We start from the raw sequence: 255,063 nt of genomic DNA on the forward strand, positions 1-255,063 counted from the left end.
AAACAATCTCCAGGCTCTGAGCTGTCAGCACAGAGCCCCACACAAGGCTTGAACTCACAAGCTGTGAAATCATGACCTGAGCTGAAGTCAGATGCTTAACCCACTGAGCCACCCGGGGGTCCCTGTAAATATTGTTTCTAATTCTGGTTTTACTTCAGTGTGTCCAGCAGAATAACCAATCTCAATATTTGGGGGGAGGGAACTAATGAGTAAGTGGTAAGAAAGCTAATCCCAGGTCATCTAATTGTCTTAATTTAATTCCTGAACTATATTTCTAAGTCTTTGCCGTGGGACAGCTGTGATGAAATATTCCGCATGTACTTCAAACCTAAAATGTTCAAAATTGGACTTCATGTTGGTCTGCAACTCCACTACTTCTTTTTTCATTTTTATTCTCTCCGTTAATCGTGCTGAAGGGCATCAGAATATGCCACGCCAAAATATGGCACTTCAGCATGACCGTTATTTTCAGCTGAAGACAATTGAGAATCAACAGCTTCAGGAAGAATTCTCTAGAACTCCCCTTATCTGCTTAAAAGCAGTGCATGAATTTCCCTTTGTGAAGGTTTCTGCCCCCACCCCCAACTCCTGTATCAGGAAGAAGAGAGGGGCTCTTATCACTGGTGATAGTCAACACCCAGAAGCGTTTGCATAAACAGATCAACCACAACAACCCTTATCTTCTATCAGTTTCCCCATGTATTTCCAAGTCACTTCCCCACACTGTGTCATCCCTTGAAGCCCAAGCCCCTTCCCCTTTGTTACAATGATGCACAAACCTTGAGTCTAACTGCTTCTTTGTGTTTTACTTCTTTTTGGTGAATTCCTGTGCATGTAAATATTAATAAAAATAGTGTGTCTTTTCTCCTGTTAATCTTTTGTTAGCTTAATTCACAATTCCAAATGAAGAACATAGAGGAAAAGGTTTTCTCTGATAGTTAGGTAGTCCTTATTCCTCACCCCTTGTCCAAATACAATCCGCATGTCTCAGAAAGATAGGGGCGCCTGGGTGGCTCAGTCAGTTGGGCATCCGACTTCGGCCCAGGTCATGATCTCATGGTTTGTGGGTTCAAGCCCTGCATCGGGCTCTGTGCTGACAGCTCAGAACCTGGAGCCTGCTTTGGATTCTGTGTCTCCCTCTCTCTCTCTGCCCCTCCCCACTCAGGCTCTGTCTCTGTCTCTCAAAAATAAATAAACATTGAAAAAAAAATAAAAAGAAAGAAAGATCTTGCCTGGGTCCTCACCCATCTCCCCACCCCCACAGCCTCAGTTCATACCCACATAATTTAAACCCACACTGCTGGCAACCAGCTCTTAGTTCTCCTGACTAATTGCTTCTAGTCTTCTCCACTTCGTACCTCAGAGGGTCTTAGATCATTTAACTCCCCTTAGTGGCAATCATCCCCAAACTTCTTTGATCATACAATCATACGGGGAGGGGAGGAGGGCATCCTCCCAATGCATGTATATTTACTTCAATACAAACTGTGTATATATGTAATACTACACAAATATAGCCCCCCCCAATAGAAAAGGTAAGAATAAAAAACCCACAGAAATTCTAATATTTTTGCCTAAGTAAATCATCTTGCATACCCCTTTGTGCCAGTCTACTGTGGAAGCCACTGACATATGAGGTAAAATTCAGAGTCTTTAGCAGGAGCCCCTAATACATACCTTTTGCCTATATATCTAGTCTCACTTCCTGCTATTTTCCCCACAGGTCTAAGTTGTAGCCATAATAAATAACCTGCACAGACTAGACTTCCTCTTCCCTTAGTGCACATATTATGCTTTGGTCTAGAATGCCCTTTCTCCCATGAATGTGTTCTAATTAGGAGTTCAAGCATCGTTTCCCCGGGGAAGGGATCCTTTATCACCACCAGCCCACATATATCCAATTAGGTCCCTGGCCCTACCTGGTTTCCATAGTAGCCTCTGAACATCTCTGTTACAACATTCATTATATTATATTGAAATAATCTGTTTGTATTTGTTTTCTCATTAAAACTGTGAGCTCCTTGAATATATGATTTATAGCTTCTTAATCTTTGTGTCCTGGGCCACAGAAGGCACTTAATACTATATTGATAGAAGAATTATTAAGTGAATTAATATGAAGGGGATTAAAATATTCCACTCCAAAATATGCCACTTTGGCATACAAATTATTTTGAGCTGAAAGCAATTGAGAATCAACAAGCACCAAGAAGCCGCCTCGGGCCTTCCATTATCTGACTGAAAGTAGAAACCTCTATGAAATGAGGACTTCTATTGATCTTCTCTCTGAGAGATCTGTGACCATGAAGAAGATGGAAAGTTGACACCAAGATGAGTCTGAACAAACAAACCTTACTAAAACAAGCCTTATGTTCCATTAGTTTCCACATATATTTACCTTCCCACAATTTACTGCCCCTAGAAGTCCAAACTCTCCTTTCCTTTGTCCAATCACTTTTCCATAATTTATCACCCTTTGTTAAAATGGCATATAAGCTTCTGAATCTACTTCTTTGGATTTTCACTTCTTTTCTGTGTAGCCTCCTTGCATGTAAAATTAAAAACATCAATTAAAGTTGTAAACCATTTCCCCCCCTTCAATCTGTCTTTTGTTAGCTTAATTCATACACATCAGCTATAACACCTAAGAGGATAGAGGAAAAGTTTTTTCTCTTCCACAAATGCTGGCTTGGAAGAGGCAGAAATATCTGTGTACTGATGCAGGGATGTAGGATTAAACCAGGGCGAAAATAAGGTGACTGGGTGGCTCGGTTGGTTAAGCGTCCAACTTTGGCTCAGGTCATAATCTTGTGGTTTCCAAGTTCAAGCCCCATGTTGGGCTCTGTGCTGACAGCTCAGAGCCTGGAGCCTGCTCCAGATTCTGTGTCTCCCTCTTTCTCTGTCCCTCCCCCGCTGGCATTCTGTCTTTCTCTCAAAAATCACCAAACATTAAAAAAAAAACAAAAGAAAAAAAAAACAAAAAAAAACTAGAGTGAAAGGGCGCAACACTTTAGAGGAAACAATCATAGACTGTAGTTTCATTTTTATTTAATAATTTTTTAGGGAGAGTGTGTGTGTGTGTGTGTGTGTGCACAGGGGAGAGGGCCAAAGGTAAGGAGAGAGAGAATCTTATGTAGGCTCCACACTCAGCACAGAGCCCAACATGGGGTTCGATCTCACGACCCTGGGATCATGACCTGAGCTGAAATCAACCCTTGGATGCTCAGCCAAATGAGCCATCCAAGTGCCCCAACTTCTGTGTCAGTGGTAAAGGAATAGGTGTAATTTCCAACTTATTTGTCGTTGGGAAGACTGTACTGCAGACACAATTATGTTTACATTAAACTTCCCTAAATTTTCCCCGTAGAAGCTGTAGAAGTAGCCATTCGTATTGTGTTTTGCTCCCTTTCTTCCATCTTCATGAAAGACTCATCTAAACCCTTTGGTTTAAATTTCTCATACCCAACATTCAATGTCAGTTTAATAATAATGACATAAACTGTCATCTCTTGGTACTTCCTATTTTGCAAGTTCTATGCAACTATTGTTTTATTATTTTTTATTATTTTATTTTTTAAAATATTTTTCTTTAAAAAAAATTTTTTTAAGTGTATTTATTTATTTTTAGAGAGGCAGCACAAGCAGGGTAGGGGCAGAGAGAAAGGTGAGAGAGAGAATCAACTATTCTTTTTTTAAATTTTAAAACAGCTCAATCATAATACAGCTAACATTGCTTATTTACTATGTGTCAGGCATTGTTCTAAACATTTTACATGCACTAATTATTTAATCCTTACAATAATCCAATGTGATAGGTACTATTAAGCCCATTTTACTAATTGGGAAAATGAGGGACAGAGCAGTTAGGGAACCTGTCCTCGTTCCCAGCTGCACTGTCAGTGCAGAGCCCAAGGAGGGGTTCGATCCCATGAACTGTGAGATAATGATCTGAGCCAGTATCAAGAGTTCTGAGGCTTAACTGACTGAGCCACCCAGGCACCCCACCCCTTCCGCTCATCCTCATCTCACTTAATGGCATCAACATCAACTCAGTTGTTCCAGAAGCAAAGCTAAGAAAGGGACAGGGGATGGGTCACTTACCTCAAGGATATTTTCTAAAGGAGCAACATTTACAATAGTTTTCTTTTCTTTATTTTTTAAATGTTTATTTATTATTTTTGAGAGACAGAGACAGAGCGTGAGCAGGGAAGGGGCAGAGAGAGAGAGAGACAGGGAGACACAGAATCCAAAGCAGGCTCCAGGCTCTGAGCTGTCAGCACAGAGCCCAATGTGGGCCTGAACCCACGAACCATGAGTTCATGACCTGAGCCAAAGTCAGATACTTAATCAACTGAGCCACCCAGGCACCCCAACAATAGTTTGCAAAGACAGTGTGTTAACATGATAGTTGTTATGGCTCTGATGAAATGATGTGAGAGGAAGGAAAGTGAAAATAAGACCATGGTACAAGTAAAGAATATGGTTAAAAAAAAAAAAGTACTTTAAAAATACACTCCCTCCGTCACTAAGCAGCAGGAGAGGATAAGGAGCTGTTACAACCTGATGTTGTCCTTCAGTTATTTATCCTTGACACCTCTTTTTACTTGCGTAACTCCTATTTCATTTTTAAGGTTGCAGTTTATGTAATCCTCCAGACTAGGTAATATTTGCCTCAGTTACATGGTTTCATAGCAGCTTATGCCCACCCTTCATGATTCTTTTACAATTATAATTAACTATTCATGTGATTACTTCTGTCTGACATTGTAAACTCCTGAAAGTAGGGACCATGTCTGACTTTTTCACTTCTATATTCCAAAGAACCTAGCACAATGCTAGCATATAGTAGGTACTCAATAAATATTAAGTAAATGCCTGTTACTTTCCATCATATGAATATATGCCAGATTGATTTTCAATAAAGTAAAACAATGTCAAGGTTCTATTGTGTTAGGTAGGAGATGGGAGTCACTGAGTTATAGAATGCTAGAATTGGAAGTACTCTCACAGAACACTCAAGATAAATACCACTCATGCAAACACTTTAAAAAAAATCATTATCCGCACTCAAATACTTTATCTTTTGGGAGACAAGATAAACAGAGGAAAAAAATGTTCAGCTGAAAACACTGCCTCTATGTGTTATGGGAATTCAGGAAAGGAAGAGGTCAGCTTGGGTGCATCAATTAGAGGTTTCACAGAACACAGGTGGGAGACCTGGGCTGCAAGTCTCAATGGTGACAGATGGACTTTCTGAGAGAGTGAGCATAGAGATGAAAATCAGAAGTTGGAAAAGGAAAACGAGAGAAAAAGCATTCAGAATAGAAACAAAGGATAGAGGACTAACAGGGCAAAGTGTCATGGCAGCCAGTGGAAGAGTCGCAAGATTGAATGCATGGATAACAGGCCAAAAGGATGAGCACAGTGCATCCTGCAATCATACATTTCTAAAAAGGGTCACATAGCTATGGTAGGTGGTCTCTAAGATGGCCTTCAATGATGACTGCCTTCTGGTCTTCACACCCTCATGTAATCCCCTCTCCTTGAGCCTAGGCTGAATTTAGGACTAACTTCCAGTGAGTAAAATACAGCACAAATGATGGTGTGTTAGTACCCATGTTAGTTTACAAACACCAAGATGCAGCTTCCTCTCTCTCTTTCTCAATATGAGGGCAGCCAGTTGCCATATGGCGACCTATTCTTCAGAAAGGCACACACAGCAAAGAACTGAGGGAGGCTTCTAACCAACAGCCAATGATGAATTCAATCCTGCTAACAACTACATGGGTGAAATGAAAGTCCATTCTCCCCCAGATGAGCCTTCAGATGAGACCACAATCTCAACTAGCAGTCAGACTGCAACCTCGTGAGAGGCCTGGAGCCCCAGGTACTGAGCTGAGCTTTGTCTGGATTATTGACCTACGAAAACTGTGAGATAATATGTTTGTCTTTCCAAACTACTACATTGTGGGGTAATTTGTTATACAGCAACAGACAAATGATATGATAATAATCAAAGTTATTTATATATTTTTAATGTTATATGTTATATATACTCATATATATATACACATACACACATATATGTATGTATGTATATATATGTGTGTGTGTGTGTATGTGTATATATATATATATATATATATATATATATATATATAAATTTGATAAGTTAGATATATTCCACCGTGTAGGGGGGAAACTAATGAGAACAAAGAGAAGAACTTTGGTATTAACCCAAGGAAAGTAAAGATATTAAGCAGTAGTCATTAAAAAAAAATTTTTTTTTACCATTTATTTATTTTTGAGACAGAGAGAGAGAACGATCAGGGGAGGGGCAGAGAAAGGGAGACAGAAAATCTGAAGCAGGCTCTGTGCTGTGAGCATAGAGCCCAATGCAGGGTTCAAACTCTTGAACCATGAGATCATGACCTGAGCTGAAATCAAGAATTGGCCACTTAACCGACTGAGCCACATAGGTGCTGCAAGAAGTAGTCATTTTTTAAAAGAATTTCTATTAATCAGGAATTAAATGAGATTAAGTAACAGTAATAGAGAAAGATGTTATTTTTTAGCCTAAAATATTCATTGGAATAAATTTCACCTTTTGCTCCTCAATTTCCTGGGTCAGAATAGTTGTTCATATTTACCTTACTCTTCTTAACATCTCTAGTAAAAGTGGGCAGGGGTAAGGAGGAAAAATGAAATTAGTTACCTTTGGCAATAGATATATTTTGGGTTATATATAAAAAAGAATAATGCGTGTATTGCCCCATTATCACGGTAATTTGAAAATTCTTTTTTAAAAAAAGTTGCTGATGGAAGAAATTAGTCTACCTTCAGAAGTATATATTTTAGCATGCTCAGTGCTTCAAATAGGGCAAAGAACCCAAGGAAAGATCTTTCTTCAAAAATAAAATAGACCTGTTTCCAGCTTGGTGAACTGACCATTCTCATATTTGAACATTCTGTTAATAAAACAGAGTAAGCTGTATAAAGGAGGAAAAACTTTTCCCTCTACCTTCCTAGACTCTCTGGCTGGGATCCTTCAAATTACAGATTGACAAAAGACAGATTAACAAGAATAGAGTTTATCAACACATGCACTGTGTGTGTGCAAACACAGGAGAAATTCAGTGATGAGTAACTCAAAGGAGTGGTTAGAACTTGGGCCCATATGGCATCTTAACAGAAGAACAATAAATCTGTAGAAAATATGAGACAAAGGAAACAGGGTTTAGGCTTTCAGGGGTGGCAAACTGTGGAAAGGTAAATATAAAAGGGAGTCAATGGAAGGTAAGGTTTATTTTAGTGAGTTTGTTATGTAGATTCCTCTGGTGCCTTCTCTGAGCTGATTAGCATCTATAGTTGTGTCCAGTGATTAAGAATCATCCTGCCCTTCTTATATTTGCTTTTATATTTTTTTAAATTGTCTTCAGCTCAAAATGATCCTTATGCCAGTGTGGCATATTTTGGAGTGGCATACCATGAACCCCTTTAGAGGATTCCTATTCTAGAATATTCCTATTCTCATGCTCAATCATTACTAATTGTCTTCTACCCTGACACACACACTTACTTATCAGGCCTCATGCAGGCTCAAGATCATTACATTCTAGGAATTATGCTGAGAGCCACTACCATGATTAAGACCTTGTAATAACAATATAATAATAATAATAATAATGATAGCAGCTAATATGTATTGAGTATTTACATTATGCCAGGAGTTGTTCTAAAGTGTTTTATAGTTGGCTACACCAACACCATTAGGTAGGTAGTATTACAATTCCCATTTTACAGATAGGGAAACTAAGACTTAGACTGGGACTTGGCCAAGGTCCCAAAGCTAGCAGCAGGATTTCAACACAGGCTGTCAGGCTCTAATATCCATACATTCACTGGACAAATGTTTCTGGGGTACCTATTTTGTGCCAGGCCCTGCTTTAGGCACTTATGATACAATGGTGAGTAAAAACTACAACAATCTTTATCCTTAGGGAGCTTACATTTTAGTTAAGGGAGATAGACAAAAAATGAGAAGCAGATTGTATGGTATGTTATGCATGTTATGGTATGCTATGTATGGTATGAAATGATACGCGTCATGGTAAAAATAAGAGTGGAGTAAGGGGGAGCAGACATATGAGGGGTGATGAGGCTACTGGTGATTTTAAGAGGGACATCAGGGCAGACCTTTCTAATTTTCAGTTACAGTTTTAAAAATATTTTATAAATGTTTAAAATTTAAAATATAGCTTTTTATTTTAAGGATATTATAAGTAAACTCTACACCCAATGTGGGGCTCAGATTCACAACCCTGAGATCAAGAGTCACATGCTTTACTGACTGAGCCAGCCAAGTGCCCCTAAAATTTAAAATATTTTTAAACGTGAAAGATACAGAAAATCATAAACCAAATATCCATGTTCTCCTACAATTTGACAAATGCTAAAATTTTGAAATACTAACAGAGATAACATTTTGAAATATTTGTATCAGAATTTTCAGAAGTACTACAGAATTGTAGAAATCATAAAAGCTGCTGTCCCACCCATTCTGTTCTTCTCCATGCCCCCCGTAACCAATTTACTGAAATTGAAATGCATCCTACCTAACCATATACTTATACTTTTACTATATATGTACATATTCGTTAAAAACACATAGACTAATTTTGCATATTTTTAAAATTTGTGTGAATATCATTCCTGTCAAATCTCCCCTCAACTTTATATTCTTGGGAACTATTTATGTTCTATGAGTACATCTAGTTCATTTATTTTTAATTTCTGTGTGGCATTCCATGGTATAAATAAGTTAAGCCTATGTTTTCCCCTTCTCCTCTAGTGGCCCAATACACTTTCTTTTACTTTTAATAGAAAGCTTTAGAATAAAAAACTTTTAGAAATTGAAGGAACTTTAAAGACAAGGTAGACCATGAGGAAATAGAGTGGTTGTATCCTCCCAAGGTCACATAGCCAATCAATGGAAAAAATAGAATCTGTTAGCCTGATACCCAGTACAACACTCAAGCAACTATGACAGCTTTACCTTTTTTTTAATGTTTTAATTTATTTTTGAGATACAGAGAGACAGAGCATGAGCAGGGGAGGGGCAGAGGGAGAGGGAGACACAGAATCTGAAGCAGGCTCCAGGCTCTGAGCTGTCAGCACAGAGCCTGATGCGGGGCTCGAACTCACTGACTGTGAGATCATGACCTAAGCTGAAGTCGGATGACTGAGCCACCCAGGCGCCCCGACAGCTTTACATTTTAATTCTAGTTATCTATATACAACTGTACCTAGAACCATCTCTACATCACTGTATCTATCCTATGTAGATGTAACATAAGAGTAAATAAAAGAACAAAACATTTGTTTTCCAGGAATAATAAAACTATTAAACTATATAAAACTGTAGTTTTGTAACAGTATTAGTAGTTTAGTAATGATTATAATAGCTCTTTTTCCACAGTCTGCTATGTATTTTTTAAATTGAATGTTATAATTTTAAATTCAGGCAATAGCAATATGAATCAGATATTAATTTTAGGAAATAAGTCTGACTCAGTGTGGATGAAGTATGGCAAGGTCAGGAACGACCCAAGGCCGGAAGACCATTTAGGAAGCCATTGCGGTACTCCTGGAGACAGGTGCTGATGGCCCAGACTAGGCAGTAATGATGGAGAGTAGAAGGATTTGAGAACTATTTCGGATATACTGTACTTGGGGTCCAGAGACGGGATCTATATCATCTTTATTCCCAGTTGCTGCCTAGGTTTTTGCACATTTCCCTGCTGATTTGAATCCACACGTTAGGGGGGGCTCCTGGGTGGGTCAGTTGGTTGAGCCTCCCACTCCTGGTTGCCATTCATGTCATGATCTCACAGTTTGAGCCCCAAGTCAGGCTCTGCACTGTTAGCACGGAGCCTGCTTGGGATTTCTCTCTTTCTGCCCTAACCCTGTTTGCCTGTGCATGTGCGCTCTCTGACTCTCTCTCTCTCTCTCTCTCAAAAAATAAACATTTAAAAATAAATAAATGAATCCATGCCTTATGGACATGCCATACCTTCTTCCTCTCCTCAGCGTCAACTGCCACCTTCCTACTTGTTCCTCTTCATTCACCAGAGGCTTCAACGCAAGACGGAGACCTCGATTCTGGCCATTTCCAACCTGATATTAATGTTCCAATGGCAACTTGCCTAAAGATCTGACCTCTCAGTTCCTTGACCTTCACACCTCTGATGACATTTTCCACACTCTACTTTAGCCAACTAACCTTATCATTGTCAAAATTTGCATCACTTCAATCATCACATCAAACACCCCATTTTCTTGCTAAGATCTTCTGTTCTAGCTCAGATTCTCAGGCACCCCCAGTTTACCTATTCTTCAACCTTGTTGGAATCGCCAGCCCACTGGCACCTCCCTCCTTTTATCAGTCCATTCTTATATTTCTAGCCTTTTTATTTTCAGCATAGAGTCCATTTTTTTTGTTTTTAATTTCGTTCTCTAGTATCTTTTTTTAAAATAATTTTTAATGTTTATTTTTGAGAGAGAGAGAGAGAGAGAGAGAGAGAGAGAGAGAAAGACAGGGTGCAAGTGGGGAGGGGCAGAGAGAGAGGGAGACACAGAATCCAAAGCGGCCCCCAGGCTCTGAGCTGTCAGCACAGAGCCTGATGCGGGGCTCGAACTCAGGAACCACAAGATCATGACCTGGGCCACAGTCAGCCACTTAACTAGCTGACCCACCCAGGCACCCCTCTCTAACTAGTATCTTAGACGTCTTTGTCTCTTGGCCTATTATATCTGCTTGGAAAAACTATAGCCTTGAATGGATCCGGTCATCATCCTTCCCACCTTCTCTGTACCAAGCCAAATGAGCACTAATGGAGAAAATCACAAAAGAGCAGAAATTGTTATCACTTTCTATTCATGGTCACCAACCTCAACGGGGTGGCCCCCAAAACTTTAGGACAATCTACATTTCACTCCTCAATAATGGTTTCGTACTGTTTCTACCATTCTCAACTCTGACTTGCCTTGCCACTCCCCAGCACCTTCTTGGATAATTCTTTGGGGGTAAATTATAGCCTCATACTTTACATAGAAGAAATCCCCTCAGAATTCCACCACTGAATCTATTACTACAATTGCTTTTGTACCAATCTTCTCTTATTTCCACCTAAATCAATGGAAGACATGTCTCTCCTCCTTTCCAGCATCCTCTGTGCTTGGATCACATCCTTTCCCACCTCTGCATGGACTTCAGTCTATTGGATTATCCCTCCCTTCTGTATTTTTGATTTAGTACTTTGTAATATCTTTCAAACATGTTCTGGATTCTTTTGTGTTAAAATTATAAAGAAAAAAATCATAATCGCCATAATCAGCTTCATCCCTGAAGATTCTGGTCTGGTGTCCTTTCCCCTTGCAGGTTTCCCTGGCACGCCTGTTTGTACTCCATGCTGATTGTCTATGCTCGCAGGGTACTTGCACAGGCAGGTGTCCAAGCATCTCTCATACTGTGTGTTGAGTTCACTCTGCAGCTGGACTGGGAACTGATTAAGGGCAGACACTGTTTCTTACGAATCTTTGTAACCTAGCGAAGTGCTCTGTGGGCACAGTGGTTGAGTGAGCGAGGTGGAGAGATATCTTGTAATGTTCTAGAAGTATGGTGGGGGGCGGGGGGTACAGCTGCACCGCTGACTGGAATGGTGGATGACTGGCTAGGGAAGGATTCAGATCCCTTTCATTGCCCCCCACCCTCCATTGGCAGGTAAGTGGTGGAATAAATTAGTTGGGGAAATTCTGTCAGAGATAGACCAACCGAGAATCTCAAATATCTCCACACTGCCTGATTTCTCTTCACCTTTATTTTATCCCTTTCTTGCAGTCTCCTTCTCTCCTATTTTCTACTTTCTTCCTCAATGTTTCTTTTTTTTAATTTATTTAAAAATTTTTTAATGTTTATTTTTTGAGAGAGAGACAGAGTGCGAGTGGGGGAGAGGCAGAGAGAGAGGGAGACACAGAATCCGAAGCAGGCTCCAGACTCTGAGCTGTCAGCACAGAGCCCGGCTCTGGTTCCCGGCCTGAACTCACCAACTGCGAGATCGTGACCTGAGCCGGAGTTGGAAGCTTAACCGACTGAGTCACCCAGCACCCCCCCCCCCCGCTCCCGCCTCAGTGTTTCTTAAGAAAAAAATAAAAGGAGCGATATTGATTTTCTGGCTCCTTCAGATGGACTTTCCTTCTTGAGTCCCTTGGTCTCGGTCCCACGACTTTTTTGCACCCTGTCGCTGACTTTTCCCTTCGGTACGAGAACCTGTCTGGTTCTGTGTGGTCGTGTTCGCGGGCTTCCAGCAGAGGGGTGGTGGGTGAATACTCCTGGCTGGGGTCTGCAGGATATATAGAGATAACGAGTTTTGTACCGGAAAGCAGATGACGACGCCAGGCTCTGCACTCCCGCCTTCCCTCGGCTGCCAGAAGCGCACGCCTGGCGCCAGAGCCCAGCAGGTGGCTCCGCCCCTCCGGCAGCTTACCTGGATTGGCTCCCAGGGGCAGGCCCCTGGCCAATCAGGCGCGGGGGCGTCGTCTCGGGCGGGGCTTCCGCTTCCCGCCTCCCGCCTCCCGCTTCCCGCTCCTCCCCCTGCTCCGGTTCCAGGCAGCCCAGGATTGACCCCTCGTATCCAGGCGACTGCTGCCCCTTGTCTTCCGCCCCGAGTCCAGGCGAGACATGGCCACGGCCACTGTGGCAGCAGCAAGACGAAGCTTCTGCCGAGCCCCTCCGCTCCTATTCCGGCGCGGCTACCAGACAGAGAAGGGTGTCTATGGCTATCGGCCGAGGAAGCCCGAGAGCCGGGAGCCCCGGGGCGGCCTGGCGCGCCCCTCAGGTCGGGGATAGGGCCGTGCCGTGCACGTAGGGGCTGGGGAAGCAGGGGACTTCCCTGACAGGCCTGAGGTGGGATGCTGTTGTGGGAGAGGCTGGACTTCTGGGGGTCTGCACTGTGCGCTCAGGCCCGTAGGGAGTAAGGGGAGATGAGGGGGCCAAGGAAGGCAGGTTGGGCAGGGGGAGGTTGTCAGTGTGAGGGTCACCCTCTGTCCAGCCTTAGTAGGTGGGAAAACGTGAAGTCGGGTCTCGGCATTGGATCCACGCGTGGGTGATCTTCCCATCGCTCGTGTTCAAACTGGTTTTGTGAGGTCTTGTCTTTTCTGTTCCTTGGATGTAAACTTGTGGGAACTTAGCTCTTGCGCAGGAGGAGCTGCGGGAAAAGAAGAGCTCTAAGATCTCCCAGCTCGTTGAGCTTACTCAAGGATACATTTCCAGGGCCATCTCTAAGGCTCTTGTGAGCAGAATGTGTGGGGATCACGACTGTACAGCTAGGGTGAAGAGGGCAGTTAGCTGGTGGTTGGACCACAGCATGGTAATAATTATTTGTCTCCTTGGCCTAACTAGCCTCTTACTTTAATTTCAGAGTTTAAGATTCTTTGCTGAGTTCAGAACCATGTCACTGATGGTTTTAATGGGTTAGGAGACCTGAATATTAGTTTTTGAGACCTCTCTTTGTATGCTCATGTACAAAAAATCTATTTGGGGTATTTGGTTTGTGCCGCAAAGTTGTGATGCATTTAATCTTCATAGAACAGATGAATACAGATTGATTATTAGAAGAAGATCATTTGGCATCTTTGATCCAGTTACTAGATTGACAATGAAGATCCTCTTCATCATATAAGTACCTGAACTTTGACTCTTATATTACACACTGGGATTTCAATAGTTTGCTCTTGACCTCAGGTGACTTTGATAGTAAACCTGATTTCTCTCTCTTAGATGCAGTGGGGTTCCTTTAGGTTCATTTTGGCCAAATAGATTGTTAATCCTTGGGGATAAGACTATTGGTATCTTATTTCACTTTGCAAATCGAGTGTCAAGAATTTTCTATGTTAGTTATTCTCAAAGTTAAGTGTGTGTTCAAATCATTTTGAATTGATTTTTAAAATACCATTTCCCAAGCTTCCCCCCACCCCAGGGTTCTAAATCAGTGGTCTGAGATAGATTTCAAGAATATGGATTTTTATCAGGCACCACTGGTGATTCTTTAGCAGAAAGTCTATAGCCATCTATGGCCAAATACTGTTATAGTCATAACTCACAAGTGTAGGACATGTTTGACAATCTCTTCTTCGTTTAGGATCATATTAGTGTGTGTTCAGTGCATAATTATTGTGATCTTGTTTAAGGTTTTCCCTCACAATTGGGCCTCTATTTGATTCTTATTTATTTATTTATAAAGAGAGAGAGACAGAGAGCAAGCTGGGGAGGGTCAGAGAGAGAGAGGGAGAGAGATATCCCAAACAGGCTCCCTGCTGTCAGCACGGAGCCCATCGCAGGGCTCAAACCCACAAACCATGAGATCATGACCTGAACCTGAACCAAGAGTTGGTCATTTAACTGACTTAGCGACCCAGGGACCCCTCTATTTGGTTCTTCAGCCTGGCAGCTGAAAACTAAGCCTTGCCTTGGAAAACCTAGGCCAGTGGTTTTTACCTGGAAGACTGTATCCAAATCATTTTGGGAGCTCTGGGCTGGTGTGGCTTGAAAAAATATCTCTGGGGTTGATTTTATATGTAATCCCTTCCCTCTTCCCTCATCACCAAATTGACTCTTCCCGCTCCCCCCGCCCATCCAGACTAGTAATGATTTTGCTATACTGTGAGGTGCTTGGTGACTTTGAAAGTTCAGTATTGAGTTAGGACTGAACGCCAAGGGTGTGCTCATGTGGTATTGGGAGGAAAGAGTGAAATCAATGCTGGGAAATAATTGTTGCACAGTTTCAGAATCTAGCTTAAGAAATTCTGTTGCTGGGGCACCTGGGTGGCTCAGTTAAGCACCTGATTTTGGCTCAGGTCATGATCTCACAGTCTTTGAGTTTGAGCCCCACATCAGCCTCTGTGCTGACAGCCCAGAGCCTGAAACCTGCTTTGTATTCTCTGTTTCTCTCTCTCTCTCTCTCTCTCTCTCTCTCTCTCTGTCCCACCCTCCCACCCCACTCATGCTGTCTCTCTCTCTCTCAAAAATAAATCAAAACATAAAAAAAAGAAAAGAAATTCTGTTGCTAAGGGCAATCTTTTATTCTTATTTTTTTTAAATTCATTTGTTTATTTTGAGAGAGAGAATGAGAGAGAGGGAGGGAGAGAGGCAGAGAGTGAGGGACAGAGAAAATCTCAAGCAGGCTCTGAGCTGTCAGCATAGAGCCTGACCCAGGGATCAGTCTCATGAACTGTGAGATCATGGCCTGAGCCGAAATCAAGAGTTGGACACTCAACTGACTGAGCCACCCAGGCGCCCCTTCATTCTTCCCATTTAAAAAAAAATTTTTTTTTTTTACCATTTGATTTAATTTATTTTTTAAATTTACACCCAAGTTAATCAGTATATAGTGCAACAATGATTTCAGGAGTATATTTCTTTTTTTTTTTTTTTTAATTTTTTTTTAACATTTATTTATTTTTGAGACAGAGAGAGACAGAGCATGAACAGGGGAGGGTCAGAGAGAGGGAGACACAGAATCCGAAACAGACTCCAGGCTCCGAGCTGTCAGCACAGAGCCTGACGTGGGGCTCAAACTCACGGACCACGAGATCGTGACCTGAGCCGAAGTCGGCCGCTCAACCGACTGAGCCACCCAGGCACCCCAGGAGTATATTTCTTAATGCCCCTTACCCATTTAGCCCATCCCCCCTTCCCACAATTCTTCCTATTTTTTAACTACTGTGCATAAAACTGAAAGGCAAGTGGTCCACTTTATACCTTTTTCAAAATTACCAATGCATGCAGATCTGTAGCAGTTTTTTCTTCTGTTTCAGAAGGTACCAGTTATTTTGTAGATCACTGTCTCCTACTAGCCTAGGTGGGAGAAAGGGGGCAAGGAGAGTTGCTGTCACTTCTGGTAGCATCTCACCGTCAGGACTTGGTCAGTATGTATCTGCAAAGGAGATTGGAAAGCATAATTTTTATTCAGGTTGGCCATGTATCAGCTAAGAATTATCTGGAGAAAATACTGAAAAATAATTAGTAATCACCACATTCCACCTTTGGCCACTCAAATAACCTAAGCTTTTTCTTTTTTTTTTCCCCCTTTTATAGAACGGATTCTGTCTCCTCTATTCAGTTTTTGAGTCCAGTTCAAAGTCTGTTATCTCCCGAGAATGTGCAGTCCTCTCTGTCAGGACTGGTTGTGTCTGCTCATGCTTTAGAATTTCATGAACCGCCATGCACCCCCTACTGACACATTCCATATATGAAGAAAACTCCCATCTGGAAAAGAAAGGAGTGAGGAACTCTAGTAGTCACTATTCAAACCAGTTATCAAATCCTGCTGGAGAGGAATGATAAGAGCTCCTTTCTGTGGCGATGTAGCAAGTTCACAACATTCCCCTGGCTTTGCCATATGGGTCTTTCTTTATCCATTGTCTTCTGTGGCCATCTCTGCCGTGGACATTGGGGAGTATGCCCTCCTTGGGGGCTGCTCACCGTCCACAGCCTACCTTATTTTGGTAAGGTTAGGAACCTGAGAGTTACTTTAAGGGGTTATCAACGACACGGTTGTTTTTACTTATTTTTTTATTTTTAATGGCCGAAGTTGGGATTTCTTTGGCAGTACAGTTTTCTCATGAAATTCATAGGCTTGCAGTCTTTTTGCTTGTGGTCATTTTATGACCAAATTGCCCCCAGACAAAGATCTCCTCTAGAGCTCGTTTTTAAGCCTGAAAACTCCAGTCTTTTATTTACTGCTTCTGTGTTCCACCCACTCAGCTTCCTAAACTTAGAGGTGCTTACCTTGAGACCATCAAAAATAATAGACTTGGGGCGCCTGGGTGGCGCAGTCGGTTAAGCGTCCAACTTCAGCCAGGTCACGATCTTGCGGTCCGTGAGTTCGAGCCCCGCGTCGGGCTCTGGGCTGATGGCTCGGAGCCTGGAGCCTGTTTCCGATTCTGTGTCTCCCTCTCTCTCTGCCCCTCCCCCATTCATGCTGTGTCTCTCTCTGTCCCAAAAATAAATAAACGTTGAAAAAAAAAATAATAGACTTGAGTGGGAAGGTAATACCTTGATTGGACCTTGGAGGCTCAGTGTCCCTCATTGCCTAACGGGGAATGCTTACTGGAAGGTCCTTGAAGAAGGGTTTGTCTGTTTTCCCTCTTGGTAAGACAGCTTCTTCAGAACCACTTTTTATAATTGCCTCTAGTTGTCCAAACCTGCTAGGATCTGCCTTCTAGCAGAGCTGAATTTCCCTCCATCTCTTCTTGCCAACTAGCTCGCTCTAGCTTGACCTCATCTCCTCCCAGGGCTTTCCTGAAAGTGACAAGAAACAACGATCACATCCGACTGAGCGACAGCTCCGTGGACATACAGTCTGCCTTGCAGGACATCACTGGTGACAGTTTCACCACGCGTTTTGTCAGATAGCATAACACAGTGCTCATTAGCTTTTTAGTCTGAAACATCTGGGTTCTTGGTATCTACCGCCTGACTGCTAAGCCAAGGTCATATGTATTTTAGGCTGTTATGGTAGCAACCCACCTCGAGTACCAAATGGTACTTCATATAGAGACCATACCCTATAGATAGGGTAAGTTCAGGGGCTGTGTTGGACACGTGGAGGAACAGTGACCTAAGTGAGACGAGTAAAGGTCTGAGCTGGTATGACAGTTTTGCTCTGCAAGGTCCGAAGGGGTTCAAGCTCCTTCTATGTTGTTTCTTCACCATCCTGTGGGTGTTGCTGTCTACTCCGGTCCAGGATGGCTCATCACTGCATCCACACTGTGCAGCAGGATAGAGGAAAGGGGGAAGGGAAAGAGGACACATCTCCCTTTAAGGGCAAGACCCCAAAGTTGCACAGATCATGGCTACTACCTTCTTATTCATCAGAACTTAGTCACATGGGCAACTGGCTGCCTGGAAGGCTGGGACATATATCTTTATTCTGCATGGCTGTATATTTGATTATTACCATGAAAGAGAAGAGAAAATGGATCTCAGGAGTTGTAGTAGGCTCTGCTACAGACATGTTGTAAAAATGTGGGGCAAACAACCCACCTTCAACTTTTCACCTCATACTTCATATCAAATCTTGAGCACTGTGTTTCTTAAAGCCTTGCTTTCTGTTTTCACTGTTGGGATCCTAGCGTAGGCCTTTAATTCTGGTCTGCTGCTGCTGCTGCAAGAAATATTAATCCAGGTGCTCCTAGCCAAGTCTACGGATCCCTGAGGAAAAGTTTTAGAGGGTCTGTGGCTTTTGCACAACTGTGTGTGTCTATTTTTAGGCAAAGGGCCTGTAGCTTTCATTGAATTCCCATGACTTCAAAAAGATAAAACTGCTAGCCTCACTGCTATGAAAATTTGTAGCCTAGTGTCTTGCTACAATTTCTCTAAAACATTGGTTTCATTGAGTTATTTTCTTTTTAAAAAAAATTTTTTTAATGTTTATTTATTTATTTTTTTATTTATTTATTTATTTTAATGTTTATTTATTTTTGAGAGAGACAGAGACAGAATGCGAGTGGGTTAGGGGCAGAGAGAGAGGAAGACACAGAATCTGAAGCAGGCTCCAGGCTCTGTCAGCACACAGCCCGATGCGGGGCTCGAAGTCACAAGCTGTGAGATCATGACCTGAGCCAAAGTTGGACGCTCAACCAACTGAGCCACCCAGGTGCCCCTCATTGAGTTATTTTCTTAACTCAAGTCTCCAAAGGCTCTATTTTGCCTCTCAGAATAAAATCCCAGATTCGTTAGCTTGATATTGAATGCCCTTCATGTTTCATGGACCCATTCTGCCTTCTTTCTTACCTCTCTCTGACATAAATTCCCCCATGTTCCAGCCGTTATCCAAGACTCTCCCCACTCATTCTGTATGCCCTTCCACTTCATACCCATTCTCCATGGCTCATCTCCATTCCCATCTCCTCTGTAACATCTGTCTAGACAACTCCAGGCTATCCTAATCTGATCTCCCTCAACTCTCAGTCCGAGAGACCCCTTGGACTCTACTGAACTTTTTATGACTGTGTGCAGTTTCATATAGAGACCATCCTCTCATGCTGTAAGATCCTGCTTGGTAAGCTCCTTGTCTTACATTCCTCTCAGCTCTATATTTAACTGAATACTTATTAAGTGAGTTATTCCTACTAAGAAATGGAAATACAATTCTGTATATGCAATTTATTTGTGACATTTAGCGCATTTGAATTTTGCGTGTATAACCGTAACACCAATTATCAAGAAAGGAAGCACTGTATACATTGGGTAATATACTATATTACTATGCTTTAGAAGAACTAATAATTTCTTTTTTGCTCATGAACACAATGAAGACTTGCTGGGTTTTTCCTTAAATTCCATTTAAGTGGGTGCTTATGGTCAGTTCCGTTAATTAGGAGTACATGGTTTAATTGGCTCAAGTCTTTTTCCTTTTTTTATTTTTTCAAAAAATTTTTTAAATGTTTATTTAGTTTTGAGAGAGAGAGAGAGAGCGAGCATGAGTAGGGGAGGGGCAGGGAGAAAGGGAGACACAGAATCTGAAGCAGGCACCAGGCTATGAGCTGTCAGCACAGAGCCCAGCATGGGGCTTGAACCCACGGACCGTGAGATCATGACTGGCTCAAGCCTTTTTCATGACGCCTGCCAGTTGTCCTAAGAGGTACCATCTTGGTTGAGAGAAATGATTGGGTTGGTTGGTGGATCATGTCCACAACTCTTTGGGATTGGCAAAGTCAATCAAAGGACAATCCGTCCTGAAAATGGACACATGGCATCCTCCCACATCCAGGGTGACATAGTGAGATGGGATACGATCCAAGTTATGGTGCCTCCCTCCTCCTCTTTGCCTTTCCTTCATCAGCCTTCTTTTTACAAATATTTATCTTGGCTGAAAATCAATGCCTGCATGGGGCGACTACATCATTCACTAAGACATCCATTACATTAAGGCTTTAAAGAGATATTGAATTTGCTTCTAGTAACCTCTTAAATGACAGTGGTTTCACTAGTTAAAATTTGACCTGTGGTGAGTGTTCTTTGTTGCTGGCTATTAGTAACAGCTTGTACTTTAACCTCTGTAAACCTCAATTCGGGTAAACTTCAGTTTATTCATCAACAATCCCAATTGAAAATGAAGGAGTGCCGATTCAGGAGTATCAATGTCATTATGGAGGATTCAGATTACAAAAACATGGCAGAACTTAGGGGCCAGCAGGAGATGGGCGCCATAGGATTTCAAGCAGCATTTAGCCGTTACTGACCCTGGCACTGAGCTTTAGTAGTTGAAGTGAGGTTGCGGGTATGTTGCAAATTAGAAATAATAGGAGCCTTTACTGGACTCATGAGAAAAGCAGTTGAAGAAAATCTTAATGCATTAGAGATTTTAGAAAATCTAGATAATTCTGGGGTACAATGCAGACCAGAAAAGGCTAATGACATTAGCCCTTGTACTTTTTTTTTTTTCAAATGTCTCACTGATTTCCAGTTCTCTCATCCTTTTTGCTGTAGGCTCTGGACTTCCCTTTTCAATTTTTGTTATAATATAATGGATAAAACATTGGACTGAAGTCAAATATGCTTGAAGGTAGCTTCTTTACTACCTCTGTCACATTTTGCAGGTCACTTAACCTCTTTGCGCCTCAGTTTACTCTTCTGCAGATGAGGAGACCTATTTCAGAGTTGTTGCAAGAGTTGGGTAAGATGACATGTGTGAAACACTGAGCAAAAGTTAGTACTTGCTATCATTCACTATCAATCTGTGATCCTTACTTATCTACCTTGGCAGTGATTTAAGAAAGGATTAGGAAAAAACCCAGAAAGGACCAGAACAAGGTTTTTGTTTTTTTTTTTTTTTTAGGAATGAAATAAATTTTATTTTGTTTTATTTTATTTTATTTTATTTTATTTTATTTTATTTTATTTTATTTTATTTTTTAAATGCTTATTTATTTTGAAAGAGAGAAAGAGCACGCGTGTGTGCACAAGTGGGGGAGGGGCAGAAAGAGGGAGAGAGAGAATCCCAAGCAGGCTCTGCGCTGTCAGCTCAGAGCCGGATGCAGGGCTTAATCCCACAAGCCCTGAGACCATGGCCTGAGCCAAAATCAAGAGTCACACGCTTAACTGACTGAGCCACCCAGGCACCCTGAAATAAATTTATTTTATAAAGATACTGTATTTGAGGTGGAAAGATAAGATATGATATAAAATAAACTCAGTTGCACAGCCTAGGTTTATCTGAATTTGTTGTACAGAATATAATAGTCTGGTACAAAGTCTTGCCTTAATTTCTTTGTTTTTTAAATGTTTATTTATTTTGAGAGAGGCAGAGAGAGCTCGGAAGAAGGGGAAAGGGGGAGGGAGAGAAGGAGAGAGAGAATCCCAAACATTCTACACTCAGCTCCAGAGCTCAATGCAGGGCTCTATCCCATGAACCTGTGAGATCATGACCTGAGCTGAAACCAAGAGTCTGATGCTTAACCAATGGAGCCACCCAGGTGCCCCTGAAGTCTTTGTTTTAATGTGGTTATTTCCAAAGTTCCTAAGCTGAAACTGGGTGGGAGGTGGGGGGTGAGGGCGGCCATCACATTTTAATGGGGTTTGAAGAGACTCCAGTTACGAAATTCTCTTTCTTGGAATCTTCAGTCATTTTGTAGATATCCAACATTCCCACTTGCTATAAGCATATGTTGCCTTGAATGTAAGAAACCCATAGATATGATCTAGATATTTTTGGGGGGAGGCTGTTTATGACCAGATGAGGAAAAAGAGCTGTATTGATTTTTAGATTAAGTACTAAGTTTAGTTTATGTGTCAGTGTACTTCATGCTGGTTAATGCGAACCCTTTTTTCCTGAAAATAAAACACTCTTCAGTGCCCCAACTGTGCTTGCTTACAGAGAGAATAAAGTAATTGATGTAGATATCCTTACCATAATTTTTTTTTTTTACCCCCATATCGGCAAAGGTTCTTTTGATCACAAGCAACAGAAACCAACTGTGGCCACCTAAGGGGAAGTGGGGACTTTATTTGAAAAGATACAAGGATATCTCCCGGAGCTGAAGGATGTGTGCAGCAACCAAGCCTCAGCGGGGGAGAAAACCAGCACTAACTCTGGGAATATTGGCAGAAGCTGTGTGTGGGCCCACAGGGCACAGCTGTTAATGTACTCAGCTCCTGTGCTACCCATAATGCGTGTCAGGAGTCCTCGAGACCACCCCTCCATTTAGAGATCCGCCAGAAAGCCTCATGGCGCTCGGCTTATAGCTGTACTCATGGCTCAGATTCATCACAGTGATGTAATAAGGATACACAGCTGCACTGTCACGGAAAACAGCACAGGCACCGTTGTGCAGGAGTCCTTGTGCTCTCTCTCCCGTGAGGGGTGATACAGAAACACTCCTGTTCATGCAACATAAATACAGCAATATATGTGCCGCGTCACCCAGGGGGGTCCATTTGAGATTCGTCACCCGAGGTTTTTATTGGCAGACGTCCATGTAAACACCCTCTGCCTGTGCCAAAATTCCAGACTCCCAGAAGGAAAGCAGGTGCTCAGCGTTAACCATGTTGTTTGCACATGAGGCATAGTGGACCACCTGTGTCTCCCTATCCCAAGTCATAAATTCTGGAAAGAGTGAATCGGACCCACCTCGACTCAGGTGTCTTTGGAATCCATTAATTGGGAGGGAGGCAGAATGGAATGAGGTAGACGTGGTCTTAGGAACCCACTCCCTGAAATGGGAGAGCGCAGTTCTTGGGAAAGAGGGGCTCAGGGGCATCTGGATGGCTCAGTTGGTTAAGCATCCAACCCTTAATTTTGGCTCAGATCATGATCTCATGGTCATGGGATTGAGCCCCGCGTGGGACTATGTGCTGGGCATGGAGCCTGCTTAAGATTCTGTCTCCCTCTCTCTGCCCCTCCCCAGCTCGTGTGTTCTCTCTGTCTCTCTGTCTCTCTCTCTAAAAAGGAAAAAAAAAAAAAAAAAAGAGCTCAAAGTGAGGTGGAAGATGTATTCACTGCAGCTCTTGTACTGCATGTTTGAGGGCTCTGGCTCTGGAAAACTTGCATCACAAGGATTCTGTGACTGTCTTACAATATGCTGAATCTCAGGACTTCATTCAGTTAATGACAAATGTTTCTTGAGCATTTGCTATGTGCCAGTCTCTTGAGCCAGAAGCATGCCTTCAATATTTTCCATTTTGTTTTGTAAAGGAGTGTGTATATGTGTTGTTGTTTTCCCTATTCTCTCTGGCTTCTTAGGGATTTAAACATCAAATTAAATTCTTCTGAACTTCTATAGATATCCTGAGTATCAAGTTATTTGGTTGGTAGTATACCTAGCATGAAGATATTCATTTTTCTTTTACAGTAATCCTTTGACTTATTTATACAGTGATATGAAATTCTTTTTATGAACAATATATGTATTCGATGTGTTCTCATCCTTTGAAATCTTATAATATCACTGTTTGCTACAAAATATAGATGAAGCAATCATATCTGGTGGATTTTTTTAGTATTTATTTATTTTTGAGAGAGAAAGAGAGAGAGTGTGTGTGCAAGCAGGGGAGGGGCTGAGAGAGAGGGAGACACAGAATCCGAAGCAGGCTCCAGGCTCTGAGCTGTCAGCACAGAGCCTGATTCAGGGCTCAAACTCATGCAGGGCTCAAACTCATGAACCACGAGATCATGATCTGACCCAAAGTCAGACACTTAACCAACTGAGCCACCCAGGCACCCCTGATGGATTTGAAACTAGAATGTAGTCAGTTAATTAAAAAAAAAAAAAAAAAAAAGTTCTTTAAAGCAAGGAGTATGATAAAGAAATGAGAGATGCTTCATGTATTTTGACAAATGTATTTCTTCTTGGATTTGTTTTTGCAAATCTTTAAAATTAAGAGCACTAAGGAAGCAATCTGAATGCAGCATCTCTCTAGATTTTTATGATTTCTCCCCCCATGTTTTCTTTCTCCCGCAGCACCAGCCTTAGGAACAAATATAACTGATTTTTACAAGCATAAATCCCACTGGTGAGGACAGGTACACTGGAGTGCCCTACGAGTGCAGTAGGCAGCAAGTCAGGATAACATTTGAAGAGCTGTGCTATACATGTTTGCCATTGAAAACTTAGCAAATAAGCGAAAGAAAAACGAGGAATTTTGTACAGGATAATCACTAAATTTTTGGTCCATTTCCTTTATGTATATGGGATATATGTACACACATTCACATATATAAAGTATATAGATACTCATATTATGCTATATAGACTAGGTAATGAAATATACATTACCTACTATACATATATACATTGTAACAAAGAGCAGGCTCATACTATTTATACTGTTTATAGTTGTTTTTTCATCTATATACACTGACACTTTTCCGTGAAGCTTCTCCTACAACATTGTTTTGCAATGGCTACTGATATTAGATGGATATTTGATAACCCTAGGGCTTGTCCCCCTGGGGGCTGGAGATTTTCAGAGTTAGAGGACTAATGTGGGGGGAGGGAGGATGTCCCTGAGGAATGAAATTCCACCTTCAGTACTTGAGGGGTCACTGTGGTGATGAGCAGCTTCACCTCCCGTTGTCCTCTGGGAGAAAGCAGGTTCCAGTTAGGATAGGGGTATAAGGAATGTTTATGGAGGAGGGTAAGAATGCAGAGATGTTGATTAATCATGGAGCAGAATCCCAGAGGTCACAGTGGAAGGATCTGGGAGGCAGAGAGGGAAGGAATATGGGATTGGGTCTGGAAAAAAGAAACCAGAGCAAAGGCAGGAAGAGGGTCTGAGAGAAAATAGATTGCCAGGCTGGATGTGGGATGTGCCCAGAGGTGTGGAGGGGTGTGGACCTCTCTCTCTCTGGCTCTGCCAGAATAGTAGCTTCCACATGTCCCTGGGAACGAGCAGCCTGCCTTTGTGCCAACTCCCATGCCATTGCTCTTAGAATGGCATGAGAAGCCTGGGGAACAGTTAGAAATTGGAGCAATAATCTCTGAGTTGATGTGGGTTCACTAAGAGAATGTTTTCAATAGGGCTGCTAATTTGAGGATGGTGATGGTAACCGTGCATATCTACTATTAGACTTGCCCCGGGGCGCCTGGGTGGCGCAGTCGGTTAAGCGTCCAACTTCAGCCAGGTCACGATCTCGCGGTCCGTGAGTTCAAGCCCGCATCGGGCTCTGTGCTGACCGCTCAGAGCCTGGAGCCTTGTTTCCGATTCTGTGTCTCCCTCTCTCTCTGCCCCTCCCCTGTTCATGCTCTGTCTCTCTCTGTCCCAAAAATAAATAAACGTTGAAAAAAAAAATTAAAAAAAAAAAAAACAAAAAAAAGACTTGCCCCACTAGAGATGTAGTTTTGTACATGTTCCTGGAAGCTGTGGAAGGTGCAGGAGATCACCCAGAGAGAAAACAGCTTGAGAAAAAGGCTGCGGGCAGATACCACTAATATTTTAGAGGTGGACAAAGAAGAGGAGCTCCCTCCCCAAAATGACTGAGGTTGTGTAGCCAGTGAGTTAGGAGAAAAGCCAGGATTTGGTGATGCCGCAGAGCCCAGGGAAGAATGTGGGGTTTTTTGTTTGTTTTTTTTTTCTGTTTTGTTGTCTTCTGGTGGGGAGGAGGAATATGTTTTTAAGAAGTGACTGGTGGGGACAATGCTTTAGACGTGGTCTTTCTGGATTTTAGCCACAAATGTGAAGGTTTCCTACTTTATAACACAGCAATTGAGAACTTCAGTAAGATTCAGAATAGAACCCTATGGCAATTTATATGACTTATCTCCAGACTGGAATCGATTCATTTACTGGGATTGTTTGATTAGCTTACCAATTTATTAGACATAGCATGGATCGTCCTAACTGTTGCATCAGTGCCAACACATCCTTTATGTATTCGGTACCTCTCTGTTCTTTCCTGTCAGTCTGTGACAAGACACATACTTGGCCGTACTCTGAATACAAAGCACCTATGTAGCTCACTGCATGGCAATAAATGTTCATAAAATGGTCATTAAATGTTTCAAAATATGCTAAACTTTTCTCTGGGTTCTAAGAATAAACACATACGGTGAAAAAATGTTCAGAAAATGTTCAGAAATGGTGGATCTGCTCATCGTCGGGGATTTGTGCTATTTGTAAGGCTGCCTTGATGAACTGAAGGTTAGCGGAGTGTGGGCATGAAGGATTTTTTTTTTTCTTCAAATTTTGGAATAACTTTCATATGGAAGAGGGAAGAAAAGCAGTTTGGGCTCAAAATAGAATCATCATATTGGGTTCACTAAAAGATAATGCAACTCCTCCAAGCAGAGACTGAGGAACCACTCATTTAGAGCTTTATAAAGGGTTTGTTTCCTGTTTTGTTTTGTTTTGCTTTGCATTATGTGAGTGACAAGATCATTAAAAAATTTTTTTTAAGTTTACTTATTGATTTTGAGAGAGAGAGCGAACATGAGCGTGAGTGTGCGAGCAGGGGAAGGGCAGAGGGAGAGGGAGAGAGAGAGAATCCCAGGCAGACGCCACACTGTCAGTGCAGAGCCGAACTCCGGGCTCAAATCCACGAACCATGAGATCATGATAACCGACGGGGCCACCCAGGTGCCCTGTGACAAGATCATTTTTAAGATCTTTTTCTAGGGGCACCTGGGTGGCTCAGTCGGTTGAGCATCCGACTTCGGCTCAGGTCATGATCTCACGGTCTGTGAGTTCCAGCCCCGCATCGGGCTCTGTGCTGATGGCTCAGACCCTGGAGCCTGCTTCGGATTCTGTGTCTCCCTCTCTCTCTGCCCCTTCCCTGCTCATGCTCTGTCTCTCTCTGTCTCAAAAATAAATAAAAAACATTAAGAAAAAAAAAAAGATCTTTCTCTAGTATAAATTTCATGAGTCTATGAAATAACTCTGTACATTGGGTCTTTAAGCAATAGGGAAGGAGATGTAACTTTGATTTTGTAGTTCTACCTATGTCTATTTTTTAAATAAAATATTTAAAAATCTCAAATAATAATTAAGAGGACTCTAATTATCCAGAATCTCAGCATTTTAACAGTTCTTTTCAGTGCTATTTCTCTACAGGCATAGTTATTTTTACAAATGTGCACCCATAGTTCTATCTCCTTTTTTTTTTTTTTCCTTCACTGACTTTAGCAATGAGATAAATTTAAAGAAATAGGTGTGTTTTCCTGAGGGCGCGTGGGTGGCTCAGTCGGCTGAGCGTCCAACTTCGGCTCAAGTCATGATCTCGTGGTTTGTGGGTTCAAGCCCCATATCGGGCTCTGTGCTGACAGCTTAGAGCTGGCAGCCTGCTTTGGATTCTGTGTCTCCCTCTCTCTCTCTCTCTGCCCCTCCCCAACTCGTGCTCTCTCTCTCTCTCTCAAAAATAAACATTAAAAGAAAGTAAGTGTGTTTTCCTAGATTCTGATAGTCTATAAACCTGAGATGTGGTAGGTAGAAGGAATGCATTAAAAGTGTCTAAGGCCACAAAGGCTTCTTTGAAAAACTGATTTTTTTTTAGTTTGTGGGCATTTTCTAAATTGTTTGTATGGTTTTATTTTCCCCTTGAATTAGTTGATCATGGCCTTGCCAGATTGGTGACCGTATACTGTGAACATGGTCATAAAGCTGCCAAAATCAACCCCCTCTTCACTGGACAAGCCTTGCCGGAGAATGTGCCTGAAGTCCAAGCTCTTGTGCAGACCCTACAGGGACCTTTTAATACCACAGGTAAAGCCCATCAACACTAGACTGTACATGTAATGGTTAGCTGCCAAGATGCAGTATGGCTCCTTTCTCTGTTCTTGAAGAACTCACATGCCCACTGGAGCTGAGGCTTCCATGGAGTGTGAGTTGACCGTGAGGGGCACATTTAAGCACTAAGAGGACTGGTCTTGAGGTTCTAGAATAGTCTTTCAATAGGTTTCATTTCCTCTAAGTTTAAAAACATTTACCAAAGAAAACATACATATGGCCAACAGGTGGGATGCGTGGGTGGCTCGGTTGGTTAAGACTTCGGCCCAGGTCATGATCCCACGGTTCGTGTGTTTGAGCCCCTCATGGGGCTCCGTGCTGATGGCTCAGAGCCTGGATCCTACTTCGGATTTTGTCTCCCTCTCCCTCTGCCCCTCCCCCACTTGTACTCTGTCTCTCTCTATCTCTCTCTCTGTCTGTCTCTCTCTCAAAAAAGAAATAAAAACATTAAAACAAACAAACAACTAAATGGCCAACAAGTACATGAAAAGGTATTCACCATCACTGATCATCAGAGAAATGCAAATCAAAGCTGCAATTAGGTATCACTTCACATCTGCCAGAATGGCTGGGACACAAGATAACAAGTGTTGGTGAGGATGTAGAGAAAACCTCGTGCACTGTTGGTGGGAATGCAAGTAGGTGTAGCTACTGTGGAAAATAGTATGGATGTTCCTCAAAAAATTAAACATAGAAATCCCATATGATCTAGGAATCCCACTTCTGAGTATTTATCCAAAGAAATTGAAATCAGGATCTTAAAGACTTATCTGTACTTTTATGTTTACTGTGGCATTATTACCGTAGCAAAAAATATGAAAACACTTAAATGTGTATCAATGGATAAATGAATAAAGAAATGCAGTATGAGAGCACCTGGCTGGCTCAGTTGCTAGAGCATGTGACTTTGATCTTGGGGTTGTGAGTTCAAGCCCCACGTTGGGCATAGGCCCTACTTAAAAAAAAAAAAGAATGTGGTATATGGAACAGAATATTGCTCAGCCTTAAAAAAGAAAGAAATCCTTCCATTTGTGACAACATGGATGAACCTCGAGGCATTACACTAAGTGAAATAAAACCAGTCACAAAAGGACAGGCACTGCATGATTGATCCCACTATATGAGGAATCTAAGATCGTCAAACTTATGCTCGCTTCATCAGCACAAATACTAAAATCGGAACGATACAGAGAGGATCAGCATGGTGCCCGCACAAGGATGACGTGCAAATTCGTGAAGCCTTCCATATTTAAGAAAAATGATAAAATGGTCAAACTTAGATAGTGGTTCGCAGGGTCTGGGAAGAAGCGGAAATAGGGAAATGGTGGTCAAAAGGTACAGAGTTTCGGGGCGCCTGGGTGGCGCAGTCGGTTAAGCGTCCGACTTCAGCCAGGTCACGATCTCGCGGTCCGTGAGTTCGAGCCCCGCGTCGGGCTCTGGGCTGATGGCTCAGAGCCTGGAGCCTGTTTCCGATTCTGTGTCTCCCTCTCTCTCTGCCCCTCCCCTGTTCATGTTCTGTCTCTCTCTGTCCCAAAAATAAATAAACGTTGAAAAAAAAAATTAAAAAAAAAAAAAAGGTACAGAGTTTCAATTATGAAAGATAAATAAGTTCTAGGGGCTCTAGTTAATACTGTATTGCATACTCAAAATTTTGCTAAGAGAACAGATCTTACATTCAGCATTCTTACTACAAAAGAAAACTATTTTTAAAATGTAATAAGGGTCGCTTGGGTGGCTCAGTCAGTTAAGTGTCCGTCTCTTGGTTTCGTCTCAGATCATCATCTCATGGTTTGTGAGTTCAAGCCCCACATCCGGACTCTGTGCCAATGGCATGGGATTCTGTCTCCCTCTCTCTCTGCCCCTCCCCTGCTTGCTCTCTACCTCTCTCTCTCTCTCTCAAAAACAAATAAACATTTCTAAAAAAAAAAACAACCAAAAACTTTAAAAAAATGAATAAAAAATTGCAAGCCCTGAAATAATAATTTTTAAAAAGCTGGACACCCATTATGGACCAGACACTTTACATCTGTTTTGTCAATGCATTCCCATACCTGCTCCCTAAGAAGTTACTGCCATCTTTATTTTGCAGACAGGGAAACAGAAACTCAGAGAACTTAAGTAACTCGTAGCTAGGAAGTGGCAGAGGTAAGGTGACAATCCAGCTCTCCCTTCCTGTTTTATTTCCCAGCTTGGGAGCTTAAAAAAAAAATGGGGGCTAGATAACCAGGCAGCATCCTGGGCTCCTATCTCATGCCATTTTTTTATTTTACTTATTTATTTTATTTTATTTTATTATTACTATTTTTTAAAGATTTTATGTTTAAGTAATCTCTATACCCAACACAGGGCTCGAACTCACAACCCCGAGATTGAGAGTCACATACTCTTCCAACTAAACCACTCAGGTGACCCCTGTCATGTCATTTTTTTTAAAGTTATTTTTGGGCAATGTCAAATTCTGGTATATATATCAATTAGTAATGTTCTGGTAATTTATTGCAGTGTAATAAACCACTCCAAAATGCAGTAACTTCTAAGGGTACAACAATTTTATTATCTCGCAGTTCTAGAATCTGCCTGGAATCAGCTAGGCAATTCTCATTTGGGGGGCTTGGAGACAAAATCTATTCCATCATAATTTAAATGGCCCTTCAGGAATGGAAAGTTTAGTGTTTTCTTTTTTTTTTTTTTCTTTTTTTTTTTTTAACGTTTATTTATTTTTGAGACAGAGAGAGACTCAGCATGAACAGGGGAGGGGCAGAGAGAGAGGGAGACACAGAATCGGAAGCAGGCTCCAGGCTCTGAGCCATCAGCCCAGAGCCCGACGCGGAGCTCGAACTCACGGACTGTGAGATCGTGACCCGAGTCGAAGTCGGACGCTTAACCCACTGAGCCACCCAGGCGCCCTTAAGTAATTTCTGTGCCCAACGTGGGGCTCGAACTCATAACCCCGAGATCAAGAGTTTCACACTGTACCGCTTGAGCCAGCCAGGCTCCCTCCACTCTAACCATTTTAAAGTATATAATTCAGTGACATTTCATACAGCCACAATGTTATGCAATCATCAGATTAGTTCCAGAACATTTTCATCACCCCAAAAGGAAATCTTGTGCCTAGTAAACTTACTTACTCACTCCCCATTCTGCCTTCTCCTCAACCCCTGGCAACCACTAATCTACTTTCTGTTTCTATAGATTTGCCTATTCTTGACATGCTGTATAAATGAAGTCACAGTATGTGGCCTTTTGGGTCTGGCTTTTTACATTTAGTGTAATGTTTCCAAGTTTCATCCATACTGTAGCATAAACTGGTACTTTATTCCTTTATGTGGCTGAGCACTATTCTGTCGTATGGTGTGGGGAAATAGGTTCAAGAATTCCTTATACTTACGTAAATGGGTTAAGAAAGCTTAGGTCAGAAAGCTGCCACCACTGGGTGAAAGCGCCCAAGGTTAGTTAGCAAGGTATTATAATGGGATCACAAGTAACTTGTTATATCACCTGCAGGAAACTACTTTCCATCTGGTACCAATATACCAGATTTGTTTTGATCACAAACACCACTTGTCCCCCCCTCCCCAGGCAGACCCTTTGCTTCTTACACACACAAGTTATTTTTTTTAAACGTTTATTTATTTTTGAGAGTGAGAGACAGAGCATGAGTAGGGGAGGGGCAGAGAGAGAGAGAGAGAGAGAGAGACAGAATCTGAAGCAGGCTCCAGACTCCGAGCTGTCAGCACAGAGCCCGACGTGGGATTGAACTCACAAGCCGTGAGATCATGACCTGAGCCGAAGTCAGACGCTCAACTGGCTGAGCCACCCAGGCACCCCCACACACAAGTTATTGATTACTATCTGATTATTTCCTCATGTACAACACATGTGTAAGATCTTGAGAGCTCAATAAATACGAGATGAAACATGTGTTCAGGGCTCTTGTCTCCTTCTGGACATTAGCCTCTCTCGTATTCAATTCTGTGTCCACTCTCTTGCTGGACAAGAGAGAACTCCAGAGTCATAGTCTGCAACAGTATGGGTATATCACATTTTGTTTATCCCATCAGTGGACATTAGGTTATTTCCTATCTCATTTAATCTTTTTTTTCAAAAATTTTTAACATTTATTCATTTTTGAGAGACAGAGCATGAAGGGGGGAGAGGGGTAGAGAAAGAGGGAGACACAGAATCCAAAACAGGCTTCAGGCTCTGAGCTGTCAGCACCAAGCCTAACACAGGGTCAAACCCACGAACTACAAGATCGTGACCTGAGCCAAAGTCAGACGCTTAACTGACTGAGCCACCCAGGCACCCTCCTACCTTATTTAATTTTAACAACTACCTCCTGAGGTGTTCCTGTTTTATAGATTAAAATGTGGGGCAGAGAAGCCAAGTGATATGCAAAACAATTTTTATAACTTGAATGGTCAATCAGTATCAAAGAGCTAAAGTTATTGTAAGAAACCATAAGCAATAATAAAGTAAATGTTGGTTTGTTAAAAACTCACGTTGTAGGGGCGCCTGGGTGGTGCAGTCGGTTAAGCGTCCGACTTCAGCCAGGTCACGATCTCGCGGTCCGTGAGTTCGAGCCCCGCGTCGGGCTCTGGGCTGATGGCTCAGAGCCTGGAGCCTGTTTCCGATTCTGTGTCTCCCTCTCTCTCTGCCCCTCCCCCGTTCATGCTCTGTCTCTCTCTGTCCCAAAAATAAATAAACGTTGAAAAAGAAAAAAAAATTAAAAAAACTCACGTTGTAGGTTAAGGCAAATGACTGATCATTGATTTGGTGCTGAGCTATTGATACACTTACAGTGCTCTCCTTTTGTTGACCAAGGTTCAGGTAGATTTCCCTTTACCTTAAAATGTTGCTTTGCTATCAATATTAATAACATTTAGGCCAACTGTTCAATGGTAGACATTACTTTGTAGGTATTAATATAAGAGTTAAACATTTGGGGAGATATTTCAGATAAAGGTAGAATATCTGATCTGTAGCTATAAAGCAGTTGAGTGTTAACTTTCCATTTTTAGTTTGAAATTACAATAGAATCAAAATTTGGCATTAAGCGGCATGGCTCTGTCCTTGTGGAGAAAGACTGATATTCTCTCTCCTAGTCTAACTATTTTGTGGCCTTTGACCCTATTTTTAGTTTTGTCTTTAGAAAAATCTAGGTAGCCATTGATGATGACCCAACTTATCCAAAACAAAATGCTCTAAATTGAAATAATTATTTTGGTATGTTCTATAATTAATTACATGGTTGATTGCTTTTTAAAACGATCCCTATGATTTCATTTTTGTAGGATTGTTGAACATGGGGAAGGAGGAGGCCTCTCTTGAGGAAATATTAGCCTATCTCAACCAAATCTACTGTGGGCAAATTTCTATTGAAACCTCCCAACTTGAGAGCCAGGAGGAGAAAGACTGGTTTGCCAAACGGTTTGAGGAACTGAAAAAAGAGACCTTTACCACAGAAGAGCGAAAACATCTGTCAAAACTAATGCTTGAATCTCAGGTATAAAAGTACCAGCTAACATCAATGGAATAGGATGGCTCTTTTTCTACAAAGATATATCAATATTGAAGAGAGGGAATTAAAGCATTTACTTACCCCTATTTACCTCGTTGTGTCAACACACTAGATAATAGAACACACACCACTTTGTTCTAAGTAGGAAAAAGTAGAACCCCAAACAACTGAGTCAAAATATATACTTTTTATATAATTGCGTATTCATTCTGTAAAAGACTGAAAAGCCCTTAAGACCTTGCTTCTCTTTTTATGACCTGGAGTGATCAAAAAAAGAACGATGCATGGAAGAGACTCTTGGTGCAGATTAATAGACCTGAGTCTGTCAAGGCTATGATCAGGACTCAGGCGTGTCAAGATGACAAGGAAACTATTCCCAGTAATTTGGATAGTTGGGTCATTTGCGGCCTTGACAAAATAGTACCATAGAGCCTGGTACTAGAACTCAAGGGCTAGGAGGGGCAGACCCCTAAGGCCCAGCCCCTACTCTAGAGGAACACATTCCAAGAGGATCCCTCTTGGGGTAAGTTATTCCACCACTCGGGTGGTTTTCTCTGCAATCTGACTGCTGCCTGCTGTCCTTTAGGCTTTCCAGCCACGTTCTGGATTAGTTACATCTGTCTCTGGGGTGTGTTGTGAAGCGGCACGGCTGCGGTCACTTGAAGCAGTGTGGGGTCTTCCTACAATACACACGAATGTGTCTGATTTTGACCTAAGTAGTTGGCTATCTTCCTGCCACAAATGTGTCTGACATGATGTTCCATAGGAGTTTGACCACTTTTTGGCCACCAAGTTTGCTACAGTGAAGCGGTATGGAGGCGAAGGAGCTGAAAGCATGATGGGCTTTTTCCATGAGTTGCTGAAAATGGCAGCCTACAGTGGGATAACTGATGTTATTATTGGCATGCCCCATAGAGGGAGGCTTAATTTATTGACAGGCCTTCTGCAATTCCCTCCGGAGGTAAGGTACTTTCTATGATGTACAATTGACTGTAACAGGATAGAACCGATGATGCTAGTAATTCCTTCTAGAAGCCTGAGTAAACATCTCAGCTGTTGGTCCAGGAGGTAGCTTAATTAATTGATGGAACCTAACACTGCTGATAGATATGGTATTTGGGTTGATTTTCTGTGTAGTCTTATATGGATTCTTTCTTCTCTCAGGGAAAGTAAAAGTTAGTTTGTTTTCTCAAGGATGATATGAATAGATAATTTCTTTGAAATTATCTCTGTTCTTTGAAGCACGCTTTACTAATTTAATAAAAATTGCTCAAACATTAAGATCTGTGCAATTATTTACAATTTCACCTTCCAAGGAGTCAATTTTACCTTCCATTTATTTGCAGAGTTTATACTTAACATATTGTACTAAAACTAATAATACATTAGTATTATTGTCATCCTGGGAGACCACTCACATGAGTGGTTCTGTAGGTAACTGGATCTTGGTGTTCTTCTTTCGCCCGACTCAGCTGCTCTATCAGTCTCTAAACAGACTCGTGAGTCCGGATTGCAGATTTGACGGCCAGGAACATCAAAATGACTTGTAATTTAATGAGATTGTGGCCATTGTGTGTGGATCAACCTCAGCACTGATCTGGGCCAGAAGAGTAAAAGTAATTATAAGTGTTAAAGGGACTGTGAAAGTTAATGAAGTGAATGGAGCCCATGGAAGGATGTGTCATCATTACATCATTGGAAAGTATACATGACGCCATGTTTGGGGCCCAGCTTTACCACTACTACTCATACCTCAGTTTTTCTGATGCTGAGAGATTGATAACCTGCTTTTAAAAGACGGAGACTTTAGAAAAGGCAGACGATGACGAAATAAAGTGATTGACAGATGTGCTTAAATACATGCAGAAATCCCTAAACCAAAAATTGCATTCCCAAAAATATCACAAAAAAATGACTCCAAGATGCTGCATTATAAATGAGCATATTTGTGAGAAACACATATGTACCCACACTGTGTGAGTATGGGTGTTCCTGTTTGTAAATTGGTCAGTAAGAAGCTTTTGGGTCACTCAAACCATTTGGATAATTGCGAATAACATGTTGTCTTTGGTAACTGTCTTGGCTTGAGACCCAGCTTTGTTACTTAGCGGCCAAGGACCTTTAACAATTTAGTTAATTTCTCTTGTTTGTGCATTTTTTAAAATGTAAAATCATAAAGGGGCACCCGGGTGGCTCAGTCGGTTGAATGTCCGACTTCAGCTCAGGTCATGGTTTCACGGTCCAGGAGTTTGAGCCCTGCATTGGGCTCTGTGCTGACAGCTCGGAGCCTGGAGCCTGCTTCAGATTCTGTGTCTCCTCTCTCTGCACCTGCCCTGCTCACACTCTGTCTGTCTCTCTCTCAAAAATAAATAAATATTAAATGTAAAATCATAAATATTTAATTTTTTTCTTTTCAAATTTTTTGCTTGAATTATTCCATGGGTCATTTTTTCCTGTCTGTAGATGTGCAGCTTTGTTCTCTAAAACTTCTAGTTGATTTCTTGGGCGTTCAGAATAATTTCATATTTATCTAGCTATTCCAGGGAGGAGGCAAGCTTGGGGTCACCCTCCTCCTCTGCCATCTTAACTCCTAGCTTGTGCATTTTTTTTTTTTTTTAGCTTGTGCATTTTTAAAATGGTTAGTAACATGTATCTTGTGGTAGACTATGAAAATGAAGTCAGAGAATGTATGCAAAGAAGTCCTTTGAGAATCAGACAGTAGAGGTTTTTTTAGGTGTGATTTGAGCTGATCAGTGCATGTTATCTTGTGTCTAAATGGGATTAAGTTCTATTCTGCCATTTTCCTGTGTACCTTTAACAAGATTCATACAAAATTCTTTTGGAAAATATATTCTAACAGGTGTATTCAAGAAAAAATTATTTTGCTTATGGCAAGGTAGAGGTGACTTACTATCTAACATTTTACTGCCTAGCTTATCGTCTACATGTCTAACTTATCATCTACACGTCTGTCATGTTAGGCTCTTCTGAAAGTGTTGTTACTTCAGGGGTGCCTGGGTGACTCAGTCGGTTAGGTGTTTGGCTCTTGATCTCGGCTCAGGTCATGTGTGATCTCACAGTTTGTGAGATTGGGTGAGGAGCCCGCTTGGGATTCTCTCTCTCTCCCTCTCTCTGCCCTTCCCCTGCTCTCTCTCTCTCTCTCTCTCTTTCTCTCTAAATAAATAAATAGGGGCACCTGGGTGGCTCAGTTGGTTGGGTGCCCGACTTCACTTCAGGTCATGATCTCGCGGTTCCTGAGTTCAAACCCCACTTTCTGCTGTCAGTGCAGAGCCTGCTTCTGATCCTCTGTCCCCCTCTCTGCCCCTCTTCTGCTTGTGCTCGCTCAAAAATAAGTAACAAGAATTAAAAAAAATAAAGCAAACCAAAGCAAAAACTGTTGGTACTTCATTTGATTATGAAGATCTTCAAATAGTTCTGTGCATTTGAGCAGTTAAAAGTTTGTTTAATACATGGTAATAATACTTACACAAGCATGTACAGCAAAGTATTTTTTTAATTATTTTTTAATTGTATGATTTAAACTAGCCATCTCTTCCCTGCTGTCCATTGTTATAAAAGACATTTTTTTTCTTGTATGTTTATTCATAATAGCTGATGTTCCGTAAAATGCGAGGCTTAAGTGAATTTCCAGAAGATGTTTCAGCCACCGGTGATGTCCTATCTCACTTGACCTCCTCGGTTGACCTGGACTTCGGCGCGCACCATCCCCTCCATGTGACCATGCTGCCAAACCCCTCGCACCTGGAAGCTGTCAACCCCGTGGCTGTCGGGAAGACTCGGGGAAGGCAGCAGTCTAGACAGGACGGGGACTACTCTCCAGACAGTTCGGCTCAGCCTGGGGACAAAGTCATTTGCTTACAGGTACTTGTAGCTTCAGGAAGTGAGGCCAGAGGGTGGGGAGACCGGGAAGAAGGGAAGCCCAGGTTGGTAGTTCTGAAAGGAGATGGTAGACATCCAAGATGAAATTGAGATGAACTTTTGGTAAAAGAAGATTCCGGGCTTGTTTTTAAAATTAACAGCAGATATGAGGTCTCATCTCAAGGCAACTGACTTTAGACTGAGATTTCACTGTGTTTATTTCTCTCTTATGAGTTATTTTGGGAGGTATTGACTAGTATCCCTGATGCTTTTCAGAGGACAGATGTCAGAACTTCTCTGAAAATATGGCCCTCTAGGAAACTACATAGTATCCATATATGTACCAAGGCTATAAGAGTCTGGATTTAGTTTGTTAGCTTGCTTGTTTGTTTTAAAATGAAGGTCTTTGGCATTAAGGCAACCCATACATCTCATTAGTGTGGCTCTTGCTTTAGTTTTTTGTAACCTGACAGCCTAGATGTTCAGACTGTGGATCACATTTTTTTTTCCCCTATGAGTATTCATTTAAATATGAACCTTTAACTACCGGGCAGTAATTAATTCTCGGTATCAGTGGCTGAGTCTCTAAACCCTATAGAAATAGGTACATCTGTAAGGCAGGAGAATATTTGGCTGCATATACAAATAACAACTTTATCTTATTCATGTTAATTTTTCATGGGCCAGAAACTTGTAGTAAGTAAATTGGGGGTATGCAGCATTGCATTTGACAATGACATAGTTTTTCAAAATGGAAATCTTACATTGTTGGCCATTCTCTTTACCTTTTGCTCGACTTAATTCACGATACTGTAAAATATTTTAGTCATTCACATTAGCAAGTCTTAACATGGACTTCAGAAACAAGAGATGAAGATGACACTTTATTTATTTTTGAGAAAGAGAGAGAGAGGGTGTGGGAGGGGCACAGAGAGAGGGAGACAGTATTCAAAGCAGGCTCCAGGCTCCAAGCTGTCATCATAGAGCCCAACGCGGGGCTCAAACTCACAGACCGCGAGATTGCACCCTGAGCCAAAGTCAGACACTTAACTGACTGAGCCATGCTGGCACCCCAACATTTTCTTCAAAGTGATAGGAAACTTCCCTCTTTTGTCTACTTTGTGTTCCCAAATCACTTGCCCTGCTGTGTCTGTACATGTCCTGCTGTGCTGACTTCTTGTGGGAACTCTAAATTTGGAGCCTATAAAATCATGGTGGGTGAGATTCTGGATGCTACTTTTTCTGCCTGACCTCTTCTGTTTATTTTGGTCCCAAACCTGGTGAAAGTAGATTGTCATCTGTGATCTGTGTGTGTCCAAACCCCCTTGCCATCTTTGGCTATGTAGCTTCTACCTCATCCAGCATTTGTTTGTGTTTATGGACCCTCACTCCCAAAAAGCTATATGCAGCATAGTGGAGTGGTTTCTCTTCTGATTTAAGAAGAAAATAAAATTAACAGATGATACCTGTGTGCCTTAGTGCCGTGAATCCAAAGACCAGGATAAAATGATGCAAGTTATGAGCAGATGTTATGTTACTTTAAAAAAAAATTTTTTTTTTTTTTTGAGAGAGAGAGAGAGAGAGAGAGAGAATGTGTGTGAGTGCATGGGTGAGCAGAGGAGGGGCAGAGAGAGGGGGAGAGAGAATCTTAAGCAGGCTCCATGGCCAGCTTGGGACTAGATCTCACAACTGTGAGATCATGACTTGAGGCAGAATCAAGGTGACTGAGCCACCTAGGTACCCCTAAAAATTTTTTTCTTTGAGTATAGTTGACACCAGATGTTATGTTCTTATTGATGTCTCTAGTGTAACATTTTTGTAAAGGAGCAGAAGAAGTACACATCTTCCTTGCTTTACTGAAATTCTTTCCTTTTTTCTTTTTTTCTGAGAGAGAGAGCGAGAGAGAAAGAGAGAGAGAGCGCATGCGCAGGTGAGCAGGGGAGGGGCAGAGGGAGAGAGAGAAGAAAAAAGAGAGAGAGGGAGTCCCAAGCAGACACCACGCTCAGCTGGGAGCCCAACTCAAGGATCCACCTCAAGACCATGAGATCACATCCTGAGCCAAAATCAAGAGTCAGACACTTAACTGATTGGGCCGCCCAGGCACCCCAGTGAACTCCTCTTATATCATTACCCCCAAGAAATCCCATGCGCAAGGAGGAGTGCTCAGATGCCAGGAGCCCCTGGCCCTTGTGGTTGGACTTGACAGTGTAGCGTGGTATAGAAGAGGCAAAGACTGTGGAACCAAGAAGATGAGTTCAAATACTGGCTTTGCTGCTTTCTGGCTTGGTGTGGTTGGTTCTGTTATGGTAGTTCTCTGAATCTCATAGAAAAATGCGAGTGTGTTATATTCCTCATCGTGGTCTGAGAATTAAATGAGAACATGGACATAACAACTTCCTTGATCCAGGAGAAAGGCTTGGAGGGGTGGAGACATAAGTAGAAAAAACACAGAAGGCCCAGGGTCTAGTCCAATGTGAAGTATACACTCTTTGTGAGCCTTGGTTTCCTCCTCTGTAAAAAGGACAGTAGTGACTTCCTTACCTGGCCCCCACCTGGTTGTTGAGGGGATTAATGCTGTGGAGATAATGGAAGGGTGTGTTATTAGTAGGTATAGATAACTCCAAAATGGGAGTCATCCCTATACACCCTAGCCAAACGAAGGCGGGACCTGGAAATTTCACTAAAGCCAAGGAGTGCTTCCTTTCTTAGCCAAAATATTCTACTTACATTTAAAAAAAATGACTATTTTAAGGACATTGTCAATGTCCTTTTAAAAAATGTACTTCGAAGTATTCTTTCTTCATTTATATTTAGGTCTTTTACTTCTATTCTTATTAGAGCCCAGTGGTTACCTTCAGTTAGGACATATCATATTATTTTATTTATTATTATTAATTATTTTATTTTAGAGAGAGTGAGAGAGACAGTGCGAGCAGGAGAGAGGGGCAGAGGGAGAGAGAGAGAGAGAGAGAGAGAGAGAGAGAATCTTAAGCATTCTCCACGCTCAGGGAGGAACCTGACCCTGGGATCATGACCGGAGCCAAAATCAAGAGTTGGATGCTAGGGGTGCCTGGGTGGCTCAGTCAGTTAAGCGTCTGATTCTTGGTTTTGGGCTCAGGTCATGATCTCATAGTTTCGTGAGTTTGAGCCCTGCATCAGGCTCTGTGCTAACAGTGTGGAGCCTGCTTGGGATTCTCTTTCTCTGCCCCTCCCCCACTCATGCTGTCTCTCTCTCTCTCTCTCTCCCTCTCTCTCAAAATAAATAAATAAACTTTAAAAAAGTAACAAAAAAAAAAAAACAGATGCTCAAGCGACTGAGCCACCTGGGGCCCCCAGATTACTTATTCTTAAATGTTTGTTTATTTTTTAGAGAGAGAGAGACAGAGAGAGAGACAGAGTACAAGCGGAGAAGGGGCAGAAGAAGAGGGAGACACAGAATCTGAAGCAGGCTCCAAGCTGTCAGTGCAGAGCCTGATGCAGGGCTTGAACTCACAAACTGTGAGATCATGACCTGAGCCAAAGTCAGACACTTAACCGATTGAGCCACCCAGGCACTACTTTTATTCTTTAGTTCAGCATTTTGACAGTTTATGATACTAGACTTTTATTTATTTTTTTATTGCAATATATTTGACAATAGCATTATGTCAATTTAAGGTGTGTAACATGTTGATGTCACAGATAATCACCTTGTAGCCTGAAGTCAGTAGAACTCATATCTTCTTCTAAGATCTTCTAAGATCTATAATTCCCTTGTTATTTGCTTTCAACTTCTGTGAAAATGATCTCCCCTTTTATCTACTACTTTCCATCTATCAGGTTTTGTGATGATGTTGTGATCTAACAGACTTCAGATGTGCTGGGAGAATAGCACATTTCAGATGTTGTGTGATAGTATTTTGTTGTTTCCTCAAAGCATCCTTTCAATTACCTGTGATATACTTTCCCCCATGCCTCCTGTCTTTGCTGTCGTATCTCCCTCCCCCCACCTCTTTGTGTTCACGGTGTGGCCAACACAGCCAGTGGGGATTAGGTGATGTGAGCTGCGCACCGTCTCTTTTCAGGGGCAGGATGATTGGGGAAGAGAGAGAGAGTTCAAAGCCATGCACTGTTCGTCATGTCTTGCAAGCTGTTTTCATGAAAACTGTACTGGAGCTGATTTTCCTTCAGTACTGCTGATAGTCCTTCCTTCTGTGGTGCTGCTGGATGTTCTCGAATGTTGATAGGTATATTAGAAGTGATGCATGCGAGTGACAATGTGGGGGTGAAAGAATAGATCAATTGGCGGTGGCCACAAGAGGTAAAGGGGCTTTGAAACCAACTTGAGATCAGCCTAACCATCCTAGAAAGTCCTGTACGGAACCAGCAGATTTTTAGGAGGGCAGGAGAGCAGTGAGAGCGTGGTTGTTTTTATTCCTGTTATTATTTGAAAACAATTTATTCCAAACTGGATACATAAATTTCTCCACCTCTTATGTTCATTTTCTTGTTTTCTCCTCTATGATTTAGGTTCACGGTGATGCTTCTTTCTGTGGTCAGGGGATTGTTCCCGAAACATTTACGCTGTCTAATCTCCCACATTTCAGAATTGGTGGGAGTGTCCATCTGATTGTCAATAACCAGCTGGGTTACACCACTCCTGCAGAAAGAGGAAGGTCTTCCTTATACTGCAGTGATATCGGTATGTGATGTAGGGAGGCATCTCTAAAAAAACATCTAGTTCACTAGGAACAGTAAGCCTCCCTGGTTACCCCGTTTTAAATTTGGGGTCAGGTATGGTTAGTAGTCACCAACAGTGGTATCCATATTCCTTTAAAATCTGAGTGTGACCTTTGAATCCGAAGAGGTGAAACAAGAGGGAAACACAAAGGGTGCCATCTCAAATTGCCCAGATATCCAGTTGAATGCTGTCATGGAAACCAAAGATCAACACAATTAGTACAACACCAGGGTACTCATCTTTAGGAGATTCAGATCCAGGGTGCCCAAGACCTTAGTCAAGAATGGTATTGAATTTGGCTAAGGGGTCTTGGTTAGAAATCAGATACAAAGAAGCAAAGTTGACTTGTTCTACTCTGGAAATTAGCAATATTAAGAGAAAGGCAAGGCTTTTTTTAAAACCCATCCCCCAATTCACAGAGTTACCTGAATTGTTAGATGGTAGGAACTATTGCGTTTTTGCACCCAGCCCCTGGCCTGGATGCCTTTTGGAGCTATCTATGTGAATGTTTTGTGATTAGTTTGACAAAGATACTGGAAGCACATTCTAGGGCTTTTCTTTGAAGAAAATCAATTTTTTTTTTAGGATTCGTCCTTTAATGACCCTTTTATCTCAGGAGGAAAGATACAGTAACAATGACAGTAACAAAATAAATAGTAGTTGTTACATACCAGGCACTCTTCAGCACTTTATATGCAGTAACTCGGAATCTTTACAACATCACCAGGAGGTATAGGAGCTATTATCCCAGTTTTATAGATGAGAAAACTGAGATTCATAACTTTACTAAGGTCACAGAGTGAGTCACAGAGCTAGGACATGACCTCTTTCCTATCAGCTGGACTCCAAAGTGTGGGTTCTTAACAGCCCAGCCAAATCATCTCTGAGTATGTGGGCTGCCTCCCCACGCAGGCAAGAGGACTTGGAGGTGGGCTAATGTCCATTGGGGTTGGCTAGCCAGCTTCATCTGTCTTCTCTGCCTCAGGGAAGCTTGTGGGCTGTGCCATCATCCATGTCAATGGAGACAGCCCAGAAGAAGTGGTTCGGGCCACACAACTGGCTTTTGAATACCAGCGCCAGTTCCGGAAGGATGTGATTGTTGACTTGTTATGCTACAGGCAGTGGGGCCACAATGAGCTGGATGAGCCCTTCTTCACAAATCCAGTCATGTACAAAATCATCAGGTATAATTGTAAATCTTTGTTGAAGATCCCCTTACTCCCATAGGGCTTGCATTTTTTAAAATTATTTTTATTAGACACTCTGAAGTAGGGCGACCAACTCCCTGGGTTGCCTGGGACATGAAACTTTCAGGAATGAAACTGGGGTAGTCCTGAGCAAACTGGGATGATCATCCTACGGATCCCAGGAAAGCTCCCCAGAGTCTTCAAACTCCACACGTTTACTCTATGAATAAATGAAGGCAACTTACCAATCTCACTGAGGTAGGAAGACTGGGGCAGAGCCCTTAGCCCGAAGCTACTTAGTTTGTCACTGACAGGATCAGAAATAGATCCTCTGTGATTCACGTGGTGCCTCAGCAAGAGGCAACATGATGGATTTTAAGGAACCTAGAGAACTCTGCTGTCCAATATGGAAGCCACTACCATACATGGCTACTGAACACTTGAAATGTGGCCATTCCTGCTGGAGATGGGTTGTGAGTGTAATGAACACACCAGATTCCAAAGACCTTGAAAAAAAAGAATGTAAACTATCTCAATAAGAATTTTTATGTTGATAAAGTATTAAAGTGACTATATTTTGAGGAAACTGAATTAAATATGTCATTAAAATTCATTCCACCTGTTTAATTTTAACCTTTTCTAACACGACCACTAAGAGATTTTTAATTACATGTTGGCTGGCTCTGCATTTCTCTTGGACAGCATTGAGACAGAAAGTTAATGAGATGGAGGGGAACGTGTTCCTTTGGAATTTACTTTTTTGATACTAGAAAGTACAATAGAACCCCCTCCCCCACTTTATTTCCTCATAGATATAAATTAAAGTAGAGAAAGAAATTTGGTGACTCTTCATAGGTCTTTCTGGTCAGAGGTAGCACCCTGCTCTTGGAAGAACAAATCTGGGTTCTCTGTTTAGCTTTGAATTTAGCTGCTGAGTGACCAGATGTGGCTCAAGGCCCCATTTAAAAAAAAAAAAAAAAATCTATCCAGTCCATCTGTCACTTTCGTCATGATTAAATATGATAAAATATGTGAGCAAGATTTGTTGTTTAAAGTATTACTTGAGCATAGATTGGCATTATTATTGTTGTAAAATGGAGATACTGATTATTATAGTTTCCGGATTATTAAAGCCACCTGAAACAGATGTTGGTGACTTTGAGTTCAATACTGTTTGAAATAAAGTGGTAAGACAATGTAGGTCAGTCTTGTAAATAACTTTCCAGAATGTACCAATTCATAGAAAAACTCTACTAATTATTTCTACCTTGATGTAGATAAAAGCTTATAAAGATGAATCTTATTTTTTTGCTTGCCTGCAAGAAGTTGTTACTCACCATTGCCTTAAAAAAAAATAATGCATTGGAGTGAAAGGTACATAACATAAAATGGATCATTTTATTTTTTATTTTATTTATTTTAAATTTTCTAATGTTCATTTATTTTTTGAAAGACAGAGACAGAGCATGAGCAGGGGAGGGACAGAGAGAGGGAGACACAGAATCCGAAGCAGATTCCAGGCTCCATGCTGTCAGCACAGAGCCTGACGCGGGGCTCAAATTCATCGAGCTGGATCATGACCTGAGCTGAAGTTGAACACTTAACTGACTGAGCCACCCAGGAACCCCTAAAATGGATCATTTTATTTTTATTTTATTTATTTGTTTATTTTACATTTTTTTATTTTTGAGAGACAGAGCACAAGTGGGGGAGGGGCAGAGAGTAGGGGAGACACAGAATCTGAAGCAGGTTCCAGGCTCTGAGCTGTCAGCCCAGAGCCTGACGTGGGGCTTGAACTCACGAACCGTGAGATCATGACCTGAGCTGAAGTCGGATGCTTAACCGACCGAACCACCCAGGTGGCCCATAAAATGGATCATTTTAAAGTGAACAATTCAGAGGCATTTAGTACATTGACAATGTAGTACAACCACCCCTTCTATCCAGTTCCTGAACATTTCCTGTGTGCCTTTTTATAGTGACGTGGCTCTGTGATACCTTGGACAACTAGTGTATCTGTCACGCTTTGGTTTTTACAAACCCGATTGACTTTTCTCTCCTCTCTCTTGGACAGAGCCCGGAAGAGCATCCCAGACACCTATGCAGAGCACCTTATTTCCAACGGACTCATGACCGAGGAAGAGGTGTCGGATATCAAAACCTCCTACTATGCAAAGTTAAATGACCATTTAACTAACATGGCCCACTATAGCCCCTCGGCCACCAACCTGCAGGCTCACTGGCAGGGCCTGGTCCAGCCGGAGGCTTCCATTACAACCTGGAACACTGGTGTGCCCCTAGACCTCCTGCGATTTATTGGTGGGAAGTCCGTGGAAGTGCCGGAGGGACTCCACATGCACAGTCACCTTCTGAAGATGTACGTTCAGGTAGGGAGCATTGTAATTTCCGGTTGTTGTTTGTTTGTCTTGTGCAGCAAAGAAATTGGTGTTGATCTGGTCTTTTCGGTTCAGCTAATGAATTTGACATTTATTGCATGCCACTAGGTTCTAGTGATGTTTTGGTAGTGATGCTCTCTTAAGTCAGATTTGTCTACTTGTGCTCTTTTCTCTCTTCTTTCCTTTGTATACACAAACAGGTTCTGGTACTGATAGTCCATTCAGGTTTTGTCTACTTCTCATTTTCCTCGATTTACTTACTCATTCATACATGTTTAATACATGTACATGCACTACATGCACATTATCAAAAATAGAGGACAGAAATACCTGTTTTGATTTCTCTGATTAGTGAGCAGAAAACACTTTCATTTTGGGGGCCAGCTTGAATAAAAATAAGTACACATCAACAAATATACCCCCAAAGGCAACCATTTGCCCTTACACACGTTGATGTTTCTTACATATTGTCTCACGTTAAAGATAGATTGAAACTTTGGTTTGCCTAGGACTCGGGAATTTCCTGGAACGTGGGATTCTGCATGCTCAAAGTGAGGGAGCAAAAGTCAAAGGCCTTCGTCTTTCTTAAACTTGGATAGAGGCACTTTGTCCTCTGAATGATTTTGAGATGCTTACTTCATTTCCAGTTTTTTTATTTATTTTAAATGCTTATTTATTTATTTTGGGGGAGAGAGAGAGAGAGAGAGAGAGCGTGAGCAAGCCAGCAGGGGAGCGTCAGAGAGAGAGTGAAAGAGAGAGAATCCAAAGCAGGCTTCTTGCTGTCAGTGCAGGACCCCACTTGGGACTTGATCTCACAACCGTGAGATCATGACCTGAGCTGAAATCAAGAGTCGGACGCTTAACCGACTGAGCCACCCAGGCACCCCTAGGCTTTTATTATAGGTACAGAGATTCTTAAAATAATCTGTGTACTTACCATCCAGGTGAAGAAATTGAATATTACAAGCACAGTTCTCTGCGTGCCCTCCCTGGTGCCGTCTCCTCTCCATTGTGCACAGGCTTAACCACTAAGCTGAGTGCCTGCTAGTTTTGCCTGTTTGAAAACCTATAGTTGCTATCTTACTCTCATCTTTCCCTTCTGCACTTTCTGTTTTAATATAACATTATAATTTTGATCCATACTGTTGTTGCATTACATTTTGTGAACTCAGTGTGGAAAAGGGTATAGACTGTTAAAAGTGTCTTTTTTTCCCCTCTGCTTCTGTTTTTTGCAGTCTAGACTGGAGAAAGTGATGGATGGAACAAAATTAGACTGGGCTACAGCAGAAGCTCTTGCCTTGGGCTCATTACTTACTCAGGGTAAGACATTTCTGTTTAGTTGCACAGCTGGTAGGGATTGCTTTATATGACACTTGATGTATGTGACCCCTGCAGTTCTGAGTAAAACTATCTCCAATTGTTTTCAGTAACTAGAGAGGTTCTAAAATGTGTTAGCTTTTCTTCTTTGACAATATTATTTAATCTTCAGGATAAGTCGTGTTGGTGACCTTCATCAAAGAATAGACTATAGAACATTTCTTGCTAGGAAACAAAGGGCCCTGTGCCGGATAAATTGGAAAGATATTTTCCTCCAAACATTGTAGGGCAAGCAATGACTCTCCATTCTTGTGTGATCTTGCCTTACACAGACTTTTGAATATAGGGCAGACATATTTTATTTTTTTATAATTTTTTTTAATGTTTATTATTTTTGAGAGAGAGAGAGACAGTGTGAGTAGGGGAGGGGCAGAGAGAGAAAGGGAGACACAGAATCTGAAGCAGGCTTCAGGCTCCCAGCTTTCAGCACAGAGCCCCACTTGGGGCTTGAATCCATGAACTGTGAGGTCATGACCCAAGCCGAAGTTGGACACTTAACTGACTGAGCCACCCAGGTGCCCCAGAACAGGTATATTTTAATGTGGTTAATCTATTGCTAAGGGAAATTCTCAGAATGAACTGATGTGTAAGAATTCAGCATCACCATGTGTTGTTAATACTTAGGTTATTCACGGGAATCTGGTTTTTTTTGTTTTTTCCTCCTTGCTTGCTTAAGGTTTTAATGTCCGTCTGAGTGGGCAAGATGTCGGCCGTGGAACTTTTAGTCAGAGGCACGCCATGGTTGTTTGCCAGAACACCGATGACACCTATATCCCTCTGAACCATATGGACCCAAATCAGAAAGGGTTTCTAGAGGTAGGATGTCTTAGTGTCGATTGTAAAACCCAGGTGCTGATAATTATAGTTACAGGATTCTTAAAGCAGCTAGAAACAGATGTCAGCAACTTTGGGTTCAATCGTTTTAAATTTTTTTTTTTTTCAACGTTTGTTTATTTTTGGGACAGAGAGAGACAGAGCATGAACGGGGGAGGGGCAGAGAGAGAGGGAGACACAGAATCGGAAACAGGCTCCAGGCTCTGAGCCATCAGCTCAGAGCCCGACGCGGGGCTCGAACTCACGGACCGCGAGATCGTGACCTGGCTGAAGTCGGACGCTTAACCGACTGCGCCACCCAGGCGCCCCGGGTTCAATCGTTTTAAAAAAAAATTTAGGGGCACCTGGGTGGCTCGGTTGGTTGGGTGTCCGACTTCAGCTCAGATCATTATCTCGCAGTTCAGGAGTTCGAGCCTGCATCAGGCTCTGTGCTGACAGCTCAGAGCCTGGAGGCTGCTTCAGATTCTGTGACTCCCATTCTCTCTCTGCCCCTTCCCTGCTCTCTCTCTCAAAAATAAATAAAAACATTAAAAAATTAAAAAAAATTCCAGTATCGTTAACATGGTGTTTTATTAGTTTCAGGTGTACAATATAGGGATTCAACACTTTCATACATCACCCAGTGCTCATCTAGTGTATCTTTTTTTATTATTAAATATAATTTATTGTCAAATTGGTGTCCATACAATACCCAGTGATCATCCCAACAGGTGCCCTCCTCGATGCCCATCACCCACTTTCCTCTCTCCCCTACCCCCCATCAACCCTCAGTTCTCAGTTTTTAAGAGTCTCTTATGGTTTGCCTCCTTCCCTCTCTGTAACTTTTGTTTCCCCCTTCCCCTCCCCCATGGTCTTGTATTAAGTTTCTCAGGATCTACATATGAATGAAAACATATGGTATCGGTCTTTCTCTGCCTGACTTATTTCACTTAGCATAATACCCTCCCTGTTCCATCACATTGTTACAAATGGCCAGATTTCATTCTTTCTCATTGCCAAGTAGTATTCTGTTATATATATAAACCACATCTTCTATATCCATTCGTCAGTTGATGGACATTTAGGCTCTTTCCATAATTTGGTTTTTGTTGAAAGTGCTGCTAGAAACTTTGGGGTACAAGTGCCCCTATGCATCAGCACTCCTGGATCCCTTGGGTAAATTCCTAGCAGTGCTATTCCAGAGCAGCTGTACCAGTTTGCATTCCCACCAACAGTGCAAGAGGGTTCCTGTTTCTCCACGTCCTCGCCAGCGTCTATAGTCTCCTGATTTGTTCATTTTGGCCACTCTGACTGGCGTGAGGTGGTATCTGAGTGTGGTTTTGATTTGTATTTCCCTGATGAGGAGTGACGTTGAGCATCTTTTCATGTGCCTGTTGGCCATCTGGATGTCTTCTTTAGAGTAGTGTCTATTCATGTGTTCTGCCCATTTCTTCACTGGATTATTTGTTTTTCGGGTGTGGAGTTTGGTGAGCTCTTTATAGATTTTGGATAGCAGCCCTTTGTCCGATATGTCATTTGCAAATATCTTTTCCCATTCCCTTGGTTGCCTTTTAGTATTGTTGATTGTTTCCTTTGCTGTGCAGAAGCATTTTATCTTAATGAGGTCCCAGTAGTTCATTTTTGCTTTTAATTCTCTTGCCTTTGGAGATGTGTCAAGTAAGAAAATGCTGCAGCTGAGGTCAGAGAGGTTTTTTCCTGCTTTCTCCTCTAGGGTTTTGATGGTTTCCTGTCTCACATTCAGGTCCTTCATCCATTTTGAGTTTGTTTTTGTGAATGGTGTAAGAAAGTGGTCTAGTTTCATCCTTCTGCATGTTGCTGTCCAGTTCTCCCAGCACCATTTGTTAAAGAGACTGTCTTTTTTCCATTGGATATTCTTTTGCAAATCAATTAATATGATACATGACATTAATAAAAGAAAAAATAAGAACCGTATGATTCTGTCTATAGATGCAGAAAAAGCATTTGACAAAATACAGCATCCTTTCTTAATAAAAACCGTTGAGAAAGTCGGGATAGAAAGAAAATACTTAAACATCATAAAAGCCGTTTATGAAAAGCCGACAGCTAATATCATCCTCAATGGGGAAAAACTGAGAGCTTTCCCCCTGAGATCAGGAACACAACAGGGATGTCCACTCTCACCGCTGTTGTTTAACATGGTGTTGGAAGTGCTAGCATCAGCGATCAGACAACAAAAGGAATCAAAGGCCTCAAAATTGGCAAAGATGAAGTCAAACTTTCGCTGTTTGCAGACGACGTGATACTCTACATGCAAACCTGACAGACTCCACCAAAAGTCTGTTAGAACTGATACATGAATTCAGCAAAGTCGCAGGATACAAAATTAATGTACAGAAATCGGTTGCATTTTTATACACCAATAATGAAGCAACAGAAAGAGAAATAAAGAAACTGATCCCATTCACAATTTCACCAAGAATCATAAAATACCTAGGAATAAACCTAACCAAAGATGTAAAAGATCTGTATGCTGAAAACTATAGAAAACTTATGAAGGAAATTGAAGAAAAGAAATGGAAAAACATTCCGTGCTCATGGATTGGAAGAATAAATATTGTTAAAATGTCAGTACTACCCAAAGCAATCTACACATTCAATGCAATCCCAATCAAAATCGCACCAGCATTCTTCTTGAAGCTAGAACAAGCAATCCTAAAATTTGTATGGAACCACAAACAACCCCGAATAGCCAAAGAAATATTGAAGAAGGAAACCAAAGCAGGAGGCATCACAATCCCAGACTTTAGCCTCTACTACAAAGCTGTAATCATCAAGACAGCATGGTATTGGCACAAAAACAGACACATAGACCAATGGAATAGAATAGAGACTCCAGAAGTGGACCCACAAATGTATGGCCAACTAATCTTAGATCAGCGTACTCTTAATTCCCTTCACCTACTTCACGCATCCCCCACTGGTAAAACCATGCCCCACCGGTAAAACCAGTTTTTACAAGTGGTAAAAACTGGTTACCACTAGTTTCTTCTTTAATAGTCTGTTTTTGTGTGTGTCTTTTTCTATTTGTTCATTTCTTTTGTTTCTTTTTTTGAATTTATTTTTTTATAATTTAACTTTATTTTTTATTTTTTAAAATTTACATCCAAATTAGTTAGTATACAGTGAAGCAATGATTTCAGGAGTAGATGCCTTAATGCCCCTTACCCATTTAGCCCATCCCCTCTCCCACAACCCCTCCAGCAACCCTCCGTTTTTTTCTCTATTAAAACCATGTCCTTTATAGGAAGGACCCTGGGAGGAACTGCTGCTTGCTCTTGGTACTGCTCCTGGTACTGACTGAGTTGACTGAGCAGTGGTTTGTCTCTATGGTGTGTGTACCGTGAATTCTGCAATTGAGCCACATTCTTCTGTCAGTAATGGCTCCCAGGAAGAGGTGGAGGCCACTGACCTCTGGTGACTGTAAGCCACTAGGCTGTCTTTCCCCTTTATTCTGTGTCTCAATATTTATCTTCTTTCTATGTACATTTACATCATCACATTGTACATCATATATATTTATGAGCCATCTCAAGTATGTTTTGGAGTAAATAAAAGGATTAATAAATCCAAGAAATGAAAGTATATATGTGTATACGTGAGTACAAATGACAATGAATGCTTAGGAGAAGGTGCAGAGAATCTACTTGGGAAGTCAGGAAAGCCTTGGGAGGGGAAGCCAGATTTGAACTGGGCCTGGAAGGACATAAGGAGTTGCCTAGTCTGATGCCTATAGAGAGAACATTCCAGGTGGACACCATAATACCTGCAAAGCCTGTGAAGTGAGAAGACAGGAACTACAAATAGCTTCATGTGACTGGAGGTTAAGTTGCAAAGTGGAAACAGGAGTCAGGAAGAGGAGACTGGCCAGACTCCCCACCTTGTGAAAGACTCGGAATGTTATGTAAGTAGGAAACCATGGAGGAATTTTGAACAGGTGATCAGATTTTTGTATCAGAAAGAACCCTCCCCATGGTACTTTGGAAGCTGAAGATGGATGAGACCTTCAGATGGTGTATCCACCCAGCTTTATTGAGGTATAATAGGACAATTTCTTTTTTTCTTTAAAACATTTTTTTCAATGTTTATTTATTTTTGAGACAGAGAGAGACAGAGCATGAATGGGGGAGGGGCAGAGAGAGAGGGAGACAGAGAATCCAAAGCAGGCTCTGTGCTGTCAGCACAAATCCTGACATGGGACTTGAACCCACGAACCATGAGATCATGATCCGAGCCAAAGTTAGACACTCAACTGACTGAGCCACCCAGGTGCCCCATAATAGGACAATTTCTAAGGAGGCTTCTCAATAGTCTAAGCAGGAAATCATATGGACCTGAATGAGGGCAATAGCAGTGCAGACAGAAGATAGGACCAGATTTGAGAACATTTACCAAACAACAGCTATGGGACTTAGCGGTAGATGGAGGGAGTGAGGAAGACTAGTCTCGCTTATCTCCTGGCTTCCTGACTTGGACAATTGCTATATGATGGTGATACTCACCCAAATATAAAGAGGGGGAACAGGTTTGGTAAGGAAAGCTGATGGATTCAGTTTTGAACATTTGACTTTGAGGTGGCTGAATAACATACAAGTTTCTGTCCATTACAGAAAGGCAATTAGATATGTATGTCTGGACTTAATGAAGGAATCTGATCTTGAGATATAGGTTTGGACATCATCAGGGTGAAGTGATTGAAACCACAAGGGTGGGAAAATCTCCCTGGGAGAGAGCAGAATGGGAAGAGAGCCAAGGGATAGGGTCCTGAGAAAAACAGCTTCTAAGGGGCTGGCAGGGGAAAAGTATTTCCCTAGAGAGCATCCAGAGGAGGAGGAGAACAAGGAGTCACTGTGTCGTGACCTGAAGAAGAAAGAAGTCAAATATGAGGAAGAATAACATGGTCATTGGATTTAGCCACTGGAAAGTCAAGAGTTGACTTCACGTACAGCTATTTTAGTGGAGCAGTGAGAGCAGAAGCTAGACGCTACTAGCTTAAAGGGTAAAATTCCCACAAATGGTGAGATCATGACCTGAGCTGCAATCAAGAATCAGACACAACCGACTGAGCCACCCAGGTGCCCCTATTTTATTATTTTTTAAATTGAAGTATAGTTGACACACAAAGTTGTGTTAGTTTCAGGTGTACAACATAGTGGTTTGACAGGTGTATTTGTGCTATGCATCGCTCACAAGTGTAGCTACCATCTGTCACCTAACAACGCTATTACAATATCATTGATGATGCTCCCTATGCTGTACCTTCCATCCCTGTGACTTACTCATTCCATGGCTGGAAGTCTGTACTTCCCACACTCTTCCACCCATTTTGCCCATTCCCCGCTCCTCCTCCCTCCACAATCACCAGTTTGTTCTCTGTGTTTATGGGTCTGTTTCCACTTTTGTTTGTCTTTTTGTTTCTCTTAAGCACAATCATATAGTTTTTGTCCATCTCTGTCTGACTCGTTTCACTTAGCATCGTACCCTCTAGATCCACCCATGTGGTCATACGACTGAGTAGAATCACGTTGCGTTTAATTGTCCTCTTTTGCCTCCTCAGAGATCTAATTTTGTGTTCTGCTTTTCTTTTTTATCTTAACATGCTGTGACGGTTCTTTTGATTTATTGTGCAGATAGGATATTAGAATAATGGATTCTAACCAAAGGTAGGCCTCCTTTTGGTAACTTTCCCCCCTTTGCTTTGTGATATGTTTTTTAAAAGCTTGTATGACACAGTTTTACTCTAACCAACCAAGGTAGATCATCTAAGAAGTTAATTTTGCTTATCCTTAAAGATCACTTTTACTGCCCACGTTGCATTCTTCTCCCCCTTTCCTTGTGCCACCTTCCCCCACATGCATTACTCACAGGGGGCAGTAGATGTCCTTTCTCAAGAAATGAGGAGATAACTGGAAAGAAAGCTCCCCTCTGTGCCCTTCCTCCTTTTTGAGAGGTTTGTGATGCTTTACCTTGACTGATCTATGTCCCCAGCTTTCCTTGCAATGACAGTGTTTCTGTTCTCTTCCTTTGTATTAATTAGATCAGCAACAGCCCTCTGTCAGAAGAGGCTGTCCTGGGATTTGAATATGGGATGAGCATCGAAAGCCCCAGGTTACTGCCCATCTGGGAGGCTCAGTTTGGCGATTTCTTCAATGGTGCTCAGATCATCTTTGACACGTTCATCTCTGGAGGTGGGTGTCAGCATTTGCATGTGGAATGGTGCATAGCACCAGCCTCGTGGGGAAACATGAATGAGGCGGGGCCATAACTGCTGTACCACAGCCCCTCAGGAGAGTTAGGGGCTGCACTGCCATCTCCTGGGGCATGGCAGCTATTGGATGGTTACAGAAGCTGCTGGAGGGCTAGGGGCCACTCGGTCACTGTACAGGCAGCACTTTCTCCAGGGCAGTGTGCTTGGCTGTAGGGAGAAGGGCATGTACCTGCCAGCTCTTAGGTAGTTTGACTTTGCGGTCTGCACTTGGGGCATGTTGCATAACTGTGACATGAATACCAAGCAGGCAGTGGGGACATAGTAGAGATTTGTGGTCAGAGTGAATGGCAGCCTTGAAAATCCACTTCCCTCGGGGCGCCTGGGTGGCTTAGTCAGTTGAGCTTTTGACCTCGGCTCAGGTCATGATCTTGCAGTTTATAAGTTCGAGACCCATGTCACAGCTCAGAGCCTGGAGCCTGCTTCGGATTCTCTCCCTCTGCCCCTCCCCCGCTCATGCTCTGTCTCTGTCTCTCTATCTCAAAATTAAATAAAAATATTAAAAAGAAAGAAAGAAAGAAAGAAAGAAAGAAAGAAAGAAAGAAAGAAAGAAAGAAAGAAAAGAAAATCCACCTCCCTCAACCCAAGGATGTTCAACTATCTGAAAGCTGGTAGTGGGACATCTTTATTTTTTTGTTTTGTGTTTAAAAAAATTTTTTTTAAGTTTATTTATTTTGAAAGAGACAGAGACAGTGTGAGTAGAGGAGGGGTAGAGAGAGAGAGAGGGGGAGAGAGAGAATCCTAGGTAGGCTCTGCACTGTCAACACAGAGCCCGACCTAGGGCTCGAACTCACGAAACCATGACATCATGACCTGAGCCAAAGAGTCGGAGGCTTAACTGACTGAGCCGCCTGGGCACCCCTTGTTTTGTTTTGTTTTGTTTTGTTTTGTTTTGTTTTGTTTTGTTTTGTTTTGTTTTGTTTTGTTTTATGAGAGGGCACATGTGAGCAAGGGGCAGAGAGAGAGGGAGAGAATCCCACGAAGGGCAGAGAGGGAGAAAGAGAGAGGGAGAATCCCATGAGGGGCAGAGAGGGAGAGAGAGAGAGAAGCAGGTCTCACCGGAATCAGGGCTCCAGCTCACCCACTGGAAGAGGGGCTGGAACTCACAAACCCTGAGTTCATGACCGGAGCCAAAGTTCAATGTTTAACTGACTGAGCCAACGAGGTGCTCCCTTATTGTTTTTAATAATCATTTACAAAATCAGAACCTACTTATTATAAAAATCAGAGTATGTAAAGTACAAGTGTGAGTCCCCGTCACCCCATTTTCGGGGGGTAAGCAACCCCCTTGGATTCTTTGCACTCCAGTCATCCCTCTGGCCGTGTTTCTCTGTGACCTTGTGGTTGTAGGGAAGAAAAGTGCCTTGAGGAGACTGGACTTTGACGTGTCCAGAGACTATCCAGAAGTGTCCACACTTGCAGCCTGAGGACAGTGGGCTGTGTTGTAATTGGTGCTGTGGGGGGAAGACAAGAGCTACCAGTGCTCAGTAGGAGTCATGTCTGCAAAGGAAGCAGAGCGGCCCATGCTGTCCTTGAAACCCGTACATTCACCTCGTGATTTGTCTCTCATCTGCCACAGCCCGTTCAGTGAGTGTGTCATATAGGGTTTCAGCCGGTAAGATGGACATTGTCCTCCTAAGCGCGTAACACTGCTGGAAAGCACACAGAATGGAAAATGACTCTAGGGGATAAGACGGCAAAGTAACGTTTGTGTCACTACTCACGTCACATCAGACGGTTCTGTTCCTGCTTCGGAGAGTTCTCACTCCCTGTCACGTGCTTTCCCAGGGGAGGCCAAGTGGCTCCTTCAGAGCGGCATTGTTATCCTGCTTCCCCATGGGTATGACGGGGCTGGACCCGACCACTCCTCTTGTCGCATAGAGCGTTTCTTGCAGGTATGTCCGCTCGCTGCTTCCTAGGTGCTTTGAAATAGACCTACCTCCCGTGAATACTTAATATGTACCTTAAACTGTAAGGCCTTGTAGTATCTGAATGAAACGGGTTTAAGGCACTGCCAGTATTCTTTATTAACATGATGCCTTGGGTATATTAGTGTCGTGGTTTTATGGCAATTAAAGTGGTTCTTGTATGGAAAAGATCAGTGGTTTCTAAACCATGCTGATAATGAAAATCATCTACAGAGCTTTTTGTAGATAGAGATCCAGGGACCAACACCAGATCAGATTCTTCAGAGTGTGGTCTGGCCTGTATTTTTACCTAAAAAATTATTTTTGAGTAACTATAGTATTTTTTATAAAGTGATTCATGATCATTAAAAAATGTTTCAATAATCATGCAGAAATAACCACAGTTAATATTTGGTAAGGATCAATACCTATGTCTTTTTATGCATATGACTTCCTAGTATTAAGAAAATTTTCAAACATACAGAAAAGTTATAAAATTTTACAGTGAACATTCATATGCCAATCCCTTAGATTCTACCACTAATATTTTATTATACTGTACTTGTTTTTATCACATTTACTCATCTATCATTCTTCTATCTATAAATCTGTATTATCTGCTGATGCATTTCAGGGTAAATGGAGATGTGTGTCCACGTACAGGTCACAGATGTGTAATCTGTACACATTATCCTAAGTGCATGAATATCATTAATTATTTTAGCATGTGTGCAGATAAATGTATAGCTAGATGACAGTTTAGTCTACTGTAGAACAGTAGATAGATGGATAGTTATGTTGATAGGTAATAATAGAGAAAAATGATTTTATAAAAAGTGGATTACAGAAGTAAACAAACTGAAGGTTAGTTAAAGACTACATGTGAAATACAAAACTACAGTTTTGGGAAGAAATAGAGGATGAGTATGCGGAAGACATCATTTGGGAGTCATGAGTATACAGATGGGTTTCCCTTAGGACAGCCGTGTCCTTATGATTGAATTAGATGATCGGAACATTTGCTTGTTTCTTTCATTTCTCTCCCAGATGTGTGACAGTGTAGAAGAGGGGGTGGATGGAGACACAGTGAACATGTTCGTGGTACACCCAACTACTCCTGCACAGTATTTCCACTTGCTCAGGAGACAGATGGTCCGGAATTTCCGAAAACCCCTCATTGTTGCTTCTCCGAAGATGTTACTCAGGTTCCCTGTAAGTAGAAACAACTGGTTAGGAAGACTTTCTCCTTCTGTCGTTTTTATATGCATTTGCCTCTATTTTCTGTATCTAATGTTATTTATTTAAAACGTTTTGGCCTTTTTAAAATTTTGATTCCAGTTAGTTAACATACAGTGTTACATTAGTTTCAGGTGTACAATATAGTGATTCAGCACTTCCATATACATCACCTGGTGCTCATCATGACAAGTGCGTTCCTTAATCCCCATCACCTATTTAACCCCCCCCCCCCACCTCCCTTTGTGTCTCGTTGTATTTAAACAGAAACATCTAGGGGTGCCTGGGTGGCTCAGTCGGTTAAGTGTCCAACTTTGGCTCAGGTCATGATCTCACAGATCATGAATTCCAACCCCGTGTTGGGCTCTGTGCTGACAGCTCAGAGCCTGGAGCCTTCCTCAGATTCTGTCTCCCTCTCTCTCTGCCCCTCTCCTGCTCGCACTGTCTCACCCTGTCTCTCAAAAATAAACATTAAAACAAATTTTTAGAAACATCTTTTAATTTTAATTTTTTTAATTACAAAAATTTTTTAATGTTTATTCATTTTGGAGATAGAAAGAGAGACAGAGCATAAGTGGGGGAGGGGCAGAGAGAGAGGGAGACCCAAAATCTGCAGCAGGCTCCAAGCTCTGAGCTGTCAGCACAGAGCCCGACGCAGGGGCTCAAATTCGCTAACCGTGAGATCGTGACCTGAGGCGAAGTCAGACGCTTAACTGACTAAGCCACCCAGGAGCCCCTGACACAGACATTTTGAAATGGCAACGTGAAAGGGGCCAAGTCATAATACACATTAATTTATTTCTAAGAAATATGTACACCTGGGATTCTTCGCCCAACTTTCATTGTACTTGCAAGATTGTCACCTGTTCCCTCAATCATTGCTCTAAAAGAGTATAATCATATTAAATATAATATATGTATGTTACTAAGTATTGAATGAACTATCGGAAATTTTATTGAGAATTTCTTTTGCTGTTTGTAACTGAGAGTTAGATTTAATTCTGGCCCTAGTTAGATTTAATTCTGTCCACTCCTCTCCTCTCCCCATGTCTAATCTATAACTTATGAAATAAGTGAGGCCTTGCTCTGGAGCCTTTAAAATATCAATAGCTTTCCTACAAATTTTCAAGCAAAATGTACTCTTATTAAGTAGTTAACTATCTTCCTTAAACATATAAGTCCTTTTAGTAATTGAAAGTGAGTACCACCGTTATTGAAGTCTGATTTCTTCCTGAAAATTAGCTACTGTACCAGTAGGTACAAGTGATCTAGCAGAGTAGAAGTCCACTCTTTGTTTCCATGGCCCATTTGGAGATGACTTACCATGTGACAAACACGACTCGAGGCTCTAGGGAGTTTGCCTGTCAAGTGGTACCTAACTTCTACCCCAATTTCCCACCCAGCTCTCAACTCCAGCTCCTTTTTTTTTTTTTTTTTTCTTAGTGAGCTCTTTACCCAATGGGGGGCTTGAACAGAGATCAAGAGTCACCTGCTCTACTGACTGAGCCAGCCAGGTGCCCCTCCAGCCCCTTTTGATTCCCACCATAGGAAGTGTGAGCTGACCAAGGGCTCTGGTTCAAGATGGAGAAAGATTGATTCTATTGTGCATTATTGAGCAACAAGAATAAATAAAGAATATATATTTATATATAATGTATCTATTTATAACTCATATGTAATATATAAACATAATACATTTTATTTTATAATATATATTCATTTTTATTTTATTCTCTTCGCTAATATTATTTTTTTAGGTTACATCACAGTGTCTTGCGTCAGCGAGGCTGCCTATCAGTGGCCCAGTCAAAGTGTCACCTTCCCAGTTGGGACTAGACTATAGGGAAATGAACTAGATGAGGAAATGGAATCCACTCCCCAACCTTACCCTCATTAATGGTCTATTCTGAGTTCTTTGCAACAAGTACTTATTTAAATTGAACTCCTTAATACCATTTCTTTTCATCACAGAAATGTTTGTGTATTGTTCCTGGTTTGTTCTGTGACTCATTAGGTTTCACTTATAAATTATGGTTAAAATCCTAAAGACAGAAATCATTGCCCTGGCTGAGCTGTTTTCATTCACAGATTCCATGAACTGCCCCCTCCAATTCCAAGAAATTAAAGCATACTTTTGATGGATATTAAAGTGTGATTGAACTGAAATGTTGATTCTTAAGATGTTATTGTGGCATCAGACAATAGGCAATTTTAAGTCACTTTGAACAAATAATTTTATTCTGAAATATACAGAATCGATATTTTTGGGAAAGATATTGTGCTTATTAGTACACATGTTTACATATAATGCTAGGAGGGAAATTTGTTGTTATTTCTTGGTAAAGATCCCTTATAAGTAAGGCACCTTCGGCTCCTTGCCTTCAGCTGCTAGATTTGTGGCCTTTTTCCCTCTCCTTAGGCAGCCGTATCAAGTCTTCACGAAATGGCACCAGGAACAACATTCAAGCCGGTCATTGGTGATTCATCTGTGGATCCCAAAAAGTAATTTGATGTGTATCTCTGTTCTCATACTCTGCGGTAGAATTTTAATTAGTGGGAAAACTAGTTCATGTTAAGGAGCCCAAAGTGACCCAAATCTCCAGTATCCTGATAGAAGAAAGTCCTTTGCATCCATGGGGTAGGAGTTAGAATATGTGCGGAAGAGGCATACATTGCTGGATAAGACTTGCCAGGGCACAGCATGAGACTGAACCCAACTACAGAGACCCCCACTCCTTCAGTAATGAAGCATTTTCATCTGCGTGGTTTCCTCCTTTTCTGATACATTCTTTCAGACATTTCTCCTCTACCACATTGTCCCTTTTCTACCCAACAGTGTTAAGAGTCTAGTGTTCTGCTGTGGCAAACATTTCTATGCCCTACTGAAGCAAAGAGAATCCTTGGAGGCCAAGAAGGGTGACTTTGCCATCATCCGAGTAGAAGAACTCTGTCCTTTCCCAGTGGATTCGTTACAGCAAGAGATGAGCAAATACAAACATGTTAAAGGTATGGCACTGGTCTTGTTGGGATTCTTCTGGATTCAGATACCTGAAACCTATTCCAGCTATCTCACGTGAAAAGAGGTTTGGGGGCAGAGAGAGTCATTAGGAAACAACCCTGGAGTCTAGAAATATGAAAAAAAAAATACTGCTAGAGCCAATGTCTCCTTGTCTTTTCTGGTATCCCTTTCAGTCTCCCCTTCTCTCACTTAAGACATGTCATTTCTTGAGAGGCTGGAGGTAATCTCTGCTATAATATTACTTTGGATAAATTGATGTAACTGTAAAAGGCAAGGCTTTTTTTTTTTGGCTGCAGTAATTGGACTGGAATAACTGGACATCTCTATGCATTGGGTACAGAAATTAACCCAAGATCACAGACCTAAATGTAAAACGTAAAACTCTAAAACTTCTAGGAGAAAACCTTTGTGGCCTTCCGTTAGGCAAAAAGTTCTTAGATGTAACACTAAACATCAGATAACAGAAAAATTGGACTTTATCAAAGCGAAAAGCTTTTGCACTGCTGAAAGGTGTTGCAGAGCAAATGGAAAGACGAGACGCAGACTGGGAGAAAGTATTTGCAAATACATATGTGACAAAGGACTATCCAGATTGTTCAGAGAGTGTCCAAAACTCAACAGTAAGAAAAACAAATAATCCAAGTTTTTAAAATGTGCAAAAGATTTGAGCCAAAGAATGGGAGGGCAAACAACCATTAAAAAAAAGATGCACAACTATAATCAGTGATAAGGGAGATGCAAGTGAAACCCAAATGAGATACGACTACACACCTATTAGAATGGCTCAAATTAGGGGCGCCTGGGTGGCGCAGTCGGTTAAGCGTCTGACTTCAGCCAGGTCACGATCTCGCGGTCCGTGAGTTCGAGCCCCGCGTCGGGCTCTGGGCTGATAGCTCAGAGCCTGGAGCCTGTTTCCGATTCTGTGTCTCCCTCTCTCTCTGCCCCTCCCCCATTCATGCTCTGTCTCTCTCTGTCCCAAAAATAAATAAACGTTGAAAAAAAAAATTAAAAAAAAAAAAAAGAATGGCTCAAATTAAAACAATAAGTATTAATTGTATCCAAGGCTGATGAGGAAGCAAAGCACCCGGAACCTGCATTCACTGCAGGAAGAAATGGAAACTGGTATAGTCGCTCTGGAAACATGTGTCAGTTCCTTACAAGGTTACACACAGAGTTACCGTACAGCCCAGTGGTTCACTTGGAGGTATTTGTCCAAGAGGAATGAAAACATGTTCACAGAAAAATGTCTATAGCAGCTTCACCATAATTGCCCCAAACTACCAGCACATCCTTCAACCTGCGGATGCTGCGGATGGATACATAATCCATGTTACATTCTTACAATACCTACTGCTCAGGAATAAGAGCGTGACCTATGGCTACAGGCAAAATCACAAATGGATTTTGCCAGTTCAAGGGAGCCAGAACCAAAGGCTACATAATATGATTCCATTCATCTGATGTTCTGGAAAAGGCATAAGCTATAGGGAGAGAGGAAAGATCAGTGGTTGCCAGAGGTTGGGTGGGTGGAGGGGTTGCCTTGAAAGGGCCAGGTTGAGGGAATTTGGGGGATTGATAGAATTTTTCTGTATCACAAGTGAGGTGCTGGATACATGACTATGCATTTGTAAAAACAAAAAAAAAAAAAACAAAAGAACAAAAGCCAGGTAACACTATGCCATATTGGAAAGGCGTATATTTACTTGAGGAGAGCTATCCATACATACACACTATATATGTACATATGTGTATAAAAATGGATATGATGTGTCTGTGTGTGTAGATACATAGTGTATGTATGTACTCACTGTGTGTATATATACATATATATATATATGTATGTATGTATAGACTGTGTGTGTGTGTGTGTGTGTTATTGTACATTTACCTGGAATACTGAAATGAACTTTCTTCTGTTATAGATTTTATTTGGAGTCAGGAGGAGCCTCAGAACATGGGTCCATGGTGCTTTGTTTCTCCCAGGTTTGAAAAGCAACTGGCCTGCAAGGTAATGGCTTTCTGTCTTGTAATGTTTTGTGTATGTGTGTTATTTTTTCCTGGAGTGCCAAGAAATGGGTGTGTCCCCTGTGAGCCTGATGCAGGGCTGGAACCCATGAACCGTGAACCCATGATCTGAGCCAAAGTTGGGTGTTTAACCAACTGAGCCACCCAAGCGCCCCTCCAGTTGTTTTAAAGATAAACAAAAACATAAAATCTAATTTTAGGCTCTTTTCTCAGAATAAAATGTTGCATGTTTATCAAGAAAGACACATATGTGTACATGCTAGTATCATGTAAGAAAAAAATGATTATCCTTCAAACAGTAAAAGCCCTTCCCTGTCGTCTACTCTTCCCACTACTCCATTCAGAAGCCTTGTCCCAAAGCTCAGTATCCAGCCCTGGGGAGCAGGGTGATGAGGGGGTTTATTTTACAATGTGGGAGAAAAGGTGCCCAGTAACGCTTGTCCCAGGCTCATCTGCATAGCTGGCATCCATCAAAGGCCAAATTCTTCCTGATCATGCTGTAGGAAGGGAAGAACAATGAGAAGAGCAAATGTGCTTCTGTTTATCTTCCTATTCTGCTTCGATCAGGACTCAGTTTACACATTTGTTACTAGTTTGCTGGGCCCAAGTCATTTTCACCTATAGATAGTTCTAATTTAGGAAAATCTGCAGGTTAAACCAACTAATAATTACTGAAGAACAGGACATAATTCAAGAATTCATCTCACCTCATGGTGCCTGGAATTTAGTTTTTAGTTGTGACAAACATCTCCTTCCAGTCTATTCTAGGTAACTCATTATTTTGCCCAAAAGGTGATTTGTGGTTAAACAAGCTAAGAGAAATGCATGGACTGCCTTGGGAGAAGGAAGCAGGGCTCTCATCAGGTTCAAATGCCATTTTATTTCTTTTCTGCTCCAATGACAGCTCCGTCTTGTGAGCCGACCCCCTTTGCCAGCACCCGCTGTAGGAATTGGCACCCTTCACCTGCAGCAGCATGAAGATGTCCTCACCAAGACCTTTGCTTGATGGTGTCCTTCCAATCACTACTACTTCCTTTAAGAAAACTTCCATGAAAAGAAAGGCTTGCTTCTGTACTCTCCCCTTCCATTAGGTAACATGAAAAGCCTATGTCCCTCTAAGATGTTGGGATTCATGGAGGCAGTTTAACCAGAATATGTGGAATAGCCAAGGGCATGAATTATCCATGAATACATGAATCTGACCAGTCCATTGTAGCCTTAAAGGTACAGCAGTGTTTGTTTTGGTTCTGAGTTGTAGAGCTAATTCAATGAACCAGATTTTTTCAGGCCACTCTTTCTCATTAGCTAACTATATATGCCCAGGAAAAGTTCGTTAGCTGGAATTTGCAGCTCCATCCAGATGACCTCAACATCACTTCATTAATTCTGCCATTGTGACTATCAGTATTTTCTTTTGACATATTATCTAGTGCTGCTTTCCAGCCACTGTGAAGAATGTTTCACCAAATGCTGCAGCAAAACCATATTAGTCCTGATTCATGTTTTTCAGGATAGTTGTTTTCACCCGTTGTCCTTATATATCGGTCCCATTCAATACAACTCTCTGGATGTATAATCTTTTTGCACAGTATTATTAAGGAGTTTTAGCTACAATGAAATTGATTTGTGGGCTACATAGTCTCTTTCCCCCCCTAAATTGTTGTCTTGATATTTTTAATTGACTTTGGGTATCTGATGTGGGGATTTCAGCTCCTGGTCAGTCAGTCTTACTTCTGAAAGGTATGACAACGTGATGTGATGTTCATTCACAGTGTTTAAGGAGCTTTTTAACTTTGATGCTGGAGACTTCCCAGCACCAGGTACTTGGGTTTTACAGAGATCACCAACCCAGTCTGTTACTTCTGAAACTTTGTGGAAACATAACTAAACGGCAGCAAATGGTGTAGCTTTACGTGGCTTGGTGCTGCAGAGACTCGGCCATCTACCATTCTTGTGCCATGACATTTTTCTCCGAGGTGATGGAGGACATGCTGGCGCACTTTTCCTGGCAGCTGGTAATGTCTTTCAGAATCGATGTGTAGGTTATTCTGGCCACAGGAGTGGATTCATGATTCACATCTTAAACGTATGCGTTAGTGTATTGATTTAATATTTCTGTAAAACTCACATCCTTTTTTTATCCCTATGCACCTTAATGCTTCCTTCCTGCGTCAAGCCTTATAAATCACGTCACTTTGTGCCATGCATGTAAATCGGTAAAATTACAAAGGTCCCTTTAATGAGAATGGTTTTCAATGTGGTATACTGAACTGGAAAAACATAAAAGCACTGTCATGTTTTTTAGATCTCTTGGCTAAACATTTCAAAGTTTAAGCACATAATGAGATGGAAAACTGGTTTGTTTTTTTCATTTTTTTTAAGTTCAGTTTAGATTTCTCCAAATTTCTAACTTTTCATCTCTGGTATCTTATTACACTTCTCCACCTCGAGCCATCAAATGTGTCTTCTGAAAAAGAAGATGTCTCCTGTATCTTAACCTTCTTACTCTCAATCATGATTGCAACACGGGTCAGCATCTTGAATCACCTTGTGGGAAGGGACCATTTAAAGAATTCCAAATCAAATACTCTCATTAGAAAGTATGGGATAAAAATATAATCACAAAGTAAAATAAAAATATTTTATTATATTTCTCAGAGAAAATCGATAATGTGATATTTGTATCCTGTTTATATCTATGCTAATTAAGTTCATGTTCAATGAAGAGCAGACTTAAATGGGGTATTCAGTGAATAGAAATTTTAACAACCGTGAAAAAAATGTTCATTTTGTCTCAGGTGACATATTCATTGTAAAATAAATTTTTCTTCCTTAAGAACCATTTTTCCTCTGTCTCCTTCTCTCTCTGCCCCTCCCCTACTCGCTCTATCTCTCAAAAATAAATAAAACATTAAAAAAGAGGTGAGGGGGGCGCCTGAGTGGCTCAGTTGGTTGAGTGTCCGACTTCAGCTCAGGTCATGATCTCATGATTCGTGAGTTCGAACCCTGCATTGAGCTCTCTGCTGTCGGCGTGGAGCCGGCTTCAGATCCTGTCTCCCTCTGTCTCTGCCCCTTCCATACTTGCTCTGTCTCTCTCTCAAACATAAATAAACCATTTAAAAAAAGAACCATTTTGCTCAGTTTTCTGTCTGCATACTATGAGGAAAATATTCTAAAGCATAACCTCTTTTAGCCTGACTGTAATTACCTCTGAAATTTTATTATTTAAAAATTCCTTGACTGACAATAGAAATCGTATCCCTTCTACAAAACTGAGGAAATACAGTTGAAAGAAATTAGGGGTTATACAGGAAGGAAGTCACAGATAAGAGTCAAGACTTTTAGATCCTGGGGTTCCAAAAGCTTCACCTCCATTTCTCTTGGATTTACTTGGGTATTTGGTTTTCATCTTCAGCTTCTCATAAGTTTCAGGCTAAAACCATCACATTTTCAGGACATTTGGACAACATGCTTAAATCCTCAATATTTATTACCCATGATGACACAAATAAACAACTCCTAAATTACTCTATGGAAGTTGTAGTTCATTGTCATGGTTGTATTTAAATCTGATAAAACAGTCTAAAGCACACTGTCATTTCCCCAATTGACATTTGCAAAATCAGTTAATTTTAGAAAACTTTTAGTAAAAGTGTGTTACTCTAGAGCTGTTTCCCTGTGTCTTCTCTGATTCATATGGAGAACAGGCTACAATTGAACAAAAATAAGAAATGACCCTGTAAGAGTAGAATGGTATTTCCTCAATAGTTTATTGGACATCTGCATATATGGCATTGTTCTGGACATTAGAAATACACAGGAAGAAAAGAGAACATGGTTTGCCATTTGTCTTCAGTTGGACTAACCATCTATTTGAGAAGACAAAGTATTTTACACGTAGGGAGAAATGTTCTTGTTGGATGTACTAAGACAGTGTGGGATGTCAAGGTAGAGTGAGATTCCTGACAGCTGTAGATTAGGTGGCATATTGTGGTTATACAACAAAAAGTCCTGAGTAGCACGTAGTCGCAGAAAGACTGAGGGATGTTGAAAGGGTAATTCACAGCAGTGATCTAGAGTGTCAAAGTTTATTCCAGGCTCTTACTTGAAAGATGGAGTTGTAGCAGAAATAGAAAGTAAAGAGAAGTGCAAACAACTTTCCTTCTGTCAATTAGACTTTCAATTTCACACATCTTTACTGAAAGGAAATTATATTCATGAAACTACCTCATAATCTAGGGTCAAAACTGTATGTAAGTCAACCATTTGCAAGTCACTGTAGATGATGCCATCTAGCAGTTTATGGATAATAGGGAAGATTAGACAAGTATGAAAATGATTAATACAAAGTAGAGTGAGGTAAGAATTACATCATAGGATGTGAGGTTATAACTAGGGCAAACTGGATTTTCCCAAAGTGGCTAGAGCAGTATTTTGCTCCATCTGCCCTTCCAGAACCTTGCCACAACCACACCTAGAGGTAGAGTCAAACTTCCACCTCTCTTGAGGTTGAGCAGGACTTTGTGGGTGCCTCTATGAATATGATACACTGAAAGTGATGTTGCGTCACTAACAAGGTCCCCCTTGGCACCCAGCAGCCATGTTGTGAGGAAGCCCAGGCAATGTGAAGAAGGACTGTGGAAATACTGGAACTGACAGCTTCAGCTGAGGTCTTAGCGCACAGCCAGCTGCAAATGCTGGACTTGTGAGAGAGCCTTCTGATTATTCAAATCCCCAGCCTTGGAGCTATCCCAGATGACCCCAATTAGAGCAGAGACCTGTGCATCCCCAGCCTAAATCGCCGTGTGTGTGTGTGTGTGTGTGTGTGTGTGTGTGTGTTCAAAGATAAATAATGCCCCACACGGGTTACAATGGTCAGGACAGCTTTTAATCAGTAGTATACTATTGCAGTAGAAAAGAGTCCAAAAGGGCTAGTATCTAAGAGCTCACCAAACTCCACACTCAAAAAACAAATAATCCAGTGAAGAAATGGGCAGAAAACATGAATAGACACTTCTCTAAAGAAGACATCCAGATGGCCAACAGGCACATGAAAAGATGCTCAACGTCGCTCCTCATCAGGGAAATACAAATCAAAACCACACTCAGATGTCACCTCACGCCAGTCAGAGTGGCCAAAATGAACAAATCAGGAGACTATAGATGCTAGCGAGGATGTGGAGAAACAGGAACTCTCTTGCACTGTTGGTGGGAGTGCAAACTGGTGCAGCCACTCTGGAAAAAAGTGTGGAGTTTCCTGAAAAAATTAAAAATAGACCTATCCTATGACCCAGCAGTAGCACTGCTAGGAATTTACCCAAGGGATACAGGAGTACTGATGCATAGGGGCACTTGTACCCCAATGTTTATAGCAGCACTCTCAACAATAGCCAAAATGTGGAAAAGGCCTAAATGTCCATCAACTGATGAATGGATAAAGAAATTGTGGTTTATATGCACAATGGAGTACTATGTGGCAATGAGAAAGAATGAAATATGGCCCTTTGTAGCAACGTGGATGGAATTGGAGAGGGTTATGCTAAGTGAAATAAGCCATACAGAGAAAGACAGATACCATATGTTTTCAGTCTTATGTGGATCCTGAGAAACTGAACAGAAACCCATGGGGGAGGGGAAGGGAAAAAAAAGAAAAAAAGAGGTTAGAGTGGGAGAGAGAGCCAAAGCATAAGAGACTCTTAAAAACTGAGAACAGGGGCACCTGGGTGGCGCAGTTGGTTAAGGGTCTGACTTCAGCCAGGTCACGATCTCGCGCTCCGTGAGTTCGAGACCCGCGTCAGGCTGTGTGCTGATGGCTCAGAGCCTGGAGCCTGTTTCTGATTCTGTGTCTCCCTCTCTCTCTGCCCCTCCCCCGTTCATGCTCTGTCTCTCTCTGTCCCAAAAAATAAAAAAATAAATGTTGAAAAAAAAAAAAAAACTGAGAACAAACTGAGAGTTGATGGGGGGTGGGAGGGAGGGGAGGGTAGGTGATGGGCATTGAAGAGGGCATTTTTGGGATGAGCACTGGGTGTTGTATGGAAACTAATTTGACAATAAATTTCATATAATAAAAAAAAAAAAAGAGAGAGTCCAGAGTGAACTGAACTCAACTTTAATTTGTACAGAGGCAACTGGAGTTTTAAAGGGAAATTAAAGGAACAGGGAGGGGGTGGATGGGGCTCAGTAGAGTCAGGGAAGTGAAAAATTAGAGCTGGAAGGAGGAAGGATTGGTCCATGTGACACCCTTGTGGGTTTGTTAGCTGGTGCTTATGGAAGTTAGGCTCCTACCCTCCTCAGAGTCTGGGAGACAGAAACCCTTATCTTCAGGTGTTGGTAAATTTTTCTGGCAGTTTTGAGTTTTCCAAGGCAGATTCTCTAAGGGAGAGCTAATGTCATCTTAGGGATGGAGCTGTCAGAAATTTTGTTTCTGTTTTAGTCTCTCTAGTCCAAGGTAAAGCCTAGTGGAGAAAGGGCTCATAGGAGGCTGGATGGAGTTTGGTCAAGAAGAAAAATCTCTCTCTCTCTCTCTCTCTCTCTCTCTCTCTCTCTCTCTCTCTCACACACACACACACACACACACACACGAATAATTTGTTTCCTTCTTGGACACAGATCTAAGCATTAGAACAGATCACTGGATTTGGTGATTATGGGTCATTAGTGGCCTTTGAAATAGCTTGTTTTATTAGAAGTTAGAGCAGAAGTTACACTGCAGGGGGTTAAAATTGAGTTAGGAAATACATTTGAACGGCTTCTGTGTGTCAATCTTGTCCTTTAATTTTCACACCTTTAGTTCGCAGCTATTATCCTTATTTTACTGATGTAGCTCAGAAAGGTTAATTGCCCAAAGGCATTAAGAAGGAGAGGAGGGATTAAACTGTGGGGCTGGCTGATTTCTAGGATTGCTTTCCTTTACACCAAGCTGTCCAGGAAGGGTAAAGAGGACAAAATCCTGATCTCTGTATGTCAGAGAAGCTGAAGAAGGATCACGTGTAATAGTGGAAAGTTCATAAGCTATTAACCATAGCCAAAGTGTCACAGATTTTTGAAAGCTTCCAAGAAGTTCCGATAAGGCGGGAGCAAAACAAAAAAGGCTGTTAGGGTCAACACTGGTTCTCCGGACGGCTTAGCTCCACGTCTCAGGGCCGCGACCCTCGGGCGGCCGCTTTGGCCGGGTCTTGACCCGTCGCGCGGGGCGCCCGGGAGGCCTGGGCCGGACCAGGCGGTCGAGGAAACTGCCACTGCTTGACACCAAGCTCGCAGACGAGCTCAGGCAGGAAAGGCTCCAGCAGCCATGGTCTCGCCCAAGCTCCCGAAGCCCGCAGCAACGCGGGAGCACGCCCACAGGAGCGCCGGCGGTAGCCATGGCAACGCGCAGGGACGTCCGCCGCGCTGTCTGCCAACTGCCTGGGCCTCATCGGGGGGCGGGGCATCATCGGGGGGCGGGGCCGGGCGGGGGCCGGCGCGCGGGTCACGTGGTCCAGGGCGGAGTCTGCGCGGGGCCGGCCAGAGCGCGTCGCGAGCGGGCGGCGAGACCCAAGCCGCGGGACCCGAGCGAAGGCAGGGCCGAGGCCGCTGTGCCCCGCCGGGCCGCCTCAGCCGCCGCCATGGGCAGTGAGTAGCGTCGGCGCGGCTCTCGCCGGGGTGCGGGCCCCGACGGGCTGCGGACGGTGGGGTGGGCGCCCGCCCGGGGTGGCCCAGCCTGGGGGCCGGAGAGGCACGGGCCGCGCCGGGCCGCTGCGGCGGGCGCGGGCCGGGGGCCTCCGCCGAGGCTCCTCCGGCGGTGCGGCCTTGCCCCGGCTGCTTGCGGGGGCCCGCACCCGGAGGCCCGGGGTTTGCGCTCGCTGGGTGACGAGGAGCGGGGGACGGCGAGGGGCGGCCAGTGGTTTTGGGGGCGGGGAGTTAGGGAACCGAGTGAAACCTGGACCACTTCTGATTTTTCAGGAGCTTAGGAAGCTCGTATTTTTATTTCCAAATCACCCTTCCTTGGCGTGTTAGTTGGGATGAATAAAGCGCCCTGGTTTGTTTGGTTTTTTAGAAAGTGATGCATGGCATATATATATATGTTAGGGGAGGAAAGAAGCGCGATTGGTAGCATAGCGTTTTCCCTAAAATTTTCATTTCAGTCATTTTGTAGCGTTTACTGAAAACTCACTGTGTGTAAGGCTGTATAAACCTCAGGGTAGGGACAAGGCCTTGAATTATGGGCATCTTTGAGGGCCATCTCCTAAACACTCAACACCACATGTATTCACATAGATACTTACATAGCTGTTCAGATGTTTGTTGGATGAGTGGGTAAGTGCAAACGGGAGCCGTGCCCCCATTGGCCAACTAGTGGACATTTAGAAAGGAAGTGGAGGAGACCCCTGACCTTGAATTTACAGTATAATCGGTGAAATTCTGCAACACAAGAATGGACAAGTGGCTGACAAAAGCATTGTTTGAACTCTCCAACACAAATGATCATAAAAAGCCAAGAAATCTGGGAGGGGATTTGGATTGAGGTGGGGCAGAAAAGGGATAAAGGGGTCTAGGAAGTTCCCGATGTGATTAATTTTTGTTTTGCATAGAGAATAATTCTTCCATAATTCAGATTTGCTTTCCAAATAGTCCAGAATCGTACTTGGGCAGTGAATATCTTCCCATGAGAATTTCTGAATTCTTTTGTCAAACATCAGTGACTGCCATCATTTTGAGAGTTTCATGAGATTATCGAGTCAACTTTTGGTTAACTGTGAGAGCGTAATTACTCAGGTCCGTGTTAAAACAATTTCGTGATGTTAGTATACAGAATCCAGTGTCTGTAGGGGAAGATGATCATAACTAATAGCTAGTTGTGCCTTCTTGTGTTTCTGCACATTACAGACGCTGGCAAAGACTGAGAGAATATCATCTTCATTCTCCCGTTCTTTGGCAGGAATTGACTTAAGCTATGCCAGAAGATAGTGTTTATCCTTAAAGAACTTTGGTTTATCTTACTTTTGTATATAATGAGTTCTCTGGGAAAGCAGTACTTTCTAATGAAATGTAATTGTCATTTTCTGGGCTGATTATTACACATACACAAGTACTTTGAGATTGTTATGTGGGAGAGCAACCAGGCAATGAATGTTGACCTAGTGAACATAGTGAAGTAGAGATTGTATGCTTCAAAAAGAGCTATCTATATAGCAGGTGGTTCCGCGATGTTTCTCACGTATCCATTTCAGTGTCTTTCCATCTAAAGTCAGTCCTGCAGTCTAGCCCATTTCCTGTTGCACTTTCCTTCTGTATTCCTCCTCTGGTAGGTCTTATTTTCTTCTCTGGCGTATTGTCTTGTGGGTAACGTAGTAGACTGCATTTGCTTCCTTTGATGTATTTTGATGCTCGTTGAATTATTCCTTTTCTGTATATTATAAAGCTGGATTCAGGCACGAGGAAGCAAAATCATGGTAAAAGAATGCTTGTATTGCTTCCACTGACTAAATCCTTAAACCTTTTGGATTCTTTTGTCCCTTAAATTATTTCTCTTCCCTGATGTATTTGAAATGGAGAACACCATGATTACTTTTGGAGGTAGGAATGGGATGGATTGCCATTGAAAGTTAGAGAACATTTGTATTTGTTTCTGTGAAAAGGTACATCTCTTTTTAAAAACTTTGTGATAGGGACATTTATTCTTTCTTTCTTTTTTTTTTTTTAACAGTCAAGTTTTTAGAAGTTATCAAACCTTTCTGTGCAGTTCTACCAGAAATTCAGAAACCTGAAAGGAAAGTAAGTATACCATTTTGGTAATATAGAGGGCAGCTAAATGACTTGTGCTCCTGATGGATTTACCATCCCCAACCCTCTTATGGTGTAATTGGAGAAATATTACCTGCTCCTCCTTGCAAGAGGCACGAAGTGAGTAAAACTAGTATGGGCCAGTGTAAATCCAGATAGGTTATCTTGTGGTCTTAAAAATGACGGTTCTTTGAGGTTGACATTTCCAAACCAAGTGTTTCTTTGGCCTGCCTGTTAGATAAGATACTCTTCTATCTCTGGTGATCCCACCGTACTATGAATGACCCAGTCTGCTGGGTCACTTTGGAGGACTACAGCTGTTTTACATAAATGAATTAAATTGTGCAAGTATAGACCTCGCATTTCTTGATCATTCAGTACAAAGAAAAATTACAGAAATGCATTCAGAAAATAATGTGACTGTATCACATTGTTCTTCCATCACTGTACACTTTTGGAGCTGAGGTATTTAAATTCAGAAATAGTGTTAATCCCGAAGTGGCCAATTCCCAGACAGTCCTCTTCTGCTGTGCTTGTGATATCTCACAAAACTAATGGGAGAGGGATGTAGAAAGAAATAAGGAAAACTTGTGTTCATCTTATTGTTTTATTTACAAGCATATATATATATATATCTATGTATTTGCAAGCAAATATATATATATATATATATTTTTTATTACTTTGAGGTTTTAAAAATAGTTGTTCCAGGTCCATGTTAGGCGTCCCAAGAAGCTCTAGCTTTTCATATTCCGTGAAATATTCGTAGCATATTATCATGGGCACCCCAGCTTTGCACAATGCTGTTAACTGAAGTGCATGCGTATTGGGTCTGTGTCTTGCATGTTGTCCTTTTTGGTTTCCGTTAACGTCGTGCGGTGTGATGGGGCCTGTACGTAACTTACTTAACTCTTGGAAAAGGAAAGTAAGTTATGTTCGAAAAGTTGAGCTGTTTGCTTTGGCTGCTACTAACTAGGTGAGAGTATTGTAATAGCAACTAATCGGAGCATGTCACGATGCGGAATGTTATGCTTTAATGTGGAATTTTGCCCTGTGATTGCGGTTTCCTGGTTTTGATGGCTCATCCTCATTTTGTTGTACAGATCCAGTTTAGAGAGAAGGTACTATGGACTGCTATAACTCTCTTCATTTTCTTAGTATGTTGTCAGGTATGTAAACCAAATACTAATTAGATATCTATGCAATTGTTGGAGGGTTTTGGTTGGTTAGAGTTTGAGAAACTTATTTTAGTTAAAACAATAAATACCATTTGAGCATTGTTATTTTTAATCTGACTTGGTGACGAAAATGGTTACCTTGTTCTAGTTTTTTTAGTAGTGGGTTTGAACATTTTTTCCTTTTTTTCTCTTAGCGTGCAGTTAATAATCTTTATCCACTTTTTTCTTGAGATTTTTTGTCTTCCTGATTTAAGATGGATTTTTGTATATAAATGTGTTACACCTTTGACATATACATTGCAAATGTATTTTCTGTTTTGTTTGCCTTTAATCATGTTGTAAGTAGCATGTATTGATTTAAAAATACCCCAAAGTCAAATACTAGAACCCCAGTAATATGCTGTATAAGTTGATGAAATTCAGTGATGCGTTTAAATGATATTTTGCAGAGATTAAGTTCACAAAATGAGAATAAATGTGACCTGTCCATGTCATGGGATTGTCGTGTGGATTAAATTAGATAATTTAGGTGAAAGTTGTTTGAGGATTTTGAAAAGCTATTGAGATACATATAAGGAAATATAAAAAAAAATTGTATTAGGAAGCAGTGGAGTACATTAAGCCCATAGTCTGGGGAAAAGCTAAATATATTTTTTTGAAGAGTGAAATGATTTGATCATTAATATTTTACTACTGTATGTAGTTTAAAATTGTTTTGGGTGGTCAGGGAGAGAGAACTTTTTTAAATATGGAAAAGTAGAAAAAATAATCTTATTTTTACCGCTTTTAACATCTTAGAAGTTCCCTTCCTCTCCATAAAAACAAAAAACAAAACAAAAAAAACCACACAACTTTATGAAGGTATAATTTATGTATGGTAAAATACACTCATTTCTTAAGTGTACATTTTGAAGTATTTTGACAAATGTATACACCCACATATCTAGTACCTCAGTGGATATAGAACATTCTGTCACTCCAGAAAGTTCTGTGTAATCTGTCTTAGTCAGTTTTCACCTCACCCCCAGTGTCAGGCAAGCACCGATTTGCTTTCTGTACCTAGAATTTGATTCTTTTCTTTTCTTTTCTTTTTTTTTGAATTTCACATAAGTGGAGTCATAGAGTGTTATTCCTTAGCGTCTGACTTCATCACTGGCTTTTTGAGGTTTGTCCGTGTGTTTGGTGTACCAGTAATTCATCCCTATTTCTGAGTAGTGTTCTGTTTTAGGACTATATCATGATTTGTTCATCTCTTTTTGGACGTTTGGGTTTCCAAATTTTGGCTATAATAAAGTTGCTGTGAACAATCCTATGCAAGACTGTGAATATTTGTTTTCCTTTTTCTTGGGTGAATACCTAGAAGTAGAATTGCTGGATTGTATGGCAATTATAGGTTCAGCTTTATAAGAAATTGTCAAACTTTTTTCTAAGTAGTTGTCCTGTTTTATATTTTCACCAGTCACGGATAGGAGTTCCATTTCTCTGCGTCCTTGCCTACCCTTGATACTGTTCGGCAGTTCAGTACTAGTCCTCTAACGGGTAGGGTTTTAATTTGCATTGTCCTGATAAATGATGTTGAAGTTTTAATGTGCATTTCCCTGCTAAATTATACTGAGCAACTTTTTCATGTACTTATCAGGTGTTTAGCTTCTGTGAAATACCTTTTTCAAATCTTGTGCCCATTGAAAATAATTACATTATTGCCCATTGAGTTGTATGCATTGTAAAATATTTTCTGGATTAAGTTCTTTCTCAGATGTATGTACTGTGAATATTTTCTCCTAGTCTATAGCTTGGCTCTTCATTTTCTTAATATCTTTTGAAGAGCAAACATCCTAAGTTTTGATCAAGTCCTTTGATGGCCCATGGTGTTTGTTTCCTGAGAAATTTTTGCCTCTTCTAAGGTAGTGAAAATTTTCTCCTGTGTTCTTCTAAATATTTTACAGTTTTAGCTTGTATGCTTTGGTCTGTGATGTATTCCAAGTTAATTTTTGTGTTATGGCATAAGGTAAGGTTGGTATTCATTTTTTTTCTGTATAGATAGCAAGTTGTTGAAAGGCTGCCCATTCTTCATTGAATTACCATGGCATCTTTGTTGAAAATCAGTTAGCCATATAAGCATGGATATATTTCTGTACTCTGTTCCATTCCACTGATGTATATTCCATGATTGTTATGGTCAACCACACTGATTACTGTAGCTTTATATTAAGTCCTGTAATCAGGTCATAAAAATCCTCCAACTTTGTTTTTCCTTTTCAAAATGGTTTTTGGCTTAAGTAGGTTCTTCATATTTCCATATAGATTTTAGAGTCAGCTTTGTCAGTTGTTATACGAAAGCTTGCTGAGATTATGGTTTTATTGCTTTGACTTTATAGATAAGTTTAGAGAAAATTACCATGTCGACAGTATTGAATCTTCTAATCCAAGAGTCAGCAAACCTTCTGTAAAGGGCTAGGTAGTAAATATTTTAAGCTTGGCAGCTAGAACCCAAGAACCATAAGAACTGTGTTGCTCAAAAACTGTGGCATTTCTCACGACTGTTTCATGCAGTAAATTAATTTATGCATTTTATATTACTGTATTATTTATTTTTTTCCCTACAGTATGATTGCACAGTTGCCAAGCTGTGTTTTTTGTCTTTCTCATGCTTGGGCAGTTCTGCTGGTGATTTCTTGATTCTTTTACCACTGAATCTCAGGTTTATTTTCCCCTCCCAGCCACAGTTAAAGGGCTTGGGGTCTCCTGTTCTACCCCATTGTTCTTTGACCTGAGGGAATGGCGGGAGGGGTGATGAGCCGTGAGAAGCGCAGCGAATGCTCCCTGCACTCTGCTTTCTCTCTTCTCCTGGGTGGTTCTCACCACGCGACTGAGGAGGGCTCTATTCCTTCCTAACCTCAGATCAGGTCCCTTTTTCCCAACTCAGGGCAGCCCTGTAATTGTCAGTTGGACCAGCAGAGAGCCCCACTGCTCACTTCTCTCATCCGTTTCTTCCCAGCTGCTGTTTCTACTCCCTTCTAACCAAAGGAGGCAAAAAAGATAAGGCTGTCCGTGCAGATTGCTGTTCTCCAGGTTTGGAATGTTGTGGGAATTGTGAGGAATCTCTTGCCTTCCATTTTGATGGTTGGAGCCGCCTTGGTGCTGAGTCTCTATCTACTTCTCAGTTGTCTGTGGTTTTCTCGTGCCCGTGACCACTAGTGCTTCAAGTTTACGATTCTTTTCTTCTTTGGCTGTTTTACAGATTTTTTTTTTCCTTTTTCTTTTTCCTTAGCTTTTTTCAGTTGTATTAGCTTTTACTATTTTATACTTTTTAAAAAATCGTGTTTTCTTATGCACTGGGGAGGATATTGTGTAACTGAATTGCAGCTCACCACCTTAGCCCAGAAGTATTTTGCTTGGCTTTCCATTCCCACTGCCTTTGGAAATCCCTACTGCTAATTTTCTTTTGTCTACCTTATCGGTTGAGGGTTTTCATTAAAATATAGAACACTTCTCTGAAGTACTGTACTGTGTCTTGTCAAGTTGAAACTGATTATTGTATGTAATTTAGGGCAAAATCCGGAACTTTGCAACTGTGACGGTCACAGAAAATAGCTCCTGTTGCTGCCCAAATACTGTTGTACATAAACCTATAGCTATGGATTTTACTAAGAGGAATAAAATTAAAATTAGACACTGAGTTTAATAATCCTGTTGACTACAGGAAAGGAGGGAATGCCCTTACTTAGGGGAGTTTGGCTCACTTTTTCTTGTTCAGTGTCCCACAAATTGTCTAATTGTGGAGGAAATGGCCATTTCCATCAGGTGCAGTTAAGGAAAGTAATTTGACTGATTGACCGCTTTCCACTTAGGGAATGTTGTGATGTAGACTGTCCTATAGTGTTAGTTTTAATACAATAACTTCCTTCCTCCCTGTTTCTCACGTTAGCTGAAGACCATCTGCAGCATTAGGGTACGCGTAAAATATCCATGCTTCTTGCTTCAGCAGTTTTGCTTACCCAGCTAATAAATCCAGACATCTAGAGAGGTTTAGGTTGACCAGATGGGTCATTCACCATTGTTGGCAGCATCTTTTGGAACTTAAAAAAGAAAAGCAGCTTTATTATAAAGAAGGTTTTTGAGATTGGAAATGTATTTTTCTTTTGTGTCTGATCTCCACATGGGGAGGGGAGGGGTATGGCCTGGTGCTGTGTCCTAAACATTGGTCGTATAATACAAAACGTTCTGAAGTTAAGAATTTATTTTGTTTTCTGATTAAAAATTAAGACGCACTCACTATAGAAAACTTGACCAATGCTGAAAAGAATAAAGTCAACCATAATCCTACCCCTACAGATTAGTATTCTTCAAGATTGTAAATATTTACACTTAGTTTTATCTTCTGAACATATTTTATAGTGTTGAACTTTTATTCATACAATTCTGCACCTTTCTTTTTATCCCAGGGTTTCTCAGCAATGGCGCTGAATTTTAGGCCAGTCAGTTCTTCGTTGTGGGAGCACTGCAGGATGTTCAGCACCCCTGACCCCTACCCACTAGATGCCAGTAGCATCTCCCTTCAAGTTGTAACAGTTGTCTTCAGATAGTGCCAAATGTCCCCTGGGAGGTAAAATTGCCCCAGGTTGATAACAACAGTGTCATACTTCCTGTTGCAAAATAAGCACTTCTATATGCTATTATAAGCTGCTTTAAGTATAAGTTTCAGTGGCTGAATAATATTCCACTGTATATATAATACTCAGTCTTACATTGCGAGTGTGACTGTGGCTGTTCTTAGTACCCATAGCTTAGCAAAAATTATTTTATGACTAGGTAGATATATCCTATAATTTATAGGTTGTGGTATTTTTTTTAAATGTTTATTATTAAAAAATTTTTTAATGTTTATTTATTTTTGAGAGAGAGACAGAGAGGGAGAGGGGAAGGGCCAGAGAGAGAGGGAGACAAAGAATCTGAAGCAGGCTCCAGGCTCCATGCTGTCAGCACAGAGCCCAGTGCGGGGCTCAAACTCACGAACCACGAGATCGTGACCTGAGCCGAAGCTCAGGATCATGACTGAGCCACCCATGTGCCCGGAAATGTTTCTTTATTTATTTTGAGAGAGAGAGAGACAGAGAGAGAGAGAGAAAATGAGCAGAAGAGGGGCAGAGAGAGAATCCCAAGCAGGCTCTGTGCTGTCATCACAGAGCCCGATGTGGGGCTTGATCTCACTACTGTGAGATCATGACCTGAGCTGAAATCAAGAGTTGGACGCTTAACTGAGTGAGCCACCCAGGTGCTCTGGTAGGGGTATATTTTTTTTTTAATTGTAAAACACACATAACATAAAATTTACCGTCTTAACTATTTTCTTTTTTTTTTTTTTTTTAATTTTTTTTTTCAACGTTTATTTATTTTTGGGACAGAGAGAGACAGAGCATGAACGGGGGAGGGGCAGAGAGAGAGGGAGACACAGAATCGGAAACAGGCTCCAGGCTCTGAGCCATCAGCCCAGAGCCTGACGCGGGGCTCGAACTCACGGACCGTGAGATCGTGACCTGGCTGAAGTTGGACGCTTAACCGACTGCGCCACCCAGGCGCCCCATTAACTATTTTCTTGAATGCTTTATTTACTCTTGAGACAGCGCGCGAGCAGGGGAGGGGCAGAGAGAAGGGGACAGAGGATCCGGAGTGGGCTCTGCCCTGACAGCCCAGAGCCTGATGGTGGGTCTCGAACTTGTGAACCACAAGATCATGACCTGAGCTGAAGTTGGACGTTTAGCCGACTGAGCCACCCAAGCGCCCCCACCGTCTTAACTTTTTTAAGTGTACAGTTGAGTAGTGTTAAGTGCATTTACGTTGTTTTGCAACAAATCTTCATCCTGCTAGGTATTTTTACTAGTAGATTGCTATAAGTAGTGATTTCTGTTTTTTTTATTTTTGTTAAAAAAACTTTGCCTTTAGGTACACTTGTTTTGTTACAGAACATGGGAAGTAATACTATTTTTTTAAGTATTGCAAATATTAAGTAATTGAACTATGAATTAAGTTCCAACTTAATTGACATAATTCATTTTTAGAAACTGTTTTATGTAATATTATAGATACCACTGTTTGGAATCATGTCATCAGATTCTGCAGATCCTTTCTACTGGATGAGAGTTATTCTTGCATCCAACAGAGGTATGGACTTCTGCTTTTGCCTCCATGCTCGTTAGTACCGACATCAGATAGATGGGACAATGTGGAAACAACTATTTTGTTGTCTACAGGGGTGGGGAGCATATGGTAAAAGAAACTCGTTGCCTAAGAGAAAGAGAAGAGACCAACACATAAATACTTACAAAACTCCATGTATTGTAATAATAGAAGTGTGTATGGAGTGTAGATGTACAACGGAGAACAGAGGGATAGCGCCAGCTGGAGCTTTGGTTCTCCATCCTTTTATGGGTCATGTTTCCTTTGAGAATCTAATTAAATTTAAGTATACTCTCCTGAGAAAAATTCGTATACACTCACACACACATGTTTTGCATAAAATCTCAGGAGATTCACAGACCCTCCAAAGTCTGCCCTTGGGTTTTGTGTGGGACTCAATGACCCTGATCTGCAGTGTCAGAGAGCAGACAGTGCTGGAATGGCATTTGAATTGGAACTTAGTGTGTGGATTCATGGGAGAGGGAAGCCTGAGCTAACAGCACGTGTGTGTAAGGCAGTGGCTAAAGAGATAGGTAGGGGCTGGATTATGAAGGGTTTTGTTGGTAATTTTTTTAGATTAAAATAGTAATATTGGTTAATTATTTTAAAATGCATCAGAATTTGTATAGTTAAAAAAATTTTTTTTAAACGTTTATTTTTTTTAAACGTTATATAAGCGGGGGAGGGGCAGAGAGAGAGGGAGACAGAGAAGCAGAAGCAGGCTCCACTCTGTCAGCGCAAAGCCTGATGTGGGGCTCGAACCCATGAACCGTGAGATGATGACCTGAGCCAAAGTCAGATGTTCCACCAAGCCATCCAGGCGCCCCAAAATTTGAATATGGTTTTATATAAAGCTGAAAATGAAAGTCTCGCATGTCAAGGTTAACTCCTGGGAAGGTAATGGATTGGTGAATATCTATCCAGACCTTTTCTCTGCATATACACTCACATATGTAAATTTATATTTAGTTAACCCTTGAACAACATGGGTTTGAAACATGTGGGTCTACTTCTACATGGATTTTTTTTGGTAAATACAGTGCAGTGCTGTAAATTTGTTTTCTGTTCCTTATGACAGTCTTCATAACATTTTCTTTTCTCTAGCTTATTTAATTGTAAAAACACAGTATATGATACATATAAAATATGTTTTAATGACTGTTGATGTTATTGATAAGGCTTCCAGTCAACAGTAGGCTATTAAGTTTTTGGGCAGTCAGAAGTTATATGTGGATTTTTGACTGTGTGGGGCGTCAGTGTCTCTAACCCCTACATTGTTCAAGGGCCAACTGTACTTTTTCTTTTAAGCTAAAAATAAGATAAACTATGTCACTATTCTATTACTTTAGCGTGTTGACTTAATATTTTGGATGAGGTATTTCATTTAATGGCCATATACCATTCCATTAGATGGATATGCCATGATTTTTTCAAATTATTCAGATATTTATTGAGTTCTTAACTGTGTGCCAAACTTTGTGCCAGGTGCCGAGATTAGAGATGTGGTCACGACAATGTCCCTGTTGTCATGGAGTTTATAGTACGCTGTTTGGGGATGTAGCTTCTACATGAAGTGTATTTTGGGTGAGGGGAGAGACATTTGAGCAGAGACCTACAGGACATGATATGGAAGGCCATGTGAAGATCTGGGGAAGGAACATTCTAGGGAATAGCGTGTGCCAAGGCCCTGAGATGGGGGTGTGTTTAATGTGTTCAAGGAACGATGAGGAGTCACTGTGGCTGGAAGAAAATAAGGAAAGGAGTAATGTGGTTGCAGATGAGTCCAAGAGCCAGATTATAAATGGCTTTGTAGACAAATGGAGGAGTGTTTCAAGTGTGATTCCAGGCCACTAGGGTCCTCTTGAGTCTCACATTTAGTGTTTTCCCCGATTTTGTATCATAACCGGTGTTACCTTGACACAATCACTGTTAGGCTCTGTCCTGTAATTTTTTAATACAATTGATTTCTAGGAGTTTGTTTGCAAGATATATACACCTACATTTTTGATAGATAGTGCTAAATTATCTTCCAAACGATTTGTATTTTGTGCACTCAGCAGTTGTATATGAGAATGACATTTTTCTTCCAACAGTGGATATTATTTAGTCCTTTAGTCTTTGGAAGTTGGACATGTAAAAATTGGCATCTTTTATGTAATTTGTATTTCTTTATGTATTGGTGACCTTGAACATCATTTTATATTTTTATTGAAGATTTGAATTTTTTCTGAGTGGACTTGTTTAAAGTAAGAGAAAATTTACTAGTTCAAACACAAAAATGGAATTTATTAGAAGGATAACTGTTTTATTTTTTGGAATCCACAGAGGAGGTAAAAGAACTAAGGCTGGCCGGGGAGAGAGACTCAGCAGCAGAGACTGAGAACCTTTTTTTGGGGAATTAGCGCCCCAGATTCCTGGTTCTTTGGTTCGTAGCTCAAAATTCCAAACTCCAGGATTTATACCATGCTCTGTCAGCTTTGGTTAGAGTTTCAGGGTTATGTAGTTGAGATGTGGGTGCTGGGGTCCCTCCTGTACTGTCAATATTTCCTGAGAAAGAGCATCGTTGGGAGCAGCCATACTGTGTTTCTCTTTGTCCTTTTAAAGTTTTTTTCTGTTGGCTTGTTCCTTTTTAATTGATTTGTAAGAACCCTTTGCATATTGGAGATAAGAACTCTTTGTCATTTGTGTTTGAATATTTTTCTTTTAACTTTTCTGCTTTTTTTTTTTTCTTTCAACTTTTACGCATTGTTTTGCCACATGGATTTTTCATGGCTATATCTAACCAGGGGGTCTGATTTTTTTTATTGTGGGTTCTAGGTTTTTTTTGTCAGGCTTAGGAAAGCTTTTTCCTTTCCAAGATGACAAGTATACTCACTTCTAGTCTTTTTGTTATTTGTCTCTTATGGTTACATTTTCTATACATCAGGCCTTTATTTTGAAATAAGTCATGAGGTGAGAAATGCAGGCATGATTTTTTATAGATGGCCAGTCACTTGGTAAGGTCCATTTGTCCTTTTCCCTACTGATTTGAGGTGCAATATTTCCTGTGTGAAATTGTCATCAAAGTTTGCCTGGATTTATTTTGGACTGCATCCTTTTGACAGTTACAGATTTTTGTGATTTGACTTAAAAAAAAATGTTTACCTTCCTACCTATTTCTCTACCTAGTGGTTTTAACAGCAGGGAATGTTGTTACCTTTTACTGTTGAAGAAGTATTTGAGAAGACATAAAGAATCTTTCTAGAATGGGATCTTTTCTCATATTAAGGGTACCTTTTGAGGATTTATAAAAGCCAGGATTTAAACAAAACAACCAGTGGAAACCTATTCTTGGTGCTGTAGAATTATTTAGTTCTACATGTTACCTTACACACTGGGCGTATTTGGTTTTCTTATTTTTCACTGTAAGTACAAAATGTGTTTTCTGTAAAGAAAAACTGAAAAAAAATCAAGAGAGGTAAGAAGAAGGAGATAAAAATTATCTATAATCTCACTGGGTAAAAATAATCATATCTTAGCAACCATATCAGGAAACTATTTTTCCACTTAAGTATTAACTGAAACCAAACTGTAATACTATTTTCCAGATGTTTTTTTGCTACCCAGTAGGTCACGAACATTTTTCATGCCACTAAATATTCTACAACATTGATTTACACGACACTTTATGTAATTTTAGATTTTGAATTAGAAGAGTCACAAATACTTTTTTTTTAAGTTTTGTAATTTTTATTATTCTTTTTTTTAATGTGTATTTATTTTTGAGACAGAGAGGGGGAGGGAGGAAGGGAGGGACAGACAGAGAGAGCATGACTTGGGGGCTAGGTCAGAGAGAGAGAGAGGGAGACACAGAACCCATAGCAGGCTCCAGGCTCTGAGCTGTCAGCACAGAGCCTGACATGGGGCTTGAACTCATGAACTGTGAGATCTGACCTGAGCCAAAGTCGGACCCTCAGCCGACTGAGCCACCCAGGTACCCTAGCCTTTTTTTTTTTTTTTTTAAAGTTTATTTATTTTAAGAGAGAAAGAGTGCACATGTGCACATGTTCGTGTGGGGGAGGGGCAGAGACAGGAAGAAAGAATCTCCAGCTGGCTCTGTGCTACTGAGCCCCACATGGGGGGTTGAACTCACCAACCATGAGATCATGACCTGAGCCAAAATCCAGAGTCAGTCACTTAAATGACTGAGCCACCCAGGTGTCCCAGAGTCACAAATATTCTTAAATATCATTTTTTATTAATTTGGTATTTAATTTTCAGGCTTGGTATGTAACTTCTTATTTTGCATTAAAGTAAAACGTTCATTGTAAGTTTTAAAAATAATGGTTTGAGGGGCGCCTGGGTGGCTTAGTCAGTTGAGCATCTGACTTCGGCTCAGGTCATGATCTCATAGTTTGTGAGTTCGTGCCCCGTGTCGGGCTCTGTGCTGACAGCTTGTAGCCTGGAGCCTGCTTCGGATTCTGTGTCTCCCTCTCTCCGCCCCTTCCCTGCTCATGTTCTGTCTGTCTCTGTCTCTCAAAGATGAATAAACGTTTAAAAAATAAATAAATAAATAAAATAAAAAATAAATCTTCCAAGATTTCTTTCACATTTTAAGTTTAGACTTTACAGAAATTTACATTTTTATGGTATAGTAATTTTATTTCAGTCAGTTGTTGCAAGGTTGTGTTAATAAATGAGAGGGTTTTTTTGTTTTTTTTTTTTGGCAGTTAATGTTTAAAGGATGAAAATCTGCTTGTTAACATTTGAGCGTGTATTTCAATAGACATAATTAAGGACTGCATCACTTTTAAATTAATCTGCATTGAGTATAGTAAAGATTATTTGCTTCCTTCTTTCTCCTTTGCAGGAACTTTAATGGAATTGGGTATCTCCCCGATTGTAACATCTGGTTTGATTATGCAGCTGCTGGCTGGAGCCAAAATCATTGAAGTTGGAGACACACCCAAAGACAGAGCTCTGTTCAATGGAGCCCAGAAACGTGAGCTATTAATGCAATTAGAGTCTTTACCAAATTTGAGAATTTTGTGGTAAAGATATTTTTCTAGTCTTTTTTTGTCTTTGGTTGTAAGCATGTACTCCTTTCCCCCCAATTTTCATCAGTATTTGGTATGATCATTACCATTGGGCAAGCCATTGTGTATGTCATGACGGGCATGTATGGGGACCCTGCTGAAATGGGTGCTGGCATCTGTCTCCTTATCATTATTCAGGTAAGAAAGCCAATTTTTCATTTGCAGATAACAAAGCAGTTTGATTTCTTTTTTCTTTTCTAGCAGTTCTTTAGATGACTGAACATTAATTTTCTTACTTTTGTATTATCTAATTATAAGATTTTGATTACTGAAGGGACCCATGTAAATTGTATTGATGTAAAAACTAAAATTTATTATGAGAGCCTCATAGCTGCATTGGATAAAGAATTACGGATCAACTGTATTTCACTGTTTCTTGGATGCACATTTTTTACTTTCTGATGTCTCTGAAGCCAGGATGTTTTCTCAGAGCTGATGGTACCTCATGGTTGCTGTCAGGCAGGCAACAGTGGTGATGGTAATCATCGCCTGCGTGTGTGCGTCCTCTGGTTGGGGCTGTTCACATGGTCGTTACATCAGTTGCGTGCATCGTTGATGTAACATGTTTGTGAGTTTAGTTGCTGTTTAAAATGTCTTCAGGGGCGCCTGGGTGGCGCAGTCGGTTAAGCGTCCGACTTCAGCCAGGTCACGATCTCGCGGTCTGTGAGTTCGAGCCCCGCGTCGGGCTCTGGGCTGATGGCTCAGAGCCTGGAGCCTGTTTCCGATTCTGTGTCTCCCTCTCTCTCTGCCCCTCCCCCGTTCATGCTCTGTGTCTCTCTGTCCCAAAAATAAAATAAACGTTGAAAAAAAAAAAAAATAAAAAATAAAAAATAAAAAATAAAATGTCTTCAAAAGCCTATGATTTATTATGGAACAGTCACTATGGGCACAAAGGCACAGAGCAAGCTAGATGATAAAATCTGTGGTTAGGTGTAAAGTAACTTTTCTTATAAGTAGAAAATAAAAATTTTGATAAGCTATTGTGTCATAATTTAATTGACAGTATTTTTTTCTCTTAGTGGTACACAGAATAATGGCATTACAAATAACATCTCAACAGTAAAATACATGAGCCCACATATATATATTCCCTGGATTTTTAAAATAAACCCTTTGGTACTGAATTTTTATTTTTATTTTTATTTTTTATTTTTTGGAATTGAATTTTTAAAGGCCAACATAATTTTCCTTCTAAATATCTTAAAGTGTGTCAAATTTAGAAGATATTTCTCTAATGTGCAGTCCTTAAAAATCACTTAGATAAGCTACTCACGAATGGATGGTACTTTTCTAGAATAATTACGGGATTTTGAAAAGAAGTTTGAGAAGCTAAAAATAGCATTTGGAGTCTTGATTATTTTGAAAATGCCTCTTCTTGCTCTCTCTATGGAATTAGTATTCATTAGGAACATTTTTTTTTAAGGGACACCATTTGCCTTCCCTCTGTTTTCTTTATTTTTTCTTTTCTTTTTTTTTTTTTTTAGTTTATTTATTTTGAGAGCGAGAGATTGAGAGAACCAGTGGGGGAAGGGCAGAGAGAGAGAGGAGGACAGAAGATCCGAGGTGGGCTCTGTGCTGACAACAGAGAGCCTGATGCAGGGATCAAACTCATAAACTGTGAAATCATGACCTGAGCTGAAGTTGGATGCTTAACCAACTGAACCACGCAGGCATGCCTAGGAACATTTTTTAATGGCCAAAGGATCAAGGTTAGAAGTAAATAAAACTAAAATACCAACTTATTAATACATACATTGAGAAAGAGGATCATTTCAGACTGGCATGGTTGACCATTATTTTTTAATGAGAAACGTTACATAGAAGCAAATCAAAATAAGATCGTTTAGTAAGTCTGATTGAGAACAAGGAGAATTAGATTGTTTAAGTATATTTATTGGCATCATTAACAACAGGGAGGGGTCTTCTCACTAGATGGAAATATCTTGTCTTTTGACCAGGGGAGGAAATTTTAATGGACTATCAGTGTCTTTGGTAGGTTTCTGAGCCCTAGTGAGCTCTCATTTGGTATAAGGTAGAATTTTTTAGAATGATGTTATCATTATTTCTCCGTTTTAAAAACACTTGGTTGGCAAATTTATAACCTTTGAGAATTAGAGGCAGAAGAGTTAGAATGGCTTGGGAGAGAAGATCCTCTCAAAAGTGATTTTGTTGTCAGTGCTCAGGATCTCTTCACATGCTTTTGGCATTGTTGAGAATACTGATACATCACTCGTTGCCATCTTCCGTTTCTTTATGGCCTTTGCTTTATGCAATCCATAGTTGAGAATAACCCTGATTTTTACATGACAGTCAGAATTGGTACCTAACTCTTAGAACATTATGCTCCAGTAAAAATTTTTCTAGTATTTTAGTAAAGCTATTCTTAGATTCTTTTTTTTTTAAATTTTTTTAAACGTTTATTATTGAGAGACAGAGAGACACAGAGCATGAGCAGGGAAGGGGTAGAGAGAGGGGGAGACACAGACTCTGAAGCAGGCTCCAGGCTCTGAGCTGTCAGTACAGAGCCCGACGCAGGGCTCAAACTCACAAATTGCGAGATCATGACCTGAGCCAAAGTCGATTGCCTAACGAACTGAACCACCCAGGTGCCCCTATTTATAGATTCTTAAAAAATTTAAAAAAAAAATTTTTTTTTTAACGTTTATTTATTTTTGAGACAGAGAGAGACAGAGCATGAACGGGGGAGGGGCAGAGAGGTCATCGGAAGCAGGATCCAGGCTCTGAGCCGTCAGCCCAGAGCCCGACATGGGGCTCGAACTCACAGACCGCGAGATCGTGACCTGAGCTGAAGTCGACGCTTAACCGACTGAGCCACCCAGGCGCCCCTTAAAAATTTTTAAAAAAATGTTTCTGTTTATTTTTGAGAGCAGAGCACAAGTTGGGGAGGGGCGGAAAGAGAGTGAGACACAGAATCTGAAGCAGGCTCCAGGCTTTGAGCTGTCAGCACAGAGCCTGATGTAGGGCTCGAACCCAGGAACTGCGAGATCATGACCTGAGCTGAAGTGGGATGCTTAACTGACTGAGCCACCCAAGCACCCTAGGATACTTAGCACCCTAGGATTCTTAACCTCATCTGACCAGTTCTAGATTGAAGTAACTTCTGTGGAGTCATTATGAATTTGAATTTGAGATAAAATGGAGTTAAGCTATTTTAGTTTTTTTCCAGTATCAGAAGTCAAGGAATAGTAATATTCCAGGAGTGAATACATGAATATGTACTTTTTTTAACATAAATTCTGAGATTGAGTCTTCCAGTGTTAATGTAGAGAGAAATTTGTCTTGTTTGATCATAGATGGTAGTGCGTCTTTTAAGGCATTGCTAGCATTGCAAATGTGTGGATATGCTGAGGAGATATGACTGGAGCAGTGTGGTTCACCTAGAAGCAGATTTTGAAAACCGTTTGCATGCAGTTGTGTAAGGTGTTTCTCACCTTAATTATTCTTATTTCATTCACGGTCATGTCTTTTAACTAGTGAGTTTTGAAATCTAAGTAGTGGCTCTCGGTTAAAATAAAAGAATAGAAACTGTCAGTGTGCATGGCACATACGAAAGGGAAGTGTTTCATCACACTAAATGTGTGTGCCTGTGTGCGTGCATGTGCACATGCATGAGCAGAGTTGAAATGTAGAGTTATTTTTAAAGTCTACTTTATTTGTAAAGTCTACTGTAGAGACTTACACATATGGTGCATTCTGCGAGAGCATGCACGTAGCGCTCACTTTCTGTCACTGTTCTAGTCAGTGAGGTGCTGTAACTTCCTGGTTTCTCATCACCCTCAGAGGCATACTTATACTTTTTACGATCTTTATCTTACTCCTTTGATTATAGAAACTGTCTCTCATTTAGGATTCTCTAGAATTCCTTTCTCCAGTTAGAAAAATAAGAGTTTGATTTTCACAGGATACGTGTGGAATCACTCTGTAGTCTGATGGTCATTGGTCTGAACAGTGGGTTTGGAGAATTAAAGGTGTTTCAGAGTGACAGTGACTCTGGACAGGTCATTTAATCAGAAGCCATGCTGAGACTTTTTGGTGGGCTGATACATTGTGGACAGCTCTTATTTCCTGCATTGGATTGGGTTTCTGATTGCGAGTATTTATTTACTTATTACATAATTGTGGTCAAACTAAAAGGTCAGTAGTAAGTCCTAACTTCTCTTTTATCTTGTCAAAGTGGTAAACTTGGTTTTCAAACAGTAAAGGATTCATGAGCTCTCTTAGAAGTTTGAAGAATTGTACCTTTTTCCGGTCCTTTGAAAGGCAAACTAAAAGACTGTAAATAGACAATGTAGGCTGTGTCCAAGGACTGAAATGACAGTTAAGGAAAAAAAACCCTGCAGAAGGTAAGCATGCTTAAAATGGTGTATGTGTATGGTAGTTGTTTGCTCTCTCTCCTAACCAGGGATGTTGGGTAAACTGAGTAAATACTCGGGTGGGAGGCTTCAGAGCTGGGAAGAGTGGAAGTGGCATTTCCTCACTTATGTAGGATGGTGTTTTTAAAATGGGGACAGGTGTGAGGTTGGGGGCATAGAAGCATTTTTTTCTTCCCCTCTTGATCAGGTTACTGAAGTTCAGGGAAGGCGTCATGACTGCGGAGGTCACTTGCAAGGCTTTGGATTATTTTTAATTGATGCATGCTTTTACAGAAATGTCTTCTCCAAGAGGAACGTTAAGAATTTTCAGTTTCACATAAACTAAAGTTAGTATGCTTTTATTTTTTAAAAAATGAGGAGCTTAAGAACCTGGCAAATCCTTGTCTTCACATTTACATTCAGTCTTTGCCATTGTATGTATAGAATGCATTTTTTACAGTTATAATCTGTGCATATTAATTTGTGCTCTTTTTGACTTACTCTATATGTATTAGAGTTGATCCTTGAACAGGACAGGGGCTGGGGTGCTGACAATAAAGTAAGCTAGAGAAAAAATGTTACTGAGAAAATCGTAAGGAAGAGAATGCATTTATAGTGCTGCAGTGTATTTATAAAAAAAAAAAACACAAACCTGTGTATACATGGTCCTTTGTAGTTCATACCCACGTTGTTCAAGGGTCAACTGTATGTATAACATAATCTATAAAGTATTACATACAGTAGCTTTAAAAAGGTGTCAACGTAGTGCACGTACTTCTTTAATGGCAGTATACAATTGCACCTCATTACTATACCTTATTTCATTTGGTCTTTCACTTACTTGGAATGTTTTCAGTTTCTTGCTGTCCTAAATTCAACAACTTGAACATTTTTGTTCCAGTGTGCTTTTCAATAGGCCTTATGTAAACATTGTAAGAGAAACTATTCAGATGGTTTATAAATATGCTTTAAAGGTTGAAATGTCTGCTTTACAATGTAACGATATTTCCACCCCTCTGATTGGCAGAACTGACTTCTGTCTGAACTAAAGAGGGGTTAAAAAGATGCAGAGTAGTAACAGTGATACTGCAACAGTTAGGTTTTAAATTTACAAATGCCGGTACTTTGAAAGTAGTCAATGGTGTTCATCTTCCCCTTTCTTGAGTTGATTCTTGCTTCAGCTTACTTGCATTTCTTTCCCCACAGTTGTTTGTTGCTGGTTTGATTGTGCTGCTGTTAGATGAGCTGCTACAGAAGGGTTACGGCTTGGGGTCTGGTATTTCCCTCTTTATTGCCACCAACATCTGTGAAACCATTGTCTGGAAGGCCTTTAGTCCCACTACTATTAACACTGGCAGAGGTACATTGCACAGTGTCTGCGACTGCACGAGTTTTGCTGGATGTGTGCTGGAAAGTAACCTGTCTCGGAGCAGGACATGCCTGTAGACATCCTGGTTTGCCCTCCCAGGGGACCACTGATGCTGATTGCTCAAGAGTTAAGCAGCAGAGATTTGTGGAGTATGAAATACTACTTCAGAAAGAACAATAACTAAATTTTAGCCTCTGCTCATTGAAAATTTCAGTGATTGCAAACAGCTTTTCAAAAATGTTTTTTGCCTAAGTCATTGCTGCAGAAGTCATTGATTTGACTAATTTCCGCATTCCCAGGGGGACAAAAAGGTAGTGGATTAAGATTTTTCAAATGAAAAAACTATTACATATTGTATGAGGGAGCACTAATACTTTTGCTGCTATTCTACTTGGCTTTGTAATAGCAACTAAATTTTGAAGTAATTCGTTCTGTCTTTCCTTTTCCCCATTTCCATTTCTCTCAGATGCCATCCACGGTTCATAGTGGTTAACATCTAAACTGATCCCAGCCTTAGGAAAATAGCAATGATGGTTTGTTAATATTCTTGGTAAAACAAATTTAAAAGCAAGCACGATAGAGTAACACATACCTTTTGATTCTTACATCTTTACTCTGCTTTGCTGCTGCTTCCCCCTAGCCCCACCTAAAAATAGTCCCCTTCCCTTCCCTAAAGTAAAGGAGAGGCAAATCATTATGACCTAAATATTTGCTTAGGTTTATTCTACTTTGGCTGTTTTCATGAGGAACAGTCTCTTGAGAAAACTTGAGATTTGTGCTAAAAAAGATACATTTGCCTCAACGATGTTGCTATTTTTAGAAGCCCCACACATGGCTGTGTTAAAGAGTAAACATTGGTGAATTATTTTGACTCCTATTTTCTGCCATGTACTGGAGTTTCAAGGTTATTTGTTTGCTTCTGGGACAACTTTGGGTAACGAGTCTACAGTCAATTTCTATCTTCATTTATCAGGTACGGAGTTTGAGGGTGCAGTCATAGCTCTCTTTCATTTACTGGCCACCAGGACAGACAAAGTCCGAGCTCTGAGGGAGGCTTTCTACCGGCAGAACTTACCCAACCTCATGAACCTCATTGCTACAGTTTTTGTATTTGCCGTTGTCATATATTTTCAGGTAAGTCTGCTTTCTTCACTGAAATACGTGGGATGTGGACTTTTATTTAGCTTTTAAAGAAAAGCATGCGGTTTGAAATGTTAGTATCTAACAAGTCAGTGTTGCAGAATCTAGTCAAGCACATGATTCTGTTCTTGGACTCCAAGGTGCAAAATGTTTGTGGTTGCCGCCTAGAACAGGATTTCCGTTTCTGTGTGCCCTGTGGAAGGGAAAACGTTAGCATGGCCTTTTCATACTCCCCACTGTGGTGGTCCCGTCTGCCGTCTGTATGTTCTTTATTTGATGTGTACAGTTCCTCTTACTTCCTCTTCCTTTCATTTTTTAGGGATTTCGTGTTGACTTGCCCATCAAGTCGGCCCGGTATCGAGGACAGTACAGTAGCTATCCCATCAAGCTCTTCTACACCTCGAACATTCCCATTATTCTCCAGTCGGCCTTAGTGTCAAACCTGTATGTTATTTCCCAGATGCTGTCTGTTCGATTTAGTGGCAACTTTTTGGTAAATTTACTAGGACAGTGGGCTGTGAGTATTTTCTTATTTATTCTAAGCATTTAAATTTATTGTAATTTGCATTTCATGGTTGTATTTTTAGTGGAAAGAGATGAGCCAAAATTGAAACAGTTGCTGCAGCATTTTCACATTCACTGACCTGTAGCAGAATTTGTCATTTATTTGGAAGGAGTGATGAGTGTTGCAAAACTAAGATTGGCCAGGTTCTTTGTGTTAATTTACTGTCTAGGAAGTATTTTCATATCTCCCTGGAGGGACCTCAAGGTTAAAAAAACAGCTGCTCTCATGAAAGCGGTTTTCTGTTTTGTTAACTTACTCTGCTGTTATCTAGAATGTTTTTCAAGGAAGCTATTTGCTGACTGTATGTGGGGTACTGAGATCTCCTGTTTCACCCCCATTTTTCATGGCCTGAGTGGCAATAAACTAGTTGTGATGAGCTGGGCTGGAGATAGGCATGTGATTATTGGCCTGAGGAGAGAACAGAGTTACTAGAAATAGAATCCAGCACTCTCTGACTTCCCATTTTAGATCCTGTCAGCATAGCTTTTTCTAAAGAGGCCCAGCCATGTCGTTGTTACTGGAGTGCGAGTTCTTGTTGGATTGAATTTTGAGTGATTTAAATTCTGTCATATGACCATGGAGTACTTTTCCCCCTTACAACTATAGAATTGAAGGAGACTCTGAGCCTTTATTCTTTTACAGAACATGTAACTGTGGAATTAGTATTTCACCAACTACCTTATTTCTGAAATGTGCTCATTCTACGCATTTATCTTAATATGCTAGCTTTTCCATTGTAAGTTATAGTGACATATCTTTCTGCTTCTAATGGTCATTTTTTTTTTTTATTTAAAAAAATTTTTTTTTTTTAACGTTTATTTATTTTTTAGACAGAGCATGAACGGGGGAGGGTCAGAGAGAGAGAGGGAGACACAGAATCTGAAACAGGCTCCAGGCTCCGAGCTGTCAGCACAGAGCCTGATGCGGGGCTTGAACTCACGAACTGCGAGATCATGCCCTGAGCCGAAGCCGGACGCTTAACCGACTGAGCCACCCAGGCGCCCCTCATTTTTTTTTTTTAAATTTAAAGTTTAACAGGGCAAGACAGCAACTCTTGAGTGTTGGTTGAAGGAAATAGGATTCTCTTTATCTATAGTACTCTTTTTCCATTCATGTAACAGAAATGTGATTACCTGTGATGAGGGAAGATGTGGTCCCTCCCCTTGTATGCTAATAGTCCAGCAATAATTATGACTATGGTAATTTCATAGCAATAAATGCATTGAGTGGTTGTATATAGACTGTGTTGTGGTCTAACGAAGATTCTTTTTAATGAGATAATTACTGGGAAATTGAATTTGTCTGTAAACAGTGCTTTTGATTGGGGATTAGTGATTCTAGAAGCACAGTAAAGAAATCATTTTGAAACGTATATTCAGGAAGCAGACATTTTCAACGTTTATTTATTTTTGGGACAGAGAGAGACAGAGCATGAACGGGGGAGGGGCAGAGAGAGAGGGAGACACAGAATCGGAAACAGGCTCCAGGCTCTGAGCCATCAGCCCAGAGCCTGACGCGGGGCTCGAACTCACAGACCGTGAGATCGTGACCTGGCTGAAGTCGGACGCTTAACCGACTGCGCCACCCAGGCGCCCCAGGAAGCAGACATTTTAATCATTGTGGCCAGAAATTGCTTTCTACCCCATATACCCCAGAACATACGCTGTACCTAGTTCCGTTACTATAAAAATTCTTAAATTACCCTCACAAATATTTACTAAAAGACTATTTCTTAAAATATGCAAAACATATAAAGTTTAGGCAGCGAGTTGTTTATTGTCTGTCAGTATTTCAGTTAATTGTATTCTTCATGGAATGCTATGAAGTGAAAGAATATGTTGCATGGTCTTGTATACTGCAGAAAGTTTCAGATTCTAAATGTAATCAGAGGTTGCCTGTAAATGGAACCATTTTAGGAAGAGAAGGAGGATTTTTTTTGTAGATGTATTATAATGTTGGTTTTTAGAAGATCACTCTTCTGTTAATAATACATTCACAGCGTCTTTTATGTAAAAGATGCTCACTATATAATTTTGAAGGAGTGAAAATATCAGACACAGAAGTAAATCTTCAAGTTACATGGGATCATTAGCTGTAGGTGCTTTGAGCTTACAACATTGTCATAATTGTTGAGGAGTTTGAAAAGTCATGAAAATGTATCTTGACCAGTTGGGTTGACCATTTGCCCTTATTGTTCTTGTCCTGTAGGACGTCAGTGGGGGAGGACCTGCTCGTTCTTACCCAGTGGGAGGCCTTTGTTACTATCTTTCTCCTCCCGAGTCCATGGGCGCCATATTTGAGGATCCTGTCCATGTGGTTGTTTACATCATCTTCATGTTGGGATCATGTGCATTCTTTTCTAAGACGTGGATAGAGGTGTCTGGTTCCTCAGCCAAAGATGTAGGTATTTGTTTTATATGAAAATAAACATTTTTACTTTTTAGCTGTCCAAAAATGGTAATTGGAACTCTCTTAATTACTTTTGTAATTTAAACTTTAAGTCATATGTTCGTAATGAGGTAATGTCACCCGTTGGGGATTAAAAACCGGTATCTGAAAGTGGAAAAATTTTTAGAGTTTTACAATGGTTTGTGACCCTCCAAAGCTTAACCTTACCCAACAAATTCTTATTCCTTAGTATTTAATTTCTGTTCAGGGAGGTGATACGTAAAAAAGATTGAGAAACCATGATTTAGTATGTGGGTACTAGGTGGTTGCACAGCAGTGAGCCTAAGGAGTAATGGTAATGGTAAGGCCGCACCTGCTTCAGGGTTCTTGTATTTATTGATGTGTGGAAAGCACTTCCCACAGAACCTTGGAGGTAGTAAACAGTGAAATATTTAGAGTTTGATTAAAAAAATTTTTTTTTAATGTTTATTTTTTGTTTGTTTTTTGTTTTTTTAAAAATTTTTTTAATGTGAAATTTATTGTCAAATTGGTTTCCATACAACACCCAGTACTTATCCCAAAAGGTGCCCTCCTCAATACCCATTACCCACCTCCCCTCCCTCCCACCCCCTCCCCCCGCTCCCACTCCCCCCACCCCCCATCAACCCTCAGTTTGTTCTCAGTTTTTAAGAGTCTCTTATGCTTTGGCTCTCTCCCTCTCTTACCTCTTTTTTTTTTTTTTTTTTTCTTCCCCTCCCCCATAGACTTCTGTTAAGTTTCTCAGGATCCACATAAGAGTGAAAACATATGGTATCTGTCTTTCTCTGTATGACTTATTTCACTTAGCATAACACTCTCCAGTTCCATCCACGTTGCTACAATGGGCAGATTTCATTCTTTCTCAATGCCACGTAGTATTCCATTGTGTATATAAACCACAATTTCTTTTTTTTTTTTTAATTTTTTTTTTTCTTTCAATGTTTATTTTTTTTGGGACAGAGAGAGACAGAGCATGAACGGGGGAGGGGCAGAGAGAGAGGGAGACACAGAATCAGAAGCAGGCTCCAGGCTCTGAGCCATCAGCCCAGAGCCCGACGCGAGGCTCGAACTCACGGACCGCGAGATCGTGACCTGGCTGAAGTCGGACGCTTAACCGACTGCACCACCCAGGCGCCCCAACCACAATTTCTTTATCCATTCGTCAGTTGATGGACATTTAGGCTCTTTCCATAATTTGGCTATTATTGAGAGTGCTGCTATAAACATTGGGGTACGAATGCCCCTATGCATCAGCACTCCTGTATCCCTTGGGTAAATTCCTAGCAGTGCTATTGCTGGGTCATAGGGTAGGTCTATTTTTAATTTTTTGAGGAACCTCCACACTGTTTTCCAGAGCGGCCGCACCAGTTTGCATTCCCACCAACAGTGCAAGAGGATTCCCGTTTCTCCACATCCTCACCAGCATCTATAATCTCCTGATTTGTTCATTTTAGCCACTCTGACTGGCGTGAGGTGATATCTGAGTGTGGTTTTGATTTGTATTTCCCTGATGAGGAGTGACGTTGAGCATCTTTTCATGTGCCTGTTGGCCATCTGGATGTCTTCTTTAGAGAAGTGTCTATTCATGTGTTCTGCCCATTTCTTCACTGGATTATTTGTTTTTCGGGTGTGGAGTTTGGTGAGCTCTTTATAGATTTTGGATAGTAGCCCTTTGTCCGATATGTCATTTGCAAATATCTTTTCCCATTCCGTTGGTTGCCTTTTAGTTTTGTTGATTGTTTCCTTTGCTGTGCAGAAGCTTTTTATCTTGATGAGGTCCCAATAGTTCATTTTTGCTTTTAATTCCCTTGCCCTTGGGGATGTGTTAAGTAAGAAATGGCTGCGGCTGAGGTCAGAGAGGTTTTTTCCTGCTTTCTCCTTTAGGGTTTGTTTTGATGGTTTCCTGTCTCACATTCAGGTCCTTTATCCATTTTGAGTTTGTTTTTGTGAATGGTGTAAGAAAGTGGTCTAGTTTCAACCTTCTGCATGTTGCTGTCCAGTTCTCCCAGCACCATTTGTTAAAGAGACTTTTTTCCATTGGATATTCTTTCCTGCTTTGTCAAAGGTTAGTTGGCCATATGTTTGTGGGTCTAGTTCTGGGGTTTCTATTCTATTCCATTGGTCTAGGTGTCTGTTTTTGTGCCAATACCATGCTGTCTTGATGATTACAGCTTTGTAGTAGAGGCTAAAGTCTGGGATTGTGATGCCTCCCGCTTTGGTCTTCTTCTTCAAAATTACTTTGGCTATTTGGGGCCTTTTGTGGTTCCGTATGAATTTTAGGATTGCTTGTTCTAGCTTTGAGAGGAATGCTGGTACAATTTTGATTGGGATTGCATTGAATGTGTAGATAGCTTTGGGTAGTGTTGACATTTTAACAATATTTATTCTTCCAATCCATGAGCACAGAATGTTTTTCCATTTCTTTATATCTTCTTCAATTTCCTTCATAAGCTTTCTATAGTTTTCAGCATACAGATCTTTTACATCTTTGGTTAGGTTTATTCCTAGGTATTTTATGCTTCTTGGTGCAATTGTGAATGGGATCAGTTTCTTTATTTGTCTTTCTGTTGCTTCATTATTAGTGTATAAGAATGCAACTGATTTCTGTGCATTGATTCTGTATCCTGCGACTTTGCTGAATTCATGTATCAGTTCTAGCAGACTTTTGGTGGAGTCTTTTGGATTTTCCACGTAGAGTATTATGTCATCTGCAAAAAGTGAAAGCTTAACTTCATCTTTGCCAATTTTGATGCCTTTGATTTCCTTTTGTTGTCTGATTGCTGATGCTAGAACTTCCAACACTATGTTAAACAACAGCGGTGAGAGTGGACATCCCTGTCATGTTCCTGATCTCAGGGGGAAAGCTCTCAGTTTTTCCCCATTGAGGATGATATTAGCTGTCGGCTTTTCATAAATGGCTTTTTTAAAAAAAAATTTTTTTTTTTAACGTTTATTTATTTTTGAGACAGAGAGAGACAGAGCATGAACGGGGGAGGGTCAGAGAGAGGGAGACACAGAATCTGAAACAGGCTCCAGGCTCTGAGCTGTCAGCACAGAGCCCGACGCGGGGCTCGAACTCACTGCGAGATCATGACCTGAGCTGAAGTCGGCCGCTTAACCGACTGAGCCACCCAGGCGCCCCGATAAATGGCTTTTATGATGTTTAAGTATGTTCCTTCTATCCCGACTTTCTCGAGGGTTTTTATTAAGAAAGGATGCTGAATTTTATTAAAGGATGCTTTTTCTGCATCAGTTGACAGGATCATATGGTTCTTTTCTTTTATTAACGTGATGTATCACATTGATTCATTTGTGAATGTTGAACCAGCCTTGCAGCCCAGGAATGAATCCCACTTGATCATGGTGAATAATTCTTTTCGTATGCTGTTGAATTCAATTTGCTAGTATCTTACTGAGAATTTTTGCATCCATATTCATCAGGGATATTGGCCTGTAGTTCTCTTTTTTTACTGGGTCTCTGTCTGGTTTAGGAATCAAAGTCATGCTGGCTTCATAGAAGGAATCTGGAAGTTTTCCTTCCCTTTCTATTTTTTAGAATAGCTTGAGAAGGATAGGTATTATTTCTGCTTTAAATGTTTGGTAGAATTCCTCTGGGAAGCCATCTGGTCCTGGAATCTTAGTTGTTGGGAGATTTTTGATAACTGAATCAGTATCTTCGTTGGTTATGGGTCTGTTCAAGCTTTCTGTTTCTTCCTGTTTGAGTTTTGGGAGTGTGTGGGTATTTAGGAATTTGTCCATTTCTTCCAGGTTGTCCATTTTGTTGGCATATAATTTTTCATAGTATTCCCTGATAATTGCTTGTATTTCTGAGTGATTGGTTGTAATAATTCCATTTTCATTCATGATTTTATCTATTTGGGTCATCTCCTTTTTCTTTTTGAGAAGCCTGGCTAGAGGTTTATCAATTTTATTTTTTGAAAAAAACAACTCTTGGTTTCATTGATCTGCTCTACAGTTTTTTTAGACTCTATATTGTTTATTTCTGCCCTGATCTTTATTATTTCTCTTCTTCTGCTGGGTTTGGGGAGTCTTTGCTGTTCTTCTCTATTTCCTTTAGGTGTGCTGTTAGATTTTGTATTTGGGATTTTTCTTGTTTCTTGAGATAGGCCTGGATTGCAATGTATTTTCCTCTCAGGACTGCCTTCGCTGCGTCCCAAAGCGTTTGGATTGTTGTATTTTCATTTTCATTTGTTTCCACATATTTCTTAATTTCTTCTCTAATTGCCTGGTTGATCCATTCATTCTTTAGTAGGGTGTTCTTTAACCTCCATGCTTTTGGAGGTTTTCCAGACTTTTTCCTTGGTTGATTTCAAGCTTCATAACATTGTGGTCTGAAAGTGTGCATGGTATGATCTCAATTCTTGTATACTTATGAAGGGCTGTTTTATGACCCAGTATGTGATCTATCTTGGAGAATGTTCCATGTGCACTCGAGAAGAAGTATATTCTGTTGCTTTGGGATGCAGAGTTCTAAATGTATCTGTCAAGTCCATCTGATCCAATGTATCATTTAGGGCCCTTGTTTCTTTATTGACCATGTGTCTAGATGATCTATCCATTGTTGCAAGTGGAGTATTAAAGTCCCCTGCAATTACCACATTCTTATCAATAAGGTTGCTTATGTGTGTAATTGTTTTATATATTTGGGGGCTCCCGTATTCAGTGCATAGACATTTATAATTGTTAGCTCTTCCTGATGGATAGACGCTGTAATTATTATATAATGCCCTTCTTCATCTCCTGTTACAGCCTTTAATTTAAAGTCTAGTTTGTCTGATAAGGCTACTCCAGCTTTCTTTTGACTTCCAGTAGCATGATAGATAGTTCTCCACCCCCTCACTTTCAATCTGAAGGTGTCCTTAGGTCTAAAATGAGTCTCTTGTAGACAGCAAATAGATGGGTCTTGTTTTTTTATACATTCTGATACCATATGTCTTTTGGTTGGAGCACTTAGTCCATTTACATTCAGTGTTATTATAGAAAGATATGGGTTTAGAGTTATTGTGATGTCTGTAAGTTTCATGCTTGTAGTGATGTCTCTGGTACCTTGTCTCACAGGATCCCCCTTAGGATCTCTTGTAGGGCTGGTTTGGTGGTGATGAATTCCTTCAGTTTTTGTTTGTTTGGGAAAACTTTTCTCTCTCCTTTTATTCTGAATGACAGACTTGCTGGATAAAGGATTCTCAGCTGCATATTTTTTCTGTTGATCACATTGAAGATTTCCTGCCATTCCTTTCTGGCCTGCCAAGTTTCAGTAGATAGGTCTGCTATTACCCTTATGTGTCTACCTTTGTATGTTAAGGCCCGTTTATCCCTAGCTGCTTTCAGAATTCTCTCTTTATCCTTATATTTTGCCAGTTTCACTATGATATGTCGTGCAGAAGATCGATTCAAGTTACATCTGAAGGGAGTTCTCTGTGCCTCTTGGATTTCAATCCCTGTTTCCTTCCCCAGATCAGGGAAGTTCTCAGCTATGATTTATTCAAGGACACCTTCAGCCCCTTTCTCTTTCTCTTCTTCTTCTAGAATTCCTATGATACGGATATTGTTCCATTTGATTGCATCACTTAGTTCTTTAATTCTCTCCTCAGACTCCTGGATTTTTTTTATCTCTCTTATTCTCAGCTTCCTCTTTTTCCATAATTTTATCTTCTAATTCACCTATTCTCTCCTCTGCCTCTTCAATCTGTGCTATGGCCGCCTCTATTTTATTTTGCACCTCATTTATAGCACTTTTTAGTTCCTCATGACTATTTTTTAGTCCCTTGATGTCTGTAGCAATAGATTCTCTGCTGTCCTCTATGCTTTTTTCAAGCCCAGCGAGTAATTTTATGACTATTACTCTAAATTCTTGTTCCGTTATTTTGCTTAAATCGATTTTGATCAATTCGTTAGCTGTCGCTACTTCCTGGAGTTTCTCTTGGGGAGAATTCTTCTGCTTTGTCATTTGTCCCTGCAGTAGCTGGGCGGGCCGCAGTCAGACCCAGTGTCTGCTCTCAGCCCACCACTGGGGCCACAGTCAGACTGATGTGTACCTTATCTTCCCCTCTCCTAGGGGCAGGACTCACTGTGGAGTGGTGTGGCCCCTGTCTGGGCTGCTTGCACACTGCCAGGCTTGTGGAGCTGCTTTGATGGGATCTGGCCAAGGGCGTATCAGATGGGGTGGATCTGCAAGGTGCACAGGGGCGGGAGGGGCAGGCTCAGCTTGCTTTGCTGTCGGTGGTCCCCTGCGGCAGAGGCCCTGCAGCACCAGGAGGGAGGCAGGCCCATTGGAGGGATGGATCCACAGAAGCACAATGTTGGGCGTTTGCGCAGTGCCGGGAGTTGGTTCCCTTTGGAATTTTGGCTGGGGGGGGTGGGGGGGTAGGAGAGGGCAATGGCGCTGGCCAGCGCATTTGTTCCCCGCCGAGCTGAGCTCTGTCTTCCGGGGCTCAACACCTCTCCCTCCCAGCGTCCTCTCGCCCTCCCGCTTTCCGAGCAGAGCTCTTGACTTATAACATTCCGGATGTTAAGTCCTGCTGGCTGTGAGAACACACTCTGTCTGGCCCCTCCGCTTTTGCAAGCCAGACTCGGGGGCTCTGTCTTGCCGGGCGGGCTGCCCCTCCACCGCCCCGGCTCCCTCCCACCGGTCCGTGGAGCGTGTAGCACACACCGCCTCTCCACCCTTCCTACTCTTCTGTGGGTCTCTTGTCTACGCTTGGCTCCAGAGACTCCATTCTGCTAGTCGTCTGGCAGTTTTCTGGGTTATTTAGGCAGATTTGGGTGGAATCTAAGTGGTCAGCAGGACACGGTGAGCCCAGCGTGCTCCTATGCTGCCATCTTCCCACTACGTTCTTTCTAGCATGTGGCCCACTGAGTAATGTTTGTTTTTAAGAGACCAAGTGTGAGCAGGGGAGGGGCAGAGAGAGAGGGAGACACAGAATCTGAAGCAGGCTCCAGCCTCTGAGCTGTCAGCACAGAGCCCAACGTGGGGCTGGAACCCTTGAACCGAGAGATCACGACCTGAGCCAGTCAGATGCTTAACTGACTGAGCCACCCAGGTGCCCCATGTTTAATTTTTTTTTTTAATGTTCGTTTTTGAGAGAGAGTGGGGCAGGGGCAGAGAGAGGGAGACAGTCCCAAGCAGGCTCTGTGCTGTCAGTGCAGGGGCTCAAACTTGTGAAATATGAGATTATGACCTGAGCGAAAATCAAGAACCGGATGCTTAACTGACTGAGCAAACCTGGTGCCCCTAGAGTTTGATTTTAAAAGTTGTTTTTCTCTTGGCAGGTTGCTAAACAGCTTAAAGAACAGCAAATGGTTATGAGGGGCCACAGAGATACCTCTATGGTTCATGAGCTCAATAGGTAAGGTCATGAAATTTAACCCTTGATGTGTGTGTACGTGTGTGTACATACATATGTACCTGGCTTTTCAGTCTTTAATTTATTGTCAAATGTTGTCCTGTTTAAATATGAAGCATTTTTCTTCGACTTCACACAGAAGAACCAAAATTTAACACAATACTGAATTGTTCTCCACATCAGAATTGACATCTAAATGATTTAAGTAAAATTGTGTTTCCTTCACTGCTCAGCCCAGGGTAAAATGTTCTTGATTGGAAGTCCTTGTTGTCTGGCTGCACATAAAATCACCTGGGAGCTTTTAAAAGGCACTGATATTCAACCTCTAGGAATTATGATTTATTTGGCCCAAGGTGGATCCCGTACATTCGTTTATTTATTTACTTTTTTTGAGAGAGAGAGCACGCATGGGCACGTGGTCGCCAATAGGCTCCACCCTTAGTGCGGAGCCCGACATGGGGCTTGATCCCACAAATGTGAGGTCCTGACCTGAGCTGCAACAGAGTCAGAGGTTTATCCGACTGAGCCACCCAGGTGCCCCTTCTTTTCTTTTTTTGCGTTAGTTTATTTTTTGATAACAGCTTTATTGGGCTGTAATTCACATACCGTGTAATTCACTCATTTGAAGTGTATGGTGCAGTGTTTTTTTTTGTTTTTAGTATATTCAGAGTGTGGAATCATTACAGTGTAATTCTAAAAACACATTTGTCACCAGGGCAGCTGGCTGGCTCAGTTGGAGGAGCATGTGACTCTTGATCTCGAGATCATGAGTTCACGCCCCACATTGGCTATAAAGCTTACTTTTTAAACTTAAAAAAAAATTTTTTTTTCATCACCAATAAAGAAATTTTGCACCTGTTGGCTGTTCCCATTCACTGCACCCTCCCACGCCCCAGCCCACTTTTTACTTTTGATCTCTACAGATTTGCCTATTCTGGACATTTCATATAAGTGGAATTGTGATCTTTTGTAATTGTTTTCTTTTAGCATAATGTTTTCAGGATTCATCCATTATTTGTGAATAATATTCCATTATATGGGTGTATAGTACTACGTTTTGTTTATCTGTTCATCGGTTGATGGAGATTTTGGTTGTTTCCAGTGTTTTGACTATCATGAATAATGCTATTCATAACATACTTGTACATGTTTTGTGTGGACATAGGTTTTCCTTCTTGTAGGAGTGGGATCGTTGGGTCCTAACAGTTCTGTGTTTAGTATCGAGGAACTGCCAGAGTGTTTCCAGAGCGGCTGGACTGCTCTCCATCCCACCAGCAGTGGGTGAAGCTTCCAGTCGTTGCACGCCTTTGCTAGCACCGGTTCTTGCTTTTTGATTCTAGCCATCTAGTGGGCATGCAGTGGTAGCTCATTGTGGTTTTGATTTGCTTTTTCCTGATGAGTAATGATGTGGAGTGTCTTTTCATGTGTTTAATCAGCCATTTGTGTACCTTCTTTGAGAAGTGTCTATTCACATCTTTTGCTTATGTTTAACTGGGTTGTCTTTTTGTTACAGAGTTGTAAAATTTTTGAGTTTATTTAGAGAGAGAAAGGGAGAGAGAGCGAGCACATGCGCGCACATGCACTTGAGCTGGGGAGGGATAGTAAGGGGGGGTGGAGAATCCCATGCAGGCTCTGCGTTTGAACTCATGAAGTGTGAGATCATGGCCTGAATTGAAATCAAGAGTTGAACTTAACTGAGTGAACTACCGAGGCGCCCCGAGTTGTAAGATTTTTTTATGACAATATCCTCGATATGGCTCCTCTTTGGTGTATGATTTATAAATAATTTGCTGCCATTCTGTGGGTTGTCTTTTTACTTTCTTGGTGTCCTTTGCACGAGTTTTTAATTTTGACAACGTTCAGTTTCTCTTGGTTGTGTCGTGCTGGTCTTGGTGTTTATCTAAGAAATCATTGCCTAACCCAGGGTCACAAAGATTTATTATTTTCCATTAGGAGTCTCGGCTCTAACATTCAGGTCTGTGGTCCACTTTGAGCTAATTTTTTTTGTGTTTGGTGTGATAGGGGTCCACATTTCTTTTTGTGCGCATGGATATCCAGTTGTTCCAGAACTATTTATTGAACAGGCATTTGTATTTTTATGTAATTTTTTTTATTTATCTAGAATGTAGATCGCAGAGAGTAGTATAAGGAACCTCCGGGTATTCAACTGTATCCAGCTTCAGTAGTTAAGCATCTTTCTGCCATTCCTGTTCATCGACCATCTCCCCAGTCTTTTGTTTTTCCTTTCTGGAATATTTTAAATATCATCCAAGTATATTAAACAACTCTCCAGGTGATTCTAATGCGCAGCCAAGGTTGAATTACTGTAAAGAGGGTCCTCCACATCTTGTCCCATAAATTTGTTACTTAGAAAGCATCTTGAAGTTTACTCTTCATCTACAAGAGGGAGCTAAAGATGACCTAAAGTACTAAATGTTTTAATGCATAGATCTGTTGAGGATCCTAACCTGCCATAAAAATCACGTATTGTTTTTCTCGGCTGTTTACTGGTTTCTGGAAGTTGGGGTCACATCGTTACCTTAATGGCAGAGTTTTCACCAACACGTAACTACTGTGCACAACGGGTCATTCTGTGCTGGAGTTCACAACAGGCTTGTTTAACGATGCGTCAGTGTGTTGTTTCTGACTGTTGCACCTTTTCCTGTTTTGCTGCACCGCCTGACCCAGGGTTTTGTCTTCCAGGTACATCCCCACAGCAGCTGCGTTTGGGGGCTTGTGCATCGGAGCCCTGTCGGTGTTGGCCGACTTCCTCGGGGCCATCGGCTCTGGCACTGGGATTCTGCTCGCAGTCACTATTATTTATCAGTATTTTGAAATTTTTGTCAAGGAGCAGGCTGAAGTTGGCGGGATGGGTGCTTTGTTTTTCTAAGTGTTCCAGTATTTCTTGTGTGTGTGAAAGGGAAAATAATCTTGACACGTTGTTTCTGTCAAATGCTGGTTCCCCTTTTCTTCCCTCACACTTTGTTTTCAAGTGCTGACTGTCCCATTTGTGAAATGGGCACTGAGCTAAGCCTGTGTGCAGCGTTAGTACCAGCTGCCTTAAAACTAAAGTTTACATTATTCGTTAAAAAATGTACTCGTAGTGTTGCCCGTGATGCTGGAAACCAATGTGCCCGCCTTGCCATGTTCAGTTGTGACGGTGAGATGGTGACGTGGATCAGTTTTGCACACATTCAAAACACTCGATATTCCCCCCACTTGTTTAAAAATAAATGTAGTTCAAATTGCCACTTTCCAGTATTTTTGAGCTTATTTAATGAGTTGTGGAACATTTATATCTAATCTGTATTTTAGATATAATTAACTTTTTATACTTTTTTAACTCATAGTATCCACGTTCCCACCCTCCCTCTCCGTCCACCGCCCCTTCTTGTCCCCTCTCAAAGCTGCCACTCAGCTCACTGGCAGAATCAGGCTTCGGTTACAGCTGTTCCTAGAAAACAACCGCTTGTGAGGACTCTTGCTGATTTTCATTCCTTTCTTCCCAGTGACAGCAGTCGGTGCTGTTTGACTGTATTGGCTATGCCTTCGAATTCCAACCCATCACTTGAGAATATGCTTTCAAGATACAATGCCCCATTTTTTTTTTTAAACCCCTAAAGCAAAGATCTAATTCTCAAGCAATGTCTGTAGTTCAGTGGGGGTGAACATTATGAGTAATTCATGCTAGGAATTTGTGTATGTTGTTGTACTTTACAGCAGCAACATGAGTGTAAACAGTAGAAAATAAACCTTTATTTAATAAAACTGTTTCAGTTGTGTTGGAAAAATAAAATCAGATATTAAACGATTTCTGAGATTATTTGTATAGGTTCATCGTAGTCATCTCACCCATCCTGAGATGTCTGTTGTAAGAGGTCAAATGTAATTAGTGTTTAATCCTAAAATGGTTGAGGAACACTGACCAACTTAAAGGTGCTCAGTTACATGACTGATACTACAAAGGATAGGAAAACGGTGTCAGATTAACATCCCAGCCTCCATTTGAAATAACATAGCTCTTTATAAATATGTGCTCTGTTGTCCAGAAAGAGATCAAACTTAATTTTTGAAAGATCCTTTTCAGAAGTAAGATTTTCTCATTGTTTATTTAGTAAGTGCAGGAAGTGTATCTTTTTTAGCCTAGCATCACAAAACCAAACAATTACAGGGGCAAGGCAGATAAAATAAAGGCTGGCAGGATAGGAACAAGGGTCATCTCCTAAGGGGCTCAGACCATTGTTAGAATAGAAATGTGGATCCAGTGTTGTTATATAGGATTTTTTTTTTTTTTTCAAGAGAAGGTGGAAACAGGGCTTTTTATAGGAAACCTTCACCTTTTAAATGCTCATAAATTAACCGTGTCAGCCAGTGGAGACCTCCAGGCTGCCAACTCTCAAACTGACTTGACTTCCAAAGTACAGCCCTGGATGTTTAAAGGTTAACATAAATGGCATTAGGGGTATGTTCTAGGATTTAGCTGTCACTTCTAATGTGCACTCCTAGGAAGAGAAGGCGGCAGAACAGGTGGGGGTTACAAACATCTCTCTTCTACCGACATTTAAGAGTAGGTTTCTCAATTCCTGTGGGGAATGGCTTTGGAAGAGCTGGTCCGTTTGGAGACTGCTCTAAGCCTGAGTCTGTAGATTTTCTACACACCATCTGGTTCTTGATTTTGAAGGAGAACAGTAACAAGGGAAATTATAGAACTTGGTCTTTGAGAGCTCAGGAAGAGAGTAAGATCTCTGGAGCATCATGATGCCCATAATGATTTTTTAAAAAAGGGTTAGGGGCCCAGGGGAAGGCTACTATTAGAGCAAGTAGTTGGGGCCTAATTTTTGCAATATTTATAGAGAGTAGATTTGATCTAGACAGTTCTCCACTTCCATACCTTCCCCTTTTGTTTAGGAAGTATAATAGAAAGATACGTGGTTTTTTGCTCACAAAAACCTCTCTGGGTAGCACAGCGGACCTGTAGACAAATGAACTACATCATGCCATTTTTGGCATGAATACCCTGGTTTTATCTGACTGGAGGGGCCTGAGCCCAGGGCTGGAAACCCAACTTCGGGCTGGCCAGGGAGCATCACCGTGAGACTTTGGCTGGGGGCTAACCTGAGCTTCTGGAGACTTGTGGAAGTCACCATAAGAGGGGAGCTCAGCCAAAGGACGAGAAAACGGCCCACAACACTGGTAGATGTTTTGAATGACGGGCTTTAGGCATGGAATGAGCTGGAAACAGTCCCCCATTCTCCCCTTTAAGGTAGTTGTATTGGGTTTCTGGTATTTGGTGACCTTGCTGGCTACACTCATGGTTTAACACCAAGACCATAATGCCCACCAGCCATGTAAATGGACTTGGTTTCTGAGGTAAGGGTAGGAAAAGAGATTCCAAAATATATGTACTTGCTTGATGGAAGGGCCCTGTATTTTCAGTGGCTTCTTAACCTTGTTACAATGAATGGAATCAGCCACTTTTCATTACCTACGAGCTGGTTTACCCTCGATAGGTAGGCAGGACTGGCCAAATGTAAACATTTGCTCGTCACGAATGTTACTCTCTGTTGATTGTACATTCTCTGCTTTGCAGGGATGTATATTAATTCCATACAGCAATTAGGAGACCAAAAAAGTCCCTACATAGGTCTTTCTTTTTAAAAAAAATCTGTTTATAAAAAATCTTTGTTTCAACAGTAATACGGTAAGTAGTTATTTGCATACCTCATTACAGAAGTTTATATGGGGGCTGAGGGTGGGTGCGGTTGACCTAATTTGGAATTCAGGTCTTTTTTCCTCTAGAAATACCCTTATCTCCTGGACTAGACTGGATTAAAACACACTGGATTAAACATATCTGCATTTATGTTCTTTTTCATTAATATTTGCTGGAGTTTAGCATTTAAATATGAAGGCTACAGCCTCCCTGTAATTACAATTCCATATCACCACATGTATTCTGTGTTGCTTTTATTTAATGAAAAAACTAATTTCAAATCTACATTAAGCTAAGCTGAATAACAAAGTCTTAGTGAAGGAGGCCTGGTGGGTGGTCTTGTTTGTAAAAACATGGCTACTGTCCTTTGGCCTTAAAACTTCAGGAAAGGCACTTCAAACGGCTTCGTGTTTGCATGTTTCAGTGCCAGAGCATAGGAATAGACCCTGGCGTCCACTGTCACATGTTCTTCAGCTACCAGAGCTACAGGAAGCAAAGAATACAAGTTAGATAATGAAGAGAATAAAGGAGAATACCTCTTATCAATCAATCAATACAGACTGAGCTCCTGCTATGTGCCGGTTACAATGCTAGATAGAGATAAGCGGTGAACAGGACCCCTTCTGCCTTCAAGGACCTTGCTCTAGTCAGAAGAGAAAAGGATATATAAGCAGGATTACATTTCCAGCAAAAGACCAGAACAAGAAGAAAGAATAAAGGCAGAAGAGCACACATATCAGAGGTGAGGACTTGATGCGTTAAAACAGCAAAGCTGTAAGTCTACAGATGCAATCACTACTTCTGTTAGAGTGCACTCTAGAGCGCTGCCGTGGTGACCCTTCAGTGCCTAATCTCGGGATTCGTGCGTCCTCTCCGCTGCCAGACAGCACTGATTCTCCGCCTACAAGTTCAGCCGCGTGCACGACAGGACTGGAATTCTAGAGAATTCCAGAACAAGGCCGCGGGAGCGTACGTCGTACCGTGCATGGGCTTTGAGGGGAACTTCTGTTTTGTTCAGGAGGAGGTTATCGGACCTGGAATCTGTCACTTGTTCTCCTAGCCACTAGTTTAGGTGCAAGCTCAGAGACACGTTGAACCTGGAAGGGAGGCTGGCGTCCTACTCCTCTGTGCAGGGCGGGGGCTGGGGAAGTGCTGAAAGCTATTCTGTGTAACCAACCGAACTCTGGATACTTTCCTCCCAATCTCTCAAATGTGACTTGTTGAGTAAATGGTTTGATTACTATATTTCCAACCTAATAAAGCTAGGAAAACTGGTTCTTTCCCCCCTTCCTCCTCTTGTAGATCTGTCCCCGTCTACCTTCCTTCCTTCCTCCCTCTCTCGCACTATGTACTGCCCCCTCTTCCAAGCCTAGATCCAGGGAGGTTAAGTTAGATGGAAGGGAGAAGGATGTTCTTTAAAAGAATACTTCTCTAATATAAAAATGCAGTAAAGACATATAGCATCTAACATTTAAGTCCTTTTGTGCCCACTGTCTTGTTTAATTGTACTCACGCGTCCCCAGAGACAGGGGCGACCTCTCGTTCCTGTTTCAGGAGAAAAGCCGGGAGAGGCTGTGGCACGTGTTCAAGGTCATAACCCATACACAGCGGAACCTCAGACCCAGTCAGACCCGACAGACTCAAAGATGTATTGCCCCTTACTGGCAGCCACAGCTCTCTGAGGAAACTAGGGCTTTCTCCAGTATGAGCACTTCTCATTCGGACTGAGATCTTGAGGTACTTGTTACCTTAGGTCTAGTTTTTAAATTTTTTTTTTTTTTTCAACGTTTATTTATTTTTGGGACAGAGAGAGACAGAGCATGAACGGGGGAGGGGCAGAGAGAGAGGGAGACACAGAATCGGAAACAGGCTCCAAGCTCCGAGCCATCAGCCCAGAGCCTGACACGGGGCTCGAACTCACGGACCGCGAGATCGTGACTTGGCTGAAGTCGGACGCTCAACCGACTGCGCCACCCAGGCGCCCCAGGTCTAGTTTTTAAAAAGGCAAAGCAGGAAGGGAAGCTTTCTAGGAATCTGAATCACAGTAGTTCTTGGAAGCTCATGTTTACTTTTAATTAATTAATTTATGAATTTGTATTTATTTTTGACAGAGCCAGAGCACGAGTGGGGGACAGGCAGAGAGAGAGAGAGAGAGAGAGAGAGAGAGAGAGAGAGAGAGAGAGAGAGAGAGAAAGAATCCGAAGTAGCTCCAGGCTCTGAGCTGTCAGCACAGAGCCCGATGTGGGGCTCGAACCCACAGACAGTGAGATCATGACCTGAGCTGAAGTCAGACGTTTAGCCAACTGAGCCACCCAGGCGCCCCTCATACTTACTTTTAAAACAAGAGAGTCATCAGAAATAAAATTGTAAGCCACTGGTACTTACGGAAGGGGAGGAAGAGACAGCCCTCAAAGCCTCAGGTCAAATTGTGCTTCGAGTTAATTTTTGAAGTAAAAACTTTAAAACATTCAAGTCATGACGACTGTCTGTTCCTTTACAAAGGAGTGATCGGGGACTTAGCAGCCGGCATGGAGGAGCTCCCTCTGAAGGGTCTCTGTCACACTCCAGTACAGCATATCCTAATCTGCCCACATAGGCTTACTCAATTTTTTACAAAATCCCTAGGAGATGGGCTGGCCAGAAAGTACACAATGTAATTTCATGACCAGTAATTTACTAGGGGTGACGCTGTTAGTTTGGTTCATTATATCAGCATGTTGCTCTTTGTATATATAGCAGATACCTCAGTCTTTGTAGAAAGAATATTGTTAAATTCTCCTTTAACTTCTACCCTGCACGAGGTACCATCCAACATGCTAGCATTTTTGAGGGTCAGCTAAGAGATACCTACTTGGGCCTCTTCAGTGCCATGGATTAGCGACATGAGGTACAGAAGTTTTGGCTAATCTGCAGGAATATAGTTTTGGCTATTCTATAGAAAAAAAAATCCCATTGAAAGCCTTCAACTTGACAGAGAATGTTTTGCTCATATTTTCAAACTCAGTGCCACCCAGAAAAGAAAATTATTGTTGGTTAACTGCAGTTCTCCAACATTTCTAGGTATTTGGCTTTAACGAGGAAGAATATAAAGAAATGGAATTATACTTAGTTCCTCACTGAATGGGACTGGGGATGGGGAAAACTGAGAAAACTGGCAGTCTTAAGAATGCTTACCATCAAGTCTCTTCAGCAGGTCATTCTTTGGTAAGGAAATTACTTCAACAAATTCTAAACAAAGAAAGTGCAAGTGAAAACAAAGCTCCAGAATAAGAGAGCCTACCAGAACGCCACAACATGCCTGTAGCCATTTCCACTGCGCTAAGCCATACGCACGTCAGCCACTGCTGAGTTGGGTGACATACCTCCATCTCCTGAAAAGAAACAGAAGGAGGACATTGCAGCAAGGCCTGCTCTGGTCAAACCCTGCAAGAGGTTAGTGCAAGACATACCGAAAAGGGTCTGAGACTTCAACAGAGACCTGGGTCTCTACTAATCCAATCTACGTACGTTAGATTCTGTGTGTGATCTATGGAGAATCAGATTCTATAGATTCTATTAGAATCTATGTAAAAAACATTCCAACAGTACAGAATTTGTTCTCCAAATCAAATGTTTAATAGCCAAATTGAAAGCATACTCTATGATAATACACACAGGTATTTTTAAGTTGTTAAAGTATATAAAATTTACCATTTTAACCATTTTCCTAGTGTTTATTTTTGAGAGAGAGCAAGAGAGAGCAGGGGAGGGGCAGAGAGAGAGGGAGACACAGAATCCGAAGCAGGCTCCAGGCTCTGAGCCGTCAGCACACAGCCCGACGCGGGGCTTGAACCCGTGAACCATGAGATCATGACCTGAGCTGAAGTTAGACGTTCAATCGACTGAGCCACCCAGGTGCCCATTAACCATTTTTGAAAATACAATTTAAAGGCATTAAATACATTCACAGTGTTGTGCAGTTATCAGCACTATCCTTCTCCAGAACCTTTTCAGCATCCCAAACAGAAACTCGGTGCCCATTAGTTTACTTTCTGTTTCTATGAATACTTTAGGTAACCTCATATGAGTGGAACCACAATATTTACACTTGAAATTTTTTTTTTCTTAAGTAAAGTCTACACTCAAATGTGGGGCCTGAACTCACACCCCCCAAATGTGACCGAGCCAGCCAGGGGCCCCTATTTACGCTTTTTTGTCTGGCTTCCCGAAGCACTCGGCACGACATTATCAAAAGTCACCCTACCACAGCAGGCACCAGCGTGTTTCTCTAACGGCTGGATGGTATTCCACGGGGCATCTACACCACATTTTGTGGGTCCACTCATCTGCTAGTGGACACTTGGGTGCCGTCCACCTTTTGGGGACTGTGCTGCTGACACTGGTGTGCAAGTCCCTACATGAGCTTTGTGCTTTGGGGTGTAAACCTCCGAGGGGACTTGATACGGTGGTTCTGTTCACCTCTGAGGACTGGCAGGCTGCTTCATGGCACGTTAGGTGCCTACTTGCGAGTTTGAACATCGAACATTTAAAATCAGCTGTGATGGGCCCTGACACATTCAGGAGCCACCGAGGTGATGAGAAACAGAAGAATATGGCTGCGCTACCCGACACCCCCTTTAACGGGGTGGGAGACGACAGGGAACTGACAGAAGCATCAAAGCTGGAGCCCAAACTTGCTAAGAAGTCTAACAGAGCAAGGAAGTTCTTAAACGTTTCTCTAAGTACAGAACTCAGTGATCAGTACTTCTGCCATTCTTATAATACACACAAAGACACACATCTGTGATTCTGAAGGTGTTCACTGTTTCCTCTTCAGACCTCGGGCTCATAAGCCTAAGTGGGAATAAACTCCATACAGAAGATAGGGAAATGGGAGAATTTAACATTTGTAAAGAACACCTAAAAACCAGTTAAGAGTTAAAAACGCTACAGGACCCACGATGAGCAGAACAGCCCAGAGTACTGAAGTACCTAGAACCCTGTTCCTCTTCTCACAAATCAAAAACCAAGGCAGTAGCAAGTTAACCAATCATCAGTGCGACAGAACCACCTTAACCGCGGCCGGTGCACACTCACCTGGCTTTGGCTTAGGCCTCACGTTTTCAGCATCATCTCCGTTGATAGTTACCGTCACGATGTGTGTGGTACAGTTTGTCAAGCCCGGATCCATGCATACAGCTGTGGAGAGAAGCAAACGCTCAAGTTCAGACACCGGTCCGACACGACACGTTTCATTACTTAAATGCCTTCGGAAGGAAACCGGGCTCATGATTCACAGTGCCCACGGAGCCCGTGTGGGAAAACTACACTCGGCCCGATGCGCTCAGTATACGCTGTGGGACAGCACAGCATACGTGTTTCCCTCCAGAGTTCCTGGGTTAAGCGCGCGAAGTCGGGGGGTGAGACGGTGCTGACATGTTGTCAGGTCCTTTCACCACATTGAGAAAAAAAACTAGTGAGGAGCCTGGCACGTGGATGAGGTAATAAAGCTCAGGATCTGAGAAACTCTGGCAGGTAAGCGAATTTCCCATCTCTTCTCCAGCTTCAGGGCCTCCTTGTTCAAACCTGCCCTCGCGCGGAGAGAGACTCGCCTGCAGACAGTGACCGAACCTAGTTAGGATTTCTCCTCCGTGGATGAGCCTCAACGCAAGATCCTTTACACCACGCACAGTGTAACGGCTGGCTAATTTTCAAGGGTCTGTCCCCAAGCGCACGCCCGGAGAGCAGTACAAACCTGGAGAGCACTCTGCCACATCGCCTTTGTAGCCAGTTTCTTCCTCAAGTTCCCGAAGAGCTGCTGCTTCCGGGCTTTCGTTATCATCGATGAGACCTGGAAGTCCAAATCCTTTGTGAGGTGCGACAGGGAAACCCTCTCCTGACGTACTGCTGGGAGCTACGCGAGGAATCAGAGGACTGTGGGAAGCGGTTGCACAGGTGACACTGACTGAGGCTTGGAACTTTTCTGAGAGAAAAGGCAGGGACGCCTGGGTGGCTCCGTCGGTTGCACGTCCGACCTTTGATTTCAGCTCAGGTCATGAGATCGGGTCATGCTCAGCACTGGGCATGGAGCCTGCTTGGGATTCTCTCTCTCCCTCTCCCTCTGTCCTTCCCTTGCTCACGCGCTCACCCTCTCTCTCTTTTTAGAAAAGAAGAAAAAAAAGCAAAAGAATAAAACCCCAGGCAGAGTAAGTAGGTTCCGACAGCCGTTCCTCTTATTCAGACCTCGACTGTTCCCATGGGCATCTCCGCAGCACAGACAGTGCGGACCCGTGAGGACAGCTGGCTTGGTGCTGTTGGCCCCCTGGCCCGGCTCGCGGACCCGGCCCTGTGGCATGGCCCAGGAAGCCTGTCATTCTTTTCCGTTTTCCTCATGTGACCCTGTCACCTATCTTGCTTTCCTCCCTCGCAGAGCAATACTGAGGCCGCAGAGAAATGCCAGGATGAGGATCACCTGTGAGGGAGGACGGAAGGCTGGCGGACTGGGGGCAGGGGCCGTGCTCAGAGCGAGCAGTAACCAGGGAGGCCAAGTGGGGAGGACGGTAGAACTCGGATTATCTCACAGAGCCTCGCCTCGCTTTGGGGGGTCAGTGCATCAAAGAGTGCATTTGAGGGATGCTTTTTTTTTTTCCTTTAAAACTTAAAACCGCCGAGACACACAAAAAAGGTGTTAAATGTCCAAGCACTGCCGTTCTGGCTGTTGTAGGTGCTCGGCCCAGCGGTTAGGGACTCACCTGCAGGGAATTCTAGGCAGTAGCCTCCCATGGGTGGTCGGAACTGCTTCACCAGAACGATGCACTCGTAATGAAGTGTCCGCTGCAGCACTGGGATGACCGCCACACCTGTGACCAGGAGATAAAACCAAGGAGGTCCCTCATGAAAGGTCAGGGAGTACTTGGCACAGGGTCAAGGACCAAATTCCTGCCTACGCTAACCTCTGCCGAGACCAATTTCTCAACCTGCAGCAGCCAGGCCGTTTTCACTGATCTACGTGTGCTTGTATTTCCTTTCAGCAGTAAATGGAGTCAGTCCCAGTGTTTGTAGTAGATGCTGAGTTAGAGTCTATTGTTTTAGGATAAAGGACCTTTTCTCCCAAGAGAGAAATATTTTACTTACAACAGAACACAGACAAAACCCCAGTGCGTTCTGGAAAACACAAATTGCCCACAAGTAGTTCTTGGCTACCTCCCTCCACCCAACTCTCCCGGCAGACCAAAACAGCAGCTGTGGCAGCTACTCTGTTTACTTCCACTAAAAAGAGAACAAGATGAAAGGGAGGAATGAAAGGGAAAAACAAAGACCTATTGCCCACTTCCCCCAGAGCACAGGTGATTCTCAGGGTCTTTGCAGTCAGTGCATTTATGCCTAGAAGGGAATGTGAACTTAATGGATAGTCTCTTCTCCTAATTCCGCATCCTTCTCAATTTACAAGCAACTGGTCCATCATAAAGTCGTGCCAAATATTTTTCCAAACGAAAGGCTCTCACCTAGGTCCCTTGAACAGAACACAGGATTTCTAGAAGTCCTATCTAGATGCAGTATGTGGCTTCAAATTATACTGACTTCTGTTTGGCTATAAATATTAGTATACCTTTCCCTCAAAAACACTGGGACTGAAGCCAGAAGTTATTTACAGAGAAAGCCTGATTTAGCCACAAAGCACTGCGAAAAGGAATACCAGACTTAAACATAAAAGACCATAATCGAAGAGAGCTGCTCTGAGGTCTGGGTTAAAGTAAAAAGAACCCCGCCTCTTGCAGTAAAGCACGGTGACTTCCTCCATGAAGAGTCGTAAGGGGTTTGCACTCCTACCATCGGCCGACTGCCCCTTCCTGGTCGTACGTTTCACCGTTTCCCACGTTCTGTTCAGGCAGAGAAGCAAAAACAAAATCACTAACGTCACAGAGGAGAATGCCCTTGGGTTTTCAGTCCACAACCAGAACTTTACAAATGCGAAGCATGCGAGTGTAATAATGACAATGGCCAAGGAGACCACGACAGTACAGATCTATATGGGAAAAGCCAATTCCATCGTGCTTTCCTGTAGCTTCTGAAACTTCTTCTGAAGAAAACGTGCCACCCACGCCTGACCCTCTGAGCACTATCTAAACAGAAGGCCTACTGATCGCTTGAGCTGCCTTTCAGATCATTCACTGGGAAGATTTGAGTTTGATCCTAAATCTACAGGTTAGCAGTAAATGGAAGTATTGACCAGTCTGTGCAAATTAAGCTCCTAGGAGAATTCCAGCCTTTTCGCTAAGAGCAAAAGATGCTCTGCAGAATAGGAACCACTGAGACAGTTATCTATATGTGACCCAAATAACAATTTTAGAAAGCAGGGCCGTCCCATTTACTAATTGAGGAATTACTACATTGAGGTGAGTGCTCTAGTTTGCATGTGTGAGATCTCTCTTATCTAAGGGGAAAACGGTCCAGAGTGGAGAAAGTGAGATGAAGAATGGTAGGTTTCTGCTCCCTTTTATGGCTTTATTCCCGATGGGCTGTTTGTTTCTGGGGAACAGCGTCCCGAGAATCCGGTTACTGGTACAATGCTGTCTGAAGGGGAAGGACATATGAGGCAAAGTCCCCTTCACTCTCTTCTCCCTTGAACTGGAAAGAAGCAGTGGTAAGAAATGAAAGTGGAGAAGCAGTTCAGCTTTGGATCTGGGAGAAGTAAGACATCTGAGTGGCTCTGGGGACCGGAGTAAGGAAGGCGTCAACATCCGCCTCCCTCCAGAAGAGCAGGAATGATGAGACGGGCCATGTGGGGGGAGCCTCGCACTTTTTATCTGGCTGGGTTGGACTGTGTCATGTTTCTGTGAAAGAAATCCCGGTATTTAGTCTAGTTAAAAAAACCCAAAAAACACCTTTCTATAAACTGTAGATCTCTCGATATTATACCCAAATTCGAGCAGCGAGTGTGTCAAAATGAACCTGTGGAAGCCAAACGCTGCTGTGACGACTCACAACCTTCCGACATTCCTGTTAGTAACAAGAAGCCAACCAACAAGCAACTCTGGTAAGTAAATAGTACAGATGGCAAGAGATGAAAACCTTTTCAGCTCTCTGTGCCACCCCTCAGGGTTAGTCCTAAAGACTGAAGAAGGCAGTGCTGGGAGGAGCCGTGAAGGCGCCATCCCAGATACTCTAGGAATAAGGGAAACAAAAGAGCAGCACGGTTATGGTTAAGATGATGTAAAATAACCAGTAACGAGCCATACATCGTGAACCATGAAATATAAACGCATTTACATGGGATCCTAGAACAGGGATGCCCCATGGGAGCTCCGGTCACCTTCAAGGGACTCTGAAAGATGAGCGTCTGACCGAGTCAGACAATCTCAGTCTCCACCTGCCTACCAGCTGAGCGCACAGCCACACATCCCGTGAGACCGTTCCCTCCGGTGTAAAACTAGGGAATTAAGAGTATGTTAGCTCAAAAGCCTCTTGTGGCGTTAGAATTCTGATTCTAGTTAAGCGACTCCGTTTTCTGAGTAACTGTCATAGGAGAAAGCTTGCTCTGCGTTCCTCCTCTGGTCAACAAATGCAGGAGGCAGGAAGGACACCGAAGGATGACTTCAGCTCTGTCCCGATGTCCATCAGGGGGCACACTGCCAGCATAGGTTTACGCTACTAGACTCAACTCTGTATCCGTATCCATGAATAACATGGTAGAACAAAGGATTTTCTAGCTGCTCTCATCCTTACCGACATGCTTGTGCATCAGGTAACAGATAAACCATTTTATGAGTTTATACGTCATGACCTATGGCAAAGCACGGGGATTCCCTCTTCAAAGCCTGACACTCCGGTAGGAAATGTCAGTGCTTTGCCTACGAGCTCCCTGGAGTTCACGAGGAAGACCTACGCGTGCAAGAAAGGAGGTGAACATGCTATAAGCAGGCCACATAAGCAGGTACTCGCTAGGCTTTTCAGTGCATGCCTCAGCTACTCAAACAGACTCCCCGGAAGTGAGACCTGGACACGAGTATCCCGAAAAGAGTCTCCACGTGATTCTGACGCACGTCCCTGATTAAGAAATGCTGAAGGAGGAAGAGGAGTCCAGTGAAGAGATGAGGTGGTGCAAACCAACACGTACTCTTTAATTAGTGTTAAGAGGCATATTTGTGTTATAAACCTTAACAGCTTAACGGGGAAAAGAGAGCCAAGCTGTATCACTACAAACTGGGTGCCAATCTACGCTTTCACAAACATCAGTCCATTTGAACATACTGTGTTCCTTCAGGCTCGGGCCTGGCCACATTTCTGTATTGTATTCCTGTCCCCACTATTTATTTCCTGTTTAGTTCTGCACATCAGTCTCTTTAAACAAGTGTTCTGCCAAAGGCAGAACATCCACTGTGTTGATGGGCGGTAGCATGGTTGGCTTTCTTGCTTTGAGGTTTTAATTTAAGAGTGCTATGGATAGCTTGATGTTTCCCACAGCTCTCCAACACTGGCCCTTAGGAATATTTTTGCTAGTTTAGCAGAGATAATTAAAGTGCTTTCAATTACTGGCAAGTCCATGTACTTTCACGCTGATGACAGAAGTATTTCCTCATGAAGAAACTCTGTATTCTCATTTGATCATTTAGCAAATGGAGTTGTTTTTTTTTTTTTTTTTTATGAATCGATATATCATGTAATCTGGATACTTTAATATTTAGTTACATTTTTATATTTTCTCATTCTATCTCATTCCTTTTCATATTTCACTAGGGAAATGTTTAATCTATTTTAACACTTTTTTTTTCTGATAGTTAATTATAATTTTCAAAAAATTTCTTTTCAGGGCAGTGACAGGGGCCGAAAGAAAAAATTCTAAACAGAAAACGTGGAAAACAGAAGGAAACAGGTTTACCACACAGATGCCATTAATGTTTTGCCAATTTTCCTTCTAGCCTTTTCTTATATATTATTTGGAAAGAATTTAAAAAGCATATACACAATTTCCTATTTTATCATCAACTTAATAACTTTTCTTAACTTGCTAGATTGTCTTCAGAATCTGCTTTGTAGATAACTGCATAGATTTTACCAAATGAATACACTAAAAAATTATTTCCCCATTTTTAAACTGAGAATTGACATACGATATTGTATCTGATGTGTACAACATAGTCACTCAAGTTATATACATTACAAGTCACCACAGTAAATGTAGTAACCATCTGTCACCCTACAGAGTTATAATATCATTGACTGTATGCCTTCATACTGTACATATTCTTTTATCATGCTACACTGTAACAATTATTTCCCCATTTTTAAGATGGTTAGAGTGCTTTCGATTTGTTTTTATTTTTTTAATTTGTGAACATTTTTCATGCATAAATCTGACTCCAAACAGTCTCAGGAGTGGGATTACTTGGATTGAAGGGTGTTACATCTTTACGAGCAATTGGTACATACTGTGAAATGTTTTGCAAAACTTTTTTTCCAATTTACGTTTCCATGAGCAAGGTGTAAAGCATGTAAGTTTTACCTCAAACCCAGCAATGTTCTCTCCTTCATCCTAATTTAGAAATTAAAACCTGGTATGATTCGGAGGAGGCAATCTGGATTGTTAATTACTTTGCTGCTTTATTGGCTTCGGTGGGGCTCGGACCAAAATTTCAGGTTCATACTAATCTACTCAGGGAGAATGGTGCTGAAATCAATTCCTGATTAGTTAATGTAACAAATTTACAATGTGATTGTATTCCGAGGTGAGAAGTGATCCAAACATTCTGAGAGTGGGAAAATACTGAATTAGATTTCTCATTTAAGATCGAGTTTACAATAAGAAAAGTATCAGAGTTCATGTCAAACAGTAAGCGGAGACCCCGAGAACCCGAATACCGAGCATTTTACAAAAGGGAAAAAAATCATTTACCTTATTTTACCAGTAGGATCCATGTACGTTGTTTTTTCAAGCTTGACCCATTTTCCTTCTGAAATTAACTAAAAGGAGACAATAAGTTGGGAGGCTTTTAAACCGAGGATTTTATTTAGAAGGTGTGTTTTCTTTCAGATTTTCTCTGTGTGGCCCTCCCAGGGATCACGTTTCCCTCCCAATAATTAGTGCAGGTTTTCAGTTCAAAGTATGGAAAGCTATCTTCCTGAAGGGTGGTTGTGCTTCTTTTTGGTGTTTTGGAAGTAATACTGAGAGGTGAAAAGAGATGATAGTTGAAAAAATCCTGGTGGTGGTGGTGGGGGGGGGGGGTTGTAGGTAGAGAGGGAGGACGAAGAAGTGAGGGGTTTTCTGGGACCCAGCGTTCTATGCTCTGAGCCTGGGGCCCGTCACACAGGTATGTTCAGTAGGTAGAAACTCCTCGCTGGCGTTTTAGTCAGTGACGACATGGGAAGGCTGACTGAGGATACCGTGTCCAACGACTGCATTTCCAGTGACATGTGGGTTTCCCACCCGATCTGAGACGGGCAGCCCAGGGTCATTCTGCCTAGACACCGAGTTTCGGTTACGAGGACTAACGTTCCTACGGCACTATACTACACTGAGAGGGGAGTTTCGCTGCGGACAGAAAGCAGTAGCCTTTTTCTTACTATCCTATCTTTTACTTCTGGCCGGCAGCAACCTAATAATTACCAGCAGATCTATTCACAGACAACATGGAAAGATTTTTAAATCATAAACAACCGCAGGAAGGTGTCAAGATCAGAGTTCCAAGATGAAGGACTTAAAATTTATCCATTCCAATGGTTCCTGCAGGAAGAGACTTATTAAAAGCTAAACTAAATAACATGTAAGACGTACATTAGTTCTGGAATTCAGACTACAACTAACAACTTAGGTTTTTATTGTTCTTAAACATATATACTGAGACCATAAACAGCTAACGAAGATGCAAGGCTTAAATATGAAATGTCTAAACCCTAAAACTCCCAGAGGACTAATTCTTCTACCCGGGCAAACTTTTTTTTTTTTTTTAATTTTTTTTTCAACGTTTATTTATTTTTGGGACAGAGAGAGACAGAGCATGAACGGGGGAGGGGCAGAGAGAGAGGGAGACACAGAATCGGAAACAGGCTCCAGGCTCTGAGCCATCAGCCCCGAGCCTGACGCGGGGCTCGAACTCACGGACCACGAGATCGTGACCTGGCTGAAGTCGGACGCTTAACTGACTGCGCCACCCAGGCGCCCCATACCCGGGCAAACTTTTAATAAAATTTGAGACTTTTTGTACGAAGAGCCAAAATCCGCTTTAAAACAGTCTCAATTTCACGAGTGCATATAATTAAGAGATACACAATTGCTCCCACACAAGAGCAAAGTGTCCCTGAGTCCTAAAAAGGGAGCAGGAACAATGTTTAAAACCCGTCTTTAAGAATTAAATACAATCATTTGAAACGACAGTCTACACATTTCATTTGGACTTGGCTGTGTGTGGGGAGAGAGCAGGGTAGTGAAAAACAATTTATACCTCCTCTGAAATAATACACTGTTTGGTATTTTGAGAAGGATCCGCTGGTTCTTGGTTTTCCATTTTCAAACCAGTCAGTCTTTACAATGCTCAGGCAAGAAGTTCACGCTGTAAGATAAGATTTGTTTAGGCTACAGTTATTTTTCCGAATTCAACATTTGAACAGAGGCTGCTGGTCAAAGTACTTAACATGGTGAAAGACTTATTTGTCATCAAAGCTGCTTTGCTCACGTGAGCTTGGGAGAACTGCCCTAGAGGGAAGGTCAGTGCAGAGGCCCCAGGAAACATCCAAAAAGAACCAACAGCCGGCCCAGTGAGATTCAGCCCATGTGGGCTGAGCTCCTTCTGGGCGGGCATCAGGCACTTACATATACATTCTTGCATTTTCTGACTCCAAATTTAAAAACTTTCCAGGGTAAACAGTTCAAAAATTGTACACCATTCCTCACTCCCACCCCTTAACTACTGTCCCTTATCTACCCTTCACAGCTCAACTGTAAGAGTGGCATGGGCTGGCTCTTTCTACCTCCCGTCTATCTTTTTTTCTTTTTTTGTTTTAAACTGGTAGTAAATGGATATACCATTTTGATATTTTCAAAATGTGCGGTTCAGTGGAATTAAACACAATCCCATTGTGGCCCGTTCACTTTGAAGTTTTAGCACATTATCAGAGTCATGGTCGTCCATGAGCTGACAAGTACCACCATGTCTGTTGTGGAAAGAGAAGGCCCCATCTCTTTTGTTATCCACTACTACGTCCTCTATTCTTGGCTTATTCTCCCGTTTGTACCCTGAACGTCTCAAAATCTTTTTCTGCCCTCAAAATGGGCTGAATAACCTGGCTGCATACAGAATTATGGGCTGAAAGTCACTTTCTACCAGAAATATGCAGGCACTGCTCAGTTGTCTTGCTTCTGGTGCTGCTGCTGTGAAATCTGAAGCCATTCTGATTCCTGATTCTTTTTCTATGTGGCCTGTTTTCTTTCTCAGGAAATCTGTGGTTATTCATGCCTTCACGTAGACGTTATTGCATTGGGCACTCAAATGGGTCCTTCTTTTTTTATTGAATGTGGTGGACATACGATATTATATTAGTTTCAGGTATACAACATAGTGGTTCAGTGTTTACATATATCATGAAGTCATTCCCATGCTAAATCCACCACCATCTGTCACCCAAGTTGTTACAATATTAACTATATTCCCTATGCTGTACATTATGTCCCCGGGTCTTTTTTCTAACTGAGGTTTGTACCTTTTAATCCCCTTCCCTTATTTTGTCAAGTGGGTCCTTTCAGTCTGGAAACCGTACTGCGCTTACGGGGAACTTTTCTCGAATTATTTTCCAGATAATCTCCTCATTTTCTCTATTCTTTCTTTCAGGAACTGTTGCACTTCCCGAACTGATCTTCTGTCTTGCCTTTTTCGAAAATTCCTGTTTTCTGTTTTCTTGTCATTTTAAAACAATTTATTATTTTTATTTTAGAGACAGAGAAAGAGCACAAGCAGGGGAAAGGGGCAGAGGGAGACAGAGAGAATCTGAAACAGGCTCCATGGTAACCAAGATGGTGTGGGTATTGGCATAAGGATAGACATATAAACTACTGGAAAAGAGACTCCAGAATTAAACCCACAGATTTATGGTCAATTGTGGGGTTTTTTTGGTTTTTTTTTTTTTTTTTGAGAGAGAGCGAGCAGAGTAGGGGGCAGAGGGAGAGAATCTTTAGCAGGCTCCATGATCACTACAGAACCTGATGTGGGGCTCAATCCCATGACCCTGGGATCATGACCTGAGCCAAAATCAAGAGTTGGGTGCTCAACTGACTGAGCCATGCAGGTGCCCCTGCTTAACTGATTTTCAACAAAAGTGCCATGTATTCAAGGGGGATAAAAAAATAGACTTTTCAAGAGATTGTTCTGGGCCTAGATACATACATTCTTAAGGGTGAAAATGAACCTCTACCTAACACCATATATAAAAATTAACTCAAAACAGATCAAAGATCTAACGTAAGAGCTACAACTACAAGACTCTTAGGGGGAAAAAAAAGTGTATATCTTCATGATCTTAGGCAATAATCTCTTAGATGTGACACATAAATACAGGCATTCCAAGAAAATGCAGATGAACCGGACCTCATCAAAATTAAAAACTTGTGTGCTTCAAAGGATACCATCAAGATGGTGAAAAACTACTTACAAAATGGGGGAAAAATTTATAAATCTGATAGAACTCTATCTGAAACATGCAAAAAAAAAAAATCCTTAAAACCCAGTAATTAAAAAGACAAATAACATAATTAAAAATAGGCAAAGGACTTGGATAGACATTTTTCCAAAGAAGATATATAATGGCCAATAAGCACATGAAAATATGTTCAGTGTTGTTAGCCATCAGAAAGAGGCAAATCAAAACCACACTGAGATACCACAGTTCACCCCTATGATGATGATTATAATAAAAGACTGATAATAACAAGTGTTGGTGAGGATGTGGAGAAACTGGCATTCACTGCCAGAAGGCATACAAAATGGTGCAGTCGCTTTGGAAAACAATCTTCCAAGGGTTAACTACAGAGGTCCCATATGACCCAGTAATTTCACTCCTAGTATATATACACCCAAGAGAAGTGAAACGTGTTGTACACAAACGTTCAGAGCAGTATTATTTGTAATAGCTCCAGAGTGGAAACAACCCAGATGTCCATCATTTGATGAATGGATAAATGAAATGTGGTATTCCATTCAGTGGAATAATATTCATCCGTACAGGGGCCCCTGGGTGGCTCAGTTGGTTAAGCATCTGGCTTCAGTTCAGGTCATGATCTCACAGTTTGTGAATCCCAGCCCCCACTGCCAAGCCTCCTTGGGATTCTCTCTCTCTGCCCCTCTCCCACATGCGTGTGCTCTGTCTCCCTCAAAATAAATAAACTTAAAAAAAAAAAAAAAGGCAATGAAGTACTGATACATGCTACAACATGGATGAACCTTGAAAACATCATGTCAAGTGAGAGAAGTCACACACAGGCGGCCAAATATTGTATGATCCCATTCATATGAAATACCCAGAATAGCAAATCCAGAGACACAGAAAGCAGAGTAGTGGTTGCCAAGAGACTAGGGGGAAGGAGAGAGTAGGGAGTGACTGCTTATGGGTATGGGGTTTCTTTTTGATGAAAAACGTTCTAGAATTAAAGAGTGGTGATGATGGCACCATCTTGCAAATACACTAAAAACCAGGGGATTTTACAATTTAAGAAAGTGAATTTTATGGTATGTGAATTGCATTTCAATTAACAACAATCACCTCTGCAGTCTTAAAACCCCCAAGAGACAGTCAGATTGTTGAAAGCCACCTTAAATCTAAAGGTTGACAAAGCCTGGGAGTCTAGTTCAAAGAGCCCTGCGTGACTGAACCCAAGCAACCATTCTACTGTTCTCTGGGTGTATATTTTGCCTGATACTCAACATGTATTTCTGTTGTAAAATTAAATGTATTTCTGTTGTATTATTAAGATGTGATCAATACGGTTCCTGTGGATTATTACGTGGGCAAGCCTACGATTTCAGTTTCCAATAAGGACTTTGGCAAAGAAGCAAAACTTGAGGCCCTAGGTAAGAAAAAATGACTTTATGCTAAAAAAAACCACTTAATAAAGATGAGAGAAAGAAATGTTAACACATTTTCACACTCATTTAAACCTTGAAGAGACACGCACAAACTGTATTAATGTTTGTAAGAAAGCACACACACAAACCAACATCAAGTGTGTGTCTTAGGTAACTCGGCTAAAGCACCCCGCAGCAGACCCACTGGAAGTGAGGCCGTCTCGTGCTGCGAGGACACAGCAGCGCACATGACAGACAAAGGTCCTGTCCTCCAGGGGCTCGCTTTCTGGTGGGGGGGTGGGGAGGGAGGAAACTGAGGAACAACATACATAATTTATGTCAGAGCCGCTAAATTTACAGAAAAAGGCCAAGAAGAAGAGTGGAGAAGATGGTGGGGGCGGGGGGCGTGGAGTGATCAAGAAAGCTCCCTTTAATTTTGTGACATTTGAACGGAGGCTTGAAAGTAATAAAACAGTAAGCTATGTGGACATGTAGAGGCAGTCATTTAGCTACAGGCATATAGCATAAGAAAACTGGCAGTGATTCCTGGTAAACTTTTAACTAGCCTTGGTTTATACATGACAAATAACCTACATTGTTAGAGGCAATCAAAACAGCATGAAAACTAACCATTAGCTAAATCAAAGGTTGGCTGCTCGTCACTATTTGTGGTCTCTACACCCAAATAAAAGAACTTCATCTACCTAGATTTTTATCTTCCAGATTTCCATTTCCTTTCATTAGTAACAAATACATCAGAGAAGGAATTATTTCCTCTGCTTTTAATTCTAACACTTAAAAGAAAATAACCTTTAGGTTTAGGCAACCAAGCGACCCCATTTATTGCACAACGTAATCTGTCTAGAATGATGGAAACTACTTGGATTAATTTTCTACCTCCTTTTGAAAAAAACATTTTTTTTAACATTTATTTGCCTTTGAGAGACACAGAGAGTCCGAACGTAAGTGGGGGAGGGGACAGAGAGAGGCAGACATAATCTGAAGCAGGCTCCAGGCTCTGAGCTGTCAGCACAGACCCCAATGTGGGGCTGGAACCCATGAACCGTTAGAGCATGGCCTGAGCCGAACTCTAACGCTCAATTTACTGAGCCACCCAGGCGCCCCTCTACCTCCTTTTGAAAAATGGTATTTTGACCCCGAATAACTTTTCTGTGCTTACCCAAACTTAAAAACAGCGCACTGCAGACCTCACAAGTATAAGCACCACCAGAAGTTCATAAAGGAAGAGCTAAATAATCTGTCACTTTTTCTATGAAAAGGGTTCTTAATCTGGATTGCCAGTAAATCTAGACAAAATGGAGAAAGTCCCCCAGTCCCAGGTGAGTATCTTTAGGGGCAAAGGGGCCACCAGCTCCTTTAAATTATCTGCTAGGTCTCCTTATCTTTGTATCTTTATAGCTTCCCTTAGATTGTCAAAGGGATTGTTGATGGCCCAAAGTGAAAAAGTACTTTTCTGAAGGACTGCTCCTCATCTACTACTCTTCATTTAACCAGGTTAAACTCCCTTACAAAACAGTCTCCGTAATCAAAAGCTGGATTTTTGGTCAGCAAATGTTAAGCTCTGAACAGTTGTTTCAACAGATCATATTAAAAAATACTAAAGCTAGAAATGTTAGAGAGCTAGAAAAACAAAAAACAAGCTACAAACATAAATTACATGAAAGAAAAAAAGTGGCAAACAGGGCTGGGACTCTCTAGGGTAATTACTTGGAATGCAATCAGCCCCAAGGGGCAACAGTATTTCGTAGCAATCTGCTGACAGTGTAAATAACTGGAAAAAAAAAAAATGAGGTTAAAGGGTGATTTCCAAAGTATATTATTCACCCTGTGATTCCCAAAATGTTCAGGATTATAAAAGCATCTCAAAAATGCTACTGAAACAGAAAAAGAATATTATTTTTAGCAGCATTTCAAAAACAGAAGCTAAATGGTGCCATTTGGGGACAGTCATTACAGGCAGTCATTACACGTAGGCTTAGGCAGCGCAGAAACAAATGAGGCTCCATTGCAGCCTGCGCCCCCCTCCCCTTACTGTGACAGAGCTTTCCTGAGCTGACTCAATGCTATTTTGAGAGTTAAAAGTAAAGTGTAAATTTTCTCCACTTCATTAGCTAGCATTTCAAGTCACCTACATTTTACTAATATGCACATTAGACTTAAAATAATATCCGTATACATACTGTTGAGTTGTTTTAATTCACATAACGCATTTTCGCTTAGTTTGGTCTGAAACACTGAAGGTCTATGATGTGTTAGCTGTATGATTTTTCCAGGGCACAAAAAACTCTAGTGGGAAAACCTCAAAGGATTGTTAGGAGGGCCATACAGTGATAGGCAGGAAGCTAGCTGGCTTTATGAGCATGGGCAGTTCAAACATTTGGGTAGGTATATACTGAGTGTAAACCGATCCATATTCCTGCCTTTGGGGACCTTATAGTTCAACTCGAAAAGAACCAGAGGGTATGCCTGGTTCTCTACGACTATCCTAGAGATAATGTGATATCAGGGTGTTTTCAGTGCGTGACAAATCACATCCACTTGGGAGGCAGGGAAAATCATAGACTTTGAAAAGGCTGCTACTAAGAGGTCATTAAGATATGATTTAGATACCGAGAAGGCAGGGCGAGCATTTGAAGTAGAAGGAACCAGATGAAAAACAAAAACACTAACTGGGGGAAGGGTTGAGAAAGTGCAGGAGAGTTGGGCAAACTCTGTTGTTCTCAACCTTTCCCTCCCAACCCCCTCCAAAACAAACAAACAAACAAAAAACACCTGAAACCAAGCCCACACATATAATGGATGATGTTAATACTTGCAAACTCATTTCCAAGGGCTTACGCAGATTTGGCTGGATGCCTGACCCTCCCCCAAATTTGCCGGCAACCCTAACTGGCATGCCACAAACTCTTGTTGCTATGTAAACTCCTCTTGAGGACAGCACTTAAATTCTCTGCTCCAGGGAAGAAGGGAAAGGGTTACTTTTTCACAACCTCAGGTATTTCAGTCTTAGTAACAAGAGCTGGATTCAGGTTAAGAGGGCGGGAAGTTCGCACTCAGGGTTGTCATTATTCAGTTATTACCATATCGGAATCCTTGCAGTTTGCTGAGGTTGCAAAGTGAAGCAAAAATCACAAGAAAAAACATGCTGGCTCCTCTCTCCCAGGTAAAAACTAAATATTGGAAACACCATTTATACTCAACCAAATAAAAAGGTGTGGAAACTCAAATCTCGAGCAAAGCTTCTGATGAACCAAAGTCAGGCAGTCGGAACAGTTTGATGAATAGATCGAGACATTTACAATAAGGCATTTTGAAAGAAATTAAGTGGGAAAGGGTTAATTTTTGCAAAAAAAAAAAAAAAATTTTTTTTTTTTTTTGCAAAAATAACTATGACCTTGTAAAGTCCAACATCAAATGCTCAGGCCTGACCAAGATGCCATTCTACATTCTTTCAGAATAATTACACAGAAGAAACACTTGATTTACAATGAACAAATAATCAATTAGTATCGCTACATTTAAGTCTTGGTTATAGTCATAAAACTTTTAAAAATTCAGTTTTTTTTTTAAGATAATATTTTGAGGGGTCCTTCTTTGGTACCACTTATGGTAAAATTTCGGTATCCACATCAAAAGGATCCACTTCATATGAATTTTCCTTTGCTGACAACGATTATCTTGATAATGAAGACTTCCTGTAGTGAATTTGTTAATTATGGAAAGTCATCGAGTTTCTTTTCTTTTCTGGCAGATGTGGGGGTTGGGTGGGCAAAGAGGTAACTAACATTCTACTGAAATTATGCTACTTGGTGATTTATAATCATTACATTTAGTTCCGGCTGGGAACTAATTACCCTTGGGAAGGTTAATTGGTTACAGCCCTACAGTAATGAGACCAGCAAAGAACCAGGAGTCACAGCCCAGGCAAGAGAGAATGTAGGTTTGGTCTAGACTGGCAGCAGTGGCAAGGAAACTTGCACATGACACCTTATTACTTGTCCTAAACCAGTGTCTAGGGACAGGGTTTCCAAAGCTACTTGCAAGAAGATGTTCTTAAAGGACATAGGGACATCAGGAGAAAGGGGCAGTACAGCATTCAAACATGGGCCCACCAAGTTTGAGATGGCGACAAGATATCCAAGTGGGTAAAACCAGCAGGGAGATGGAAATATTAATTTAGAAGGGGGATTCAAGGAAGGAAATGTTTTTCCATTATTTAATTTGGAATTGCACAATAACCCCCCCCCCCTTCCACAATCACTTAACTGTTGATATTTTCAGGCATCATGAGAAAAAGCAACTATTTCCATTGTTGTAAAGGTTTTATTGAAGCAACTTGAGTATAAACACTTCATGGCTAAGAAAAGACAAATATGGTGGCTAAAAAATAATGGAAGGGAATTTAGCTGTATCCATTCAGAATACTGGCACATCTGGTTGTAATGTTGATTTATTTGAGGCTGGTTAAATGTGTAACTAGTTACTTAAAATTAACTGTAATCCTAAAAAGTCACTGAACACTGCTTCTCAAGTATAGAGCCTGAATGGAATACATCTGTAACAAATTCCTTCCCTGCAGTGTTTATATTTAAGTTTACAAATTTGGCTGCTTCAGCACAAATAACTGCAGCTCTGTATTAATGCTTTGCAGCTGCCTCAACCTCGGCACTCAGGTTTCCTGGGCTGCTAACATATTATTCCTCCTGGAGTGACCGTGTTCCCAGTTTCTACTTCCTCCTATACATCTATTGATTATCTTCAACAGAAAATACCTTATCCCAATTCGCCCCAGCACTGCTAATATTTCCTTCAGCAGTAACCTGTTGATTTCCAAGTCAAATCAAAACGAAACAAACATTTAGAGGGATTGCTCCAACCCCCCCCCCCTCCCCTATATCAGGTCTCTCCTAAATCTGGCAGTCTGGCACTATTTTCCCAGCAATATATGGAATATTGCTTCATTGCCTCAAAACAGAAAGAACTGCATCATCTTGGCTCTCAAAACACGTATGAAAAACTACTGCCCTCCCCTCCCCCAGAATATACTGCAACATTGTAATTTACCTCTGCTTGGAAAAATGTATCTTTAAAAGTGATGCTCCCAACTAAACCACTTAGCCAGTAGCGTTTTTGAGAAAAACCAACCATTGAACTCTTTGGGGGAAGAGCTTTTCACTCCAAACAGGCAGAGGATCCTGTAATTATCCTAATGAATACTTTTCTACAGAGGCCCGTAGTCGGTGGGCTTCCTGCTTTCTAACCTAAAACTGCTTAGCCCGGAATGTGCAATTAAAAACAAACAAACAAACAAAAGATTTAAGTAATTTCTACACCCAACGTGGGGCCTGAACTCACAACCTGGAGATCACCGGAGAGCGTGCAATTTTAAAAAGATACCTAAAATACACGCCCTTAGACAGACGGGACTGGGGCAAGTCCAGGGCATGTAGTTGTAAGAAAGCTAGGTTCTAAAAGGCGTTTCTCAGCAACTAGAATCTGATTCTTTTGAAGACACAAACAAAAGTTTACTTTTAAAATATGCTGTTGTCTCGTAGCCATCTGATAACGTCATTACGGAAGAGATCAGGAAAATAACGGAGTGGTGGAGGCAAGAGAAGGAAAAAGAATGATACTGCAAATTTCACTAGACTAGAATTCTTCCAGTCTTATGATTCCAGCATGGCCCGGCTACTGATACAATCTGGCTGTATTTTTCCAGGCTGTTACTTTGGCAGGGCTGGAATAAATGAATTTCACGCTCAAAAGAGACTCCTCTCCCCTTTCGTCGGTGTTCCCAAATTTCTCTCTCCTCCTCTACCTTCAAAGTCGAACCCCCAGGAGCGTACGGCCAGGATTCTCTCCCTATCTCTCCTAGTTCCCCTCCACGAACGAAGAGGTGCTATCATCCTCTTTGCAGATGCTTCAAACACTGCACTCAAATGAAGTTAATTGCAGTGGTTTCCTGCTTTCTCTTCTCCGAATAGTCCAGGCTCTTCTACCCCAGTCCCTGGTTTTCTCTAAACTGGCCCTCCTTTCCGCGCCTTCGCAGCGGCCGCCCCCTCGCTTCCCGGGTCGCGCACCCAGTCCGCAGACTGGGACACGCGCGTGGGGCTGCCCGCACGCACCAGATGTGCTCCCTCCCTCTTCCCCAAAGAGGGGATTGTACATGATTGGCCCGCGCCCAGTTACCTACTCCAAGGTGTGGGGTGAAGGGGAGGGTACTCCTTTGGGGAGGGGGACGAAAGAAGAAAGCACGAAGCCGAGGCAGCAGTCTCAGAAGACACCGGTGCTACTGCTGGAGGCAAAGCCTCACCTCGCGGTGATGAGGATGTGCACTCGGCCCCTCCCGGTACCCGTAGAATCCCCGCCCGTAACCTCGCCTGAGAAAGTTACCTTCCGGGGCGGGGCACTGCTTAGAAGCCGCTTCTCAACACTTCCGGAATTCCTTTCCCGGGACGCGAACGCCTCGCGTGCGTTTGTGCGTGTGTGAGGGTACGAGTGACTACTACAAGGACGCCCCGCGATTCTCCTCCGCTCCCTTTTCTGCTACTGCCTCCTGGCTTGATGGACCGGAAGAGTCCTTGAGCCAAAATAGCTCGGCGGGTACTTCCGGGACGGGAGACCTGGGTTCCGGGAGGGTGCTGGAAAGAGAGGGAGAGGCGGCGGCGGCTGGAGGATGAAGAAGGAGCATGTGCTGCGCTGTCAGTTCTCCGCGTGGTATCCACTGTTCCGAAGCCTTACTATCAAGAGGTAAGACAGGAGGGGTTACGCCGGGGTGATAGGCAAAAGAGAACTGCGACATTTGGGGCGAGTCCTAGCTCCATCAGCGAAAAACAACAACAACAACAACAACACAGGCCTTTTAGCGACTGGATGGGAGCGCCAGTGCCCAGATTTCGACTTCCTAGTACTATTTCAGGTGGGGAGATTAATAAAGTCGATGCGAGTTTGCTGTGCGTCGTGTTGCGTTCAGGGCGTGTGCTAGGGCGGGTAGAAGGGCAGGTCATGGTTCATTGAAGGTCAGATGGCGGGGTGACTAGTGGATTAAGCCGGTTCAGGCTTGGAAGTTCACCATCACTGCTTGTAGAACTGCCAGAGAGGAGAAGTGATCAGGAGAACTGGGTAGTCTGGATTTTGCCACTGACTAACCAGCTGGGGTCTTAATTGCTTTCCGTCGCTGTAAGATGAGAACAGCGATACAGACCCTGCGTGAAATTCTCCTGCGAAGCTCCGATAAGATAGCATAACAGGAAAGCATTAGTGTAGTTATATGTTGTTAGGGATCGAGATGTACGTTGACAGGAAGCCATCCCTGAAAAGGAGTGGAATGGGATTCGTTGTCTAGTTCTCTGGCCTACAACAGGGGATCCATCCCTGATTTGCAGGGCAAGCAGAAGAGTAACTTTCATCCTTCACTGGGTCATTCAAGGTAATATAGGCAAGGCAGCTAGGAGAATACCACCAGTGTTCAAAAGCAACCATAACATCTGGAGAATAATGCAAGAGCAGGCTGTCACTCACTAAGAGGGATAGATCAAAGAACCGCATATTCATGGACAGGAGTTTCTGCATTTTGCCTGCTCCCCCTTTAGGCCTATATTATCACTTAATTTAGATACCAACTGTCTTCTGTTCATTTGGTCCCCTTGGTGCAGAGTGTGAATACAGAGAGGCCAACGATTTTGAAATCCTGAGGGTTTGGAAGAGCGTAAGAAGATTATTCACAAGACCCTTCTCTTCCATCCTGGTATTCATACATAGGATCTGTTTCTAGTTGGAGGTTAGAGCAGCTCCAAGGAAGATAATCCTTGCATTTGAAGGTGGTTGAAGTGACACCAAAACAAAAGGAAGAGCTTCAAGAGCTGCAGTGGACATTGCCTCCTAAGAAGTTATCTTCCCCTATGATATTCCAATCCTTTGTTACATTGTATAATCAGAATAAGCTTTAGGTCTGAGATGAGGCTGGAGTTATTTGTGTTGGTGAGAGAGAGGTATTTGTGAACCTGTCAGACGTTTTCCTACTGAGTGCACTTAAAGCTGACCTGCAATGTGTGCAGGTGCCTTTTTGTCATCTGTGGCATGGTTTTTCCTTTGCCTTCGGCAGGAAAAGCCTGATGGTTAAGAATTGGACTCTCGAATCGGGGCCGTCTGCCTGGCTTTGGATTTTGGTTCCACCAGCATCTTGAGTAAATTGCTTAATCTCTCTAAGCCCCATCTGGAAATTTGAGAAAATAATAGGATTGGCATGGGAATTAAATGAGATAAAACGTTTAAAATGCTTGCCACTGTTTCTGGCATGTAGTAAACACATGGAAATGCTGCTTGTTGTTACATTTTGGATTTAGTCAAAGCTCCATTGATGCAAAATAACTTTAGTTCACTTAGAGTGTGTACCACTCCTAGGAAGCAAAGAGTGAAAAATAACCAGGAGGTGGGGGTTTTTAAAAGTCCACAACTAAGCCGTGTTGCCTGAAACTGTTCTTTACTCTGTCTTTAAACTGTTTCTTCAGTCTGTTTAGTTCTGTGGTAATGTCACGGGAACCTAACATGCAGCAGGATATCCCTCCACAATCTGGGCCAGTCTGGTGGCGTTGTGTTAGCTTTGTCATTGTCCTTGTCACCTTTACTGCTGAGAGACCATATTGTTGTTATTGACTCAGCATTATTATTCAGTGTTTATTACATGGTTCAGAGATGACCAGGTGGGTAAGAATACAAGTTTATTTTTTGATGAGTTCTAGAACTTTGACTCAGGCTTAAGAATCATTAGCTAGATAACTTTGGGCCATGTGCTTTACCTTTTAAAATCGGTTATTTTCCTCAACCATAAAAGCTATATTAAATAATCTCTTAAGCCCCCTTTTACCTCTAAAATTTTATTAGAATAACTTGTCTGTGTGTATACAATTATGTCCCCTTGGTCTAGAATCAGATAAGAGCTAGAATTCTAGAATCCAGAAGAGGATACTGAATGTATAAGGTACTGAATGGGATATAGAATGGAGTAGGTACTTTGTCATTTAATTCTTTTACATCTGTTGGACAGACCTCATTGGACTCTCACCTGACTTGGATTTCAGTGACCGATCTAAGCTCTTTCTGGACAGCCTCATTAGTTTGTGTGAAGCACATTCTTGCCTGGAGTAGCACTTAACATGTTATATGGTGATTTTTTTTTTTTCCAGCTTTTGAGTTTCGTAGTCTCACTTGAAATTGGTTAAAGTTTAGCAGATTTACAAATAGAGTAGTAAGATCTAGTGGTTGACCTTAAAAGCCTGAAGAATTAAGCTTTTCAATGTAAAATTGTAAAATTCGATAAATCAGATATTAGTTTTAAGAACTGAACTAGCCCATGAATAATCTCTGTGCACACAAACCATTTCTGATTTGCCAGAAAACTTAATAAATGATGCATGAGTTGATGTCCTCTTGACTCTGAAAGCAAGCCATCATTTCTTTTCAGTTGTTAAAGACTATATGCCTCAAGGTCAAAATAATAGCATTACGTTTAGGTACCTGTTGCAGAATTTCTTGATGATTTATTATTACAGAGTAAAAAGCAGATTATCCCATGAGATTCTGAAGTGACTTCAGGTTGTGGCTTTGCCCTCCCTGAATTGTCTGAAACAAATTAAACTGAAGCAGCTTTCTAGCTCTGGCAGTCCAGTCTGCTGAATGGGATTCCACCAAAACACATCCAGACACGTGGTGGATTCTTAGCCTTAGGTGCTCACTGCCAACCAAGGAAGGGTTTCCAGATCTTAAGGCTACCTCTGTCTTCTGTCGTAGAAGGTGGTCAGATGCTGTAAATTTCTGATTTGCTTACTGCATTTCCTGTGTTGCTGCAGATATCTGCTGGTGTCTGATTTCTGGAAGGCCCATGTACTCACTCAGAATTCTCTTGAGCTTGTGCCTTTCATGCTGTAATTTCAGTGTGGTTCTTTGGATTTGGTGGTTTTTTGTTTCTTCACCACGGTTGTTAATATATGAGCCGAATTTAGTTTCCCACAATCTTCATTGATATTGTTAATTTTCAGTCTCCTATCAAATGTACATCATTAACATTTCCCATTTTATTTTAAAATAAAGGTAACAAGTAATTAAAAAATTGAGTTTGGAATTTTTCTCTCTGCTTATGATTGGTCTTTTAAAATGATGCCTTTTTGGTAAATTTATTTATTATTATTGTTTTTTTTGTTTTTTGTTTTTTGTTTTTTTTAGTGTCATTCTTCCACTTCCTCAGAATGTGAAGGATTATTTACTCGATGATGGAACTCTGGTGGTTTCAGGAAGGTAAAGTGTACCAGGAAAAATTCTTTAAACTTTATCACAAAGAAATGTTGCAGTGATTAGATCTCAATAATTACCAGGTAAAATAAATACATTAGCTTTGGCACAATTCTCTCCTTTTTTTCCCCCTAGTTAAAATTACATCCTGATCTTTGTCGTGTATTTCTTGTCAGTGTTCAATTAATAAGACTCAGAATTGAGTACTCCTTCCTCTGATAGTTGCTGGTTGTGAAACTGGGCAGTTCCTTCCATCTCTTGCTTGAGAAAATGGAGGGGGGCGGGGGCAGGAAGAGGGCCCATTAGGACCCTCTGAAGTTCTTCAGCCTTTTTTCTTTTTCTTTTTCTTTTTTTTTTTTTTTTTTGAGATCTTTGAACTTTTAAGATAAAAAATTAATTGTCCATTACAAACAGAAAGCTTTACTAGGGTATCGTGTAACTCCTTAACCTTTTCTTCCCCATGGTTAACCCCCCTCCACCTTCTCTGTTGCTGTAATTCCTCTAGTTATAAAGGGACGACATTACCATGCTTCAGTCTTTTTAGTGCAAACTTGAAAAAGTTTAAGAATCATAGAATGTAATGAAGTTCCTAGTTTTTCATTCAGGTTTCTGCTCACAGGTCATGTTACCTAAATAAATGCTCATCCCTCACTTCCTTTCTGAACTAGCTTAACAGGAACCCTTGGTGTACAGAACTCCTTTTTTGTAGAATTCCAGGTTGGAAATAATTTTCCCTTGGAATTACTATTATTATCATTATTATCCTTTTTTTTTTTTTTTTTTTTTTTTTTTTAAGTATTCTTCACGCCCAGCATGGAGCCCAACATAGGGCTTGAACTCATGACCCTGCGATCAAAACCTGAGCTGAGATCAAGAGTCAGATGCTCACCCGACTGAGCCACCCAGGCATCCCTCCTTTGGAATTGTTTAAAAAAATTTTTTTTGTTGTGATAAAATTCCCATAACATAAAGTTTGCTATCATAATTATTTTTCAGTGCACAGCTCAGGGGTACTAAGTGCATTTGTAATGTGCAACCATCACCACCATCCACCTCCAGAACTCTTTCCATCTTGTAAAACTGAAACTCAGCCCCCATTATTATTATTTTTTTTTTTAATTTTTTTTTTTTTTCCAACGTTTATTTATTTTTGGGACATAGAGAGACAGAGCATGAACAGGGGAGGGGCAGAGAGAGAGGGAGACACAGAATCTGAAACAGGCTCCAGGCTCTAAGCTGTCAGCCCAGAGCCCGACACGGGGCTCGAACTCACGGACCGCGAGATCGTGACCTGGCTGAAGTCGACGCTTAACTGACTGCGCCACCCAGGCGCCCCAAACTCAGCCCCCATTAGACACAAACTACTCATTTCTCTTCCCACTAGCCCCTGCTAACCACTGTTCTACCTTCTGTGCCTATGATTTTGAGTACTCTAAATACCCCACATGAACAGTCTCGTAGGGGATTTGTCCTTTTGTGACTGGCTTTATTTCACTCAGCCATAATGTCCACAAGCTTCACCCATATTCTAGCGTGTGTCAGAATTTCTTTCCTTTTAAGGCTGAATGCTGCTTCATGGTATGAGTGGGCACATTTTGGTGCCTCACTTTTACTCTTTGCCTCATTTTATTTTTCTGCATAATACTTCCATCTGGCATAATTCCCATAATTGTTCTGTTATTAGAATGCAGGCTTCATGAGAACGGGGACTTGGACAGGTCTGTTCCTGGCGCTTGGGGCAGTACCTGATATGTGAGAGGTGCTTGGTAGACATTTGTTGGATGAAGGAACTTGGGAATAGAATTGTGTGTGTGTTCAGTAACACTAATTTCATACTCCACTTCCCTTTCTCTTGTGAATTTTCTGTGTAGCTTTCTGGATTACATTTCTGTTTTTGGTTATTCTTAGCCTCATAATAACCTGAAGATTGTTAATGAGAGTCTCATGAATTCTAATTGCAGGATAAGGAAACAGTAGAATAGTTAAGCAAGACTCAACTTTGGGGCACTTAAAAACATAATTTTATTATTCTCAAGTCTAGAACAATAATGAGTTTATGTACATAAATGGAACTGTAGAGGCGCCTGGGGGGCTCAGTCGGTTAAGTGCCCGACACTTGATCTCGGCTCCGATGATGGTCTCATGGTCCATGAGATGGAGTTCTGCCTCAGGCTCTGCACTGACAGCGTGGAGGCTGCTTGGGATTCTCTTTGCCCCTCCCTGTGCTCTCTTTCTCACTCTCTCTCTCAAAAATAAATAAATGGGACTATAAAGAAAATAATTTCTAACATTAGAAAGTACTGGGTAGATTTCCGTATTGCAAGCGTATTGAAGAGCTCCGTGTTGTTTTTCATTGGCCAGGTGTTTGTGCGAGCTTGTGGCGTGGGTGGGCCCTGCTAAATACCGTCACACGGCTCTGTGGCACCTTGCCGCACAGTAGTGCACCCATCAGAGAGGGATCCTGCCCTTTTGGAGTTGGCGGTTCAGCTTCAAGTGTGTGGGAGTGGATACAGCCTAGTGCCGGTCCTCCAGTCCCGTTGCCTGCTGGCAGATCATGTCTTTGTAATTTCTAGTGCTCTGTGCTTGGGTTTCCCTGTCCGTAAATGGGGTGACTGACACCCTAGAACTTACTGTGGGTTGTTGCACAGATGAAAAGAGACAATGTGTAAAATGTTTCGCCCAGTGCCTGGTCTGCTGTATGCTCTGAAGAAACACCACCTGCTCTCACCATCATCATTGATCTCACCTGGAACATTAAGCAAGCACACCAGTAAATATGTAACTGAGAATTCTTTTTTTTTTTTTTTTCAATGTTTTATTTATTTTTAAGACAGAGGGAGACAGAGCATGAGTGGGGATGGGGCAGAGAGAGAGAGACACAGAATCTGAAGCAGGCTCCAGGCTCTGAGCTGTCAGCACAGAGCCCAATACGGGGCTCGAACTCACAAACTGTGAGATCATGACCTGGGCCAAAGTCAGATGCTCAACCAACTGAGCCACCCAGGCGCCCCTGTAACTGAGAATTCTGATGAGACTTTAAGTCACTGGGCGTGGGGTGGCTGAAGATGGCAGGGAAGGACAGAGAATACCCTGAAGAAGTAACTTAGGAGCCTCTCAGTCAGGAAGTTTGGGTGGAAGGTAGTCAGTTGATGGGTGGAGGGAAAGATCTTCCAGGCTGAGGGAACAGCATTAAGGAGTGCTCTGAGGCATGGAAGGTCTTGATCTGCGGGAAACTACAGGGAGTCATGCAGCTGGAGCACGGAGGGCCGAACCGTGCAAGAGTTGGTTGGTGCCACCGGGGAGGTAGTTAGGGGGTGTGTGGGAGTCCTGTTAAAGATTCTAGTATTTATTCTGAGGTCAGTAGGAGTGCATTGAAGACCTCAGAACAAGACAGTGACTTGAGCAGATTTCAGGGTTTGAACTGGGACCGGTTACCGTGTGGGAATTGAAGACCGGTTAGGAGGATGCTGCATGGGACCGAGTTAGAACTGACAGTGGCATGAACTACGATGGTGACACTGGAGGGGAGATGTGAGTGGATGTGATGTGTTGGAGCTGCACCGTCAGAACTTGGTGACAGAGGAGCTGGCAAGAATTACCCTCTCATTTCTGGCTGAACATCTGGATGGACGAAGGTGTCATTTACTCTGGCTGAGAAAACCCTTTGATTTGAAGAGGGCAGTAATTTTAGGTGGGATTATTTTTATAGGTAAAAACTTGAAAATACAGGTGAAATTTAAATGAGGTACATTTACAATAAAATGCACAGATCTTGAGTGTAACGTTTGATGAGTTTTGATAAATAATGCACACTTGTTTCATCACCTTGCCATTGAAAGTATCAAACATTTCCGGGGCATCTGGGAGGCTCAGTCGGTTAAGCGTCTGACTTCAGCTTAGGTCATGATCTCGTGCAGTTTGTGGGTTTGAGCCCCGTATTGGGCTCTAAGCTGACAGCTCAGAGCCTGGAGCCTGCTTCAGATTCTGTGTCTCCTCTCTGTCTGCCCCTCCCCCCCACTCGTTCTTGTTCTCATTCTCTGTCTCTCAAAAATAAACATTAAACAAGAAAGAAAGAAAGAAAGAATGAAAGAATGAAAGAAAATCAAACATTTCCAGTCCCTAGGAAAGTCCCTGCTCTCCCCTGTTGGTCAATCCTGCCCACCTCCTCCAACTCCACCCCAGGCAAACACTGGTCTGGTATCTGTCTCCATGGCTTAGTTCTGTCAGTTCTAGGCCTTTGTGTAAGTGAAATTATATAGTATGTATTTTTTTGTGTCTGGCTTCTTCAACTCAACATAATGCTTTTGAGATTCATGTGTTACTCTGTTTCATTGCTAAGTAGCTTTCTTCAAACCTGTCTTTTTGTTTAAAAGATATTTTTAAGTAATCTCTGCATCCAGCCTGGGGCTCAGACTCACAACCCTGAGCTCACGTGTTACGTGCTCTATTGACTGAGCCAGCTAGGTGCCCCCGGATGTGTCTTTTTAAAGCTCAGTGCTTGTTTTGTGTGCGGGCTTGGTTGTGTATCCCTCTCAGTATATTCTTTGCTGTCCTAGTCTTTTCATTTTTTTCCTTGGAGTCCATGCTATTTTTTTTTTTTTGAACCTACGAATTTTTTTTTAAAGTTTTTATTCAAATTCCAGTTACCAGTTGCAGGTGTACAATACAGTGATTCCACACTTGGAAACATCACCGGGTCCTCATCATGACAGGTGCGCTCTCCTTCATCCCCATCACCTTCTTCACCCATACCCCCACCCACCTCCTCTCTGGTGACCAGGTGTTTGTTTCCATAGTTGAGAGTCTGTTTCTTGAAAAATGATGGTTGGTGTGTCACAGTAGTTGGCGGTGCCTTAACCGAATGTGTGTGGTCAGGCCTGAGGGCCCCTTCCGTCCTTGTCAAGGGGAGTGCTGACATCTCAGCTCAGACAACACTTGCTATCCTAATCTTTTTGACTTTCCCAGGAAGAGTACCGGGGTAAAAAAGTAAAACGAGAACACCCCATGAAGCTTTAATTAACCCAAAAAGAACATAATTTAACTTAACCTAAAGGGATAATTAAACTTTAAATGGGTTAACAGTTTTGGTTGGAGTGACCCTGGAGAATAAAACAACCTCCAGGTGATTACAATCTAGAGGCACTGGTTACAGTATCACATCACTTATCGATCCACGATATTGACCAACGGAGCAAGTTACGCTAGGGAAAACACAGTCCTATCCTGGGGTTCATATTGACAGTAGGGTTTATGGCTTTGGATCTGGACATCCCATTGGTTTCATTTGTTCAACTATTGAAGTCCTGCAGGCCAGAATATCTCTATTCCGGCCAGAGTAATCCAGGTTGGTTTCTGTCTATCAGTAATTTCTCCCTGAGTTCAGATAGTAACAATTAGTTGAATGAGTGTGTGTGTTTAAAATATTAATAGAGTACCACAGTTGTGTCTATTAATATGTGGACATTTTAGCTCTTTTATATGGGATGTTTCCCTGCATCGAGGGATACAGTATTATAGTTACAAATAAATAGAATGGAGTTAATGGACTAGACTTACTGAATATTCTTTCTATTGTGAGTAGGCCAGTAGTGAACTATGGCTGGTAGACACAGATCTGTCGATTAGGCATCTTTCCTTAGTATAGACTATGGGAGTTGTGTATGACTCAGTTTTGTTTGGTAAGATAAATTCTGAAATGGTATGGAGTGGGAACAATATGAATGCCTAGAGATTCCATCATGTGTAAAAGATGCCCCACCTTATTAGTAATTACCAAAGGAGTACTTGATTATTATAGTAAACTTGAAAACTTTATAGAGAAAATATAAAGAAGCAGAAAAAAATCACTTATAATTCTAGTACCTAAAAGCAAATCCTGTTCAAATATTGGAATATCTTCTCTAGTCTTTAAAAAAATTTTTTTTTTCAACGTTTATTTTTGGGACAGAGAGAGACAGAGCATGAATGGGGGAGGGGCAGAGAGAGAGGGAGACACAGAATCGGAAACAGGCTCCAGGCTCTGAGCCATCAGCCCAGAGCCTGACGCGGGGCTCGAACTCACGGACCGTGAGATCGTGACCTGGCTGAAGTCGGACGCTTAACCGACTGCGCCACCCAGGCTCCCCTTCTCTAGTCTTTTTAAATACATTTTTTAGCCTATCTTATGAGCATACTATATTTTATATAATATGTAATGTTATATTTTATATAATTTATACTATATTCATCTAATATGTAATACATATACATAATACATGTTTGTATATAATATATATTTTACACAATATATAATTTTATATTGTTTATTTCAGTGAACACAATTGTGTAATTTTCCATGTGTTTTTAAATTTTTTTTAAAATTTTTTATACTTGAGAGACAGAGCTCAAGCAGGGGAGGGGCATAGAGATGAAGACAGAATGTGAAGCAGGCTCCAAGCTCTGAGCTGTCAGCACAGAGCCTGATGCAGGGCCCGAACTCGCTAGCAGTGAGATCATGACCTGAGCCAAAGTCGGCTGCCCAACCGACTGACCCACCCAAGCACCCCTCCATGTGTTTTTAAAATGGCATAAAATTATTTAAAAAAAAAACAACTTTTTTTAATGTTTATTTTTGAGAGAGAGAGAAAGAGACAGCATGAGTTGGGGGAGGGGCAGAAAAAGAGGGAGACACAGAATCCAAACCAGTCTTCAGGCTCTGAGCTGTCAGCACAGAGCCCGACATAGGGTCAAATCCACAAACAGTGAGATCATGACCTGAGCTGAAGTTGGACGCTCAACCAACTGAGCCACCCAGGTGCCCTGGCATAAAATTATTTTTAGTAACTGCATAATTTCCATGGATATGTACTTGCTATAATTAATTTCATAGTTGTTGGGCATTTAGGTCATTTGCAAGTTTATAGAAAAATAATTCCTCAGTGAACATATTTTTGCATGGAACACCGTTTGCATGTAGGATTATTTCCGTACAATAAGAATCCTAGACTCCAGTTATAGGGCAAAGGTTATAAAAATTTTTAAGACTCTTGACTAGTATTGCCAGATAGTTTTCACTAACCATTGTACCAATTTATATGTTTAACACTAGTGTATTAAGGTACCTATCTCAGAAAATGGATTTCCTAATTAAATGCTTTCCTCTAGGTTTCCAAGTTAGTTGGTACAAAGAAATTAAAAGGCAGACCAAGGCTGTGAATATAATTCCTTCAGTTTCATCTCTCATGAAGTGAATGTGGCCTTTTTGTTCCTCCAGCTCTTACGTACTCTCCTTAAGCTGCCACCCAGTGCTCCCTGTGTGTGCTCCCCAGGTCAGTGGGGTGATTTTCATTGCAGATACAGGATATCTGCTATGGCCAGAGTGTTAGTGTGGCCCCCAAATTCATATGTTGACGTCTTGACCCCCAAAGATACTCGGTATTAGAAGGTGGGACCTTTAGGAGGTGATTTGGTCATGAAGGTGGAGCTTTCGTGAATGGCATTTGTGCCCTAATAAAAGGTACCCCAGAGAACTCTCTTGCCCCCTCTGCCATGTGAGGACATGGTGAGAAGGTGGCCATCTGCAGCCCAGAACCTGATCCTGCAGGCACCCTGATCTTGGCTTTCAGCCTCCAGAACTGTGAGAAATAAATTCCCGTTTATAAGCTACTCAGTGTTTTGTTTTAGTAGCCCAGACAGACTAAGTTAATATCCCATTTTAAACATGACTTAAACAAGGAGGCAAATGAATTATTTCAGAAGTCCTATGACATGGCAGTTGTTGGGAAGTGTAGTAGGTCAGTGATGCTAGGACTCAAAAAGAGCTTCTCTGTGAACTTCTTGATTCTCCTCTCCAGGGTCCAAGTTCACCATAGTGGTTTCAAGCATCACGTCCTCACACTGTCATATCCAGAGGCCAGAAGAAAGCAGATCCTGTTTCACATTCCTCTTGAAGAGCAGAGCAAACCTTCTCAGGAGCTCTCTGTCCCTTGTTGGTCAGGGGTGGGTCCGCCTCAGTGGCAGGGCGTTGGAATAGCCATGAGTGGCGGACTGGTCTGTAGGTACTGGCGTGGTTAGGGAGAAGTCCTCAAGGCACAGGGGCACTTAGTTTCTGAACAAATTGGAGGTTTTATTAATAGAGAAATGGGGAAATGGGTATTGGGGTTTCCATAGCTCTTGATTCTTCATTCCTAATCTCCCATAACCTCCACATGCAGTACGTTTTTTTTCATTTCTGCGTTTCAGCTCTGTAAGGGATCTTGTTTACATTTTTAACTCAGTACGGAGTCTGGGCCTAATGAGTATTTATTGAGTGAATGAATGAATAAATGAACATGGTTACTTCACTCTCTTCCACGGTGGAGTCAAATGAATAGTATAGACCAAGGCTGATAACTGGGTTTATCTTGTTTGCCAACTCAGATCTGGTAATGGTTTCCTAGAGTGATGTGTTGAGAAGGATTCTGAGGCTGCATCCAGGGTTCAGTAAGAAAGAAAGCTTGGTTCGATTATTACTGTCTGTAGTGGGTTGGGAAAGGAGGCTGGTAACATCCATTTCTGATACAAGTGAGTCATTTTTTGCACATTATTAGGTGCCTAATATGAAATGGGTGCTGAGTGTGTTGCTGAGATAACAAGATGGGTGGGGTATCCTACCTTGGGAATCCACGTTCAGTAGCCAAGTCAGATGTAAATAAATAGGTGTCTGGGTTTTGTTTTTTGGTTTTTGGTTTTTGGTTTTTTTTTTTTAATAAAAGCATCCATATTCTGATAAGCATGTTTTTCAAGTTTAATTAATCACTGTAAGCTGCAGTAGAGGTGATACTTGAACTGGTCTCACAAATTGGGTCTGACTCAGGTGGTCTGACTCACTGCTTCCAAGAACTAATCTTGATTTGTTCCTTTCTGGTCTTGAGTTCTTTTCTTTCCTGACCTGTCTCCCTTAAGGCAGAATAATAATAGACACCAGCTATTAAACACATGTTGCGTATGTTCATGATTTGAATCCTCACAACTCTTGAGTAGCCCCTCTCTTTTGGTTTTGTAGACGGGATAATGGTGCAAAGCTCTCGACTAACAGTGGGAGAACTGACACACTCAGACCATGTCTTTTTCCAAAGCCAGTGCTCTTAAGGGTTCCCATTGCTCTGTGCTGGAGGTGATACAGGAAATACAGAATAGTTCTAAATATTACCATCATACTTTGACCATTCCAGTCATCAGTGTTTAGAGCTATACCTTAGAAAGAAAGTCTAGTAAACTTGAGAATTTATACCTTCCATCATCATTCACAGTGATCCGGTTTTGTGAGCTACCTCAGAGTAGGCATTGTGATAAGTCCTTCTAAGAACTATATGAAGACACTGATTATAAACATGATTTTTCAATGTATTTCATTATACAATCAAAAACACCTGATGTTTTAGAGTGGTAAAACGCATTTTCAAGTTCATTGAGTACCTTTTGTATGATGGAGCCACATTAAAGATGATAATGTCATATTTAAGGACGTATGGTGTTGAAAGAGATGCAAGAGAGGGAAAGGCTGTATAGTTCCTTGAGCAGGGAACTCACAGGTGACAGTGTTAGCGTTCTCATTATACTGCAGGGTCTGGGTCTTAGCTTTGTGGATCTGGGAACTCTATTCTTGAGGATTACAGAGGACCGATTAAACTTTAGAGACCTGGGGTGCCTGACTGGCTCAGTAGGTCTGCACACAACTCTTTATCCCAGGATTGTGAGTACAAGCCCCACGTTGGGCATAGAGCTTACTTGAAAAAAAATGTAGGGAACTGATCTGCATTAACTAAAATCACACCAGATTGACCGATTGATTAAATTATTGATAAGTCCATGTGTCAGTTTCTTGATTTATAAAGGAGGATATGCCATTCCAGTGATTGCTGCCGTAACAATTTATTACGCCCTCAAATTTGAATGGAACCACTGTTGGTAGCTTTGTATTTAACAATATACTTACACTAATTATTTCTTAAAAAGATGCTATCTCCACCTTTCTGTTATGATATTTGAAGATTTAGTTTTCTTACACCCTCGAGATCTTCATTACAGCTTTTGGTTAAATCACTAGTCAGTGGTCACAATGTTATGATGTTACTGTTGGCTGCTGAGCCACGTTGTGTACTATGATGACCTTTTGAAAAAAAATTATTTTTTGTACTTTTTTTCTTCTTAAGTTTATTTTGAGAGAGGGCACACGTGCAAGCAGGGGAGGGGCAGAGAGAGAGAGAAGGAGAGAGAGAGAATCACATGCAGACTCCACGCCATCAGCACCGAGCCCGACTCGGGGCTCCATCCCACAAACTATGTGATCATGACCTGAGCCCGAGATCACCCAGGCGCCCCAACCTTTCCTTTTTTTATAACCTTGTTTTCTCTGGAACTACTAGCCAGCTTCGTTAAATTTACTTAATTCCCATATGTCTGTCACTAATACTTAGTAATTTTTCCAGTAAACAGGGCGTAAGCCTGTTAGCTGTTTCTCTAAACACTCCAGGACATCAGATCCAGCAGGTCCATTTCCTTTCCCAGATTCATTTTAGCAGTCCATCTTCCCGTTCCAGTCTGGCAGCTCTTCAGGGCTAGTAGACAGTTGTTACCTTGGAACTTTCCTATTCTGTGCCCGATTTTCTTTTCCTTGGATATCACGTTTTTGGGTCTCTTGATTTACCCGTTTTATTGAAGCACATGCTCTAAAATGCATAGGAAGAAAAACTTTGAGTCTTTTCATACCTGGAAAAAGTTTTTATTTTACTCTGGATTTTTTTGAGGGGGTGAATTGGCTTAGTATGGGATTTTAGGCAGAGTATTGCCCTGTGATTTTGAAGGCATGGTCTACTATCTTCCATAAAGTCCCATGTCATTCTGATTTGTGTTCCTTTATTGTGACTTGGTTTTCTTTATGAATGTTTTTGAGAATTCCTCTTTCATGTTTTTACATTTCACAGTAGCCCTCTGTATTGCCCAAACGTATTGACTTAAAAACAACGAACACTTTGTCAGTGATTGCGTAGGTGGGTGTTGAGAGTTCTCCTTGGGTCTCTCACTTCCTGCTTACCTTGCTGGCAGAAGCACTGATGCCTTTTATTCTTGTTATCTTTTCAAGGATGTTTATATAGCAGAGAGCCTTGGAAGGTAGAGATAGCAGCTCCCTCTCTAGCAGAGAACAGGATTTTTATTGTCTGGGACAGGTGAAGACAGTGTTTCTGCCCTTGGGTCGGAGACCGAACCGGTTTACCTTGTAGAAGACGTGATTCCCTGAGTTCAGGGTTCCTCAGTTGTGATGCAAACCTGGGCCACACCTTGACCTCCCACGGGACTAGACGGGCCAGAGGGAACTGATGCCCATACTTACTGACACTGGATGAGTCTTCTGTTGGTCTTGCTAAGGCATTCTTGTCGCTGTCGTCATTTGGTGGTTCTGCTAAGATGGCCTCGCTCACGTGTCTGGCAGTTGATGTTGGGCTTCTCTTCCCACGTGGACTCTCATCGCAGAAAGACTACTCTTCTGGGGGAGGGGGCGGGGTGCGCCTGGGTGGCTCAGTCAGTTAAGCATCAGACTCTTGATTTTGGCTCAGGTCATGATCTCATGATTTGGGAGTTCGAGCCCCATGTCGGGCTTTGTGCTGACAGCCTGGAGCCTGCTTGGGATTCACTCTCTCCCTCTCTCTCTGCTTGTCTCCCCCCTCCCCAAATAAATAAATAAATATTAAATTTTTTTTTAAAAAAAGAAGAAAGACTACCCTTAGTTACTTTGCATAGGGTTGGTAGCATTCCAAATGTGAGAGTGGAGGCTGTAAAGGCTTCTGACACCTTGAATTACATGCTGTCACTTGTGCTACATTTTGCTGATCACAGTGCATCTTGATGCCAGTTTAAATGAAAGGAATGGGGAAATAAATGCCATTATTTGATGGCAAGTGTGGCAAAGTCGCCCTGCAGACGAGCATATCAGACTAGATGGCAAGAATTATTGTGGCCATCTTTGCATAGCATTTAAGGTTTTTTTTCCTCCATTCTCTATGCTGTGTACTTGGTGAGCCCTTTCATTCTAGAGACCTATTTTTCAGTTCGGGGACATTTAAAAATACTGCGTCTTTGATAATTTTTTCTTATTTTCTTGTTTCTCTTTTTTGAACTATTATTTAGATATTGGATCTTGCTGGGTTCTCTGAATTTTATCATTCCTTCTCTGTTATCTGTTTCTTTGTCTTCTTGGTTCTCCTTTCTGGGAAATTTCCTTCATTTTGCCATATTCATGCTATTGAATTTTTCAATTTCAGCTACTTGGGGCACTTGGGTGGCTCAGTCAGTTAAGCATCTGACTTCGGCTCAGGTCATGATCTCGCAGTCTGTGAGTTCGAGCCCCACATTGGCTCTGTGCTGACAGCTCAGAGCCTGGAGCCTGCTTTGGATTCTGGGTCTCTCCCTCTCTCTGCCCCTCCTTGCTTGCTTGCTTGCGCGCGCTCTCTCTCTCGCTCTCTCTCTCTCAAAAATAAACATTAGGAAAAATAAAGACAACTAAATTTCAGCTACCAGATTTTCATTTCTACAGGTTCAATCCTGTCCTCTGTTCCCTCTGTTCTTCTCTTGTGGATGCAGTATCTTTATTTTTAAGGATATTAATGATTTAAAAAATATTTTTCCTTTTAAAAAACTTTTTTTTTTCATCTTGGAGCCTTTCTTTAGTTTTCTAATGATTCTAGGCCTTTTATTCATATTTGAGAGTGAGGGGGACACACACACATACACGCATACACACACACACTTGGAAACTTTGTAAAAACCGGGTGGGGCTGGCTAAGAGTGCCAGCAATGAGCAGAAATTGATGGAAGTTTCCCGGAAAGATCTACAGGTCTTTCCTCTGGGGTGGTTGAGTTTCTACAGAGAAGAATGTTGTAACCTGTGTGTGTTCTGGGAGCAGAGTGGGAGGAAGGGGACTAGGGGCCTCACTGTTAGTGTGACTTTCACGAGGCTGCTTGTCGCACTCTAGCATTTCACCCTCGTATTCCTCCGGGGCAGTATGGACCTGAGTCCTTACCCTCTTTGGTTCATGGAGAGGATTAGTTGTTTTGGTGTGCAGGGTGAGGAAGGCTACGTGTATCTTACTGTCCCTTCTGTGGACTTCACACAAGCAACCTACCTGTTTGTAGCCCAGAACGTCGGTCTCGTCATCATTGGTAGTTGTAGCTTCTCCCTTTTGCTCGCTGGGTTATCCTCCTCATTGGCTTTCTGTTTTCCAAAGTTCTGTTGCTGTCTCTTTTCTGCAGCTGTCTCTTTTTTTCCTTTTTTCCTTTGATCCCTTTTTTGATCCCTTTTTTCCTTGAGAGTTTCCCTATCATTTTAGTGGGGTTTCCAGAGGAGCATAGGGATAGATAAATGCCCCTGGTCAACCAGCAGCCTCCCTTTCCCTTCTTCTGGTAGTTTCTTGGTACAGATCCTGTGCTGGTTCTTGTTTGGATTATTACTTGTTTTCATTGACGTGGTGAGTTCTTCGTAGGCCAGTTACTTGTGGTTTAGTGTTGATGAGAGACCAAAGCAGTGTTATCCCTTCTGAGTGTTTTCAGCCTTTGCTTTCTCCCTAGGCGATGAAGACTGGCTGCTAGGTGGTCCATTTCCACCCGTGCTGTGCTCGCCAGCTGCTTCAAAGGAGGCACGTCAAGTCTTTCGTTCCCTGTCTCCCCCCACACGTTTCCGTGGTGCCAGTCAAGGTCCAGGGCAATACCTGACCCCAGCCCACACACTCTTTTCTTACTGGGTAGAAAAAGATTCTTGATTTTGCCTCTCAGGGGGACCCACTCTTCGGTAGAACAGCTCGTCCGATGATTCCTTTTGCCTTCCTCATCTCACTTGATCTTCCTCGTCTGTGGCAGCACTTTCTCATCTATTGGGATTCAGAGTTGTAGATGACTGCTAGTGTCCTTGGAGCTGGAGGTTGAATTTTTCTTTTCCGTGGTCCTAGTGACGTATGAGAAGAGGGCAGGAAGTTTGTATTCTTTTTATTTTGTATTGGTTTTTCTCTCTAAAAAAATGAACTTTTCCTAACATTATCCTCCAATTCTGAGGCTGTCTTTTTATTTTTATTTTCGAGAAAGAGAGCGAGCAAGCGTGTGACAGGGGAGAGGGGCAGAGGGGGAGAGAGAATCTCAAGCAGGTTCCGCACTTGGCATGGACCCCAGCGTGGAGTCATGACCCTGGGATCATGACCGGAGCCAAAATTGAGAGATGCTCAACCAACTGAGCAAACCATACCCTCTCCCTTTTCAAAGATATATTGAGTATGACTGAACTTATGACTACATACATGGTACTGAAGCCTTTTTCTTGCTTAATTTTTGTTTTATGTTCTTCTAGGGAAGATCCACCAACATGTTCTCAGCCAGACAGTGATGATGAAGCAGAAGAAATACAGGTTGGTTCAGAATAAAACAGCCCATTCTATCATTTCAGTGAGCCCTGAAATGGTTCTCATATTTACATCTCAGCCTATGTTTGGTAAAGTGAGAAATTACATGAAAATCTCACTTTGACATGTACTTTGTTTTCAGGAAAAGATGTCTCTTATTTATGTATCATTTTTAGATGGAGCATTGCTTTGGGGAAGCCCAGTGCACTATCCACATTTAATACTTTGTTTCTGTCCTCTCCGTGCAGTGGTCGGACGACGAGAACACGGCCACGCTAACGGTAAGAGCAGAGCTGTGCCAGCCGGGGCTCAACCTCACACTGTCACCTGGGATATTTCGGGATTTCAGTGCAGATCTCGATGGATTCCCATTTACTTATTTTTCTCGTTGGCTTTTATTTATTAAGGTGCATAGTTGGTGCTATGACTTGTTTCTGTTAAGCTCTGAAAGAAGTAATCAAGCCTAACGTTAAACTTTGACATTTCCCAGATCTGTGGAACCTAAAGTGAAATCTCTGTTCACTTATTCAACTATATTTAAATGGCATAAAAATTACAGTTTCTTTCAGGTGAGAGTAATGTGTGGCTTTAACCAGTATCTTGTATCAGAATGTGGAAGTGGATTGAGTAATATGGAGTCTTTGAGGATAAGAATGCTGTTGTCTAAGTCAACTTGAAATATATTTTTAATAAAAATATTTTTAAAGGAATGAGTGAAGTAAAACACGTATTTCTAAAAATGTAGTAGGTAAATGAAACTTCTTATACCGTGAGACAAGAGAAATTTTTATCAAATTCTCTGCTAATAGACGTAAAGGCACAACAAAGGAAACTAGTTTTAGGGGAGGTTATATTCTGATACAATTCTAAATAAGAAAATACTTTTGTTTATTTCAACGGAAGAGACCTGGTATATATAGTACAAGCAAAGTAACTGGAGGTGCTTAAACCAGTGTATTTCCATAGGTATAAAAGCATGCCATTATATGCAGAAAGGGAAAGTTTCTATGTTTTCCTTTTACTCTGGATGTCATGCAGGTCAGTCACTCTCTGTTCATGACAGTCCCGTTCAGTTAAACATACATGGTAGTTATCTACCACATTTAGGGCCCTGTAGTGAGTTCCGAGCAAAGGTGAATTTGGGTTGCTTCCTTTCCATTAGGGAGTTCATAAGCCAGCAGGGAAAGATGCCTCACTTTGGGGGTAGATGGCAAAGTGCTGTCAGAACAGACAGCAGTTAGAATGTGTAAAGGGAGAAATGATATTTGACCTGGACCCTAAAAAGGTTAAGGATTATCAGTTCTAACTCCTGTTATCTAATAGATGGATAGATTGGGAAATTAATAACTTACATGTGTGTATATCTACCAGACTCTGTTCTCCAAGGCCTGGGAGCTGTCATGTAGTGACATCATGGCAGCAGTGAGCACACCAAGTGTTTTGATCGTGGTTTCTAGATAGCATTCTCCACTGAAAGAAATTGAAGCTCCTTGGAGAAAGTCAAGACCAGGGGTCAGAAAGTGAAGATGAACCTGTGACAGCTTGTGTCAGAAAGTAAGCAGGAGGCAGACCTGACTAGAAGGACCCAGAGGCCAGCTTGAATAGGCCAACCCCCGGCCAGATAGCGGAGTCTCAAAACAGGGACGTTAGTGAAGTGTCACCATTTATTAAAATGAGAGTCTGTGATCCCATACTGATAAATGGTTATATTAACTAAACGGAGTAGAGGGGAAAACCCTTTAGAGTAGAAAAGGCACCAAATCACAAATGTAGAAGGAATTACAGACTTGGAAATTGCCGTTTGGCAATGATCATAGTAATTGATGGGGTAGATGTTAAAGCCATTGGGTGAATATTTGGTGAGAAAGAGGATATTTAAATATTCTCAAAGTATTTCCACCAAAATTACTTATTAATTATAAAGAGGAAAATGGTAACTTTACAGAGGAAAGACGTGGCAGCCAAGTGATCAAAGTTAACCTTATCAGTGATGGGACAAACCGACATTGTGTGCCTCCTGATACAATACACTAAGGACACATCACCTGCCAAAAATCCATAACCTAAATCTAATCATGAGGAAGCATCCAGCATACTCAACTCTTTGGAAATTATACAGAATAACTGCTTTGTACTCTTCAAAAACGTCAAGGTCATGAAAGATAACAACAGGAAGAAGGATTAAAGGATATTGAAGAGATAAAACAGCTAAATGTAATCAATGGCAACCTGATCCTCGGTCAGAAAAATTTTTTCTTTTGCTATAAAAGACATTATTGGGGGAAATGGGCACATTGTGAATAAGATCTGCAGATGAGATGATGGTATTCTGTCATTGTTAGCTCCCTCGTTTCGATAATTTTGTAGGTTATATAAAAGAATGTTACTGCTGTTTAGGAACCATACTGAAGTATTTAGGGGTAAAAAGGCATTGGGACTTCTACTTACTTTAAGAATGTAAGAAAAAAAGTTTGTTTTATGTGTGCATATGTATAAATAAATGCATATGTATGCATAGATCTATAAGAGATTTGGGGCAGGGAAGGATAAAACAAACATGGTAAATGCTTGGGTGAAGAGTATCTGGAAATTCTGATTATTCTCCTTTTAAGCCTTCTGAAGGACTGAAATTATTTCAAAATAAAAAGTCACTAAAGTGATTGGGTTTCACTGGCTGGAACTAGATGTTGTTGGGCAGGGGAGCATTCATAGTAGCACACTCTTAGTTGAGGAATGTGAGCCAAGGTCCAAGGGCAGGTAATACATGGTATTGGCGAATGGTAATAGTCCATTAATCTAGATACAAAGACATGGAACTAAAAATGAAAACACAGTCCAGGTGGGTAAATCTCAAAAGTGAGAGCTGTTTGCTGAAGGTATACATATCAATGACAGCAGTTATGTTAAATTTTTTAAATGCTATAATTCGTGGTCAGTCACGTGTATCATTAATTATCAAATCATGACTCTGGAAGAATATGCCTGAGTCTGTAATGCTGGTTGCCTTTGGGGAAGGGGGAAGGGTTAGGATTAGGGAAGAGAGTGAGGAGGTAAGGAACTTCATTTGTATTGTCACTTTGTTCCCTTAAGAGATTTAAACGTCTGGGTTAAGTATACCAAATTGTTGAATATATGGGTCCAGGAACATGAATATATATTTTTTTGTATATTTTAAACGTTTCATGATTTAAAAAAAATATAAGAAGAAATATCCTTTCTTAATGGGTATGGTAGGTGTAGTTGGAAAGACAGGAGAGTTTGGATCACAGAAAGTCCACAGATATGATAAAAAAGAGTAGATTTTACCTCACAACAGGAACCTTTACCCAGAAAACTGAGGTGTTTTGCATATTTAAAATCGACTCACTGAGCGACGAGCTTAAAATGATCTGTTGAAAGATAATTTTCAGAAAAAGGTAGAATCATGGCTCCCATATTGAAATAAAACTCTTTGACACATGTTGAAGGTTTTATTTAACTCTTGAGGGAGCTAGGCAGATATTTTAACTGGTTCCAAAGGGAAACCAAAGAAGAGACACCTTTGTAGATTAGAAATACTGAAATGAATATGTAAATGAGGCATGATTGGTTTTGCCTCCTTCAAGGGTGGGAGGAAGCCTGCTGGATTTCTCAGCCAGGATAGAATTTGTGTGTCCAAAAGAAGTACTTTTCATTGTCGTCATTTACCTGCAATTCACCAAGTCGTAAAGCCACTCGTCGACCTGGCTACAGTCAGATAATCCAGGGGTGCGCTGTGGGTGCACAGTACGGTCTTCCACGAAGCACGCATTTGTCTCCACAGTATGGAAACTTTTCATAATTTAAATTTGTTTTTGGATCCTGATAGCAGGATTTCCTAAAGTGGAATAATTTGAGGATTTGAGGAACTCTGTCACCTCTTAAAATATAATACGTAAATACAAAGCAATCTGAACTGTTACGGGTTAGGAAAATTAAATTGTCTTGTCTTTGAAGATTGAATCCCTTCATGTTATAAAATTTGTATAACTGCCATTCATCGAAAATATTGCTACAGCAGATTTTTGAGAAGCGTTTTTATGGATAGAACCCTGGCGAGCCATATTAGCAACTTCAGGGGATTGTAAGGAAATTACTGGCTTAATAGAGATCCTGATTGCTTCTCAATGGGGAGAGGCCAATGGAAAATAAAGGACTCAAGGCTGTTACTCATTTTGAAAGCCTCTCTGAAAGGCTGCAGTTTAATTTCCTGTGTCTAAACTGAAGGTGTCCGAAAAAATGGATGCGGTGGCACATACGAAAGATGCTGCCAGCCGGTCTAGAAGTCACAGACCTCTGTAGCATAAGGAAGGGAGTCCAGCCTGCTCTCCCTTCTTGACTCACTAGCCTGTTGCTTAACGCTGGTTTCTAGTTTGGGGAATAGGCCACCATTTTTTTTAAATGACATTTTTTTGGTGTGTTTTCCAAACTCTTGACAGTTTGCTCCCTGTCGCAACTGGATTAGATGATGGGGGTCAACAGAAGCCATTTGGTTCTTTTTGCAGTGTGCAGTTGAGCTAATTCTAGACCCATTCTAACTTTTCCCCCCTCTGGAAGAACTGGTCATTACTGGACTTTTTTAGAATTTGCAGTTGCCCAGTAGGGGGCGGCAAATATAAACGGATAACGTGCCCATAGCGAATCTGTTCATATTTTCGTATTCTGTCCCCTGCAGTCTCCACTTCCACGTCTGTTACTCCCCTTTTCTCTACTCGTGTCCAACTCCTCCCTAGCTAGTGACATAAGGCTCACGGCAGAGCATTCCTTCACACATTTTGGACATTTTGATTACTTGCTTATATAAAATACACATTTTAAAGTCAGCCAAAAAGGAAAGAACATTTTAACTTAACCAAGGTCCTATTTTTGAGTGTGTTTATATTAAAACTTGTCTGGAAATAGCGGTGTTTAAATATGGCTAAGCGCATCATTTATTTCTCATTCTTATGAAGCCTTTTGAGGATATGTCCAAGAATCTTTTCCTCTAGATGGAAAGGCTTCTGGCCCTTTAAATGGGAGGTGTTAATTTCTGAACGTTGGAATATGTGTACAGGTGACATTTCATCTGTCTCTTTTCACTTCATAACTGTGGGTTCTGTAGATGTGAAGAGAACCATTCATTCCTTCCTCACATCCCCAGATGCCTCATGATGTCTGTCTTTTTAGCTATGTGGGCTTCGATGGTTTTAGAAAGTGCCATTTGGGCGCTTGTTATTATTTTTTCCCCCCTTTTCTGGTAAATATTTGATCATTGATTTTATTTGGCTCAGTTCAGAAATTCTGATAGTACTTTGTATTCCAACTTTTAACACGCTTAATTGTTTGAGATTTTGATCTTGTTTTCTTGTATTTATTGTGACGTTATTGACATGCCCAAATGCTTTCTTCTTTCTCTATAGGCACCAGAATTTCCCGAGTTCACCACTAAGGTCCAAGAAGCTATCAATTCCCTGGGGGGCAGTGTATTTCCTAAGCTTAACTGGAGTGCCCCAAGGGTAGGAACACATCAGTAAATCTCTCACTGTTTGAAATATTCTTTGTTTTGCTATTTCTTTCTTTTTATATGCCCCACAGATATAATTTTATTCCTAATTCTAGGGAAAATACTGTGGAATTTATTTTTATTTTCCTCCTCCTATTTTCCTGATTTAGCACTTCCCTGGGTTTGTAAAATACTATATATTTTGCCAGAAGACATTTGCAGTCTCTCGTGTTGCTGATCATGCTAGAAATCTGAGGAAATCCATTTTCTGCCCCTTTTCAAAACTTCAGCTGTTCACAGTGTAACAGGAAATTTTCTCTTTTGAAAAGTACTGAAAATTAAAACATCACAAGACCAGGGCACCTGGGTGACTCAGTCGGTTGGGCGTCTGACTTGGGCTCAGGTCATGATCTCACGGTTCGTGGGTTTGAGCCCCATGTTGGGCTCTGTGCTGACAGCTCACAGCCTGGAGCCTGCTTGGGATTCTGTGTCTCCCTCTCTCTCTGTCCCTCCCCTTGTCTCTCTCTCCTTCAAAATAAACATTAAAAAAAAAAATTAAAATGTCAAAACACCTAAAAAATAGAGCCGTTTGGGAAATCAACAGACGTTTTCTTAAATTGGTGTTTTCTTATAATAGTGCATTGACAAGATTTTTTTTTTTTAATTAAGGTTTGTGGAAAAATTTGTTTTTTTTTTTTCTAATCCAATAGAAAACAACTATGTCAGCAAAGCTCCTTTAAGGAATCAAAGACTTATTTACATTTTCAAAAATCATCCCATGTGCCTATCTTTGCTTATTCTAAAGTGAAAGATAAATTCTACCTCATCTAGCCTATATTTTTACTTACTAAAATTAGTTACACATGTATAGAATTAAAATTTTTTATACAATTTAAATTTTTAAAAGATCTATATGCTTGCCTCCCAAATATGCAGATCCTAACATTTCTTTTTCTTCACCATTTCTTCCTCTTCAGAGGCAACTGCTTTCACGTATTTCAGTGCGTTCTTTTGTTATTTTCCTCTACTTTATTCTTTAGCTGTAGCTATAATACTCATTATTTCTGCCCATTTGGGAATGAGAAGATTATGCTCATTCCTCTCTTTCCCATTGTTTTATATTCCATTCTCCTTCTTCGAGTAATAGCATGTTTTCATTAGGTCAGGACTCCCTGTTTCTCCTGTTAGGGTAACACAGACAGTGTATGCACATCTGATACGTGCTTCACAAGATGACGTAGTTTTCTTTTTTTTTTTTTTTTTTAACGATTATTTATTTTGAGAGACAGCTCATGCGTATGCATGCGTGGAGGGGCAGAGAGAGAAGTGGGGAGAGAATCCCAAGCAGGCTCTTCAGTGTCAGCGTAGAGTCTGATGTGGGGCTCGATTTCACAAACCTTGGGACATCACGACCTGAGCCGAAATCAAGAGTCAGTTGCTTAGCCCGACTGAGCCACCCAGGCACCCCAGGATGACGCAGTTTTCTTACTCAACCTTTTGTTTTTCCTGGAGTTCATGGTTTTCTACGCATAAACCGTTGTTTCAGTGGAGGGAAATCTATGGTCAGTGTACCATTTTCAACTAGAAGCTCATCATCTTTTTCATTGGGGGAAATTATAAAGAAGCTATTATAACGAAGTCATTGAGACTCATTTGTAGTTTGTATATGAACAGTAATTTGAATCATTCCTTACTGCTGAACTGGGCTGAGGCTTTCCACTTAAGATGGGTATATTATTTTGGTTTTGAGTTATTCATTTGTTCATTTATATTTTATTTTCTCTGTGCCTACCATGTGCCACTCCTTTCTTTCACATAGTGTGGACAATTTTTGGATAGTTTTTTGCAAACATTAATTTCCTTAAAATCACATTCCTGTCCTGTGTCTGATCTATCGGAGAAGTATGCTGTGTAAGTGACTTAATTATTCTGTCCTTTTCAGGCATGTTCTGCTAAGCTTTGTGCCTCACATGCCTGCTCTTGTTACCTTTTTTTGGTTCATGTGTGTGAGACATTCACCGTGTAAAGCTGTGATGGTGCAGATTGATAGACATGGGTCTAAACTCCAGTCCTCACAGTTCAGGTGTCCCAGCTGTCACTGCCCAGAAACAAGAAGAGAGAAAGGATCTCCTTTTTCTTAGAGAGTAGCTGGTCAGACTCTTTACACCTTGATCGTTGAGCTGAAGTGTCAGATTTCTAATATTTCTTCACCCCTCTTTTCATCATCGGTGAGAAAAACACAGGGAAGTGCTTGCGCCTGAGCGGGATGGTGAGGACCTGTGTGTTTGTAACCCAGCGTCCTCCATGCAGCGGCCCCGCTCTTCACTGTTTAGAAGTATAATTTGAAATTGGACAGTACAGCTAAAATGTCTTACCTCAACTTTTTCTGTAAACGTAATGTGCATTGTTGATTCTGTGTATGGGCCTGAGCTTCATTCATAACAACTAACTTGGAATGTACCCTAAGTAGCATGTGCTTTGTCATTTAGGATGCGTACTGGATAGCAATGAACAGTTCTCTGAAATGTAAAACCCTCAGCGACATCTTTCTGTTGTTCAAGAGCTCTGATTTCATCACTCGTGACTTCACTCAGCCGTAAGTATGTCTCTTGATCTCCCATGTCAGTAGGTTCAGTACTTGTGAGAAGTTTTCTGAAGGCGAAATGCCATTACTTCTAGTACTGTTAAAAACAGCAGTTCCATAGAACAGACCTATTAAAGCAAACCTTCCTTTTCCTTTGATAGTAAATGCTCCACAATGAATATTCCTAAATATCAAGGGCTTTCTTTATATCTGCTTATTAAGTATTTTGATAATTTTTTTATTGAAAAACCAATATATGCTCATCATAGAAAAACAAAATTAGGGATTCGAGCTAAACAAAGGAAAGTAAGCACCCATGATCTCACCACAGTTGGTTTTATATACTTCCAGAATTCTTTCTTTGCATACGTCTAATACAGATATGCCTGTCCCTAACCATATTCTGATTTTTTTTTTTAAAGACAGAAATGGGATCATGTAGTTCACACTGCTTAGTAGACTGCAGTGTATAATTAACATCTTTATGTGTCATTAAATACTTGTGTATATCATGGTTTAAAATTACCTTAATGGTATTCCACTGGATAGCTATGGCATAATTTGTTTGATCAGCCCTCTATTTTTATACAGTCCTGCCATGAATATCCCTGTGCTAAATTTTTGTGCATGTTCCTAATTTTTTTTTTTTTTTAGAATAAATTTCTGGAAGTGGAATTGCTGTTTTCCTTTCTTTGCCAGTTAATTCTGTAACTAAAGAACTTGACCCTGTGCTGTCTTTATCATAGGCAGGTAATGCACCTGCACTGTTGACCTGTCGGTGGGCTCTTTATACTCTTGTTCTGTCACCAAATAGCAGGTATTCTTCTAGATTTCCCATCCTACCCATCTTTTTTTTTCTTTTTTCTTTTTTTTTTTTTTAATGTTTATTTATATTGGGATGGGGGGAGAGAGAGAGAGACACACACACACACTCACACACACACACACACACACACACACACACACACACACAGACTGCTCACAAGCAGGGGAGCGGCAGAGAGAGGAGACAGAGTCTGAAGCAAGCTCCAGGCTCTGAGCTGTCAGCACAGAGCCCGATGTGGGGCACGAACCCATGAGCTGTGAGATCATGACCTGAGCCAAAGTCAGTCGCTTCACTGACTGAGCCGCCCAGGCGCCCCTTCCATCCCTCCCATCTTAAACCAGTCAATTCACTTAAACTAATACTTAAACTGACCTCTCAAGTGAAGTGTCTCACAAAATCCAGCAACTAAGCAGGTGAGCAGGGGTGCAAACACGGTGCGCACTTGCCACTTCTTGCCCATCTGTCCGTGTAGTTCACCCTGCCCATTCACTCCATTTCAGCCTCAGATCTTTTTTTGAGGAACCTGGAACCAAACAATAAATTCATTGCACGTCGGTTGTGTATCTACCCTTTTATATCTGAGTTTGGTACCTCAGGCATTGACTTTAGTATTACAGTAATCAAAGAAATGAAATTCAGTAATAATAAATGAGTGTGGTTATGTTGTAATGTTATTACAAAGGGGTTTTACCTGTACTGATATTTTTGGTTCATCTACAGAAGAAAGCTTCGTATTGTTTTGATATTTCATTGTCCACCTTTTATGATCATGTTGGCACAGATATTACTAGGTGTTTGGTGGCCCTTGTTTTAGTAATAATGCAGTGGCATTTCCATTCCTGGAGAGACCCTCTGGTTAGAGGAAGTGATGGCTATCTTCTTTGTCCATTATAAAGCCTTTTTTTTTTTTTTTTTTTTTTTAAAGTAGGTTTCATGCCCAGCGTGGAGCCTAATGCAGGACTTGCAGTCATGACCCTGAGATCAAGACCTGAGCTGAGATCAAGAGTCAGACGCGGGGTACCTGAGTGTCTCAGTCCGTTAAGCATCCGACTTTGGCTCAGGTCATGATCCCATGTTTGTGGGTTCGATCCCCGCATCAGGCTCTGTGCTGACAGCTCAGAGCCTGCAGCCTGCTTAAGATTCTAGGTCTCCCTCTCTTTCTGCCCCTCCTTCTCTCTCTACCCCTTCCTTGCTGTCTGCCTCTCCCCTGCTCGTGGTCTGTCTCTCAAAACATAAAATAAAAACTTAAAAAAAATTAAGTCGGATGCTTAACCAGCTGAGCCACCCAGGCACCCCCATTATAAAGCTTTTTGATATCTAATGCTTTAAGTAAAGAGGCCTTAAAATACATTACATTAAAAAATGCTCTGTACCTGTTAGTTCTTCAGATACAGGCTTTCATGTACCTTTAATACTAGTTGCATTGAGAGTATGAGGACATCTTTTCCTTTCCAAAAATAGCTGTCAGTCACTTTTAATTCTCTGTGGCTATTGGTGTTTTACATCACCTTTGCAGTTTGGTGAATTGCTGCTTCTTCCCAGCTCACCTCTCTCTCTCCTTGTGCATGAATGTAACCGGGACTCCAGTAGAAGATGGAAATACCCACCAGTTTTTGATTTTTGCATGAGGGGGAAGTAAAGTCAGCAAGTGAATTTGAGGCTCCGGATTAAGAGCGTTTACCCGAAGAATACCAGCCTTCTCTTAGTCTAAATAATTGAGAGTCGGCAGGAGCAAACCCCAAGCACGGAGCTTGCAGCCTTTCATCTGGGTGGCTCTGAGTCATCACCCATTTCTGGAAACGTTTGTTGGTAGTAAGCTGCATGCCAGTAAGTCTTGTCACTGCGCAGAAATCTTTATTGACAGGATCTCCACCGAAAAATGAACTTGTGTCATATTAGTCCTTTCAGGACCCCTTAAAGATTAAATTAGGAGTCTAATTTTTTAAAGTAGACAGGATTGTATTAATGGTTTAATCTCTTTCCTTCTGTTGGCTAGAAAATTGGCCTAAATCTGTTTAGTAATTTGTTTGCACAAGTTAGTTACTAGAGCCCAAACCAGAATATGATCTCAGTCAACGTCATGCTAAATGTTTACAGTATTTTATAGTAAGGTTAGGTTATAGTAAGGTTATAAATGCCTCCCCCCCTAGCAATGCTTCAAATTAAAATATAGTAAAATATTGTAAAGAACTTAATTTTATAAGAATTTAATTACTAAATAATAAGGAATATTATAAATAATAATAAATATAAGCATAGACCATAATAAGGCATTATGGGGTATTATATAATCTGTGATATGTGTAAGATTATATAATACTATGAAAGTGACATTATGTTGTTTATACTATTTTGGGGCTTGCCTCAAAAAAAGAAACAAAGACATTACAGTTAACAGAGGGCCAACTCAAAGTACTTGACACATGCGGAGTTTTAGAAAATATATTATTTAACAAGGACTCTGGAACTTGGGTGTTTCTGGGGTTGGTTGAGCAGGTCCTCGAGGTGTCCAGGGACCCCGGCTCTTTCAGTGTTTACGCACTCTCATCCTTGGCTCGCTGGCTTGGTATCTGGGATTATCACCCGATGGTTACGTGATTGCTGCTGCGGTTCTGAACATCACATGAAGACCTGACAGTATCTGCACCAGAAGTAGAAGGGGGGGTGTGTTTCCTCTCACTCTTCTCCGTGTGTGAGCCAGTAGAGCATTCTGGAAGCTCCCCGGGAGACTTCCTGTCAGACTCATTGGTCGCACAGTGTGACCAGCCTAATCCAGCGATGGTCAGGGAACAGGAATGCCGTGACTGGTTTGGACCGGGGCTGTCACACGTGAGCACGCGTCAGAATCACCTGATGGGTTTGGTGAAACAGAGATTGGGTTGCTGGTCCCCTCCCCGAGTTTCGGTTCAGTAGGCTGGGAGCCGGGTGCAAGAATAATACAATTTCTAAAATATTCCCAGGTTATCCTGATGATGCTTGGGCAGGTCCACACCTTGAGGACCGCTGAGATTAACCGGCACGTGCATCCCTGGCATTCGGGAGGGTAACGAGAACGTGAGTGCTTCCCGATGTGTTAGCAAGGATGGAGGTTGGAAAGAGCTAGCGGGAGACCAGTACTGTCGGCCACAGCTGTAATCCAAGACAGAATATTAAATACTCCTCTTTTTCCGGTTCCTCAACTGGTTATGGTACACAGGAAGCTTTAAAAAGTGGAAGTTGAAATATGACACATTGAACGCAGTGTGTCTGCACTGTACTCACTGAGCAAGTTATTGGCCCAGAGGTAAACATTTTATGTGGTTAGACTTGTCGAATATCATGGCTGCTTTCAGTAGTTATTTTCTTGATTAAGTGGCACTTCAGTAGGCCAAGGCAAGAAAATAATATTTGCTATTCAATTGGCATTTAGAAGAAAGGGCTGAGCAAATAAAAAAATTAATCCATTAAGTGTTTCTCTGAGGGACTTGTCACTTATGAGATAGGTTTGACCAGAGGTCAGGAAATTTCACTTGGCTTAGTAATTTAACTGCTATGCTCGACATAATTTGTATGCATTTTTTTTTAATGTTTATTTTTGAGAGAGAGAGAGAGCACAAGTAGGGGAGGGACAGAGAGAGAGGGAGACAGAGTCTGAAGCAGGCTCCAGGCTCTGAGCTGTCAGCACAGAGCCCGACGCAGGGCTCGAACCCACGAACTGTGAGATCATGACCTGAGTCGAAGTCGGACGCTCAGCCAACTGGGCCACCCAGGCTCCCCAGTTTGTATGCATTCTTAAGATTATTACAAAACTGGTTATTAAACATAAAATTCAGCAAATAGTCTCAGGAGTAAAATTTTGTGTGTGAGTTAGACCTTTATGATTAAAAAAAAAATTTTTTTTTTTTAATGTTTATGTTTTGAAGGAGAGAGACACAGAGCTTGAGCAGGGAAGGGGCAGAGAGAGAGAGAGAGAGGGAGACACAGAATCCGAAGCAGGCTCCACTCTCTAAGCTGTCAGCACAGAGCCCGATGCTGGGCTCGAACTCAACAAGCTGTGAAGTTGTGACCTGAGCCGAAGTCGGACGCTCAGCCGACTAAGCCACACAGGCACCCCTGTGCCTTGTGACTTTTAAGACCCATTTAATTAGTTGACACTTTTCTGCTATAGATTATATTAATTTTAGATAGCATATTTTATCTTTTTGAAGAAACATTCTATGAAAATAATTTTTTTTAATTTTTTTTTTTTTTTTTTTTTTACGTTTATTTATTCTTGAGACAGAGAGAGACAGAGAATGAACGGGGGAGGGTCAGAGAGAGGGAGACACAGAATCTGAAACAGGCTCCAGACTCTGAGCTGTCAGCACAGAGCCTGACGACACGGGGCTCGAACTCACGGACCATGAGATCATGACCTGAGCCGAAGTCGGCCGCTTAACTGAGCCACCCAGGTGCCCCTCTATGAAAATTTGAATGAACACACCCAATGATCCTTTGTTCAGTATCGTTTTATTTTTATCTTTCCTTTTCTACCACGTGTGAAATCTGAAATGGAGTCTGTGCCCCAGTGCTCCTAACTTGGTTCCTCACAAGCAGTAAAGTCTACAACACCACAACTTTGATACTGCATGTCCCCTGGCTTTACAGTTTTCTTTTCTCTTTTTTTTTTTTTCTGCCCATGATTTATACTTTTTCTTATACTTAATAATTGATTCCTCTGAGGTATAATGTCAGCTTTCAAGTTTTTTAAAACGCTTACCAACGAGAATTGTGCCCTAGTAAAACATCTAGGATGGCATGCCACTTTAAAGCATTAATGATTGTGGTTACTGCCACTTGAGAAAACTTTGGTGATGATGTTTTCTCATTACTTAATAAAAATGCTGAAATTGCGATCTCAGTCAGTGGACTTAGGCTATACTAAGTTACCCACGGTAAATTCATACAGGTGATACTCTCAAAGTTTACCAACACCATGATTCTCCTTCCCCCCACCTGCCATGTGATGGGCACAAATTAGAGACCATCCCATGTGAGTAGGTGATCTTGTAAATCTGTACCTGCGATGCCAGAGTCTCACCCCTTACCCCCAGCAAATAGGATTCATCTTCAACTTAAATGTTTTCCACTGGTGTATTCTGTTTTCATCTCCCTCTAGCTCTTTCTTGTACAGTGTATTTCTTAATCATAGCACAGCTCAACAGAGTGCAGGTACATTGTAGCCTTTCTCTTCCTCTCTCTTTGTAATGAGGCATGGGACACATTCTGCATCATCTTCTGTAAACTAGATAGAATACATCCATATTTTCCTGATTGTGCTCCCGCTCTTCCACTCACCTGCATCCTTATCATTAAACGTATCATATTCTCTTTTGATGTGTGAAATATTTGGAATAGCATAATAAAAACTTGCTGAGCACAGTTAGGAAGTTAACAGAAAAAAAGTATGTCAATCTTAAGACATGTTTAGGGCATGATGTGTAGGGCATGATGAATAGGCCTGTTACACTAAGACCTCTTGGCCGATAGAAAATGCAACCTTGTTTAAGTCGAGGGAATGATGTGGGCAGTAGCTTGAGTAGAAGTGAAAGACAAAAAAGATGGCCCTCTGCCTGCCACTCACCAGTGCTGGCCAAGCACAGTCCCTGCAGTTTGGGGCTAGGACCTACCTTTTATTTCCTTTCTTTTAAAAAAAATTTTTAATGTTTTTACTTATTTTTGAGACAGAGACAGAGCATGAGCAGGGGAGGGGCAGAGAGAGAGGGAGACACAGAATCCGAAGCAGGCTCCAGGCTCTGAGCTGTCAGCGCAGAGCCCGTCTTGGGGCTGGAACTCATGGACTGTGAGATCATGACCTGAGCCGAAGTCGGACGCTGGACACTTAACTGAATGAGCCACCCAGGCGCCCCTTCTTTCTTTTTTACAAATTCGGCTCTAGAACATTTCTTTGAAAACTTCTTGTTAACTAATTTCAAAATATATTAAAAATACACTGGCATAATTTCATAGTAGCTTTCATCAGAATAGACTTTTAGGTTTTGTTGCTTTTTCCCAAAGTAAAATCTTTATTTTTGTATATCGAGAATTCTTTTTATTTTGTAATTCCCATTGTAGGTAATGCAATGTTCATCCTTAATGACATTTGTGTTTATTTCAGAGTTTTAATGGCGAGCTAGAGGAACTGTAATTGTAGTTCAGTACAGGGGCCTCCTTTCTATCCAGACTGTAAAGCAGGGAGTTCAGTACTACTTTCTCTTGTTACCTTGTTGAAAATTTCAATCAAAGAAATTACCCAAGTTAAAATAAAATACTAACCCAGGTGTCGTAGACTCTGGGTCTAGAGTTCTCTCTGATCCAGCAAGAAAGCGGGGGCAGGATTGAAAATGTAAGAGAGGCCCATGTCCCAGAGGAGACAAGAGCCCCGAGTAAGGGTCCTTGCTCCATTTTTATTAGGATCAGAAGGCTGACAAACATAGCGATGGATGTGCACAAAGACAAGGAAATCCCGAACTTTAACTCCTGGCTGGGCCTGATGAAAGGGGGTTTGGGTCAATACAAAACAAAATCCTGGCGCTGGGCCGAAGGTTGTTTACAGCTGACTTGAGGCCCCACCTCTGTTTACTTAAACTGGCGTAGGGGACAAGAAAGACGGAGATTGCTACCTCAGGGTCAGCAAGGCACCTTTCTTTTGCTAACTAGCTCCGCCCTTGGAAACTTCGCCCCGCAGGGGTCCATAGCCCTATTTACCTGTTTACCTAATTTGGTCCTTCCTTCCTGTGAAAGCAGCTTTCTGCTATTGTACTAAATTGGGGGGGGGGGGGTGTTACCACCCTGAATACCTAATCTTGTTTACCTCATCATGGATGTCTTCATCCTGAGATTCCCTATTCCTATACTTTTGTCCTATACTGGGGGCCTTTGTCCCGCTTTACCTGTACTGGGGGCCTTTGCCTTTACCTAATCTTGTTTACCCAAACTTGGGTATGTACAACCTATGGCTTTCTAATTCTTTATGCCTTGTTAACCCATCGCTGCAGGCTCAGGGAATTCTTAAGCTTATTCCCCACACCCAGGAAAAAAATTTTTAAAAACCAACATGGTCATAAGTGTATATGAAAATGGCTATTAAGTGCTAATCTAATATAGCTAGGCTGGTCAGATTGGCAGATCTTCAAATGCGATTCAGAATGTTCTTATTTGTAGGTATAAAAGAACTTTAAGAAACTGATCATTAATTTCTGGTTCTGCCTAAGTAACAGGCTAAGATAACTTGAAAAATGTTTTGTTACAAGTATCTAAAAATGCTAGATAAGATATGAGCTACGACACAAAAATGTAAGTCACAGCTGTAACGACACAAAAATGTAAGTCACAGCTGAATTCACAAGAAACAAACGGCAATCCCAGATGCAAGAAATGGAAAGAGGATGGAAAATCAGACGCTTAGGTAGATAAGCCTTTTGGGGACGGTTACCAGAACTGATAAGGGACATAACTTTTAATCCCTTACTGGGACTGGAGGCCGAGCATTAAGCCAAAATGAAGTAAAGTTCTGGAAAAGAGACCCTACTGCACCTCCAGTAAAGGATGAACTAGAAAACAATTCATCCACTGGCACAGAGACCAGGAGGCAGAACTGAAACTCCTTGCGCTTTGGGTTTTGCATTTTAAAGTGTTGAGACCTCAGGCCTCTACCTCACAAGGAACTTGGAGTACAAATTTAAACCACCTGTCTGGTTGGAGCTCTCCCAAACTAAGACATTAAGGTAAAAGCCAGTCCCTGAATCATTTTACCCTTGAGGCACCTAGAAGATGCAAACACAAAGTGCTCTGGAAAGACTTCGGCAACCCAGGCCTCAGGGGAACCCTCAGAGAAATGAGCTGCACCAGATGGGTGCTTTCGGCAAAAATACGGAAATACTTGAGGAAACGGCACACCAGGCCCCCGAACTAGACGACAGGCAAGAGGAAGTAGAGCTGTATGAATTTAAAAGCAGAAGTCTCAAAGATAATGTAAATGACGTGTTTTAATTACTTACACTCATAAAAAGAATCGATACTCGTAGAACAAGTTTTAGGTTTGTTCATTTACATAGAAGGATTGTAAAAATTCCAGTGTTGTTAGTACTGTAATCATCTTACTCATTTTACTCTTTTAAACCTGCCTTCTCCAGAATGTAAATGGAATCTAAATATTCACACACAGCGTTCTTTGCAGTATTTCAGCTGAGCTCCTGTAAATGTTATTATTGACTGGCTCTGCTCTTGTAGGGTCTGTACCCGACCATTTGGTTAATCATCTTAGTATGAAAAAGCCTTCTACAGTAATCCCACATACCACAGACATTCTCATTTCTACCTTTTGAAGCTAGTCAGGTTTTTAAAATAACATTAAATGCTAAACCAATCAACACTTAAATAATGTTACAAGATGGGAGAATGCAAATATGTTTTAAAATGTATACCTGTTTTGGGACCTCTGGGTGGCTCAGTGGGTTGAGTGTCTGACTCTTGATTTGGGCTCGGGTCATGATCCCAGGGTCATGGGATCGAGCCCCGCATCATGCGCTGCACTGAGATTGGAACTTGGTTGAGGTTCTCTTTCTCGCTCTCTCGCTCTCGCTCTCTCCCTCCTTCCCCCTCCCTCTACCATTCTCCCGCTCACTCATTCTCTCTCTAAAATAAAAATTAAAAAAATAAAATGTGTATCTGTTTTGAAGTAGCAATATGAGGATTAACCAAGTGAAATCAGTATTGGTAGGAATATTGAAGCATTAAAAATATTCAACAATGAATACATGGATTTTGGAATTGTGCCTTTTGGGTTTCCTGTAGTGTTTTAAAAATAGGTAGATATAGAACCTTAATCTACCTTGTTCTTTATAGAATATTAGTAAGAACTATCCTCTGTTACCAGACATATAAAAAGTATGCCACCCACACGATTAAAGTCACATTTCAAAAATACAGATGGTCCTAGTTCTGTGACTACACTAACCATTAAGATAATACCCTGTTATTTTGTCCTTTGTCATCTCTCTGCTTTCATCTCCCTGTATGTTGTAGATACATTTATGTTAAGAAAAGACAGGCAGTCAGTTCAATTTTAACATGATAATGAACTATTGGTTAGTTGGAAGCCAAAATATTAACTTTTTTTCTATTGAAATAGAATGGACATAACGTTATATTTCAGGTGTACCACATGACGATTCCATATTGGTATATGTTCCAAAATGTAAATTATTAACTTGTAAACTTGAATTGGTTTCTTATAAAAGCAATACATGTATACTTTGTACTTTTATGTATGTTTTAATTCTTAAAATTAGAAGGTAAAATTAAAGTGTATAGATATATATGTTTTAAGGATAAATGGGAAATGTTTTAAGGATAAAAGGAATTTTTATGATAGAATTCATAAAATAATTAGCAATTTTTTACTAATTAAAACGTTTAGACTGTTAAACTAGGAAGAAAAAGTGAGGGATCTTTTGAAATGAAGAAAAGTTTATTATGTGGACTATTAAAAAAGATGGTCAAAGACTTTTATTTAGATGCATCTGGTATTTGTGGTATTTTGTTGTGGTTTTGTTTGTTTGTTTGTTTCTTTTTGCTGAAATCTGTGAGCTTCAGCAGCAGCTGGACGAGGGTTTCATACCCTCCCTACCACTAGCTTGATCTCTCACCTTTCAGAGCCTTGGTGTCCTCATGTGATAAATGTGGATATTAATAGCACTTTCTCACAGAACTTTTGAAAGGATTAAATGAGATAGCAAATGTAAGATCCTTCCTTTGGTGCCCATTCAAGAATACAGGGAAAACCCACTGCTTTTTAACAAAGCACATTGAGTGTACTTCTCTTTGCAATTCAGATTTTATCAACCGATGCCCAGTTGTTAGTAGGGATAAAAGTTTTTTTCTGAGGACCTCTGCCAGCCAAATAAATTAGAATTGTTTCTGTTTGGAGTATAGGTCAAAAATGATTACAGAGAATTCCAACCTAATCGAATGTTCAGGGAAATTTAAAAGCTTTTGTTTAAAAAAAAATTTTTTTTAATGTTCATTTTTGAGAGAGAGAGAGAGCACGCACGTGCGCTTGAGTGTGAGTGGGGGAAGGGCAGAAAGAGAGAGAGAGAGACAGACAGACAGACAGACAGACACAGAATCCCAAGCAGGCTCCAGGCTCCAAGCTGTCAGCACAGAGCCCAATGCGGGGCTCGAACTCACGAACTGCGGGATCATGAACTGAGCTGAAGTCGGTCACTTAACCTACTGAGCCGCCCAGGTGCCCCCTAAAATCTTTGGAAACTCAATTTTACTTTAAATTGCTTAAAAGAGATCTTTTTTTTTTTCTTTTAAAGAGATCTTTAAAAGTATTTTCTCTTTTGTTTGCGTGGTGTTTTGTTTTGTGTTTGTTGTTGTTTTTTTTAATAACAGTGTCTCTCCACCACAAGTTTTGCTCACTCTTTGTTAGTATTCTCCAAGGTTCTGTCATGTGCCTGAGGTGATCCCTTCCATTTACTTCTCAGCTTTATCTCTTACACCCATGGGATCACCTCCAGATAATTGTCTCCAATTCCTCCTTCTCTTTGAGTTTCTTAATTTCCATTTGCTTCCTAGACGTCTCTTTGCCGTTCTCCCGGATGTCTCCAGCTCTCCACATGCAAACATAATTCCCTTCCATCGTTCTCTCACCCGTCAGCTGCTTTTCTTCCGGTCTCAGTGAATGGACTCCCATCACCTGCCAGCCAGTCATTGATGACCTCAGTCATCTCGACCTCTTTCTCCCTCACCCCTCACTTCTACCAGGGCACCAGGCCACATTGGCTTTGCCTCCTGAATATCTTTACATCGTGCTTTCCTCCTTCCCTGCTCCCGCTGCGACAGCTAGACCCTCATCTCTCCCCAGGGCTATCGGACGGAGCCTTCTGACTGGTTCTCTGCCTCCCTACTTGCCACCCCCCCCACAGGCTATCCAGTACCGCTGCCACAGTGAAAGCCCTCCTGCGTTTAGAAACTTGGAGCGCCCCGTTGTCTGTGTAATGAAGTACAGACTCCCTAGGGAGGCAAGAGCCTTCACAATCTGAATGCTCCTCCCTATCCCAAATTTCTCTCCAACCTCATCTTTTTTTTTTTTTTAATTGGAGTATAGTTGACACAACGTTACATTAGTTTCAGGTGTGAAACAGTGATTTACCAAGTCTGTGTTTTATGGTTTGCTGAGCATACGTGTAGCTACCGTCTGTCCCCATACAGCGCCGTTACAGTCCCACTGACTAGATTCCCTTTGTTGTGCCTTTTATCCCTGGGACTTATTCTCTAACTGGAAACCTGCATCTCCCAGTCCCCTTCACTTTTTGCCCGCCCCCCTACTGCCCTCCCCTCTGGCAACCATCAGCTTGTTCTCTGTATTTATGAGTCTATTTCTTATATGAGTCTGTTTTTGCTTTTTGTTTGTTTAACTTAAGCCTCGTATCTTCTTAATCCATTCATCTATCTGTGAACACTTAGGCTGCTTCCTTATCTTGGCTGTTGTAAGTAATGCTGCAATAAACATAGGGGTGCGCGAATCTCTTTTTGAATTAGTGTTGTGTTTTTCTTTGAGTAAATACCCAGTAGTGGGATTACTAGATCATATGGTAGTTCTACTTTTAATTTTGTGAATACCTTCCATACGGTTTTCCATAGTGGCTGTGCCAGTTTGCATGCCCACCAGCGGTGCGCGAGGTCTAAGCCCATCTTTTGGCAGTTCTCCCCTTGCATTCTGCATTCCCATCAGGGCCCATCTGCAGTAGTTCTCCACATTCTGCATGGCCGTTCTCATTTCTCGTCCTGCTTTAGCACATGCTTCCCTCTGCCTTAAATGTGGACCTTCCCTTCCTGCTGACTGAAGCTTTCCTGACCTCCCTCCTCCCTATACAATGGAGAGCTAATCCATTTTTCCTTTATGCTGCCAGAGTATTTTTATTTTTACTTCCAGTGTTTTAAGTTCTTTGTCTACTTGTTAGGCGTTCCCCATTAGACTAACCTCCTAAAGAACAGGGGACTTAAGTGATTTTAGCATTCCTGGTGTCTGGCCGGTCCTTGGCATAGGGAGGTATTTAATAAAGGCATTTAATACCTGAAAAATTGTTCATGAAATGGAGGATTTTTAGAGTGGAAAGCAGTTTACTTAAGGAATGAGTAGTTCTATCAAATATTTTTTTAAATGGCATGCAGTGGAAGGGTTAGATTATAACTTTGTGTGGCTTTAGATGGTAGAGTTGATGTCAACAGAGAAGTAGACTTCTGGTTTAGCCATAAAAAAGAAGGCAATGAGTATTGTAAAACCTCAGCACTGGCCTGCCTTCATTTGGAATCTATCTTCAGATAATCTGAGTTGTAGTCCTGGCTTGGTCACTAAATTTGGTCTTTTCTGGGTCTAAGTTTCTTTGTTTTTTTTTTGACCGAAAAATGCAAGTAACGCTTATACGGTTGTTTTGAGGACTGGTGAAATAACATCTCAGAGTGCCTCGGTTATCGTCTGATGTTCGATAGTGCTTAATAAAGGTTTATTGTATTTGAATTAGCCTCCTGTTTCTGGATGCTTCTAGTAAAACCTACTCTCACATTGAATGTAAGTAATGTGTGTACATAAACTGGCACCATAAAAAAGATTCAATTGCCTTTTTTTTCTCTTAAAGATTTATTCATTGTACTGATGATTCTCCAGATCCTTGTATAGAATATGAGGTAAGGATTTATTTTTTTAATTTTGATGAAATTGATAATCCTAGATGAAGATGTTTTGAAAATTGCTATTTATTCTTAAGCAGAATGAATAAATTTTTTTGGATCAATCTCTCTGGCAATCTAGAAGCACTGAATTTTTAAATTTATGAAAAATACATACAAATATATACACACATGCATACAAAGTGTATATATATATATATATATATATATATATATATTTATATATATATTTATATACTATAGAATGTACATATTTTGTAATAACACAAATAGCTTTGTACCCACCATGTAGCTTAACCTGGGTAAGCTTTTTAACCTGGTATATGAAGAAAAATAGTGATCATCATTTTACTGTTTAGGCCCAGTGGCCCTTCTTATTTTTGTGTTGTTGATTCATTTTGCAAATTACATGCAGAAGTAAGAATGAAAGGATAGTGAAAATGTTATTAGAAGTAGCAGTGAGAATTCAGACATAGCAAAACCAAATTTATATTCTGTATTTTCCTAGTTTGAGGGTATTTTACACTCCTCACCCATGCCCATCCCAACATCAGCTGTCACTAGTGAATCTGGAACATACTTTTCTTTGAAATCCTGACTCCAGGTTTCAGCTACATGCCTGATAGGCTCTTGCTTATTATCATCACTCCTGGTTCTTCCTGCACTTGGCTTGTCAAAATGTAACACTTTTGAAAACTTTGATAGCTTGTAATTTGTTGAAGAGAGTGGCCAGCCTGCTCCATAATTGCAAACCATTTGCATTTTGGGATTTATGACACCAATTAGAATCAGTTCACTGGTCTTTTAAAAAAATTCTTCATTGTTTGCTTCCGCTCACTTTTGTACACATGTGCTTTCAAAACTTGTCCATTGACTCACTGTATCACTTGATACAGTTAAAGCGTATATTGATGTATCTTCTGTGATCATGCCATGGTGTGGAATAATTTACTATTTACCTAGGCCACTGAACTGGATCTCTTAGTACTTGTAATGGAGCTTTTTATGTACCATTAGTGAAGGTTTTTTTGGCTTAATAGCACAGTATGAGCATTTTCCCAAATCATTAAACATTTTTATAACATTATTTCTGTGCACATATTATATTCTTGTCTCTTGTTTCATTGAACAAACATCTATTAAACACCTGCTGTATCTTATTACTTGGTGCTTGAAAACACAGTGACAAAGATCGTTTCTCTAGTCTGCCCTGAGGCATGATCTTTGTTGAGATGTCATCTTCTGTCCCTAAGATTCATTTCCCCAGCGATTTGTGCTTTTATTGGTTTTTTGGGAATATCCTATCATCATGTTAAGGCACAGCATTTAAAACTCAGTTTTAAAAGCTCAGGAAAGTAATACTAGAATAATTAAAATGAAAAAAGTTGTAAGCAGAATCCTGGATGGTCGTGTATTCCTTTTGTGTATATTTAAAAAGATACGTACGTGTACTCCATGCTCCTGTATTCGTAGATTACTTCTGTAAAGATATGTGAGAAATTGACAGCACCGATTACCTCTGATGAGGAAGACAGAGGGACTCTATGGTCTTGCACGGTGGTGGGAGGTGGGAGGAGAATTCTTTTACCCTCATGGTTTTTTGTGTTTTTTTTTTTAACATTTATTTATTGTTGAGAGACAGAGACAGACAGAGCATGAGCAGGGGAGGGACAGAGAGAGGCAGACACAGAATCTGAAGCAGGCTCCAGGCTCTGAGCAGTCAGCACAGAGTCTGATGCGGGGCTCGAACCCACGAACTGCGAGATTATGACCTGAGCCGAAGTCAGATGCTCAATGGTCTGAGCCACCCAGGCGCCCCCGCCATGTAATTTTTTAACTGACTATAGTATATGTGCTACCTGTCCAAAACATTTTAGTAAACATTATGCAAATTCTTCCCAAAATTAATGTTTATAGCAATTGTTTATTTCTTTGTTGCTTAAGTAAATATTACTATAGCTCTAAAAAACTATATTTGGCAGTATCAGTTTTTGCTTTTTTTTTTTTTTTTTTTTGGTATTTTGAGAGAGAGTTAGGTGGGGAAAAGAGAGAATCCCAAGCAGGCTCTGTGCTGACAGCGCAGAGCCCCATGTGGGGCTGGAACTCGCAGACCGTGGGATCATGACCTGAGCTGAAATCTGGTGCTTAACTGACTGAGTCACTCCGTTGCCCCAGTATCAGCTTTTAATAGATGAGAGCAGTGTAATTTTTTAGTTTGGGGTTCTTCATTTAATAATTCATTTCTATTTTAAACATACGGCACGTAAAAAGCTTGACCAAGAGCTCACAATAATGAAAATTGAAATCAGTGCATTTTGAAATCTTAGACATATTTTAACAATGTAGATTTTTTTTTTTTTAAGAAAAGAAATTTACTATCAAAAATTTTAAAGTATCAGAAATTACGCGGAATTTACCACCTGAACATATCCTCAGTATTAGCATTTTGGCATTTAACTTCCCTTTCTTGAGATGTGTATATCTGTGTATATATATCTTCATTACTTTGCATATCATTTTTTTTTTCACTTAGTGTGAACATTTTTCCAGTTCAGTAGCTATTTTTTTATATCAGGATTTTTAGTGGCTGTTTATCCTATATATTCGCTGTTTTACTTTATAACATTCCTTAAGCACCTGTTAGTTATTACATACTTGTGCTGGGGACATAAGATGAGTAAGACCCAGTTCCTGGCCCTTAGGGAATTTGCTAGTTAGGAAGGAAAAGAGACCTGTATCAGATTGTCACAGTACAGCTTGGTATGCATGGGCTTACTCTAGAATGTTAGGTACAAGAAACTGGGAGCACAGGATATGGGAAGGGGGAATACTGAGCCCACTGGAGGGAATTCCAGGAATGAGGCTTAGAAGAATTCAGGTTCCATCTCTTAGGTCCTAAAGGGCAAAGACGTGTATGCGAAGTGTGTGCCGGGAAAAGGGAGCCTGGAGGCACTGGCCACTTGTTAGAATTAATACTTCACAGGAACAGGGCTAGTCTTTTCCAAAGAAAGGCTCAGAAGCATGCATTTGTCAACTATCCTATTTATAAAATTGTAGCAATTCAATAGTATATGAGAATTTATACATGTTAAATAATTATGGTAGTAGAACCCATTTATGACTTGGGCCATTGGTAGAATTGTTTTACTTTAAAGTAGTGGGAAAATCATGGGAGGGTTATAGGGATTTTTAGTGATAAATCATAATAATTTTATCAGCATCGTACACAATGTTGCTAAGGTAGATAACTCGGAAATCGTTTTATTTTTTTGATATACTTAAAGGGGTGAAGAACATACGAATTACAGGGCAGCTGTACACAATGATGGTAGGGTTCGACTTCATCCTTGGATATGTATATCATGTCAGAGCTCTCAGAGTGATGAGTAAGTGACAGAGATGCGTTTTGTCATAAACAGTTTCAATAGTGCTTCCCCCGCTTACTGAATTAATAGATCTGTCCCCTACGTCTCGTGATGAGAATGGTTTATGATGCCATTTTTAAAAATTTGAGCAAGCATATTTATTAAGTAAATGTTACAATTTTATGATAAATGAAAAGATACACAGGGAAAAGTGTTGTCACATGATATTTGGGGGTCTGTCTTCAAAATGCAAGTCTTGTAATTACTTTATTATTTTTTAAATTTTTATTTAAGTTCTAGTTAGTTAACATATAGTGTGATACTGGTTTCAGGAGAATTCAGTGATTCATCACTTACTACATACAACACCCAGTGCTCATCCCTAGTGCCCTCCTTAATGCCCATGTCCCATTTAGCCCATCCCCTCCCCACCTCCCTCCCCGACACACACACCTCCCCTCCAGCAACCCTCGGTTTGTTCTCTGTTGTTAAGAGTCTGGTATGGTTTGCCTTCCCCTCTCTCTTCCCCGCCCCCCCTCCCTGTGTTCATCTGTTTTGTTTCTTAAAATCCACATATGAGTGAAATGATGCCTTCTTTTCCCCAAACCATTTGATAATGGCAGTTGTTAAGATATACTTTTGACATAAAATTGTCTGTTAGACCAGTAAACATTCCCTTGTTACATAGTTTTGTTACATTTTTCCTTTGTCTACAGCTTGTTCTTCGAAAATGGTGTGAATTAATTCCGGGGGCTGAGTTCAGATGTTTTGTAAAGGAAAACAAGCTTATTGGTGAGTTTTTTTTACCCATTGAAAGAAGACAAGCCTTTTTTTTTTTTTTAAGCTTATTTATTTATTTTAATTTTTAAAAAAATTTTGTGTTAAGTAAACTACACCACACATGGGGCTTGAACTCATGACCCCCAAGATCAAGAGTTGCATGTTCTACCAACTGAGCCAGCCAGGCGTCCCTAAAGTTTATTTATTTTTAGTAATCTCTCCACCCAACGTGGGGCTTGAACGTACGACTGCAAGATCCAGAGTCACATGCCTCTAGGACTGAGCCAGTCAGGCACCCCAAGAAGACAAGCTTTTGATGAAAGCGAATTTCTAGTAATTAGGACAGGGTAATAAATCAGTGTATATTTCCGATGCTACCTCTAATCAATTGGTACTAACTCACTGGAATGCTATATTGATAATGATCCTGAGGCCATACTCAGTTTCCACAAAAAGAATCTTGTCCATTAATTATGTCTGTCTGGATTCTGGAGATGAAATGATGGTCTTGACCATCCCCAATTTAGGATATGTACCGTATTACCTGCTTTCTCCTTGGGACTTTCCTAAGTATTACTAGCAACACACTGCTTATTTTAAGCATCATAAAAAGCCAAGTTTTGGGACCTTTATTTCTATTATTGGAGCAGTGTTTATTATTCTAACCAGAGGAAATATGTGGACAAGTAAGTGCATTACTCTAAAAACCACCCGTTTTCTTCCTGTCAGATTATTATTTTGTTTGCTGTGATGTATTCAAGTTAAGTATTGAAGATAATTTTTTTTTTTTTTTGTCTTTGCATGTTTTCCATGAAGTGAAACTTGCCTTCAGCCAAGAAATGTGTGATTTAGAGTCGAATCAGCACTCTTATGTAGTGAATGTGATGTTGACATCTGTTAATTGACCTAAAAGTAACTTGGGGTGTCTGAATTTATCATATTGTTAGATAGTCCTGGAAAAACTGCAGTACAAATCCAGCTAAAGAAGGCAGTCATATTGGCATGTGATTAAGAAATTGGGCGGAAACCCTTCTTTCAGAGCAGAAAACTTTTTCCTAGGCCTAGAGCAAACTGAGAGAGTTTTTACAATAATCCCTTTAGCGTATTTGGAATAAAATCAGCAAGTAACTCTGAAGAAAGGAATGTTTACTTTTCCATGGCTTGAAACCTCAGGCTTGTGAAGGCAGGGTAGCATGTATGAGCAGGAAAAATAGCCAGTTTCTATGAAATACAATATGAACACGGAAGACCTATGGAATATTTTAAGTGTCCCAAAGAAAAGTGGGAAAGAATACTAATTTGTAGAGAATTTGATAGAAAAAATCAAAGAAGCAGAGGTTTAAAACTGCCTCTTTCATTTTTTACATTATGAACGTATTTATGACTGAGTTCTTTCCATTGTACTAAATAAAAATACTATTTCTAAAGTAAGAATGCATGATATGCAACTTAGATACAACTCCTTGAATGGGTAAGTTTTTACAACTAATAAGTTTTATATTTATATAAAATGCTGAATCATGTATAATGCATTATTCACCTGGTCTACTTTAATGCTTCTCTCAAAAAGAGGTTTAAATCATATTTTGGTGTTTTTGAAAAGAATGTTATATGATAATGGATATAAAATATTTTTCTTGTCAGGTATTTCTCAAAGGGACTATACACAGTACTATGATCATATTTCTAAACAAAAGGAAGAGATTTGCAGATGCATACAAGACTTTTTCAAGAAACACATACAGTACAAATTCTTAGATGAAGACTGTGAGTATTTTTATTGACCCAGTGAAATGAAGTACATGATGTTATTGAACCTTATTTCGTGGTGGCTCATATTTAAAAAAAATTTTTTTTTTCAACGTTTATTCGTTTTTTGATAGAGCGTGAGCAGGGGAGGGGCAGAGAGAGAGGGAGACACAGAATCCAAAGCAGACTCCAGGCTCTGAGCTGTCAGTACAGAGCCCGATGTGGGGCTCGAACACAACAGTGTGAAATCATGACCTGAGCTGAAGTCGGACGCCCAACCGACTGAGCCACCCAGGCACCCCTCATGGTGGCTCATATTTTAAAACTGGATTCAAAACATTGTATTTTCAGCATTTTGCTTTATGGCTCTTCGGTGTTACTGATGGTTTGCGTGTTGATTTTACCTGATTTAATCAGAGTCACTTTTTAATACAGAGATAGTTCTCTCTCTGTACATGTTTTATTATTCATTTTAAAGGGCTGTCTACAGAGAGCAAAATGCTTCTGTTATTCAGACTGAATTAGTTGACTGATCTACCTTTCTAGATTTTTTTATTTGAATTATCAGACAGCACCAGTTACAAAGTAAACATTTGTAACTTGTTTTTTAAGAAAGCCCATCGTGTATAAGAGTTTTCACGGATCTTAAAATTGCATCTGCTCTGATTTATATTTTTTCACTTGCCAAGTCTGTGTTCTATGGCAGATGTGATTTTAAAAAAGATCCGTCATGCCATAACCACAGCTTGGTTTTATGCTTTTCTACTACAAGTTATATTGATATCATTCCTCATCAGATGAGTTAAGTGAGTGATGTTTTTTTCACTAGTACGTATAATTTGTTTATGATGGTGAATTTGTTGAGATGATGTGTTTGAATTTTAACTATAGTTGACCTTTAAATAACACAGGTTTGAACTACATGAGCCCACTTGATGCAGATTTTTTCCTGATACATACAATATAGGGCTCTAAATATATTTTTCTTATGATTTTACTAGCATTTTTTCTCTTTATTGTAAGAATGCAGTATATGTGTATATATATATATATATATATATATATATATATATATATACGAAATACAGGTTAATCGACAATTTATGTTATTGTTAAGAATTTGGGTCACCAGTAGGCTGTTAATAGTTAAGTTTCGGGGAAGTCAGCATGCCTAGCCTCCACATTATTTAATGATCAACTGTATGAAAAGATTATGGCTGAGGGTAGACAAAAGGAAAACAAAATGATACAAATAAAACATTGTAGGCTACTTTATCATGTTTGAAAGTTTTGACACTAAGAAGCATGAAGTTCCCAATGCACTTAAATTCTGCTATTTGAGTAATAAAAATATGCATTTTAATTTTCAAAGGAGACTCAGATCATGAAAATAGTAGTTCATTGTTAACCTTGAATTTTTTCTCTTTTACAGTTGTGTTCGATGTATATAGAGACAGTAGGGTAAGTAGCAGCTCTCTGACATGCTTTAAAGTCAGAGTACAGAGTACATAGCCGTTATGCATGTAGAGGGCCCACTGCTCAAAAACTATTTTCTCAAACCAGCTAAGGTGTTGGAAATTCACAGTGCTCAAGAATCTCCTTGAACACATACTTAACGTTGGGAGACATAGTGTCTTCAGTGATTTTGTGTCACAAGTTTAGGGATTGTTAATTTCGGGGATGGCTAAATGGCTGCCTTATATCCCACTTTCCCCTTTTGTCAGTGGTCCAGGCCTGCTTAAAAAGTTCAGTTTGGGGGCGCCTGGGTGGCGCAGTCGGTTGGGCGTCCGACTTCAGCCAGGTCACGATCTCGCGGTCCGTGGTTTCGAGCCCCGCGTCAGGCTCTGGGCTGATGGCTCAGAGCCTGGAGCCTGTTTCCGATTCTGTGTCTCCCTCTCTCTCTGCCCCTCCCCCGTTCATGCTCTGTCTCTCTCTGTCCCAAAAATAGATAAACGTTGAAAAAAAAAAAAAAAAATTAAAAAAAAAAAAAAAAGTTCAGTTTGTGCCCTTAAATGTGGCCAGGAAGTTTTCCTTTGATACTTAGATAATTATTTTTAGTCAACTGAAAGACACTTAGCATGATTGGAATCGCTTATATGTTTAGAGTGAAGATGAGGATTAGTGTATTCTTTAAATCTTCCAAGTGATGGAAACTTGTGTAATGAAAAAGAAAACAAAAACCTGACTTCATACATTTTACAGCAGAGATTTCCTTATCAAGACATGCCATCTTTTCAAAGAAATTTGGGTCACTAAACATCCTGCGATTAGTGCTTATTTACTAAGCTGTTGAGAAGACAGCAGGTGTATTTTCCGAATATGTGACCATATGTTTTCCAAATGTTACCCGCCTATTTCTCACTCCCTCTCCAAGCTCGTATCAGCTTCACTGTCGTGATGCTTGCGATAACCTTTGAATCATTTGTTGGATACAAGGAAATGGCCCATATGGTCGTGTCTCAAAATAACTATTAAATGTTGACTTGCCTCTGTTTAGCCAAAAGACATCACTTCCTCTGTTTTCACCTGTCTTCAAGGGTGATAACATCTATTAAGAGTTAGAAGGAGAAATTATCAGGGCACCTGGGTGGCTCAGTCGGTTGAGCGTCCAGCTTCGGCTCAAGTCATGATCTTGCGGTCTGTGAGTTTGAGCCCAGCGTCGGGCTCTGTGCTGACAGCTCAGAGCCTGGAGTCTGCCTCGGATTCTATGTCTCCCTCTCTCTCTGCCCCTCCCCCTGCCCATGCTCTGTCTCTCTCTCTCTCTGTCTGTCAAAAATAAATAAACATAAAAAAAAAATTAAGAAAAAGAAAGAGGAATTATCATTTGAGACTTGGTAAGGAAGAGGGATGTTACTCACACTTTCTGTTTAGTGGAAAGAAACCTTAGAGAAAGGGCAGGAGGCTGGTGTGATGGCATGGATAGAAATTGGAGCTGAAAGGGGCCCAGGCTGTGGTCCTCCCTCTGCTTCTAACGGATAGATACACACTGGCCACATAATCACTCACGCAGCCAACATTTATAGAGAGCCTGGAATGTCTGATGCCATGTTTCTAACGAGAAGCTTCCAACAAGGTGATCTCCTGACCTACAAGCAGCTTATCTTCAAGGCTTAAACATTCCAGGGAATTGGCCTGGTAGCAGGCAGGATCAAATCAATTAGTGAGTAAACCTAGCCTGTTACCCTGATGAGCAGCTGAGAAGAACTTTGTATTTAATTCAGGTTATCCATGTATACCCTATGAGGTATGTATCACTTGTTCTCATTTTACACATATTAAAACTGAAGCAATTATATTTTGATGCAGTTATATTTAATGGCATTTAAAAATTTAGAATTTGCCACGGTCTCCATATTTCCCTGGCAAATGTCAAGATCTGCTTTGATTCAATAGCGGTAGAAGGTTGCAAATGTGTAATTTGGTGAAAGAGTTATATAAACGTCTTAACTGAAGTTGGACACGTATACAGAAGTAATTACTGCTGTGATCTAACAGAACTGAAAGTAGTTGTGTGTTTTTCATGTGAGAAGCATGCTAGTATAAACATCCTGACAGTTTCTGAGAAGAGATTTAAACCATGATGTAAAACCCATTTGCATTTACTCAGTGGCACATGTATCACTGTTAGGAACTTTGTTGCATAGACGATTTAATGACAGTTGTAGAAAACTAACTCTATGGTGGTCTCTTCTGTGCAGTAGAATTGAAGTGTGTTTGAGCCTGGCAGTACTTGGATGTGTCTACTTTCTTACTGCAGCTGGGCAAGGTGACTCAGTGTTGATAGATTCTAACCATCATGTATGTCAGAGGTGGCCCATACACTCAGTAGGTCCCGGATGAGGCTTCAGAATATGTATTTTAAGAAGCTCCTTAAGTGATGATAACGCATAACTAGAATTTAGAATAACTTCTTCAGAGACTTGAAAAATTATTCCAGTCTCCTTATGTATTCCTTTAGTGATGGCTGTTGTTTTGTTATTAATTTCATTGCTTTGTGGACTTTGTCTGATCTTGAGTCTTTGATATTGTTGTGATTGGTTTTGCAACTTGATCACTTTTTTTGTGACTGTTCTATGTGTGATTGAAGAATTACAACTAACATCTGAAGTATGCTGTAGATGTTTGTTACATTAAGCTTGGTGATAATGTGAAAATCTATGTCTTATGGACAAAATGATGTCTGAGGAGACCTTCAAGATAATAGAGATTTGGGGGAAATGGATGGGATATAGATGTAACAAGACTGGCCGTGATGTTCCCCAGGATAATTGTTGAAACCGAGTGGTAGCTTTTTGGGGTTCTTTATACTATTTTGTCTACTTTGTGTGTATTTAAACTTTTTCATATAAAAATTTTTTTTAACTGTAAAAACCATGAAAAAATATCTGTATCTTCCCTAATTTTTGGTCTACTTAATTTATCAGTTACTGAACAAAGTATGTTAAAATCTCTGGCTTTCTAATTCTGTCAGTTTTTGTGATAACATATTTTGAGGTTATGTTCTTAGACAAATGCTAGTTTATAATGGTCTTGTTTACCCAGTGAATTCTCATTAGGTGGTGACCTTCTCTATCCCTAAGAATGCTTTTGTGGTTTTCACATTAAAGTATGTTTTGTCTGGTATTAATAGTGTTAGTATAATTTTCTTTTGGTCTTAGAATTTACCTTTTTTCATTCCTATTAGTTTTAGCTTTTAGGTTTTAAGTGTGTGCACATATCTTATAAGTGGCACATTGCTGGGTTTTGTTTTTTTAATCACCAACAATTTCAGGCTTTAACAGGTGAGTGTAGTTTGCATATATTATATTTGCTATCTGAATGTTTTATTCCATCTTGGGTTTTCATTTTGCTTTTCTGTGTTTTTTGTTCTCTCCTTTCATTTATATTACTGGTTTTTGTTTATTCTTTCCACCCTACCCTTTCCCCCTAAATTTTGAAGTTTTGGGTTTTATTTATTTTGGTAGTTACTGTTAAATCTTAATAAGGATATTTATTAAGCTCAAAAGTTAATTTCACTTCCTGTTGCCCTCATGATACAAAGACCTTGGAACACTAATTCCCAGTACCTGCTTACATTTTATGTATGATTTCTGATTTTGAGTTCCACTTGGTATTTAATAGCCCTAAATTAGTCATGACTGTTGCTATTCACTTTCTTTGCTTACTAGTGCCTCTTACCACTCCTCTTTGGATCCATTTTCTCTTTAGTAGTATATTCTTTAGTAGAAATTCCCTCAGCCACTGGCTGGAAGAGTTTTTAGCTTTCAAGCATGAATGGCAAGCTTAGCTGGGTATAGAATTTTTGGTTGACAAGTTCTGTTGCCTCAGCATGTTGAAGACATTATTGCTCCGTTGTCGTTGGCATCTTTTTTCTTTTGTCCTTTTTGAATACTTCCTAAGTCCAAGAATTCATTTCCTTTGTCACTTGTGAGAAATTCTCAGCTATCTTTTTTTTAAGTTTATTTATTTATTTTGGAGGGAGAGAGCAGGGGAGGGGAAGGGCAGAGAGAGGAGACAGAGAATCCCAAGCAGGCTCTGTTAGCACAGAGCCCCACATGAGGCTTAAACTCACAAACCATGAGATCATGACCTAAGCCAAAATCAAGAGTTGGACGCTACACTAACTGAGCCACCTAGGTGCCCCTCAGCTATCGTTTCATATGTTATCTCTTTCTTTCTGGGTTCTGTCCTTTGGAAATCTGTTCAGAGGAATGTTAGTGCATCTCATTTTATCCTCATATGTGCCAACTTTTTCTCTACCTCTTTTCTTTCCTGTACTGTGTTGTGTAATTTTCTCAGATACATCTGGTTTACATCTTTTAGCTGTATCCAACTGGATACGTTTTAACCTTCCACTAAGCTTGAATTGTATTAGCTACATTTTGTCATTTCTGTAGGTTCCATTTGGTAACTTCAGTTCTGTGTATGTTTTTTTTCATAGTATCTTGCATCTTGGGTTTTGATTTCTTCTATATTTTCAGTCTTTTAAAACTGCATTTTTTGATCAGAGTTTTTGAGAAATAATTTACATAAAATTCATCCTTTTTAGGGTGTAGTTCTGATAGTTTAAAAAAATTTTTTTTTCAAAGTTTATTTATTTTTGAGACAGAGAGAGAGCATGAACGGGGGAGGGTCAGAGAGAGACGGAGACACAGAATCTGAAACAGGCTCCCAGACTCTGAGCTGTCAGCACAGAGCCCGATGCGGGGCTCGAACTCACAGACTGCGAGATCATGACCTGAGCCAAAGTCGGTCGCCCAAGTGACTGAGCCACCCAGGCGCCCCTAGTTCTGATAGTTTTGACAGATACATCCAGTTGTATAATCACTGCTACAGTGAACATGTAGAACTCCATCACTCCCCCAAATTTCCTCATGACCCTCCCTGTACCCTACCCCCTGGCAAACACTGCTCTGTAAAACCTTCTGAGTTTTAAACTTTTTAGTTGATAAAACATTTGCGTTGCTCAAAAATTAAATCAATGTGAAAATATATGTAGAAAGTCTTACCCTCTTCCTCTGTATTCCTACAGGTTTACATTTATCAGTTTCTTATATATCCTTCCAGTATTTCTTGATGCAAAAACAAGCAGTATACTTATTTTTTTCATCTTTCTTACAGAAGAGTTAGCATATGATATACACACTGCACCTTGCTTTATATACACATTTGTTTAAAACATTGTATTTTTTAGAGCTTTCCAGTTTCTTCCAATGGCGTAGTGTTTAATTTTGTGGATATACTATATAGTTTAGCTATTTTCCTGTCAATTAATACATAGCTTATTTCTAGTGTTTTACAAACTCCTGTGAACAATCCTCTGTGTGTGTGTGTGTGTGTGTCCCGGCCTGAGCTCTTTGAATGAATAGATTCTGTGTTATTGATCTTTATGCTCAGTGCCTAGCAGTGTTTGGTGCATAGAGATTTATTTGGGCGGGTGAGGGGGTGGTTAGTTGGTGGATAAGTCAGCGTGACCACTCTTATCTGATGGATTGCCTAAAAACAGAATTTCTCAGGATGTCTTGTGCCTGAGATATCACATAAAAAACATGTTACAGCTATAAAATCCTCATTCTGATGGTTTGTTTCATACCTCATTACAGCTGGTTTCATTTTCCTTTAAAGTGGAGGCTGCCTTCTGAGCTACAGAACACACACTGCCAGCTGTCAGTCCTAACGGTGGTGGTCTACTTTGTTTTTTATTTGTTTTGCTTGTTTTTTATAGGATGGCATATTTTTAGTTTACAGAGCTTAATATTCCTATACTAACAAGTACGGTAGGGTTCCCCCCCCCCCTTTTTAATAATGGGGTGGTTTTACTGGTTGTAAAAACTCAAGTAGAAAGAGTTTGGAGGTTAGAAAATACCTATTTTGTTAAAATAAATCCAGTATGTTAAAGACATCTTAGTAATCACCCCAAAGTAAAGCTAACATCACAGAAGAAGATGGTGAAAGGCTGACATTGCACGTAGTCAAACAACGTACAAGTGGTTGTAGAATCTCTGTGAGGAAACAACTCAAGTGGCAAGACTTACGGGCTTTCTCCTGGGGTTTGTATATAGTAGGAAACTTACCAAAAGGTGTGTGGTCCAAACTTCTTGTAATGGTTCTTGGCTACTTACTACACGTTTCTGATGTTTGAAACTAGTCCTAATAAGGTGTTTCATCTTTCTTAAAATTGTCCTGTAACCTGGATGAGAAACAGTGCTAGATATTAATAATGCCTGCTCGACAGTCCAGTTCCTGAGGTGTATGTAATTTTGTACACGCACATCTGATCAAGACGCGATTACATATTTACAGAAAAAATTAATTGCCAGCAACAAAATGGTTCAGTTTTTTTTTTAATTTTTTTTTAACGTTTATTTATTTTTGAGACAGAGAGAGACAGAGCATGAATGGGGGAGGGCCAGAGAGAGAGAGAGAGACACAGAATCCGAAACAGGCTCCAGGCTCTTAGCTGTCAGCACAGAGCCTGACGCGGGGCTCGAACTCACGAACTGTGAGATCATGACCCGAGCCGAAGTCAGACGCTCAACCGACTGAGCCACCCACGCGCCCCTGGTTCAGTTTTATAAATGTTTCCGTGAGAAGAATCAAGAGGAACAATGATAAAGGTTTCAAGGAAACCCTTAATCTACTAAATGTCACATGGATCTCTGTGATCAACGGTGGCTTTAATCTCTTGGCAGGATTTTCCAGATTTCCCAGGTGTGTTTCGTCAGTTACTCTGCTGCTTTATATACTAAGATGCACCTCCCTAACCTAACTCATGATCAGGTCAGAAGTATTCCTTCCTCGAGGCTGGAACCTATCCAATTGCCCACTACTCAGAACAGAAGACAAGTTTCTTTTAAAGATTGATCTGTTTTGTTTTGTTTTGTTTTCATCTTCATGAGCCGCAAGCTCTATCATGCAGACAAAACAAATACTACATTAAGGCATCAAGGTTAGAGAGCACTGAGCATTTTCCGACATCTTTCATGTTTTTTTAAACCTCCTCCCCGCTTTGTAGCAGGCTCTTGAGGGTAAGGAGGGTGCTCTCAGATCTGCCGGCTCTTCCCTGCCTCCGCCTGGCTTCCTCTTGTCAGAGAAGTGTACAGACAGCCTTGAAAGCGTTCCAGTCATGCTGTTTCGGTGGAACCATTTTGTGAGATTGTCCTTTCTCCTGCTTGGGTTTTTTGACTTATAATTTCTGAGTGATTCCAGGCAGGAGGTTGACGTGTCTGCCTTCGTCAGGCCTTTGCTTTCCCAGGCCCCTTCTCTGCATTCAGCGGCAGCCTTCTCTCTGGGCCTGGCACTGCTTTCTTTAGACAGGTGACCCTTTCTCAGCTGGGACCTGGAGGAACTGTCTTTTGAAATGAGTTAAAAGATTTTTAAGATTACCTCTCGGGTAAAATAATGTGAAGATGATCTTCCAGATGAGACAGATGACATATTGGAAGTGTTTGGTTTTTTTCCCTGCTTACTAAGTTTTCTCTCTTCACTCCAGGGGAAGGTGTGGCTGATTGACTTTAATCCATTTGGTGAAGTAACTGATTCACTGCTGTTTACTTGGGAAGAACTGATATCTGGAAGAAACTTAAAAGGTGATTTTAGTGAAGGAGAAGGCCTGGAGCAGGTAAGGGGATAAAAAGGATACCAGGAAACCTTATAATCTACTGAATAATGGCTTGCTTGTTCTTTAGGCATGAACACAGATTTGCCAATAGATACTTGCCTGTGGAGGTGACCAAAAAAGCGTGTGTGTTGTGATTCATTTGTTTAACATTATAAAAACAAATAATGATTATCTTTTATATATTTCCCTAGTTGTTTTTCTTTCTCTTGGCTCCTTCGGTCCTGCCCACATGGAAGAATCTTGACCCTGGGTCACTTTATATGTTGACGCTGATCCTAACCCCACCTGCTGACCCCTGAGAGAGCGAAACTGCAGGTGCTCTGCACCGTCTTTGCCCCATCGAGGGGGCCCTCCTATGGTGTTCGCCTCACCAGCTTCCTCTTCCACCCACGGTGGCCATGCCACACCTCTGCACACCCCTCACACCTCCTTGCGCATCATCCCTTTCCTCCTCAGCAGATGATTCCACGTCCTTCACAGGAAGAAAATCTGGTGTGAATTGACTCCATGTAATTGTCCTCGAACCAACAAGCATCCCTGCGTCCCTCCTCCTGAGTCTAACAGCATGCCGCTCCTTCCTGCCTCTTCTGATACCCATGCTGCTATTCACTCCTTCCTGTCCCTGTTCTCTTCTGTACCCGCCCTCCATCTGTGTTCGCACATCTTCTGTCCTAATAGACAAACGCCTTTTAACACCATGTCTTCAGCCAGCCCTTCTGTCTCATCTTCACAGCCAGACTTTCTTTGAACAACACCTTTGTGTTGCTTTTTTCTACTTAGAAAATTAATACATGCCCCCTTTTTTTTAATGTTTATTTTTGAGAGAGAGAATGAGTACAAGCCAGGAAAGGGCGGAGAAAGGGAGATAGAGGTTCCGAAGCAGGCTCTGCGCTGTCAGCTCAGAGCCCGGTGTGGGGCTCAAACTCAAAAACCATGAGATCGTGGGGTGCTTGGGTGTGGCTCAGTCGGTTGAGCGTCCAACTTCGGCTCAGGTCATGATCTCCCAGCTCGTGGGTTCAAGCCCCGCATCCGGGCTCTGTGCTGACAGCTCAGAGCCTGGAGCCTGCTTCGGATTCTGGGTCTCCCTCTCTCTGCCCCTCCTCGGCTTGCATTCTGTCTGTCTCTCTCTCAAAAATGAATAAACATTAAAAAACAAAAACAAAAAAAAAAACCCATGAGATTGTGACCTGAGCCCAAGTCGGATATTTAACTGAGCCACCCAGGCGCCACAGCCCATGCCCATTTTTAAAGAGAATTCTGAAATTGCCCATAATCCTACCACCTTGAGAACCATGGTTTATATTTTCGTATATCATATTTGGTATGTATAACATATCTATAAATATATATACAAACTTTTTAAATGAGAATGTACTACCTCCCTGTTACCTTATGTGTATTTTTTATATCGTTTTTACAAAGTCGTGTTTCTACCTGCTCATTTTCAAGGACAGAATTAGATTGCCATCCTTACCACTTCCGTTAACATCAGTGCGGGCATGTTTCTGTAGGCACCTACACTCACATTTCCCACTAGTGGGACTGTAGCAGCCTCACTCATGCTAGCGTGTGACCTGCTTTTTGTAGCTGCTCAGTAATTGTGCATCTGGTGGCCGGCTTCCTTCCCTGGCTACCTCTGCCTGCTGCTTCCCACCTGTGCGCCCTCCACCCACTGCCGGGGTGCCCCCGTCCCTGCCGCTCCACGGAAACCACACCCAGCAAGGGCTCCACTGACCCGTTGCCGATGCCAGTGGACGATGCACCGCCCTTTTACCACTTAACCCCTCGGCAAGTGTTACCCCTCTGGGTTTTCACCACACTCTTCCCTCGGTTTCCGTGACACAAGCTCTCCTCCCGGCCTTCTTTCTGCTTTTCTGGTGGCCGCCTCGCCTTCAGTGTGCACATCTTTTCTCTTGTCTCCGTCTGAAAGGCTTCTTTTCATCCTTTCTCTGTCCTGGGCCCTCTGGGGCCCTGTTCTTCTGGATGTGGCTCAGATGGTTATTTTCCCTGTCATGGCTCTTGCCCTGCTGTGTCGTACTTCCCTGTGTCCAGCCTCAGATTGTAAGTTTCTGAGCACAGGGTAGTATCTCTCGTGTTCTCCGCAGACTGTGCAGCTTGGCACAATTCTGGCACAGCGGATTTTTGTGGAATTAACGAGTGCAGGAATTTTCTTTGTGCTGGCATCTTAGATTTGGGGGCCATTCAATCTGAGCGTCAAGGAAAGAGAATGTAAATTATTCAGCACAGGGTTATTTTTAAAGATGAGGGACACAGTCAGTGGATAGAAACAGTTTGTACAAAATTCACTCTATGATCCAAATCTTTTCTTTCTTTTTAATTTAAACAACGTTATATTGGAGGTCAGGGGAGGACAGGGAACAAGAACTGGCTCCTGCTTTTTCCCCGGTGTCATGTCCTGCTGTCTCCCCATCCTTACTCCCCACCGCTAGAGAACCGGCTTTCCTTCTGGGCCTCGCAGTCCCCGCTGGCTGTGCCCACTGCCTTTCAGGCCATGCTCAGTCCCTGTCCGAGTCCCCAGACCTCATGAGGCTGCTTTCGTCCTGCTCTTCAGTCCCCATGGCCCCTCCTCAGCAAGGTCTTACCATCCTGGTGAAGTAGCCTGTGTTGTTCTCCTCATATTATGGCACCCGGATGTTGTGTTTTTCTAATACCTCTTACTTTCTGAAATGATCTTGCTGTTGTAGTTATTTGCTTGTTTATTGGCTGGCTGCCAGTCTGGTTTACCAGTTGATCTTCTATACCTAGGACAAGGTGAACACCACGTGGATGTTTCCTAAGTATTTGTCAGATGATTGGTCTGTCTGTCATAAGATACGGCCTGCTTTCTAGGGCTCTGCGGTCCTGTTCTACTCCAGTTCGTGGCCTGTCTCCATCTGCTGGACCCCATTCATCCCTCACCTAGATATTTGCCACCCAGGAAGTCCAAACCCGAGGCCTTCTGTCTCTAAAATCCTTTTTTGGCACAAGGCAACGTGTAAATATTAAATGCAAGACTCTAAGCAAGTACGTTGAAGAATGTGAAGACTTGTTAAATGTGAAACTCAAATTTGCAGTTTTCCATAGGTGCTGAGAGAGATAAATAAGTAAGTTAAATGACTAAGAGAAGCACAAAAGTGTAGGGTCCAGGGCAGTACTTCTCAACTGTGCACCTGTACAAAATGATAATACTGAGAAAGCACTCCAGCCTGCATGAGATTGCTCAAGGCCAGAGAGAACTAGCCATAGGCCTCGGGCCCATTCCGGGGCTAAGGAACCCATAACCCATATGCAGGACACAGTGGCTGGTAGCATTTAGGGCTTGACCATAGCTCTCCATGAGGACACTGTTTTCAGATACTATGTGTTTATTTTCCAGTGAACATGTGGAAGTATTCTCTTTTTTTTTTTTTCCTGTTTATTTTGAGAGAGAGTGTGCGCATGAGTGGAGGGAGAGGACAGAGAGCAAGAATCCCAAGCAGGCTCCGTGCTGTCAGCGCAGAGCCCAGCATAGGGCTCGATCTCACAGACTGTGAGATCATGACCTGAGCCAAAACCAAGAGTCGGATACTTAACGGACTGAGCCACCCAGGCACCCCCATGTGGAAGTATTCTTAAAACCTTGGTGTTTCTTTCACTTCAGAATCTTATTTTCTGGGATACGTGGGTGGCTCAGTCGGTTAAGTGTCTGACTCTTGATTTTGGCTCAGGTCACAGTTGTGAGAAGGAACCCCAAGTCAGGCTCCTTGCTGGGAGTGGAGTCTGCTTAAGGTTCTCTCTCTCTCTCTTCCTCTGCCCCCTCTCTGCTTGTTTGCACATGTGTACATACACTGTCACACTCAAAAAAGTCTTATTTTCTTCTCTACCTCCTACAGAAGGGAACATGAAATTGTTATACTAGGATCTTTGTCACTTTGACGAATAGACTTAAAAAGATAATTTTTCACAGACTTTCCCCTTTTTTTCTTTGTACAGGATTCTCCAGCTTTCCGTTGCACAAACAGTGAAGTGACAGTTCAACCAAGTCCCTATCTGAGTTACCGACTTCCCAAGGACTTTGTAGACCTGTCTACTGGGGAGGATGCTCACAAACTCATAGATTTTCTTAAACTGGTAAAGTATATATATACTTAGTACACATATGTGTACACCTTTGTTTTCAAATTTTCAAATTGACTTTGTAATATTTCATTTTAGTTATATATAGTACCTAGGTTTTATTTGGTGATTATGAATTAATTGGGCAGAATTTACTGAGGTCATCTTATAAAGAAATATATGAAGTAAGCTGAAGGAATAATTCGCTTAGAATGATAGGAAATGTGTTTTATGATGTTTATGCTTTTTGAATAATTTTCACAGTACTTCTGACTTCTTTTTTAAAATTTTTTTAGTGTTTATTTATTTTCAAAGAGAGAGAGAACACAAGCAAGGAGGGGCAGAGAGAGAGGGAAACAAAATCCAAAGCAGGCTCAGGGCTCTGAGCTATCAGCACAGAGCCCAATGCAGAGCTTGAACTCAACAAACCATGAGATCATGACCTGAGCCAAAGTCTGATGTTTAACTGACTGAGCCACCCAGATGCCCCATAATACTTCTGATTTTGAAGGAAGTCTGTATACTGTTATTGGGCTAAGAGAAGATCCAGCTCTCTGTTGTGGTTATTCGGGGGTGGGGGGTGGGGGGAATATGTGTATTTGTACTTGTGTGTTTCTGTGTGGGAATGTTTGCGCATGTGGAAGAAAGTCAAGTATTCAAATAGCTGAGGGTAATGTGCCCAGGAGCCAAAGTGATAAACTGGTCCGATGAATTAGTTAAGGCATATTTTTCCGTCATGATTTTCAATCACATCATTGACCAGGGCCTCTAGAAAATTCTATTTGCTGACAGAAAAAGTGATCTTGGCTGAACATATCTGAACATATCTGAACTAGAATGTGCTGTTTTAATGTATCTTGGTTTCCCTTGACAGAAAAGAAATCAGCAAGAGGATGACTGATTACAGTGCCAGAGTTAAGTCCGAGGTAAAGAGGAGACCACCTTGGTGTCAAAAGGCTGCTCTGAGCTCGCAACTTCCTGTTCCCCCTCTTGGGTCAGGGTGGGAGACAGTGTGAAATCAATAGCTTTTTATATCCATGTATATTAAGCTGGAAGAAAATGGAGGGACTTTGCTACCTGTAAAAATAAATAATAAATAGATCTTAAACATAGGAAAGCATACTGTTCTGATGATAAAATACCTTCTGTGAAATACCTCACTCTTTTGGCTCAGTCTGTTTAGATTTACCGATGTTTCTTGTGCTGTTTTTATACCTATTGGGTAGATGGGCGAATTTATATTTGTTATACAGAAATGGGTTCTTGTTTAATCATTACTTTTTCACAGAAAAAAGTTGAACCTTCTATTACTGTAGAAAATATTTTTCCTACTTTGAGAGAATTTTCATATAAGTTTTCTACTGGTTTATCTTTGGTTTGTGTGTCGGTAAAATAATACAGACTTCTCAAGCTATCACATAACCTTGAAAATGTCAGTATATTACAACTAGTCTAATATGTATTAGTAAAATGATCACAGAGTTAGAATTTGGCCTTTTTAAAAAATACCGGAATTTTGGGGAGGTAAGTTCACTTAGGCCACCATTTTAGTAATTATTCTTCAGTGCCCTAATTGATGATGAGGATATCATCAATACTAATTTACTTAGTACTTACTATATACTGAGACACTCTGCCATGTGATCTTTGTGTATTGTTTTACATTGTGGAACAGTTTGAAGGAAATCATTCCTAGGGTATCTATGTAGTGTGTATGAAGGAGTATTTTACTAGTTGGAGGTATGTTTTTCAACTTAGGAGAGCACATATGAATGATCCCATAGGAAGGTAGGGAAATGGAACAGAGTTTCCCCTTTCTGTTTGGTTAAGGCAGATTATACATAATGAAGAAAGGTATTTCTTTTTTGGTTATCTCAAATTGTAGCTTTTTGTGTGGTTTCTCAGTTACAGTCACTTGGATATTAGTATTTTAAATACAAAATACAGAGATCAACTTGTGATCTTTGTACTCAGTATATCATATGCCATTTCTGAGGCCAGTTGTCTGGAATTGAGGTGCTTTAAAATATTTTTGGTTTTTAAATAAACTGCTCATGAGGGACTTAACTGTTAACTCATAATGGAGGGATTTATAATCATGAGTTGATTTAAACTTAGCTCTGGAAGCGGGCTTCGTCAAGGTGGTACTTCACCAGCCCAAAAGAAAAAAAAAATAGTTGATATATTTTAATATCAATTGAAAAAAATTGGACTGTAAGTAATAAAAAGACTGAAGCAAAATTTGGCAAATATTTTATAAAAAGCACAATTCTTGGTGCAAAACTCACTAAATTTTTGAATTAATTTTCCTGAGGCATTATTGAGTTCAACTCTCACTTCACTTTTAAAAATGTGACTTTTCTACATTGTCCCCTTAAGTGTATTTAATTTTGGCTGATTATCCTGATGTGAATAGTAAATACAGGATAGTATGCAGGAAATATTCTCCTCGGTTGAAATATCATTTTTGCCTCCTAAAGATTAGTTTTGAGTATCTTTTTATTTTATTGGCATTATCTGTCCTTTTTTTGAGGTACCTCAGGTTTGTGCTTGAATTTAGAAAGTGAATTCATTAGCTCGGTTCTGAAATCCTACCTTCTGAAGAGAAGACGTTGCATGTTTAGTCAGATTGGGACAAACATGTTTACTTGGTGCTACAGAACGGTAGCATGTAGGATGGGCCTCCAGTATAGCGCATGTTGCCAAAAAGTTGTGTTTTTTTCCGTTTCTTTTTAAATGTTTATCTATTTTGAGAGAGGAAGAGGGAGTATAAGCAGGGGAGGGACAGAGAGAGAGGGAGAGAATTGGAAGCAGACTCATTGATGTCGGCGCAGAGCTTGATGCTCACAAACCATGAGATCATGACTTGAGCAAAAATCAAGAGTCTGGCGCTGAGCCACCCAGGCACCCTCAAAAGTTCTGTTTTTAAGTCTTGCGTTGATGTGCATTTTCTGAGTTCTCATAAAGTTTTCCCATCTACTCAGTCATTTCTCTTTCTGATAGTTGAGGACTGTGTCAAAAAAACAAACAGAAATGTTACATGATTGGGTTTTTTGGCTTGCTTTCTTACCTATAAGTTAGGTGAATAATAACCATAAGTTCATGCGTGTGTTAAATGAGAGCCCATGCAACACTTTTCATATAGTGTGTTGTACTTACTAAGCCCCCCAACACATGGTAGCCGTCATTATCATTATGCTTTGCAGACCTAGTACGCTAAAGGCAAGTTCGTTCGTTCGTTTTTGTTTTTGTTTTTGTTTTTGTTTTTGTTTTTGTGGGTTTTTTCTTTGAGAGACAGCACATGCGTGTGTGCCTGTGGGAGAGGGAGAGCGAGAATCCCAAAGCAGGCTCAGCACCATCAGCGCAGAGCCAGATGCGGGGATCCATCTGGCAACTGTGAGATCATGACCGGAGCCTAAATTAAGATTTGGCGCCCAAGCGTTGGAGCCACCCAGGCCACCCGAGGCAGGTTGTTTTTTAATAGAATCAAGAAAATTTTGAGTGGTAGAGGACTTTAGAGATTGTTCAGCCCAGTTTCTTTTCCTTTTACCCTCCTACCCTCCTCCCTGCCCTTTTTCCCCCCCTTTCTTCATTTTTTAACACAGCAGAAAACTGCTGCCTAGAGAAGTTAAGACTTGTCCAAAATTGTAGCAGAATCGGGGCCATGAAAGAACTTTTCTAATGCTGTTCTCTAAGGGTTTTTAGCCTAATATTTTCTATAGATAAGTTTCATCCAGAACAAATTATTATTTTAATAATGGAATTTTCAAAAAAAATTTTGAGTACACTTAGACACAAGGTTACATTAGTTTCAGGTGCACAACATAGTGATTCCACAGATTTATACATGATGTTGTGTTTACCACAAGTGTACGTAGCCAGGAATTTTTTTTTTCCCCCAATAAAAGTAAGTACAAATTCACCTCACATTTGTGTGGAAGAATTTGATGAAAAGAGTGCGGAAATTAAATGAAATCAGCGTCTTTAAAAGATGAATTCAGTTTCATGTTTATCTTAACCAGGCTGATCCTGAGAGGTGACAGTGACTTTTAGACATTTTAAAGACAGAATTTCTCTGTGATTGTTCCTTGGTCCCCACGTGGCGCTGGCTCCTAGAACACAGCGTCGGTAAGGGACGCCAGGAAGTGACGGCGGGCTGGCCGCGCACACGCAGCGCGGGGGTCCTGCGAACGCGCGGAGAGGCGTGCGAAGGACACGCGGCCGCATAGAGGCGGCGGGCAGCCCGCGGGTCTGGCACGAATGACCTCGAGAGCACGCAGTCACACGCGGCTCTTTTCAGGCAAGGGAAACCAAACCACAGCCACCCTCGCAAGTGCACACAGGCTGCGTGATAAGCCCGTCAGGTAAGAGTGCTGCCGCAGCGACTCGTCCCTCGTCCCTCGTCCCTCGGGCCGATCCTCCCCGGGCAGGACCGTGTCAGGTGCCGTGTGGGCGTCTGGGCCGTCCTGCCTCACGGACCCCGCCAGGTGGCCCAGCAGCCGCGGAGGCGGGCACTGTGTGTGGCGAGTAAAGGGCTGTGGACAGAGACGTCCGCTCTGGTGAGAAGGAAGCCCCGGGGTGGCGCTAAGTAAGGGCGACCTGGGGCTGAGGAGAGCCCAGCCCAGTCTTGAGGTGGGAGTGGGGTGGGGGCAGGGCAGGGACGCCGCAGGCAGGGGGGGACCACGCGCAGGCGCACGCGCCGAGACGGGAGAGGCCGCGGGGGTGGAGGGCCAGGGACCTGCCCAGCGTCTGAGGTGTGAGGATTTCACGCTCACGGCCCCCGCGGGGTGGGAAGCCGGGGCGGGGTTTTAAGCGAGGAAGAGAGATGGTCTAGTTTAGGTGTTTGAAGTGCTTTTCTGGTTTCTGTGTGGAAAGCGGATCAGTCGGGAGAAGGGTGCCTCATGGTGATAATGTGGCTCCGTCGACGGGCCGATGGGGGCGTGGCCGAGGGGGGGGGCAGCAGGGGGGGCAGGAAGGGTGGGAATCGGGAAATGGGGGCGGCCTCGAGGGGAACCCAGAGGGCCAGTGGTTGCACGGCCGCCGGCTGAGGGGGAGCCTGGGCTGCAGGGAGGGGGCGGGAAGGGCGGGAGGGGCGGGAGGAACACGGCCGAAGCCCAGGTTCTGGGTTTGAGACGTCAGGCGCGACGTAATGTGGTTTGTCTAATGGGAAAGACGAAAAGACGAGGGAAATCGAAATGCTGGTCTTGGACACGAACTCGAGATTCCAGTGACTGACCCAAACAAGGATGTGGACACACATTGGATTCCACCGTTGGAGCTTGTGTGCAAGGAGCCGTGGGGGGTCGGGAAGGCACGCAGGGCGCCCGCGACGGCGGTCCAGCGATGGCTCTGTGTTCAGCTGGGTGGGACACGGCTAGCGGGTTGAATATACCAGAACAGTTGTGCTTATGTATTAGGAGTAGTAATAAGACTTACTGTGGGCAGTGTGAATATAGAATGGTTACTCTTACTGACTTTGACGTGTCAAGTACAACTCTCTCTCTTCACACAATAAAGTTGATAATATATGGCAGTATAATTATGTTGAGATTCTCTGAGCATTATTAATTTTATGAAAGCCTCAGTGGGAACCACATATGACTTACATTGTATTTGCCGCATCACTGATTTTCTTTCTTTTTTTTTTTTTTTTATAAAACTTTTCCCCCACTTTATTTTTTCCTTTTCTTTTTTTTTTTTAATTTTATTTTTTTAAATTTATATCCAAATTACCATATAGTGCAACAATGATTTCAGGAGTAGATTCCTTAGTGCTCCTTACCCATTTAGCCTTTCCCCCCTCCCACAACCCCTCCAGTAACCCTCAGTTTGTTCTCCATATTTATTAGTCTCCTCTGTTTGTCCCCCTCCCTGTTTTTATATCATTTTTATTTCCCTTCCCTTATGTTCATCTGTTTTGTCTCTTAAAGTCCTCATATGAGTGAAGTCATATGATAGTTGTATTTCTCTACTTTCACTTAGCCTAATACCCTCCAGTTCCACCCACGTAGTTGCACGTGGCAAGATTTCATTCTTTTTGATTGCCGAGTAATACTCCATTGTATGTATATACCACATCTTTATCCATTCATCCATCGATGGACATTTGGGCTCTTTCCTTACTCTGGCTATTGTTGATAGTGCTGCTATAAACATGGGGGTGCATGTACCCCTTCAAAACAGCACACCCGTATCCCTTGGATAAATACTTAGTAGTGTGATTGCTGGGTCATAGGGTAGTTCTATTTTTAATTTTTTGAGGAAACTCCTTACTGTTTTCCACAGTGGCTGTACCAGCTTGCATTCCCATGCATCACTGATTTTCTTGACTTTTTGAGACTCGTGTTTAATACGTCAAGTTCTTAGGTGGATTATCTCCCCATGTATTATTCATGGACTTCTAGTCAAGTAAAGACTTCAATGGATTTCTCCTGCGAATTACAAGTGGCCTGCCCTCGATTCTTGAAAAAACGTCTATAAAATGTCAGCACTGACTTTGGAACCAAGCAAGCAGCTGAGGAGTCAACTACCCATTCATAGTTGTATATACAAGCAATCATTGGGAAATTGAGTGTAAATAACCTTACAACCTTCTAAATGAGCTACCGCGATGCTTAATAATTTGAGGAGAAATGGATTTCTCTGAGAATCTGGTGGAAGCTATGGGCTTGCCTGAGGTGGTCTTAGACCCCAGATTAAGAATCCCTGGTTTGAAGCCATGTAGGATCAGACTGGAAGCCAAGGCTTCTGTAGTTGTAAGAATGGGACCATTTCATAATGTGTAGTGTACCTGCCCTTTTAACTTAAGAGTTTCTAACTTTACTAGTTTCTAACAATGGTGTTTATGTAATTAATTCATTTATAGTGCATCCCCTTCAGATTGTCAGTTCTCATAAAGTAAACTGTGTGTTAGAATTCAACCAGAGAATGGCCCCTGGGTGGCTCATTCGGTTGAGCATCCAACTTCAGCTCAGGTCATGATCTCACAGTTCGTGGGTTTGAGCCCCACGTCAGGCTCTATGCTGATGGCTCAGAACCTGGAGCCTGCTTCAGATTCTGTGTCTCCCTCTCTCTCTGCTCCTCCCCTGCTCATGCTCTGTCTCTCTGTCTCTCAAAAATAAACATTAAAAAAATTAAAAAAAAAAAATTCAACCAGTGAAAAAGAACCAGTATGAAATACATATGTACATGCATTCATATGCATATGTAAAATCTCCTTACTGCATGTGTGTTTATATGTACACACATTATATACACACGTTTATAAATATATACATATGTGTGTGTGTAAATACAATAAAATATTTTATTACAAGGGATTGATTTATGCAGTTGAGGTGCGCTGGCCATGCAAGTCTGAAATCTGTAGGCCAGGCTGGAACTCTGTGAGCATGAGTGGAAGCTCTTGTCCACAGGTAGATTTTCATTTCCTCCTCTCAGGAAAGCCTCAGCCCTGCTTTTAACACCCTCCAACTGGTTAAGTCAGGCCCACCATGATATTCTTCCTTATTTAAAATTAACAGATAGGGGCGCCTGGGTGGCTCAGTCGGTTGGGCATCCGACTTCGGCTCAGGTCATGATCTCGTGGTCCGTGAGTTCGAGCCCCGCGTCGGGCCCTGTGCTGACAGCTCAGAGCCTGGAGCCTGTTTCAGATTCTGTGTCTCCCTCTCTCTCTGCCCCTCCCCCATTCATGCTCTGTCGCTGTCTCAAAAATGAATAAACATTAAAAAAAAATTAACAGATAGGGATTTTAGTTCTGCAAAAATCGCTTCACAGCAGAACCTAGGTTAATGTTTGAGTAACGCTGGAGAGTCATCGCAGACTGGCTAAGAAGGTTGCATTGTACTTTAGATGCTAATTCTGGTGATGGCTTATAATAGATGTATTTCAAGAGTATACTGTGTGACTTAAGTAATAATTCTGATTGTGTTTAAAAGAATGACTGGGGCACCTGGGTGGCTCAGTCAGTTAAATGTCCGACTTTGGCTTAGGTCATGATCTCATGGTCTGTGGGTTTGAGCCCCACATTGGGCTCTGTGCTGACAGCTCAAAGCCTGGAGCCTCCCTTTGGATTCTGTCTCTCCCTCTCCCTCTGCCTCTCCCCCACCCACACTCTGTCTCTTTCAAAAATAAACATTAAATAAATACATATATAAATAAAGGAGCAACTGATTATTCACTGGGATAGGTGTTATCCTTGGAAGCAGGTGGTTTAGAGAAGACAATATACTTATTTTGTGATGCCACCACGACTCCAAAAGCCTTTCCTTAAATTTTTGGGGGAAGTTCCATCAGATCCATTTATAAGCCACAGAAGAAAATCTACCTTACTGTTTCGTTCAATACCTTGTTTTTTTGACCAAAAATGTTACACAGTTCCATATCACTTTTCTTTCTTATTCATCAGAAACGGTTCAGAATTTTTCCAAAATTCACATGTCATCCTCAAGAAGCCTTAATCCATTTTATGCGCCACTAGGACATTAACCTTCCTGAAACACAATTCCAGTCATTCTAACACTTACAGCCTCTCGGCTTCCCATTGCTTGCAAGTTAGAGTACAGGCTTCGGTGGGCATCCAAAGCCCTGTGCAGTGTTGCCTCAATCTGTCTTTATGGGCTAATTTCATCCTCACCAGCACATACTGTTCTCCAGCCAACCTAGATTACTTGATATAGCTGAGGATGTCCTTATCTTTCTCATCTGCTCCCTCTGCTGTGCCTCCCCCCCTTACCCCCACTCACCTCCTGCCCAGTCTTCTGGTTATTAAAAGCCAGCCTTCACAGACTGGCTCAAGTGGTATGTTCCTCATGAAATTATCCGGAGAGTTTCTTCTGTGCTGGAATTTTCAAGGCACTCTGATATTACTGTTCCTCTTACATTTAGAACCTGATGCAGTATTTGTAGGATGTAGCTATCATGATCTTTCTACTTATTATAAACTTAGGGCAAGAATGGAATCCTTGCTTTGTTGTCTCCCAGTGGTCTGGTACTCTGTCTTGGCCACATGGAATGTGACTTAACATCATTGAAGGTGATCTGACTTAGATGCAATTCAAAATGAGTTCCCTAAACACTTTCCACAACAAGAGCATCACCCAAGCTAATGCATCACTCTCAAGGTCGACAGTTGGAATAATGCAACACTCAATTATGTATGTTCATGTTTTTTATTCACCTTATAGAATCACTGCTCCAAAAAGTTACTAGAGTTCTTGTCTTTCCTTAACTGAACCAGATCATCAAAACCTATTGCTGATATCTCAAGCCATAGTATTCATGATGGAGCATGTGCTGGCCCTTAAACTGTGAATAAACTCTGAGTATTTCTGCCTATTCTAAAACAAATTCTGTAGAATTTTAGTATATTCTATGCTTGCTTGCTCTTCATCTTTCAGACATTTGTACCCCTTTCTAGTCCCCATCCCCAGCACTAACAAGCACTGTCTCAGTATGAGGCAGGCACAGACAGAACTGTAGCCACTGTCTGGGGGCGCTATACCTTCCATATGTTTAAAAGTCATTCAGAACGATAACCTCTTAGAAGGTAGTTCTGTTTTTGTTTTGTTTGTTTTACATTGAAGTGAAAAGTCATGATTGTGGGTTGTTGAATGTCACCACAGCCCTAGGAACCAGACTGCCTGGTTTAGAATTGGCTTTGTTACCTGCTGACAGCGCGGTCCAGGGCAAAGTACTGAATCTCTCTGGCCCTCTGGTTCCCAGTCTGCAAAACAGAGATGGCAATAGCACCTACCTCTCAGGGTTGTTTCTAGATGTCATTGTAGGACAGTTCTTGGCATCGTAGCCCATGTTCAGTATACACAAGCTCTTACTTGCTATATTATTACATCACTGTCGTGTGATTTCAGTGAGCTGTTAACTTCTATATTATAATAATCCAATAATATTTTCTGCTTTCTGCCTTTCTTTGTTTGTGGGAAGGGTTCTAATGAGAGATCCCGCTGTGTGTATTTTCCCCATCCTACCTGCATACCCAGCCTTTGCCCTTCCACAGCATTGCCTTCAGTGGAACCAACATTCACACAGCTTCCCATGACTCTGGTTTCCTGAGTGTCAATGTGTGCATTTCTGGAGCCACTCCACTTGGCCTTGGACAAGGAAGAAGCAGCATGCGGGGTAAACGTTTAGTTGAGAATAGAACAGATATATCAGAAATGCTTCAGATATAATTATATTAATGCAACGGAGTAGTGACTGAAACAAATACACCCATTCAGGAGACACAAGAAATGACCAACCTGGAAATAAAAAATTCTAGGATAAAGGAATGCCAAGTGCTTTGTGGACATTACCTAATTTTTAAGTCTATAGCTATATGAATTAAGCAATAATTTCTCCCATTTTACAGAAGATGAATCTGTAGGTTTTGGTCTAGATAACAAGCAGTATGTTAGACATACGATTCAAACCCACATATGCTTTAGACTAAAGCCTCCGTGATTCACTCTATGTTCTCCTACTTCAAAACTCACAGAAGAATAACCTGGAGTCTGTGCGGGTTTATCCAGACTGTCTTTAATCTGTGGCCCTTTTAATTTTCCTCTACAAGTAGAGTATATAGAGCGTTCTTAGAAAATCCTGGCGGAGGCCATTGATAGAAATATCTCCTACTTTCACGAGCTAGACACCAAGTACAGAACAAATTTGGAAGCATACAGGAAGAAACTTGAATCTCCTCTGTACTTCTGGGACAGACTGCTTTCATTGTTCTGTTTGAAGAGTTAATGATTCTCTCAGCATACCAATCACTGCCCACTTAAATCAGGTTGGTTCACTGTACTTCCACAGTGAAATTCCAAGAGGCCCACCGTTCCTCCCGGAGGCCCTGGCGACACCCCTTCCAGAGAGCATGTGCTCTGTCCTCTGGACCTGACGAGCTCCCTCAGCTTTGTCTTGGTTCTGTAATTCAGTGTCAGTACTCATGGCTCCATTTGTATATTTTTATTGTGTGCCCTCAGTTAAGCTTTTGGCTTAATGCCATCCCTTCTCCTAAAACAGTAGTAAAGCTACACATTACACGACTGGGTGTTGTACCCTTGTGTTCTTGTTCTAAATAAATTGTGATTGAACACATAGTTCACCTTTCATTACATTTGGAAGAAAACAGTGGCACACCTACAAATCTGAAAGCTTATGTGTTGATACTGGGCACTTTCTTCTTGCTCTTCAGCACTTTAGAGTGTAAGCATGATGCGCCTGTGTGGCTGCTGGGAATAAGCATCAGGGCCGATGCAATATTTTAGAATTTTCACTTGTTTCTAGGTCTTAGGTTACTATATATTTTTTCCCTGCTGATTTCGCTTTTACTCTGATTCCCCTGGACTGATAGGAGGTGATAGTCCCTGACCTCGAGGAGGTTTACAGTCCAGTGGTGAAATAGGGACACACACACAGAATGTCCAAGAAAAGATAGGTAGATACACATATGTGTTAACAGCCAAAGAGCAGTAATTGAAGATGTGTTTTGATTTATAGTTGGTTTTATAATGTGTGGAAAGTGAAGTTTTATAAATTAAAGGTTGGTTTAATTTATTGAGTTTATGAGAACAGGACTCTGTAGTTAAAAAAAAAATAAGTCCTCCTGGGGCACCTGAGTGGCTCAGTCAGTTAAGTGTCCGACTTTGGCTCAGGTCATGATCTCACGGTTGGTGAGTTTGAGTCCCACGTCGGGCTCTAGGCTGACAGCTCAGAGCCTGGAGCCCGCTTCAGATTCTGTGTCTCCCTGCATCTGCCCCTCCGTTGCTTGCACTCTGTCTCTCGCGTTGTCTCAAAAATAAATAAACATTAAAAAAAAAAAAAAGTCCTCCCAATATGTCTCATTATGCAAATACCTATTCATCAAATGATCAGTCCTAAATGTGGTTTGTTGCATATCTGTTTTCTTTAATGCCACACTCTCCATATGCATACTCTGATGGCATTTGAGAAGGGAGATAGGGCTTGTTGAAGGAATTGTACTTTCTGTGTCAGACTTCCCTGACTAGGATATAAATGATTATTGGTTGTGATTGGAGAATCAGGGCACAAGAGGATACTGTGTGGGTGCCTAAACTCTGATATACAGTGGTCTTCATGGAAGATTTGTGTGCAAAGCATTGAAAGGCTTTGGCACACTACCTTCCTGCCTGCATTTATTTGCAGTTCACAGGGTGTCTGACTGCTAAGAAGTTCAGCCAACCATTTCTCTGAGCAGGTAGAGGCTCGTCTTTCTTTTGATGGGATAGATTTCTTAAGAAGTAAGCCCATCCTTAATCTCATTGAGTTCTTTCCAGTCACATCATTGCAAAACATTGGGCTAACAGACATGGTTCGTTATTTACCTTCCTCCCCAGCTCCCAGCCCCAAATGAGAAGGGAGGGGGAAGGGAGCAGTGGGTCAAGAAAGAGCACGGAGGTTGTATATGTACATGTCTATGGACACATGAACTCACAACTGTTAAAGTTGATTTGCTTCGGTGTGCTAGGTAGGTCGTGAGTTGGGAATAAGGACATGCGCTGGGAACATGAAGGAAGAATCATCAAAAGATAGGATACTACAGCTTGACTGATGACTGGGAACAACCTAATCTCTGTGGAAACTTTTCAGTGGGTCACAAAGTAGAATAAACAGCAGTGGAGCCAGGCCAGAACACTGGAGGGTTTTTCTCCAAACCATCATGCCAGACTCACAACATTCACTCCATAAATTATAGGTCTTTTTCTTCTTTCTTCCTCTTTCTGTTCCCCCACATTTGTTCCCCTTTTTTCCTCCCAAGAAGTCATCTTGTACAGCCACAGTTTGCAAGCATGGCCCATTGTTGGAGTCTGAGGAACTGGACAGGACTATACCCAGCATTATACATTGATTCTTGAGGAAGGAACTGACAGCTTGCTCTTTAATGGCTACAGATTGCTTTGTTAGATGAAAAGTGTTGTTGCATCGATGCCAAGTAACATTATTGCTTTTAGGGGTGTTTGTTGTCAGGGTGGCCAAGGGCATTTATCTCTAGGCCCACTGGAAGCCCACACTTCCCCAACCAGAATTCATATCTGTTTCTGTCACGTACAAGAGACGCAGAGCACATGCATTGGAGACGCTGAGAACATCGTTGCTCTTAGTTTTTAAAATAAAGTGGTCACCCCAAAAAAGAGGACATTAGGTAGGGACATGGGAAAGAAGGGATGGAAAGGCATATTCTCAAATACTCTTCAGTGGCGTCTGAACTGCCAGGGGATTTAGGGTTGGAGAAATAAATGGAGTGGGAAGAGACACAACATTTTTAAACAGATGACTTAAAATCCAGTCCAGAGCAAAAGGATCATGAGGACCTCTTCCAATAAGTTAGTAGGTATGAGAAATGAAAGGGTGCAAGGCTGTCACCATCACCATCTGTTGTTTGAAATGGAAATGAGAGTTCCTGGGGTGAGCACCTTTAGAAAACAAGAGATAGGGGTACCTGGCTGGCTCAGTTGGTAGAGCATTTGACTCTGGACCTCAGGGTTATGAGTTCAAGCTCCACATTAGAACTTTCTTTAAAAAAAAAAAAAAAAGATAAAGATCCCAGGATTTTGAACGCAAAATAAAGCTGTGGTGGCACAATTTGAATAATGGGAAGAAATGTGGTCAATCAGTAAAGAAGCTTCGGTTGCAAGCGACAGAAACTAGTACTGATTAACCATAGGAAGGAGGATGTACTGGAAGGATTTGAGGTACCTCAGAGACTTCACAGCAAAGCTGAATAAACAGGGACCCAAGCAGTCTCAGAGATCTAGTGGGGAGTGTCACCAGGACTCAGCCACCAAAGAGATTGTGGCTTCTGTCCTGCTGTTAGTCTGCTCTAGACCCAGAATCCCAGGACAGAGAGTCTGACGGGCCAAGCTTATTAGGTCAAGGGGAAATGAATGCTATTGATTGGAACGGTGTGGACAATAGCTCTCCAGAAACTGAAAGGACGAGGGAGATGGAAGGCACTGCGGTCTTGGGAAGCTCTCGGGGAAGAGAAGGCACAAGGCCCAATGTTTAAGCAGTGGTTGGAACCCCAAGTCAGGGTGGGACAGAGTCCTTTCATTGATAGGCCCAGCAAGACTGCATGCTCTGGGGGAAGGGAAGTTCCTCAAGACAAAATAGGAACCGGCAAAGGGACGGGGTTGCAGGGTGACAAAACAGCAGAGGCCCACTCATTCCACGTGTGCGGGCGATGGGGAAGAGAAAGGGCGCTGCATGGAGACATCTCTTGAGATTCTTACCAATCCTTGTTGGAGGTGGGGGGGCAGCACTCCGGGGCCTCGGCTGCATCAAAGCCTCTATTCTTGCCTATTCTCTGCTCATTTCTCTTCTCTGTCGTGTGTGGTTTCTTACCTGATGGCTGCTTCCATGTTCCGATTTTACCACAGCGTGTGGAGCAGTTGTTACATACGAGACGTCATGCTAAGTGTGAATAAATAAGACATTACCCCTGACTTAAAATCTCATAGAGGGAAGCATACATTTTAGCCAAATTTATGCTTATTAGTCCACACCAACAATTTCTTTTATGCATCTATTTTTTTGTTAATAGCATATGCCCAGAACATCAGCCTCGAAACCTTGGGAACATTTACAACTCCACCGTTGTCTTAATCTCTCGTATTTATAATCACTTATCAATTTACCCACTTAGCCAGTCCTACCAATGTGTCCTTCCTGACCTCACAGCCCTGTGTGCGTTTCTGGGTTGGTGCCACCACGTGCAAAGCCCTCCTTCTCTTACACCTATTTTTCTGGAATAACCAACAGGCTGAGTTGGCTAACTTGGTGTCTGCCTTCCTCCCACCTTTCTGGTCTGTACACAGGTTCCGTAAGCGCTTACCTCCAGGAACTTCTCTCTGACCCATCCATGCAAACTTATTTTCCACTATTCCCAGCACACTCACACCCTTCCAGGCAGGTGGGTCTTCTCCTTGTCCTTTGGATATCCCAGGTTACTGCTTTCCTGCCCCTGCTCATCTCCTCCTCCTCACCTGCACCACCCTCCTTTATTCATCCACCTGTTCAAATCATCAGTTCACAGCCCAGCCATGCATTCTAATCCCCCGGAGAGGGTTGTTTCTGCTTGTTTTGCTTTGTTTTTGTTTTTTATTTTATTTATTTTTAAAAATTCATTTTAATGTTTATTTTTGAGAGAGAGAGAGACAGAACATGAGCAGGGGAGGGGCAGAGAGAGAGAGAGGGAGACACAGAATCCAAAACAGGCTCCAGGCTCTGAGCTGTCAGCACAGAGCCTGATGCAGGGCTTGAACTCATGAACCATAAAATCATGACCTGAGCTGAAGTCAGATGCTAAATCAACTGAGCCACCCAGGCACCCTTTTGTTTTTGTTTTTTAATACCAACGCATAGGACCCAGCTAGATCGGCCAGATACTTCTAAGGTACTGCTAGACTTTAGAATGACTAGTTGAAATGCAGGCCCACTGCCCAGTGTCCACAAACCAGTCCTGCTCCTGAAGCCCTCCTAACACTGCAGCCACTGTGCCTTTGTTCCCAGTCTTTCTCTGAACTTCTAGAAAACTACAGTCTACTTTGTCCAAAGCAGTAGCTACATCCCTACTTTACTGATTATATTTTTTTCCTGGTTGTCTCTGGTGTTTGTTTATATCATAAGCTCTTTGAGGAAGGAATAAAAGGCTTAGGCAATTAGTAAGCTCTTCCAGATAGTGAAATATCTAATAGATGGAGGTCAATCCAAGAATGTTTCAGATGACCGTGAGTGGGCAGTGAAGTGTAATGGGCTGAATTCTGTCCCTGCCAAATTCATATGTTGACTCCCTAACCCCAGGTACGTCCGAATAGGATTGAGTTTGGCGATCAGGCTTTTTAAAGAGGTCATTAAGTTAAAATGAGGTGGTTAGGGTGGGCCCTGATGTACTCTGACTGGCATTCTTAGAAGAAGAAGAAATGTGGACATACATAGACACACACACACACACACACACACACACACACACACACAGAGGAAGGACCAACTGAGGACACAGGGAGAAGAAGATAATCTACAAACAGAGGGGCCTCAGAAGAAACCAAACCTTCTGATCTGGGACTTCCAGCTTCAGAACTGGAAGAAGATGACTTTCTAGTGTGTAAGCCCCCCAGTCTGTGGTATTTTGTTACGGCAGCCCTAGCAGACACATGGATAAAATAAGGGGGTGGGGAAATTAAAATAATGTGTTTGGGGAAGATATTCTAAATTATACTTATAAGCTCTGAGCTGTCAGACACCACCCATCAGAATCAGACACCACTGTGGGCTGCCCTCCGAGGCCACAGCCCGATGCAGTCATCAGAAATGTAGGAACGTCTTCACAAAGCGTATTAGAAACACACCCAGCAGAGAAATGTCTGCACCTGGGAGGCTGTGTGTGCAGTTCAGGTGAGGTCTTTCCTCAAGTAAGAGACTCAAAGCAGCAGGAGTTTTATCTGTGTCGCTGGCTTTGAAGAGGCATGCCACCATGCAGCCACCTGGAAGCGAATCCTTCTTCAGTCAATGCCTGGATTTCAGCTTCGTGAGGCCTTGAGCAGAGAGAGGCCAGATAAGTCCATGCTTCTGACCTCCAGAAACTGTGACATGAAATAACTGTGTGTTGTTTTAAACCATTAATTTGTGGATATTTTTTACACAGCAATAGAAAACCGGGGCTTCTGGGTGGCTCAGTCAGTTAAGGGTCCGACTTTGGCTCAGAGCATGATCTCACGGTTCGTGAGTTGGAGGCCTGTGTTGGGCTCTGTGCTGACAGCTCAGAGCCTGGAGCCTGCTTCGGATTCTGTGCCTCCCTCTCTGTCTGTCCCTTCCCCACTCGCACTCTGTCTCTCAGAAATAAATAAACATTAAAAGAAAAAAAAAAAAGAAAGCTGATACAGAACTTACTTACTAAATCCTGGAAGGTTTGAAAGCTCAAAGTTGTTTAGTTTTTAAACAACTAAAATTTAACATGGCTTTGTATGCCAGAGAATAAATTTATGGAACCAGTTATCCAAAGAACCCGTGGAGTCAAAACAACAAATAGGTCTTAGAAGGATTTCCAGGAGATCATGGATGACCTTTTTAAAACATGAGAGCTTATTCTCTACCTGCTTCCAAAAATGATTGAGGTGATTTTTATAGGGCTTGTTTAATGATAATTAAAGAGACAAATAGAAAATAATAAACCATGGAGGATGAGGAATGGACAGCATGAAAAATCTTGGCCAAGTATTGTAAGAACTTTAGCTTTGAACTTCTTAGAAGTCAAGATACTTTTGGAGGCACCTGGGTGGCTCAGTCAGTTAAGTGTCTGACTTTGGCTCAGATCATGATCTACCAGTTAGTGGGTTCAAGCCCCATGTCAGGCTCTGTGCTGAAAGCCTGGAGCCTGCTTCAGATTCTGTCTCTCTGCCCCTCCCCCATTCATGCTCTCTTTCTCTCTCTCAAATATAAATAAACATTAAAAAATTAAAAAGAAGTCAAGATATTTTTAAAGAGGTAAAATGATAAACTACAGCAGGGTTTCTCAGACCTAGGTGTACATTGGAATCCCTTGGAGAAGTTTTTAAAAACCATCAATGCCTGAGTCCTGTGCACAAAGATTCTGACTTAATTGGTACAGCATGAAGACTGAGTCCCAAGAGCCATTCGAGCTGCCCCAGGTGACTCTAATATGCAGCCTTGGTGATGAACCACCAAAATGTTATTTTTATTATCAAACATCCTGATTTGTTAGGAGAGATACATTATCTTTTGGGATTTTATTTTGTGAAACTTGTATAATGGAGAATGTCTTTTTTTTTTTTTAACGTTTATTTATTTTTGAGACAGAGAGAGACAGAGCATGAATGGGGGAGGGTCAGAGAGAGGGAGACACAGAATCCGAAACAGGCTCCAGGCTCTGAGCTGTCAGCACAGAGCCCGACTCGGGGCTCGAACTCACGGACCGCAAGATCATGACCTGAGCCGAAGTCGGCCGCTTAACCGACTGAGCCACCCAGGCGCCCCGATGGAGAATGTCTTTATACCTTTATGCTTAAGTAGTTTTGCAGAAAACGCAAAGACATTTATATGGTCCTTTCTTTTAAAAAGTTTTTATTTGAGTATAGTTGATAGACAAGGTTACATTAGTTCAAGTATACAACATGGTGATTCAGCATCTCTATGTACGATGCTGTGCTCACCACAAGTGTAGCCACCCTCCTCCCCCATCACCATACAATGCTAACACGGTATCACTATGTTCTCTAAGCTGTGCTTTTGATCCTGGTCACTGGAGGCCTGTATCGCCCACTCCCCTTCATCCATTTTGCCCATCCCCCACTTCCCCCTTGTCTCTGGCAACCATCAGTTTGTTCTCTGTATTTATGAGTCTGGTTCTGCTTTTTGTTTGTTTATTCGTTTGTTTTTTAGATTCCACAAAGGAGGAAATGATACGGTACTTATCTTTTTCTGACTTATTTCACTTAGCATAATACCCTCTAGGTCCATCCATATCGCAGATGGCAGGATCTCATCCCTTTTTGTGGCTGAGTAATATTCCATTATGTATATATAACGAAATAAAAGATATGTATGTCACATCTTTATCCATTCATTTATTGATGAACACTTAGGTTGCTTCTATATCTTGGCTATTGTGAATAATGCTACAATAAACAGAGGGGTGCATATACCTTTTTGAATTAGTGCTTTTTATTTTCTTTGGGTAAATACCCAGTGGTGGAATTATTAGATCATGTGGTAGTCCTATTTTTAATTTTTCGAGGAACCTCCATACTGTTTTCCACAGTGGCTGCACCATTTTACATTCCCACCAACAGTGCACGGGTTCCTTTTTCTCCACATCCTTGCCAACACTTGTTATTTCTTGTCTTTCTGATTGTAGCCATTCTGACAGGTGTAAGGTAATATCTCATTGCATTTGCATTTGATTTGCTTTTCCCTGATGATGAGTGACGTTGAGCATTTTTTCATGTGTCTCTTGGCCATCTGTATGTCTTCTTTGGAAAAATGTCTATTCACATCCTCTGTCTATGCCTCTCTCTCTCTGTCTTTCTCTTTTGCAATTTTATACCGTTATTTGATGATCAGCTGTTAGTTTTCATCCATGAACTATCTGTAGATTTCTGAAAGTGGTGACAGGTACATAGGTAACCAACGTATAGAACTTGTTTTGTGAATCTTTTTCTTCATTACATTTCTGGACAACTGCACACAGATACAGTATGGAATATTCCTTATTCTTTTGGCCCAGTTTTGTTGAGCCTGGTGTCAGTGTAAACATCTGGAGTTCGCATCTCCTTCATGGCAAATTTCTGGATCTCTCTCTCTGGGTGCCCGGGGGACATGCTTCTTGAAACCCACTCCCTGGATGTGCTTGTGAAGGCTAATGGTATGCCCTCTGGTCACTACCTCACCGATGGCAGAAAGGCCCTTCCTTCTTTCTGCCAGCCTTCTGTGTCAGAGCCGTTCTGCTGGGCCCAGGCTGGAAATCAACGCCCATTTCTTAAATCAACCTCTGACTAAACACCAAAGACATCATCAAAATAAAATTTTTGAAGGGATTTCTGTGGGGGATTTAAATGAGTAAGTTTCTGATGATGTAACTTGACAGAGGAATCCAAGTTTAAATTTCCTGGAAATGTGAATGGACACCTCTGTCTTTGTGAATCTATTTTAAATAACCATCCTGAGAAAGTTCACGGTAAGGACTGGTTAACAAAAAGTTCTAATTGAGGTATCCAGTGAGAATCTGTGATAAAAATGTTCTGTTTAGTTGAATGAAGGGACACGATTAAGCTTTATTTAACAGGTGGCAGGTGGCACCTTGACACTAATTTGCAAAAACATGTCAATTTATGTTTTGTTTTACACCGTTTACAATTGAGATTTGGTGTTTTTTTTTTTTTTCCCCAAAAGAACACTCTTGATCACTCTGAGTTTTAAAATGTTTTGATAAGGATTCTATAAGAACACAGGCTGAATAGGATTTATTTTGAGATTAGCTTAATCCTTGAATAATTGTTAGGTATGAAATCCAAGGCTGATGATATATCAGGTAGGCTATGGAAAACTATTTAGCAATTTTTGAGCACTTACAATAGTGGTTAACAAACATAATACTTACTGTGTGCCCAGCCTTGTTCTAAACACTTTCTGCCAATTAATTTAATCTTCATAGTAACATGTAAAGTAAATATATTATTATCCCATTTTATGGATAAGAACACTGAGGCACAAAGAGACTAAGTAACTGGCTTGGTTGGGTGGAGCCCACAGAGAGGTAACTTCCCAAAGGATGCTCACACCCAGTGGCCTTGACCTCAACAGACAGGGAGAAACAACCCTCCACCCCCAGGGGCTTTCCTGCCACCAGACCATCAGGCAATGCTTTATGCACAGTGGGCCGTGAAAAGCAGAGAATGGAGCTGCTGCTGTCTCTTAGAAAATTCTGCTCTTAGAAAAACTTCTGCATTGCTTCTGTTCTTCCCCTTTCCCTTGGAGTTTGTTATTCAAGATGGCCCCATGATAATGGACATTCTCTTTGGGAGATGGAGAGTTGGAATAGAAGAGAATAGAGTCCTTTTACACCTCCCCTTATAGCGCATCATTGTTTTAGCTGCAGTTACCCCCACCTGAAGCTGAGTTTGTGACTTAATCATTGGCCTGATGATGGGGGCAAGGGCAGCGGCCTTTGGGGCAGGGAGCAGCTGGAGTGGGTCTCCTCAGAGCAGCAGGATTCACTCAAGGGTGTGATGATGCCCTCCCACCATAAGCTCTGTGCCTGTCTGCCCTCCCTCCACCCGCCTCTTCGCTACTTGCTTGTTCTGGGCACGGCTGTCCCCTGCCTCCCCCAGGATGACTTCCTAAGTGCTACTTTCAGCTCCTCTCTGGGGCCTTGCAACTATTTCCATTGCTTCTCCCAAGACTGTTTTCTCTTCTCCAACCTGCCTCCCACTGTCTAATTATGCGCTAGGCATAATCCTTCCATCTGTACCTTATCTTCTGGGGCCTCTACCCTTCCTTCCAAGTTGGTGCCTCACACATATGTCCCTGGAGTATTCCAGTAATGGAACAAGGAGAAAATGGACACCCCAAATCCTCACTTTGTCGCCACCATTCCCTCGCTACTCTTAGTCATTTGTGTTCATTTTCTTTCCTTTCTAACATTTTCTGTGGGCTGCGAAGGCCAACAAAAAAAAATGACTGTTCCTCGTTTTAGGCCCTTGATTTCTCCCTTCCATGAAATGACAGTGAGAAGTAAAATTGGGGAGATACAAAATTCTCAAACTCGTTCATCTAGCTGATCTCCTGTCAACACACTTTGAGCCTTTGTTCCACCTGAAGATTGTCCCCACAATAATTTCTGCCATTGGGCCTCCTTTGGTGATCCTCTTTTCCTCAGAACCTGATGACGAACTTCCAACCACATCGCTTTTCATTTTTTCCTTTTTCTCCAGTCACATCCTGCTCTGTCTCTCTCTGACTGATGGCATCATCTGTGGCTTTCTCTGTCCCCCCGCTGAAGCTATGTCCTGCAGCTGGCTTTCTGAGAGCTGAACTCAGATGCCCTCCTGACCCGGAAAATCATTTTCAGTCACACCCTTCTCACTCTATTCCCTGAAAATCAATTGTGAAACATCTTGTCCATCACTGATTATTTCTTGTGGTGGAGTGACTTCCCAACACAAAGATACATGTTTACCGAAGGATGGTCTCAGTCAGCCAGGCCGGCTGTATATACATTTAGCCACAAGTGAAGATATATGTGACTGTGCCTGGAACATACCAGTGGGCGTTCAACAAATGTTTGCTTTATCTTAATCTGAACAAAAGAAATCAGAGTTTGAGCAAGAAAGAACTCTGATTTACATTTTTAAAAAATTACATAAAATAAACTTAAAAAAAAATTCCAGGTATTTATTGGTAGGTTTTTACAATTAAAAAAAAAAAAAAATTACAGGTATCGTGGCCATTATGTTCCAGGCATTGGGTTCTACGATGTTCACTGCGATGAGATATATCACGCAGTCAACCAGGAAAGAGCATCCACTGAGCACTTCCTGTGAACTTGGCACATGGTGTGGTATCACCATGAAGAGAAGGACTTGGGAAGTTTTGGGGGCTGGGGTGTTGGACAGGTTGGTGAATTTGGGGGTCTGTTTGCTATAAGGCTAGTCAGGCAACATAAAGAAGCCTGAATGTGGCCTGGGCCGTCTCCAGTCCCCATCTTGACAGGTCTGGGCCTATTTCTCAGGTGACTTCCCTTGACTACCCAACCACAGGTCTGCCACTCTGATTTCGTAACCACCCAAAATGTACAACTTCACACCGCTCCTAGCCAGTGTGGGCTCACTGTCTACACTGAGAACTCAGATTTATAGCAAAGACTAGAAATGAGGAAACCTTTGTTCGGTTCTGGTTCTGCAGGTGCACATTCAATCCCGTGAAGTTTTCATAAGTGTACAGGTTGTTCCGTACCCTTGACATGTGAGTTCCAGGGAGACACCATTGGTTAACCTTTTCTCGAGATAAAAAAAAAGAAATAGGAAAATCCAGAGTCCGTGTGCCCAGATCTTAAGTTCCTTTCAGGTTGTCTGAAATGAATCTATCAATGGCCATCTGGAAAAATTCCCTTACCTTTTAAACCATTCGGACATGAGATAGTACAACGTAGTCTAAAGCTTGAACTTTTTTCCCCTCAAATAAGAAAAGGTAATTGTAATTAAAAACATCTTTTTCTATGAAGCAGTCAAATTCCTTCCTCAATTTTATGATTATTGATACTGGTGTGGGGAAATCTCAGTACTCATTAATTTTTAGACCCAATGGATATTATATCAAGGACTCTTTTTTAAAAAAAAATTAGGAAGTGGGAGCTCAAACTGTTCTTAAACTGGTCGAAAATAGTCTAAATACTGCACTTCATAAAATTCATAATTTTGTACACTTTAATTTTGTATATAGTTTCAAAATTTTATAATTCTGTAAAAGCGGTCTTGTTTCTTGCAAGTTGCTAAAGGGACTCACCACAAGATGGCACCATGCAAGTAGTAGTTAATACAAAGGCGTACCCTGTGCATGTTGTTTATCTTACTTTAGGCCCTCGTACTTCAAGAGCAGTGGCATATGGTAATCTGATAATGCTATGCATACAGAGACAAATGTCTGTCTTGCTGTGTGGGTTTTAGTGACTAAAGTCTTCCTCTTGTGTTTGTTCTTTATATGTGCTCCACCCTCAACCAGGCCTTTCTGGTAACATGCTATTATCGTGACGGCATGGAGTCAACAGTTACTTACATATTTTGAGGAGAAGGTGGCTTAGTTAGGTTGGTCTCTGAAGGCATTTGTTAAGTTTTTCCCTTAGCAAGTGATGGAAAGTATGGGAAGGTCATGTTCTGGGTCCTCTCTCTATTGTGTTTGTTGTGGATTTGCCAAAGCACCGAACACTTGGTTTCCTTAATTTATCTGTGGAAGATCAGCAGTAGAACTAGAAAAGTCCAAAGTGCTTGTGATTCTCATTTTTGAGAATGTAAGGATGAGTCTGAATTCCAAGGCTCAGTGATAGCCATTCATTTCACACATGGAAGCAAACCTGGTATTTTCTCCCTTGGATATTCAGATCCTGGATAACTGGATGATTTGGGGATTAAAGGGGCCTGACATTCACATGGCTTTTAGCACTTAGAAAGATACCCAGAGGAAAGGATGTAGCCTTTTCTTTTTTAAATGTTTATGTATTTATTTTTTGGGGGGAGGGGTGAAGGGGCAGAGATAAAGGGAGAGAATCCCAAGCAGGCCCCAGGCTGTCAGCGCAGAACCTGCCATGGGGCTCAATGCCACCAATTATGAGATCATGACCAGAGCCAAAATCAAGAGAAGGCCTCTTAAGCAACTAAGCCACCCAGGCGCCCCTCCTTTTTTATGTGTGTGGAGAGAATGGGGTGCAGGGCGTGTGTCCTTGACGTTAAATAGTATTACTGCCCTGTTGCCAAGTAGCTAGGTAAATATTTGCAAAACTCCTACTTCTTCTCTGGCTTTGAGACACGTGTCTACTGGGTATGAAACAACCTCTGTGGGAAGTGAGCCTACCCAGCCCTTATCTCTCTCTTGTGGCAGAGTTCACCGAACGACACACACTCCAAAGAGAAGGGATGCCTGCCGTCTTATCTTTCCCTTTCAGCCAGCACAGGGGAGTTCTGGTGTCAAGGCCAACTGGTCATCTGCAGGAGCCTTGGAGAGAAGCGTAGGCCCAGATGTTCACCTTCTGAATATACGTTCCTGAAGTGGTAGTATTTCCCAGGGCCTTTGAGGAGACCACTTAGCCCTATGGGTGCTAGGAGCATTGATCTGTAAGAAACACTAAAATATTGTGGAGATGTAATGAGATGGAAAATCGTATCTTCCAGAATTCTTCTGAGGTAGAATATTTTAAGGGGTAGGGAGAAGTACTTTGATGAGCGGCTTAAGGCCAGGGTAAGATCGCACCCCCACTCTGCCGTACTTCTGAGGGCTTGCTCAGGAGTCACGACAAGCTGTGCAGCAGCCTTCTCGGATACAGCCTGAGCTACGTTTGTAGGGACAAAGAGAAGAGGCTGAGTTGTCTGACACTTTCTTTTTCTCTGTCTCCCCATCCCTTAACTCCAAACAAACTCTCATACTCATTAAAAAACATCCCCAAAGACTATAGTTTTTTTTTTTTTTAATGTGAAATTTATTGTCAAATTGGTTTCCATACAACACCCAGTGCTCATCCCCCTGCTGGGTCATAGGGTAGGTCTATTTTTAATTTTCTGAGGAACCTCCACACTGTTTTCCAGAGCGGCTGCACCAGTTTGCATTCCCACCAACAGTGCAAGAGGGTTCCCGTTTCTCCACATCCTCTCCAGCATCTATAGTCTCCTGATTTGTTCATTTTGGCCACTCTGACTGGCGTGAGGTGATATCTGAGTGTGGTTTTGATTTGTATTTCCCTGATGAGGAGCGACGTTGAGCATCTTTTCATGTGCCTGTCGGCCATCCGGATGTCTTCTTTAGAGTAGTGTCTATTCATGTTTTCTGCCCATTTCTTCACTGGATTATTTGTTTTTCGGGTGTGGAGTTTGGTGAGCTCTTTATAGATTTTGGATAGCAGCCCTTTGTCCGATATGTCATTTGCAAGTATCTTTTCCCATTCCCTTGGTTGCCTTTTAGTTTTGTTGATTGTTTCCTTTGCTGTGCAGAAGCTTTTTATCTTGATGAGGTCCCAATAGTTCATTTTTGCTTTTAATTCCCTTGCCTTTGGGGATGTGTCAAGTAAGAAATTGCTGCAGCTGAGGTCAGAGAGGTTTTTCCCTGCTTTCTTCTCTAGGGTTTTGATGGTTTCCTGTCTCACATTATCCATTTTGAGTTTATTTTAGTGAATGGTGTAAGAGAGTGGTCTAGTTTCATTCCTCTGCATGTTGCTGTCCAGTTCTCCCAGCACCATTTGTTAAAGAGACTATCTTTTTTCCATTGGATATTCTTTCCTGCTTTTCAAAGATTAGTTGGCCATACTTGTGTGGGTCTAATTCTGGGGTTTCTATAGAAACCCCAAATAGAAACAAAAGAAAAAGACACACAAAAAACAAGACTATTAAAGAAGAAACTAGTGGTAACCAGTTTTTACCACTTGTAAAAACTGGTTTTACCAGTGGGGCATGGTTTTACCAGTGGGGGATGCGTGAAGTAGGTGAAGGGAATTAAGAGTACGCTGATCTAAGATTAGTTGGCCATACATTTGTGGGTCCACTTCTGGAGTCTCTATTCTATTCCATTGGTCTATGTGTCTGTTTTTGTGCCAATACCATGCTGTCTTGATGATTACAGCTTTGTAGTAGAGGCTAAAAGTCTGGGATTGTGATGCCTCCCGCTTTGGTCTTCTTCTTCAAAATTACTTTGGCTATTCGGAGCCTTTTGTTGTTCCATACAAATTTTAGGATTGCATATTCTAGCTTCGAGAAGAATACTGGTTCAATTTTGATTGGGGTTGCATTGAATGTGTAGATAGCTTTGGGTAGTGTTGACATTTTAACAATATTTATTCTTCCAATCCATGAGCACGGAATGTTTTTCCATTAAGACTACAGATTTAAAGGAGTGCCCAGTTATAAGCCTGTCTTTACCCTGCCCAGTGCCTGGGAGGACTCCTCACAGAGAAGTGTAAGAAGAGCTTCATGTGAAACGGTTATTATCTGAATGCTCACTGGGCAAGGGCCTCTGCTTTTCACACCTTCTTTGTTGTCCCTCTGGCCCAGGCTTCTCGGGGCAATGATAGCCACAGAGACTGAATTTTCAAGAACAGTCTGGCTTGAAATATTCTGTCCAATTTGTTCAGCCAAGTGTATTTTAACTTGATGGTAAGGTCTCACATCCTGACTTTTGGCTCAGAAAATTAGTCACCACACACTCAAGAACTTTGCATTCAAAAGTTCTTTCTTGCAGTAGGAAGCCCCCTACCAGACAATCAGAGATGGACCACTTGGGAAACTGCCTGGGCATTGCTTGTGTCAGTCCCTGTGGGCAATATTGGGGCTTAATGCTTTTAAGTTTATTTATTTTGAGAGAGAGAGAGTGAGCGGGGGAGGGAAAGAGAAAGAAGGAGACAGACGATCTGAAGCGGGTTCTTTGCCGACAGCAGAGAGCCCGGTGTGGGGCTTGAACTTGCCAACTGTGAGATCATGACCTGAGTCGAAGTTGGAGGCTCAACTGCCTGAGCCACCCAGGTGTCCGCTTTTTTTTTTTAACTTTTCAAATTTGTGTATAGTTGACACACAATGTGACATTCGTTTCAGGTGTACAACATAGTGGTTCAACAGGTTTATGCACTATGCTCACCACAAGTGTGTCTGCCACCTGTCACCATACAGTGCTGTTACAATGTCATTGATTGTATTCCTCATGCTATGCCTTTTATTCCTGTGACCTATCCATTCTATCCCTGGAAGCCTATCTCTCCCAGCCTCCCTCCCCCTTTCCTTCTGGGAAGTCATCAGTTTGTTCTTGCGTTTAATGAGTCTGGTTTTGCTTTTTGTTTGTTTTTCACTTGTTGTGGTTGTTTCTTTCTTCTGCTTTTTTAAGATTCTACATGAGTGAAATCATATGGTATTTGTCTTTCACTGTCTGAATTTTTTTTTTCAGCATAATACCCTCTAGGTCTATCTATGTTGTCTCAAATGGCACAATAGATCATCTTTTTTATGGGCAAGTAATATTCCAGTGTGCGTGTGTGTGTGTGTGTGTGTGTGTGTGTGTGTCCATCCACACCACATCTTCCTTATCCATTTGTCTATCAAAGGGTAGGTTGTTTCTGTATCTTGGCTATTGTAAATAATGCTGCAATAAACATAGGCATACTTACGTGTTTTCATTTTCTTTGGGTAAATATCAAATAGTGGAATTATTGGATCATATGCTAGTTCTATTTTTAACTTTTTGACGAGTGTCCATACTGTTTTCCACAGTGGCTGTACCAATTTATAGTCCCACAGTGTATGATGGTTCTTTTTTGTCCACATCCTCACCAACATTTCCTATTTCTTGTGTTTTTGATTTTGGCCATTCTGACAGGTATGGGGTTATATCTCATTGTGGTTTTGATTTAAATTTCCCTGATGATTAGTGATATTGAGCATCTTTTCATGTGTCTGTTGGCTACTGGATATATTCTTTGGAAAAATGTCTATTCTGCCCATTTTTTTAATTGGATCGTTTGTGTTTTTGGTATTGAGTTGTATAAATTCTTTATATATTTTAGATATTAGCCCGTTATCAGATATATCATTTGCAAATAAATATCTTTTCCCATTCACTTGGTTGCCTTTTTGTTTTGTTGATGGCTTCCTTTGCTGTGTAAAAGCTTTTTATTTTGATGTAGTCCCAATTGTTTATTTTCCTTTATTTCCCTTGCCTCAGAAGACATATTGAGAAAAATGTTGCTATGGTGGATGTCAGAGAAATTACTGCTTGTGTTCTCTTCTAGGAATTTGATGATTTCAGGTCTCACATTTAGGTCTTTAATCCATTTTGAGTTTATGTTTGTGTATGGTGTAAGAAAGTGGTCCAGGTTCATTCTTTTGCAAGTAGCTCTCCAGTTTTCCCAGCACCATTTGTGGGAGAGACTGTCTTTTTCCCATTATGTATTCTTGCCTTCTTTGTCATAGATTGACCATATGATCGTGGCTTTGTTTCTGGGCTCTCTCTTCTGTTCTATTGATCTACATGTCTATTTTTGTTCCCGTACCATACTGTTTTGGTTACTACATCTTTGCAGTGTATCTTGAAATCTGGCATTATGCGTCTTCAACTCTGTTTTTCTTTCTCAAGATTGCTTTGGCTAATTGGGGTCTTTTGTGGTTCCATACAAATTTTCATATCATTTGTTCTAGCTTTGTGGGAAACGCTGGTGGTATTTTGATAAGGATTGCATTGAATCTGTAGATTGCTTTGGGTAATATGGGCATTTTAATAATATTCTTCTAATTCATGAGCATGGAATATCCATTCATTTGTGGAATCCTTAATTTCTTTCATCAGTGTTTTATAGTTTTCAGAGTACAGGTCTTTCACCTCTTGGGTTAAGTTTATTCTTAAGTATTTTATTCTATTTGGTACAACTGTAAATGGTGCTGTTTTCTTAATTTCTCTTTCTACTATTTCATTATTAGTATATAAAAATGCTACCAGTTTATGAGTATTACTTTTGTATCCTTCACCTTTACTGAACTAATTTATTACTTCAAGTAGTTTTTTGGTGGAATCTTTAGGATTTTGTATGTATAGTATCATGTCATCTACAAATAGTGACAGTTTAACTTCTTCTTTACCAATATGGATGCATCATATTTCTTTTTCTTGTCCGATTGCTGTGGCTAGGACTTCCAGTACCGTGTTGAATAAAAGTGGTGAAAGTGGACATCCTTGTCTTTTATGGAATGCTATTATTGATGCTGAAATAAATTGGTCACTGTGAAAGGAGATGAGACAAATTAAGGACCAGCTTAATGGAGAGAAATATTTAAAGAGAGTTTTGAGTTATTCAAGAATGGCCCTCTTGAAGTGTGAATGGACCTATAGAAACAGCAACCCAGTCTCCTGGCTCTAGAATTTCACTGCTGATAGAAGGCTCTTCGAATTGTCCAGCCTCTTGGCACGTATTCCGGGTCATATTTAGTGATCCTTTCTTGTACCCCATTTCTTTCCCTTCCCTGAATTCCTCCTTTATTTTTCCAAATAGTCTCTCAAGTAACCTTTTCATGGTGGGTACATGGGCAGTTAACCTTCTGAGTTCTTGCATGCACATTCTACAGTGTTTTTTGTTTCCTTCAAATCTGATTGATAATTTGAGTGGACAGAGAACTCTAAATTCAAAGGCATTTCCCATGAAAAATTTGAACACATTGCTTCATTGTCTACTAGAAGAATTAAGTTTTAAAAATTTAAATGAGAGCTTCCTTTCAGGCCATTTCTGTCAGCCATCAAGCCTCTCTGCCCCTATTAACTTCTGCTTCTTGGGCAAAGCATTTCCTCATAACCAGGGTGGGGTAATAACTTTTGGTCAGAACTCCTTCTGAGAATGCATCTGCCGCAAGAAGATTAAGCACTTATACTCAGGGTGAAAAGTCATTAATCTTCAGTGCTAGGGGCTGAAAGTTGGACCTTTTATGGAATTTGCGACTCATCATTCAAGAGGCTGAACGATTAATTTGCTGTTGTTGGGCTCCTAATTGCTTTGGGCTGAACGCCAGCGAGATGCCTAATTTTTAAGTAACCTGGGAACTATCTATTTCTGAGTGGATGCCAGACTACAGAACACCTGTTTGGTAATTGTCAACTTCCTGCTCTAAAAACATCTGCAAGTTTTGCTGAGTCACAGGGTGAGAGATAGCTAGGACACTTGGATGCCAGTGCAAGGGACAGGAGTAATTAATGTTTTTAGCAAGAGGTGACAACTAGCAAGAGGTGACAGTAGTCTCTAGCATAACTGATTATTATGAATTATGAATTAATCCAAGGGAGAACTTGCTAACTCTCAGAGCTGGCCCAAAGTAGGATGGACTGCCTTGGGAATCTTTGAGTTCCTCATGATAAGAGTGAGTCTTGGTGGAGATATTGTAAATCAGATCCAAGAACTTATTGGACGGTTGGAAGATGTGATCTTTAAGTTCTTTTTCGACCACAAGAACTTATGTTTGCAGTACATAGTGTGGCACCCAGCGCACAGTAGGTGCGCCATATACGCTAAATAAAATGTTTGTGGACTCGTTTACCATGCAGCTGCTGAGTTGAATGGCATCACTGTTTTCACTTGGTATAATTCAAGTTTATACTAAGCAGGTTTTAGTTGCAACTACCATCAGCTACTTATATTGAAAAGTTAATAGAGTAGTCTCTTCCACAAACGGTAGCTAAGTTTGATCTGGGGACCTGTACTACCCACAACGTGGTGTTGAACGGACAGAACCCAGACATACAGGGCACGAAGAGTTAAACAGCAAAGCCCTACTTAATCATGTGGATTAGGCCCAGACTGAAGGGCTTTTGAGTAATAGGAAAGAAGCTTCCAGGCAACACTGGACCTGGAAAATACAGCTTTGCTTGTCTGTGAGGGTTGAAGAAGGCATTCCAGAGCATGGCCTGTCTCCTGCGGTTCCTGCTTATGCAGTGTGATTAGGGACAGAATCTATAAGGGTGGGGACAACAGAGACACAGTTGATGTTGTCTGTTCATTCAGTTAGAAAGCTTGAAAAGATGGAGCCTTTCAGATAGGATCCAGAGAAGCCACCCAGAAAGAGTACAACGAAGTCAACACGGAGAAGCGTCTATGCCCTTATGGCCCGGCTGACAGGAAACAAGCGAGCACAGAAACTGGTGGCCTGGACAGACTGCTCTCACCTCGCTTCATTTCTGAATCAAAAATCAGAACTCGTGGTCTGAGAGAGGGCGTTTCCTGCTTTTTGAATTTATTTTTATGTATGAAAATAATATTACAAGTATATAGGAAGATGCAAAAATCCATTCCAGGCTCCCTGCGGCCATATATAGTTTATTACACATAGATGAGTTATTACAAATATAATGCCAATATAATGTTAATAATTGGAACATTTTCCAATTTTTTCTCTACCTAATATATGCATTTTGCTAAATACTTTCAACTTTTGTTTTACATGTTTAGCTTCTTATGACTAAGTGGTATTTTGTCAAGCAGAAGGAATAAGAATATCTAACGTGCACAATGTTTATTATAGTCAGCTTTCCATGTTTATCTCATTTACTTCTCACAGCTTTAGGATAGCAGCTTTTTTTTTTTTTTTTTTTTTTTTTTCTCCAGATGAAGGACTGATAACACAGCCAAGGAGTGGCAGGACTGGGTCCGCCCAGGTCTGATTCCAGGCCCTGAGTTTTTAACCAGGGTGCTGATCATTTCCTTTCTATTTGGACATTTAAATTACTTCCTTTCTTTCTTTTGTTATTGCAATGAACCCTAAAAGGAACATCTTTATCCATAGGCCATCTGCAATGTAACGCTGTTTCTCTAAATAACAGAGTCAGAGTGTGAAAAATTTAATGACAGTTGATGCATTGTGCCAAAATGACTTTGAAAATTATGTCCATTTATGATATATAAATGATACCTAAATAAATATCACCTTCTTTGTACATCTATCATGAATTACATCCTGCCAGCATTAGTTATGCTAGTTTAAAATTTTGTTTTGCTAATTTAGTAGCAAAATGAAAATGTAGTATTTTAATATTTGTAATTACAGCAGTTAAATATTATTTCCTATATTTGTCCACTGGCTATAGTTCTTTGGATTGTAGCTTTATGTCCTTTTCCCATCTATCCATTGGAGACATTTTACTTACTAAAAAAAATTTTTTTAAATCTTTATTTATTTTTGAGAGAGAGAGAGAGAGCAAGAGGCAGAGTGTGAACAGGGGAGGAACAGAGAGAGAGGGAGACACAGAATCCCAAGGAGGCTCCAGGCTCCGAGCCCGACACGGGGCTCAAACTCCCGAATCGTGAGGTCATGACCTGAGCCAAAGTCAGACACTTAACCGCTTAACCCACTGAGCCACCCAGGCTCCCATCCATTGGAGACATTTTAAAAAGTCAGTTGTAAGGACTTTCTGTTAGTAATGACATTATTAACACTGTTAGAATTGGTGCAAATATCTCTCCTGGTCTGTTTGCATTTCAGTTGTTTTTCTCATTTTGACATATTTTCAAAAGTTCATGTAGTCAGATACAGCCATTTTAAACTTTTGTTTAATTTACTGCTTCTAGACAAAATTATCTCCTCCAACTTCTCCAAATATTTCAAAAAGATCTTATTTTCCTATAGTCTATTTGGTTAAGCAAGACTATTTGGAATTTATATTGATTTTTGGTGTGATGGATATGACAGTTCAAGGCTGTTTCACAACAAACAAAAAAATCCTTAACCCCAACCTGCACGCACCCAGGTCCCTGCCCAGCTACCATTCTTTCCTCACTTCCTCCCCTCCCACTTACACCTCCACCCACTCCGGTTTGGATTCCATCTCAATCACACCAACAGCATCTCTCTCCTTCTCTCACCCAGCTCACCAGTTGACCTATGCTTTCATTTCTGTTGGGCCAATTGCTAGGAACTGAGCTGGCAGATCCTATGGTAGTTATATGTACAACCTGGTTAAAAAAACTGCTAAGCTCTTATCCAAAATAGTTGTGCCATTTTATTTTTATTACAAAAAATTTTTTAACATTTTTTTATTTTTGAGACAGAGAGAGACAGAGCATGAACGGGGGAGGGGCAGAGAGAGAGGGAGACACAGAATCAGAAGCAGGCTCCAGGCTCTGAGCCATCAGCCCAGAGCCCGATGCGGGGCTCAAACTCACAGACTGCGAGATCGTGACCTGAGCTGAAGTCGGACGCTTAACCGACTGAGCCACCCAGGCACCCCTAAAAAAATTTTTTTTTAATGTTTACTTATTTGAGAGAGAGAGGAGAGAGCGCACATACAAATGGGGGAGGGGCAGAGAGAGAGAGAGTGGGAATCCCAAGCAGGCTCTGCAATGTTGGTGCAGAGCCGCATGCAGGGCTCAAACCCACAAACCGTGAGATCGAGCCCTGAGCCGAAATCAGGAGTCAGGTGCTCAACCAACTAAGCCACCCAGGCACCCTAGTGGTTGTACTATTTTAAAGTCCTACTAACACTGTAAGAAAATTCCAGGTGCTTCGTCTCCTTGGCAGCACTTAACATTGTCAGTCTTTTAAATTTTAGCTGATAACGGGTGTAAAGTGGCCTGTCTCTCTGTAATTTGCCTTTTCATAACGACTAACGATTTTGAGCTCACTGGTGATTTGTGTATTGTCTTTTGTGAAATGTCTTTTGAAGTCTTTTGTCCATTTGAAAGTTGGGTTTGTCTTTTTATTTTTGACTAGTAGAAATCATTTACATATTCTGGGTGTAAGACCTCTGTCATATATGTATATATATCTAGATATCTATATCTATATCTATGTCTATGTCTATATCTATATCTATATATGTATGGCATATTTCTCTCAGCTTGGGACTTGCCTTTTCAATTTTCTTAATGGTGTTCTTTGAACAGAATTGTTTTAAATTTGATTATTTCCAGTTTATCAATCTTTTATTTTATGGTTAATACTTTTTGTGTTCTAAGAAATTGTTGCCTATCCCAAGGTCATGAAAATATTCCCCTATGTTTTCTTGTAGGAGCCTTATAGTTTTAGCTTTTACTTTTAAGTCCAAGATCGAGCTTAAATAAATTTTTGTGTGTGGTGTGAGGCAGGGGTCAAAGTACATTGTTATTTCAATATGGATATTCAATAGTTCCAGCGTGATTTGTTGAAATGAATATCCCCTCTAAATCACCTGTGTATCTCTGTTGAAAATCAATTGATCACATTTTACACACTCATACACACACACTTTCTGGACTCCCTATTCTATTCCATTGACCTTTTTATCTGTCTTTGCCCCAATATCAAACCATTTTGTAGTTTTATATTAAGTGTTAAAATCAGGTAGTGTACATCTTCCAATCTGGTACTCCTTTTTTCCAAGATTAATTTGTTTATTCTAAGTATCTATATCTTAGAATCACTCTGAAAATTTCTACAAAATATCTGTTGGGATTTTGATTGGGATCATGTTAAATCTATAGATCACTTTGAAGAGAACTAACATCTTAACAAATTAAGTCTTTCAACTCATGAATGAGTTGAATATGACATGAATATGACATGAATATGACATGTCTCTCTGTTTAGGCATTTAAAATGTTCTTCTCAATACCTCTTTGCACTTTTTAATGTAGAGCTCTTACACATATGTTATGTATTCCTAAGTATGTTATAATTTGATGCTATTATAATAGTATAATTTTAACATTTTATTTATTTATTGACTTTTATTTTAATTCCAGTATAGTTAACATAAGGTTATATTAGTTTCAGGTATACAATATAGTGATTTAAGTTTTATTTATTGCTAATATATAGAAATATAATTGACTTCTGTTTATTTACCTTAAATTCTGTAATCTTACTAAACTCATTTATTAGTTCTTTTAGTGGTTTTTGTTGCAGTTTGTTTTTCCAGATTCCTTGGCTTTTCTATTTTGACAGTAATGCCATCAGCAAATAATGACAGTTTTACCTCTCCGTTTTCATTCTCTATACCACTAGTTAACTGATTGATGAATTAATTTTTGCCTTATGGCACAGACAGTGTTGAAATAGTAAAAGCAGACATCCTTGCCTCATTCTCAACCTTAAAATACATTCAATATTTCAACTTTAAGTATGGATGTTTTTTTATCATGAATGGGTGATGAAATCTGTCAAATGCTTTTTCTGCATCCCCAGAGATAGCCGTGAGTTTTCTTATTTATTCTGCTAATGTGGTGAAATACATTCATTGATTTTCAAGTGGTAAACCAACTTTGCATTCTTGTAATAAACTCCGCTAGGCTATGATATATTATTGCATATATTGCTTGCTTTGCTAGTATCTTGTCAATATTTGCATCTTGTTCCTGAGGGACATTGGTCTGTGTTTTTCTTTTACTTTGTAATGCTTGTCAGGCTACTTAAGGAGATTTGCTTTGGACTATTTGTTGCAGTCTACAGCTCAATGAGTCTTGGCTCCCCTGCTCCCAGTCTCCTCTTTCTTTATTGTTTAGTTTAGAATATTTCTGTTCACCTGTCTGGGTTCACTGATTCTTTCTTCTGCAGTGAACAATCTCCTATTAATCCCATGTGTTGAATTTTATTTCAGATATTTTTTCTCTTCTGCGATTTCCATTTAGCTCTTTTTTTTTTATTGCTTTTAAATTCATCATTTATTTCCCCCTTTTATCTATCTTTTCCTTCACAATTTTATCATATTTGCTTGCAACAACAAACGGATCACCTCTGAGTCTGCTTTTTTTTAGCTGTTTTTCATCCTTTTGCCTTTGGGTATACTTTTTCCCTGCATTGTTTCCTGTCTGGTAACTTTTCTAAGTTTCTTTTCTTTTCTTTTCTTTTTTTTTTAATGTTTATTTTTTTAGAAAGAAAGACACAGAGTGCAAGTGGGTTAGGGGCTGAGAGAGAGGGAGACACAGAATCCGAAGCAGGCTCCAGGCTCTGAGCTGTCAGCAGAGAGCCCGATGTGGGGCTGGAACTCACGAACTGCGAGATCATGACCTGAGCTGAAGTCAGATGCTCAACTGACTGAGCCACCCAGGTGCCCCAACTTTTCTGAGTTTCTAATTGTTATTGGCACAAAGGTTAATTAACAGGAAGTTACTGGTAGCAGAACTCTTCCTTTCCTTTTGTTTTTATATTAAGTCAAAATGATTTTCAAAAGTTATAAAACTTAGGTTCTAATCCCATTCCTGCTACTTGTTATCTCTTAGATCTTGGGCAAGTTACCTAATTTTTCTGAACATCAAATTTCCTCATATTTAAAATGAGGGATGAAGCACCCAGGTGAGCATCCGACTCTTGGTTTTGGTTCAGGTCATGATCTCACAGTTTCATGACTTTGAGCCCTGCATCAGGCTCTGCGCTGACAGCTCAGAGTCTGCTTGGGATCGTCTCTCTCTCTCTGCCCCTCCCCTGTTCACACTTTCTCTGTGTCTCTCAAAATAAAGATAAATAAACTTAAAAAAATGTAAACAATAAAATGAGAAAATTAGAAGAGATGTCACCTAGCTCTAAGATTCTGCGGTTTTATAGTGGGTGCTCGGACTCAAGCATAGGTGTGGGGACCAAATTTTTAACTCATTCACCTCAGAAGGTTCTGCTGACTGAATACCCCCTTTACCTCTGAGCAGTTCTGCCTGGGTGATTTCCTTTGCTAATACAGCCACCCAATTGCAACTACCCCACTCACAAGGTCGTCATTGTCGATGTCCCTTTTCCCCCCACATCTCTCTTCACGAGAAAGCTACCTTTGAACTGGAAGGAGCATCTGTGTGGATAAGTATGGATGGAGAGCATCATGCAACAGAGAAATTTGTTGTCACTAGAAATTCATCACCAATGCCAAGTGTGGCTGCAGCCTGAATATACTGAATCAGAAGCTCTGGGGGTGGGCCCAGCACTGGGTGTTTAACACGCTCTCCAGGTCCAGGTGACTTAGAGTGCACACTCAAGGTTGAGAACCACTGGTACTGGGGACTATGGCAAAACAGAGCCGGAATCTGGAAGAGGGGCTTGGGGTGGGGGGGAGGGGTGGATACAACAGTAAATCACATAGATTTCATTTTTACTCTTTAAAATAGAAACCACAGGCTGTTTTGGCCTTTGGAAAGTGATCACTCAAAAGAATGGGTGGCATTTCTTTGGATGATATTTAGGCTGTTTTGAGAAGTCGACGATTGAGGCAGAAACCAGGTCACCTAGGAGCCTGGGTAGGATTTTCTCCAGGTTGTTTCACTGCAAACCAGCTTCTTTGGTCTTCTGAGGTCAGAAGCATCTGAGAGAGCCGGCCCTGCAACCACTCTGATTCTGGTGTAGACGGAGGTGTGGTGTTGCTTTTTCTTGTGGGGGATCTTGGGCTGTCCCTTAGCCTCTCACGGGGCCCACTGCCTTGGCTCCTTTGGTGGCTCGGACACGGTCACCCAGCCTTCAGGTGGGTCCAGGTTAGTAGTCCTAGGAGCAGGGTGGAAGGTTTGGCTGACCTGGCGAGCACACAGCATGTGTTATCCTGGGAACACACCAGAGCCTCTGGTTTTGTTTCCAAACAGGTAAAGATGGAGGGATTTCTCTAGCCGGAGGGATAATGGAGCCAACTTCTGTGGAGAAACTGCAACTATATAAGTGGATTAAAAAAAGAGAACAAAGAGGGGTGTCTGGGTGGCACAGGCAATTAAGTGTCTGGACTTCGGCTCAGGTCATGATCTCACAGTTCGTGAGTTCAAGCCCCGCATCGGGCTCACTACTCTCAGTGCAGAGCCCGCTTCAGATCCTCTGCCTCCCTCTCTCTGTCCCTCCCCCGCTCACTCGAGTGCTCGCTCACTCTCTCAAAAATAAATAAGCATTGGGGTGCCTGGGTGGCTCAGTCGGTTAAGCATCTGACTTGGTTTTGGTTCAGGTCCTGATCTCACAGTTTGTGAGTTCGAGCCTCACATTGGGCTCCCTGCTGACGTTGCAGAGCCTGCTTGGGATTCTCTCTACTCTCTTTCTGCCCCTCCCCCCCTCACTCTCTCTGTCTCTCTCTCAAAAATAAATAAATAAATAAATAAACATTAAAAAAATAAAAATAAAATAAAAAAACAAAGGGCTCTTGGCTGGTTCAGTCAGTGGAGCGTGCGGCTCTTGATGTCAGGGTTGTGGGTTCAAGCTCCGTGTTGGGTATAGAGATTACTTAAAAATAAAATCTTAAAAAAAAAAAAAAAGAACAAGAAGGAAACTTGGTTAATGATTGGGGTAAGAAAGAGTCTTTGTTTTAGATGATTTAAACTTACAATAGGTTTGCAAAAACAAGGAATGTAGGCTTATCCAAAAGAGGGAGAACATACTCTCATATGTTTGCTGGTTTTGTAGGGATTACCATACTTAAAATCTTGTTAAGAAATTTCTGCTGTCTGGTAGAGGATTGCTTCCAACACATCACCCTCTTGCTCAAGACCTCAACCCCTGCCTACCATGCAAAGGCAGCCTAATGCTACAGCCTCTGCCTTGGACTCTTTCCCAGACTTTCAGCCTCCACTAATTTGGCCCAATCTCACCTTTCTAACTTCGTCTCTGAATTCCTACCAATACCAACTGCTGCCTCCTTCCAGCAGTTTCTGGATGAATGTCTCCCTCTTGTTCACAGTACCTATTTTCATGCTGTCATGCCTTTCCTCAGTCTGTTTGCTTTCCCCAAGCCAACTCAGCATCTTTCATGACACAGCACCCCCTCCCTGATCATGAGAGCCCACATTAGACTCTATTGCCCTAACTCTGACATTCGTAGGCTCAACCACCAATTTAATGCCTAAGTATACACTGTCTTGCCTTTTGAAATTGATTGGCCCTTTAGCCGGTCATTCATGGAAGAAAGAAGCTTGAAGTCAATCTCCTTTGGATTTTCCATAAGAGCTGGCATAGAGTTGGGGACAGGGAAAATGAAAATACCTGATCATTATTTGGTAGAGCAGAGATTTCGTATACTGGGTATTAATGAATGGAATCAAGGCATTCCCAGCTATGTTCTAAGGACTGTGAGCTGGGTACAGTGATAATGGTTCTGTCCACATATAGAATGCCTCTTAACATCTTAGACTGGGAGCACCTCTCCCCAGTGGCAGCAGTTTCTTCATGTTACCTGTGTTATTCCAAGTTAAAGACAACGGGCTCAAGTTCAAAGAGGACGGATTAAAACAAGGGCCAATTTCTTTCACTTGACCATTTCTGGTCCATTCGTTTGGCCCATAGCTGCTGCCCATAATTGTTCTGTGTATTTTGCTGATAGTCTGTGGGGGAGGTTTTCAGTTTTACGAGAAGTGGCCCCAGGCATTTCCCCCTAAAAACACAGTGGCTGTAAAATTTTAGGAAAAAGTTCTTCCGATAACATTGCCTTAGATATTAATGAAATTGGAATGACTAGATCTCACCAATATAGAGGGCGTATGGGCAGATGGATGAGACACAAATAGAAACCAGACTCAGCCCCGCATTAAAAATCAGTGTATCCCCAGCAATCACTGCTCTTTCTCTACCAACTTTGCTGTCTGCACATCCACACACACACACACACACACATTTAAATTTCCTTTGTTCACAGCAGACAAAGCTGACAAACACAATCAGTCGTACATGGAGACTAGGCCTGTCCCTCCTCTCTGTTGCACTGATGAGGTTCCTTTTCAAAACTGCATTACTTTTGGGGCGCCTGTCCAGCTCAGTTGGGAGAGCATGTGACTCTTCACTTCGGGGTTGTGAGTTCAAGCCCCACATTGGCTGTGGAGATTACTTAAATTAAGAAAAAAAACTTTTGGGGTGCCTGGGTGGCGCAGTTGGTTAAGCGTCCGACTTCAGCCAGGTCACGATCTCGCGGTCCGTGAGTTCGAGCCCCGCGTTGGGCTCTGGGCTGATGGCTCAGAGCCTGGAGCCTGTTTCCGATTCTGTGTCTCCCTCTCTCTCTGCCCCTCCCCTGTTCATGCTCTGTCTCTCTCTGTCCCAAAAATAAATAAACGTTGAAAAAAAAAAAATTTAAAAAGAAAAAAAAACTTTTAAAAAACTGTATTACTTTTGCTATGCAAATAATGTATGATAAATTCATGAATTTAGAAACATAGATAACAAAAAGAAAACATTCACTTGAAATCACATTATCCAGACATAACCACTCCTACCATTTTCCCCAATGCATTCTGGTCTTTTTTCCCCATGAGTGTATATAAGAAGAGTGGTGTCACAATAAACATATTGTTATAAAGTTTTTCACTCGTCAGTATATTTTAATCATATTTTCACATCATTAGTCACCCACATCATTTTTAATGTCTAATAATTCCTCTGTACCATAATGTTTTAACTATTTTCCATTGGTCGATGTTTAGGACTTAAAAATTTTTTTCTATAAATAAGACGTCAATGAACATGCTTCACATACATCTTTGGAGACCAGTCTGATGATATTAAGAGAAATCCTTACAAGTGGACTTACTAGGTCAGAGTATACATTTCTTTTAAGACTCAGGCTCCAAATAGCCAAAATGTTCTCCGTAAGTGTCCATTCCTAAGATTCTTGCCAACAACACACACTATTTTTTGTCTTTAATCAGATACATTCTACTGGTTTTGAAGTGAACTAGCGTTTTTGTAGTAGTAACAATGCTAGTACAACAACATGTACAGAGTAGCCCAGATCTGGTCTGCAGTCCCGAGAGAAGTGCTGTGGGCAGGCCCTGCCCTGGAGATGTTCGTGTAAAACTCTGCAGAGCTTTGTGCAAATCAGTGTCCAATTCCTGCTTTTGTGCCCTAAAGACAAGCTTCTTGATAGGACCTTCTCTGGACTTAATGAAGCCGTCAGCTGCATTTTGTGCATATCCCAGCCACCCTGCTTGGCGGCTCTCTCACGCCCCACTGTCTGTTCTTCTCACTTTCTTCAGGTTCAAAATGTTGCTGCTTTTCCATCCTTTCCCCTAACCTGTACTCAGGAAAGATCTGGTGTCAGTCATTCCCACCTGGGTATGAATTTAAATCAACGAGCTCATTTTTCTAGTTGTTTACACTTAGAATTTACCCCCAGTGGTACAAAAGAGCATAGTTCTTTTTTTTTAAAGTTTTTAAATGTTTATTTATTTTTGAGAGAGAGAGAGAGAAGGATAGAGAAAGCAAGTGAGTGGAGGAGGAGCAGAGAGCGAGAGGGAGACACAGAATCTGAAGCAGATGCCAGGCTCCTAGTTGTCAGCCCCGAGCCCAACGTGGGGCTCGAACCCATGAACCACGAGATCATGACCTGAGCCGAAGTCAGACGCTCAACCGACCGAGCCACCAGCAACTCCTCAAAAGAGCATAGTTCTTAATGAAAAAAATGTATCAGCTAAAGGGTTTTTACTGTTGTTTGTTGTAGCAACCCTTCTATGTCAACTACCTGGAGCCTATCTAAATAGAATTAAGTGTAGCCGACTAGCTGGGGAATCATGATCTCCCACACAGATCATCACCCAAGTTAACACTGGGCACAGGATGAGAGAGAGCGTTCGTGTGGGAAGAAGAGGGAGTCTCTCTGTCATGGGATGCAGGAAGGTGACTGTTCCCCGCCTTTCAGATTTAGTCCTCAGTCCACACTAGTGGTCCCCTGCTGAACCAGCTCTCTGAGGGGAGAAATTGAGCCCTGATTTGTAGCATTTGCTGATTTCTGTGGTATAAATGCTCACATGTGGCAGATTTCAAGCTACTGACAGTTTACCAGCTGGCTCACTATATCCTTGACTATTAAACAGTACTCTCCTTTGTCAAGCGTACAATAGAATCTTCTTTTAAATCTGATGTTTAGGGACCACAGCTGTCTCACCTGATGGGTGCAGTGAAGGGATTGCTTGTCAACATTACGTATACGGTAGGAACCACAAGATACCATTTTGTGATCACGGGAGTTGACTGCTAACACCTGTCTGAAATTTGCGGTGAACTTGCCAGTTCTGTACTTGTGGTGCATGACGTAGATGCTCACGAGAGGCTTTAGGTGGGGTTCTAGTCCTTGGTTGAGAAAAACTTGGGTCCTGCTGCTTTGGGAACAGGGGTCTTCCTTTCAGAAAGGGAATACATGTCAGACCTCTCAATCGTCACAACAGTCTGTCATTTCCTGTAGATGGCATCGGGTAACTAAGGAACAGGGAGTGCTTTCTCTCCAGCAATGCAGACAATATGCATTAGGAAGAGAATGCTTAGGAGACCCTTGGGTTTTTATCAAAGGTCAACACAAGAACCAGCCACATGAAGTAAATGTACAATTTCATACTGGTTTAGATTTAATAATAAATTCCTTTTAATGTTTAATTCAGTGGGGAAAATGCCTTTTTCTTGTCTGAATAGGGAGCCGTCACATTTTTTTTTCAGCCCCCAAGATGCTCAGAATGAACTAAATTTAGTGTTCAATAACAATACCTGCCCACCCCTGGTTCCTGGTGTAATGACGGTACCTTCTTCTCCCTAGTTCCTGATGTCTCAGCTTTTATTTTAAAATGGCTTAAATCCTCTTTGGAAGCATACAGTGTGTTTGGCTCTACTTTCGTAAAGCCATCAACGGTGCTATGGACTGAAAGTTCATTTGCCCCCAGATTCATATGTTGAAGCCCTAACTCCCAACGTGATGTTACTTGGAGATGAGGCCTTTGGGAGGTAAGTAGATTAGGTCATAAGAGTGGGTTAGATTAGGTCACGTAGGTGGGATCCTCATGAGAGGGAGAGGGAAGGCGTTCTGAGTACACACACTGAGGAAAGGTCATTGAAGTCATAGCAGGAAGGGGGCTGTCTGCCAACCAGCAACCTATGTGGCCCACACCTTGACCTTGGAGTCCCAGCCTCCAGAACTGTGAGAAATAAACCGAGCCACCCAGCCTGTGGTATTTCATCATGGCCACCTGAGCTGGCCAAGGCAAACAGCATTCATGGGTGCCTGCTTTGTGCCTAGTACACTATTTTGGCTGATCCCTTTTGGAAAAAGGGAGAGACAGGGCAGATTTCTAAAATTGGACAAGTCTAACCTTTACATTCCCCTCCCTCAGACGGACTGTTCTCTGTGACTTTTTCTGATAAACACAACTTCCTGGATATGCAACTGTCCCAGGAGGAAGTGTGACCCTTGAGCTCTGCCGGCCACCTCTGGGCTCTCTCATGGCACTGGGCGAGCGCCTCTGGAGACTGCTAGCAGGTCGACGGTGCTCAGCCAGGTGCTTTGCAGAGTGCTGTGTGCCTCAGTGGCCTGGCCACGGCTTGGCGCCATCACACAGGAAAGAGTTCTTTTCAACCTGGAGTCATCCAAGCTTCCTCCAATGATTTGACCTTAAGACCTCTCCCTTTTCATTTTCAGTAATGTCTATTAGATACCAGCAGATAGAGGGTTGTGCTCAAGACCTGGCTCCAATGAGTACCAACGGTTGCCCTCTCCTCTCTGAGGAGATGCCCGCACCAATGTCGGCTGCCCCCCAGGCTGCCCTGAGACAGGCTTCACCACTGAAGAAATGCTTGTTGTTGCTTCTTTAAAGTCAAACAGCGATGATTCTAGAACTTATAAGGCAGTGGCAACAACACCAACTACAATATCTAAAAAAAGGCCGGGGGCAGTCTACTAGTGGGAGATATTGTGAAGAACAAAATGGTAAAGATTTAAAAGTCTGTGAAAGTGGGGAGGGGAGAGAGGGAGTTGTTTAGTAGGTATAGAGTCTCAGTCTTGCAAGATGAAAAAGTTCTGGAGCTATGCTGCTCAATAATGCGAACACTACTGAAGCATACATTTAAAATGGTTAAGATGGTAAATTTCATGTTAGGTGTGTCTTCCCCCGCCCCCCATTACAAAAACGAAGTCTGAGCTAAGGCAGGAAGGGTGGGGGAGGGGGAAACCTATCTGGAAAGTGAATGCTTAAAATAAACCTTGTAATAGAGACACCTAGACCTAGCATATAACTGGTAGCAAGAACATAGCTCTCTCTCTCATTTGATTTTTTTTTTTTTTTTTTTTTTTTTTTTTTGTAGAACCTGCTGGAAGACTAGGCAAAACTAAGGTGGCCTGAGAACAGGGAGGTCACAGGTCATTTTGGCCACTCCTCTCTCAGGAGACTGAGGACTGCTTCCTTTTTTTCCCCCTAGTCCTCAAGATATTTAAAAGAGCTCAAGAATTCCTGATTTCTCCAATGCTAAGTCATTGCTTAGCAAGGTTAATGGATGGGGGAAAGAATTAATTCATTGATTAATATGTTGGGTCCAAGCCAGGCCTTTGTTTATGCTGAGTTGTGCTTTGGACTCAGAAGTTCTGCCAATAAATAAATAAATAAATAAATAAATAAATAAGTAAACAACCCTGTGACAATGCCATCCCATGTGAGATTGGGACCATTAACTGGAAATGAGAAACTTCTCTATAATGTTTCTGGACTCCAGCCATGAGCATGAGAATGTGTCTCTTCCTTCATAGGAAACTGAAAACACTGAGTACTGATGAGATTAACCATAGGCAATAATGGTTAATGGTCATAACTAACATTTTATATTATGGTTGACATTTTACAGTCCCCTTCTATCTGAATCCTCTCATGGGGTCCTGGCAAAAAACACTGGAGGTGAGTCCTAGCTCCCCGCTACCCAGAAATGATAGTTCAGATAGGGTGGGAAAGTTCAGAAAGGATAAGTACTTTCCCAGAAGCCCATAGTTTGTAGACTGTCCAGAGCTACAGAAACAGGGATAGAGCTAGGATTTGAACAGGGTGCCTTCCACAGCCCAGCACAGGAGGTGGCTTCGTGGTCACAGAGGCTGGCAGCACATATTAGTAAAACCAAGGAACATTTTGCTTATGGAAGGGACCTGCATGGGAAACCCCCTTGAGTTCTGATTTCTTGTCTGACCCCACTGATCCATTATGCTCGACTGTTCTCAAGGCTCTAGGAGGCCTCCTGGGCTACTATCAACTCAGAGGTGAAGGTGGTTGAACTCCTAAGGACTTAAGGGTAATTTCTGTAATTCTGATAAGCATTCGGTCTTTTTCCCAGAATGAGGGCGAGCACAAGGGGAGTGGTTCTTTCAGGTCCCAGGCTGCAAATCTTGCAGCACACGCTGCCAGCTCTCCCCTGGGAGGGCCTTCTGGGTCCCAAGGCAGAAGTGGGTGATGTAGACAACGAGGGTGGGCTTTAACCTGTGAACCAGCTCAGCTGCGTAGGGTTCATGGTTGGGTTTCCAGGCCGTCCCGTGAGGTAGCCAGGATGTGTGTGAATAAGAACTTCCCAGGGGCAGTTATGCTGTCAGTCTGCTGAGCAAGGGGCAGGCTGAGGGGACAAGAGGCAATAATGTAGCTGATCACCAAAGACTTCGATCTTCTCCACCTCTGGGTCCTTACTCTTTCCTCCTTCCTGTCCTAGCAGGAAGGAGCAAGGTAGATTTCTTGCCCAAATCATGTTCTTATGAGCGTGACCTTAGGTGACAAGTGTAGTGACTACAAACCTCAGTTTCCCTATTTGTAATAGGGAGCAAGGTAGATTTCTTGCCCAAATCATGTTCTTGTGAGCGTGACCTTAGGTGACAAGTGTAGTGACTACAAACCTCAGTTTCCCTATTTGTAATAGATATGTAATCTTTCCTTAGCATGACACACGCAGAGTCTTTGACTCTGTCACCATCTCTGTTACCCTCATCTCTTACAATGTCCCCTGATGCACATGACACATGGTCATAGTAAGCTACAGACTGAATGCATTCCCCCCAAATTTATGTGCTGCAGCCTAACCCCCAGTGTGATGGTGTTAGGAGGTAGGTCCTTTGGGAGAGGATTAGGTAGGCCGTGAGGGTGGAGGCCTCATGAATGGGACTAGTGCCCTTGTAAAAGAGACGCCAGAGAGCTCCCTCGCCCCACCCATCAGGTAATGACACAGGGAGAAGATAGCCACCTATGAACCAGGAAGTGGACCCCCACTAGACACTGAACCTGCTGGTTCTGTGATCTTGGACTTCTAGCCTCCAAAACCGTGAGAAGTTTCTCTGGTATTCTGTAACAACAGAATGAACTAAGACACGATAGATGTTTCAGGTTCCTCCTCTCCAGTATCATGCTCATTCCCATTTTTGTTCTTTGCTCTTGATGTTCCCTCTGCCAGAAGTGTTGCAACCCCAACCCCCACCTACAGATTGTCACTTACCCTTTAAGACCCATTCAGAAGGTAACCACTCGCTTCTTTGCCCTCCCATGGAACTCGGCATACACTCATATCACAGAACCTGTCAAAACGTCACCTGGTTGTTTCCCCTTTTGTTTCTCCCACTCCTAATTGGGGGCTCTGTATCTGTCAACCCCCTAACACATTTCCTGCATACAGTGGGTGCTCACTACTATCGGCTTGCGAGGAATTGGTGATATGTAGCTTAGATCTTCGGATGAAAGCTCCAGTGGGAGAATGGTAACGGAGAGGCCTCTCAAGGGAGGTTCCGTAGTTTATCCGCACAGGCTCCAAGCAGGAGCCATCTGTCACTGCTCTTGAAGGATAGCAAGAAGCCAATTCACTTTTAGAAGAGAGGTCTCATAAATTCAGTGTGCTCTAGAATGTTCCTGTGCTAACAGATTTTAATGACCAAGAGGACCACAGCAGTGGACACCAGGAGGTAGAATCACCATCCTGAACCAAGGCAGACTACCATGTCGGTGGACTGCTCCTTCAGGATATTTCCACCCTCCCAAAGGATCAACATGAGTCTCCTCTGTGGAAGGCTCCAAACTGCAAAATCCTAAACTTGGTCTGCATCAGACTTCATTGACTGGCATTTGGCCTTCAAAGAGGGATTGTTGAGCAGAAACATCAGGAAGGAACTTGTAGCTTTTAAAAGTAAAAAGTAGGACCAGATCTTTTCAGTACAAAGAGGTTCAGTCAGAGTAACCCTGGGCAAAGCTGATAAGAAAGAAAAGAGGCTCATTTCTGTCTCACCTCAGACATTTAAGGTTCGCAGTTGACTCTAAGATGGGGAGAAGAGAGACTGTCCTAGCATTGTTCTGTTCACTCCCGTTACAAAGAAGGCTGGTAAACCCAGCCAGCAGAAGAAGCCGTAAGATTATCTGTTCACTGCTAAATCTTCCACACTTGGTGTAGTGCCTGGCCCATCATAAACACTGAATGAATGTTGAGTAGATAAATGGATGAATTATCTACTCAACAATTCAATCAAACAAAATGCCCAGCTCGGGCAGTTGCTTGAAAGATCAAATCAAATATAATTTTAAGCCAAGTAAGCCTCCCGTTTGTTTTATCAATAAGACTAATCCCAAGATGTATTTTTTTTAAGGTACGTATTATTTTACGATATTCATTAGAATAGTTTGGGTTACAAATACAGAATCTAGATCCTTGAGTGCAAGGATTACACCTTATTTTTGACCCATCTTCACCAAAATGTTAGCCGATGCTGCTTTGTGGTGATTTGATAAAGCAACCCTGAGATGTCAAATATTTAAATACAATTTTCTTCAATAAAAGATTTTCTCAATTGGAGCATCTGGCTGGCTCAGTCGGTGGACCATGTGAGTCTTGATCTCGGGAATCGTGAGTTCGATTCCCATGTTGGGCATGGGGATTAGTTAAAAAAAGAGGCAAGCATCAGAAAATATTTTCTCCATTAATTATATTACAATCAGAATAGAATATTTTGCCAATAGAAATGATCTGAAATGAACTGGGTACATATTTGAAATACTCTTTTTACTAGGGAAAAACAAAACAAAAACCATAACTTTTATTAGTATTATACATGGGACTTTAGGTGCACTTATGCCTGCAAACCAGCCGTAGTTTTATAAAGTGCATCCAAGAACGAGAATTTCCTATTAAAGAAAAGAAACAGCCTACAAGACCTAGAGATTCATTGCCCAACATATGGTAATCTGTCTCAAGAAAATTCTCCAGTTTATAAAGGGGAGTTCTGACTGAGTGCCAGGGCACTTTCCTGACAAATGTTCTTATAATATTAAGAGGAAAAAGTTTCCTGACTTGACTTTAATTTGATTCACACGGATTTGAAATGTTTTCTTTGCAACCATGACAATGTACAAAACTGGAAACTATTAAAAGGCAAATGAAACCATGAGAAGAGTAATAATATATCTATTAGAAGCAAAATACTATATCCAATTATCAACATTTGAATCCCTTCACAGTCTGTAGTTTTGAGACTTCAACCCCCACAGCAGAGTCTTTGACTTTGGAGAAGCTTTGACTAGAGAGGACACCTCTCTGTCTCCAAGCAGAATTTGACTTTAAGTGAGATGAGTTGTTCTGTCCAGTGAAGAAGATTCTGTGTCTCCAGGATGAAGAATTTTGATGAATCACAATGTTTATGGACAATAAAAACACTCCAAGTGCTGGGTCAGTGGTAGATGTTCAACAAATATTTGCTAACTCAGGTAAACCAGATGTCCTGTGTGACACCAAAAAGCTAGGATTTTTTGCTTTCTTGAATTTTTAGGTTCCAACCAGCTATCGATGCATTTTAGTCCTCAGTGGATCTGCTACTTCTCTGTCTTTACCCTCTTTCTCATCTTTGATCAGTGAGGTTTTTGCTAACATTAAACCGTCAAGGGGAGGGCCATCTACTTTCCCTGTAGATGATGAGGTTTTCCTTCACATTCAGGTGATCTTCCCCATCTTAACACCCCAATTCTATTAAGCTTCTCTTGGCTGAACTTTCGAGTTTATGATTGCTAAAAAAATCATGATGAACACCCATAGGAGCCCCCTTGCTCCCATCTTCCCCCCAGCATTTAGCTGGTTTATTCCTTGTCTCTTAAAAAAATTTTTTTAACGTTTATTTATTATTGAGAGAGAGACACAGAGTGTGAGCAGGGGAGGGGGCAGAGAGAGGGGGAGACACAGAATCTGAAGCAGGCTCCAGGCTTTGAGCTGACAGCACAGAGCCGACATGGAGCTCGAACTCACAAACTGTGAGATCATGACCTGAGCCGAAGTTGGACGCTTAACCAACTCAGCCACCCAGGCACCCCTATTCCTTGTCTCTTAGTACAGGAATGATTGATGACCATTCCTCTGAAAATTCTTGAGCAATGAAAGTTTTTTCCTTTCTGAATTGTCATTATAAGTTGAAGCAGACCCAATTTTCACAAACAACAGACATTTCAGTGCCAGTTTCCCATCCAACACCACAGAGGCTGCCCCACCTGTGCCCTTGGCATAGTTCCCGCTGCTTTTGGTACTGGAAATGGATCCAGGAACTAACAAGATAGAGAGGCAGTATGCAAAGAATGTTCTAGTGAAGAAGAGGGCAAAATAGGCCCCTTCCCAGTGCATGTTGCCTGAATGCTTTAGGGAATAAACATTTCTTAGAAAGCAAGAGGGAATTATCACTGGGGGCTCATATTTTCAACCTTTTGCTTTTGTGGCGCATGAAGGTTTGCTGGTATTTTTCTTAACATGGAAGTTACTGAGCAACATTCTGTTTACAAAGGCAGCTCTTCATTTCTGGCCATAGACCTGAAGACAGGCAGCTGAAACTATTTTGTGGAAGGGAAGACTGGAACTCAGTGGTAGATGAGTCCCTCTGCCTGTTGGGGCCCTAGTGTCCCTGTGAACAAATGAGGTGATAGCGATCGCTGTAAAAATTCCCTGAAAGCTTTGTTTGGAGGAGTAAGGGATGGTGCATGGGACACTGTCAACACTTTCCCCGGGACGCACCAAGTGCTTGATAGATAGATGCCTTGGGGGGCTGGATCCCCCAAGTCCTTCTCCTTGGCCACAGGGTTCTTGTGTAATTCCTCACTCTCCTTGGAGGCTGAAATTCCCTGCTGTGGTCCTCCTGAAGGTCCTACCGTGTGACCTCATTGACTTCACAAGAAACGTAATGACAACCAATATTTATCCAGTACCTACTGTGTGCTGGGCACTATCGAAATGCTTTCTATACGTTAACTCAATCCTTGCAAAAATGCAACGAGATAGAAGTATTATTATTTCTAATTTATATATAAGGAAACTGGGGCACAGGGATGCTTTAATTTGCTGCCTAGCTGTTGCAATTAAGAAAGTCACTGGCCCCAGGGTTCAGGCTCAGGGCTACCCCTTCAGTGACACCTTTAACTGTGGAGTCTTTTGTGGACCTAACCATAAAAAAAAAAAAAAAAAAAATCTAACAACTATTTGTAACACCTTTTGGAGGAAAGTGTATTTTGAGTTCCAAAAGCCAGTGTATCTGGAACGGTGTTCCTTTGTCAAATCAAGGCTGATGGGAATGGGTGGGGAGTGGGGCTCCTAAGTGTATGTTTGGGCTGAAGCTGTGTTATAAACTGGTCACCCTCACACAGGGCTGGGACTCAGATGTTCATCTTCCACACATCTGGGGTGTCATTGTTGGGAGTCAGTGGGCCTGGCAGGCTTTCAGCAACTACTTTATGCTTTTGGACCCTCCACTTGGAGTGGCCTAGTTTTCAGTGGCTTCCTACACATAACCCTCCAGAGACAGCCGCGCTGTTTCAAGTGCTGGCTGCCACGTGGGAGGTCTAATTTACAGAATGGGTCTTGGGGTTATCAAATATTTTAACTATTACTTGTCACTTTTATGAAAGCATTTTCCATGCTCTTTTCACATATTAGCAGCAGGGAGATGGAATAGCACTGTCATCTTTTCTTTCTTTTTTTTAATGTTTATGTATTTTTGAGAGAGAGGGAGACAGCGTGAGTAGGGGAGGGGCAGAGAGAGAGGGGGACACAGAAACCGAAGCAGGCTCCAGGCTCTGAGCTGTCAGCACGGAGCCCGACGCAGGGCTCGAACCCAAGAACTGCGAGATCATGACCTGAGCTGAAGTGGACGCATAACCGACTGAGCCACCCAGGCGCCCACAATGTCATCTTTTCTGTCCCTTGTTAATGTAAGGGAGGTATTTAGTGCCTGCTTGTAAGGAATTCTTTATTAGTGACGATTAAATAGTTATTATTTCATGAGTCTGTTCTTTATATGCATTGTCACCAATTTCACAGATGAGGAAACTGAGGCTCAGAGGAGTTAAAACCATAGGTAGAGCTGAGGTTGAAACCCAGTTTAGGCAACAACCTCTTTGACCTCAGCCACAGCAACGTCTTACTCAACACATCTCCGAAGGCAAGGGAAACAAAAGCAAAAATGAACTACTGGGGCCTCATCAAGATAAGAAGCTTCTGCACAGCAGGGGAAACTAAACAAAACTAAAAGACAACTGATGGAATGGGAGAAGATATTTGCAAATGACATATCAGATAAAGGGCTAGTATCCAAAATCTATGAAGAACTTACCAAACTCAACACCCAAAAAAACAAATAATCCAGTGAAGAAATGGGTAGAAGACATGAAAAGACATTTTTCCAAAGAAGACACCTAGATGGCCAACAGACACATGAAAAGATGCTCAACATCACTCCTCATCAGAGAAATACAAATCAAAGCCACACTGAGATACCACCTCACAACGGTCAGAGTGGATAAAATTAACAACTCAGGAAACAACAGATGTTGGCGAGGATGTGGAGAAACAGGAACCCTCTTGCTCTGTTGGTAGGAATGCAAACTGGTGCAGCCACTCTGGAAAACAGTGTGGAGGTTCTTCAAAAAATTAAAAATAGAGCTACCCTATGACGCAGCAATTGTACTACTATTTATCCAAAGGATACAGGAGTGCTGATTCATAGGGGCACGTGTACCCCAATGTTTATAGCAGTGCTATCAACAATAGCCAAATTATGGAAAGAGCCCAAATGTCCATCAACTGATGAATGCATAAAGAAGATGTGGTTTATATATGCAATGGAATACTACTTGGCAATGAGAAAAAATGATATCTTGCCATTTGCAACAACATGGATGGAACTGGAAGGTATTATGTTAAGTGAAATAAATCAGTCAGAGAAGACAGGTATCTATGTTTTCACTCATATGTGGAATTTGAGAAACTTAACAGAGGACCATGGGGAAGGGAAGGGGAAAAAATAGTTATAAACAGAGAGAGAGGCAAACCGTAAGAGATTCTTAAATACAGAGAACAAACTGAGGGTTGATGGCGGGGGAGAGGGGGATGGGAAAATGGGTGATGGGCACTGAGGAGAGCACTTGTTGGGATGAGTACTGGGTGTTGATGAATCATAGGAATCTACTCCCGAAGCCAAGAGCACACTGTATACACTGTATGTTAGCTAACTTGACAGTAAATTATATTAAAAAAAAAAAAAATGGGGCACCTGAGTGGCTCAGTTGGTTAAGCATCTGACTTCGGCTCAGGTCATGATCTCATGGTTTGTGGGTTTGGGCCCCGCATCGGGCTCTGTGCTGACCGTTCGAAGCCTGGAGCCTGCTTTGGATTCTGTGTCTCCCTCTGTCTCTCTGCCCCTACCCTGCTCACGCCCTTTCTCTCCTACAAAAAAAAAAAAAAAAAAAATAAGAAACCCAGTTTGGTCTAGTTCCAAAGCCTATTTTCCTAACCACCAGGCTGTCCTGCCTCTAGCTGCCTTGTAGTCCCCTATGAGGATAAAGGGGGTGCCTGTGAGGCTAATCCAAACAACAGGAAACTTGAAAATATTCCTGTTTGCTTCTGGAATCCATTATTTATGGGATTTATTTGTTTTATTTAGGCTAATATTGAAAATTAATGTGCGTTTTGTGAGTTTACAGCAGCTCAGGGTTTGGGAAGATAAGACTGCAGCTGGAGAGCCTGGGAATCAAGGGTCAAAATCACGCTGAGGTTAGAAATTAACCTCATAGAATCAACAATTGGTGGCTGTAGAAGTGGGTAACCAAGGGTGGGTTTTGTGCCCAGGTTTTACGGTATGTTATAAAATGACGAAATTCAATCTGTAATGCAGTTTCAGTAAATTCAGACACTTCTAATTTGGAATTCACAGCCGCTGAACAGCAGCTGAGTTGAAGCTTTCCTGTGTGTACTTAGCAAAACAATTCCTTTAAAGATCGAGGAAATGAATAAGGTAAACAAGAACTGGGGCTGTTAAAGGTAAACGGTTTGGGGTGAGTTTCAGCGCCTTAGGCACATTTCTTCCCAGATGACAGTAAATATTAGGTACATGTCCTATTCCCAGATTATTAAAGTGGCCCCATAGATTCCCGCCACTAAAGAATGTGACCCTCTCCTTAGGCAGCCTCGTTAGCCAAGGGTGTCACACTTTTCTATACAATTCTGGGATCAAGATTGTTTCAGACTGCGAGCAGTCCTCCTTCTCATTTAATGAGGTGGCTTCTCCCTGAAAATTTGCATTTATGTCCCCACAATACTTTGGCGATGGTCAGTGTCTGGTAGGCAGTGCTGTCATATACACACTTATCACGCACACAGAGCCGTGAGGAAACCGATGTGCACGAAGGAAAACCGAACTAATCCCAGGAGAAGGGCGTTGCTTCCACATTTTTTCTCGTGGCCGTTTCTGCAAAAGACGAGCTGTCCCAGATTCATAGCATTTTAGGGCTAGACAGGAGCTTCGAGGTAGCCAACTCCATCATTTTCAGACATTCCTCAGGAACATCCATTTCCTTGAAAACACAACCCACAGACAATTCGAGGAAAATCAGACGCCTCATGGGTCTCCCTTCCTGGAGCAGGGTTTGTTTGTAATGGAGGCATCAGCATATCTGCTCCCATGCACAGGTCTCTCTCTCTCTCTCTCATCTGGTTCTTAATTACCTACCTACAGAAAAAAATGCAAGGCTGGCTCTCAAGCTCCAGGAAGATTACATTTGATGCTGTTCATCATACGTGCCTTTTTTGACATTCTTTTTGGGTTGTTCAAAATATGTAGATAAAAGAAATCACATACATATTCAGACCATGTAAAAACGTCCAATTTGCTAAGATCATGAGTTTAACTCATAGTGACTACCGTTTAGCTCAAGTCCCTGGTAACAGACTATCTTTTGAATGTTGCAGTTCATTTATTCACTCATTCATTCATTCGAGAAACATGCCATGGTTGTCAGATGCCTTCTAGCTATAGAAGAGTAATAAACAAAGCAGGGACCTCATCCTGTGGGAGCTCACAATCAGTAGGTAAGACAGGCTGACTTACCTACCTGAGGGGGTGGGCACCTTCATTCTTTTCTAGGGATGGCAGTGGGTTGTACTGACTCATAACTTACCGAGAATTCGCTTGTGAACCAGGGCACTCGTTTCCCAAGGCTAGCTGAGCCGGGGGTGCAGGGAAGACTCAGAGTGTAGGGAGGCTTGGTGACCACAGCCCCACTCGCACCGTGTTCTGGTCAAGTAAGCTGGCAAGACTCAGCTGTGACGTGTCTCGTGATGATGGCAAAGGCTGCAAGTCAACTCATTTGCAAAGTTTTATGCCCAGATGAACCAGCTGTCCCTAAATGCTCAGCCGTTGATCCTATACTGAGGGTGCTGTGTAGGGTGGAGACACCATCACTGTAGATCATTTTTAGAGAAGAATTTGAACTCTCCTAGAGAAAGTTCAATGTAAAGCCAGTGATTCATGCATCACTTCTAAAGAGCAGGACAAATTCATTCATTTCTACTTCTGTGGATTTCTCTGCTCCTCCCTAAAGGTTTCTGTGTAGGAAAGTAAAGATCAGAGGATTATAACTTTCCATCTTCAAGGCTTGGCTTTCTTTGTACAAGTTCAGGTTTCCCATTCTCAAAAACAAGACAAAACAAAACAAAAAAACAAAGCAAGCACAGGTTTAGATTTCATTCCTGTTTTGCTTTGATTTTTCCAATTCAGTAAATGTTTCATTTTAATAACAAGACAGTGCTTTTTATTTTATGTTTTTTTTTTTTTTTCCACCAAAGAAGAGGCATAGAACTGCAAGACCCTTTCTTAGGTTAAGTCCAGACATCTGTATCTCAGAACGTTTGTCTTTTATGTGACTATCTGTCTTTTACATGAGTAATAATAAAGAATGAGAGGAGGGGTGCCTGGGTGGCTCAATCAGGTATGCATCCGACCTCGGCTCAGGTCACGATCTCACATTTCATGGGTTCGAACCCTGTGTCGGGCTTTGTGCCGACAGCGCAGAGCCTGGAGCCTGCTTCGGATTCTGTGTCTTCCTCTCTCTCTGCCCCTCTCCGCTTCATGATCTTTTTCCGTCTCTCAAAATAAATAAATGTTAAAAGAAATTAAAAAAAAAAGAAATGAGAGGAAAAGATTGTCTTTATTTTCAAACAGAATTATTTATGAAAGCACATGCATAAAAGATCTATGAAACTATGGAAAGTTCTATATGTGCATTGAAGATCACAGTAATTAAAGCAGTATGTTATTGGTGTAAAGAATAAAACAGATAAACAGACAGCCGTGAAACCAATCCCAGAACACATGATAGAGAGTATATGACAAAAAAGCTTTACAAATCATGTGCTAAAGGGATGAATTTATTTAATGAATTATTCAATGAAAAATGTTGATGGGAAGACAGACTATCTGGGGATTGTCAGGTTATACTTACTTTTACCATTGGAGGTGAAGGCATATGCAAACGAATTCCAGATGGTTAAGAGTGAGATGTGAAGATGAAGCCATACAAAAAACGAGAAGAAAATATAAGTGGTCTCAGAGTAGAGAAGGACATTATAATAAAAAAAAAAATCAGCAAAAGAAATTAAAAAGGGAAAGATCCACAGATTGAATGATATAAAATATAAACCAGTTTTCGGTCAAAATATCAAGCAAAATTAAAACACACATGACAACAAATGGCAATCAGATATAGGCAATCAGATATATGGAAGCTTTTTAAATGAATGCTAAATGCTGGGGCGCCTCGGTGGCTCGGTTGGTTAAACGTCCCACTTTGGCTCAGGTCATGATCTCGCGGTTTGTGAGTATGAGTCCCGAGTCAGGCTCTGTGCTGACAGCTCAGAGCCTGGAGCCTGCTTCAGATTCTGTGTCTCTCTCCCTCTCTGCCCCTTCCCTGCTTGTGCACTGTCTCTCTCTGTCTCAAAAATAAGTAAACATTTAAAAAAAGTAAAATAAAATGATAAATGCTTTGTTCCAGTAGAAAAATGAGAGAAAGTACAGATAATTTGCATAATACACGTGAATGAAAAATGGATGAAAATACATGTAAAAAATGCAAATTCATGAGTAACAAAAATGATTATTCAGATGCAATTATGTGATTCCATTTTTAATTTATCAAATTAACAAAGATTAGAAAAATACTACATAATTCTAGGGTACATCTGCAGGAAACAAGCCCTTTCATGTACTCTAGATGAATGTGTAAATTGGTAAAAACTGTTTTTGAAAACAATTTGAAAATCTATCTTAAGAGTCCTAAAAATATTTATGCCCTTTGCTCTAATAATTACATATCACAAAGCAATTGAAGAGGTGTGGATCAATATTTATGTACAGGAATGTTCAATGCAGTATGATTTATAATAAAATAAGTGAAATTTTGGAAGCAATTTAAATGTTCAACAGTGAGTGATTTATAGCATTATGGTACATCAAAAAAAATGGAATTATTATGCACCTAGTAAACATCTCGTTTTCAAAGAATATTCAGTGACATGGGGAAAGTCTTATAGTGTTTAGTGAAAACAGATCCATTTACCCCATTTTTGAAAAAAAATTATCTTTGGAAATAAAACAGGAAGAAAATATGCCAAAATGTTAACAGTGGTGATTGCTAGTTGATAGAATTACAGTTTTGAAGTTTTGCCATTTTTCACATTTTCTACAAAAACATGTATAATGCAGAGCATAAGTAAAAATCAAATGGGAATAAGTCACAATGCTTATTTTCAGTAAACTGAAAATCACCACCCACGTGCAGTTTTATTATACTTCTTGTACTTTGTCACTGAGTCACACGATCCAGAGACCTTTCTCTTCAATTCAGATCTCTTCCTGATAGGTTCCCTATCTACTTTTCTTTTATTTCTTTGTTCCCAGCCCACCCTCTGGCTCTCCAGACCCAGACCTCCTGGTCCCCCAAACCCTTCTCACCATCTGGAATGTTCTCAGTGCCACTACCTGCATTTCCAAGGTTCCCGGTGTTCACCTCTGCTCTGGGATCATCTTCCCAGTCTGGGCTTTGGATTCCTACAAACCCTTATTGTATTTGCGTGTTATCCTAGTCTTTCTAGGAGTGTCCTTTTCCTCAACTAGACTGCAGGTTCCCACTGGGAGCCACCACGTGCCTCCTAGTACACTTCTTCAGGCACAAGAGGTAGAGTTAGTACACAGTAGGCACTCGATAAATGCTGCTGATGGTCTCATGCCTGATGTGTCTGTGGCAGTGCAGTCCACCAACCATTTGGAAAACATTTTTTTTGGCGCATTTCCTCTCCACCCGACCGAAACAAAGTCATTTAGAGGCGACAGACAATCTCAGTGAGCATCCCCCAGGGAATGGAAATCAGGCTATAGACCCATCAGACATTTAGGACCCTCGTTGCCTTTGTTGCAGTTCTTAGATCTCCATGCTGGAAGGAGTCCCTTTCTATGTTAATTCCGGGCAGACACTTGGTGGGTCCTCTCCTTCTAACCTCGCAAAGGAGAGGGAGGTATAAAGCATGAAAACTTCTTTTTATTGCCTTTTAAAATAAATGAAGTCATGCGTCCTTTAGTTACTGCAGTTTTAGGGTAAGTGGGGCCTACTTTACAGGGCTGTGTTTATACTGGACATTGGGGCTGGAACGGAGTGGTGGCAGGATGTGGAGGATAAGCAAGGGGTCACCGCGGACTCTGACACCTGCATGGGCAGCACGCAGGCCCTGGCTGGGGGTGAAAGGAGAGGCTGGGGGCTCATGGTGTTTAAGCTTTATGGCCCACCCCTTGCTCAGGCCCTTGGAGGGGCCCTAGCAATTTTCTAGTTAGAATTTTATTTTTCTTTTCTCTCTCTCTCTTTTTTTTTAAAGTTTATTCATTTATTTTGAGACAGACACAGAGAGAGAGGGCACAAGCAGGGAAGAAACAGAGACAAAAGGAGAGAGAGAGAGAATCCCAAGCAGGCTCCACACTGTCCGTGCAAAGCCCAGCATGGAGCTCAAACCTCCAAACCACAAGATCACGACCTGACCTGAAACCAAGAGTTGGTTGCTTAACCAACTGAGCCACCCAGGCGCCCGTAGAATTTTATTTTTCTTAGAGAGGTCACCCCACATTACATAAGCTTCAGGCCCCACAAAACCTGGCTCCAGTGTAGCTCTGGTGACTGGGGTACCCTGTCTAAACAAGTAGGATTATTCATCTCCCAAGTGCTGACAGCTGATCAGAAGCATTCTTAGAGCTTCTGATTTTTCAAGAGCAGCAAGGAGTCCAGATTTTTGTATGAAATCTCCTAGATTTTAAGTGTTGGCAACTTATACAAACAAAACCCCCCAAAACCCAACCCTCTCTGGCCAAAGCAAGTCATATCTAGAGACTTGATTGGGCCCAGGGACTGCCAGACAGTGACTTCTGGTTATTTGAGCCCATAACAGTTACAGAATTGCCAAATACTAGGACGGCTGTGTCAGGGCCCGCTGCTCTCCTTGTCCTCTGCTCATTAAGAAGGTCTGGCCACACCTAAACCAGGGAGCTTTGCTCTTTTCCAGGGCTTCAGCCAGCGGCCAGACATTCTCTAAGTGTCGAACGCTGGTCACAGGGCAGGGAGCTGACCGAGGGTGTGGATGGAAGAGTTGGCGTAAATATCCTCAAAACTGGCAAAGCCATCCAACAGAAGCACGTGTCCCATGGAGAGTGATGTGGCAGCAAAGCCACCTTGTGAACATCTGAAGACCAACAAGGGTGACTATTATTCTTCCCCGGCACGAATTAGTCTTGGAGGTGGGCAAGGGTATGTGTTTTGTGTTCCTCGGTAGGCCTGCAACCAAGGATTTCAGGAAAGATTTATACGTGGAAAGCAAGCCACTTCTCTGTAACCCCCAGATCCTCCTGAAGCGAAGCAACCCAACATTTCATAACTACAGCCTTTCCACAGTATGAACACTCTTTAAAAGCCATAAAGGGCCCCCTAAATGAATGACTTCTGGGTACCATTTCCTGTGCAGAATATGAGGTTTCTTACAAAGCTTCTGGGGTGACAGGGGACATTCACAGGCTGGAATTTGAGGCAGAACATGGCAGTAAGGGCTGTAGGAGAGACAGAGAGAGAGAGGGAGGGAGATAGGACAGTTGGGGACAAGGATGGCCAGTGACAACCCTGGGGGGGGGTGTCCCTCCTCTGTCAGCTCAGATTGGCGATAAAGTTGCCTCCAGTGGTTGCATTTTGATTGCTGATTACCTGGTTGGGGGATGTGCTTTGCCACAGAATGGCTTTGGGGGCTGCATTGTGGCTTCAGCTCATGTGTTGCGATAACTAAGAGTGTCAGGCATGGGGCCAGAGCCAGAGGGGTCTGCTGTAGAAACCACCACTCCCGATTCTAACAGAGGTGGAAGCAGAAGGGGGGCCCAGGCAGAATGAGGAGGGCGCACGGGACAAGTGCAGAGCATTCACTCCTACTCGGACATGAAGGAACCATCGTCTCGAGCAGCGAGCAGTGGCCACTTCTGGGAGAGTGCCTGTTGGAGCTGCCTGGGGCCATGGGGAACCTACACACTCACACTACCTAGAGATTTAGGCAGAACACACCCATCCCACCCCTCCTGCGCTCCCCCTACAGCCGTTCTGCCATAAGCTCTTGCCACTGAGACCCTGGGTCCCGGGTGTGCAAGTGATTTGCCCACAGCGCACAGGTGGCCTCATATCCCGACTTCTGGCCTAGTACCCTTTCAACTATGTCCTACCCCACCCTGTGCAGGATGGTAGGACTTCTAGAGTTAGCTGGGGACAAGCGCCAGAGAGCCCAGTAAGGCGGTTTGGGGACAGTGTAGGATCAGCCAAAGCACTAGCACTACTTCAGGACCATGGCCCGACAGTGATGGTGCTTAGTACTTTTAAAAGGACTCAGTACACCGCGAAAGCATAGAAGTCCATTTTCACCCTAAATGTTAAAAATCTTTATATTTTTTGAGGGGCGCCTGGGTGGCTCAGTCGGTTAAGCGTCCGACTCTTGATTTCGGCTCAGGCCATGATCTCACAGTTCATGAGATCGAGACCCATGTCAGGCTCTGCTTGGGATTCTCTCTCTCTCTCCCTCTACCTCTGCCCCTCCCCTGCGTTTTCTCTTTCTTTCAAAATAAATAAAGTTAAAAAAAATCTTTATATTTATTTATTTATTTATTTATTTATTTATTTATTTTAATGTTTATTTTTGAGAGACAGAGACAGAGTGTGAGCAGGGGAGGAACAGAGAGAGAGGGAGACACAAAATCTGAGGCACCCTCTGGTTACTGTCAGCTCAGAGCCCAATGTGAGGCTCGAACCCACAAACCGTGAGATCATGACCTGAGCCAAAGTCGGATGCTTAACCAACTGAGCCACCCAGGTGCCCCAGAAAATTTCTTTATATTTTTAGAAAGTTCAGCAGATAATGTGTGATAGAAGAAGTTGACAGAAACCGGATGGAGAGCATTCATTTCTCTAGGGAGTTACAGTCTGTGTGTCTGAAACCTTCCTGAGATCCCCCCCCCCCCGCCCCGCCACTGCCTTGAGCTCTACTTTATATTAGTGGCTATGGGGTCATTGGATCACATGGGTAACTGGGCACTGAGAAAGAGTGAAATGGTTTTATTGTGCTCATCCCATTTCCACCTGGCACCTGCTGATTCTTGTGCTTTTATGGGATATTAGAAATCCTTCTGGTGTGAGAGGGGACATCGGATGGGGCCATAGGCTGGAGTTTGAGGCAGAACATGGCAGTAAGGGCTGTAGGACAGATAGAGAAAGAGAAAAAGGGAGAGAGAGAGGACTGTTGGGAACAAGGATGGCCAGTCACAGCCCTGCGGGCGTCCCTCTGCTGCGAGCTCAGATTGGTGAGAAAGCTGCCCCCAGTAGTTGCATTCTGATCCCCTTCCGGGCCTGCTGGCTTACAAGCACGTTCCATTCTTCTGATTACTGCTCACTAGGTGCAGCAGTTAGAAATGTTCTAGAGACCAGTAGCGTTTCTGCTCATGTGAAAAGAGGGCCACTTAGAAACTGAAGTGGATTGCCACTTGCTCAGGGGGAGTGGGGCCAGTGGAAGAAAAGCAAGACCTCCGTGGGAAAGGGCCTTGATGGGATGGGAAGAAAGCCGAACTCGGCCTCAGGTGATCAGGTTCAAGACTGCTCCGGTTTGGGTTGTTTACGGTTTCTTTCGTTGCATCTAGGTGTGGATTAAAAAAAAAAAAAATCCGGTTGCTTGGGATTAGTTGGAATCTTGAAACCGTAAATTGATGTCTGCCATCAGTTCTGGAAATGCTGCCTTTGTTCCAACATTTCCTTCCTTTCCACCTGCCAGTTCAATGTATGTTCCATGTTTTCAATGTCTCCTGTTTTTTTTTTTTTTTCCATATTTTCCCTTTTGTCCCCCCCTCCCCCCCCTTTAGCTGAATTCTGGAAGTTATCTCTGACCTATATTCTGGCTCACTAATCCTCACTTTAGCTGTGATAATCTGCTGTTAACCCAGCCACTGGGGTTTTTGACTTTGGTGGTCGTTTGGGAGTTTCTCCGTTTAAGAGTGTCTATTTGGTTCTTTTAAAAAAATCTTTTACATAATTTTCTAGTTTCCAGTTCCCTGTAAAAATGTTCAAGTGTGGCATTTATATTTCTGACTATGGTAGGTGGAGTTGTTTAGTGGTCCGTATCAAAGAATACCCATTTCTGAAGTCTTTGTGGGCCTGTTGGCATTCTGGGCAGTTTCTGCTGTTTTTATTCACAATGTCCTGACATTGAAACAAATACATTAGGCATTGAAAAAAAATATGAATAATTGTGGAATCTTCTTCTGGAGAGGCTTTCCCTTGTGTCTGCCAGGCACCGAGAGCACTTCCTGTCTGAAGCTACCTGAATCAAAGTGCAAAGCTGGAGATTCCCTTGACCCAATGGTGCTGGGAACTTGTCTATGAGACTGAGGGCTGTAGCCTTCCCTTGCTCCCTCACCCTGGCAACCCAGCTTAAAATGGCAAGTGGTTGATGTGAACCCTCAGTTTTGGTAGTCTCTGGGCTTCAGCCTTGTGAGGCTATCAGAATAAGACCTCATTCTCAAAGTTTGTTTTTTTTTTTTTTTTTTTCTTCCAGATTGACAAATGCCTTAGGATAAAAGCTTTGTGGACCTGGCAAAGCTCTCTGGGTTTTGTCCTCTCTAGTTTTTGGCAGGTGTATCTTCACTACCTTATTATTGCGTTGTTGCTTTTAAGAAAATTAAGCAAATATTTCATCCAACTTTTTAAGTTGCCTTTGGTAGGAGGGTTGCTCTTAATTACTTAGTCCACCATTGCCAGAAGCGCAAGTACCAGATGATGTAGCTTTAAATCCCAGGTCTGACACTCACCAGCTAGCTGATGTTGGCCAGGTTTGCTCCCACGTTTAGCACATGTGTTCATGAAACCCTAGCTACTTGACGGTATGGCTGTAGAATTAAAATGTGACAGTTTTTTTGTTAAGTGGTACAATAACATGTTTGTTTATTACCTGTGTCCCACACTAGAATGGAAGAGCTGTAAGGATGGCAAATTTATTTTTCACTGTTGTTTCCCTAAAAATTCCTGATGCATAGTAGATACTCGGTAAACACTGACTAGGAGAAAGGGTTGCTGTGTGTATTTTAAAATGAAAACCTATTGGAAAAGTGTACTCTTGTGGGGGGTGGGGGTCAAGCTCAAATCTTCATAACAGCTTCTACTATTTAGAAGATCACATTCCTCTTGGGGCACCTGGGTGGATCAGTGGGTTAAGTGTCCGACTTCGGCTCAGGTCATAATCTCACGGTTCGTGGGTTCAAGCCCTGCATCAGGCTCTCTGTTGTCACACAAAGTCTGCTTCAGATTCTCTGTCCCCCCTCTCCCTACCTCTCCCCAGCTCTCAAGCTCTCTCTCAAAAATAAACATTAAAAAAAAAAAAAAGAAGGTCCTATTCCTCTTTGTGATTTTATAAACCTGGTTATTAAACCAATATAATCACTGTTACTTTGTTTTAGCTTCTTCACTTGATATTATTTTGACTAGACTCTCCACCTTCAGTGAAAGTATTCTATTCCATTGCTTTATGAAAACAGGGTCTCCACCTGTTGGTCACTTGGGCGGTTTCCAGTTTGGGCTATGATACATAATGCTGGCTTCTTTGCCGATAAAAGTGAAATGGATAAGGGGTGCCTGGATGGCTCAGTCAGTTAAGCATCTGACTTCATGTCAGGTCATGATCTTGTGGTCTGCGGCTTCAGGCCCCACATAGGGCTCTGTGCTGACAGCTCAGAGCCTGGAGCCTGCTTCAGATTCCACGTCTCCCTCTCTCTTTGTCCCTCCCCTGCTGGTGCTCTGTCTCTGTCTCTCTTTCAAAAATGAATAAATGTTTAAAAAAAATTAAAAATAAAAAAATAAGAAAGTGAAATGGATAAAATGTGTCCATTGTCAAGACTTGTTCAGACTCATTTCAGAAGGAGAATGCTTTTTAGTGCTTGAGGTCTGGCATCTTCTATAGTATAAACAAAATCAACAAAAATTGATCTCTGATTCTCCCCAGAGGAAAGTTCAAGCTGCTTCCAAGACAGATCAAGGAAGGAGGCTGTGAAATATGGGATTCAGGGTCTCTGTTGAATCCTAATGACTAACTTGTGTGTTTCCTTGGACAAAAATTATTTTAATAAATGCTCTATCAATCATTGTTGCCACAGATACCTTTTTTTTTTTTTTTAAACCAAGGAGTGATTTAAAAACAATAATGCCATTTACTTGAAGCCAGAGAAGCTGGGGCACTTGACTCCCTCAATCATACTCTTCTGCAGCTTTTTAGATAAACAGTTAAAATAATTTTGCAACCAGAACAACTAAGTAACCCAAGTATGCTTTTACTTAATGATCAAATGATTGGGGGACAAGTTATGACAACAATAAGAACTTCCCTTTATTGACTACCTTTGTGGTAGAAGCTTTACAGTTACTCATCATTTAATTTGCTTGCAACCATCCAGCAAATTAGATATTACTGTTATTTCCATTTTCCAGGCAAGGAAATGCAGGCCGAGATTATGCAACATGCCCAAGGCCACACAGCTACAGTCGTGGCTGAAGTGAACCCGTGGTACCAGTTAAGAGCCACACACTCTTTTCACTGCCCTCTGACTTCTCATTTCTTTGGAAAGGAAACAGGACATTTCCTGTTGGGGACAGCTCTTCATGTCGCCCTGTTTGAGCATTCTCAGGCCCATGAAATTTGGGTGTGCATTAAATTCATTAAGTGTTTCTTTAGGACTAGCCACATTTGCCCCCATGGGGAAGCTGACTTAAAAGGTGACGGGGGGCGGGGCACCTGGGTGGCTCAGTGGGTTAAGCATCTGACTTTGGCTCAGGTCATGATTTCACAATTCATGAGTTCTCAAGCCCCACATCGGGTTCTGTGCTGACGGCTCAAAGCCTGGAGCCTGCTTTGGATTCTGTCTCCCTCTCTGCCCATCCCCTGCTCACGCTCGCGCTCTCTCTCTCTCTCTCTCAAAAAAAAAAAAAAAAAGCATTAAAAAAAAAGTGATAAGGGGGTATAAGGCATGGCATCTGCCTTTGGAGGCTCAATGGAGAGGGTAGGCATCTTTGCCCACAGAAAGAAGCAACAACCGGGGCCAGCGGGGTGGTACCATCAGTAATCATGATGGGTTTCCAGAGGCAGGAAGGGTGGGTGTGCTGGCTGAGTAGGGGGAAGCCCTGACCAGCCATCTCTCAGAAGATCAGGAGACTAGGGTTTAAAGGCTCTAGTTCATAGATGCAAAAGCTGAGATAAAGCCTCCCCTGGTGCATGAGGATATTGATTTGAATTATCATCCAAAGCCAAATGCGAAGTATTTAGTCTTTTCCTAAGTACACGGGAATAGTGTGAACCTGGGATTTGGGGTTAGAAAGGAACAGATGTGAAGCTCTTGGCTAGCACCTACTGGCCCCCTTCTCCCTTCCATTGGCCATTTGGCATTTTGGGGGAAGGCTGAGGTGGGATAGGACAAGTGGCAGATGGAGGAAGAGGGGTCTGACACCCTCCTTCCTCCTGGTTCCCTTCTGAATGGAACTGGAGCTCAGGCCCTTTGTGAGCCTGTGAATATTCTGATTTCTGGTGAACAGGCAGCATGCAGAAGGTCAAATTAAAACTCTGGGCTCTGTGTAGGCACAGCAACAAAAAGTTCAAGTGTCTTGTCCAAGGATACATATCAACCCAGAAATAGAAGTCGGATCTCTGGCCTGCCAGTCTGGGGCTGCCTCTAATTTAACGTACTGCGTGAGTCACAGATTCATCCAGTACCGGGAGGCAACCGAGGGACTCAGCATCTTTTCATAACTCTCAGTAGCTGCGTTGAGGGAAAGAGAGAAGTTTTTGTTCATGAGCTCATTCCAATCAGAATGTGTCCAGACGCCCAAATATTTGATTTGAGCCTGGTTGCTAAGAGACCTCCCACTGGGACCCAGCTGCCTGCGGGCAGGAGGGCGGTATTGGCATGGCTTCAGATTTCTGCCAATTTATTTTGAAACCAGAAAACCTGGAACCTCGGCCTCCTCAGGCAG

At 41.6% G+C, this 255,063-nt stretch overlaps 4 protein-coding genes, 1 long non-coding RNA gene and 2 other non-coding genes across 22 annotated transcripts; 5 read left to right on the top strand and 2 right to left on the bottom strand.

Moving 5' to 3' along the window:
• Nucleotides 1-12,640: 12,640 nt before the first annotated feature.
• DHTKD1 (dehydrogenase E1 and transketolase domain containing 1) lies at nt 12,641-65,010 on the top strand. Of its 4 annotated transcripts, none has more exons than XM_045462941.1 (18): nt 12,641-12,896; nt 27,602-27,757; nt 33,079-33,290; nt 34,072-34,266; nt 36,918-37,187; nt 41,694-41,865; nt 42,890-43,088; nt 45,166-45,478; nt 46,723-46,807; nt 47,541-47,680; nt 53,754-53,904; nt 55,770-55,876; nt 56,936-57,100; nt 59,544-59,626; nt 59,961-60,130; nt 62,066-62,151; nt 63,073-63,181; nt 63,543-65,010. In XM_045462941.1, exons 1-17 carry the CDS (start codon nt 12,740-12,742, stop codon nt 63,172-63,174), a joined length of 2,763 nt encoding a protein of 920 aa, XP_045318897.1. In that variant the 5' UTR covers nt 12,641-12,739; the 3' UTR covers nt 63,175-63,181; nt 63,543-65,010. The 4 variants fall into 4 exon arrangements, with proteins under 4 accessions (XP_045318897.1, XP_045318896.1, XP_045318898.1 ...); XM_045462943.1 differs by adding an exon at nt 13,651-13,801 and having other exon boundaries at nt 12,799-12,896; nt 63,073-65,010; XM_045462940.1 differs by having other exon boundaries at nt 63,073-65,010.
• Nucleotides 28,928-29,034, top strand: LOC123592278. Its single transcript, XR_006709676.1, has one exon. It is a non-coding gene; the product is annotated as a U6 spliceosomal RNA (small nuclear RNA).
• A 4,619-nt stretch (nt 65,011-69,629) lies between the features above and the next one.
• SEC61A2 (SEC61 translocon subunit alpha 2) lies at nt 69,630-105,409 on the top strand. Of its 2 annotated transcripts, XM_045464574.1 has the most exons (12): nt 69,630-69,779; nt 71,854-71,921; nt 73,034-73,099; nt 79,192-79,270; nt 84,135-84,266; nt 84,389-84,498; nt 89,940-90,093; nt 91,076-91,236; nt 91,562-91,759; nt 94,016-94,207; nt 101,525-101,601; nt 104,302-105,409. In XM_045464574.1, exons 1-12 carry the CDS (start codon nt 69,773-69,775, stop codon nt 104,486-104,488), a joined length of 1,431 nt encoding a protein of 476 aa, XP_045320530.1. In that variant the 5' UTR covers nt 69,630-69,772; the 3' UTR covers nt 104,489-105,409. The 2 variants fall into 2 exon arrangements, with proteins under 2 accessions (XP_045320530.1, XP_045320531.1); XM_045464575.1 differs by lacking the exon at nt 91,562-91,759.
• On the top strand, nt 87,334-89,071 carry LOC123590928. The gene is made up of 2 exons (XR_006709035.1): nt 87,334-88,724; nt 88,942-89,071. It is a non-coding gene; the product is annotated as an uncharacterized LOC123590928 (long non-coding RNA).
• Nucleotides 105,410-107,548: 2,139 nt separating the features above from the next.
• NUDT5 (nudix hydrolase 5) lies at nt 107,549-130,860 on the bottom strand. Of its 8 annotated transcripts, none has more exons than XM_045464583.1 (10): nt 130,753-130,860; nt 120,730-120,837; nt 119,184-119,251; nt 115,121-115,170; nt 114,043-114,150; nt 113,046-113,141; nt 112,388-112,489; nt 110,674-110,682; nt 110,486-110,539; nt 107,549-107,794 (listed from the first exon to the last, which is right to left on the bottom strand). In XM_045464583.1, exons 2-10 carry the CDS (start codon nt 120,790-120,792, stop codon nt 107,685-107,687), a joined length of 660 nt encoding a protein of 219 aa, XP_045320539.1. In that variant the 5' UTR covers nt 120,793-120,837; nt 130,753-130,860; the 3' UTR covers nt 107,549-107,684. The 8 variants fall into 8 exon arrangements, with proteins under 8 accessions (XP_045320539.1, XP_045320544.1, XP_045320538.1 ...); XM_045464588.1 differs by lacking the exon at nt 130,753-130,860 and adding an exon at nt 130,553-130,717 and having other exon boundaries at nt 113,070-113,141; XM_045464582.1 differs by lacking the exon at nt 130,753-130,860 and adding an exon at nt 130,553-130,716.
• A 137-nt stretch (nt 130,861-130,997) lies between these two features.
• Nucleotides 130,998-190,897, top strand: CDC123 (cell division cycle 123). 5 transcript variants are annotated; one of them, XM_045464576.1, is made up of 13 exons: nt 130,998-131,109; nt 134,581-134,652; nt 148,997-149,054; nt 149,297-149,329; nt 154,466-154,561; nt 157,038-157,144; nt 170,624-170,672; nt 174,757-174,832; nt 176,465-176,587; nt 178,002-178,030; nt 185,562-185,690; nt 189,663-189,800; nt 190,660-190,897. In XM_045464576.1, the coding sequence occupies exons 1-13, from the start codon at nt 131,036-131,038 to the stop codon at nt 190,684-190,686; spliced, it is 1,011 nt and encodes a 336-aa protein (XP_045320532.1). In that variant the 5' UTR covers nt 130,998-131,035; the 3' UTR covers nt 190,687-190,897. The 5 variants fall into 5 exon arrangements, with proteins under 5 accessions (XP_045320532.1, XP_045320536.1, XP_045320535.1 ...); XM_045464580.1 differs by lacking the exon at nt 176,465-176,587; XM_045464579.1 differs by lacking the exon at nt 154,466-154,561.
• Nucleotides 139,460-139,581, bottom strand: LOC123592338. The gene has a single exon (XR_006709726.1). It is a non-coding gene; the product is annotated as a U6atac minor spliceosomal RNA (small nuclear RNA).
• Nucleotides 190,898-255,063: the final 64,166 nt, after the last annotated feature.

The sequence above is a fragment of the Leopardus geoffroyi genome, chromosome B4, assembly GCF_018350155.1.
Source record: "Leopardus geoffroyi isolate Oge1 chromosome B4, O.geoffroyi_Oge1_pat1.0, whole genome shotgun sequence".
In the NCBI taxonomy this organism is placed as follows: domain Eukaryota; kingdom Metazoa; phylum Chordata; class Mammalia; order Carnivora; family Felidae; genus Leopardus; species Leopardus geoffroyi.

What these genes read in the sequence shown, in the direction of transcription:
- SEC61A2 (XM_045464574.1), top strand. An exon ending in TTCAGAAACCTGAAAGGAAA is followed by an intron (nt 71,922 to 73,033) that starts GTAAGTATACCA and finishes TTTGTTGTACAG; the next exon opens with ATCCAGTTTAGAGAGAAGGT. An exon ending in ATTTACTAGGACAGTGGGCT is followed by an intron (nt 91,760 to 94,015) that starts GTGAGTATTTTC and finishes CTTGTCCTGTAG; the next exon opens with GACGTCAGTGGGGGAGGACC.
- NUDT5 (XM_045464583.1), bottom strand. Translation starts at nt 120,792, where the DNA reads ATGGAAAACCAAGAACCAGCGGATCCTTCTCAAAATACCAAACAGTGT. An exon ending in AGTGTATTATTTCAGAGGAG is followed by an intron (nt 119,252 to 120,729) that starts GTATAAATTGTT and finishes GTCTCCTTTTAG; the next exon opens with TTAATTTCAGAAGGAAAATG. An exon ending in GAAGGGGCAGTCGGCCGATG is followed by an intron (nt 114,151 to 115,120) that starts GTAGGAGTGCAA and finishes TCCTGGTCACAG; the next exon opens with GTGTGGCGGTCATCCCAGTG.
- CDC123 (XM_045464576.1), top strand. Translation starts at nt 131,036, where the DNA reads ATGAAGAAGGAGCATGTGCTGCGCTGTCAGTTCTCCGCGTGGTATCCA. An exon ending in CGAAGCCTTACTATCAAGAG is followed by an intron (nt 131,110 to 134,580) that starts GTAAGACAGGAG and finishes TGTTTTTTTTAG; the next exon opens with TGTCATTCTTCCACTTCCTC. An exon ending in CAAATTCTTAGATGAAGACT is followed by an intron (nt 176,588 to 178,001) that starts GTGAGTATTTTT and finishes TCTCTTTTACAG; the next exon opens with TTGTGTTCGATGTATATAGA.
- DHTKD1 (XM_045462940.1), top strand. Translation starts at nt 12,740, where the DNA reads ATGGCCACGGCCACTGTGGCAGCAGCAAGACGAAGCTTCTGCCGAGCC. An exon ending in TTCTGAAGATGTACGTTCAG is followed by an intron (nt 45,479 to 46,722) that starts GTAGGGAGCATT and finishes TGTTTTTTGCAG; the next exon opens with TCTAGACTGGAGAAAGTGAT. An exon ending in TCATCTGTGGATCCCAAAAA is followed by an intron (nt 59,627 to 59,960) that starts GTAATTTGATGT and finishes TCTACCCAACAG; the next exon opens with TGTTAAGAGTCTAGTGTTCT.